The following is a 283,520-nucleotide window of genomic DNA, read 5'->3' as shown; positions in this document are numbered from 1 at the left end:
CGTAATGGAAAAGTTCATTTTAAGCTTTTTTTTCATTTCTTATTTAAATTAGAACGGAATTAATATGTTTAGGTTGTAAACTTACTTTTTCAATTTTATATTATTGAGTCATTTTTTTATATAAAATAAACACGTGTTGTTTTAATGAAATGAGTCTACACGTTGAGTTTTTTTTTTGTATATTACCATCTGCAAGGTCCCACACATGCTTATACCAAAAACTTTTTGAGTTAAAGGTCCTTAAAGCTTTTTAAAATAATTATTTTAGAATAGTATGCGTTACACCGAGAAAGCAAATAATGTTTTTTGCCAATTAAAATTTATAACAAAATAAATCATTCGAAAAAATTGGTAGGTTAGAATGCGATGACATCGAATTAAGCGTTTTATAAATTAGGTAATGACCAATATTTCGAACCATAAATTAAAGATTTCTGTAAAACTGTGAACGAGATACAATTCATAGCAACCTGTTATGATACACTCAATGAATCAAACTTTATAACATTTAAAACAAATTGAATTCTGTGCATATATTTTACCTGTGTAAAACAATCTCCACCCCTATTTCGAGTGTTATGGAAGGGGGATAAGCGAGAGCAAGGAAGGTGGAGGCAATAACGCGGTGGTCTTTACTTTTAAGCCCAGCAAAGAGGACGGATATCAAGCTAGTCTAATATATTTGGCTGAAATATTTCTGATTTATTTTACATTAGTATTGATAAATCACGGCGGAACTTTTCTTGATTCAATAGATCGGAATGATAGTTAACTTTTCTTCATACCTTCTTTTTCACAACTAGGAAAATACAGTTCTTGAAGGACTCAAGACGTATTGTATTTTATACTGTAACCTTACCGTTCATCCGAGATTTATGCAAGACTCTTTCATGCTATTATTATAGGTATAATTTAATTCTAGCTCACTTACTTTCTCAGAGTCTGAGATATATTTCTTAATTGAAGTTGTAACCGTTACTTTCTTATGCCAGTGGCATTTAAAGAGGATAAAGTAATTCTAAAATGAAACTTTGTTATATTCATTTCAAACGGGCAAAGTCGTGGGAGACTGTTAGTGCATTATACATACACAGCCAACATAGCATTATCATATCTCTGTACTTTCTATACAATTTAAAAAACACAAGCACAACCAAAGCGAGTAGAGCGACGCAACGTAGCAGTGTGTATAATAATAATAATTTAAATATATAATTAGTAAAAAGAATATAAAATTACTTTTCCCCACCACAAATAACGAAAGCAAACATATACATTGAGTTTTTCATAATATGTATAAGGTATACAATTTCATAATAATTTGCGTTTCACGTCTTTGAAAATTTTCACTTTTTATTTTATTATAAATTAAAATAATAATAATATTCTTAACACTCATTTTCATAATTTTCCTTTAATATTTTTCCTTCAAATTATAATTTTTTTTTCTCCACATTTTAATTTTAATAAAAGAGCGTTCAAGGAATTTTTTCCACTTTTTTGGCAATTAGTTCATGTTTTTCATCTTTGGAGGATATAAATAAGAAGGAATACAATTTTCCTTTGTAAATATAGATGTATTCTTCAAATTGCATTGAATTAAGATGCAGAAAGTTTTGTATTAAAAAAAAATGCTGTTATTAACAAGTTTTATCGCATATTCACTTTAACTACCGTATATTTACGGGCAAATCAGTAAAATTAGATTATTAACTTTTGAAATAATACCAATAATCGTATTCCAAGGGCGATAATTGTGATATAGGAAGTATTCATAACTGAATATCCCAAAACCATTGCTGATTAAAGAACACAAACTTGTGTTATCACACAAAAATGAACCATATTTTTATGATTATGAATTATTTTTAATTTTATTTTATAGAATGTTAAAGGGGTATTTACGTAATTATTGGATAAATAAAGGTAAAAGTAAAGGAAAAACTCCTATAACTTTAAATACCATTTATATAAGTATTTTCTATAGAATGTGTAATTATTTATTTAATTTAATGGCAACTTAGATTTTGGATATGGAAATTTCTTTACCGTTAAATAATAAAGTCGATTATTTGTACTGAAATAAAGACATTTAATTGTATACTTAAATAGACAACAGTCATATGATGTTACTGTGTCAGTATTAATTCGTAGCCTCATACATACAGGAATGTTGTCTATGTTGGCTCGCTCGCTATCAACACTTCAAAATTTTTAGTTTTATGATCAGTGATCACATATTTGAAATATTTTTCTTCATGTGTTTTTCCTTAAGGCAAGGAACTTATATTTAAAAGTTCAGAAATACCCTTGTTCTACAACCAATATATTTTTTATTTTTAAAAATACACTAGCTGTACCCTTTCACGCTTCGATGTGGCACATTATGATTGCATAAAAATAGATGAGAAGTGAAGTTTAACAGCTTGTAAATTTTATAAAATCTGACAACTTCCCGATAAAAGAGTTCAGATTTTTCATCCCCACTTCCATGCTCTTCGTGCCATGCTCTTTTATTCGATACCTTACTTGGGTATATTTGAAAATAATTGATTGTTCATCCCCACTTCCCCCTCCATAAGCCACTTGCGTCGATGGTAAAAATAGATAAAAATTATCCTCTAAGCGGGTTGTTTATCGTGAAAGATTGAGCTGAATCGAAGAAATTTGAGCTGAATCGATGCAGAACTTTTTGAGTTTTTGAAGCGTACACAAACCAACATCATATTTTTATACACATAGATTGAGTAAGTTATTGTAATGGATCTAAAAATGGTAGGGTCAAAGCATTAACACCAATTTGGAGAATAAGTATGTGTGTTTTATTTTATTCCTGATCGATATCGCGCCAACAAAAAATTGTATCGACTTCGTTGAGATTTTGATCGAAGCGTATTAACGGCCATATAATCCGAATAGAATTTCATAATATTCGGTAGAGTTGTTTTCGAAACACTTTCGAAAAAAGAGTCGAAAGAGTTTTTTATTTTTTGCTATATTTTTTTTATAACTCTTTATTATACTGAGAAGTTATTTGTGTGGATCTCAAGGGTTGCACAAGACCCACCCCACGCCTTGTTCAAATTTTCTATTCGTATATTCAAGTGAAACAGAAACGAGGAATCATCATAAAAAGTGTGATGAAGATATGCTTGAAAATATGCCAAGAGGGTTACTCAAGCACATAATGTGTTTGGTTGTGATGAGGGCTAAAAAATTAATCTCTGTTTTTTTAGATGCTACAAGACGAAATTAAAGTAAAATTTGTTTTAAATAAGGGAAAAGTAATTGGAAATGTGTATTTTAATTATTTATTTTAACGTTACAATTTTAAACAAGAGACCGAACTCATCGATATAATTGCGAACCACAATATGGACATAAAATACTTCGCAGTGATATGTAAAAAATGTTTCGTCAAAATATTTGGAAACTAGGAGCGAATTATTTCATTCTTTTGAATTTTGATTCCAAGTAATAAAGCAGAAAAAATTAAATTAAATTAAACTTATTAATTTATTAATTTCATCCACGTAATTTTCAATTATTCCGACCGAATTTCATCCATGCAGACTAAATTTAAAAAACTCCTAAAATTTCAACTCTTTTTTTGCGCTTATTTTAAAAAAACCTTTGCAGCCATACGGTTTGGATGTCCCAAATATTTTTTAAAGAAATGTGATGGATTTCATTAAAAATATTACCGACCTTCACAATATTCCCATACCTACCTTATAAGCAATAATTATAACTAAATTTCGGATAAATGTAAATTGCGTGTATTCAAATAAAATTGTTATACTTTCTAATATAATATGAGAGAACACTTTCTATATTTGCACCTTCATAACAATTATCATCTCATTAACAATAATTATAATGTTTATTTATATTTTAATTGTTATTCAAATATCGTATTTAAAATTTGAAATTAACATTACTTACAGAAAATTTTTGTTTTAACAGCCTTGGTTCAAAAGGCAATTGTGGTAGGAGATTATATACGTTAATATTGATATTACTATTACTTCTATAATACCATAGAAAATGCTAAAAATTATTAAACGGCTGAAATTTCATATTGTATAACTAGGAATCCTATTAGTTGAACTAAATTCAATTTTTAAAAAAATTATTTACGCTAGCATTTCACACTAAAAATAAAGATACATTGCTTCAGATTTTTGGTGGGATATACATAATTTGTTCGTCAAAAGTAGATTGACGAAATAATTACATATTTGCCATAATGTATAACATATTTGCCATAATTGTTATCCATTTAGAAATGATTTTCTCATAAATCATTCTTAAATCATTTTGCAAACTATAGATAGTTGTTAATAATAAACATTTTATTGGACGCAAAAACTTATTTTTTTCGAATTCTGGTCATAAGTTCATGGGAAAGTTGCAAAATAAAGGCGTGAAAAAATCAGATAAGCCTGTTATAGTATTTTGTCACTTTTATTTAGGTCTTATCGGAATACCATGGTATACGAATTTCTTAACGTTTCCATAATTTAAAACACTATAAATATTTTACTCTTTTATAAGATTACTATTTAGCTCAGTTTATTTTTCGTCAAACCTAAACATAAGGAATAAGGAAGATTAGGGTAGGACAGAAAAAACTTGCTTGAGTAATAATATATAAGATGTTCATTAATGTAGGAAACAAATTTTAAACAAAAATTGATATAAAACAATAATTTAATTATGAACATATTATATTAAAATGATTTGAATTACAAATAACAAAATAAAATAATTTTAACAACTGTAATTAATATATTATAATATATATTTTATCATATATAGGTAGGTATACGTATTTGTTATTTATGTTTTGAGTCTTTGTTATATGACACACATAAAAATGAAAATTTACAAAGAAAAAAATAATAATTTTAGTATGGCCATTTGATATTAATAACATTATTTCACGAAATAATAATCATAGTAATAATGACTAAACAAATTATTACACCAAATAATAATTTATTTTGAATATGTGTTTGTTATGAATGGTTTAATGAAATAATTATTAACGCGCAATGTGTTCAAAAATTTTTATAACAAGTGAAACTTACATAATATAAAAAACCCCGACAAATTTTTCGGCTACGGAACCTTAAACTTGCATTTGAAACATATCTAAGAACAATCTCTATTAAATTGTCTTTTGCCTTAAAGCATTTTCCAGACTGAGATGATCTAGAAGATAATCGTAAATTTTCAGTTTTGTCGTGTACGGAACCCTAAATTTGCACTTGAAACATAGCTAAGAACACTCTCCATTAAATTACCTTTCAATCAAAATCAAATCGGTTCATCCGTTTAAGCGCTACGATGCCACAGGCCACAGACAGACAGACACACACACATAGCGGTCAAACTTATAACATCCCCTTGTTTTAGTTGGGAGTTAAAAATCAGAAGTTCTCAAACAACATCATGAAAAATTGACTTCAAGACGGCTGGTTTTTTTATATTTGTTTTCTCATTGAACTTAGGTAAGAATGAAGAACGTTAGTAAATGTGCATTACCGAAAATAACTGCGAAAATTTCGCATTTTAAAATCAGTTTAATGCCAATTTTTAAATCACTTTGAGACAATTACTAAAAATCATCTATTCATGTCGCTTTAGCAAAACAAGTTGTAATGGTCAGACAGTTTTGCCGTTAATAATATTTCGTCAGATATTATTCTAATTATAACAAAAAAAAATTGTTGTCAAATCATTTTATTGTGTTTGTAATTTAAAAAAAAATTAGTTTTGTTGTTAAAGAAAATGATTTTTTAAATACAGTCTATTGGATCTTTCTTTGTAAATTATTTGGATTTGTAACGATTTTAATAGTCAAAAAAATTTGTTCGAAGTGAAATATTCGAATTCTCCATTCAAGATTATGGGAATGAGTATACTTTATTTAAATCCAGTAACGGTGATCTATTGGAGGACAAGTGTGGTGCCAGCAGCCGCGGTAGTTCTAGCTCCAATAGCGTTTGTTTATCGATTTAAAAACTTCCTTGCAAGGCTCCTCGATATAATGCTATTACTTCAATACTGAACATACAAAGCAGAAAGCGTAACATAATTGATGCACTAATTAATTGCTCTCTCATCTAATTAATTTTGTACATACTACCCATGTATGTAAATCTTATTATACGGACCGTTGCATAAACAAATATTTCTTAAAAGCGTAGAGGAATTAATTGTAAGTCAATAACTTACTCGAAATTTTCTTCGCTCAATCCGTCAAATTATAAACCTCTACTTGTTTACGGTGGTTATCATAATATAACTCGAGATTAACTTTAAACGAATCTATCTAAAACTAACGTTTAAATATCTTGAACGTTATTAATTATTTAAATTAAAAAGCTTAAATTCGATAGCTCTCTAGACTCAAAATTTCTATATGCCTTATATTTTGTTCTCTATGTCCAACAAAATCTGAAATGAAGTGGCAATTGTTTCGCATTTCTTGGAAGCTTCCTTTTAAGAAAACGGAGAACTTAACTTATTTGTACCCGTATAGGATAAAAATATCTGCGTCAATATTCATTCAAGATTCGCTGGACTTGTTCAAAACAGGTCAATCGCATATTAGTATTTAGTAATAACATAATTGCAGCGCTAGGTCAGCCTGGATGCAAGTAAAAGACAACTTGGATTTTAAGAGTGTTAAATAGGTCTCGGATTTACGCATATTAGGCAATTATATTCAATATGGGCTCGAAACGGTCGGGGTTTGAACCTATTCCCATCGAATCACTATATTTCTATAACGACAAAACACATTTAAACAAATATACAAAAAGCTTGGTTTATTAGCCTTTGCCAAATTTTGAGTTAAAGTTGGCATACCATGGATTGGCAAACCAATACTAACTCAACCCCGGAAAAGAGTTGACAGACGCATTTTTCATTCACGATCCTTGACTAAAGCTTGGGCACGAATTGGCAAGCCAAGGCTATGTTTTCATTTGTTATTAAAAAATGTTTTTTAAAAAACTGCACCAACGATTTACCACAAACCCTTTCACATGAGCATGAAGAAGATTTCTTATATGTTGGAGTAGTTTAATTAAATTTATGAGTATTTCAATTTCTTAAAGTGGTATGTTTTGGTAGAGCGATCAGTTAATATTCTAAATACTCGTACAAAACTATCATTTACAATAATATTTTATTTTTTGCTAACTTATACAGGATCGATCAATAACTTGTACTTTAAGTATATAACATTATAGTATAGTAATATGTTAGGGGAAGGCGTAGTAAATTTGTCTCTTTCTTTTCTTTTTTTTTTTTTTAATAGAATTTAAAAAATAAGTAGCTGTCGACACAAACGTTTGCACCTTCTTGCAACAACAATATATACGGTGGTACCTGAGGCGCTCTCTGAAATATGGCATGTCCTTCCTTTAATTTTACTCTGGGGAACAGCATCATAGAATGTATGCGATTGAAACCTTTCACATTTCTCTTACAGGTACCTCCCACCCTGAGCGTCCAGCAACAGTTTCGATTGTTATTTTTAATGATTCGGGGTGGAGACTACTTTTACTTGGATATCTATAAAACACAATAATGAAATTGAAAAATTTTAGTTTGTGCCTTTGGATGTTTAAATAATGATACCTGCGTAATGATACACAAACAAAGTAATGATACACAAACAAAGTAATGATACACAAACAAATAATTATGTGATTTTTTTTAAGAATTTAAATTCTAAATCCAGTTTTCTGGACAACATCTGGCCAAATTATTTACTCTTTAACATAATTTTTGTCATTTTAAGAACTTGGAAAACAAATTAAATTGTGGAAGTTCGGGAAGGTGTCTCATAATGATCCCTCTGCAAAAAAGATGTAATTTATAGCCAAACTATTCGAGATATATATTATGTCGAAATATTTTTGGTTTGTTTATTCAAGTACAATTATATTGGTATAATTTTGTTTTGATTTATTCAAGTTTTTAGAACTATTCAATATTTCTCAAAATGGATCGTTTTACTGACCTTGTAAGAATTAGAAAGAAAATATAATAAATATAATGTAATTAATTAACTATATTATATTTCATCAAAAATAAAACAAAGGCTCTGGTAAAATCATCTAAATCAACACATTCAAGACCCCTTCTATGATGGGAGGTCAGTTTACCTATTTTAATTTTACACTAAACGACGTCTATTTTACCCATTACGATACATTTGAATATCGTCATCAAAATTGTCATTACAATTTATTATACGCCTATCAAAATGTGTTATAATATTATTAAAAGTCAACAGAAGCCAAGAGTAAAACAACCAGCCGGCGAAAACTTACACAAAAAAGAAATTCTATTATGTTGTCTTACCATGGATCATAAGCAGTAAAATTAATATTTGGCTACGAAACACAAAAAAGCTTATAAATCACCATAAGTCTTAGTTAAACGATTAATTTGATCACGTGGAAGCCATCTATTGATAAGTAAACTGGATGGATTTAACAGTTCACTTAAAACAACGAGGGATGATTTTACCCTGAGGGATTATTAAAGAGCATTCATTTTGTCTTAGTTGAAAATGATTGTAGCTAGCACCAGCAGTTTCATTATTTTTTTATTTGAACTTATATAGTTTAATTGATACTCTACCAATGTTTGCATCCAAAAAGAAAAATGGGACTAAACTTTACACGCAAGCGAACAATAAACAAGCTCCATCTTCCAACTCTCCATAACCATCTATCTATGTTTTCAATTAATTGAATTTCTTAAATAATAAATTTAAATAATCAATTGACTACAGTACAATATATTATGATTAGCTATACTTTTAAAACACATAGTAATCGATGTAATATAATACAATTGTACATATAACAATGATCATACAACATTTACGTACTCCAAACACACACGAACAAATAGTCAAATATAAACATATATAATAGGGTAGGATGTCGTACCTAGAGTAATAAACTGAGGAGTACCTAGAGTATTATCAAATAAACTAAAAATAAAATTTCACCATGAGAAAGATAAATTTTTGATTAATTATTGATTATTGGTGAGTTAGATATTATATTCCACAATGGATCCAACCACATAATGTCCTTTGAATCAAACAATTTATATCGGGTATTGCGAATGACTTAAATATTAATATTGTATTCATACGTTTTAAGAATATTCAACAGTATAAGTAGGAAAAAGAAATCTCCTGAAGTAATTAAAACTACCTGGCGAAGCTCTTTTTAGACAATCTAAGAGTAAGAGATGTGTGTAAAAGAGACGTGTAAAGCTTTTACCGTTTCAATCACTTACATACACGTACAAGTCTATGATGCTGTTCTCTAAAGGGAACTTTAACGATGACATGTCATATTTATGAGGGTAATTTCGGGTAAAATCGGTAGATGTGATTCTAGGTACAATAGAGTGTGAGACATGGTACATTATGATGGGTCAAACATATACAGGGTGTCTAGCTAAGTTGGCTACATATGGTAAACTTTTTATTATACGGTTTACGAATTTAATTTTTATAAAAAGTTACTTTTAAAAATATTAACATTCAGCTACTCACTTCTGACATCGAATATACAGGGTGCGCACAAATGGAGAAAGTTTGATAGGAATGTTAATGGTCGTTTAGAAATGTAGACCACTTAGAGCATATAATAGGTGAAAAAGTTCAAGAAATCACTTCCGATATATATAGGAGTGTATTTCAAGAAATTTTAAAAGAACAATTCCATGTATGGAACGTGAAGGTGGATACGTTGAGGCAAAAACGAACTGAAGGTAACTGTTATTACTTACGTCAACAATAATAATTGTAACGTAATTTATGAAAAATAAATGTTTTGTATTAATTGTTTTGTTATAAAAGTTTCAAATAAGCAAATAAACATTTTAAGTATGAGGACTGGTTAATTTGGATAACTTATAAGTAAGATTTGCAAAAATTAATTTAAAATTGAAGTGGTTAAGCATTCTCTTTGTTAACAATTTATTCCTAAACAGTTATTTTCAGTTCGTTTTTGCCTCAACATATCCACCTTTTTGTTCCATACATGTAATTGTTCTTTCACAAAATTGTTTGAATACATCCCTACAAATCCCGGAAATATTTCTTGAACCATTTTAAACATTTCTAAACGACCATTAAGATTCCTATCAAACTTTCTCTAATTGTGGCACCCTGTATATTTGATGTCAAAAGTGAATAACAGATTGTTAATATTTTTGAAAGCAGGGCTTTTTATAGAGAATAAATTTTTTCGTAAACCTTATAACAAAAAAGCTTTCCATATGTAACCAACTTAGTTAGGCATCCTGTATATCATGGTTCACAGATTTCTATCAATAAATTCTCAAAAAAATACTTATCGTTTAGGAATAACAGTGCTATATAGAGACATTTTGATGGAGTTTTTAACAAATGGCTTTAAAAAACACATAAATATAACTATAATCAAAATTGACATAAATATAATTTGGATTCTTGGCACTAGACCTTTCCCTATATATAAAATAAATAAATCTAAATATAATTATAAATACTAAACATTAATTATTTGTACATTCATTCATTATAACATATTATTGTGTTATATATTTATAAATATAATATATAATAGTTATTATAATATAAAATAAATGTCATTACAATATATAAAATTATTAGGTTCTATTGTTAGTGTTGTATGTACATTATTACATGCTTGGAATGAGTTCAAATGATTCTGAATAATAACAACAACAACAAAACGATAATGATGAGTTACAGTAGACTGTAGAGTACCTACATAACATCATCAGAGGGGTGTTGCTTGGTGGTTAGTTAGTATTATTCAAAATACATATCTCATATTACCGATTTATTAACTATTATTATTAATAATAATATTATTATTTAATAAATTATTGGTCAAAATGTAACGTAGGTACAACAAACAAAAAACTGCTTAAGGATATTACTTGATATTCATAAAAAAAGATAGTAGAAATCAAATCGAATGCCTAATGGACAACCTGCTGAAAGATAACTATAGTTATTATTTTACAACGTAAATGGGTGAAATTTTGTCCATAAAGATGTTACTAATTAAATCGGACAGACATGATATCCATGAAGATTTTACCACTTTTTGGAGAGACGTTCGTTTTGCCAACCATAATGGAAAATCTTTTCATTGTTCAACAAAATGTTTTAAATCTAAAACAACTATCGATGCGATCGTTATTTAAATTGAATTAAATACTACCCTGAACAGCAAGGGAACTATGCACTAGCTTATTACTATCTTATTCAAGCATTTTAAGAAAGCTGAATATATTTTCAATTTTGATCATAAATTATAATATAACTACGATATAAGACAAATAGTAAGAATAAAATTTTTCGATATCTGGCGTAATTTTCAAAATATCGAAAATTGAAGTCTACATTCATGAAGTTATACCAAATTCATCATCAAAGTTGAAAATAAGGTAAAAATAATTTCAACGCTAAATCTACCCTGCTCTTACATTCCTTGTATGGACGGAGAAACTTGATTTTTTCTTTTCTATGCCGTTGCTTATGTGCTTACTTTCTATTAAAAAGTTTTTTTTTAAATTTGTTTTCATTCATTCCAAGTGAAAATTATCAAAAACTTTCAAAATATGCCGTTTTTTGTGATTCGTCCATATGAGCCAATGTATTTTATAGCGATTTTCAATGACTTTTTTCTTAAAAATTTGCATGGATACTTGCTGAAATTTTAACCACATATTCTTTGAGCAAAAGTCTGCTTATACAAAAATTTTGAGCCTTTAAATCAAACATTGCTGTCATGCTCATACATCCTTAAACCAAATGAAGACTTCTTTAAAGTAATTTTGATGAAAATAAAATAACACTTTAATTTCAAGAACTAATTTTATTTGCTTCTTGTAATATATTGTGACATGATGCGCACTATTTTCAAACTCTCACAAATACTACAATTTTTGTTTCTTACATACTAAATTTTATTTAAACTATAAGTTTTTGTTTTTTATTAGTCAGTTATATTAAAATCAATTATGAAATTTCAATGTCAAATCATAAAATTATATACGTATTCTATAAAATATTCAAATTAAAATAAAGTCACTTAATATTATGCATAGATAAATTCTCAAAAGTACAAAAATATGTAAGAACATAAATGTTCAGTTATCCATTTTCTAAAGCTCCTATATTTGCCTGCCTTGGGCAAAAATTTTCGAAAAGCCACTAAATTGCATCATATAAATAGTATTTAATTTGATCAAAACTTTTTTTTAAACAACTGCGTAGGTCATAAAAGATTTCTCTTATTATTGAAGCTATAAGATTTATTAACGTAGTATAAATCCTAAACAATATCGCTCCGTTAAATAATTTATAATTTCTCTTTGAAGGCACTGTACTTACTTCAACATGGTATAATTTTATTATGTAATAGTTTTCATACAGCTAACAGCTTCATATGAGGAGATATGATGTCATTTTGTTAATATGGTACATGACTAAGCGTTTTGAAATACATAAAAAATTCAAACATCATTTAGAAAAAGTATAGTACCTTTGCCTGACATTTTCCACATTTGTACTCTGACATTTTCCACATTTTGTGTCTGGCTTTCGAATTTGTGTTCTAATAAATTTAAGGATATCAGTTTTTTTCATCAATGCTATCGAAAATCTATTTATATCTAAAGTAATGCCCTTTTAATTTTCTTGACATGAAATATGATATCATTATATTATTACGTTAAAGGCTTTCACGATTTTTTATCGTTTTTGCAATCTACCGATTTAGTCAACAATTCAGCACGTGCGAACACGCTGTCAAAACGTGAGGTTTGATCGAGTGCCCTTATAATTAAGCTTCCAGCAAAGTAGTAAGTCATATTTGTATAGTATCACATATATATCACAAATTATTATGTCCACAAGTAATCACGCTCTCAAATAAATAGAAAATCGATAATAGGTCATACAAGAGCTGTTGAATTTAAGTTTAAATTATATCAGTTTAAATGAAAAACTCATAGTTTTCATTGGGCCATATTGCCAATTTAAGTTGATTTTTTAAGATTTGTTTAGAATATAGCAACTTACGAACTTACAACTTAACCCAACAACTAAGCACAAACAATGCTATTAATAGTATCGAACCGAATGTATGCCTTATAAAATAATTGTAATCAAATAAGAACAATTTGTGTATAATAACTTATGCACAAGTATAATGTTCTATAATTTTAAATGGGAAACCTTCTATGAGAATAAATACAAGAACAAAAATATTCAAAACATTAAAGAGAAATCATATAGAATACAGTACAATTATTTATTCTTGTTATTGGAATGGAAAAAAATCATATACGATACAGTAAACGAATGTATTCATGTATACCACACAGAAAAGAACTGACTATAACCTTTAAAAATGTACGCGCACAATTCAAATATTCACTTCCATATATTATTCCTGTTTTACTTCGTTATTTTTTCCCGATTTCATATAAAATTCACTACATAGTTTTTATTTCTTTTTTTGCAACGTTAACTCTTTTTGTAAGTTGCATTTTATGCCCATTAAAGTGAAATATCGTTGTTGCGTTGAAAATGTAGAAATATTATACAGGATGTTTCATAAGACCTTAGATACCCATTGATGAGACTGATAAGTTCGGTCAAAGGGCTTTTTCAGCAGCCGTCACACGAAGGTCTAACGCCTTATTTAGAATAAAAACTCTCTTAAAGTTCTTCTACCATTTCAGCCGCTCATTTCAAAACACTCGAAAAATCTTCAGATTACTTAGAAATTCTTATCAGGGAACGACGGTTTTTCACTGGCAGACATGGAAACAGCAAATGTTCTACTGTTTTTTCTCTTCTACGTTGTCACACTATTTCCAGTGGATTGCGGGGTAGCTTAGATAAAAAAAAAAGTTCAAACAAAAGTTTTTGAGACCAAAAATCTTAAAAATATCTCTATTGATATCTAAAAATATCTTTTAAAATCAACTCAAAAGCATAACTGATATGAATACTATTTGTTACCATATATCTATTTACTATGATGGGTTGAATGTTATAATTAATACTGGCAGAGTACTTAAAGTATGTCAAATTCAAATTCAATTCACTAGCCTGGTTTGGCTACTAAATTTTCATTGAATAATATACTCTCAATCTCATTGAAAAGTCTTACTCAATAATCTTAAAAGTGTAAGTCTTTAATATTAGTTTTCATATTTATTTTTGTAACAATGACGGAAACGTGCTACTTTTCGACAAGTGTTTATAAAAGTAGTAACCGTTCGAATTGCGATAAATATTTATGAATCTGAAATAACCTGAGAGATAAGTAACTTTTTTGCATACTTTCATTCGAATTTTGAACAGACTTTCTGTAATTTTTAGCTTTATCTCTGTCATCTATCAGAAATATTATATTAATATAATCAATTTTTACATTCAACTTCTCCTAAATATATTTGTTAGATAAATAGTATATTATGATATGAACCTAGGCTAGAAGTTAGAAACCAAAGCGTCATATTGCATACGACAGAAATCAACTTTCTAGACGTTGTCGCGTTGGCGTTTATATCACATTCGCTTTGAAATTCAACTTTCTGGTCTCGGATCGTAATTAACTATTTCTGGATCCTATAGCCGAAATTACGATCTTCCCAGTCGTTTTTCCCAAACGTCGGAATAAATGTACATGATTCTGAAGGATAAAGTTCACTTAATCTTAAAGTAGCCCACCCTTTGGGTTTTTTTCAACTGTTTTTCTTTAATATATTTTTCTGTCTAACTAATACTACAAGATATTTCGGGTGCTATATGAGCGAGTATATGTTAGGACTTATGGAACATACTGTACGTGTATATATTTCACTTTAAATTCGTAGCATGATTCTCTCGTATTTTAAACTACATTTCAAATATATTTTTATATGCATTAAAAATATATATTTACAGTATTAATGATCTTAACCGAGTTGATACATCAATGCTGTCAAGATCATCTTTTGTGAAAATGTGAAAAAAGAAACAGATATAAAAGCTTATGCATTTGGCACTGAGTTATCAAAACTGCTGATGAAACATATTAAATATGAGTTATCAAGACTGGCGATGATAAACTGAAAACAATTAAATAAAAATAAAAAATTTTAAATAAAAATTAACAGAGGTTAACGTTTAAAAATATGGCACATATTCGGGTATTAATGTTTGAACGACCTACAAATATGTACAGATAATAAATACATCGATCGTTTTCAGGCCAAAAATTATAAAAATCAAAAATTAAAACCATTAAACAACTAAATAAATTATGCTACATAAAATACCAATGAGAAGTCGATGAAAACTAAAATGAAAGTGATTTATGTACAATATATGCCGCATTTGAATCATGAAACTTTTATGGCTTGTTCTTTTAATAGCATAGCAACAATTTGTAAAATTATACGATTGTTTTCAAAAAATTTCAATTTCTCACTTATGGTATGTTGGGACTACTTTTCACTACCTAAAATTGTTTTCGATAACAAAAAAAAAAAGAAGTTATTATGGGAAATAAGTGGATAAGAAAAGTTTATTTATTTTTGATAAATTAACACATAGTTTGCTTAATTATTAACTTCAACATTTTACACAATTAAATCACTAAATTATGCCTTAAATTTTTGTGTATATTAGGAAAACTTAGGATATATTTAATTTAAAAAAAATGTTGCTTAAATAAGGAAGAGAAGAAAAAATTTTACATATTAAAGTGGATATTTTTCTTTCCATTCTACCTCATGGTGCTTATTTTTAAGAAATAAGTGTTAAATAATAAGAACGTCCTACTCATGATTTATATTTATAAACAAAATGATTTGAAATATTTATTTTTAAATATAAATTATCTTATTAACTTTGAACTCTTCTGTAAACTGCATTAAATAAGTCTAGCGTTTTCAATATTGTTTGATTACCTACCTATCGCTATTTAAATGAAGTAGTGGCAACATATCGCAAGCGTGAACTTGAATTTGCATATTTTTTAAATCAATGTTAAAAATTTTGGAGATATGTGTAATCAAAAGTTTTTTGGGCAAAAAATTTCGGAAATTTTTATAGCCTGGTTTCACCTTACATATGTTAACATTTTTTATTGAATTCCGCTCATCAAATTCTACAAATTCAAAAAAATTAAGCTGTTTTGTAAGAAGTTTTTGAAAAAACCTAAGATGCTTGTACTAACAGTAGATATTATTATAAAATTTTACAATACTTAGCGTTACTTATAGTATAATTTTTAACATCTGGATAGATAATAACTATGTATGATAAGCAAATATTTTCTATATTTTGTAATGCTAAGTTAATATAAAAAATATATTTGTATGCATTCCGCTTGACATAGACACTGGTTTGAATTATATAATTCTAAATAATAAATATTCGAAACAGATAGAAAATGAGAAGCAAAGAGATGGTGAAAATATGGGTGGTTGCCTTGCTTGTACATACAATATATTAACTTACTTTTCAAAATTTGGTACAAAACTTTTCATATATATTATTAACTTTCTCTTTTCAAATGAACCACGAAACCTTGGAATCAATGTTAGGTACGCTAGATTGTAAGAGCTATCGAATGAAAATAAACCATCTTGTGTACATATATCACTTATTTATTAATCGTACTAAGTATTATATCAATATAATCGAAAAGTTTGCGAAAAAAAAACTTGCAATGAATTTCACAAAACTTTATATTCATTTTTTTTATTTTTTATTTTTATTTTGTAACTTTGAATTAATTTTTTAACTTCCGAAATTTGATTCCCATAAAAATACTTTTTAATTGTATTCTCAAGTAATAAAATGCTAAGCAGATATTTAGATGAGACTATCTACCATTTGATCTGTTTTTGATCGCCCAAAAAAAGTTCCAGAAATTTTTGTTGAATGATTTCTCTCTTCTCCCAAAAGATGTTTCCTAAAAAATTATTGAATGATTGTTTTATTCCAAATTTTATCATATTCAAAAATGTTCTTTTTTCTGAAGGATGTGAGAAAAAATATTGTCTTTCGAAACTTTGACGCCACATCTCTCACACACTCTTAACATTGTGAAATTCTATCAATAATAAAAAAACTCAATGCTACTTGTAAGTATTTAATTTAGCAGTTATGATTTTACAGTTTCGGAAAAAATCCGGAATGTTGTAAAAGTTTATCAAGTCCTTATGAAAGAAGGCACAGCAGTATTTACTTCGTTAAAGTAGATCAACAAAGCCATACCACTCCAATCATAAAATTTTTTTATTTCAATCTGTTATACAAATTTTCTCATAATATATGTCTATAATTCATAATAAAAAAAACGAGAAGTGTCGTGGGATACCCGGGAGGAACCATGTTCCTATCGTATCTTCGTACCTTATAAATGAAAATCTATATTCTCTCAACGTAAGGAACTATGATCTTTCGAATAAATTTTTTTTTTAAATTGGTTAACTGTAACTCTCGATACTACAATACTACCTTCTACTATCTTAAACACTACTGTTGAACATGTTACATTCTTAAATGTTTTCCTGTGAGTTTTTTTCTGGGTACCTAATATTCTTTTATTAGTTCAAAGGAACTAAAAATAGGCCTGCTGTAAAAATATCTGGAACGGTAACTATATAGTCACCTACTTTATAGTATGTAAACTATAATTAAAACTATTTACGTAAATCTAAATCTTAAATCGAGTAAACTTTGTCTAGTTAGTCTATTTACTCTTTTACTATTGTCTAAGAGACTGATAACTTCAACGTTTTGGTGCCTTTCAAGGTGAGTCAAGTAACTTTCACTAAACTGCGTAATTTCTTCACGAACTGTAGACACTTCGAGACTACGATGAAAGTCGTCATTACACACGTACCAGAGAGATTCACTAATTGCTCGTAACACTGTTGATTGAAACCATTGAAGAATTTCGATGTTACTGTTGCTAGCGATTCCTCATAGTTGGATCCCATAAGTCCATACAAGTTTTAGAATTGTTTTATACAGTAGCACTTTATTGTCTAATGATAACTATGATTTATGGCCTAACTGAAACCTACGAGGTAAGGATAAAAAATTTTTCTCAGTCTATAATACAAATTTTTTTAACGATTACAATACTTTATTTATTTATATAAAGTAAAAAAAGTTTATATATATTTATTATATACACATACTACCTTTTCGAAGATAATTCAGATTTCGAGTAAAACTAAACCCAATAAATAAAGAATTTTATTATTTTTACACATCGTTTTTGGATAAAAAACAACTTGAACTGGGAGATATTGAATGAACGGATTTTCATCAACTTGAAAGTTTTATACAAATTTTTATTTTTAGTATCCATCAACCGATGTATTTACTTTATTTTAGATGATAGTCTTTATATAGATAGTCACGTTGTAAAAAAAGAGTGGGTGTTAATTTATTTTCCATTTTTTAAATAAATTGGGGAATGGTTTGATATAAAAATAATTTAAAAGGATCAATAACTCAGAGTAATCGAATTGAAATGGTGTTTGTAATTTATAACATTCATAATGAAATATAAATTTAGAATTCCTGCTTTAATCTACGGTAATCTTCTCATTATCAAGATTTTCCGCCTGTATAATTTTGATATTTGCGAACTTCCTCTACCGAGTCGAATTATTTTTAACTTATTTAAAACATACAAATATATTTTAGAGCTTTTCAAATCATGTACAAATTTTTAAAGACATCGAGCATATTCTTGATTCAATCAAAATATTTTTAGATCGTTTAAAAAAATATAATAAACTTTAGAACTTTCCAGATCATACTTTAAATTTAAAGACAGTATCAAGAATATTTATAATGATTAAAGTAATTTTCACTCCATTTAAATCTTCTCAATATATTTTAGAGCTTTTTAGGTCATTGTTAAAAGTTCTGAAACGATTCACAATATTCTAGACTCAATCTAAACATATTGAACGCATTTAAAACAGTTTAATATGCTTACGACCTTTCCAGATTATTCTCAAAGTTAATAAATCTATGCGAAATATTTCAGATTATTTTAGAAATGTTTTGACTAATCAACAACGTTGTAGATCATTCCAGAATAATGCAGACGAACAATAGCTACATATTATCGTAAAATACATTTTCAACCCTCGATTATTTTACTCAGTACAGCATCACGGCGATTCTTGACAGTTGTTCCGACTTTCACCATCCGATTTCTAAACCTTTTCACAATATCTACGAATATCCCTTCCATTTCTCTGTTTCGCCCTTACGGTTAGATAACAGGCCTTGTTTTGTAAAAATGAAAGAATTTTGATGACTGCCATGATAATCAAATTTGTTCTACACTCAAGGTATTCACTTACACGAAGTACTAGTAGAAGTGACGAATAACATATTTATTACTATTTGATAGATTTTCAATCAGCTGTCAAACAAATATTCAAGATTTCTCAAATCACAGCTACATGATTTTTCATTTGATTAACATCAGTATTAAAAAAAAAATTTGCTTAAACTGTTTGTTATCTCAACAATAAATTATTTTCGGAACCATCTTACCATATGAACTGTTTCGCTTATTATGAGCTAGAAAGCATGCACTTATAACAGTGCAGTGCAAAATCAAAACACTCTGTGTATAAAATATACTCTTATACTATGTAGGTTGTACTGTTGTTTATAGAAATTAAAAATTGATTTTTCTTGTAAGAACTTTATAACTTCGTATAGAAAACAGCGAACACGTATAATATACAGTTATACAATTTGTGAATATTAAAACAAGCAAAATATTTTGATTTAATTATAATATAATACTAAAATTGAACGGAACGAATTTGGAGTTTTTAATATTATCCGCATCATAATCGTAATAGAATATTGTATTATTATTATTATTATTATTATTATTATCATTATTATTACACAAATAACTAAGTATAGTAGACAAAGATATAAAGACAGACATTTGTAAATATAGAAAAGGGAGAACACAAGTAACATGTCTTTTATAAGTATTTCACTTTATATGTAAATTTAACAATAATATAACTATTTTATATAAGAATATTTTACGTTAAGGTATAAATATTAAAAGCAAACCTCACATCTTAAGACGAATATATGATGTTTTAACCTTTTTGCATACAGAATAACTCAAAAAAAGGAGGCAAAGCTGCAACAGCGATAATTCATATCAAAAACTACGCATATGAATTAGAAAATTTTAATGATTATTTTTTTTTAATAAAATTTTGGATGTCTTTTTTTATGAATAACGCCAAAACTTAAAATAAAAGCTGCAACAGCAGAGACTTTATAAATTTTAATATATATTTAATAACCACTTGGCCAATAAAAATCTGTCAAACATATGAATATATAAATGTGAAACTATAATGCTATTTGATTGTTGAAACTGTATCTAACAAATGGCTTTTGGCAATATATTCGCCGGAAGACAAGAATACTTTTAGCCCTTTTGAGGTTCTATTCAGTGAAAGGTATACTACAAAATGATGTGTGTGTAAAACATTGAGGATTTTCTTGAACTCCGCTGACTTTTAATGTTTTCTCCTTACATGAATGTTCTGCTAGATATACGTTATAAACTACATCTTGAAACATCAGTGCAATTTTTTTTGAATATTTACACCATTGTTTTGAACATTGCTATATGAATCTTACCTAATATAACTTTTTATCTTGTACGAATCTAATAATTTGCCATTTGCAAGCTTGGTCATACTACAAACATAAGGTAAGTTTATTACAAAAACCATGAGTTATTAGCCATGTTACGTTGAAATTTTGATTAAGTGACTAACAAAACATTAAGATACCCAAAATTACCCCAAAAATACCAAAATAAGGGAAACTTGAAAATATATACTCGAAATTATATACTGCTAGCTTGATACCCACTTCACTGGGCTAGAAAGTAAAAACCAACGCTTTATAGCTTCTAACTCTCTTGATTTCGTTATTCCCCCGAAAGTGTTATTCCATAACACTCGAAAGGATTGTTTAACACAGCTAAAATACATGTAGTTTTTTAAAGTGTAAAATGGTCATAATTCATTGAGTATATCAGAAAAGATGGCCATTTAGTATTATAAATTTTTACCGAAATCTTTAATTAATGGTTCAAAATGATGACCATAGATGTAACAGTAAAATATCAGATTAAATTAATTTATATATATATATATATATATATATATATATATATATATATATATATATATATATATATATATATATATATATATATATATATATATATATACGTTATTGTTCAGTTTCATTCAAATCCATTAATTAGTTTTTTCGTGAAAGCATAAAAAACAAACAAACAAATATCCTCCCTTTCACATTTATAATATATAAGGAAAACTTCATAAATAGGTTCGTTGAAATAGAAATACTTTTTATACGATATTCCGTCTAGCGGAGTGGATCAGCTTCTATAGTCAAATACTATCATTAATGTTAGTGTGTAGCTAAAGTAATGAGTAAAATTGTTACTCAGATTTTTAGTTCAAAAGGAAAAAACTATTCTCATTGAATTAAATCTTCGTTTTAATTTTTTCAAGATGTAGAGAGCCGTTTTGTTACATTCTGTAAACACATAATGTACATGTTCTAAGCTTTAACATACATATATTATCCTTTAAGAAGAAATATCCTTTCTTAATAATATATTCAATAACCTACATACATATATAATAATTTAAAATATTCTTATAAGAAAAATTTTTGTAAATTACTCTTGGAATATTTTCAATTAACATGATAGCATGAGTATGGAATGTTATTGTTACTATTTAAATGTAATTTAGAAATTAAATTAAATGACTATTATAAAGAAATCTATGATAGATTACCTAGTTTTTAAGAACGCTCATGTATCAACCATACAAATACAGAAATTAAAAATTATGATAATACAAAAGTTTAAATTATTTTTAATGAATTAGGAATGAAATAATATACTGTTATCAAATTTTCGTAGAATTTTAAGTTTTAGAAGTGATAAAAAGCCAGGTTATTATTGGACTTGATGGACAATATAATTTCATATTTCTGAAAAATGACTTCAATAGCTATGCTTGAAACTTTTAAAAGCTATAATAATAATTATTTATGTTTTTAGAATTTACCTTCATTCTATACTATTAGTGGCATAAGAATGTGCTTAAATGAATCAATGAATAAATAGTTAGCTTAACCTGTCAAATCAAAAGTTTGTAGCTTCGTTAAAAACTTTTGATAATGTAATGCCAGGAATGCAAATAATTTTTTTAAATTGCTAAGTAGGGAAAATATAATAAAGATATAAAACTTATTCCTTTCTACATAAGTTATACCTGTTATTTAATAAGTAATACTTGTTATTTATGTTTTTTACAACATAAATGATTGAAAGAATATCATTTATTAATCAGTTACAATAAAAAAAAATTTATCTACACCTTTGCCTATCGATAATGAAAATTTCCATTTAGCTTCCCTTATTTCATATATTTCAGATTTCATTTTTAATAGGGAAGACACAAATGATGTTGAATATTTCAATTTCTGTGTAAATATTTAACTTAGAAAAGTGAATTTTATTTTCTACAATTTCAAATAGCCAGTTTAAGTTTAAGTTTATATTTACTTTACTCGTTAAAATTTTGTTAGCGTAGCTGAATGACACACAAGAGGTATATTTAATGTAATGTTATCCCAACAAATGTGCCAATTAATTTGCGATCGAAAAATAGTGCCATAAAATGGACGCCCGAGTGCCTTACTCAGTTCTACACGCTATCTCGTAATTTTTACCCGTGAGCGTGGTCAAAATAAAATTCTTTTTTGTCTAAATTTTTTTTAATTACTAAGGAATATTCGATGGGTATTTTGCGCAGGTTTAAAAGTGGCACTTTTATTTTTCTTGTGTAATAAGGTTCAAATATTAATTTAAACTAAGTTTCAAGGTGTTTCTCGATGAGTACCATAGCACGTCAAAAAAGAAGATATTAAAATAGGCGTGTCTCAATATCGCCCAGGATAAAATGAGGCACAATGTTATAATGTCATTGTACTTGGATACTACCTTTTGAGAGTAGTCTGAAGTTTTTACCGGGTAGGTATAGGTTGGGTGCAAAAAGTGTAGAGATGTGCCTAGCCTTCACTCAGGCCTGGATAAGGATGTAATAAGCCGATACTCGATGTATGTGCTACTATTTGGAGTATATTTCATAGTGTTACTGGATCGGCAGGAATTTTCGCAGAGGGATCTTAATCTATTACCGGCATTTCCGATCTAGAAATTTAATCGTATGAACAAAATTCAAATTATTGTACTTGATTTACATCAGTTCATTATATTCTAATAGTGGCAATACTACTACTATTCTTAAAAGCTAGGCAATCTTTAACTGCCTAATACCTCATTGACTGGTTTCATGTTTCCGTTTATGATATTTCTAATATGATTGCATGTTTCCCCACGTAAAAAAAGTTAAAAAACTAGGTTGTGTTGTACAACTTTAATGTTGTTTTATACGTCTATAGATACCATTAGCATACATTTTAAATTTTTAATTACTATCAATTTCCACTGGGAGAAAAAAAAATTAATATGAAATTTTAATGAAAATTTTTTTAACGTTTCCATTATAATCCTCTATCTAACAAAAATAAAATTACAAATAAAATACATACACAAAAACAAAGAGAACCGAAAAAAAGGTACAATAATGTGAAGTACGCCATCTGCTGTCATCTATCAATACCATATACTAGTGGTTTTATAATAGCACGTGTGAATTGCTAGGTATTTGCTAGTAGCTATGGTATTAGTGAGAGATTGTCATTCCATATATAAACTCTATCCGTCTATTTCCAAATCAAATGTAAGCGCTATGTGAAGCTGTTGCCGAAAAAATTTAATTTGAGCTCTACATTATGTTACTAGCCATAATTTTTTAAGGTGCTGATACAAATTTTCATGTAAATCAACCATATGATCATGCTTACAAATTGACTTCACATATTAGGAGTTTGGTAAATTGATACAATAATTTTTTGGTAATTTGCTTGAAGAAGGTTATAGTAGGAGTTGAAAATGTTTGGTAAATCAGAGTAATTTTTAACTTTATCCTACTTATGTAGTCGCATCGTACAAAAACTATGATGTTTTAGGCAAATAAATTATTTTTGTGCTAGACCTATTGAGGTAATATTTTCTTTAAAATGTCATTACCCCTCAAGTCATGGCACCTCCCATAAGTTACAACAACTTAATATCATTGCCTAGATTTAGTAGTCAAATTTGTTATAAATGAGTCAAAGTACAACAACGCTCAATATTTGGGTCGAATTACCTTATATATAATGGTCTAGGGATAGAGGCCAACAGGCTTTCAGAATTTCAAAAAATCCGATTCTTTTGCCATTTTTTATGTCTCATATCTGCCAAACATTGAATGAACATATTTTATTTTTCTAAGTGGTGCTACCTACCACGTTAGTCACGTCAGTCAGCGTAAGACTTCAACCAATTCTATTAAGAAATATTTTTCTTTTTATTGAAGAAAAGTTTGCTGTGTTAATTTTATTATGACCTTTTCACACATCTGCTGGTTTCTGAAACCGTTTTTTGTTGTAAAATTTTTTTTTATGAGGCTTAAAGTTGAAAGTTAAAATTTTTATGTAGTTTTATTCTTCGTCAATAAAGTAGGTAACGCCAGTAAAATCTTACAAAACACAATTAAAATCATAAAACGCGATGTAAGCTGTTTTTTCTTTGGTTTGCTATTTGGACCCCTTAGGGCAGTGCAAAACTACGTTTTACAAGCGAAAAAAGTTGTGCCGGCTGCGATTTCGTGAAAAACTGCAAAGTTTTCGGACTTTTTTCAGTTTTTGCAGTTTAATTCAAAAACTTCGATCTTTGACATAGGTTGCTACCATCAATTTAAAAGTTATTAAGTTTGAAATAATTGAAGCCAACCGACTGCTCTTCGTATGTTTAATGGTTTTTGAGGTATGATGCTTGAAAAATTTACATGGTTTTCAGGAAAAAGGGGTCTAAGTAACATATCAAACAAGGCAGCTTTACATTCGCGTTTTGCGATTTAAATGCCGAATTTGACAGGCGTATAAGTTTTATAATTATTTATAATTGTATAGTTGTGTTTAATTTCTTTAAATGTTAATATTTTAAACCAAATACCGGAATAAGTTGCATAGTTAAAATTGAATAATAAAAATGTTTTCTTTGAATTGTTTATTATTTATCCGAATTGTTAAAACAAAACAGTTTTCGAGACTATTTATTTAAATATTTCTGATATGTTTAATGAAGAAAATCATTAATAAAATGGATGTAAAATTAACCGAATAACCGAAGACTAATATAATAACTACTTAAATCTGAGCATACTTATGATAAATATGTTCAAATCAACAAACCGTAGTTTGTAAAATATTATAGAGGTAAATGAATTTAAAAATATATTTTTTATAAATGTTGGACATGAAAGTATTTTGATTTATTTAAAAAGCTTTTAAAAGAGTCGTCATGCCATCACCGTTGTGCATCACATACATCGTCATGCAAACAAACAACGAACATAAAACATGACAAATATGTTTGTTTATGTATACCGAATATGTACAGGAAAGTTGTCAATGTCAGCCATACGTAAGACTTGAGTTCATAACTTCAGTTTAAGAAATAATTTCAGAAACCCAAGCGCAAGTTGTTGTAATGATCTAAGGAAAAAGTGTATTAACGCTATCTACAGTAAATTGCATGGTAAGAAAAAAAATCAATAGTCATTAAAAACTAGACGAACATTCAAAAAGAGGTCGACTTTTCCGGTTTTTGTGAATAATAAAAATAATTTTATAATTGATTTTAAAGTTCTCTTCAAAATATTCGAGTTTAGTATAAAATGATACAAGACGCGGCAGCTTTTATGTCAGTATGCAAACACGAATAGATTTGACATTAGTCAACCGATTAGGTTGATTCAATAACGCCAAAAATCTAAATATGTTGCCTCACGTTAAAATGTTTGAAAATAGTTTTCTTCAAAAATCCTCCAAAAATAGTTCGTTGTAAATTTTGGGTCCTTGACATGGAACCAACCATTCTTTCTGATAACTTTTATGTATTCTCTAACTCTTTACAAATTTTTTTTCCCTGATTTTAGTCTCATTTTTTATTTGACGACCAAGATAACAAATGAAATTGTTACTTTGTCCATTTTGTCTCAATAGCAAGCACGATAGGGAATTGAATCACTATCTTTAACAGAGAGCCATTCATCAGTTTTTGTACTGAACAAAACATGAAAAGAAGGGTACGAAAAACTTTGTTTTCATTACAACTCCGTCAATTTGCATGCAAATGCCTTTTACATTTTCAAGGTTTTTTATTGTACTTTAGTAAATGTATAATATACTTTCTTCAAAAAACTTCAAATTTCTCAGTTATTTGGCGTTAAATACTCCGAATTTCCAGGCCAATAACTCGGAACGAATTGATTTTACGAAATATGCTTATGGCTTTTTTGCTTAGAATTCTTCCTTCTATCGATTTTCGTTGTCGTTTTCAACAGAAACTGTTCCACCCCCCAAGAAGAGGTGGCTCCCACTCGCTGGACAAAATCAGAGAAATTTTGTTTTCAATTTCCTTAAGTAAGATTTAAACAATGCAGTCGAACAGTTTTTATAAAGGTATATTTACTTTCCCTGAAGTCTGAGGTATAAATGTTACTACTGTCCAATACTTGTAATTTAATTTTTCAAATATGAACTTCAGACAATAATTTTAATTTTTTCTACTCTTAAGATGATTCCATTTTTTCCCCTCATATATTTTAGAATTTAAACTGTTTTTCTGAATTCGAAGAACCACTTATATTAAAACTTTACTATTAAAAAGCAAACAATGCTAATAGTAAGCACTGACAAATAGTTGGCCTTCTTGTACAGCTTTCCTTTACGGAATAGATAAATGTATTTTATTTAAATTTTATTAATATGATCATCATTTGATATTTTCCTCTGTTTGAATGCTTAGTGGAGAAGTTGAAACAATAATGTTTTACTATTATTCATAATAATAATATCTGATTGACTTTGACATGGGATGTGTTAAAGTTGTTTATTTCTTTGTTTTATTACAAAATATTTTTTGGTTTTTTTTGTCGTTGTTATTCAAATCACGTTTAATGCCAAAACATTTTATTTATAATAAATGACAAAAGAAAATAATGTATGTACCTAAACTTTGTAAAGTCAGTTCAAATCTGCTTAAAGATGACTCATTGAACCATATAACGGACTTTATATGTGTAAAAAATATTCTTGTGTCAGCAAAAATAAAAATTATTTGAGCTATAATTATAATATTTTAGAGACTGAGATGATAAGAAATTCAAATATACTTTTTAAAACTCAAACGCCAAAGAGATGCATAACTATTATAAGCATTAAATTTATTTATCGAACGATACGAGAGCTGCAACGGTTACGAGAGTTTATTTTACGGCTGCTGAATTTAGATATTTCGTTCATTATAGAATTAACAAAGAGATAAAGTACGTCTTACACCAGAAAGCGTTCACGTTAACTAATATTAAAACTGTCTGGAAATTAGAATACATATTTTAAGAGAACACTTCATCTTTACCTAGTTTTAACCCCCGAACTAAAAAAAAGGGTGTTATAAGTTTGATCGCTATGTGTGTGTGTGTCTGTCTGTGGCAACGTAGCGCCCAAACGGATGAACTGATTTAAATTTTTTTGGTTTTTTTAAAAGGTAATTTAATGGAGAGTGTTCTTAGTTACGTTTCAAGTGCGAATTTAGAATTCCGTATCCGACAAAACTAGAAATTGGCGATGATCTTCCAAATCGGCTGAGTTTGGAAAAGGCTTTAAGGAAAAAGGCACTTTAATAATAGTGCTCTTAGATATGTTTTAATGCGAGTTCAAAGCTCCGTAGCCGAGAATTTTATAAATTTCACTTATCAATAATAAGTAATATACAATGAAAGGAATATTTAAAATCCAGCCGTCTTGAAAGTTTTTCGTAACATGGAAAACTCTTATACTATTAAATAAAATAGATATTGCATAATTTATTTAATTAAATTATTGTACAAACGAACCGTTTTTATAAAAAAAACCTCCACCATGAGTCGTAGTCCTTGAAGTACTTTAAATGACATACATTATTAACATTGTAAAAATGGAAAATTAAAAACATGTTAAAATTAGGTAAGGATTTTTGGCTAGGTACAAACTATGTACATGTAAAAAACAAACAGCTAAGAGTTTGAACTCCTGAAAAAATGCGTAGAAATGAAAATGACTGACCAATCACTGAAAATACGAATACGACTAAGCATGTTTGTACATTTCGTAAACCTTAGACCAAAAGGAGTCAATTAGTAAAAAAAATAAAACTAAATTTATGTGAGTGAGCCATTAACTCTAATAAACAAATTAATTTGTTAACTGATAAACAGTTGTTTTTTATATTCGAAAATTGTTTCTTCTGCATTTTTTCGAAAACGGAAAAACGGGTATATTCATAATATAACACTTTTTACTGTGATTTTTTCAAAAAAATGCGTTCATAAAATTCAAATGGCCAATTTCTAAATTTTGTATCTCGGTAACTTTTGATCGAATTCAAAAAAATTCTAAACAAAATACTCCTCAGGTCTTAAGTTAAAATAGACTATTTTTTAAAATAAGAAAATAAACGTCTCTTTATGGGGAAATCTTTGTATACATGTAGCTTTTTTTTACCAGTTAAGATACATTATTATTCTCATTAAAGTCGCGGCAACTCGTGTAAAGAGCTCGCAAAATGAATTCCAATATGTTTTTTAAGTCAGTTTTCTACAATATTGACGTATTAAAGTATTTTCCATAGTTTTTCCGAAAAAAAATAATTTTTGTTTACTTATCAAATTCATCAGTGATCAAGAAATACTTCAAAACGATACATCGCACAATCAAGAAATCGTATTAGATTTTGCCTTTTTTATGTTAAAATTCGTTATCAGCGAGTTAAAAAACATAAATCAATATAAAACTCTAATATTTTCCTTCAATTAAATAAGCGTCGAATTTTCTCGATTTTTCGCGTTAATTTTGTGGAAAACTATAAACCCAAAAAACCTATAGGAACCCATTTTACGCGCGCTTAAACGAGTTGACAGAACTTTACATGCGGAAAATAATCAATCTTAACTTAAACAACGCTACATTTATAAATAGATTTTCCGGTGAGAAAAAAATGTAAAGAGATAGAAAATAATATTTTCTTAATTTAGAAATGATCAATTAAAGATATAAGGAGTTTTCTGGCGTAGGATTTTTTTGAATTCGATCAAAACTAGCGAAGATAATAATAATTGGAAGTTGGCAATTTTGAGCCGGGTATTGATTTTAAAATGGGTTGTGAATGAAAAGTGTTTTATTTTGCCCGTTCTACCCCAAGAAAGCATTTTCGTATATAAAAAACAACTGTTTATTAGTGAACACAATAATTTGTATATAACAATGAATATAACATGTTAATGCCACTCGCACAAATTTGTTTTTTTACAATTTGCTCTTTTTGGTCCAAGGTTTATGAAAAGTACAAACATACTTAGTCGAATTCACTATTTCAGTGATTGGTCAATCAATTTAGTTTTTTTAGGGGATTGCCGCTTGCCAAAAACACACGCACATACACACAAACACAAACGCACACACATACACATACACAAAGAGACTTAAGGTGCAAAAACAAAATGTTTGTAGCAATGAAACTCTAGCCTAAAATTTGGCCATTAATACGTCCAATAGATCTTGTTTTAGCCTAGCCTCAAGATAATTGTTAAAACACTTCTCATTTATAATATAATTCTAAAATTAATCAACAAACTACTTATGAAAACATTTTTTTCTTTTCTAGAGTAGTTTTATTTCCGGTTCAAACATGGTATCGAAAAAAGACACACAGATACTACCTATTTTGATCTTTTTGAATATAAAATACCGCAAAGCTATATTGAATTCCTTAAACTCTTTTTCTAAAGCCTCAGAATATTTCATAATTGCATAAAAAATAACGTTCAAGATTTGTCTTATTAATCACTTCATTTAAAATTAAACCTTATGATTGAGTAAATTACTATCTATATAAATACTGACACATTCAGATTCCCCATTTCATTAAATTTACCTTGATAAACATTTTTCAAATATTTTATTTCGATCTTAACGAAAGGGTACAGAGAATGAATATTCGAGTAAGTTGTTACGTATTCAGACATACGAATAATTTTTATAAATATAACAGTTCATACCTTTTTTTTTATCAAGTTTAATCATAAATAAGATAATGAAAACAGGTATATCAAAACTTTTGACATAATATTTTATGTACACTTAACAAGAAAAGATCAGATTTTACAAACTAAACGCACAGCATACTTACTCCTATGCGAAAAATAAATGAATTCATAGGTTAGAAAATATTATTCAGAAAAAAAACCGACCAAAGTTTAACTATGCATAAAACATTAACTGTTCTATATTGTACATTTTTATTGTAAGCTAAAAAAAAGTTTTAAGTGATTCACTACTGTTGTTAAAAATCATAATTCATATTTGAATGTATGTTTTGTAAGAACTAAATCTAAATCTCTGAAAATATGGTTATCCTATTCAGGAAAACTGACAAAGATTTATTTGAATTGCTTAGAAAAAACATTTACTTTGAAGTAAATTTTGATAGTGCGTTGAACTTGCATTAGTTATTATCGATTAAGCATTAAAAAGGATGTATGTAGTGTAATCGAATGTTGATAATACATTTTCAATTTGAAATAAAAACAAAACGGTGTGAGATATCATTATGATTTTTATTAAATTTTAGATATTAGATTGTTCCATTTTTACTTTTATTAAAAATCATTTAATGTAAGTTAATAGTAAGTAATCCCTTCATGGTAACGGCAAAACTGTTCCCTCTCTCAGGAATATTACCTATTCACATTTCCGTTCCACAAGTCAAAAATTGTAAATTTCTGAGGATGTAAATAAAATAAATAAACAGTTCTCTTAACTCTCAAGCAACAATTTTGTGTTTCTCGTAGCTGTTTGACTAGGAAGAAGCATTCACCGATTTTTTAATGGATTAAATACAGAATTTGTCATCTTTTTATTATTAAAATCACATGTTCATGAATTTCATTTGCATCCACATAAATTAGCAGTTTCTGTATGGTTGGTGATTTGGAGGTGTGATCAAATCGTATTTGAAACTGAAAATGGTATTGCAGTTACCATAGAGAAGCAGTGACTGTCATGAAATCATTTCTAAATAAGAGTGCAATGATATTAAAGCTTAAAAATAATGACATAGATATTTAATTCCCTTTTATTTTTTAACCGACTTCATACAAAAAAGTAGGAGGTTATCAATTCGAGTGTATTTTTTTTATTGTGTATTACCTCAGAACTTTCGACACGGTGAACCGATTTTGATGATTCTTTATCCATTTGAAAACTAGACCATTTCATTTTTATCCAGTTCTGACAACAGCATCTATGAGAAAGCCATAAAAGTCTTAAATTTACATTAAGTATGCACGATAAGAGAACGAATAACTCAATATCACGCCAACTGATTTCAATGATTCTTTTTTAGTGACAAATTACTTAGTATACCCATAAAAAAAACTTTTAACAAAAAGAAAACAAACTTCAGAAGAAAAACTGTTCCAAAACAAATTTATATGTACTAAAAAGTAAAAAAATAACGAGAATAAAATGTAGTTAAAATTATTGTTATTTTTGGAGTCGGGGTTAACCAAGCTAATGTAGCAAACTGCTCTGTCAGAGTTGTTTCCTTGACTTATACCGACTCCAAAAATAAAAATAATTTTAACCACATTATATTATCGTTATTTTTTTTACTTTTTAGAGCATGTTAATTTGTTTTGTAAAAGTTTTTTTTTTGAAGTCGGTTTTCTTTTTGTTAAAAGTTTTTTTTTTTATATTTCAATTTAAAGAATTATGAATCTTATTTCATCACACTTTTCTTACCCTACACGAACTTCCAAAAGAGTACTGTGCGACTTAACCTTTCTTTCCAATTAGTAGAGTATTTTTTTAAAACGAAAAAATACTATGAAGTATAACCTGCCTTGGAAAAAGAACAATATGTGAGGGGAGAAATCTAGAAAGCACTTAAGAGATAAACAAATCTTGGTTAAAGACACACGCACTTAGTAAAACTATAATGTGGAGCTATTTTGAAATATTTAAATCACAGAAAATTGTAGGAAGTTTTATTATATAGTGTTAAAATTGTGTAGAATTATTTTGTAATTGATTAAATATTGTGTATTAGATGTAGTAAATAAATGGTGGAAACGCATATAAAGTATGTTGCATACAAACACTGACTATTTATATAGTATTTATTTACGCTTCCACCATATTTATTAAAAGAACAAAATTAAATGTTGAATAATATTCTATATAACTTAACGTAGTTCCAGCATGGTATTTGCAGTTTCTATGTTAAAGCAATGGTACAATTTTTTTTTCGACAGAATTTAACGAAAAATTAAATTTAAGAATTTAATAATGCTTACTATTAATTCCCAAAGTTTCAGAAATTTTGACCGTTTAAAATGGGAAATAATTATGCCAACGTCCAAATTTCGATCAATTTACGTCAAAATAATTATCTCGAAAGTGAAAATTAATTTCTAAATTTTTTTTTTAGAATTGTATTGTATAAACATTTTTTTCTACTTTTTCTTCAATATATAATAATATCATAAAAAATAGTTGGAGAGACCGGACATTTTACATGCTTTAAATGGGACATGACCCTCAAAATCGCGAACTTTGTCTTTAAATATCTCGCGATCTAAACGGTCAAAAATTATGAAATTTTAGGAATTCATAAATAAAGCTATTATAAACCCGAGAAAAAAAATTCGGCCAAATCTGTCGAAAAGTGATTTCATGCTGGTACTACCTTAAAAATAACTTAATTATTGTAACATATTATATATCAAAATTAGTCGAATAGACCATGATGTAAATATCGTATGTAAACAACAACAATAAGTAATAATTCTATATAACTGTTACCACAATGAAACTTATCTGGGAAAGTAATTTGATACAGATTCGGTAAAAGTTAGTGGATATTGATTGGTTTATGAATACAAAGAAATTATTTGAGTAAATATATTTCGAAACAGCCAAAAAAGTTTTTCTCCTTTATGTAATGGTCGAAACAACTCGAAAATAGACATAGTTTAATTTCATATTCTCAGGTCAAATTCGCTAAATTTAAGATCGAACAGATAATTTTGAAATTACAAATAAACTTCACTTGCTCCTTATAAATACCTATAATGATATATTTTATCAATAAAGAGCTCAGCCGTTCCATCTATTCAGCAGCAAGCTATTATTAAAAAAAATTCCGTTTCTTTCGGATACAATTAAAAATACATTTATTACCACACAAAATTAAAATTTCAATTTGAACAACAAAAAATTATTAAAAATATATGTTTAGTATGAAAATGAAAATACTTATAATAAACATTAACATTAAAACAAAAATGAAGATTTCTGTACATTAACATCGTTATAAAATAACACACAAGAACACGATTGCACGTCTGACTGTTTAGTATAACTTAACTTTTGTTTCGCCTGCCTTTATAATATTACATACATTTTGTGTTTATGTTTATTATACTTGTGCGCCTGATTGGTGTACAATTTTATATACTTTATGTAAGGGAGTACATACCTATGTTGCTTTCTGAGAGAAAGATTTGGTTTTCAGACTGAAATCAAACCTTATTAATCTTTATGTTTTAAAAATATGTGCGTTTCTGTCTACCCATGATGAAATTGTTCAAATAACTCGCGAAATAATAATAATAATAATTGATCCCAATAAATGGGCAACGGCCTCTCCATCATAGAATATATAACCTTACGGATAGAATGTAATCTCAACTAATTTATCAAATTGTGCGCTACAGACGTCTAAAGGTTGAACTAAAATTAATTTAGCAAGGAACTCCACCACATATTATTTCCTTTTAAATTGTTTATATTAATATTATTTAAATGTTATATGTAAACAAAAACAAATACCAATTTAAATAAAATAATTTTATTATATACATTAAAAATACATAACAATAAATAAATAAATACATTAAAAAAAAAAACAAAAAACAAAAAAATACATTACAATACATTTTGTTAAAATATATCCCCTTAAGGACCCACAATAAAAATATTTAGCTAGATTATAAAATTATTAATTAGCTAGACCGGTTTCGATTGCTTTGGCAATCCTCTTCAGTAGCATTAAACCTCTTAAAATTAAAAAATCTTAAAATTAGAAAAATTAAAAAATATTTAAAAAACCGAAGGAGACCGCATCACACTGAAACAAATAATAATAAAATATTACCCTTAAAATTAAAATAAATTAAAATACACCCTCTAAAACAATGTAACTGCCTGCTTTCACCTAAAACACAATAAAATATTAAGTTTTAATCCTAAGATAGGATTATCGTTATAAATATGTCAAAAAACCAAGGGATTAAACCTGAAAATAAAATATAAGATAAAACATTACAATAAATAAATTTACATTAATTTTCTAACAAAATATTTTAACAAAATTAAATGGGACGATTTTAGGACATCCTCACTATATCTAACAACCGAAAAATACCCAAACATAAAAGATTTGTTAATTATTTACTTTTTAGCATGTTTGTACTGGTCATGCAACTTCTTCGCGATTTTATACAAGCTACTACTATTGAAAGGCAAAGATCTTAAATCTTTACCGGCCAATATACTATTAAATCCGTTAAAATAAGTGAACACAATCATCTTGCAAAAATTATGCACAATATTAAATTTCAACTCCGTAGAATGCTCGCATTCTACGAAGTCGAAATTTACGTTCTGAAAAACCGTTTTCCTAATCACTTTTAACAAATGTTTTTTGTTTGGGTCATTTTTCAAAATAAATTTGGCAATATTATACGCCTTAGTCATATTTAATAAAAATTTACTATTTATATAATTAAGCCTAGTAGCAACGGCCCCCCCAAACTCTTTTTCGCGCACAAAATTTAAAAATTCATTTTCCTCCTCCTGCTGCAAAAACACATTATACTTACACTTCTCACACTTTTTTATTTTAATGTTTTTTAAGATGTACCCGCCTACATATGCAATAGCATTTTTTTCTAAATCATTGAAAACATTACTCAAAACTTCAGATTGAATCTCAACCGCTGTAATCTCCGCTTCTCCTCTCTCCTGATTTTCACTCTAATAAGAAAAAAAAAACCATTAGTAACAAATAAAAGTAATTTTTTGTAACTGTTTTCAGAAAATTTTAAAATCGATAAAAATAACTATTCTAACTATAATTTTTTAGAAACGTAGAAACATAATCAAGTTCTTAAATAAATTTAACAAAAGTTATCAATAATTGTTAATAATCAAAAGTTATTATTTACCTGTAGGATAAATGTTTGCAATGGAATCAGCAAATCCGACCCATCATCTTCACAATTCCCTCCCACAGAATGTTTACTAACTAAGTTAGTGACCAGAAGAGATTTGTAAAACGGTCCAAAAGCATGGCACGATGGATTCGACCACCGACTTCCTCGTTGACGAACTTTACCGAAAAAATTCTCTAAGGGATCTTGGTTCAAAAACCTGGGAACCAACGTCTTAATTCCAAGATCCTTTAATTTATTCGTCAGTAAAATTAAATTTGTCAACGTAAACACCCAATTTTTGAAAGTCGGTGGGCGTGTCATTCGTCTTCCACTCGAGTCGTGGCATTCCATACTTTTGAAAATGGGGATAGCCTCTCTCCAAAACTTTACTTGTAAGCTATCCCCTTCCTTAAGATCAATCTGAGTTTTGAGTTTTTTTCCTCCTTCGTTGAAAGGTCCGCAACCATTGACGCTATCGAACACATCATCCATAAATTTTAAAAAAACTGCCGTTTCTGTAGCGCGCCTCTCCATTTTCGTTTCACCAATAGTGAATTCTGAAAAATAAACCTCATTTAAGCTTTGTTTTATATTTACATTTAATTGGCAATAAAAGTTTTACGCAAACACTTACACACTTTGCTAGTGATGAAATGTAGAAAATCAAATTTTAAAAATTATTGTCCATTTACTGAAGAATTAAGAATATTTGTAAAAATGTGAATCTTTAATAAAATAAACTTTAACTTACCACTTTTGGCCATTAAATTGATTCCTGCCGCAACTGAACGACTAAAAATTTGGGCACAAACAGAAACTTTCATTTTTTTTAAAATTTTTGGATTGACATGATGCTCCGTCAACTTGTGCATGACTCTAAGATCGCCACTTGGAGAGTCCAATGTCCATGCCTTCAGGATATCGTTCCACTTCGCCACTTTTTTTTCACCGTCGATCTGGAATGAAATATTTTTTGTTAACAAATTATTTCTTATACCTTTTAAGAGATGGGGAGTGTCAAAGAGAGGAATTATTGTTGAATCTCCAATTTCAAAAACTTGATGCCTGAGTTCCTCACCTCGGGCCAAATATTTTCCCCGCGTATCCTCTAGTAAACGATGGATCGCGTTGATATTATTTGACCCTTGGTCACAAATAGTACCGACAACATTAAATCCAGCATTTTGAGCAGCCAAAATAATTTCTTTAATGGCCTTTACTATTTGTGGCCCTTTTGCGGCTCCATTCACGAACTGATATAGCACCGGCTGTTTCCAATTTTGGACAATTCCTCTTAACATAAAAACCTGTAATAATGAAAAAAAAGTTTGAGTTAAAATAGATATCATAAAAAAAATTATAATATAAGATTTTTAGAATAAATGAAGAGTTATGGGTACAATGATTAAATCAAATATAAATCGGCATTTTTGTCAACAAATTCGATCTATAAATATATTTTATTATATGAGTGAGTAATAAAAGAGATTAAAATGTGTTACAACATAACCAACCCTTTGTAATTCTAAACAATTCGGTATTATTTGTACTACCAAAAGCAATAAATATTTAATTACGATTCTTTGCTTTTAAGTTTTATTTTTACAAAATATTTTGTTATTACAGTTACCTTTCAAGTAGGCATAATTTTATTACTAAAAGTGATGACGATTTGTTTAGAATTATAATCAAGGGACAATTTATGGTTTACTTAAGTTTATCTGTCCTTCAATTTGTTAAATTCCACACCCATTTAAAAAAAATTATGTTATTATACTTTCCAAAACATAGTTTTTGTAAATTTTGTTATTGTTCCGCAAAAATTTTTATTATATTGTAAAAAAGTGGGCGGGTGATATGAAAGATATTAAAATACGGGTAAATTGTTATCATGATTCTAATTTAAATATTATAACATATTTTATTTTGAAAAACAATAATTTATAATAAAAATGTGTGTTAAAAATTTGTATAACGCGAAAAGTTAAATGTAATGTAAACTGTAATTTTAAATAGCAACTTACTTGTACATGATCCGCAATCTTATCGGTATGGTGATCCCCAAAATCTTCAAAACCTTCAACGCAATCTTTATGGACATTATACGTCAAATTACGTGATAGACTCATTTCGTCAAAAAGTAAGACGCATGTCCGGTTTGAAGGATCGAGTCTATTCACCATTCGACTAAGTCCATTAAAGATTTCCAAATGAAGTCCTGGTGACACGGGTAAGCGGTTTAAAAATTTCATCAGGGTGACTCTTGACGGAAGCGCAAATATCTTGGATAGCAATCTGTATCCACTTGGGCTCTGTTTAAACAAAGCCAGAGACATAACCTTGTCGTCTGTGGAAAATCGACGCCCCTTCATTTTCTTTTTTGAGCAACTAATCTGACTCAAAAAAAACTTTCTGCAATTCTCGTTCAGAGTTTCTGTAAGTTTGTTGAAACTTGCTTGCGACGAGAATTGTTCTGCTTTTTTTAAGCGAGCTTGAAAATTTAACGACTTGCGAAGCTGGTATGATGCCCGCCGTTGAAATTTTCGTGCTGTAATATACAATCGCTTTTTCTGAGGCGACAATCTAACTTTTGTTAATGAGTCCAAATACTCTGCACCTTAAAAATGAGAATGATCAAATTATTACTATACATATATTTAAATTTAAGTGGCATATGGAAGATTGTATCAAAAAAGAATTATTATCATATAGCCACGACAAATTATTTTAATGGCATAATCTTTTAGTATACCTACTTATAAATTAAATGCGTGTCGAAACGGCATTCATAATAAAGCGATTAATTTTCAAGGTATTTAAATTTTGTTTTATTTATTCATTTCAAAATTTATAGAACTAGAATTTGAGGTTACTATTAAAAAAAATTGTTTGAACTGAAAAAATGCTTACCATGTAGAGACACAGGTGTTCTAGGAGGTGATTTTTCTTGAACCAAACGACTCGGACCAGGAACAGCTAATTCTTTCAAACTACCAGGTTCTTGAACCAATTCATTTGGCCTTGAAACATTCACCTCCAAAGAAGAATACGCCTCTTCCACATCTGCATTTCTCTGGACTTCTGGAAGAGTAAAAATAAATATGATATAAAAAACCATTTTTCGAACACGAAACGTCTCCTTGAATCATAGTTTACTTGATTCGAGTGAAAAAGTCACCTATTTTTTGATTATAAATATAGCTTTACAAATTGAATTCCTTTAAATTTCGTATTCTAATAGTATTTATTCTTCGATTATTTGATAATCAAAAGTTTCATAAATATTTGCAAAAAATAAAAATGGTATTTTATTGAAAATAAAATTTTTAATAACACTCTCGATCTTCTAGATCTAGAGTAAAAAAAAAAAATTTTAATAATGAAATTATAAACAGACTGTGTTCTTAAAAACAATTGTCAATTTAAACAAAAATTGAAATAATTGTTTTATTTTAGAAATACCGTTTTGTAATTTACACAAAAATGAATTTAAAAGCTACATATCGAACATATTTAAGTGACGTATAATATTTATTTTTTTTAATGGTACGATCAACTACTTATTATCGATTATTTATTAACAATCAACTATCCTACAAAATAGAACTCGTGTATCAGAAATTGGCATAAAATTAAAATAATCAGATTCAAAAAAATTCAATTTGAGTTTATTTACATTGAGTTGATAGGTATTAGTAAACTTATACAGTTATAAGATTACTTTCAAAATTAAAAAGCGTTCATATAAAGAAAACGTTTTTGTAAAAAATTATATTCTTTTGATCACGATTTATGTTATTTTATATAACTTCATTTGATTATAACTATTTATCTTACCTTTATTAACCGGCAAAGCAGTCTTTTTAAGATTTGTAACATTGTGAAATGTAGCATATTTCATTTCTTCCGGAAAGTGTTTATCGCAAATACGGTAAGATTTTCGTTTTGAAATATCCAAGTCCGGACGTCCAATGAATGTAGCCCAAATCTTAAATCGCTGTGGACAAAAATAATAGTTATCTTTTGCGTTTGTATTGAAACTTCTTAAAAACTACACGTCTTAAAATTATAAGGAACTATGCATTCGACCACTTAATTTAGTGAAATATATTCATACCATTTATAAAAATTTTTGTCATTAAATGATGTACACATTTATTAACAATATTCCAATAATTCACACATTAGATTTTTTAGGTTGGAATTTTGTGTTTTTTTTATTTAATTTATAAAAAAAAACTAAACAATTGTAAGAAATGACATACTTGTTGACTTAATTTAGTAAATATACTCAACTCATGCCATCATTGGAATTTATTATTTAAATAAACATTTATTAACAGTAACATGATACGTCCACATGAGATTTTTAGGTTAGGTTACAATTTTTTGTATTAAAATTTATAAAAAACCAAACATTTTAAAATTGTAAGAAATTATGTATTCGTTCAACTTAATTTATAATGAAATATACTCATTTCATGATTGGATATCTTTTTAAAATTCAATAATGTACACATTTAATAACAATAATCTAATATTTCCATATGAGTTTATTAAGTTAAAAATTCAATAAATAATAATTTGAATATGTACTTACATTATCGCCAGGTAACACATGCATTTTTGTTTCACTCACTTTACTTTCGCATCCAGGTACACCACAATTGACTCCCATTTTTATTTATTAAATATTTTAATAATTCACAAATAATAAATTTAAATGTATCTATCAGTATCTATACAAAAATTATTTTGTAAATAAACATAATGACAGTAGACAAAACTATTTATAGTCGATAACATAGAGTACAACATATATTTTTTCTTTGTTTTTGTTTAAATCAGCGCTACAGGTAGCAGAATCGGAACTAAATTTATCTAAAAAGTTCCCATAATGTAACAAGGATACGAGATTTCAGCGTATGCTCTCCATTCACAAACGTGAATGTAATCACAATATGGGCAGAATGTCTAATGCGTTTTCCACGCTTGTTTGTCAGTAGCAATTCTCGACCATGTACTTCCACCGTAGTTTCTAAACTCATCCGATCATCTCTAACGTTGTCTCCCACAATTTCTACTATTCATTCTTGGTGTCTAGAACAATGAACATGAACATGATTTGGTTTGCCCATCGATCGGTTTTTGATCGTAAAATGTGGCCTGTCCAGGTCCACTTTAGTTTTTGAGCAATGAACTTTGCTGAGCGATTTGTGTCTTTGAATGTATCTCTTTATTTCTTATTTTATCTCGCCGGGTAATAATGAGAATACAGCGTTCCATTATGCTTTAGCACATATCCAGGTTATTGCTTATCATGTCTGTTAGAGCCCAATATTGTCAGCCATACGTTAAAATTGGTGTTATGCATGTATCAATTACTTGAGCTTTCACCTTTAAAGAGTAATCTCCTCTCAGGACTTCTTTCAGAGACCAGAATTTCCTCCAGTCTTTGGAGCAGCGAAATACGATTCGACTAACTTAACTGATGGAGGGGGTGATCTAGCAGCTAATAGTTCAGTAACAGCTATTTGAGAAATAGTATCGATAAGTCTTTTGGAGTAATTAACCCATATATATTTCTGCTTCTGCAATGTGTTTCTTAAGAAGTTAAATTGTTTTGAAACAAAACGTTTTCCCTTGAAAGCACTCAACAATGGGAACTTCGCATATAAGTTTTATAATAAAGCTATTTATATATTTTATTTTTTCATAATAATTTGAAAGTTACATAGTGTTTCACAAAACTTTCCAAAAGAGAAACCAAAACACGAAGATCGAAGAAAAAAATTATAGAACAACAATGTGATGTAATAATAAAATTTTTACCTTACACGATGTTTTCAAAAATTTTTTCTTCCAACATTTTCGTTTCTCGTTCGTAAAGTTTTTTAAAACTGTATATTACTTTCAAGTTATCATGACAAAATAAAAAACAGTTCTGAAATAAATTTTATATGCGATCTTTCCATTTTAAAATAATTTTTCCCACTACGAATTGAAGCCAAACCTTGATTCAGCTAGCAAAACAAAGTATTTCGTTTAGAGGCCTTGTTTTTGATTATTTATTTGCGCTACCAACTACGAGCTCTTCTTCTTTTTTCTTTTCTTTTTTTAAATTCTGTAAAAAATGTTTCTTATTGAACCAAGATATTTTGTTTGATTAATACATGTATTCCAAAATGTTGTTATATGAAATATATTTAAAAACATGTTTTCACATTTTAACTATTTCATTTTGTGTGACCTATTTACTATTTTAACCCGGCAGCACTCGCATCTTACGTTCGGTAATCTTTAGTCGCGTGATGAGAGGATTGATGTTCGTGCTGAGAGGATTGGGACTAAAAAATTGGGAACTAAACTTTATATACCTTGATATATTTCATATATACATTGTATAAACATTGTAGCTAATCTGTGTTCAACAATACTTTTCGGTTTTTTGAACTGCATTCTTATAAATAAATAAAATATTGTAAATGCGATGAAATCTGTTAATGTAAACAAAAAAATTTGTTAAAATTTAAACGTTTATCAAATACCGTTTATCTCCTTTCACACGATTTTCTCTTGGGTCATATATATTGCGTAGCAAAATAGACATTTGCAGTATCACATAAAAAATCATACAAAACGTCACCAGTTATAATGCCATTACGAAAATTATAACCACGGATACTTTTTAAACATTCGAAAAGACAAAGTTTTGTATTTATTGTAAAAATACGTTACAGAAACTAAATGTGTTAGACGTCTAAAGATCGCATTCATCACAGTTTGTGTATATTATTTTAAGAGTAATATTCACAGTAAAAGTTTTTGGTTTGGTTTGATAGAAGAGTAAGAGTATGTAACTAACTAAGTAAAAGTATAAGAAAGATGGGTTTCATAACAGTTTTCATGAGTTTTCAAAAACTTTATTATAATATACCTCACTCATTCGTCACATTTCATGCTATATTGATCATATTTCTTTCGAAAGTTAAACTCAAGTAATATTTAAAACTGTTTACTGCTGCAACATCTATAAATATCTAAAAGAATTTAAAAACTTACACTTCAAACATAAGTTTCTCTTCACACGTATAAAACCTTTAAACTAATTATAATTTTTCAAAAACTTTGAAAAAAAAGCAAGTTGGTAATCCATCAATAATTCATTACATTTTTATCTAATAATTATCTAGAATTTAACTGCATGGAATCCTTAATGAATTGTATTATTTGAAAGGTTTGTTAAAAAATTTCGATAGATAAGAAGAGATGCATTTCTTTTGTATCTAAAAGACATGTTTGTTTCTTTAATAAGATTTATCAAACAACTATATATGAAGAAAAAAAAAACAATCTCAGAAATCGATCAAATGTTACGTCGACAAGAAGCAGTTTATTGTGTGAGACAAAAATGTTATAAAGTAGCTCCCAGGGTGTTCAGTTGTTATTTATGATACCATTATTGAGACAGAGTTATGAGTTAAACAGCTGCAACTTTTTACCGTTAAAATTATTTTTACACTGAAAAATAATTATATAATGACAACCTCATCCCGAAGTTGGCCATTTCATACTGAAATAAACTGAAAAAACTTTCAAGCAATTTCCTAAAGATTGGAACAAGTGCAGCTATATATTTTTATTTGCAATAAAACGAGATTGCATTTAAAATATGAATTTATGATACCAAATCACTGAAGCTAAATAAACAAAATCATTATTTCTATGAAAGAGATTGATTTTAGTTTAAAGTCATGCATTTTATTGTTGGAAAATGAAGCTGGAATATGTCATCGTTAAAAAAAGCGAATTGATGAATTTAAAGAAAATAACTTTGCGTTTGGTTTAAATAGAAAGTTTTGCTAGAATGATCATCGAACATCAATCATGCCTAGTCCATATGTGACTGAGCTAACTACATGAATATTGTTGTTACTAACTTACAGATAATTGGAAATAAACTTGTTGATCATTTTACCGGTAGCGCAGATGGTTAAGCTGTAGACTTAGGACACTAAAATCAATTATACATATTTAGCTGGTTCAAATTCGACTACAACAAATATATTTTTTTTAAATAAACCTATTAGCAGTCATAAACCTTTTATTTTTTTTACCTGCTCATGTAGTTGTGACAATCACATAATTATTTTGTTATAATATTTATAAGTGTTACAACCAATCAAAAAAAGATTGTTTAAAACTATGTTACATTTCAAAACAACAATATTTGAAATTTGTTAGACAGTATATTACTTTCATAAAAACAACTCATGCGTTTGTGTCAACTTCACCACTCAACTCCGTACGGTTGTTGTATCACATTCGTGGAACCATTCGCCATATTTCATCCCGATACGAGTGTACATTTTCATACAGATAAGACAAAATGTCATAGTTTGAAATATACATTACGTTGTTCATAATGTTTTAACTATCTCAGTAGCATGTATTATAATTAGATCAGAAAACGAGGGGCAAATATAAAAAAATTTATTTTTGACAAATAGCCAGAACAAATGTAATTTTGATTAATATTATAATTAATTATTATATTTGAAATAAATCGAATTAGTAATAATGTAAATTTTCGTCAGAAAACTAATTACATAAATACATAATACAATATTGTCAAATAATTAATTAAATAAATTTGTGTTAAACAAAAGCAATAATAAAATGTACTCTGTCAGTCTTATAGAACAAAGTGGACTAAACATTTATTTTCAAATGAATTTTACGTTACGAGGTATTTATTAATTAACTAATATAATGTTTGTTCAATGTAATTCAACTATACACATTTAATTTATAATTGAATAAAATTATTATATATGTTACAGATTAAGACCGAATACAGGTGAATCTTTAATACTTAGTTATTACTAAACTAGAGCATTGAAATTGGCACAACAACAAAAAAATTCAAAGTATTTGGCATGGGCGAAAATTTTTCCAATAGTAATCAGTGTTTTTTTTTAATGGTTTAAGGTAAGTTTTTCAAAAACGGATTGGATTTATCGAAAACACGGTAAAATGAAGGTCTTCTTATTTTTTGAGTGCTCCTTTCTGGTCGAACTATCAAGCCATTTCTGTCTTTTTTTTTTTAATTGACAACATATGTAATTTTTGTAGCAAATTAAAAAACACAAAATAATTGTTAGAAAAAAATCAGAATTTTGTACGAAAACTTATTATTTTGAGAATTTTTTGGTTCAAAATTTTCTTGGTGGAAGCTTTATAACCTGAAAGCACCTGAAATTAGGTTGAAAAATTTTAGATAAAAATTGCTTTTTGCGACAAGGTTATTGCCTAATTGGCTACAAGTATGTAGTTATATTTAATAAAAATTAATTATTCCCGTCGATACTAAGAAGATGTGTATTTTACTGTTTTTTGATAATCAAATCTGTCTTTGAAAAAATAACCTGGAAACTTGTAAAAAAATTAACCTATACAGTGTCTCAAGTTTTTATTATTACTAGGCAGAGGAACTGAAAAGCACTCCAAGCGGGGTATTTCGGGTCTTACAGTAAAACGGTCGCAATTTCGACAACATAAATCCCATAACATTCTGGACAAAAATATAGTTCAAATTGCAAAAACAATTTATGTTTCATAATTTTTAAAATAAAGTATGTTTAAACTGCAATATTGATTGAACTAAAGAAAAACTACAATATGTTAGAGAAATTTCCACATATTATTGAAAAATAGTATGAATCTTCATATACGGAATTTATTTTCACATTATAAATGTTGATTTGCTAAAAAATGATTGTCAAATGTTATTCTAGTAAGTAACACCATCTTTGGTCTTAGTGATGATGACTATATGGTAGTTAAAATTTTTATTTACATAATAATCTAGGAAATTGGGGAAATATCGAAATTTAAAGTTTTTTTTTGAATGATTTGAAATGGAAGATGTTGACTAGTTTCTCGACAAAAAGCTTTTTTTTTCTGCTTGAATAACTCAATTTTTATAAAAATCAATTTTTATTGCCACTGATCTATTATTTTGTTAACGTAAAATGCATACAACTAGCTATTTCGTGAAATATTCGGGCTTTGACAGTGACATATAAATTAGTTTACATGTTACACAAACTTTTGAATTCATTCAATAAATTACCTCAATTACCAGAGTAGGTATGCTATCATCTACATAATGTATTTTTGAAAATTAATAACATTTCGCAAGGAAAATTAGGGTCTATGTTTTCATTGTTTAATGAATATCAAAAACTTCATTCTAATGCTGAAATATTTTTTTATGCTCATTATTTAAGTATAATATATTTTGAGTGTATAAATTTAATAAAAGTTAAAATATAAAAGATTTCAGTTTATAATTTAAAAAGTTCAAGGAACAAACTTATTAAACTTGGTAGTAGGGAATAAAATAAGAAACATTTCGATATATCTTTTTGTGAGTTTTTTTTTCTTGCTATAACTTTAATAAAATTTCCCTTTTTTTAAAAAAAAAATTCTTTATTGGCTTTTATTTCTGAATTGATATCAATGTTAAATTGAATACATCCAGATTTTATCGTTGTTTTTTGGATTAAATACCTTTAAACGATTTGTGTAAGGCGCAACAAGATGGGTATAGTTTCTGATTTAGACAAAAATCACGTTACTTTCATATGCCATTATGCCAGTGGACAGAGACACGAAAATGGCAGCTGAAAGTATACAAAGGTCCATCGATATTGTTTGAGAATGAACACAGATATGGAGAATAAAACTCAATGAAGAAAAATCGGTTCAAGAGAACTTTACAAACGGTAAATGTGAACTACTGATGCCATAGGTAAATACTGCCTAGTATTTGGGTTTGACTTTGGACGTCAAGCTCAAGTGGGAGGATATGGAGAATACATTCAGATATGGAGAATAAAACTCCATGAAGGACCATCGGTTCATATGAATTTTACAAACCGTAAATATGAAACAGTAAGAGTTCACATCGATGAACAACTGATGTCATATGAAAATACTGTCAAGTATTTGGGTCTGACTTTGGACGCCAAACTCAAGTGGAAGGAGAATAGTAGAATAATGAAAAATGATACGATAGAATCGATAAGTGACGCGTACTAAAGTAGGAGGTACTATATAAACCGATGAGTTTAACAAAAATTTTTATTGAGTTTTAATTAATGGTCACATTTTAAGATTTTTTTCAATAGTTTGAAAGACTTGGTTTTTTAAAACATCCTTTTTTTTAAGTAGTACACCTAGAGGGAATTTGTAATGCTCTGTACTATTGCGCACCAGACAGTAGCAAAACATTGTCTTAATTCAATCAAAATTATTCATTTCTATGATGCCTTCGTATGAAAATTATCAATGTTCAGATAAAATATTATGAATTTTAATTTAGTTTGTTGTCCTGACCCTAAAGTATTACCATAATAAATATACAGTATTGAAATGATTTTCATAATTTTCTACTTCCATGTACTGAAAAAAATTTTAAATGTGCGGACGTATGATGAAATGTGTAAACCAAAGCAGAAAAAGCAATTTTCAAGAGTTTCTATTCGTTAACGAAGCTTAATTGAACCATTTTTTTTTTCAAGAATTTTAAATTATTCGGATTTTAAGAAATTTACTTTCTTTATTTAATACCATTTTTATCCGGCAAAAGGTACGAAATCGGATGATTTATTTTTTATTTTTCGTAAAATGAGATCCTTTAATTAAAAAGAAGGTGCGAAATTGAAGAATTTCAGTTGAAAAAAGAGAACTTGTTATTTTTAGTTTGCGATTTGTAGGATCATCGGAGAAATATATTTTAGTTTTAAAGTTTGCGATTGCGAGGGCCAAAGCACGGTAAATTTACTGTCTTTCTTAGAATAAAAAAAGGACCACGTCGTTTTGTATTCGAGATATTATTTTGATGTAAATTGTCCAAATTGGGAACTTATGCATTTAATATCTCGTGTTTTAAGCGATCAAAATTTCTGGCACTTTGAGATTTAATTGTAAGTCCTATTCTTAGCTTGTGAAAAAAAATTATGTGAAAAGAGACTCCCATCCGGCTCCACATCTTAAATTGAGGTATTAGTACTCAAATAATTTGTACCCAATTTCATTCTGAATCAAAATTTGAAAACTTAACTTTCATAAAACTTATCCCGTGTGCTATACAAGCTTTGTGTTAAGTTCGCATCATATCTTTTTTGGGATCTCAATAAAAATTGTCTTTTGGTACTCTGGGTGAATAAATATTTGAAGATAAGGGGTATACGAATGAAAAATGGTAAACGAACATATAAATGGTTGAATCTTGTGGCTACCTAGACAATCTTCTAATTCAGTCTATTTTGTACATACGTCTTTAAATTCAGTAACACAGGAGTTCAAAACTTTACGAATTCTACATCGTTTATTTGAGCAAATAAATAAGGCGATCGTATCGTATACTTGTAACAAGTAAAATTATTTTTGTGTGGAACTTTTATGTTTATCCTTGCTTAAACAGATTAGAGTCCGATCTATCCATGTTTACACCAAAATAGACTAAAAAAATGATAAACCCTCTGTCTCTATACCGCCCCACCTTCGTATAGATGTCGTGTCACTCTTTACACCATTTATGGTCTAAGAGACGGTATACGATGAAACTTCACCCATCTGATAACTAGGTGATACATATTTGTTATGAAATTTTATCTATTTTTAAACACTCTTATCATAGTTTTTCTATCGAAAAATGGCTATTTTTTATTATATTTATTAAAATTAATTTAAGCAGATACCATTATTTTTGTAACTAAATTATCTTTCTTCTAATACCAATTTCGAATGGATACAGGCCAGTGTAGTTGCTTATATTCACTAATCTGTATATATTATTAACAGATCTACAGCAATCTGTTAACCAACCGAAATTGGTTTCAAAATAAAGATAATTTAATTACAAAAATTTTGGTGGTATAGGCTACCTGAAAAAAACATTCATGGACAAATTCCATTAAAATTAATTTAATTAAAAATCACGATACGCCAATAAAATCTTACAAAAAAAAACAGCTAAAATCGCTAAACGCGTCGTAAAGCTGCTTTTTGGTATGCTACTTGGACCCTTGTCCAGGAGAATGTGAAACTACGTTATGCAAGCAAAAAATAAATAAAAAGCTGTGCTCCCTGCGTAATAGGTGAATAAATATTTTCACGTATTACGCAGGTAGCACAACTTGTTGTTTATTTTTTTAGAAGAAACATTTTTAACATTTAAACTTTTGTTTTATCTCTAATATCTTAACATAAGCAAAATGAAAACCATATTTTATCAAGCATCATATCTCAAAAACTATTAGACATACGGAGCTGTGTGTTGGCTTCAAAAAGCAACTAATGCAAAGGCTAATAGTTTTTGAATTGAACTGCAAAAACTGAAATAAATCCGAAAATTTTGCAGTTTTCCACGGATTGCGCATGTAACACAAGTTGTAGTTTCACACTCCTCTAAGGGCTGGTCTTTACATCTGAAAATACTGAAATGAATATTGAAATCCTCGGAATAATCAATTCGACTTCAAAGTAATAATTTATTAATCGGAATTAATAATTTATAGAAATTACGTTGTTATGGTGAATACAATGGCACGGCCTTCATTAATATTGAAGCCATTAGTGTGTGTCCGTTACAGGCTCCAAATAACATACCAAAAAGGCACCTTTAACGTAGTTCCAGCATGGTATTTGCAGTTTCTATGTTAAAGCAATGGTACAATTTTTTTTTCGACAGAATTTAACGAAAAATTAAATTTAAGAATTTAATAATGCTTACTATTAATTCCCAAAGTTTCAGAAATTTTGACCGTTTAAAATGGGAAATAATTATGCCAACGTCCCAATTTCGATCAATTTACGTCAAAATTAATATCTCGAAAGTGAAAATTAATTTCTAAATTTTTTTTTTAGAATTTTATTGTATAAACATTTTTTTCTACTTTTTCTTCAATATATAATAATATCATAAAAAATAGTTGGAGAGACCGGACATTTTACATGCTTTAAATGGGACATGACCCTCAAAATCGCGAACTTTGTCTTTAAATATCTCGCGATCTAAACGGTCAAAAATTATGAAATTTTAGGAATTCATAAATAAAGCTATTATAAACCCGAGAAAAAAAATTCGGCCAAATCTGTCGAAAAGTGATTTCATGCTGGTACTACCTTAAATCGCGTTTTGCAATTAATAATCAATAAAATTTCATTAAAAAATATGTCTCATCTGCTTATCAGATGGGTGAAGATCAAGCTTATACCGTCTCTTGTACTATAATTTTTGTTTTATTTTGAAAGGTAAAAGTTTCATTCATTTTTACGACAACACACGTATGTACTAGGTACAAACAAGTACGTATTTAATATACTCACCTATCGTAACTGTCCATTCCTTTCGTTGTGCAGATGACATTAAAAGTGACATATTTGGTTAAAACTTTAAATATAGTTTGTATGGTCATTTTAATATTGTTGTTACCATATACACATATATTATACACGGATAGAGAAAACAGTTGGTGTCGTCAGTACAATAAAGTGTTCACTTTATTTAGTTAATATTATAATATATCTGTTACTTTGAAAGTCCGAATATTGTTTCTAAAGCAGTAAATTAAAGTGATGAATATTTGAGAAATCACTAATTAAATAAGCATTATAAATATTAATCTCATTTTTAGTTAGGCCTATTCCGTTATTTAAGTCTAAAACCAATTTTTCATTTAGAACAGTGCCATATTGAAAAAAAATTAAAATAATGACAACCTCATCCCGAAGTTGGCTGTTTCATATTGAAATAAAGTAAAAATACCTTCAAACAATTGCATAACAGTTGGAACAAGTACAGTTAAATATTTGTATTTACAATAGAATGGGATTTAATTTAAAATATGAATTCATTGATACAAAATTACTGAAGTTAAATAAACAAAATCATTACTTATAAGAGATTGATTTTAGCTTACAGTCATGCATTTTTGGGAAAAAAAATTGTATTAAGTTGGAATATATAATCGTGCTTTAAATAGAGTATTTGGTAATTATTATTATTTGGTTTTTTGTTATTCGTATATCTATCATGTTTAGTCCATATGTGATTGAGTCAACTCCTTGAAGATTGTTGTTACCAGTTAACAGAGAGTTAACAAGCATCGACATCGCAGTTGGTTAAGATTTTAACTTACGAAAATCAATAATAATCCATATTTCGCTAATTAAAATTCGACTTGAAGAAATCTTTTTTTTGTTTGTTAAATAAACCTATTAGCAGGTATAAACTTTTAATTTTTCTTCTGCTAGTGTAGTTGCGACAATCACATGAGTATTTTGTTATAATATATTTATAAGTGGAAGAACCAATCAAAAAAAGATTGTTTAAAACTATGTTGAGTTTCAAACAATATTTGAAAGTTAGACAGTACATTACTTTCATACAAACAACTCCTGCGTTTGTGTCAACTTCACCACTCAGCCCGTACGATAGTTATATCAAATTTGTGTGCACCATTCGCCATATATAATCTCGCGTATCGAGACATCCTCATATCGGTTGGTATTCAGAATTTTGTTGTCAGTACACATTCAATGAACAATACGTGATTAGAGATAGAACTGAATTTTTCAACAATCAACCATGAATTTCATATAGCAGTGGCTAACAGACTACCTATCGTTTACCCTTCTCAAACTTGGTGACTTCACCGTTTTAAACTGATGCTTCATGCTCACTTTGAAATTTAAATTTCTCTTACAAGTATCGGGAATAAAGAAATATATAGGCAGTTCCAAAAGGTCTATATCAAGCCCTAATAAGGAGTGAGGGTGAAAATAAATATAACTATCTGTAAATTATTATAAATAACTGTCCTTGGTGCAGTATTTCTTCACTTGTGCGCTATAAAAACTTGAAGTAAGTTTGTTCCTAATTGAACTACGCGTAAGTACCTAAAGCAAGCCTAATTTGATTGTGTATGTGATAAATATTCGGACTTTTACAATAAGTATTACTAATTTACTTGCAATACGAGGTGTAGATGTTAATTACTGGCTCTATAGTAGTTAAGATATATTTCTAACTCATTCTAACAATCACAATTAGGTATAATATGAGAAACAAAATAAACTAAAATAAACGAACCAACAACAAACGCAACACAAAGTGTAGGTACTTTCAACCTACATGGTTATATTTTTAGAGTTGATATATTACACCTAGGTTGGTCCTTTAAATTATTGTAGGTGGATTTGTAGGTGAATCAGTATGTTTAGGCTGACCGCACATTATTAACAATAGTTATTAAAAATTCGTATAAGAAATTATGTACTACTAGAGTGATACTCACCCGCTTCGATGGGTTCAAAAGTGAATATTGATAAAAATTGCTCTCGCTTATCCCTTTTCTATAACACTCGAAAAAATGGTAAAGATTGTTTTACACAGGTAAAATATATGTATGGTTTTCTATTTTTTAAATGTATAATAGTCGTAACTATTCATTGAGTACATCAGAAAAGATGGCCGTGAAATATTTTATATTGCCTATTTTACAGAAATCTGTAATTTATGGTAATGTCAAATGACTATTTTTACAGAAACTTGTCATTTATGGTAATGTCAAATTAAATTAATTTTTTAATTTTTTTTTATTTTTTATTAATATATCTTTATAAATTATATCTCATGTGTTATTCTGAAGTATGAGCTATATTGCTGTATAGTTTCATTAAAAACCATTCGCTAGTTTTACCGTGAAAACGTAACAAACAAACAAACAAACATGCTTAATTTCGCATTTATAATATATAGAGATAGAGATGGTCATTCATGTATATTATTTCAACCCTCGCATATGATCAGATTTTCGGAAAAATATTTTTTTACAGTATAAATAAGAGGCATTACACCGGCATTTGCCCGATTAGATTTTATGATAAAAATTTCTCATATCAGATTTTATGATAGTAATTTCTTATGACATAAGACAATTGGGGCGATAAACATCAGTTATCAATATATAAATATTTAACATTTTTCTGTGCGCCAAGTATGATCTGTCTAACGATGTCTATCAAACTTTTTTATGATAGACAAGTTCCTAGTCCAAACACTGGGTCGGGACTCTTCAAGTTTACTTCGAATAAAAACGTGTTAACGATTGTATTTTTTGCCACGCAAATTGGATCTTGACGTCGTTTATACAAACGATTAACAGATGCAAAATTAATAAATGGCATCCAGATGTATATATAGTTTTAGTCGAGACAGAGAATTAAGCATAAGTCCATGCGTTTCAAATTTTCTACCCTTTTTCGAATCCATTTTAAATTTTGGTTAAATAACTAAACCATTTGCGATGTATGATCCGTTTTAAATGTTTCTCAGATTTGAGAAAAAAATTATTTATAGATTATATTTCGAAGTATACGTAAGTGAAAATTATCGGCGTAGGATAGAATTTTTTTGGAAGGATTCTTATAATTGATGTAAATGGCATCCTGATTCTTTTTGGGGTAAGGATCTCGTCTATAAGATATTTTGGACGTATGTGCACTGGTATGCATTACAATTTATTATAGGTAAATTTTTTTTGACATATATTCTTTTTCGTTTTCATTTAGTTGAGTAAACACTAAAAAACGTAGCAAAGGACCCCGGTTATACCATTTTCGACAAATCTCATGGAAAAGTTCCCGATTTTCATTGACTTTCAAGAGGAGCTATGTAATCCTATAATTTATGCCTGAAACGATGGTAGGAATGAATTGGTTTCTGCCAGAGTTACAGATGAGTTCTTCTGTATAGCAACCAGATGAGAACTTCTGGTTGCTATAACTCACAACAGGAAGCTCCAAAAAGCATCCGAAAAATTCATATATACTCTTCGAATATTGGGTAACTTTTTCTGATAATTTGGTAGGAAGAAATAAATTATTCGACAACTTGTCACTTTCGGTTGGCTATATTTATTCAAAATGACAAGAAAAAATTTTCCCAAATACTGGCGACATTTTTTTTTATGATACCAGGTTACTAATGTAATACCTGAAAAGGCGAATATATACCATTCGTTTTTTTCATGTAAAATAATTACAATTATTAAACGCAAAAGCTGTAAAAAACTCCTCTTTTAAATGATATACTATAGTTGTTATTTACAAAAGCTAATAAAATATATAGTTTTAATAATATTGTCAGGTATTAAAAGGTTTTCGCTGTTAGCAATTTTTAACCTTTTGAAATAAGTTTACAATTTTCTAGACTTATGTAAATAAAATTAAATTTTCATAGGAAGTTCTGTTAATTAATAAATTTAAAATAATCCTAGTAGAATTATGACTTAATGTCGAATTTCATTGTTTACAGAGCATAGATATAGATTAAAGGTACTCAGTGTGACAGGTGGTATTGAATAAAAATAGTATCTACAGCTTGCTTAATCTTGCTTGTTTTTATAATCATTATCATTATCATCATTATAAGCATTAAAATAGTGACAGGTTGGGTCGGAAATGTATATCAGTGTAAAATAATACGATAAGCTAAGAAACCACATAACCGATTTTAATGCACTTTTGTAGATGTGTATTCTTTTATCCAACTTAAAAGTATTAGATAGTTTTTATATCCATTCGCGTCTCCAAAAATTCGTATATTGCAGTCTGATGGCGGTGAAAGGGGATGCGTAAAAACCATCTTAGAATATGGATTTAAATTAAATGGCAAAAAAAAGAATTTTCACTTACTGACTTACAATCTAGAGTTGCGAATGATATAAAATATATTAAATGTTCTACGGTTTTTTGTTTGTTTATATCATGGAAATAGATTAAGATACCTTCTTCAACCGCCATTACAGTGAAATCTATGGTTTGTTGGAGTCACGAATATGTGAACATCATATTTTTTTTATTGCGAATGTCAGTTTTTCTTAAAGAAAAAAAAGCTAATTTCAATGAGTTTTTTGGATATTAAGATTATAATACATGAAATTCTGTGTATAATTATTATTATATTTTATACATTTGTACACAGATTAGTTATTTAAATATAGAATTGAAAATGTAATGTTAATTTATGTTATTTTATATAAAAATTATTTAAAATATATTATTATTATCATATGCGTAGTAATTAAATTGTGTTAAATAATTTAAAATCATATTAATTGTTTTTATTTCAATTGAGCCACAGCAACGCATGATGAGCTCAGATAGTAATGATATAAAAATATAATATAATAATATAATAATATAATAATATAGAAATATAATAATATAATAATATAATATCATAACATTATAATAATATAATAAATCGTTAGAAAAGGTGTGAAATTAAAGGGTATCGAAACATTTTTATATCAGTACTCAGCTCTCAAATTAGTAGCAGGTACTCTCATTGATATCATCTATCTCACTTTGGAACATACATACATTACATCGGAACATCATCCATTTCAATTCGGAACATACTTCTTTTGCTAAAAGTCAATCAGAGCACAACAAAATAAAAGACTACCCACCAATGCTTTGCTTTCTCTATCCACTGCCAAATAGCGATAGTAAAAATAATAATTTGGACAACTGTAAACTTGTTATTGATTCCATAAAGCAGCCATTTTGAGAAATATAAACCCAATTAACATTGTGTTTTTTCTGCGTTATAGCCAAAACTGACAAAATTTCCTTCCAAGACGGAAGCGAGATAATTGACCTCTCAGAAAGGAACAGTACATCGATTTTTCTTCATCGCCAGTCTTTAAGAACATGCAAAAATTTTATATTTAATCTTTCGATACATATCGAAAGCCTAGCTTGGATAACGATTTTCTAAAATTCTACTTCTACTCTGATTATCCAATTAATTTACTATTAATAAAAACATTGCGTATCTCACATGAAAATATTACAACTCTACATGTATTCCTTAATTAAAGTAGTTAATCACACATAAAAATGACAACTACATGTAAAAAAATTTAAGAAAGAAAATAAAAATAAAAAACACCAACTTTCATTAGAGTAGAAAATATTTAATGACACATACTGTAATTTTCATGATCCCTTCGGCTAGTATTACTGTCCCTTGTGACAAATGTACATTTAATTATGTCAAGTTTTCCTAACTACCATTAACACATACACACATAACCTTGCATACTGTTGTAGAGGAAAAATACACAATATGTATGTACAGAATGAATTAAAAATGTGTTTTCAAATAGCCAATTAATCCAATCATATGAGTAAGAAAATAGTGGTCAGCTTCGAAATTGAACGGAAAAAACCTTGATAATACTTTGATACTAACTCGTTCTCTTTGGCTTCAATCGTATTTACAATTATTATAAAAGTTGCAGTAGATAACATTTTCTATAAATTAAATACGTTGTTGACCGTTTTTAAAATAGAGGGCGCAGAAGATGGAGAGCTTATCTTAACGTGCCTGAATGGATCAATATATTTATAAATATAAGATATTCAATAATGATTTAAGCAGTATTAATGAATAATTAAGTAAAAAAACCGCATAATAGACTGGAAATTTTACGATTGACCTTATCTTTTATACGGTTGTTTTACTTATTTATTCATTAAATACTACCTAAATAATTATTTAATGCCTTGTCTTTCTCAATATTGACCCAGCACTAAAGAACGTAAGGCTGAGCGATTCAGCCAAATTTTTATAAAACTTAATTTTAAATACAATTGAAGGCAAAAGAAACGAGATATTATCAAAAAATTGATTTTTGAGACCTTTGACCTTGAATATCTAACGATGCGCACACATAACTTAAAAAAAATTTGTACTATCAAAGTAAAGGTTTGTACAAAAATTCAGCTTATTCCGTTTGATTCCGAGGTGAAACCCTGAGATGATTGAAATAATTAATAACAGAGTATTAATTAATCTTGCTGTAATTCCAAAAATTTTCCGGAGGATACAAGACAAAACTCGATCAAATGCAACTTGTATCATCAGTGTTCTGCACGTTGATTGTAATAATTTAACCAAAATAGTAATAAAAGAACCCGAAAAATTATTAAGCCAATGTATCATTTACGATATAAAGAGATCATTTATGAATTTCAATTTATAATTTCGAGAATACGAAATAATTGCACTGAGTAAAAGTTGATTGTCCATGTCCCTTTTCGCTTCACTAACTTATTTTGAGCGAAAAGTAAGTATATTTATTATAATACTAGATTGATACCCGTCCGCTTCACTAGGCTTAAAAGTACATACCACTGCTTTATAGCCTTCACCCTCTCTTGATATACATAGTTTTCAATTTTGTTAAATGTAAAATATTCATTATTCATTGAGTGTATCAGAATAGTTGGCCAACGATTTGTTTGACATAGATCAAACTATTTTAAATTTTTACAGAATTCTTTAATTTATGGTTCAAAATGATGATCATAGATCTGATCCATTTATAATCATCATTTGGAACCATAAATTAAAGAATTCTGTAAAAATAGTTTGATCTATGTCAAACAAATCGTTTCTGTAAAAATTTAAAAATGGTAAATGTCAAATTAATTTTAATTTTTTTATTTATTTCTTTATAATATATTTATAAAATATAGTTATTTTGATATATCAGCTATATTGCTGTACAGTTTCATTCATAACCATCCGCTAGTTTTAGTGTGGAAGCGTAACAAACAAACAAACAAACATGCTTACTTTCACATTTTTATATATAGGGATTTCGTTTCCGCCTTAAAATTTCGTTTTGTATTGATTCTGTTTGGAGACTCGGTAAATAAATGTGTATGTGTTTTTTAATGAAAAATCGTGTGGACATGGTTTAGTAAAAAAACGTATACATATATACATGAGAATATTAGTGAAGGAATGAAAAGTGGTCGGTCGTATAGAGTAGTAGTCGTCGTCGTGAAAAACTAAAAATAAAGTAAAGGAAAACATCATGACGAGGAAATATAAATGTGAAAATAATGGAATATGCATGTATTATGGAAAACTTTTTTCACTATGTTTTGTTATGATAATATTATATTAATGTACCGAATTATTATTTTAGTTTTTCATTTTTCTGTATGTTTTTTCTGAGTAAGCTTATTTATGAGGGTTTTTTTTTTATATTTTTTTATTTAAATTATGTGAAGAAAACTTTTGAGTTATTTATCTTTTATTTTATTTTATTTTTTTTAATATATAATAAATTATTATAATTTAAAGAAAAATTGCGGGGTTTTTTTTTGAATTATTTTGTAATTCACGTTCATTGTTTTGTAATGAAACACATTCTTGTTGATTTTATAAATTACAAAATTTAAATCGCTTCTTTATTGAACAGCAAATTCAGTTATAATATCACTTATGCTATATCATTGTAATGGGTGTTTTTATACCATGCATATATGTGATATGCAAGATATACTATGTTTAGTCCCAAGTTTGTAACGCTTAAAAATATTGATGCTATGAACCAAATTTTGATATAGGTGTTCATAAAATTACCTAATTAGTCCATTTTCGGTTGTCTGTCCGTCTGTCGTCCTGTCCGTTTGCCCGCCTGTCCGTCTGTCTGCCAACACGATAACTCAAAAACAAAAAAAAGATATCAAGCTGGAATTTTTACAGCGTACTCAGGGCGTAAAAAGTAATGTCAAGTTCGTAAATGAGCAACATAGGTCAATTGGGTCGTAACCTATGGGTTCGTAGGACCCATCTTGTAAACCGTTAGAGATAGAACAAAAGTTTAAATGTAAAAAATCTTTCTTATCAAAAAATTAACAACTTTTGTTTGAAACATATTTTCGTAAACATCACTGTTTACCCGTGAGGGCGCAAATTAGGCGTAAATTGAATAGTATGTATATGGGGAAATCAGTTACGTATGTGTGACATGTATGTATGTATAATGTGATAGAGTAATCAACACTGTCTATGAATGGTATTTCAACAATTAACTCAGTCAATTGTTTGTTTTCACTTGTTTAAAATTATTTTTAAAGAAAATAAATCACATAAAAATAATTTTACATCATTTTCATTTAAACACAGCTTCACTGCTTCTGTTTCTGGTGGTAATTGATTATTTGTGTTTGTCTATGTATTTTGCGCTTTGTGATCTAATGGCTGTGTATGGTTCTGTGGGATTATTTGAAGTCACTAGTTTATGTAGAAGAACCACAAACGTTTGCATAGCTATAGTAGTTGAGATAAACTTATGAAAAATGGGACTATAAAATTACGCTTTATTCAAATCAATTACGGCGTTTATTTGTCCGTGTTTTAACACGGACATATGAACTAAAATATTGACTGAGTTGATTTTTAATTACCCTGTATAGTCGAGTATACAAGTTCAAATTGGTGGAATATAGAAATAATGGTGGTTAAAATACGTGTAATAGCTCGTTGGAATCGGAAAGATGTCTAGACAAATGTTCCAGAAGCATTTTTCAGCATATTGCAAACAACAATTGCAAAAGTTATAAATAATTAAAGATGACAAAAAAACATATTTCGTTCTTCACCAAAATTTCATAAAATATTATTATTTAAGGAAGTTAAAAAAATATATTCTTAAAGACGTGTAAATTTCCAATAAAAATCCCACTCCCGAAAGTCTTCCTCCATTATAAATTTAATGTAACGCTTAAAATAGGTCTTTTTGTGTCATTTTTATTTCGTTGTAATGTCGTCAAAAACTAGTATTTCACACATAAATAATTTTTTAAGGTATTAAATATTATTTTAAAGTTTGAAAAAATAATAAAGTATTGTGAACACTTTAATAATAATAATAATCTCCGTTTAACCTCCGTTTCTCAGATATCTATCTATAACCGACGCTACCCACATCATTATTTCTTTAATCTTTATTTTATTTTATTTTAAACTACATCCAAAATAAATTAAATTTGTATAATGTGTGTGGAGTCGGTTACTTCATTCATATCCAAGCGACCACTATGTGATAAAATTTACCCCCCATCAATTATAATTGCTCACGCTACCGCTGCCGGGATTCAAACCCGCAACCTTCCAGTCAGTACCCGAACGTTTTAAAGACGAAGAATTTATTACCGTTGTAAATTTGTCTTACAGTTAATTTTTCAACAAGTTGTTTATTAACAAAATTTCTCGAATTTCGTTTTCATTGTAAACTAAAAAAAAATTGTTTAAATAATTAGCGTAAGCTTTTTTGGCATCGTGGACCCTTTCTTATATATATACTTAACAAGATCCCGTCAAAAGAGTTTAAAAAAATTTCATACTTTGTTTATAAATTATTATTTAACAATCTTTTTAAGTTAACGAAAAATAGTTCATTTTCATTATTTCTTTTTGAGGAAAGAATACTCAATCAATAACCATATTTATTGATTGAATATTCTTTTTTTTCTCTCATTTGGTGCAATTTGTGGTAAAGAAGTGTTAATCGATTTTTGTTTTTTTTGTTTTTTTGCAAAAATTGAATAGTACTATAATTATAGCTATTTAATGTCTAAAATTAAAAAGGAACTATATTATATTTTGCTATACCTATACCATTTTGCTTTTATCTCAAAATATAATTTTATAATCCTAATTTGATTACTCCATGTGAAAAAGCAAAAATTCACTCATTTACCTCTTCAAGTTAATTCTATAACATAATATTGTCTTTCCTGGAATGATATTTTTAATTAAATTTTTTACTACCTTTCATAATCAATTAATTATAAACTTTCAATGAAATTGATATCAGTTATTTTGTTATATTACACCTGTGATTTACATTTACAAAAATTATTTTATCTGTAACATATTTTAAATATATTAGAGTATACTTTTTGCATTCAGTACTCCAAATTACCCAATCATTATTTTTTTCGTTATTTTGGGACGGGAATGCGGCCTTAGCGAAATCTCTCCTTTACTTGTAAACTAATTTATGTTAAGTGTAATAAAACGGCAGATTCCTAATTGTATTAAATAATAGTCTACATTTCTATTAGTTTTTATACGTTAAGGATAAACGGACATTTCCGTGTGTTAAGCGTGAGAATCACGTTAAGATAATTCGGAGTTACTCACTTCGGCATTGCATAAATCAAAATCATATTAGTATACCAAGTAATGATTGAACATTATGTCAAATATATTATTTTCTGGTCCGTCTACACTCCCATATCAACATGAAAAAAAACATACAGAGGCGTATTCAATGATCACGAAAAGAACTATCCTATCGCTTCTGCAGTCTTTGGTGGTCAGAAAACAAGAAATAAGATAGTTAAAAACGTATTCCCACTCAGTCTTCTTTTTTGGAATGTAAAAAACATTTGTCGAAAAATTATTCTGGTTTACAATAAATACAGTATATTCTCACTAATCCAGCATCCGTTGTTGTTTTAGTAACTTATTTAGGTACATGAAAGTTCCATTGTTTTAACTAAAGTTGAGAAATTTACAATTAAAATAATACCTACTATTAATTTATAACAGGTTTGCCGTGCCTACACAATATTTTCAAAATTGGTTTGGCTATATATTTAAATTGTGACACCATCCTAATACTAATGTTATATTTTATATTTAATGAATCATTATTTTCAAACCACATTGTCAGGCATGGTTATTGAGGCTATAATGTTTACTTGTATCTTCATTTAGAATCATTGAAATTTCTAACAAAAAATTATATAATATTATTTTGTTTATTTATACAAATAAAACCGATTACTAACTTTAAATATCGACCACTTAGAGTAATTAATATCGTTTAAAATATATTATATTATATATAATATATTACAGTCAAACTAAGTAAGACACAGAAACAATTATATACGTATAAAGGTAAAACCTTTTGCACATTACAAAGGTTTATTTCACTTTCATTAAGGGAATAAGAATATATATTATATACCTACAAAATTATAAAACGGGGTTGCTTGGGTACTTTTATGCAGAGTAGGATTTCTTTACCAAGTGTAGAGTTATGTACGTTGATGCTCATGCATCATGTATTAATCTACAGTTTGTTGAAAGATCAATTCGATATTGGTAAGGCAAAGTGGACTAAACAGGGGACAACCAATTCATGAATTTTTTTTTATATTTTTAATTCATTGTTTACACATAGTAAAAATATAAATACTGATTAAAAATGCTGTAATTTAGTGTAAAAAATATTTCAAATAGGGAATAATTTTGAGATGTCTAAACGCAGTATTTTGGCGCTCTCTGTTGAGGACGTATTAATTTGTAACCTGTCAATTGGTGACAGTTCAGAAATGAATTTACAACACAGAATTTATACACGTTATTATTAATAAAAAGTCGTAGAATAATATAACTCAATGGAAAAATTATAATTAATTAATACCATACAGTATGTCAACAAATCTGACAAGCCACATACTATGACGTCACGTTCGTTTTAAAATTTGAATTTCTTTCACTGAATTTGTACTTGTATACCATGTATATGAAATAAACAAGGTATACTAAGTTAACTACTTAAAAATATTGATGCTTTGAACAAAATTTTAATATAGGAGTTCATAAAATCACCTAATTAGTCCATTTCCGGTTGTCTGTCTGTCTGTCTGTCGTCTGTCCGTCTGTCATCACGATTTCTCAAAAACGAAAAGAGATATCAAGCTGAAATTTTTATAACGTGCCTAGGACGTATTAAGTGAGGCTTAGTTCCTAAATGAGCAACACAGGTCAATTGGGTCTTGGGTTCGTAGGACCCATCTTGTAAACCGTTAAAGATAGAACAAAAGCTTGAATGTAAAAAATGTTCCTTATAAAAAAATAAACTTTTGTATGAAAAATTTTTTCGTGAACATCGTATAGTATGTATTATATGTTCTTATAACGTACAACGTTGAGGAAGTTTGAAGAAGGCCTAGATCAAAGTAATATCTAATACCTAGGTACCAGTGATCAGTTACCAAAGCAATTTACTTTTATCGTTATTAAGTCCATTAATATAGCTTAGCTCTATTATTGACTTCTATCCCATGCCTCTTATGATGCTTGCAAAATTGACGCTTGACGCTAACATGTCAAAGAGCTTGCAAGTAACTTCAACCATCAAAATGATCCAAGATACACTAGCATGTGATCTATGCTACATTTTGTTTCTGAACCATATATACCATGTGTGAATAAAATGTAAGTTAAATTTCTCTGGATTAATGTTTATTTTATTATTTTAATTTTGAAAAAATACATATAGTGTATGAATAATGGTTCTAACAAGTATCAAGTATCAAAGTAAATTAAAATTTCATAAAGATAATTTAAAAAAATTAACATAAAGTCTGTTTCATGAGATTTTTCACAGACACAACCTTGCTATTTTTTTTATACAACCGAAAAGAACAAATTGACTTACAAAAATTTTTTAGCGTTTTCTTCTTTTTCAAGGAACCAACAAAATGCTTAACCTTAAGAAAAATATTTTTGTAAATATTTATCCATCTTTAATGATCTCGTAGTCTTTAAATTAGTCTCGTGGTCGATAACAAATTTAACATATTACAACAATTTCGACTATACCGGATATTACTTGATTAGCGGGTCTTACGAGCTACCTCTCTCTATCCCGATGCAAACTTGACCGTTTTATAACATTATACATATAAATAAACACTGTACAATCATTTAATCTGACTGGTACATCAATTGATATTATTTACAATATATTGTATAAAATGTTAAACAAATATTAAATGTATAAAAAGGTTTCACTATATATATGTATATCGGCTATGTGAATAAATATTTGCACCACTTTTGTTTACATTTAAGGTTTTGTGTTTAAATGTAAACTTTCCCTATAAATTTTCACTTACACATAGGAAGAACTTCGTAACAACAGCAATAGAGAGAATAAGGTTTATTTTATGTATATAAATACCTTTATGAACGACAATATAGGTGATTTTTTCCAAAGTTAATGCTTAGCAAATAATTCGAAAATAAACTAATAGTTCAAGGAAAAATTGATAATTCAAAATCGAACATCCCACCTGTGATACTTAGTAGTAGACCAGTAAAATGAAAATTCAAAACTAATCACATCAATCATAAAAACAATTTATTACGTACCACTCAACTCTGTAAGTCCTGAATTTGAATTTACGACTATTGCAAAACACTAGCATATCTCACAGTGACTATTTTCACTTGGTTATTTTGCTCCCTATCACTAGATGAAATTTTTTGTATTATAAATACGTATTTCGACTCAATGTAATCATTAGTGGTATGAAATAACTCTTTCACTTAATCAATGCCTGAGGAAAACTTGGTCTGAAGACATTAAGGCGAATTTTAAATTCATTTAATTCTTTTTTTTTTTTTGTATTTTGTGGATAAAAATCATCGCTAGGTCAAAACCTTCTTAACATACCAACAAAATAATAAAGTCGATGTAATATACCAATCGAAGGGCTTTTATCGTATTATTATATAATTTCTCAATATCAATTCATTTTTGTCTTTAGTAAAGGGGTTAGTAAAGCGTTATTTAAGCTTACTAATGGAGTCCTCAAGCGTAGAAACAATCATGAACCTGCTGCAATGACTGTGCTTGATCAATCAAAGGCACTTGATTGTGCTGATCATAGGATTTAGAGGAAGTGCGTATTACCTTAACAGCAGATATAAAGAGTTAAACTGAGTAACAATGGACTTTCTGTAATGCCAATCGAAAAGAATTAACAAAGAGTGTAACACAGAGTAGTATTTTAGGCCTCAAACTGTTTCAAATCTTTATAAATGAATGACCTTCTTACATGGTTGAGTATAAAAATATAGCGTATGTTGTATTTTTTTATCTAATAATAACAAAAATTGTTTATAATTCAGAAGGGGTTGTACTAAATGGCGTGGTTGAGTGTTCTCTTAGCTCAGAAAATAATTGGTGTCGATATAATTGCTTATCTTTAAACGCAAATAAATCACCAATTCAAAAATTAAAGATATACAATAATAGGGCTTAACATTATTTTCGGTATAACATTTACAAAAAGTTTTTGTGAATCACATTTAACTGTAATGTCGTTTGGAGGACTCACGTCGTTTCAATGGATGGCATCATTTGGATGAGATTTCATAAATCTTAAATGTAAATCAATTTGTTTATAAATATTTTAAAATCAACTAGTTTATTAATATATATTCAATCAACTTGTTTATGAATATATATACTTTCTTTTTTTTTGACGCATTCAATACAATTGTATTTTTTTTTTATATGAAGTTGGAAGTGCATCCGTCAAGTGTAATATTCACCTGTGTAAACCTAGTAAGTTTTGATAAAAAGAGCAAGGTTTCAGAACAAGCGATCAGACAAAGCTGCGAATCGATTTCATATAGTTTACTGAACATTTGTATCCTTAAAAGAAAGCTAGTTGACAAAAATTTTTCTTTAATTTGGAAAAAATTTTGAAAACATTAACGCACGAAACATTTTGCTAAGATATAATCCTATTGTTAAATTTCATCAAAAACCAAGGTTGTACCATCATCTGTTTGCTTGTCTACTAGAAAATTAAAAAATTTGCTATAGTAACTTTTGACAGTAGTAGATAGTATACAATTTGATAGTAATTATATAGTGAACGGTTATTAGTTCCCGGGCGTAGATAACTGATTTTATTTAATGTGTTGTTATGTAATAACGTCTTAGTATGATAGCAAAAATTAAAAAAAAAAATTTACACAACAAACTCAACTCAACTGTATTTTAAAATTGTATGTACTATATTACACAAAAGTAATACCACGAAGAAGGAAATTTATTCCATGCTACAGTTAAAACACAATACATATTATTTTTTTAAATTACACATCTTTTATTATTTGTATTATTTGTATCAATTGGTAAAAATCATTTTTGAGTTCTTGTAATAATTAGTTACTAATACTCTAAAAATTTACAAATTTTTAACAGTTCTATTCGCAGACATAAATGTTCTTTTCGATAAACATCCTGTAAATAGAGTTATAGCAGTAGTTATATAATATATCCCTACATGTGTAATGTATATTTGTTTTAGTGATATTTGTTATTTAATAAATACCTAATGTTGGTAATGTGTAATGTATGAATGTATGTACTACTTACTATAGTATACTGTTTTAATGTTTCAAACATTTTGTTTGCTGTTTATGTGGTATGGTCTTTGGTAGACAATTTAATTTTAATAAATAATGTTAATAATTCCCGAGAAATATTGGATAGCAGAAACCTCAAGTTGATTATAAGATGATGTTAAAGGATATCATTATCATTAAATATTTTAGAATAATTTATTATTTTTATAATTGAATAGTTAAATTTACGTTTCCGGGGAAGTTTAACGCTTTCTGTAGTGCACTAAATATAGTAGCTATTGGAGAATTGCAATTTAGTTAAACCTAAAAACATTTTGACTAGTCATTTATTTAACACATTTCATAAGCACATAAACTAAAAAAAAAATTCAACTTTATTTTTAGTCAAAATATTTTGGGAAATACTGACACCATAGGTACTGAAAGGATCCCGCTCCTTTAATATTGCATTTGGCTTCATCATAATTTTTACAGGCCCTTAAAGGAACAGCCTAAGCCTTGTTTAGTCATTAGATATACATTATTATTGAAAATTGACTGACTCGAATATTGTTTTTCATTTTCTTAGAATTTTTATTTCGAAAACTAAGCTTCTAAATAAAGGAGATTTTCTTAAAATCGGATATTATTATTTATTTTTTTTAGAATTTTTATTTCTCTTGAATTTGAACGGACTTTTGCAATTCTTGGGCCAAAATGACCCTAAATCTAATTATTAGTATTAAATACGGAGAAAAATATTACTTTTCGTTTTTGAAAGGAATTTTTTTTATATGGGAGTAAAAAAAAAAGTTTCATGCGACAAGAATCATTTAAATAGGTAATTTGAACCGACAAATTCAGTCCAAATTAATGTCAAGCAGTCTTAAAGATATATATCTTCTTGAAACACCACACATATACCCCAGGAAAATATGTATCCGGCTACATATACAGTCAAATATTTTGAAAACCCTAATTCAAATCAAATTTTTATGTAGATTCTTACCAATTTTTGTGGCAAAATGCTTAAAAAATAAATAATTCTAAAATCAGAAAAAAATTTTGTTTTGATTGTCAAAATTACCAAAATTTTTTTAATTTTAAGATATCCCATTTAACATCTTTGCCCAGCTGGGTAAAGACGTATTTGACCATTTTGGTCTGTACTACTCAAAGATATTGTAGCCAAACAAGACCTTGACTAAGTATGTTTTCAATATTATGCTCTTTAAAATTGCAAACTGGAGAACTATATACAGTCTGGCAGTCATATCGTAAGCCATTTATAATATATGAAGTAAGAAGAGTTTTAATGCACGGTCTTAAGCATAAAGCAAAGAAAACAACGCAGTAGTGTTGTATAGCAAGCATTTAGTCAGTCAGGTTTTGTTTCTATTGGCCGCACGAGCGATCATAACACATAGGCGACAGTGCCTTGAATAAAGCATGTTCACTATCAATAGACACACCTAATCTGCCTCGCTATGTGCTTGCTATACAACTGTATTGTTTCCTGTGTTGGTTCATGTCCAGTTGGTTCATATACTGTAAAAGGCCAACGAGACGGCTAGGGCTGCCAAACTGTATACCTGTTTAAACGTTCTGATACACAGTATGGTTGAGCTATGTCGCAAGTACATCATAACGATTTTTGAATTCTGCTTGTACAAGTCTCTATAGTGTCAGAGTGTAAAGATCTCTGTATACACATATTTTGATTTTTCAGAACGCGTCAATTTTACAACCCATCAAAATTCCATGTGTATAATTCACGAGAGCTTAGAGCTTATACTGTCATCACGGAACATTTTTACATTTATTATGATATACCTGCTTATAAAATTTAAATTTTTAGCATTTAATTTAAGCATTAACAAATCCAATCAGACTCATAATATCTGATATTATAAAGATTCTATATTAAGTAAATTGCAAATAGGTAACAATCATTAAAAGTATATTAAGTATTATAGTATATAAAGTTTTAATAATAACTTAATAATTATATTATTTGCATGTTTTTCAAATATTACAATTTCATACAACAAATTTACAAACAATATTCAAATAAATATTGTTCCAAACTAAAAAGTTTTCTATATAGAAATAGATAGAAAATAATCACGAAATATGAAAAAGTGCACCGATATATAAAATATTTATTATTAAAAAAAAATACAAAAAAAAAATATATAGAATTGACTATAAATTTTAAAAATTTCAAAAGTTTTTACAGAGAGCATTATTTAAAAAATATGTACCATGTACTTTTTATGTATTTCAAACACGATAAGATTTATTTCTTATCATAAATTTAAACAAAAAAAAAAGTAATTCAACACTGTGGTACACATACCTGCATTAAATTGTGTTGAAATTACCTATTTAAAAGAAAATTTATAATAATTTATGTTAATGTTACTCATATTAATTTCTCTGGGGGAATAAAATATGTATAACGTATTTAAATACGTAAGCTTCGATAATGTACATTGTTTTTGCGGTTAAAATTACCAAATTCATTGAATTTATAAAATACAGCGAGAAAAAAACATTAAAAAAACGCGCCTATTTTCGGTAATGATATACTGCTGAACCTGTTCATATTTACAGGCGCCATCAACATCAAATTCGCTATTGTTTCGGTTTTTTGAAAAATAAATTAGTTGCAAAAAAGCCCTAGTTTTCCTTTTTGATGTGCGTTTTATAATTGTATGATACCTGGACATATGAGTAAATTTTTATGGGGAAATATTTAAATTATAGCAAAAACTTCAATTTTATGTAAGTCTTGATTTGGACATATTTTTAAGAAAATATAAAATAAGCAGGAAAAATGTTACAGTTTTCATAACAGGGACGGCACGCGAGCGGTACGTCGTTAGAAACAGTTAGTTGTTTTTCATTTTTAAATACTCCATAATTACTGATTTCTTCGATGAAACATCTGGTACAAACGGTTATTACAGCGTAAATCAATCTCTTTTCTGCGTGTTGAAAATGAGCATTGGTTAATTAAAAAGGGCAACAAGTTATATACTAAAATTAGTTTTATCTTTCTGGAAAGAAACTTTCCTCACTACTTTTAAGGTGCCTTCACAAAGAAGGAAATTTATCTTGAAACAACCATACCAAAACCGTTCCAAATTTATTCGTTAGTGACGTCGCAGATTTACACAAAGGAGCTTCTGATAACCGTCTTTTTCAAAGATAACAATAACTGTAATTCGACCATCCACATTAAGTTTTTCTGTTGTATATATTTGATATATTGGAAAACTCAATACACCCCAGAGCATACGTTAAAATAAACAAGAGAAAACAAACAATTTAGTTAATTGTTGAAATACATGTACAGACAGTGTTGATTACTCTGTCACATTACACATACATACATGTCACACGTATATAACTGATATTCCAATATAATACATACTATACACTTTGCGCTCTCACGGGTAAACCGTGATGTTAACGAAAAAATGTTTTAAACAAAAGTTGTTTATTTTTTTTATAAGAAACATTTTTTATATGCTTTTGTTCTATCTCTAACGGTTTACATGATTGGTCCTGCGGACCCAAGAGCCAATTGAAATATGTTGCTCATTTACGAACTGGACCTCACTTTTCACGCCCTAAGCACGCTATAAGAATTTCAGCTTGATATCTCTTTTCGTTTTTGAGTAATCGTGATGACAGATGGGCAGACAGACGACCGACAAACTGACAGATAGACAAAGAAAATTTTGTTCAATATTTTTAAGCGTTACAAACTTGGGACTAAACTTAGTATACCTTAGTATATTTCATATATACATGATAGAAAGATACGTTTCGGTATGATTGCGTACACAATAAAATGCTACCTACATTTTACACAAATTTTTAAAGTTAAAAAACCATTATTTTACGTACATTTGTGTCGTTAAAATCAACATACAACACAATTTTTTTTTTTTTTTTTAAATAATAGCAACTACAGTGTTTTTGTAAAACAAGTATATAACTTTTGAATACTAATGAACTGATATACAAGGCGATGAAGGTGACCTTTCAGATAAATGATTTAGAATGCCATTCATTGCATTCGATAAAATAATATATTTTCACATATTTGTGTAAGTACGTTTTATTGCCAAATTTTCACTGTGCGATTTTGAAACATGATACATAATACCATTATTATTTTTACTTTAAAATAAAATGCGCAGCAGACTTTGTTTTTAACCCCCGAATTAAAAAAAGGGGTGTGACTGCTATTTGTGTGTGTCTGTCTGCCTGTGGCATCGTAGCCCATAAACAGGTGAATCGATTTTGATTTTCTTGTTTCGTTTGAAAAGCAATTTAATGGAGAGTGTTCTTTACTATATTTTAAGTGAGAGTTTAGGGTTCCATATCCGAAAAATTTGTAGGGAATTTTTTAAATTTTGTAAAAACCACTTGTAGCTTGTTTTCTCTTAGTTCAGGTAATTGATTCAAAAAGATACAAATTGTAATGGACCAATGTGCTCATCATTTCGAGCCTCCCACCCACACCCGAAGGTGGTGAGAAAGGAGATGATAGTTTGCATATGGAAATCCCGTATAAATAAATTTATAAGCAAATATAGATCAATGTAAGCTATAATGTCAATGTTACTAAGGTTTTCTTAACTTCATGTGATTTATTATATTAACAAAGGGAATTTTAATTATTCTTCTCACAAGCAGTATATTTCAAATGTTTCTTTACAAATCGAAATTCTGAGACTATATACAGGTACAGTAAATGTAAAATGTAACATACTCTTTATATTTAATTTTTATAAATATATTTTTCTTTTGCACAGTATATTTTATTATTGTACAAAAATCGAAAACAATGTTAATAATACTTTAAATGCTATTTGTATAAAGCTCAAATCTGACAGGGAACAAATTACTTATAAATATTATATTAGTAAGAAAGGAATAAAGTTTGTGTTTAGCGGGTGGGCTAAACCATGGTAGAATTAGACAACGTATGCTCGATGGAGGCAGAGTTTTGGTGCAGTTCGTGCACGTACTGAACCAAGCCATCATAGCTTTAGTCGAAGCCATCATAGCTTGTTCCCGCATCCTGATTCGAATGTTGGAAAAACGTGAATACGTTTGTGTGAACAATTCTTGATTTTAGTTATGAAAAAATCGTAGCTTACAATAACTTTTTTTGACGTAAAACATGGAAAAGATATCCCATTAGCATTTGGCATAAGACATGTAAAAGATAACTTGACAGCTCCAACGTAAACAAAGAAACAATATGGCGATGACTGAGTACCGTGCGAGAGAGACACCGAAAGTGAGAGAATACCCCCCCACCCCTACCTGCGCATGATCATATTTTTTCTAATTCTACCATGGGCTAAACACAATATAGCTATTAATGAGACTGGGAGTTGGAAGTTAATTCGGATTAATAATCGAAACGAAGTTCATGGGGTCATCTAGTCAAGTAATATAATTTTGAATTTTAATTACATCTAAATTGGATAGATCACACAATATCTATACACAGAGGTAACCGACATAGACGTTGTATGGTGCACCAGATTTTCACGTTTAAAATAAGACAAACAAGTCAACAAAATTCGTACAAAACAATAAGGAAATTACCCATAAAATTTCGCTTTTTTCGGTATTTTTATTCATATGTATAATGTTGATTTAGTAAAAAACCTTTTTTGTGTGTTTTGTCCAGATTTTATCATGGAAAGGTACTGAGTATTTCAAATGTATGTTGAATGATAACTGTAGTTTTTGTAAGCGGTTTCTTTCGTATGATTGTAATTTATTCAGTCTCAAAATTAATTTTAAAAGCAATATATTTTAAAGACTTATTAACACTATTTTTTTGAGTATTAAATTTTTGTAAATTATATACATGGCAGTTTTTTAATTATTTATAATGTTTAATTAAAGAGATTTAAAAAAAATACACATATATCAGGAATCGAGCCAGTGGAATTTTTCAATTCTCTTTAATTAAAATTTAGTCGAAAAGTTATACTATTTGTGTTTACAGAGTACGACTTTGTATCATAAATATTATTAATTCTCGAAAAACTGGTATTTACAGTCTGCAAAAATTTAGTATGAAAACAGAAAATATTTCATGAATGTTGACAAATATAGTAAAAATTCTTCTTTGAGTTGGAAAATTGTGTATTCTTTTTGAATTATATTTACTTTTTATTATGACTTAACTTTTATTAGATTTGGCAACTTGAAGTTCAAATTTTGCATGATCAGTCTAGCAGTTTTACTACACTATAATATTGTGTTAGAAAAAGTGTATTTGAATCATGTGCACCCAATCTCTTACGGACCCAACATCTCTTGACTGTATTTTTAATTGACAATCGATGGCAGAGATATAACTCAAAAATATACCTGAATGCGACTTCGTAGTAAAGTGATCTAATTTGTATAAATTTTATTAATTAACATACACAAATAAATTATTGCTGGCTTCGTTTAGCTCAGCTCTTACAATAAACAGAAATCTACTTGTATCGGAATGCGAGATGAGAAAAGTTAGAATGGTGAAAAGCTCACAAAACCAATTCACCATTTTCAAAACAAAAAAGACTCCGTACATACTATAATGTCAGAGCCTTTATTATCATGATTCAAATCATAAAAGATATTTCCAAACATATTCGTCATACCGTTGCTATACTTATGACACAAATTAAATTAGAAGCATGTTTAGTCTTGGCTCTGAACCTAAATATTTATTAAAAACTAACTTTTCCAACACATAGTATAATTTTCGTTATTTGTTATATTTTCCCTGAATGTATAGACTTTTGGACTGTATCATAGGTAAACATGTAATGGTGGGCTATGAACACATTTTATTTCCAAGTTGTATATATATATATATATATATATATATATATATATATATATATATATATATATATATACAACTTGGAAATTATCCCGTCTTATATGTATAATTCTAGAGTGATACCCACCCGCTTCGCTGGGTTTAAAAATAAAGATTGATAAAGATTGCTTCCGCTTATCTCTTTTCTATAACACTTGAAATAAAGGTGGGGATTGTTTTACACAGGTAAAATATATTATTTTTTTTAAATGTATAATAGTAATTATTCATTGAGTATATCAGAGAAGATGACCTTGAAATATTTTATTTTGATTATTTTTACAGAAATCTGTAATTTATGATAGTTTCAAATGACAAATTAAATGAATTTATTTTTTGCACATATTTTTATTTTTTGCACATATCTTTTTATTTTTATTTTTTGCACATATCTATATAAATTATAGTTCATGTGTTATTCTGATATATCAGCTATATTGCTGTACAGTTTCATTAATAATCCTTCGCTAGTTTAGGCGTGAAAGCGTAACAAACAAACAAACATGCTTACTTTCGCATTTATAATATATTCGCACCGTGTGTGAGTTTTATTGGAGGCGTTTCCATGGTAACGATACACTACTTTAATTATAGAATTGTATGGATGCATATATAATTGTATGGATTGCATTTAAGATTTACATTGAAAATTTAATATTATTGTCTCACAAATTTAAATAAATAATTATGAAAATTTACATTTGAAAAATAATATTTGTGCAATTGGATTTCTTATTTTCGCAATTTTTTATGCATTAAGTTTAATTAATTAGTGTTTTTCAATAATTTTAACTTGGCATTTACTATAACAATTACAGGTAAAGAATTACAAATTAGTCATAACAGCCTCCTTAATCGCCAAAATTGTTCATTGGAAGCGCTGGAATCGGTTTTATTGTCCCTACCATGACTGCACACACAACGAATAGAGATATATGTGTAAGAAGAGTTCTTATGGATGTCAATGTGTAAGACAAATAAGACAGTACAGAAGTATTTTATAGCTATAGTGTGTTTATTGACAAAGATCATATTATTTTAAGACACTGGTGCTCGTCTGATCATCAAAGTTAAGTAATATCGGGCATTACTAGCACCGACATAGGAGACTAGTCGGTATAGTATGATTGTTGTACTTTTTCTTTGTTTTACACATTGACATTCCATAAGATCTCTTCTCATACAATTTGGTAGGGCTCTTGAAATAAACAAAGCTTTAGAAATGTGAGGAAAAGAAACTATCTTCTATTTAATAAGGCAGCTTTCTTCTTCCCTTTAGAAAGTAAAAACTAGTTTCATTTTTAATATTTTCATATTCTACATTTCGAGATCCTTACTAAATGAAGCTAACCCACTTGAAAATCAGTATGTAGATTATATTTGTATCAGTGAAGTGATCTTGTGGAGTTTCAAATTTGTTGGAAATGCATTTTAGTAGGTTTGATTTCCCGATTCCCACTTTTCATAAATAGTTTTTTTTTAAACTAGAATTTCATTTCAACCGAAACACCCGATTATAAGAAGCATCTAATGAGTGGAAAATGTGGCCATTGTGACGGACCTCTACCTCTCAAGAGTTTTATTTATTTATTTTGTTTTATTGTATTATTTAGTAGTAGTGAATTCAAACTATACATGTACCTTTTTTTTTATTTAAAACTGCTTTCAGGTTTTTTTAACGTATATTTTTTTGTGCTTAGTGAGACATTGAGGACATTTCACATATATAAAGCATTTTCTTTTTTTCTCGTGCCTTTTGTATTTAAAAAACATACTACAAAATACGATATATAACAACAACTTTACTCCGTTACAATAGATGTTTTTATAAAAAAAAAGTTCCGTTTCAATTTTATATGAAAAAAAAAAAACTTTGAGCAAGAACTTTATTTAGAGTTTCCATAACATTTAAGACTTAACTGAAATTCGGAAAAAGGGCTTTTACAAAAAAAGTTTTTAAACAAAAATTTTAGAGCTGACAGAGCTACACTGGGCAGCACTATTTGGCTGACCTGTGCCTTCGAGGTCTTTTAAAAGTAAACTGTCGCTCATTACTAATACGAGCTAGTTGATATACTCATAAGGTAGGAGCTTATCACTAAACCTTTTTTTACTTCTCTAACAAGAAAAATTTTGCATTAGATTTCTGTTGAGTGTATCTGTTTTTCAAAAAAATTGCATAGCAGTTATTGACTTTGGCGTAATAACTTTCAATTTAAAGCATGCTTCTATCTGTTGTCAATATCAGTACAATTTTGTAGTAAACATTTTTATTTTAACTTCACGATAACCACTCATAGTTCATTTTTGCATCATTTGATAACTTTTGTCCCAAATAGGGGATATTCATTTTTTATTTTAGATGACGAAAAATCACAGACTATGATATTTTATGTGCCATGTACGGGAAATTTTGAAAAACTATTAAGTTAACTTTATTTTTAAACTTTCAAATTATTGGTCAGGTTTAATATTCAACTCAAAAATTAAGAAAAAATAACACTTTCCATTTGTCAATTGGGTTCAACGGTTGTAAAATATTTTGTCCCCTATATGGGACAAAAGTTATCATGAGGTTAAACTTTTTTTGCAAAATATTTTTTTTTTCGGGCTTTTTTGGTCTGTCTCAAGTTAAATGTCTTCTTCTTCTTGGGCTACATTCTCAATATCGGAAACAATTATGTAAGGACAATAATTTTATCGGGCTATTCGTTTGCAATTTTCTCATCATTCGAGTTTTATATAGCAATATGGTAAAAGTTCCGGAGCCGTTGTTTTCTAACTTGTCCTAGTTCAAGTTTTTAACTACAGTTATTAAAAAATAGTAAATTTTCCATTAGACTTGTTTTGACGTTTCTGCTTGTTAAAGAATTTTATGAAGATCAGGTATGGGACATCTTTACGCTAAGGATGTCATAATCAAGATATCTACTACAGAAGAGCATCGACTTAAACCTTGTAAATGCTTAAATAATCTAATCAATTAATGGCTTACTTATATAAATGCTTAAAAATTTCTTTGTTAATTTTTTTTTTATATACCATAGAATTTAGTCCTATCATACAATCTATGATTATACCATAAAACATAAAAGATATTTTGGATCATTTCTAGCCATTTTAAATTTGTATTAATGTCTTACATATTTTGAAGGATTTAAAGCATTTTATCTCACCGTTTCTTATATCCAAACATGTACGTCAATAGATTACTTTTGTTGTTTTATAAAAATAAATATTGTATTTGATACCCTCTAGTCAAAGATAATTGTGCTAGATAAGTCAATGGTGAAAAAAAACCATACATTATCTATAACAAATTCCACATAGAAAAATAAAAGGTAAAGAGAGTAACCATTCCCAATGTACACACCAAGTCAGAGCTTTATGAAAGCTAAATTTTTATTCCTTTGGCCATTTATTTTCTCTTTGAAAAAGTTTATTACATTTTTAGTATTCGATTGTATAAATAAAATAAAAAGAATTCACCACTTAGTTTCTTTTTTTTTAACTTTTATGTAGAAAGTTATGATTTTCAACTCGAAAAATGAAAGACAACTTTCCAACTTTTTTTGAAGACATCAAATTTTAAATGCTTCATTGTAAAGAGAGCGCGCGAAAAAGTACCTAAAAATAACGATTTTCTGTTTTTACATGCAAGAAAGATAGGATTTTCGCCAATCAACTCGAAATAAAGTAAAATAATGGAAAAATTTCATTTTCCTCAACGCAACCCCAGGAAAATGCGTTCGAGAAAATGAAATTTTTCGAACTTTTCTGTTAATTTGACTTTATTTTAAGTAGATGGTAAAAATTCCATTTTTCTAACCTGTGTAGAATGTAGAATGTAGAATTTTTCTAACCTGCCTGAACAGCAAATCGTTTCTTTTGGGTGGCCTTTTCGCGTGCTCTCTTAACAATTAACAATCAAGCACAATTCAATAAGGCCTAAAATTTTTGCGGGATGTTGTTGAGTAAGTTTTACACTACAAATAAAAGTTTTATACATATTAAAAATCTTAGAGTTTTTCATTAGGCAATTTTCATAGGAGTGATGAAAATTGTAAAAATCGTGTTTTTTCAAATTTTACGAATTTTTTACTCCTAAAATGGATGGGTTTAGAAAAAAATGTCTCAGACCATTTTTTGTTAGTTTTGACCCGAATTATACGATAGAATTTCGGTCAATATTACTTATTTGTTTATAAAAATTAGTTGAGCAATATCCTATCGGTTTATCCCCCTGCACTTTTAGGTTCATGAGCATCTATTCCACCTGCAGCTCCTGCAAAAAGTTTCCATGTGATAATGAATCATGCCAAGGACGGATTTTTCCGGGACTGTAAGGGTCATACCCACTACGATGTGCTTGAATTTGTCATCATCAACAAACATGCACAAACACGTATAAAATAATATACTTTACTTAATGATACGATGACTCTCCTTTCTTTGTGCTTTTTTTGTGTGTTTTGATGATAAAATTGTGAAGTTTATATTATTTGAGAGTGTTTTATGTCGTTTATTTATATTTTTAAATTTTCAAATGTCAAATTACAAATAAATTGGTGTGTTTTTCAATTTAAACTTTATTATTTAATTAACACATCTTATTTTTTTCCTTCTTCGTATTTCGTAAGATGTAACCTGGCGTAATTCAGACTGGATGGGAATTCAAAAGAGGAGTTCGTAGAAACCAAATCAATAGAATTATCAAGAGTTGATTCTGAAACAACTACACGTATTATTTCCAATTATTTGAATTACAACTTTCGAGTAAACCAAACAAGTAGATCATTCTTACAAAAAGTATCTTTTTGCGAAAGATAATTTACTGAATCTAAATGTAACACTATGGTATCCTTTGCCACCATGGGCGTAGAAATATGGAAGGTTTGTATTCAAAAAACCCAATGCTCTACGCGAATGGAATTATCATTATCTTTTACTTTTTAGTGCATGTACATTTTTTTTTGGAATAGTTTTTGTTGAAGTCGGTTTTTATTTTGTTAAAAGTTTTTTTGATTTTGTGATTTTTAGTGAATCTGAATTACACTAACTAATTTGTCACTAAAAAACGAATAATCGAAATCGGTTAACGTGATTTTGAGTTATTCGTCCATTAGTCGCGTACATACTTGCGCACATGCAAATTTAAGACATATGATTTTCTCATAGATGTCATAGTCAGAATTGGACCAAATCGAAACAAGACTAAGTCCTGAGGTAACCAACATAAAAAAAACATAGTCGAATTGAGAACCTCCTGCTTTTTTGAATTTGAAGTCAAAACATGAAATTCAGTGGAAAATTATTCCATTTTAAAATTTGCCCCTGACCTGGTACACTCTGTATAACAAGGAAAGACTAAAGCTTATTGCCTGACTTCATTCTTTTGAACAAAAACAATCATATTTTGTAAAGTACCTTGTTGTATTACAACTTTCCAATGAACATTAAAGGTATACAATAGTTTTAAGTACCAATCAATAGTGAATACTTTAGTGGAACAACGAGAATTCAATTTATTGATTCATATCTGTTTTAAAAGAATGACAAATCGACTTCAACATATATGTTTATATAATATAATCGACATTTGAATACCGATGCTATTATAAATACGCTTATGTTCATCAAATAATGAAAAGTAGTTTTCATTTCTTGTTGTCAATATCCTGCACTCTTACTGGCATAGAATTTCGTTCAGATAAGATAATCAAACTTTCGGACATCAGTTTCCCCGTGAAAAATGTTCCGATCTTGACCGTACGCAACTGATCCGAAAGTATACACTTTCTACATTTTGAAAATGTATCTAACAATTATAATCATCCTCGATCACAAATTTTTCTATTTATTTTTATAATCTTAAATCTATTTCTTAATCTTAATCTTAATCTTATTTATTTTTATTATCTTTCTTCCAAACTCTGTATCGGTGTTGTACCATTTTATGGCATTTAAAAAAAGGAAAAAAAACGGAAATTGGGCAAAGACCTTTAAGTTTATAAAAAAGAAAGTTAAAGATTCATAAAAGACACTTTCAACTTTGAATTGATGCCTGGTAGAGTTCCTGCGATTATACTTCCAATAGATACAGCAGTTTAAAGCCATAAGTGTGAATTTCACTAACAGTTAATAACATTACCAACTAGAAAAAGTTGAAGATCATAAAAATAAATAGAAAAATTTTCTCCACCGTAAATCATCGCTCTGCTGAAAGTTATAATTGATGATAATGATTTTTTAGGTCTATGTTCAAAATTTATCTATGAGATAAAAGTATTTGAAATTTGGTTAATTTTCATTTTCGTCAAAAATAACGTGTTTTAATATGGGTTCAATTAAAAGGCTAATGTATTTGACCCTCAAACTAAAAAAGGGGTGTTGTAAGTTTGACCGCTATGTGTTCTCTCTGTGACATCGTAGTATTATGAAAAACTAAATTAAAGCATGGATTTTGAAAAACAAATTTCTATAAACGTTTAACAAAGCTACACCCTCTGATTATGAAGTTTTAATTTATAAAGTGTTCAAAAATGTTTTAAATGTTAACATTTATTTAAATCATTAAACTATTTAATAATTAAAAATAAAACCAATTCATTAGCAATCAAATTCATAAAACAATAAAAATTAAAAAAGCTCATTATCTCATTGTTTATTTTAATGTTAATACTTTGCATAAAATGTTTTTGATTACAATGGATTGTTTAGGTTTGGTTTTAAAATTAATTTTTACCAAACGTTTCTTTATGATTTTTATACATTAAAATGTTTTCAATAAGACAAAACAATTTTTTTAAACTTACTATAAATGAGAATGCCAACCTAGAGTAACGCATCTTTTAATAGCCAATGTAATAAAAAACCTCGTAAAATTAGATTGGAAAACCGATTTCTGCGAAATTTTTTCTAAGTCACGCTAAAATGTTCTTTGGATCTTTCTGATCAAAAGCTCTTACGACCACCAGAATTCTTTACGAGTAGTTTTCGAGCTACGGACGATCAAAGCTAAGAATATAATATAATTTTAGTAGGTTTGACTATAGAAAAATGGCTTTCTCTGAAACTTTTTCAAACCGCCTCCATAATATTCTCCAGAACGTTCTGATCTAAAACTGTGTGGCACACAAAATTTTTCAACTGGTTGTTTTCGAGCTGCGGTCTATCAAAGCTACACATAAATTATAGTCATATAGCCCGTACCTTGAAAATTAATCGTAAAAAATTGTGGCCGTGAGAGTGATCAAAACGATCCGAAGAACATTTTGAGAGCGAGCGGTTTGAAAAAGGTTCACAGAAAGCCACGTTTCTGGTCCTATAAGTACCTACTATAAATATAATATATGTGTAGCTTCGATCACCCATAGCTCGAAAACTACGCGTTAAAAAGTTTATGGTCTTTTGAGTTTTTGATCAGGACGATCTAAAAACATTTTGGGTCGGTTTGAAAACGTTTCACAGTACGTCATTTCCCTAGTCATATACTAAATCTATATTATAATCATAGCTTTGTTCGTTCGTAGCTCAAAAAGTACTCGTTAAAAATTTTTGTGGTCGTAAGAGCTTTTTTAGCGTGGTTTAGAAAAAGTTTCGCAGAAAGCCATTTTCGTATCTTATATTACGGGGTTCTTTGGAATGCGTATTCTTAACATATTAACGTTCGATTGGCTGGAAAAAAAGGCACCTGAAATCAGTTCTACAAGTAAGAAAGGGCCCTACAGAGATTTGAAAATAATTTTGAGACGTTGCTCAATTAAACCGAAACATAAACTAATTGCTGTTGTATTAGTTTATGTTTCAGATAAAATGTCACTTTTCTACCGTTTCCACTGATCATATTCTTTCTGTATCTTACACGAATATTATAATTTAGAGTACATCTTCGAATTCAATTATGATGTACAACAATCTCTTTATTTAATCAAAATCGATTTAAAAAGAAGTGAAAATAAAAAATTTACTCAGTTAATTGTTGAAATACCATGCATAGATAGTGTTGATTACTTTATCACATTACACAAACAAACATGTCACACATACATAACTGATATTTCCATATAATACATACTATACAATCTACGCCTAATTTGCGCCTTCACGGGTAAACAGTGTTGTTTGCGAAAAAATGTTTCAAACAAAAGTTGTTTATTTTTTTATAAAGAACTTTTTTTACTTTGAACTTTTGTTCTATCTCTAACGGTTTACAAGATGGATCTTACCCATGGACCCAAGATCCAATTTACCTATGTTGCTCATTTACGAACTCGACTTCACTTTTTACGTCCTGAGTGCGCTGTAAAAATTGGAGCTTGATATCTTTTTCCGTTTTTGAGCTACCGTGTCCACAGACGGACGGAAGGGCGGACAACCGGAAATAAACTAATTAGGTTGCTCTAACGGGACTTGAACCATTGACCTCGCTATTATTTTCCTAGCGCCTTAACCGATTACGCTATTAAACAGTTTAAAAGAGTCTAAATGGCCGTGCGTTTTAAAGCGCTAGTTTTAGAACGTAGGATTATTTAGACTTAGGTTGCGGGTTCGAAACCAGGCTGCGGCAGTGTGAACAATTTATAATTAATGGGAGTGCAGATTTGATCACATTGTCGTCGCTTGGATAAGAACGTAGTAACCGACTCCACCCACATCAAAAATGAAATTGTATATGTTTGTAATTGATTAAATAAAGATTAACAAATAATGATGTGGGTGGCCTCTGTGATTAGGCATGCGTCACAAAAACGGAGGTTAAACCCCATTATTATTATTATTTTTAACTAATTAGGTAATTTTATGAACACGTACCAAAATTTTGTGCGTAGCATCAATATTTTTAAGAGTTACAAACTTGGGACTAAACTTATTATACCTGGCATATAACATATATGCATGGTATAATAAACTAGTTACGTAGCAAGTAAATAAAAGCGTGTTAAAAAGTTGATGCATTTAATAAAACTCGTGGTTTTAATAATTTTACACTTCAGGTTGAATCGTGTTTTGGTTCTTAACTGTACGTTGAATCGATAAAATGAAATAGAATACATTAAATATTAAATCGTTGTTCCGTGTAATATGTTCGTTTTTTTTTATGTGCTTAAAATAATCATTAAAAAAAACCGCACGGGACTATAAATTATAATATTGCAAAATGTAAGCATAACTATTTGATGTAGAATGAATACGTATTATGTAAAATACCATACGGTAGGCAAGGACACGTGCATATATTTAAATGCGCACACATAAATTCAAGTTTGAATGTAAAAACATCGTAAAACTGTCGATTATTGAAAATATAAATTATGGATGAAAAGAATATATGTCATTCTACTACATTCTGTCGTATAAAAACTGTCCTCATTGAATACTTTAAGATCAATATGAAATTGAAAATAATATCTACAGGTTGAATATAAAATTTTTCTTTAATTATTGAAAAAATTCAAATTACTCATTAATATTTGTCAATCTGAAATTAAGTATTCTATATTAATCTGATAAAGGAATACATAAAACAGTCATTCTTTGGACGTCTTCATAAACAACTACGATTCTGATGATTTTTTCTTCTGATGCTGTTTCTTTTTATATATTGTTTAAAATCCGAAACCTTTCGAATATCGGAAATTATCTGGTGGGAGAAAATGCAATGTCCCGACTGGTATATCAACGCCTAGCCTAAATTGCTAATGATAGAAATTTGAAATTTCGGGAGAATTTTGATTGTATACTGTAGGTGAGTATCTAAATTTATCTCCAAAAAGAGTGAAATAGGGGATGAAAATATATACAAATCTTTATTTTTGAGTTCTCTACTTAATCGATTTTAAAAATTCTTTCGCCTATAGAATGCTACATTATCATCAATTAACAAGGGTTTTATTTTATTTTCAAAAATGTTAGAATTCCACACCAGAAGTTAAAATTCATTTTTATTGTTATTAAGTTAAAATACATTTTTTGTGGAAAAATATCACACAAGAGTGATTTTTTTATATAAGTTGCACAAATATTGTTTAAATAATATAAATAACTAGCAGATATCCACGCTAAAGCCTTCAATTCTCTTAACTTACCTTTTGTTCAATATTATTGGATTTTAACTATTGAATCCTTCATTATTTTGAAAAGAAAATACGACCATGTCACTTACTGATAATGTAGCATTCTATAGGTGAAACAATTTTCAAAATCTGTTGAGTAGTGAACTAAATATTTTCATACAAACTTCCATTCTCTATTTCACCATTTTAAAGTAAAAAATCATTATCTCGAACTTTTCAAACCTCTATCATTAGCAATCATTGCCTACCCCCCCCCCAGATTTTTTTCCCTTTCTGAAAAGTCTAAATCGGAGCTTTAATTCAAATCATTCATTGATGCGACTATATATCTGGCAAGGTTTCTAGGTAAATATGAATTTTGTTCAAATTTTGTGGGCAGATAAGATTAAAATTATTTATAATATAAATTTAAAAAACTTGAAAGAACTGCTACTGCATATTATTTATCCATAGATGAAATCATAAACTTAAAATTTCTCCCTTAAACGTTTATTAATAAGTCTTTCTTCTCGTGATTAAATTAAATTTTTGCTGAATGTGATTTTAGAACACAGAGATTTGGGTTAAACATAAAATATAGTCAGATGAATCGTTAATGTTCGAAGCATTCGAGGCGTTAAGCTTCCAAAAAACTTATAATACAAAAGAAATGGAAATTTAATCTCGGAAACGGCAATAGATAACTTGAATGATCGAACAAAAATTATTCATTCACTAATTATTATATAAGATCAATTTAAGGTGTCAAACTAGATTTACCCGTGCGTCAGAGATTTGTCCCCCTCGTTGCAGTCAAAAAATTCTTGCGGCTGCAATATAAATAAATATTCTTTGCTCATTAAAAAAATTTTTCTGGAATTGACTGGAAACAAACAAAATTTGGTAGGTTACAAAATTTGTAGCCACAGTTATAATTCGTAACCAAAGTTATTAATATTTTCAAGAAAATAACACACCTAGCCAATTAGTCCATTTTAATTGGAAAAAAAAATGTTTAACAAAAAAAAAACCGACTTCAAAAGAAAAATTTTTTCAAAACAAATTAATATGCACTTAAAAGTAAAAAATACCGATAATATAATGTAGTTATTAAAATTATTGTTATTTTTGCAGTCGGTGTCAGCCAAGGAAACAACTCTGACAAAACAGTTTGCTACATTAGTTTGGCTGACACCGACTCCAAAAATAACAACAATTTTAACTACATTAGATTATCGTTATTTTTTTACCTTTTAGTACATATTAATTTGTTATGGAAAAGTTTTTCTTTTGAAGTCGGTTTTCTCTTTGTTTTTTGAAAAAGTGTGAAAGTTTTTTTTATTTTTTTTATTTTAAGATTTTTAGTGAATCTGAAGTACACTAAAACTATATTTGTCACTAAAAAAGGAATCATCGAAATCGGTTGGCGTGATATTGAGTTATTTGTCCTTTAGTCGTGCATACTTAATGCAAATTTAAGACTTTTATGGTTTTCTCATAGATGCAGTTGTCATAACTGGACCAAAATGAAATGGGACCACACGCTTTCAAATAGATAAAAAATTATCAAATTCGGTTCACCCAGTCGAAAGTTCTGAGAGAACACACATTAAAAAAATACAGTCGAATTGATAACCTCCTCCTTTTTTGTTTGAAGTCGGTTAAAAAAGAATAATGAATTAGTCAAAATAATTGTTAATTAAAATTAATCATAATTTTATAACATATATTTTACTAGCGGCCCCGACGGACGTTGTCCCGTAAAAACGTAACTCCACTTCATGAATACCTATACTACGTTTAGCCTGTCCGCTAAACCCATCCCGCTAAACCCCAATTTAACTCCTATTTATTGGAGTGGCCTGACCTTCGACCTTTGGCCTGACCTTTGATAGTAGAGCTCGCTGCGCTCGCATATGGCTCTAATAAATGCCTATCGACAATACCTGAATACTATTAAAAATACATAGTACACATAGTATACATAATGTGATATGATTTATATGCGCTCCCACCATTTAATGAAATTTCATTTTTTTGGTACGGAGCCCTCAAAAACAGTTGTACTGGACCAAATTGTAAATCTATACCATCCTCGAGTCCCCTTGAACTCACACAAAAATTTCATCAAAATCGGTCCAGCCGTCTAGGAGGAGTTCAGTCACGTACACACGCACACAAGAAATATATATATTAAGATATACATTTTTCAATTATTTATTACTTTTACAATTTATTTTTGCTCAACTCTGTGCTTTATATATCATTTATATAATGTACACATATGATAACAAGACATTCAACTGTGGAGAGAACTTGTTCAGAAAGAGTAAATTCAGAACTCCAATGAGACAAGCTAGCGAGCAACCTGTAATCTAATACTACTAGTACTAGTAATAGTACTAGTACTAGTATTAATACTGACGTCATTGTACAATACGATAATAGTTATGTCAAAGATTACATTATATTCACATGGAGTTAATAATCTTAAGTTTGTTGTTTGTATGTAACATATGAAAAACCTTCTTTTAAATTTAATAATTATACTTAAATTTATTTATTTATATTTAATAAATACAGTTTAATTTAGAAACGTGAGAAGTTTATCCCAATTGATTTATCCTGACTCACTATTGTCTTGGAAGCCGTGAATAAGGATCACTTTTATAAGCAGATCTTTCGAAAGACTAATCACTTCAAAAATGTTCTGAAACGACGGTTTTTATTGTACCTACATTCTACATCATCTGATATGACTCATGAAAATGTAAAATAAGCATGATATAAGGGATATTGGATACAAAAGTTTTACAAATATCCATTTTTCTTGATACAGCATTGCCATATGTAATTTCGAAGAAGTGATAATCTGCATCAATGATTTGCAACCCACTGGTAAACTGTACAAAATAACTGAATTTATGAATATTTTCTTTAAAATATTCTTCAAACAGAATTCTTTGCATCCTTTATAAATACAGATTTCTATATAGATTTATAAATCTTAAAATAATAAAAAAATACTGGATGTATTAGAATAAATGGTCAATAATCTACATGGTGGTATGGTATACTGAAACAAAAATGATTTGCACAATTTTCAATTTTTTAAGTGTGAAATTCATTGAGTAAATCCGAAAAGAAGGCCATGAATTGTTTGACATTTACTATAAGTTTTTACAGAGCTTTAATTTATGATTTAAAATGATGATCATAGGAGCAGTAAAATGTCAGAATAAATTTTAATATATCTTTATAAGTTATAGCTTATGTGTTATTCTGATGTATGAGCTATATTTTTGTACAGTTTGATTCAAATCCATTCAGTAATTTTGTTGTGAAAAAGTAACAAACAAACAAACAAACAAACATATTTACTTTCACATTTATTATATATAGGGATTGTTGGTAATTTTACGAAAAGTATCATATTCCTATTTAAAGATTGACTTAATACAAAAAAAAATGTTCCACAAAAAATGTTTCCCATAAAAACACGAACAGTTTTTTTTTCGATTTCGGAAACCCAACGGATTTGGCAAAAGTTTGAAACAGTATGTAGAATTTTTAACGGCTTTAAAGAGATACGTTCGCGGATACATATTCCCTATATGCAAATTCATGTTTTAAGTGTATTTTTTTACCTTTCACATCTAGGTTATTTATGCCAGGCAAAGTGGGGCACAGAACGTTTCAAGAATTTAGCTTCCGGCTTCTTATACTGAAACACAATTACACGCAAGAAATAATAGATGGGACGAATAAATACTAGACATTCACTCATGAGTGAGTGTAGAAGAGCATATAAATTTCATTCCGATACACCCGGTATGTTGATATAATGCTAACGCACTTAGATCTCTCGCATACAAAGTAGATAATATAAAACTCCATTAGTGATATAAAATAAAATAGGCATATTAGAAATGTCTTATGAAGGTATCGCTACTTATATTGAATAATATTATATTTTCTGATTACAGTAATTAAATTTGACGCATTGTCATTGTCATAATAATCTTAAAATATAATAATTTCACTAATAATAATAATAATATTCATAATAATATATTAAGAATTATGTTCTATACTTCAATATTTTATAAATGAAATATTTCGATAATCAAAAGTGTAAGTGTATATAGAATATTTATATTTTAATTATATATCTTTTAAATGAAGTATGTATATTATCTGCTATTGCTAAGAAATGTTTGTAAAATACTGAAAGATATACTTAGCCACACTATTCATAACTTTATTATCTATTTATCGAAACTTACTTCTTATTTTCTTGCCAAGAATCTAACATTAATTTTTTTTCTGTTATATTTATGATATACTCTGGATGATATATACCGGAACTTTATGACTTTACGATGACAATTGAATGAGCTGCGTTGATTGATAGAGGAATACGTGCACGTAAAACCCCTTGTAATAATTAATCTCGATTAATGTCAAATTAATCTCAATTTATTTGACAATAATCTAAAATAGTGCTAATAGTCTTCGATGTTATTGGCCAAATGAAAGCAGAATCATTGGTTAAAAAAAACAACCAATTATAGTCGATAGAGGACCAATCTACTAAGTTCGGTATAAATTTTGATCGTAAATTTCGTAAATTTAATAAAATTGACATTTTGACTAGACTGGTATAAATACGCTGTCAATATAATTAGATATTATTATACTATCACCAAGAAGATAATTAAATCAACTTTCACTTTTTAAACAACTCATTGTACATGAATACAAATACTATAGGATATATATTTACAATATATACATATAAAACAAAATATGGAAATTTAATTGAATTTTCCTGTCATTCGACATATTAATTTATCTTTATTTACAAAAAGATTGGTAAGGGTACGAAAATTATACTCTATGAATGGGTGGTGTAATATTATCATATATATGTGGATAGAAAATTTTAATTGCAAGGACTCTATCAAATACACATAAAATTCGAATATAAATGTAATATACCTATACATACAAATAATGAACCATCATTACAATATGGCTTGTAAATAATGACCACTGTGTTAGTGTAAACTTTTATCTCGCGTTACAAGTCACGTTATTTTATAATAGTTTTGTTAAACATGTATTTTCAACACACTTAAATATTTTAAAATGGCCTAGTACTTAAAAATAACCTTTAGCTGTATCAAACTCACTTATTTGATTAACTAAGAACTCAATTTTTCACACTGAAGCGTGTTAAACTACAAATTTTAACGTATTACTTACTAAAAAATCATAAAAATTGCATAAATATATGTCTCATCTGGTTATCAGATGAGTGAAGACTGACGTTATGCCGTCTCTTAGACCATTGGTTGGTAAAGCTGGTTTTATAGTTTATTTATTTTTCTCTCCTCCGAGCGGAAAGTGTCAAACTTCGCAAAGCTGTGCTAAACGAAGTTGCCGTTTTCCGCCTTCGTCGAGCAGAAAAATAGTATACATACCACGGGAGTAGGTAAAGAATGTCTTCGATCTCGTGTTTGTTACGCCTCGAGCGACAATGAACTTGAAATCTGTGACATTCTTGACTTTTGCTTCCTAGATGTGTAATATACTACCATTCAATATCAATTTAATGACATTCTGTGGGTTTCGTTACTGGACTTTAAAACATTTTGTTATACATGAATGCTTGTTATACATTGCTTGCAACACCCACCTGAAATGTTTTCAAAAAAATTCACTTATGAAATGTTATTGAAATTAAATTGCCTTTAGAACCTAATATGGAATGTATTTATAGCTCGAATCCAATCGAATATATAGCAGTACCCCAAGTAACTTTTTCACTACGGTAGTCATGAACTTTTTTACTACTGGATGTTACTTGAAAAATGTTATTCATCTTCTACTTTTACAAACCTAAAATTAAAGTTTCAAAAGACCTCTAAGAGACAAATACTTAAAATATCATATGAAAGATTTAAATTCATTCTTTCTTGGCAGACATGGAACTGTTATGTTAAAAGTTAAAATAAATCTGGGTGCCGCTCCAATTTGACTCTCAAGTTCATCCTGTTTGAAATGTGTTGGTTTTGCTTTATAAATCCGTATTAAAAGATTTTGACCCAAATGTAAAGCCATATCTTAAAAGAGGATAAATGTAAACATGCGTGTTGAAGTAATCTTGGCATGTGAAATAATTGGTAATGTAGGGAGAGTTTCGTTTCTTGGAAACTGAATCCCAGGATCTTAGCAGTACCCAATCCAAATCAAATCAACTCTCTATTGTAACCGACTTCAAAAAAAGGAGGAAGCTCTCAATTCGACTGCATTTTTTTATGTTTGTTACCTCAGAACTGTCGATTTTGATGTTTTTGGTGGTTTTCCGTGTGGTCCCATTTCAATTTGGCTAAGTTTTGATAATGGCATTCATGAGAAAATCATATAAGTGTGAAATTTTCATTTCAAGTATTTGTGCGACAAATGGGTCCGCGTCAGCCAAATTAATGTAGCAAAGTGTTCTGTCACAGTGGTTTCCTTGGCTTACAACGACTTCATAAATAACAATAATTGTAACTACATTACTTTTTTACTTTTTAGTGTGTCTATTAATTTCTTTGGAATAGTTTTTTTTTTTTTAAGTCGGTTTTTTTTTTGTTAAAAGTTTTTTTATCAATAGAAAGATTTTTTATTTATTTTGAAAAATTTTCTCGTTTTAAAACCGACGCAACGATTTAATACCGATCTCTACGACGTTTCAGCATGCACTCTTAGCCGTTTTGAGACTCTGGTTATAGATCAATTTTATATACAATCAAAAGAAAGGGTTAATTTTTTTTTACCAGGAGGTAAATTTTATTATAAAACTGAAAATAATATACCTAAATGAGAAAAGGTATCATCTATGTATACATAAAATATATAGTGGATGTAATTTGATTCTGTTCCACAAAATGTTCCCCCGTTTTTGTTTTCTCAAATGAAGATGTATGAATATAATTTTGTATTTAGGTACCATCTCAAATGCTATGACATACATGTACAATGTAATATTTAGTTTATCTATTTAATATCATACATATTACAAGTGAAATTTGCAATGTTAAAAAAACCCCCGACAAATGCGATTTATTCCTTGTAAACCTGAATTTTTTTAAACTTAGATATCAAATGTTCTCAATCAAGTCGGTTCGACCATTAAGAGGCTACGATGCGGGCTGCCAAAATTTCTAACAGTCAGAGGCTAGGCAAGCATTTTTTTTCGAAAACTAGAAAGTTCAAGCTTTCATTTGATACCAAAATTATGCTTTAACTAATAGGGTAAGCAACTACACCAAAATTAAAAAAATCAAAAAATGGTTGCCTAGTTAAGCGACTGACTGGGGACTAAAACTCCTATATCATTATTTTCATTGATTTGAGTACTACCTTTTCCAATAATGTATGTCCTTTAACCGATGAGGTGCCTTTTTCAGCGGCGGGCTCTTAGCCTATTATACGAATTTTTGTAAGACCCTTTTAATTTCCTTTACTGAAAAAAGCGCCATTTTGTTTTGTTTTTTTCAAACAGCTATCTTTATGTACTAAATTAACTGAAAACTCAATTAAGTTACTATAGTACTTTATTTTTTTATGTTATTTTAAGTAAATGGTAAAAATACCTTTTGGAAAAAAATTAATTGTATTCCTTTTTACGTCATTTTCAAAACCGCACATATCTTTTCCACACCCTGTATCAAAAAGCAAATGTTTCAAAGTAACATAATTTGATTTCTCCAAGTTTATTTTCCTTGATCTATTATATAAACTGGTTTTGTGTGCATATAAATTTTAAAAAAGATTAAATTTAATTTTGCATACGTGATAAGATAACAATAACAATTGGCTCCAAATCAATTAATGTTGTCTTTAAGTCATCGAGGGTTTATACATCAGCTGCCTGATGCAAAGATTTAATTAAATGAAGTAACTTTTTTATAGAACAGCTCTACTATATTTAGTTGAAGGTTTTATAAAATCGCAATTTCAGAGATTATGAAATTCTTGTAACAAATCAGAATTTAATTATTATGTGACACCATACTTTTCTTTCCAACATATTTATTATAAACGCACTAGTTTCCGAAATAAACGATCCACGTTGACCGACAAGAAGAAGAAATGTGCAACCTTAGTTCCAAATCCTGGCTGCACAAATTTCTCCAGACTATCAATCGATCACGTAGTATACTTGGTCTGAGGCTTGACATGACTGAGGGTTGAGTCACGATGCTTTACATACAGACATGCAAATACCTCAAAAGTTCAAAACTCCTTTCTTCGAGGGCTAATTTATATTGCTATACAAAAAAACTTTTCATCGTCATTAAATAATACAATATTTTATTTTACCGAATTTAATCATGTCTAGTACCGACTTGATTTTAATGAAGTTTTTCTAACTATTTAAAATTACTTGAAATTGGTACCTGTTAATCTACATCTACGTTGATTTTGTCTGGAAATTTTACGTTTATTTAACAAATAAACATACACACGTTACATGTTTTTTTTCTAATCTACATTTATAAGTAAATAGAGTTCGATGTATTTTATAGGAGGCATATGTTTGAATGAATATAGAGCAGTCACTAGAAAATTTGCATTTATTGCTGGGAGTTCTTCAAAGAAAATTTCTAGTCTTCTCCGATAATTTTTAATTCACGTTTTGAAGTACAATGATTTAAAATTTTTATTCCGAAATTAAGGCACCATTAATTTGAATACAAAACTGAAAGTGTTTAATAAAGGGCGCCTGGGTAAGTCATTGTACCTGGGGAAGTACCTGTACCTGATTAAAAAAGGGACAGGAATTATTATCTTTATGTATACTTTTTTTAACAGCCTGCTAATTTTTATACTAAACCCCCATCTGATTATTTTTGGAGGGAATATTTATTTTGTTTAAAAATTATTTTCAAAGCATGTAGATATCAAAAATCGAAAAAAATCATAGCGAAACCGGTAGAAGAGTACTTTCGGAAATCAATTAACATATCCCTTTTAGATTCCGTTTTCAACGATCTGGGGCAAAGATTGTCTCCGGAGGTACTCGACCAATTTCAGTTGATAGTTTTACTACCTGAAACCAAATATGGGTGTCAAAGACTTGAATATCGATATCCAGTGAAAAAAGTGGTTAAGATGTATCGGCGATTCATTAATGATAGTGAATCAACTGTTATAAATGAATACCGACTCTGGATGGTCAAATGGGAAACTGAATGTGAAAATATTCCGCCAAACCAGAGTCGGTAGCTCATCTCATCGAAGCATGCGAATAAGATTTGTGCCCTAACATAAAAATGTTCTTATAAATACTGACAACTCTTCGCGGGGTAAAATCTTGGTTGCATGTCTCAATGGGACAGGAAGATATATTCGTTTTGAAAGTTTAGCTCTCCTTAACATCTGGATGTCGTTGTAATTATCAACGCTTCGCGAAAAAAAAAACGAATGCTTGGATTCGTAATTTAAGTAAACACCTAAATAAAATTATTTAATGTAAAGTGGATACTGGCGTTTAATTTAGTTTGAAGGAATTTCATCAAAATTTGTTCAGTAGTTTCGAGTCTGAATGTGACGACATTGTGATGTGCAAACTTTTAATTTGTGTAATTTTTGTGGGCGAACATACCATAGGTTTATTAATTTACTAGTGTCAGCCCCACGGCTTTGTGACGCCATATTCTTTGTAAACATCTTCTTTGTAGAAATGCACTATATCGATCATGATCGAATTCATACTCCGACTAGAGTTTGGCCGATTAGGGGTGGCAGTGCCCATTACTTTTTTTGAAAGCTAGATACGCGCTTGCCTGCGTCTCCCAGAAATGCATAAAAATTATATCGCCATTAATGCTCGCCCTAAAATACGGATTTCAATTTTGTGATATTTTTATGAAATGAAAATTGTTCCTCACTTAATTTTGCTATAACTCGAAAAATATTTGTTACAACTGTATTAACTTCTGATGATTCAAAATATTGAAATAATTGTGATTCTACTCTCAATAGGCTTAAAACTGTTTGTATTTGTATTTATTAATCACCACCCTATACTTTAAAAACAAATTAGCTTTTATTTAGTAAAAATAATGTAAGTACAATTTATCGTGTGTATAGTATACACATAATAGTATATTTATTTAATAAAAAAAATCTATATATTTTAAATAGCATATACATTGTACATGGTGTCCTAAACCATCGGTCCACTCAAAAATTATGAACTATGAATTGGTGTTGTAGGCTTTGTTAATTATCAATTTTAATTTTCCGAATTTCTTGACCAATATTGGGTAAGTCCCAATTTTTTTAAATCAGTAAAATTGTATCAATCAAAGTTTATTATAGTTTATCTAGAGACAATTTTTAAGTTTAAAATTAAGAAGAAATTAAAAATTTACGTTCAAAATCCTAGAATATAAATTTTTTCGAGAACAAATTTAATTTTGTGTTTTTAAACTTGGAGAAGTAAATTTTTTTGTAAATACTTGTGGTTTGAAAAAATGTGTTTTGATAAATTGCAATATTTTTACTGTGACGGGCAAAATTGCGAGAGCAAAATAAAATGAAGTATGCTGCAAAATTTATACAAACAAATAAATAACAGATATTATTAAAAAATAATGAACAAATTATTTATTTATACTTGGTAAAAATATAATATATTTATATTATAATCTAGTATAGTAGCTATTTATTTTAAGTTGTTAAAGCACGCTATTCATCCTAAATGTTTTTGTATATTAAGGTACATCTAAACCTATAAGAAAATGTTTTACTAGCGTAAAAGTATGTACATTGTTTTCAAAAATATTGAACATAAAAAATCCCCCGAGTTTTCCTTGCTTGATTCGAATAAAGCTGACAACTAGCTGACAAATACTCATCTTCAGAGTAAAGTCATAGTTTATGAACCAATAGACTTCCGTCAGTATTAATAATGTTTACGTCTTCCGAACAGAAAAATGAGTTTATTATTTAAGCTAATGACCCTTTTATTGAAAAAATGCTACTCAACCTAACAGAGTTTAACGTTTCGATGAATGATTTCGACAACTTTAGCAAGATGTGCATAACACGAAGCTAGTAACGATGTTATTGTATTTTATAAAGAAAGGAAAAATATGTAAGGTTATCATACAGCATGAAAATAAAGTATAAATTTTGGTAGTTAAAAAGCTGGACTAACTTTGATTTTTCAAGAGCATAGATATACCCAAATTTTACCTACCCAAAATTATATACCTTTATTCAACTAAATTCTCCTGCAATTGTTTTATGAAAATTTTTTCTCCGAATTTACTACCGACCCCTTATCGTAAATCAAAATTGATCAATGGGAGCCAACGAAAAAGTTTCAAAATTTCTTCTTAACTTCAAATAGTCAAATGGATCTTTGAATTACACGAAAAGTTTATGTTTCTCCGAAAATCGATGGCGTCGTTTAGTAAGATAGGTTTCACATTTATAAATATATAGAGTGGCCATCCCCATTGCAAAAAATTACGGCAAGATTTATTGAAAAAATATATAATAACCTTTTAGACTGTAAGGCCATGCTAAAATTTTCCTGGTGAGATGTCACACCAGAAATCATGTTGAAGAAGATGCTCCTACATGTAAAAGTAAGTTTAAGCATCTTGACATCAGTTTTGCAGATGAGTACAGGTGAAAATTGAATGTCGCACCCCTTGGTGCCTCACCCGCAAATATGTACGGGGTTGCTGAATAATAGCTCTGTATAAGTATTCGCAGCGACTTACATAAATTTCGTACAGAAATAAGTTTGGTAACTTCGTTACCATAAGATAAACAAAATTTTTGATCTTCCGTCAATTTCCGAAGCAATAAATGATTTATTTCTGTACGGCAGAATAAGTATGTAGTATCCAGAGTACATATTTGATGGTGCAGGGGTGAGACATCGAGAGGTGTGATATTCATATTCTCACCTGTACTCACCTGTACCGCGCAAAATTGACGCCATAGTGCTTAAACTTACTTTTACATATAGAAGCATGTTTTTAAACAGGATTTCTGGTGTATTATTTCACCCGTATAATTTATCAGTGATAAAGTTTGAAACAAAAAAGAAAAAAGTAATAAACAAATGTTTTTGTTGCGATATAAGATTATTTTTACAGTTATGATTTCCATGGTATTTAAATGAATTTTTTAAAGCCGAAAATTGTTATACAGCTTGTATATTGCTTTCATTTACAAGCAATTGTTGTAATTGAATTAAATATCATGAAAATCGTAAATGAATCTTATTTGTATATTGTTCACAAATAAGGGCTGACTGACCATCCCTGTTCAAACGTTTAACTGACTGATTGTCATAGCTGTTATCTATATGCAATATACAAGCTGTTTAACAATTTTCAGCTTCAGTTAATTCATTTTAGTACCATGTAAAACTTAACCATTTCGATAGCATACATCTGACCCCTGTTCTATCGTTCGCTTGACTGTGTGTGTACACAACTAATATCACCAATCCTCAAATTATCAGCTTAGTAAATTCAACGGATTTGTTTTGGCCTGGCTCTTAATCCACACCTCTTTTATGTCTATAAACAGTCACCATCCAATTAATAGCATGGCTCTCCTAGGAAACGAAAACTTCAGTTTATGAAGGGCATTAACAAAACTTCAAGTTTGCTTCAATGCTTTTTTATTCCATCAAATACAATTATTATGAACAAGAGCATACTCTGAATGTATTATTAAAAATATTACTTTTACCATATTAAATTATATCAAGTTGAAAAACAAAATCAAGTAGCTTGTGCTTGTGCTTGGATATATCACATAAACATAATGTAACATATGCAACCAACAATACATATACACTTTGTATGTAATTTAGATTAACGAAAACACAATAGAATGAATCGTATGCTATTTATGTATAGTGGTTTTTCAAATACCGTACGGTTTTTATACAATACCTTATAATTACTTTTAGACCGTAAGCCCATAATGATGCGAAATTTCTAGCATTAGTTCATGATCATGCGAAATTTCTTCAGTCAGTTTTCCCTGTGAGTGGAGTTAATCAAGATAAGTTTGCAAATCAAGATAAGTTTGCTAAATGAGATATTAACGGAGGGTCGAGCGTTAAATTTAAGGAAATCAAATTTTACAATTTTTGGTTGCAACAAATTTTTTTGTCTGCCGTTTCTGATATAGCGATATGTAAGTTTGTATGTCAAAGTGAAATTATGTGCAAATGTATACATATGTTTGCCGTTATCGCTGACTAATTCTTATCAGAATCGGTCGCTTTAATCAATAAATGAGTTGTTAAACTTAAAATAAAACAAATAAGGCTGAAAATTTTAAAATTTATAACATTTCCGGTATGTCGGCCTATAATTCCAATAAATTGTCGCTATAACCGATGCTTTTATCCGAGTATATTTTTAAGATCGCAGCTCCATAATAGTTAAAAAATGAACTTTTTACTAGGTCACCCAGCTGATCATTTTCGTGGAATAAAAAGGTTATAGATAGATTATTATAAAATGCGTTCATATATTTATTTATTTTGTTGAAATTTTTGCATTATTATGTTTAAAATGTGCTTTTGACAGCTTAGTGTTTTTCGTATTTTATGTCTAAGGAATGACCTATAAAATGTTATTAAAATCGGTAGATAGATAGAGTCTTCCTTAGTAGGATTGTACAATAGCCGAATCATATATATATGTATGTACAGGGATTTTATATATATATATTTTTCTTTATAAAATATTGAAAATCAATCTTTATCAATCTTCCAAATGGCAATAAAAACAATCATAGAAACTTCGTTTCATTATGTACAAACGGTCTATTTCATTAAATGTTAATTTTTGTTTAAATATAAACAACAATGATTAACATTAGTGTAATTTGTGTTGAATTTGTAATAATATTAATATAATTTGACTAAATAATATACCTTAGTTGTAGGGTAAGTGCTTTATACGTTAATACTAATCTTCTGAAAGGCTAACAGTGCATCACATTTCATAAAAAAATATGCGTAAGACGTTGTCCACGGTAAGTCACCTAACAACAATTCTTCCGCAAACCATTACCTATGACAAATCAGCCACGTGAAAACTCATCTACAAATATAGATCCCATTACCAATAAACCAAATCAAAGTAGTCCTCTATATTATAATTATTTTTCCTTTTTTACTTTCAAAAGGACTCCGCACGATCCTCACCCAAAATGACTTTCTATCAAACTAAGGATTCTTAAAACGAAGGATTCTATTAGTTCTTGATGAGTAAATAAAAATCTCCAAAAAGTTAACTAATTAACAAATGTAAAGGTTTTGTTCGACACTCAATAAAATGAGGTGAAAGTTGCAATTTTTAGGATGTAGGAAGACGAGCAACCCGTTTGCTCGAGTCACGAATCATTAATGACCATTTTTACAACCTCTTCTTAAATTTCTGTTAAAATTAGTATCCAAAATGTATCCTTATTTTAAATCATTCAAACTAATGATCAAATTTGAGGAATTGAAGAAGATTTCTCACGGTGGAGTACCCGAAAATAAAATGTAATATTTTCGAATTATGGTGGACTATTTTCTTATTGTGAATAAAACTGAAAGATAGATTTTCACACACAAATGATGAAATAATGGGTAAATGGTGAATTATTTTAAGATAGATTTTAAGATAAATTAATTTGAAATCTTTCAGTAACTTCAACTACAAGCGCAGCGTCTTAGTCTTAGTCTTAGTCTCTCATATTCTGAGTATGAGTTATTTTTGTTATTAAGGATCGATAGCCTTTGCGTGTTTTCTTTTCCGTAAGTATTCAATAGTTCTCCAATTTTGCCGAGCTAGAAATATGCCGCTATAAGGACACTTTGCCTACCGATAAATGCAACACCGCTGTCCAAGTCCATATAACGTTAGATACTCACTCATGGAAGCGTCTTTTGTTGTATAGAGTCGGATCGTCTATCATAGTTACAATCAAATTGTATCAATAGTTTATGTGATTAAAATTAATCCATACTATTATTATATTATCGAATATTAATTCTAGCTAAAATTGCTCTTGATTTGCAATCCGGAATAATCTATTCATTCCAGATATCTCGCTTTAAAGTATTTAATAAACAGAAGGCAGGTAAAAATAACTTTACTAAGGTAAATATACACATCTTATAAATCTTACCTAAGCTCGCTTTTACCTTTAATTATTTCAAATAATTGTACTCAATAGTCTCGGAAATATCATTTATTCTTAACTTCGCATCCATTAAAAATAATAATAATAATAATAATAAAAATTATACCTTTAGAATCTTTACTTTTAAAATGCATTAATTGCAATGTTGTACAGCTACGAATTGAACGTAAAATGGTAAGATAACATAAGTATTCTTTTGTGAGGAAGTGCATATAATATGGACAACCTACAGACAATTGTATACACTGCACGTTTATGCAAATTAGTACAGATTTAAATGCCTTAAAACTTCAACTTTTTTTTAACACAAGTTTGGAGCTATAACATAGTAATCTAGATCCTGCCATAGGTCTCCTTGATAAAAATGATTTATTTGGAGGTAAAAGAACACTACCTTTTTGTATATAAAGGGTGCTGCTCAAGACTTGATCAGGATGGTATGACATTATCACATATGAGCATTGTGATAATGTCAAGCTTTACACCACAAATAAAAAATTTTTACACACTAAAAAACTGATTTTTTCATACACTTTTTGAGGAATAAAAATCGTTAAAATCGCTTTTTTCAAATTTTACAAATTTTTTATTCAAAAACTAGATTGTTTAGGAGCCAAATGTCTAAGAACATTTTTGTTAATTTTTACCCCAATTATATGATAAAATTTTTTCCAAAGCGATTTAGTTAATATTATTTTTCTTCTTAAAATAAATTTGTTTAAATAATACCCCACCGGGTTACCCACCGGCAACCTGTACTTTTACGTACAGGTGTATTTTTTAAGCGTGATCCCGCAAAAATTTTTCATATATCAATAATTCATGCTCAATGATAGATTTTACTGGATACTTGCGGCTGTTTGTAAGGTATCCGTGATAACGCATAAATCCCCCCCCCCCCAACCATACCATTCAAATAGGTATGCCGGCTTTCCGGCTAAAAATCATTGGTCGGATTTTATCTGAATAAATATGATATTTCACACAAAATTAAATAAGATTGATGAAAATCCACAATGCCGAAAAAAAATTATATGGACATTTAGTAATATAAATTTTGTCCGCGTAGAGCGCTATGATCGACTCGATTGATCGACAATACTATGTGCTCTCTGCGATCTATTTTTGATTATTTACACATAAAATGGTATCTCGTAGAATAATATATTTTGTTCAGGCTGTTTGATGGTATATTCCAACTAGGCTGCCACAAATCATCCTCTTTCTATCAATAAATGTACAGAAACAAAGACAAATATAATAATATCATGGATATTAAAAAGATGCTGTATGGATATTTTTTACAAACCATATTGTAACATATCGATAATATTATTATATAACGAATATATTATATCTATATGATTATAATAGTTTGCTCGTTTGGCTTTAAATCGAAGTATTTAGCGTGACCATTGGCTATATTTGTAAATACATATATTTTACAAGGTTTCCACCTTTTCGTCGTACTTACTACAGCTACGTACGTAGGTACGTATACCTACAACGTACAAAACATATTCGTGTATTAACTTAAATAACAAGCACAGCAGAGCTTACATGGCATATAGTTAGTTTTATTTCTCTATTACATCGTACCAAACAAAGTTTCTCTAATAATATTGACCACGATACGATAAATGTTTTAAATTATTATTTGTGTGTTAAACTAATTCCTTTTTGGATTATTATTTACATTTAAAGCAGACCAGGAAGGCATATTCGTAAGAAAGACAGATTTTTTTAAAAATTTGATTCTTAGTTATTATACTTTTAAGTGTAAAATAAAAATGAAACAAAATATATTGCAAAGCGCTATTTAAGGGCCAATATTCATAAGTGCTAATGTGTGGTTAAAAAAAAATTGACAATTGAAAAGAGATAAAATTTGAAAAACATTAAATTTTACAGTTTGGAAACTAGAATTACTTTTCGATATAAATAATATTTTTCTATATAAACTAGAATTACTTTTCGATTTATTTTTTAATTCTGCTGACGAAAAGAACCCATGCTCTTTTGAACAGTGTATTTTAACATCCTGTAGACGAAATTTTTTGGGTGGTAGTTATTCTGGATTTTCGCTTAGTTGTTATTTATGTAGTGCGTAAATTTTTCGTTGCACAAGTAAATGGAAATTCAGATGAATTATCACATAAATTCATGCTCAGGATGAAAAAACAAACAAAAGGAAAAAGTTAGGTCGGTCCATCCCCCAATTGAAATTAAACACGATTGTAAAAGTTTGTCTGAATATTATTTGTAAGGGTAGGTTTATATAAGGGTAGTTTAATTTAGTTTTTTAGATAAAAGTCGTGAAAATGTTCGAACACTATAAAATAAACAACTTTTATTTAAAACATTTTTTTGTAAACATCACTGTTTACTCCCGAGGGCACAAATTAGGTTAGAAACATTATGTAGTATGTATACAGGTATTATATATATTTTAAATAAATACGTTACACATATTAGATATTTATGTGTTCCTTTGTATATAGCATAAACTATATCCACTGAAGAAGTGAGAAGAAAGATACTCTTTTTATTTGTGTGTAAGAGTGGCTATCTTCCTTTAGTTACATAACGTAAAAAAAAAACAAACAATTGCGTAATCAACACTGTCCTTACGTCGCATTTCAACAATTTACAATTTATTTATAAGTCAATTGTTTGTTTTCACTTGTTTTCGATTAAATACAATAGTGAATTTTTTTTTGTTAATTTTGGTATATCCTTTAAAAGGGCGCCCACACTTTAGCGAATATTTACAAAAGCATGCTCGCTGATATTTATGTTAGTGGACTTGTCTTTCAAGAAAGTTACATTGTTACTTCCAATTTTTGTTTTTTAATTTACTTTTGTAGCGAACGTATTGAGCGAGACATTATTAAAAAATGTACTTGTAGATATATACATTGCAGTAGTTATTATACCCAAAAGAATTAAAGAAAATTTTTTAAAAATAATTTACATCATTTTTCATTATAATTATGATCAAAAACTTTTATGAAGTGTTGTGAAAAAAAACTTCATGAGTAGCAGAGTCCCATCACCAAGGTCATATTTTCTCCTCACGATATGCTTCTTATTATTTTATGTTAACTATGGAATGAGGATTTTGGATTTTTCATGTTTTTATCATTTGAAATATTTACATAAAACGGTTGAAAGGGATGCCGGGGACTAAATACTTCCAAAAAGCACTAAACATTTAATTTTCTGAAATTTTAGGGGTGCGTAAAACGTTAAAAACCGCCTTAAAAAGTTTTAATAATAGCTGATTTTTCGACATAAAAATGAGAAGAAGGAGGCTTAGAATTTTGTCTCAAAACTCACCTAATTGACATTAACTAAAACAGCATACAGATTTAAGAGTGTGTTATTGGCAGGAAGCATAGTTGATGAAAGAGACAGCTAAATCGATAGCAGCGCTGTCATCTTAAAAAATTTGCAATTAATCATGCGTTTTATTAAAAATATTATTACTTTTCATTTCTTTACATGCAAATGGTATAGTAAGTGTCAAATTAAAATTATTGAAAAATAATAATCAAATAAAACTTGTTGCATTAGAAATTGTGAAATAAGAGACGAATTTGCATAAATAATATTTTTATTAGTAAAACATAATCTATATAATAATTTCAAAGAACTTTTTTAAAACAACTATTTAAAAGAAGACATTTTTAAAAGAACTATTCAAAAGAGAAACGAAAACATCCGAAATACAAAGGATCTTAAACCTTCGTTTTGACTTAATAGTGTTAATTGAGAATTAACTGAATAGTTATTATAAATTAACATTTTTACGATAAACGGTCTTTTACGACCAATTTTTTCTTCGGGCGTTTTCGCTTCTCTTTTAAATTTGAATTAAAAACATTTTTGTTATAAAACTCATATGCAATCTCTCCATTTTTGTAAAAAAAAAAAAAAAAATTCAAAAACCCAATTACTTATTGAAATTTTTTGAAAATAGTATTAGATTTCCTATAAAAGCACATATGCATTACATAGATTTATAAGTGCATCCATACAATTAGTTGTTTTAATAAAGTAGCTTATCGTTACTATGGAAGCTCACCTGAAAAAAAATCAAGCACGGAGCGAATGAAATGGATTTATAACACACCCCACCGTTCTTCATTGACCTTCGATACAGTACATAAGTTTATATCTTCCGGAAAAATACGACTAAAAACGAATAACAAGAAGAGTAAATTTAATCACAATAAATTTCCACACAAAATGTTTTAGTTTTTTTTTTCTCAACATATAACGGATTTTCGGACGGATGTAGATAATCATAAATTTATTTTTTTAATTTGTTTTTATTAAGCTGTTGTATAACTGTTTAATGTAAATGCTTTAAAAATACATATAGGATATGAAAATGTTAAAATAAATATTTTAATTTAAAATTATGTAATTTTGTAAATTACATTTTGTGTTAAAATTAAATTAGGTTTTTCGCCTGTATGTAGTAGGAAAAAGTGTTCTACCTTGATGAAAATGTATCATATATCACCTTTCAGTTTTGGAATGAAATGAAGACAAAGTTTATTTATTATAGCATAGAGTGATGGTCTATATGCATTTCTTTTCGAGTAAGCTAAATTTTAGTGCAAAATGTAAAAAACGTTGCTTTTACTCTTTCTTTATTTACAAATTGACTGTACAGCTATAAAATTGCACGCACTGTTTTTTATTGAACGCTATAAAAATTTCAGCTAACAATGTGATTTTATGAACACTATATATAGCTACCACAATTTTGTCCGTAGCATCAATATTTTTAAACTTGGGACTAAACTTAGTATATCTATTATATACAACGTGTTCTGTTATTGTCTGCAGAAACCTAGCTTTCTTAAATAAGAACATCAAGAGCAACAAAAAAATCACTTTTCCAAATTTGGATATGAGGCCTAACTTGAGAGATACGGGTATGACAAAAATTGATACAATTGTTCATTCACTGACTATCATTCGATAACCAGTAGCCAATGATAATCAGTAGATATTAGTAGGTTTCACTTAATAATGGAAGGGATTTAAAAAAAAATAAAATTATTTAATTGAATTTGGTCAAACTGTCCCAATTTTTATTCCATTATCGTGAGAAAATAATAATAGTTACAAGTAAACATTTTATAATTGGACATAAACAAACAAACCACACACTTTGTCCCACATGGTTTGTTTGCTTACGTACAATAATCTCATGTTTTTTCAAAATAATATAATCCAATTAAATCATTTTATACTTTTTATCCCTTCCTTGGTTGAATATTATTAAATGAAATTTACAAATATCTACTGATTATCATTGGCTGCTGGTTATCGAATGATATCCGTATCTCCCAAATTAGGCCTCAGATCCAAATTTAGAAAATAGTTTTTTTTTGTTGCTCTTGATGAGCTTATTTTCGAAAGCTAGGTTTCTTCAGTCAATAACAGAACGCGTTGTATATATCGAGTGTGTAGATGTTAGTGACTGTTCTCACATTTTTTTAAATAGTTTATTTTATTTTATCATTAGCTGCCCAGTATAGTACATCAAACAGGCTGTGATTCATGGTCCTTTATGGTATTGTACCATGGCTCACATAAAATTCATAAATTTTAATAATTATTTTAAATAATATTCGTAGCCTAGGTTTATTGGCTCACTGTGAATCGTAGTACAGGGGACGATAGGTATATGCTTTCAATTACCTGAAAACCAGACGAGATAAATATTATTTATAAAATTTTATTATTTGAAATTTTATTAATTTATTTTATTTTGATTGACATACATGTAAATGATAGCTAGTCGATCGAAAAGTATTCATGGCTATTTTTAAATAAATTAATTTTAGTAAAATTTGTTTTCACAAACATTTTTTGCGGGAAAGTTTATACCATTATTTTAGTTAGTAACTTATATTACTTTTGATAACAATTTCGATTGGTTAACAGATCGGAATAGTTACCTATATTGACTAAAAGTATGAACAAATTAGTCAATATAGGTAACTACACCAATCGGCGTGTTAATCAATCAATAAAATTTCAGAAAAAATATGTCTTAACGGTTTACCGATAGGTGAAGGTTAATCTTATACCATCTCATAATCTTTGTTAACTTAACCAAACATTGTTTGTTTTTAACGAGCTTCTTCATTTGATATGAATGTTATACCCTTAACTTTTACAGGTGAGTAGAATTTATGAAAAATTTTTAATCTTCTAGATCAACTTCCCCCTCGCTCAAAAACTAACCATTTTGAATTAGAAGAACATCAACCTTTACCTATTCATTTTCTTTAAATTTTCCAAACCACCCTTAGAAAAAAATAAAAATTTTCCTATTGTCCGTGGTAAAGCCTTTTCATTTGATAAGTAACATGGTATACTTGGGTTAAAGTTTTTTTGGTTCTATACTATAATGTGGTTCTATACTATAACTCCATGCACTAACTATATACTATAAGTCCAGAGCTGTAAGTCCATGATTGGGTTACTGAATTCTGTGCAGTAAATTTTAACTTTCCTCGTAAGTACTTCAGAGAAAATAATCGGTATATGTGACAGTATTACAGGTAGACAAAAAACTGATTCTATAACAGGCGTGGGCGAGTTATTTTAAGTCAAAGCCACTGTTATAAGTTTATTGCGTGCCATAAAGTTTATTGTGTGTCTCTTATTGCAAGTCCGCATTGCTCATAAAGGAGGAAGCGAGACAGGTATATGACTCTTCTACCTATCTCAGTTTCTCTAATAGTAATGAGATAGGCAGAAAAAAAATGTCTCTCTGTCTTACTCGTATTATTGGTTGACACTGGTTAGGGTATCACTGTCTTACTCGTATGTTAGATACAGAAGTCTGAGTGGCTTCTCTAAACCGTTCCTATTTTTCCATTATTTATGACGGAACCATAAAAAGCTTTACATTTCGGCACAACATCAGGGTACAACATCCTCCCATTTTAAATATATATTGTAAATACCGAGGTATACCTACCTAGAGGTTGCTAAAAACATATAAGTTTATGATCTTAATTTCATATAAATATATTAATTATTTGTTCATTAACACAATAGATGCTTTATAAATAATTATTTTTGTTTAATAAAGTAATTATGATCTTCCATAATTGTTTTATGTAACAATAAACGTGCACAGGATATAATTTAAAATTTAAATAACATGTTGATGAGGAAGTAATGTTATCTATCTTGAGGTATTTTATAATAACTAATATTGTTCCTTGCTTTGAAATGAAAATAATTTGAGCTGCAAGACAAGTTCACTAGACGAAAAAATTTAGCATTTTCCCCTAAAGTTTCCGAAGTAAAATGGATCGAGATAAGATTTCTTGCATAAAATTCTCGAAAGTATTTATAAACTTTGTGAAGTTTGCAGATTATTGGGATATTATTTCCCTAGTGCGTGTATTACAAAAATTCATTTTTTGTGATGACCTGAGGACCTGGACATCCTGATTTCAAAAGCAAAACTTTGAAATACATTCAAAATTGTTTTTATTTCATAAAAAGCTTGTAATGGTCATGAATTAAGATATTAAATTTAAAAAAAATTCATTTTCTAATCATTGTTTACTATATGTACAAAAAATGCATTTTTTAATGTACAATCGAGGGAAATTATCTCCCAATAATCTGCAATATTCAAAAGGTTTATAAATACCTTCTTGAACCTAACCCAAAAAACTGCATCTTGCTTCATCTTGGGGCACTTCGGAAATTTTCGCAGTTTTGACGTTTTTTGTGTTCAAAGTGGAATTCCGGAGGATGAAATGCTTCAATTTTTCTTCGAGTCGAGTCTTCGAGACATTTTGCCAAAGGGAAAAGCTAAATTTTTTTTATATTCAAGGCAGACATATAAACAAGCAATAATTATCGCATATACAAAATATTGTGACATTTTTTTAAATCTTGTGAGGATTCGAATGAATAAAAATTATTAAAAATAAGACAAGTAGATAGTAAGATAAGATTGAATTTGGTGGAAAATATAGTGTTACAAAATAAAAATATGGTGGAATTACTGGGAAAAGCTTCACGCATAAGTGAAAGGAAGATTCATTTTCACTCGGGTGAAAATTGGTTTTAAATCGTTAATTAATAAATCCAATAAATAACTTTTGTTGATCCAATCAGCAAATTTAATTAATATGGAATGGATAACTGGAATGTACTTTTACTCCAAATCACATTAAATGGGCCGTTACAAAAAGGTAGTTAGTTTTTGATGTTCTGAAGAAAATAAATTCATTATCTAACAACGCTTGTTCACTTTTACACCATCATAAATGAAGGACTACTAATATATCAAGGATTACTAATACGAGGATATTAATTTTGTCCCGAATTTGTAACGCTTAAAAATATTGATGATATAAACAAAATTTTGATTAAAGTGTTCAAAAAATCATCTTATTATCCCATTTTATCTTTCCGCCCATCTATCCGTCAACACTAACTTAAAAACGAAAGGAGGTATCACTGAAATTAATATTGCGTGCTCAGGACGTAAAAAGAGGTTTTATGTTCGTAAATGAGCAACATAGGTCAATTGGGTCTTGAGTCCGCAGACCGATCTTGTAAACCGTTAAAAAAATGTTCCTAATATAAAATATAAAAATAATATAGGCTATTAAAGATAGGCAGTTGAAAATTTGGAGGTAGCGTTAAAAATTTTTGATTATCAAAACAAATGGCAGCCGAAAGTTCTACATAATTGTGTTGATTTTTGAACTTTTCTAATTTATTCAAAATAATGCAAGCAATGACATTAAACACGTTTGATATAGGGTATTTCTCCACAATTTACTCCATTTTCCATTGTTAGTTGTTTGTTTTCTAATTACCTCAGAGAAAATTTTATTCAGGAAATATTCTACAGAATGTATATAACGGCGATTTGTGGTTAAAAGCTATTTTTATCAAAAATAGTTTAATATTCCTTAACAAGCCATTGAAAAATTGTTACCTCTTTAAAAAAACATTCATTGTTTTCTTGTTTTCACGATAAAACTTCAACATTTTTCAATTACATAACTCCCTCACCGTTATATCAACAACAAGTAGTAATTTTTATGTATTCAGAAAACAGAAAATATATATCTTTCCAGGTAATTAATATTCGTGCAAATAAATAATTACTTAAGAAAAAATATATATTTTCTTGAAAAAAAAAAAAAAAAACTACCTACATATTACAACCAGTAAATTTTATGAGATTTTAATATAATTCTTGCGTGTTTCATATTTAATTTTAATAACTATTTATATTTTCAATTTTGTTCTTTATTGAGCCAAAAACTACATAAGAAACACTGCATTTGGCTGTTTAATAAGTAGGTATATGTAAAATGTTCACACATTGACAATTGACGCCCAGATAGTCTAATGTTGGAATATCATGTTTCCTAAGCGGTTGAAGTTATACAGGGTAGTCCAAAAACAGCTAAACTTCAACATAAAAGCGACACCTCACGAAAGTGTATTTAGTATGTATCCAATATAAGTGTAATAACTATAGGATAAAAAACAACCATATTATACTTAAAAGGAAATGGATAAAATGTGTTGTGATGCAAGGAAGCACACATATATATTCGTACATGTAGAAAACTTATACATACATACATAAGTTAATCGTTGTCGATCTTAGAAAATTTCTGGAATTGACAGGAATTGATTAAAAACATATACATCCATACACATAACAACATATACATGCATCATTATTTCCTCCTTTTAACAACATCTTTTTAATATATTATCCTGTTTCCTTTTTTCATCAGCACCTTCGCTTATCAACACAATAAGGTTTTTCATTTATTTATTTATTTTTTTCACATTTCTTATAAACATTTTTTTCACTTCATTTAACGTTTGAAAGATTTCCGTTTTTTTTTTTAATAAAAATATGCTGTAATTCTTTTTTGTTGCTTTTTTTTTATTTAATCAATTTTTTTTTAAGTTTAATTAAAAATTAATTGAACGTAATTAAATATAAATTTAAATTTATTAGATGTTTTTTATTGGTATCTGGATTATATAAAATTTATTACATTATTTGAAATTTTTTTTTCGTGTTTTATACCGGAAACAGTAACATGAAAGATTTTATTAAGCAAATGTTTGTCCTACATTTATAAATGTTTTTAATAAGAAGCGCCTATGAAGCAATCTGGAAACTTGGAACGCAATAACATTAAGGAATTTGAAGAAGAATCTACAATAAGGTTTCTTAAGTATTCTACAATAAGATTCTTAACTCCATTAAGTAAGTTTAAGTTTAACCTCCATAAGTTTAACCTCCATTTTTTCTAAACTAATAAAACTGTATATTATGTATTTGTAAGATTTTTTTCAAATTTTATACTCAGTTGATCCTCATAAGAAAACTAACAACTTTTGTTTAAAATATTTTTTCGAAAATTGTCAGCTCTCGAAGGTAATGTGACTAAAACATATGCCATTATTGCATATGATCGAAAGAAAACACACTAAGTACGGAAAAATGCGTTATCCAAAAGTTGCCACGCGCAATAGAGAACATTAGCCTTTGCTATTAAATTGTCCTTCAATTATCGTTAAATTTTGAGCGTATTTTTTTTCGATTAAATGCAATAATGACATAGTTTTAAGTCGTATTACCTCCAAAACTTCCGTTATTCGAAAAAAAATTTTCAACAAAAATTGTTACCTTTTTTTAGGATCAACTCTCTAATTTAAAGTAATATTATACTATCACTTACCATTCAATATCAATTATTATCCTATCACTTACCGTTTAGGATCTAAATAGATATCCCCCATTAAACTCTGCTACTATGGCCTAAGTTATTTTTTGATTGGTTAACTCCAAAACGAGATACTTAGTGGTATAGATTAAAGTGGCCCACTCTGTATATATTTAGCTGAATAATTTCTTATCTGTTTTCTCTTTAATACACCCTGTAAGTCATTCAAAGTATTGTAATCTGCATTGAATTGAAACAATATCGAATAAACGCATTATAATAAAATTAGAGTACTTAGTTTTGCTGTTACTGTAAATATCAATGAATACATTATTAAAATAGGTCAAAGTTCATTATTCCAATTTCATATTCATAATAAAACACCGTAACCATTCATTCTTCTTCTACGACTTATATAATAAATAGAATTTTCCATTTTCCACAAGAAACTTGGTATAATTTTTTTTTTCGTCACAATAATATCGTTTCGTATCAAATATAACCATCGTTTGTAACATTAAGAATGTTATTTTAAATTCAAAGCACACGAAATCATTTTGTGGTGTTAGAATTGTTCCTTAGTTGCTCATAAATTTCACTCTTTTTTTAGTACTGGCAATCATCTGAGTGTAGTATAAGCAGGAGCAGCAAGTGTAATACAACCAAAAACCACTCTAGAATTATATTTATATACAAACATTAATATAAAGATTCAGAAACTGAAATAAGAACTGTGTGTGTTGTAAGATATATTATGAGTATTGTATTTTGTTGTTAGAGCTACGCTAGGCTGATACTTTGGTTACTCTATAATTCGCGTTTGATTTTCGATTGCCAATTGGGGAAATTATTAATGACGTCAATCAATATAGTACTCATAAACAGGCTGAAATCTTAAAACGGTGGACTATGGAATAATTAGAGCATTAAAAAAGTGGGCTATATTATATTTTTATTAGACAATTACTTCATAAATTTGAACAGAATTGTTGTAAGTTATAATCTACAACACAGAGGGGGGGGGTATGATTTCGTGACTACAACATAACGAAACTTCGTGAGTGGCTTCATTTCAGTGTAACCTACAACATTTTTATTTACGAAAACATTGGAAATTGAGGCGTTAGCATAATAAAACATATGGACATTAAACTGACATGTTTAAGTCGTAGGTCTGAGAAATGAGTCGTAGGCTCATAAAATATGTAGGCACTCACGAAGTTTCGTGCGTGTGTTAGTCATGAAATCATACCCCTCTCTGTACTGTAGACTATTACTATGTTTTTTTAATATACATCATATTGTCATATGGAAAAATGATCTTAGCAGTAGGAATATCGATGTTAGGAAGGTGTAGGTAAGCGATGGCAGGTTAAATAGGATTCTGTACTCTTTTTAAACAAAATAGCTTTCAGGATCATATAAATGAATTGTTTTTAGTGATGAGCAACATTAGTCTCGAACTTGTAGTCTTGGTTTTGTTCTTGCAAATTTTTTAATACCAAGACCAAGACCAATATAGTCTCACTTCAACAAAACAATTACCAAGATCATATCAATATGAGTTAAGATCGAAACCGATACTGTTTTGCACAAGACCAAGACTTTAACCAAAATTATTGTTGAAAATGCTTTAGAACATTATTCCATGTGCTAGATATATGTAGATAATTGATTAATTTTGATTGGTGCAAGATCAAAAATAAGACTCAATTTACCAAAACTCGATTGGCCAAGTTTTGTTTTGCAAGACCAAGACCAAGACTTAAACTATTAATGCAAGACCAATACCAAGATATAATCGTCAAGACCAACAAAGATCAACGTTACGATGGTATTCTTCTTGATCTTGATCTGGAATATAAATACATAATATGCTCCTGGAAAGGCTTTGCAACACCCGCAATAACCTAATCACCTTTTCAATTTCGCCGAGTGACTTTGATTTTGGATGAATAATATGCTATATATAAACAGCTGCCATTTATTGTCCATTCTAATAGACGAGGAAATTTAACATTTTACCGCTAGATGGATCCAGATGCTGTTCTAGGGGATATTCATAAACTTTGTGATCAATGAAAATTATGAGGAGATAATTTTCCTCATTTGTGCAATAAAAAATGCATTATTTAGGCAGTTGAAAAAAAAAATATTATCCTATCAAATGTTCCAATATGGGCTGAAAATGTTTACTAAAAGTTTTTGAAGTCACTGAACACAATTCCGATATTAACAAAATTCTTTGGAGTACCTAGGGACCTGGGTATCCTGATATCTCAAGCAGAACTTTTTTTGAAACAAATTTAAAATTTTTTTACTTTATAAGAAGCTTGTAATAATCATGAAACGTAAAGATATTGAAAAAAGATTAAAAAAAAAATACATTTTCTTAACATTATTTATTAGCTTATAAATACCCTCTAGAACCTAATGCAAAAAACCGCATCTCGATCCATTTAACTTTCGAAATTTTTGCGGTTTTGACGTTTTTTTGTGTAAAAACCGCATCTCGATCCATCTAACTTTCGAAATTTTTGCGGTTTTGACGTTTTTTTATGTTTTTTTGTGTAAATCTTTCCCAAAAACTTGTTTTCAGCACTTTTTATTATCCGTGGTGATTTTTAAAATTGGATTGTAGTTATATGTTGCCCTGCCGGCGAACCATAGTTTCAAAAAACTATTTCTGATAGTTCAGAGGTAGGGCTCTTGACATTTTGGATAATATAAAGCTGACACTTGACTTTTTCTTCTGTTGCCTCCCGATTTTGTATTTCTTCTTAAAAGAAAATTACTTAATTTAAAAAAATGCACACATTTTTTGAAAACGTGGTTTCGTGTGCTAAGGTATAATAAAAAAACATTTCAAACCATGTTTAAAAATTAACGTACTAATATGTCTATGGTAATGGATGATAGGGGATTTTGGACAGTGTACTTAGTTATTTTTTAAACTTGCACGTTAAGTGATGCTTCACTTTGATGTTTGTGTTTAGTTAAAGCTAAAAAGCTGCATAATTTTTTCAAAACTAAATTTTTAATTCACTATTAAAAGTGTTTTAATGGTTTAACTTAACAGTCTGTTAGGAAGAGTCAAGCACGAAACATTACCTCATACTCAAACTGTTCAAATAAGTAAATATACGAATCCGTATGGAGCTTAGATAAGCGAAACGTAAACGTACGGTACTATATACATGTATATGTATTACATAACTTGCTTAAAATTATCAAGAAGTGGGCTAACTGCTTACAGTATTATATTGCCTCGTGTTTTTCTACTAACTAACTAACTGACTCGATTAAAATGACTATTACATATTACAGAAAATGGTAGCAGAGCATATAGCAATAAAATGTTAAATACTCACCGTTTCATTTTAGCGACCAATGTTTTTCATTTGTTTTTTGTGTTTATAATATATTTAGATACTTTAGTTGATAGGTTTGTACAGAGCTACTTAAAATAGGGCAACGATTATACGAAAGGATTGATCTTACAGAGTTGTCACAGACAATATGTGTTTCTTTCTCATCAACCTTTACACTACATTTGTGTCAAACAAATTCATAACAAAAAAGATTGATTTAAATTTACTATCTTACAAAATTTTGCCTTCTATATAACTCTAGAGAAGCCAGTAATCTCCAAAACCATTTTATTCTCCCCATAACAGGCAATTTGAGGCCATTAGCTGCCGGTATAAAATAAGAGATAATTTACTAAAATACATGAAAATAGGAAAAAGCGATAGATTTTTTCAACCTATCGAGTCTCAAATGAGAATTTCTCTTAAGAACAAGATACAAGATTCAAACAAAAAAATGTTACGTTCGGAAATTGTCGGGTCTGTTCGTGTTTTTTTGTACAAAATATATAAATTGTTGGAATTTATTTCTCAAAAATATTGCAACGTCTTAATATTTACTTGTGCATTAATTTTATTGATAATAATTGTGCTAATTATTAATTATTATTATACCATCTATATGAAATATATCAAAGCATACTAAGTTTAGCCCATACTAAGTTTGTAACGCTTAAAAATATTCATGCTACGAACAAAATTTGGTATAGGTGTTCATAAAATCTTCTAATTAGTCCATTTCCGATTTTCTGTCTGTTTTCTGACTCAAAAACGAAAAAAATTAAGTTGAACCTTTTGCAGTGTGCTCAGGACGTAAAATGTGAGGTCGAATTCGTAAATGAGCAACATAGGTCAATTGGGTCTTGGATCCGTAGGGCCTATCTTGTAAACCATTAGAGATAGAACAAAAGTTCAAATATAAAAAATGTTCCTAATAAAAAAATTAACAACTTTTTTCTAAATTTTTTTTGGTGACATCACTGTTTACCCACGAAGGGTCTAATTAGGTGCAAATTTTATAGTATGTATTAATATGGGAATATCAGTTATGTGTGTGTGGCTATTTAAAAGTGGATATCATTTTTATTTACATGACGTCAAAAAACAAACGATTGCGTCATCAATACTGTTTATACATGGTATTTCAACAATTAATACAGTTAATTGTTTGTTTTCGCTTGTTTATATTAAAATTTTTGAAAAGCATTCGCACTGGTACCTAGCCCATAAGTATATTTATGAAGTCGCCATTTTGAAAATGCAAAGAATTAATTCAATAGATATTTAAAGTTTGGGTAGTTAAAGAATCTGATTATGATAATTTTGATTTCTTCTCTTTAATTATTCACTTATTAAAATTAGTACTTAGTAAATTAAAGAATATTTAACGTGTGAAATATTTGACGCATGTGCAGACCACGTGATCGAATCTTTCATTACGGGGCTAAAGATTCTCGAACGGTTGAGGGGAGTGCTGATAGGTTAAGTCATATAAAAGAGGTTATTTGTTCTATGGACTTTTACTTTTTTCATTTGCCATGGGTATTTAGGTATAAAATCTTAAAATTGCGAATTGATAGATTATTATTTTTTATTTTGTGCTACAAATTTTTATAAAATCTTAAAATACACACACAAACTTATTATATATAAAAAAACTTTTAACAAAAAGAAAACCGACTTCAAAAGAAAAACTTTTACAAAACAAATTAATATGCACTCAAAAGTAAAAAAATAGCGATTATATATTGTAGTTAAAATTATTGTTATTTTTGAAGTCGGTGTCAGCTGAGGAAACAACTCTGGAAGAACAGTTTGCTACATTAACTTTTTGTTAAATTTTTATAGTTGAGTTGTTTACAATTGGATATTTGAATGATTATTTTTTTTTAATAATTTTTATTTTGCTTGAATAAAAACTTATTCATGTTTCAAACAGCCGAGAAATTTATTTTTCGAATAGCTTTAAAAACAACCAAGAAAAATCCATGAAAGTTTTGTTTTTATCTCATTCTCAAATGAGATTAATATCTCATTCAAAACAGAAGTTAATGTTGGAGTAGCTATGGTATACCATATGTAGCTATGCTATTGCATATGGCTGATAGACACCCTGGCGTCATTGTTCTAATCAGATCTCTCTGTTTAGTACCTGTCTTTAAAATGGTTAATATCGTCCGTATTTCTTGGCCGTTTTTAATTTTAATTTCAATTTTGTCATCTCGCTTACGGTTTTTTTCATATTTTTTTAAGAAAATCGAAAAATAAATTTCAAGTACCCAATTTTGATTCGTAAAAAAAAATAAAACTTTGGAAAGTATTTTAAATGGAACCACTTGATACAATGTTTCTAATTAACGGGCCAGCCTATCCTACCGTGAAAATGAATTATCATTAGAAAACCTCGTAAAATTCCATTAGCCAATCACAAGACAATTTTGAGAGTTACGCGGTTGGGCATATATTTTATAAAATTAAAAAAAAAAGAAACTTTTCTTTCTAAACTTCATTTAAATAAAAATATCTGAAAGCAACAAACCTTTTTTTCTTATTTATACGAACCGCAAAGTAGAAGTACACTTTTGCGTTTCATCAAATCTGTTGGTACAGGGCGTTTGGTATTTCGATAACTTCTTTCATAGGGATAATAGTGAAGAAACTAATAGTCAATAGTCTCAGTCTCAGCTGTCAATACTTTTCTTCTCGATCGATTTCACTTTTATTAATCCATTTTATGTCAAAGTTCGAATGTAAAAACATTGAAAGGATTTAGAAACAGTCAATATACGGTCAAACACAAAAACAAGCTTTACAGCTAAGAATCACCCTACGAAAGAGAAATAATATATAAAAACTTTTCGATTTAGTTCTTACTATAAGATTCAACGGAAATTTTCACTGTATTTCATGTCATTTCTATAAATTTTTTCTTCAACATGATTTTATCGTCTCGGAAAAGTGAGTTGTTTTATATATTTATATAGGTTGATTCACTTATAATATAAACACTATATTAGAAATAGTACAGGAGGGTAAAAACGATCCTTAATGTAGTAGGAAAGACGAAAAAACCATATTTAGTTAGGAATAATTTTTATACCATGTTTATATGAAATATACATAATATATTAACTTTAGTCCCAAGTTTGTAACGCTTGATGCTACGAAAAAAATTTTGGTATAGGTGTTCATAGAATCATCTAAATAGTCCATTTTCGGCTATCCGTCCGTCCGCCTGTGAACACGATAACTCAAAAACGAAAAAAGATATCAAGCTGAAATTTTACATCGCACTCAGGACGTAAAAAGTGAGATCGAGATCGTAAATGAGCAACACAGGCCAATTTTGTCTTCTTCTTTCATATAATCTGCAGTTAATACAAATGGCTGGACACCTTTAACCAAACAGACTAGCACATCGCATTAATTAATATTTTGACAAATCATTCAAGTCAAAATATAGGAGAGAAAAAACGTGAAAATGGTAGAATTTTAATCCTTTGGCAAAGCCAATGTAACGCTACCATTTTTACTTGAATCAATGAACGTCGTTTGGCACTACTTTTGGATATACCAATATTGCCAAACTGTATACGTCTTTTAACGTGCAGTAATAATACAAATTGTTAAATCCTACTTTCGATTTGTATAGTTCTAATAATTCTTTTAGAAAATTAGAAAAAAAGCAGGTAATTGCAAATACCTACTGAGCTTGTTATAGTAATTAGTGTATGTAGTAGAAAAAGATCTTGTAGCCCTATCAGTTTTATAGCACTATCCTTTTCTAGTATAATACTAGAATAAAATAAAAATGTTTAAAAATTGATGGAAATCATTTTTAATAATAATAGTTTAATCTCACTTTAAAAAATTTTATTGCAGAACAGCAAACAATTGTGGCAATTTGTGTGCTTCTAAAAATTTAAGAAAAAACACTGTGGCAGAGCCATTAAATCCATCTATTTTAGAAATCCTGTATTTTTATCAATTGTTATACAGATTTTAGTATTTGTTGCTGAGTACATCCTGTATACATTTTCTTTGTAATAGACACTATGAATGGAGAAAATGAAACCGACAAGTCCCAAAAGATTCACTTCTTTAAATGCTTTGTTATATAGTTTTGTTACAATTAGCTCCTTTCCTTGCTTATTTTACTCGATATATTGTTGTGTTGCTATTGCGTATATATATTTTTTACAATTTTATTTTTATTCGTCGCTTTTTTTTTCTTGTTTCTTATATGTAATAAATCTTATTGGATAATACAGAAATCTACTTTTTGTTTTGTATTGTTGGTTGGTTTTTATTATTATTATATTTTTTGTTAGTTTCCGAGTGTTGAAGAAGAGCACTTCCATCATCACATTGAAATAGAAACATAATAATTATAATTGTGTTAAAAAAGTTCTTGTAATTTTTTGGCAAGCCAATTCTTTTTATACGAAGGAAAAAAAGATGTTACAAGTTATTATAAGCATTTCTAAAACTCTATTTCTTGTAGCTCGAACAAAAATAAAATATTATGACATACAAATAAATAATGTGGAAGAATTGCAAAACGAATATCTGTTCCTTTTCTTTTTTTGTTCTTTGTCATATTTTGACGTATAACTATGCATTTTAGCGCTAATTTTTGAGAAAGTCTGGCATATATCTCTATATATTATAAATGCGAAAGTAAGCATGTTTGTTTGTTTGTTTGTTACCCTTTCACGCTAAAACTAGCGAATGGTTTTTAATGAAACTGTACAACAATATAGCGCATACTTCAGAATAACGCATGAGATATAATTTATAAAGATATATTAATACAAAATAAAATAAAATTTAAAAATTAATTTTATTTGACATTACCATAAATTACAGATTTCTGTAAAAGCACGACCATCTTTTCTGATATACTCAATGAATTATTACGACTATTATACATTTCAAAAAGTAGAAAAGCATACATATATATTTTACCTGTGTAAAACAATCCTTTCCTTTATTTCGAGTGTTATAGAAAGTAGATAAGCGAGAGCAATCTTTATCAACTCTTAAACCCATCAAAGCGTGTGGGTATCACTCTAGTAAAATATATAAAAATATATCTAATGTTTTTCAAGAAGAAAGTTTTGGAGAGGATTCGCAGGGCTAAATATATTTTTCGGCAGAACCTTACAGTTGATTTAAAGAGTCGAAAATCTTATGTAGGTTGAGCTTCAACCAAGAAAATAATTTTTAGGTCGAAATATCATGGATCTTCACAATATTTAAGACTTTATGCACTGCCTCAGTCTCTCCAGGTAGAGCTAAAGCCTAAAGAGAGCTAAAGCCTAGCCTAAGTAAGTATAAAAAAAATTTTTTTTAAGGGTATCAATTTCCAGCACTTTTTCCTTTTTTATTAATTCCAAATATCATGTTTTTCTTGATGTTTAGGATCTTAGGGCAATCAACAGCTTCACCAAATGGAGCTAGAATTTTTAGATTTGACGAAATTTTATGAGACGAAATACAACCTTCTTTACCGCTGTTACATGTATTCAAAAACATGAAACAACCATAGTTTAAAAAAAGTATCTTATGACTAGAAAATATGACCTAAGTCACAAAACTCTGCTTATCACGTTGTTGGCCAAATAGTTTAAATGAAAAAACTGGAACTTCAACATTAATAATGAATTTTTATCAACCAACAGAGATATATTTGGAGATACATTAAATTATAAGATTTAGTTTAATAAAAAGACATTTTTTATATCGTATACATTATACAATATTCATATATTATTAGGTGTTACATAGAAAATAAAATGTCGTTTCGAGTTAGAATTTAACTTAATTTTACCCTATTTTTATCATTATTTCGTGTTACTTTTTTATCTTATCACTTTAAGATACAATTTATATAAGATACTACGATGGCATATATCCGTACAGTTGTGTTCAATAAAATTAAATCAAGATAATGCCAAAACTAAATTGTTAAACTTTCTTTATTATTGGTCTTACTTTTTGATATGGGAATCAAAATATTACAGTAATAATTATAATAATTATTTATCTATTTATAAAATTATCTCTTTTTATTAAAGGATTGGGTAAAAACTTGAGAAACCAGAACTTCTAGAACAGTCGCAAATTGGAAGTTTCTTAAGAACTTGAATAACAAATCAGTCATTTTTTTCGTTATTTGTTATCAAATAGTTTACAAATGTAAATTCGCTAATTACAATGGGACACAACAAATTATTGCGTATGAATTGTCATGTTTTGTAGGTTTTAGAACAGTTGCATTACCTGGCGATTACAATGATGTGTATAAAACTTGCACACCGATCAAAATATCGATAAAATAATTCGCCATTTTTGATGGCTGACTGCTGCCTGTCAATTGTTCTTGTTTACAATTTATAACCTTTGACGATCAGCTGATTTACCAAAATGCTCATCCCAGCTCAGAAACAGTAAAAAATGAACCTGCTCCAAAATCACATCTTTACTACCTACTGTATTACTCTATGATATAATTATCAATTATCATTGTTTTTTCGTAGTTTAATCGTAACAAATAGGATGAAAATCGCTGAGACTCTGTGTGTCTTGTAAATTCGTTCCTAAAATCAGCCAAAATAATTTACATAATAGTTTATTTACATATGTAGCCCATTTTATGGACTAAAATTTTTGTACAATTTCTTTTACCATTGCTTGGTGATTTCTCATCATTAACTGTCTAATAAAAATTCCATGGGTGTTTTCAGCCATACAGTGTGTAGGAGCTACATGTCTATATATTGGAAAACGGATAAGAATATCTAGACACGGATCTTGTTATATTCGGAGAAAATTGAAAAAAATGGGTTTATTCTTTTTGAAACAGACTCTGACTCTTTGCCTTAAAAAATTCTCATTTTGTATGAAAATTTGTTTTCCTAGACCCCAACTTTTGGTAACTCGTTTTTTGGTTTTTAAAGGCTAAAAAACGTGGGAAAAATAACTTTTGGTAATCACGATTTAATCTTTTTTACGAGGAAAGGCAGTATATTTTTTTGTAATTCGATTGTACAATATACAACTGCTATATTATGTATATATTGGATGGTATATCTTAAAAATCTTATTTAAAATTTATACTCATGCACAACATAGTGCAAAGTATATTTCTCATCACAGCTAAACACAGAGCAAAATGCAGAAATACAGAATTAAATTTAGCGAATAGTCTAGTGTATTTTTATCAACGTTTCTACGTAGATCTTTGTTACAAGTGAGACTTCCCGCCCATTTTTACTGTAAAGATAGCATTTTTATTAAACAAACATATTGCTGCATATACACATCAAATATGCTGAAGTCATCAAATCAAAAAATCCAAATTATAAACTCTTTTCGCATTTAGTATATATTTAGGTACTTTACAATTGACTTTTAAGCGAAAATTACATTTATCGATAATTTGATCGAGTTATACATCCACGAAGCAAATAACTGCCTCTGAAATGTAATCATTATTAAAAAAAAGTGCCAACAATTAGTGTTTAAAAAATATTAATTTTATTAAGTGAAAACTTTTTTAGCGACGTTGGGCACTTTTTGGTAGGAGAAAATGTTTTGGTATCGCGTCACCAACATGCTGCGCGCGCGCCGACATTCTGCGTATACATATAACAAGTACATTGAAATTTATGTAAATACAAATACTATCCACAAATCATATGATAGTATATTAATTGTTATTTCAATTGAATTGTATTTATATTTTGTCATAGCCTTGTACAGCCAGTAATATACCTATTTAAATAATAAAAAACCACACAAAAATGCATATAATTGTTGCTCGGAGTGTCAATATAGATGTTAAAACTAGATTGATGTTGATAATTTTAATTCAAATATTATGAAATTTCAAATTTTTATACTAAAAGTTCCAAGTTTTCACTTCTATCGGCAGTCCCTATGGCTGCCAATTTTTTTTTTCCAATTTTAAAATGATATATCTCTTAGCTGATAAGTTTATATATGTGGGTTGCACAGCTTACAACTTAACAATGTTGATTATTTCAAACATATTTTAAATAGGGATTGTCTTAAGCAGTTAAATAATTGAAATTTCGTGGGTCCCGATGCTTTAAATTTGAAAGTTGCACGACTATCAACTTATATTATCTATTAATTTATTATCTAAGCTATATTCCAATAAAATGAAGATTTACGCTACCATCAAAGCAAAAGCCTATTTTTGAATATAAGTTCGTTTTGAAATAAATTGAAGTATACCTACATACATAAAAAATATAGAATTAAATTTAGGGCTAGAAAACCATTAAAAACTACCCCAAAATCACATTTTTGAATATCTTGAAAACATATAAAACCATTTCTAATCTTTTTTGACGTACTTGCGTAAACAAATCGAATTTATAACTTAAAATATGAAAAAGCTTTCTCCCGAATTAGATTTTTTTATTGCAAATATATCGTTTCTATTGCAAATACGTCAAAAGTGATTAGAAATGATTTTATAGAAAATTTTGATATGTAAATTTTTTATCTAAAACTTTTTCCATATCAAAAGTGATTTTCTGAGTAGTTTTTAATGTTTTTTAACCACTTTATTACATAAAAAAAGAACTTATATTAAAAATTCAGGGTTCTGTTTAAATCTGCATTTTATTGGACTGCTATTCTGTTTTATGGACATAATTTTGATTTTACGAAGACTTAGTTTGAGAAAGATATATGTACTAATATTTTTCTCTTTTTTTGAGCACTATTTTTCTCTTTTTTTTGAGTCATTTTCGTTATCCTATTTACATATTTTTCAGGTTTGCTTCGCTACAATATAGAATTAGTTTTTATTCCCAATCTCCAGAAACTTTGATTAGAAGAGATTCAATAATTATCTCTAATACATTATCTTTTTGTTTACTTCTTAAGAAACTATTATCAATGACATTTAGTTAGAAAACAAAAAGTGCTAGCTTTATTGAACTTTAAAGTGTTCCATGATTATTATATGGTGTGTATAGTGTAAATCCAGACACTGGCATGACTTTGTTAAAGAATTTTCTCTGTCTACACTTTTTATACTTTTAAAATAAACATATTGCTTATACTTGATGCTGGATGGTGGCGTTGCTTCGTTTCATTCCTCGTACACTATATCTATTATAAAACTTTAACATGCGACGATGAGAGAAGAAACTCTCAAATACAGAATTTTATATACGAACAGAATAAGAGAATTTTCATTTTTAACACTAAATCAATATGACATGTGACAAGAGTAGTAAGTAGAATAGGAAACATGGCTTCATTTTCTAAACATATTACGTATTTATAAAACTAATAAACTGAAATATTATACACACGTTGTGATTTCAACATTGTGTTTTATATACCATAATGAAATTATAATATGCACCTACCATTACACCAAAAATAAAAATTGAGTTAGTATTCTTTAATAATAAATATTATGATATGAGAATGGGGAACTTGCATAAAATTGAAATTTTAAATTTAGCTCATATTCCAATTTTAAACTAACTGTTCACGTGAGTCTGACCCTTAGAGGGTAAGGAAATATGCTCTTTCTATGCAAGAGGTACTGAGATTTAATACCCAACAATGGTGAAATACTTTTTTTTTGTGATGCAAATGCATAAAACCAATTACTTTAAAATATGTTTCTATAAATATTATTTGTATTATCACGGGATAAAATTATTATTTGAGATACAACTAATTACCAAAATTTCTAGTTTCTCAATATTAAAAGAAAATTTTTAACTTTAATTTTTCACCTCCTTCCAACTTTCTAATGATGCATCGCTTTTGTCACTATTGGCTAGAAGTCTGAAAAATTGGGAACCCATGGAAACAAAGGAACTGAAAAATTAACCAATAGGTATGTGTACTTCACTAAACAGTCCAGAACCATTTTTAGGGGTATAAAAAAGAAAAATCCAAAAGCTTATATAAACAGGAAAAGAAAAAATGACCTTAGAGCGTTTGTAGCGTGGGGACGTAATTTGACGATACTTTTTAGCCTGCTTAACGGTCGTTGGAAGCTCAATAAACATATACATAAAATGAGGCTTTCAGAGAACGATCTCAGATCTCAGTTTAGTAGTTTTTGCTGCGAAGGGGAGGAAACTAGAATTCAGATTCTGTGGACATGTAAATTTCCTTCTCTCGAACGACACCGTCATCCATACTAACTGCTCTATTTCCACATTCGTTCAATAAAATCATCATCTAGAATTATATTTCAGTAGAGTGTGCGTTCGAGCTTGCTATAATATTTTGTAAAATTATTATCAGAACAAAGTATTATTTATATCTTATATGTTTACATTTTGTATAAGTTAATGATTTTGTAAATTGTGTAATATATTCTTATTTTGTTACAGCGTTACCAGAGGAAGGTCCACGAATAACAGGTGGGCGCCCACGCTATCAAATTGGTGATACAGTTCGCATTAATTGTACATCAGGTCGATCTAAACCAGCAGCTCAATTAAGTTGGTTTATTAATGGTGAACCGGTAAGTAAGAAAACAATTTCCCAAAACTCATCCAAACACCAATAAAATAAAAATTTTATATGGTATGTTTACAGGCTGATCAAAATTTCCAGAAAGGTCCGTACACGATAATCACTGGACGTGAAGGCTTAGAAACATCAATATTAAGTTTAGAATTTCCAGTTCGTCAAAAATATTTTAAACGTGGCGACATGAAATTAAAATGCCTAGCAACAATTGCAACATTATACTGGAAAACAAATGAAGAAAGTGTTGAAGGTGATCGACCTTTAAAAGCACCTGTTCGTGAAATTGTTCAAGCCCCAGCTAATTCACGAGCTGATCGTGTTCAAGGTATGTACATTAGCATTATGCTATTACGACTGAAAAATATATTAAAATATATTGAAAAAATCTTATTTGCATATTAACTATGTATGTACAATTTTACTGCAATACAATTTTATTTTTATCAATATTACAGTATTTAATTTGATATCGCCAGCGCTTTTTTTATAACTATAATAGAAAAATAATCGATTAAGTATGAGATTTTGTGAAGTGTTAAAGGTTTCGTATGAATATTAAATATATAATGTTACAAAGTACCGAAATTATCTTTTACACATCATAAAATTTATTTTTATATGCCATTGACACATTATTCACGTTAGGGTGAATGTTTGGATAGATAGGATCAAAATAATAATAAATAATAAAAACTATAATATAAAAATGAATCGCTGAATGTGTTGCTAAGCGCAAATCTCGACAGCAGCTGAACCGATTTCGCTGACTCTTTTTTCATAATATTTCTTGAAGTACGAGGATAGTTCTTACGGAGAGAAAATTTAAAAAATTGCCTGAAAAAGTTTAAAAAACATCACTTTTCTATATTCCTATGCAGAAGATTCGTAATAATAATTAAAAGTCAATTTGAACTTTAATACCATACCATAAAGTTTAAGTGTTAATGGAGAGGTTCCGGGAATGCAAAACAATTGAGTGGCGTTAGTATTGTATAAATATTAATGTCAATATTTATCAATATTTATACTATTGTAAAATTACTCAAAAAAAAAAAAATTGCCTATGGTAAAATGTAAATTTTCTGTGGTAAAATAGAAATTGACTTGTAAATGTCTTTTTGCTGTGCATCTATAATAATATTACTAAATTATAGATGCACAGCAAAGACACAAGTATGGAAATATGATAACTCCATAACCATACGGAGACATTTTGTGAGTAATTAAATGACTTGTGGGATTATGCTTTAAAATTGGAATGAAAACCTAATTATTTATTATCAATTTTGATAAGAAATGAAGAGCCATAAGCCATGAGAATTAAATAGGAAGTGTCTTAACAGCCGATTTCGACCTGGAGAGGGGAACTAACTACTCACACACTCTTCTCTCTATAAAGCTTAGTCCACGAATGAATAACTAACAACGCACGTATGTTCTATGTAAACAGTTATAAAAGGACCATACTTCTCTTGATAACTGTTTGTGATAATGATTTTTATGATTTCGTTCGCATGAATAATTACACCATACAAAACTGACAAGCCTGTTTTTGTTTCTATTCAGTTGTGCCGGTTTTTCAAAGGTCATGATTTTATCAATACTATGTAATTGGTAAAGAAAACAAATTGGAAATAAGAATCAATATGAAATAAATTTTCAAAGACAGGAGAAACATGTAAGTGCTCTCGACCAAAATACCACTTTCTCATCAATATTTCGAATTCTGTGTCACAAGGTGAAAAAGTAATCTTTATTCAAAGAAAGGAAATATTGCTCCTTTCTTGAAAGTTCCACAGCACTACCAAGTAAAAAAATCTCTGAAAAATTCCGACCGGAATAAAGCAACGTTTCTTATGAAACTATATGGGTGAACAACGTTCGTCAATATGTCTGATAAAATAGGAATTATGTTCAAATGTTCAATTAATTAATATTATGTATCTGATTTTCTGACAATATTAAAATTAAATACAAAACTAAAAGGAGACCCAGTCAATAGCTATGCGTGCCATGGTTTACTGTCTGATTGGCTTTTAAATTACCAAATATCCCAATCATTAATGAAATGTAGTCTGGATGACACAGGTAGAGCAGAATAGCACAGAGAAATGTGTTATCAAAGAAAGTATGTCAAGTTTCGTTAACGACACAGGTATGCAACTAAGAAACTCTACAAAATCCATTGAATGCTTCTTATAGTTTTTACCCACTGAGTCTAGATCACTTTATAGACGAGGTCTTCTATAATTTACTACAGAACTTTGCACTTCATAAATAAGCTTATAAAGACGAACAAAAATGGTCTTTACCAAATTTCGATCTGAGATATGGTATTAGCAAAAATTAAAAAATCCTGCCATTCACAGAGCACTAACAATTAGTAGACTTGTTAGTCGTGCACTTATTTTTGGAGGAGACTATCAAAAAACCAAAAAATAATTTAATTTGATAATTAAACTGGTTTCGAGGTCTTCTTGTGAGTTACATTTGCTTACCTCATCAATTAATTGAATTTACTTGTTTGGGCTTCGAAAGTTGTTTTGTAAGAAAATTTAGCTTTTAAAAAAAATATTTATTTTGATTCAGCAACCTTATAACCATATAATTTACCAAAAGTAACACATGCAATTGAAAATTTTTTAAGACCTGTTTGAAGCGTATCTCTTGTGAAATTTTTTTAACGTTACTGTATCGAACAGAATAGACATTGTAGATTTTTAAATTCATTTTTCTTTAAGTTAACGGAAATACACAAACGCTACACAGCTCAAAGCACATAAACAAACATATAAATACGAAATAGCACAGCATGTGGTGTTAAACATTGGTTTAACGTATAGCATTATAACAAAAAAAAAAAAACGAAAAAAATACAATACAAAGTATTGTACTAAAAACTATTCATTCAATTTACACACAGCTAGGAATCAACTAACACAATAATATAATCGTACACTGAAACTAAAAAAAATCAATCCCATTAGAGCTTTGGCTATAGTCCGTCGATATTAATAATTGTTGACAATTTTTCTGCCAATACCAAAATAACATTTTTCATCTACTAAATGTCTCAGAAATAGCATTGGCCCAAATTTTGACCCAGTGTTTTTCGGTGTTTTAGTTTTTCGATACGGTACTTTAAAAAATCCCCGAAAAACATATTGTTTAATCGATTTACGGGAAAGCTCCTCGGAAATGATCCCAGTGTATCCAACATCGTTTTATCATAGTGAGGAGTATACCAATACTTAACATTTATTATAATGGCATAAGACTGACTATTCCTGAGCGAATCAACTCCAAGAAACTTTAAATCAAAAGGCGTGTTTCTATTTTTTCACTGGCAAAAGCACAAAAATATAATTTTTGATACTCAATGGTTTTGGAAATACAGATAGATCCATTTAATTACAGAACGGTTGGAATATTAGCGTTGCTGTTCTGATTTCAGGCTTTTTATAAGTATGAAATATTGAAATTCTTATAGTTGATTAAAGAAGACAAGTACCGATGAGTACATTTGGGTTTTTGGAAAATGTAAATGCTACCACCAGTAAGGGAATTTTTTATACTCAATTTGTGCAGTGAATAGGTGTACTTTTTAAACGTACTGATGAATATGGAAGGAGGCTCATGGGATAGCTCAACTCATGAATATTTAGCTTTCACCCTATAAACTCATAAGGTGACAGCTATTGACACAATTTTTGCATTTAAACTATGGCTATATTTATACTGACAAGCGCTCATTCAGTAAAGTTTTTGAGGAAATAATATGAATTAAGCCATGAGCAATTTTTGAATGGTAAAAATTTTTTACTTTTCATTGTCTTACTTTTGGTTTGAAATTTCGAAAACAGGAACTAGATTTTTTTAGGCAAAGCAATGTCAAAACAACTAGATCTTTGTATTTTATGCGTTCAAATTAATCTAGAAAATTCCTCTAGAAAAACAAGCAATACCTTCGTAATTATACTGCTCTGGATGTGACCCGTCTGATCTCGCAATTAGGACTCATGCATCATCCAAGGATTATAATAATTATAAATGCAATAATATATAAGTGGGACGCAGCTGAAGTATGCTCATTACACAATTTGAAGGAGCAAAAATCTTTAGAACGCTTTAAGCTTAGATGCTCAGTTGTGTCTCCATTCATGACTGCTCTCTTAGGTTACTATTCCACTGAGAGCGCTAAAAACAATCTGATTGAACTTCTGAACTGCAACGATACCCCTATGTAATAAATAATATATAATTTTACCATAGAAATGTTGATATTCAGGAGTTTTTGCATACATGAGTAAACATTACGAATTGTTAAGCAATCAGATCCACCACTGATGCAATTCATTTATTTTTGATATTTTGAATAATTATTTTTGTGAGTGGTTTTAATATTTATAATTTTGTTTTGATAATGTGTGTTTTTGATTATTTTTATTATAATTTCATATAAGAAAATTTTTATTTTTGTCTCTATAGGACATTTTAGATACTTGTTTTATCATTGAAAAATTAGAATATAGTACTTATTTATAACATCATATTACCTATCACTGTAAGGACTATGGTCTAAATACAGAAATAATCTATTACATCAGACTACAAAGGATTTTTTTCTGTATTATAAGAGTTATTTTTTAATTTAAATATACTAAATGTGAATGCATAAATCCTTACAAAAATAGGCGGAGGAAGTGCCTCCATTTTAAGGAAAACCATTTTGGCCTATATCTCCATAACGGTGCACTTTAGACCAAAAATGGTAATAGTTTTTATAGTAACTAATTAAATTTCCTAACTTCTTTGTAAAATATTTTTTTTGTATTACTAACCGTTTATTTTGTATCACTAATTATAATTCATATATTGTACCACTTGACTATGACGATTTACTTTTTGATTATTTGACCGATATCTTCTAATATTTGTTTAAACAATAAAATGCTAATAACTTAACATCTACAAATTTTCTAAAACTTTTACTTTAAACTTTTCTTTCTAAAATTAATATTGTTGACGCATTCAATGTCGCACTACAGCTACCGATAATTGGGAATTTTTTCTTGCAATAATTTACAGGAGTTATTTTCTTATAAAACTAGGTTTATTATCACGTATACTGAATGTGAATGCACACAATCTTTACAAATTTGAAAGGCGAAAGTTCCACTAAACGGCTTAACGCCAAAAATAGTAAGAGCCTTTTTTGTAGATAATTAAATATCCTCCCTTTTTAGCCAATCTTTAAAAAACATTTTAAGTTGTGTTCGATGCTTTTGCAGGTAAGAAGGCAAATTATTCAGTGCTCATTATGTTATAAACATTAAAATTTTTTCATATATTTATTTTTATGATTTCACTACGGGTACCTCTTTATTAGTAATCTTGCACCCAGTGGTGGTAACATTAAACGCGTTAAAATTTTGATCTCATGACTTTTTAATCAATGTATCAGAAACTTTTAGTTTTATCGTCAAAGAGATAAGAAGATTTTAAAATTTTATGCATCATAATTACTTATGTACATTTTTATTATCCCAATCCGACACAATAAATTTTGCTTCAATTTATGCAGCTTCTTTTAAAGAATACGTTTTAGTTCGAGAAGGTTTATAGAGTAGCTTTGACTTATTATAAATTATTTCTTTATATATTATATCTTTTTTAAAGAAAATTATGAATAAGGAGAGATTTTGGAGATGTATCGAAAAATGTCAACATAGTAGTAAAAAATATTTTGGATTTTTATGAATATTTGATCTAAATGTTTAGTGTGAGGTAATATCATTTGAAAAAATGGCTTCAATATATGGCCTTCCTTTTTTGCTCAAAATAAATCTTAATTGATTTTATACATGATATATTTTTATTTTATGTATGAAATAATTATTTGCTAATTACATCCTACGAATTTAATAACTTTTCGTTTGATTACTATTACCCTTTACAATTGCTAATATTAAAAGACTTTGAATTATCAAGATGATTTCCTTAAATAAATAAATTCTTAATGTCATTACCTTGGTAGAATTAGACAAGGTATGTTCGATTGAGGTCGAATTTTGGTTCAGTTCGCACGTGTATCCAGTCGCCCAGTCGACACCATCTTAGCTTGTTCCCGCTTCCTGATTCAAATGTTGTAAAAAACGTGAATACGTTTGTGAGAAAAATAGTTCCTTACAATGAATCAATAACTAATGATTAATGAACTTTTTCCGTGTCTACAAAATTCTTAAACTAGAAGAAATTTGCAATTTTCTCATATATAATTATTTGGCATTTTCTTTCGCTAAGGACTCGCTTTCGACTTATAAACTAGTAGTGGGCAGGAAAAATGATATAACTTAATACTTACAATCGTGCCAACTTCGTTGCTATTTCATATAACGTATTTTTATGTTCATAACATATATCTCCGGTTCTATTGGTCCTATTAAGACTAATAAAAAAGGAAATATTTGCTTTTTAATACAAAATTTAAGCTAAATTTTCAAAAGTTTAGGAGCTATGGCCGTATTAACAATTAAGTTGTTTATAACAAATTTCCCCCCATTCTGAGCGGGTCAAAATTCGTCGAAATACATTCCTTGTTTGGAAGGACCTGAAAATGCATACAAAACGTACTCAGCGCCTACACTATAAGAGCATATTATCTTGTCTAGTTCGACGATGTGCATTACTAAGTTTAAGTTTATGATGATATAATGCTTAAATAGTTGCCTACACTTATATTTTAAACAATGTGCATATTTTTATTATAATTAGTATCTATTTTTTTCAATAGCGATTGAATACCCTAGTATTATCAGTGGTAGTGTAAATGGTAATCTTAAGTTTCTCACTGAGCCTACAATTATTTCTGTTGAAAAATTCATGGTCTCTGTACCATTTTGGCATGCAAATAAACAAACTGACATCGAAAAAATTAATATAAATTGACACACTGCTAACAAAATAAAAGTGTTTTCTAAAATCTATGATCGAATAGTTCAATTTGGTCTATCATAGGTGTACAACACTATATCTACAGCAAAGTTTTAAGGAAAAAGTTTTTTTTTTTTTTACTTTATGGAACTTTTTCTCACTTGTTTTGTTATTGTCGTCGCTTGTGAAGTTTAAAATATTTAATATGCATATATACAAGAACTTTTTTTTTCGAGTTTTGTTTGTTTAGAGTTTTACTCACCGTTGTTTTTCTCAATTCTATATGTGTGTTTATTATAGTTGTGCGCTATGTATTATTATGACACAAACGTACAAAATAAAAGATAAAAAAAGAACAAATAAATAAATAAATAAATAAAGTAACATGAAACACAATAAATAAAAAAAAATACAAAAACAAAACAAATAATTTAAATAAATACATTGTTACTAAAACTAGAACAACATGGTTAAATAAACAAAAATATGTTAAATGAAATAAATATATTATTAATAGAAATAGAGGAGAAATAAACTATATATTTCAAGGAGATTATAGAAAAATCTATAAAGGAACAAAAATGAATGCATTTTTATAAAAAAATATGTCACAAAATAAGCTTTGAGCTTCATAAAATAGAAAACAAAATCGTTTTTCTGCTAATATTTACGTACAAATAAAAATATTAACGCCACTCGCCTAGGGTCACCACGAATCAATCAATCAAACTTTATAGTTCCCTTCTTGACATATAACGGTGCTTGACATATAACGGTTATACAATATTTCAAATTTCTTGTTTCGTCATTGCAGGGCAGACCGGACCTGTTTTTCTAAACACGTCCAAGGTGGCCATTAATAAAAAAGCATTCATTCGAATCGGTTTTGGTATTTCAATTACATTTTCAAAAATACTTACCTAATGCATCCGTTATTAGTTTTTCCTAATTAATAATTCAATTAAAATTAGTTTTATTCAGTGTATATTACGTATAGTAATCCTTTGCATAAAAAATTGACAGCATAACCACATGTCATCTTAAACTTTAAACGAACATCATTCTAATTCGTTAATACATGTGATAAGTGCATTTCCGCTAATTGTGTGGCATTCATCTTTGCACGAGTTCTCTATAGTTCGAATAACCATTCACTAGCATGGATAATCACATTGCAATAATTCTCTATAATAATCTAATTCTAATAATAACAGCAACATATATACGAGCTGCTTTTAAATAGCTCTGTATGCGCTTTGTTTGGGTGTGCGCAGCTTTCGCAACCTCTGGCGCGAGAACAACGAGTTATAGTAAACAATTGTTGAAACAAATGTTCTTGCCAGTTTATGCTGTCTATAACTTTCATTAAGACTTTTTCTCCATTCGTTTCGCCGAAAATGCTTAAATCGCAAAAAGGAAAATTATTTGTCTCAAATGAGGACTAACTTTTCGATAGATTGTTTAATATGTGACTTACGCAAAAAACACATGGGACTTTCTTGTAGAGAATTCCTTTCTATACAAAAATTTTTCCGACACTTTTCGCTAAAATCAATAGTTATTTCAAAAAACAAATTCATCTCTTTAAACCAAGGTGGCGGCCTTCCCCCAAGGGGTAGCATCCCGCCTTTTCAAATTTAAATTTTTCTTTTACCACCCTAACCGTAACCAAAAAGTCGGGTTCCCTCAAAAAACGCTATTTACTATATGGCATTAAAAAACTCTTATATCAGAGCTCGAATTTTGGCCCGATACTTAGTTTCTATATAAGTAATTAGATTATCTAATCTATATAGTATTAGAGCCTAAATGGCCGAGCGGTCTAAGGCGCTAGTTTTAGAACGTTTGACTATTTATATAAGTAATACCAACATATCGCACCTTTATTAATAAAACTTGTAATTTTTACTTTTAAGACTTATAAAAGAGCTTGCCATGTTCTTGGAACTGACATTATTGCCTGCTATAGTTTAATAAAATATCATAACAAGTGAAATTTACAAAATTTAAAAAAACCCCAACAAATGCGATTTAAATCTTGTAAATAGAATTTTGGAAACTTATATAAAAGCTATAGAATAAAAGCTACTTATATGAGAGCTATAAAACGTTCTCAGTCAAGTCGGTTTGACCGTTTAGGGGCTACGATACCACTGAGAAATACACGGACTCACAGATAAACACTTTCAACTTATAATACTCCTTCTTATACCATTATCAAAGTGATGGTGAAGGACATCAAATGAGATGAAAAGGATACTTAGAGAGCTATCATTTTTAGGACAAATTTTTGGAAATATTTTCATTGAAATTGAAATATTTGAGTTAAGTTTGTTCTTTTGAATTATTGTTTTGAATTACCTAACTATTTTACCATTTTACTCTTCAAAATGAATTGAGCCAGGTTTATTTGACCATTCATTTCCATAGTAATTATTATTTATATGTCATGCCTTTTCCAAACTGAATTGATTTTGAATATCATCGCCAATTTTTTAGTTTTTTTTCGGGTATGGAAACCTAAGCTCGCACTTGACATAGCTAAGAACACTCTCCGTTAAATTACCTTTCCAACGAAACCAAAAAAATTAAAATCGATTCATCCGTTCAGGCGCTACGATGCCACAGACAGACAAACACACAGACACACACATAGCGGACAAACTTATAGTACACCTTCTTTTTTTAGTTCGAGACTTAAAGTCTGCTGGCCACTGGCTGTAAGCTTTTTTTAGTTTTTTCGAGAACGGAACTCTAAGCTCGCACTGAAAACTTAGCTAAGAACACCAAAAAATTAAAATCGGTTTATCCATTTAGGCACTACGATACTACTGACAAAGAAACACACAGACACATACACACATCGATTAAACTCATAACACCCCTTTTTATAGTTCGGAGGTTAAAAATGAAGTCTGCTGGCCACGGGCTTTTAGACTATAGACATAATTTTTGAAAGTACAAATATTTCATCGGTTGTTACAGTTGTGTAGATAATCTGTAAATAAGCAAATAAATGGCGAAGCAATAACTTATTTGATAAACAAATATTTTCTCACTATAATATGGTTAAACACAAAAGTGTATCAAATACCTAAATCTATTTATTCGTAAATTCTGAATGTTCAATCATTTAATACACGTAATTGAATCTGACACACAAAATTCTTTACGTATGATGTTTGATATGTATGGTGTAGATACATGTATTTGATCAAATTATACCCAATTGTATTGTTATTAAATAGTTAAAATTTCAACCAAAATTAAATTTTCATTTATGTGGTTTGTGTGTGTTTAAACATTTTCTTCATTCATTTATATTTATTTCTATACATTACTTTATTGTCAAAACTTTCATACAATTGTATTCGACAGTCAGTACCTACTCATTTTACATACCTATCTACATAACAAAAAGTATAAGCTTTTTGTGTGTAAATATAATTTTCAAAGTTTGTTAAATAATTGTCAAATTTCAATTGAGAAAATATATTCATCAATATAGAAGTGACAATACAATATATTTGAATACAAAGTGTGCAGGAAATGCGGGGCATTTTATGTGGTATGTTCAACTTATAATAAAACTACTTGAAAGTAAAATTAAAAGCATATTGTAAAGACAATGACACTGATACTGATTTGTTGTAATTTATCATTTTCATTAAGAGTAAAAAAATCTTCTAACGGAGTTAAAGTTCAAGTAAAGTAACAGATATTTCGTCATAAATAATTTTATGGAGCATTTAACAATTCTATTCAATTAGCTTGAAAATGAATTTAATTCAGTGTTTTTATTAAGATACTATATTGTTAAGCCCTGGGCGACGTTATCCTTAAAATCGCGATTCTAACACACTGAATCAATCAAATTATTATTATTACAACCTAGTTTTAGTATATGAAATATTGGCATGGTTTTGATTATTTAGCTGGTCATTTAATATTCTAACTTTACGTCACAATATTTAATATTTTGACTTAAAAGTTTTATATTTAAAGGCAAGCTAAACATTCAGAATTCATACAGTAACAGTTTGATTAAATTAATACATATAGATAAATATACTCTATGCCATTAATAACACATTCTAAGTGCTACTACTAAAACGTTACATGTGTTGAGTCCATTAGGAATACGAGTTGCAAAATTATTAGGCGAATACGAGCTGCAAAATTATCAGTGAATATACGTAGATGTCACATTTATTCAGATTAAACTCGAGCAAAATTCTAAATGTTGTGTTTCCTCCACCCTTTTAAACTTCTCTTCTGTCCGATAATGTCCAGGAACGATAGATATCTTAAGTTTTTATGGAATTCTACAATAGATATTATATTACAATTTGGATATATTATAAGATTTGAATCGGAAGATGCACAAATGATAACTGTCGCAGGCCTCAGACGTGCTCGCGAGTGAGCTCCGCTATCATAAAATTACTTTATAATAGAAATATGTTTTTGGAAATCTGCTACAGCGGTCCTGTATTCAAATGTATAGCTCAGTTTTTAGTGGAATAAGCATTTGTAGAAATGAAAGATCTTTCATCGATTTACTATAAATGCGCTCATGTTCCGATTTCATATGTGTACTACGTGTTTCTCCTTTCGGTTAAGTCCAGTTTTAGTTTACTTACGTTAATTCGTCTGACCATTCCTTGCCATAAATAAAAATCCTGAAGCATTTAATAGCAATAACAGTGAAGGACTGACCAAGAAAGCGAAAAGATTCTTACTGTTTGTATTTATTCAATTCGGTCAGTTTATTATTAGCAAAAAAAAATTAATGCCACGCAATTCTTGCACACCGCATAATACGTATTGTATTTTTAGTATAAATACCCGCTCTTATCATCAAATTGCTTGTTAAATCAAATTAAATAAAGGTTTTATTCATCATAACTTTTTCTCAATCTCCTCTCTTCTTTCTTCAATTTAGTTTAAATTATTGTCATTTTTTCTTCTTTTATTCCACTAAATTTCTCTCATCACTTTAATAAATTGTAGTCTCATTTAAAATCGTTTCTTGTTTTTTTTTGTATTTTTCAAATTTATAATGTGATTTTTTCATACCTGCGAAAATTAGTTCCGTTTCATTTAACTACCAATAATTTATCATTTAAAGTACCTTATTTTACTTACTTTTTTTTCTATGTTTATAGATATTTGTTTTCGTAGAAGTTCATGATTGAAACTCTCAGGACACTACAATGAAAAAACAAATGTATTTCCTTTTCTTTTTTTTCTCGTGAAATGCCCTTGCATAAGTTTTATAGGCATACGTATAAAATGCCCTGCATCGATACCTGATAATTCAAAATTTTTTGATAATCGTCGTTTCCATACCCTTCCACACCAATAGCCAAATGCTAGAGAACGATCAGACTAACATGAAAGAGCTGAAGCATATGTCTACATTTTTTCTAACAGACAGGTCAAATTCTCCATGCTTCAAGTATAATCGAGAATTGTCTATGAATAATTCGAGGAACGAAATCACTAGTTAGTGAAATACAAGCAGTCACAGGCACGAAGGGGATGGAGATACCAGACTACCTGGCACAAAAACGGCCAATCTATATGCTGAAGTAGCTTAACCTTTTGGTTTTTTATGTAAGATACTCCGTTATGTTTTATATTACGGTGTGGCTACGCGCAAGCCCGCTTTAATGACTCTCACTTTACTATTGAACTGGGAAATTACCCATTTAACTATGGTCAGTTGAAACTTAGAATTTAGTTAAGATAATGAGTCTACTGACAGAATATTTTCGGTTGACTAATAACTTCATAATTTGAGGATTTCAGGCACCTAGGGTGTCTACGGAAGATTTTGGAACCTTGGGTATATCGTACTCCCCTTTTAATGTATACTCTTCTTCACTTAATCTGCACTTGTTGATTATCCATTTTTATTAATTCAGTAAAAATTATAAGGTTTCTAAGGTTTAAAATTTCTAAGGTTTGTTAAAAATATTATAACATGAATGTATCACCAAATATATTTTAGAGAAAAAATTTGGCACCTTTTTTACATTTTTTCTGTGTAGATTTTGTGACACACTTATGAAATGAACTTTTAGGGCAAAAAAGTATACGCCCTAAGTTTACTTTTAAGAAGTGTACAAAGGAGCAGAGACGTGGATTTTTTACTTAAAAAAAAAGTTTATCAGGTATAAAACGTAACGTTAGAAAATATTGACTTTAAGGGAGGGAGTTTGCTGTAATTCTTTGAAACTTGTTTTCAATTAAGCTATCGTTTTCAAGTTTCTCACGAGTTTCTCTCCTTTGCAGGTTCTGCCAACATGCTTCCACTTTTATACCATGTATCAATGTTATATACATCAAGGTGTATACTAAGTCTAGTCCCAAGTTTGTAACGCTAAAAATATTGATGAAAGGACAAAATTTTGGTATAGGTGTTCATAAAATCACCTAATTAGTTTCCGGTTGCCTGCCTGTCCATCTGTGAACACGATAACTCTAAAACTAAAAAAGATATGGAGCTGAAATTTTTACAGGGTACTCAGGGCATAAAAAGTGAGGTCTAGTTCGTAAAAGAGTAACATGGGTCAATCGGGTTTTGAATACGTAGGACCCATCTTGTAAACCGTTAGAGATAGATCAAAATATAAAAATGTCCCTTATAAAAAAATAAACAACTTTTGTTTGAAACATTTTTTCGTAAACATCACTGTTTACCCGTGAGAGCGCAAATTGTATACTATGTATTACAAGGGAATATCAGTTATGTATATGTGACATGTACGCATGTGTAATGTGATAGAGTTATCAACACTGTTTATACATGGTATTTCAACAATTAACTCAAGCAATTGTTTGTTTTCAATTGTTAGCCTTAGAGCGTTTACTTCAAAGGACTCAAAACTTAATAACTTCAAAATTAAGTGTATAGTTTATCCGCTATGAGCTATTTTAAGAGAACGATGTGTTTACATACTGAAAATTTAAAAATCACTACTTTTTGTTATTTTTAGTAAAATTATAGATTTAAAATAATATAGGTATTTTGAAATGCATAAAAGATGATTGGAAATCCATAAAATATAAAAACAATTTTACTCACTCACTCATATACCTATTCCATTGTAAACAATGTGAGAGGCAGCATCATCATAATAATACTAATACTCATGTACAATATGATTGTTGTATGTATTTGTTTGTTTATTTGTTTGTTTACTATTTATAGTATAGGTATGTACAGTATAGTTTGTTTTGTTATTCTTGTTGGTATTCTATGTGTTCTTTTCGACAAATAGAATCTATTGTACCGATAACAACTGTTTAAATACACAAATAAGCTAAACAAGTTACAGTATTAGTGCAGTATATGCAGGGCAAAATATTTCACGATTTAAAAAAATTTACCCGCCTGGTTTTACGTCAGAAAATAGTAGTTTTTATATATTGGGAAAATTGGAGTGCAGTAAGTTTTTCTATAAACAAGTGAAAACAAACAATTGACTGAGTTAATTGTTGAAATACCATGTATAGACAGTGTTGATTACTCTGTCACATTACACATACATACATGTTTACGAACTCGACCTCATTTCTTGTATCCTCAGCACGCTATAATTTCAGCTTGATATCTTTTTTCGTTTTTGAGTAATCGTGATGACAGACCGACAGACGACAGACAGACAACCGGGAATGGACTAATTAGGTGATTTTATGAACACCTATACCACAATTTTGTTCCTAGTATCAATATTTTTAAGCTTTACAAACTTGAGTCAATACTCAGTATACCTTGGTATATTTTATATGCATGGTATAAAAATAGAAAATGTACGAAATTCCGGTTCTTGAAAAATACAGACGGATAAAATATTTTATTTTTAAAAAGAAATAGAGATTTGTGAAGTAATAACTATCTTCAATATTATGTTGTATGAAACAAGTACCTCCTAATTCCATTTTTTCAAAAAGCAATCACTTGTTTGAATCGTTTATCCACATTAACCGTCAATTTATTTTTGACGACAAGTCCTTGTTTTTAGCAAAATTTTTAAAAAAGGCATCCATTTCTTGAGCACGATGACTGTTCAAATAAATTTTTGATAATTGCTTTCACCCCAACGACAGCGAGGGCTATATGTTTAACCAGTATGTATGTATTTGTGTTCATCTGTTCCCCCATACCTTCTAAACTGCTAATCATAATTTGACAAAGGATATATCGTTGGAAGTGCCTTGATCGTACGCTGGTTATAGGCTATGTCAAATTGAATAAAGCGCCCTAGAAGACACGAACTAAAATTTAAATGTAATAATACCGTGTTGAGTATCAAATTAAAATAAAGTTCAAAACCGAAATTCCCAGCGACCACTAAATTATTCTCGAAAAAGAAAGATTCAAGACAATATTATCATCTGAAATATTCATTGCAGAATCTTCATTACCTACATTATATTCGGGCCGTTCTCTGGAAAAATTTTATTTTAGAGTTTCTCCAATCGAAGGACGATTTTATTTATAACAATTTGTGGTGATAATATTTTCTTGTCTCTTACGTTTTCGAACGTTGTTTCGTAGCTTAGTTGTTGGGTAATTAACATGACGATATATGAGATTTTAAATATTGATATTTTCACGATTGTTGTTGAGAATTTAAAAAAAGCTTTAATTAAAATAAATTATATTTGCAAAACCTAACTTACTTAAATAAAATTTTGTAATTTTTATACCATGTATATATGAAATATACATAGTATATTAAGTTTAGTCCCAAGTTTGTAACGCTTAAAAATAATGATGCTAGAAAAAAAATTTTGTCATAGGTGTTCATAAAATTACCTAATTAGTCCATTTCCGGGTGTCCGTCCGTCCGTCCGTCTGTGGACACGATAACTCAAAAACGAAAAAAGATATCGAGCTGAAATTTTTACAACGAACTCAGGACGTAAAAAGTGAGGTCAAGTTCGTAAATGAGCATCATAGGTCAATTGGGTCTTGGGTCCGTAGGACCCATCTTGTAAGCCGTTAGAGATAGAACAAAAGTTTAAATGTAAAAAAAATGTTCCTTATCAAAAATTAAACAACTTTTGTTTGAAACATTTTTTCGTAAACATCACTGTTTACCCGTGAGGGCGCCAATTAGGCGAAAATTTTATAATATGTACTATACTTGATTATCAGTTATGTATGTGTCACATGTTTGTATGTGTAATGTGATAAAGAAATCAACACTGACTAGGCATGGTATTTCAACAATTAACTCAGTCAATTGTTTGTTTTCACTTGTTTTTAAGCAAATGTACAAGAAATAGAAGTTACAGGGTAGAATAACCTTGAAAATATCATAAAAGTACAATTTCTAAATAAAAAGCTTCCCAACATTCTGCCTATCATGGTTTATCTTTGTCAATCCTATGTTTTAACATAAAAATGACAAAAAATTGTTATGAGCAGCGTGACAGCTTGGAACAGATCTAAAATATGAGAATGTATGTAGCATACAGTAGACATTCACTAACAGAACTGGACATACCGTTTGAATTCTCTATATCGTGCATTTATCTACTTTCTACTTTTTAAGAATCTCCAACAATCTTTCTTTGGCGTTAAAACTATTGTTGGAGTGCTAACGTCATACAACGTCCATTTTGTAATGTAGGTTTGTTTCACAAATAGTTTTCACTTACATTACTGTAATGAATATTTTCTTACCATTCACAACACAACTTCAACAAAAATATATATTTGTAAATACAGGTTGGTTCTTATAAAAATAAAAGAAATGAATAACGCGATTTAAAGTTCACAAAATAAAGTCCTTAAACATATATGGAAGTACGACAAGTTCCACGTTCTTGTTGATAAAATACCTGTCTTCCAAGAGCATTATTTTCCATTTATTTACTATTAAGAGACGCGACGATAATTAGAATCCTAATATTTCAAAATACTCGAGAGAATCCAAATATTTTATATCTAATTGTATCATTTATCAGAAAACAGCAAACTTTGAAAATAATTTATGCTACGTCTTAGGATTTTAAGATTTTAAGGTACTATTTAACCTCGACTTAATATTATCTATTCACCGATTCTATCGATATCCTTAAAAGAAGATTTCAAAGATTGCTTGTTTAAAAAGTTACTCCTAATATCGTTCATTCAAGTAGATTTTTTCAGTTTTTGGCTAAATTTTCTTTCTTTCTAAATTGAGTTTCATGAAACTCAGAAATAAAAATAATTAATTAATTCTGCAAATTACGTTCGAGTTCTTTGGGTTATTTTGGAACGCCTATAAGAGAACCGAAGAATGTAAAGTTTCTATAAAATAAAACATTTAAGATAATTTTAACCCAAAGAAAATAAAAATCCAGTTCATTTGACGAATATATAAATAGCTTCTGGGATATTGTTTGTATCCCTGAAATTTGAATCATCGAATCTATTTTGGCGATATTTTGCAAATTACTGGCTTTATTGGCAAACAAACTGAGTAGCAATATTTTTAGGTCCTAATTATCTTAACGTTGAGTTTTTGTTCCTTCTTGGAGCAAAAAAATAGAATCCTTAAAATTTCACTCATAAACGGAAGAAACTCTTCGACTCATAGAAAGCTTTCAACTGTAGGAAAGATATGAGACAATAAGAATTTTTTACGTGTCAACATAATACAAGAGACATAATACAAGGTACTTTCGTCTTGTATCGTCTCTCAGCAAAAGTAATTTATATCTAAAAAAATTAGTTATCCTATCATGATAGTGAATAATATAATACCACAATAATGTTCTTTCGCTATAGTAAAATGTTTAAACATTTGTCGTACCTGACTCCATGATTCAAACTCAATACTTCCCAACAAGGCCAACATACTATATTCAAAAGAACAAATAATGATGATTGGCAATATAAAATAACCTTTAACGTGGAGACACACTTTCTCCAAACATTGAATTTAAGTGTAAATGATTGACTAAGTCACTTTAAAACTCTAAATTACAAATGTAACCCTTGTCAAATTATATTCTACTTGAAAACAATAAATAGATATTTTAGTATGTGATGTAATTATAAAACAAAACATTTGACGAGAACTTAGAACAGACATAATAATAACAATAATATATTCTATTGATGAAATTACTACTAAGTAAATATCTTCTATATTCAATCTTCCATTCAATGTGGAATAATCTAATGAAATTATGAATGGATCCATCTAACTTCATCCTCATTCCATAATCCGCCAAAATTCATTGTAATTTGTAGGCATTAAATATAAGGTTGTTATGTACAAATTTTTAAACATTCTTTAATTGGTGTGAAACTTTCCAATTTTTTCAAGAATCCTCTTACATATTCATTAGTGAAACCAAAATTTCATAAACAAAAGCGATTTTCCAGATAAGAAAGGTTAAAGTTGCAATTCAATGGTTATATGGTTCAATGGTTAAAGTAACAACTTCAAGCGCTGTGATTATACCCTTTACTTACTAATCGTTTTGAAATTCGGATGTCATAGTTATTAATATTCTACCTGCCCTGGGTACCTATTTTTTTAAATTTAGTTAATTTTTCCATTTTCTATTTTTCACATCCAGGTACAATGGAATAAGAAAAATTTCTATAGTTCCAGGGCAGATAAGAATACTCTCCCATTAAATAGACGAATGAAAAATTCGAAAATTTTCTTTCGTTTAAATCCAGTACTTGAAAAACCAAATTCACAATGACAAGTTTATTCTCAACCCTTAAAATTTTGTTGTTTTATAAATATATATTATACTTTAGTACATGATTATCTGATAACATAAACAAATAAAAAGTTGTTTTAATTAGAACCAATAAGAATATTGTTTCAGCTACTTTAACATTGTCTAGGTAAATGTAGCTACTCTTTTTAAAAACGCCCCATGGACGTGTTTTGCTGAAAAACCCTGTAGACAAGTTGATAATAGTAGTTACGTTCATCTGTTAATTTATTGACTAGCATATCTAAATAAAGAAAATTGTAATGCACATACAGTTATATATGATTTCCCAGCAAATATCGGCCAAAGAACAAAGTCTACAAGCTTTTCAAGTTTTGATATTTTTATTAAAAGTATTAAAGTACATTACAGGGATATAATTTGTTGATATTATACATATCATTAAAAACAAACTTTCAATTGGTCAACAGATGGGTGAAGGTCGACCCTATCGGATCTTGTACTAGTATGAAATCCGTTCGGGGCTCAAATTGAAGCTTTAAGTGATATCTTGTTGTAAAAACCTTTCGAAAATATGTGCTTCAGAAAAGCCGTGCTTGATCGATAACGAAGCGTCCTACGATAAATTAAATAATCATTTTCTTCGTTTCACGAAACCGTTCAGTATTGATTTTTTTACATAAATAACCTTTTTGAGTATCACTTAATCCATTTTCCCTTCGTTTCGGCCTCGATGTCTTTTGGACTCATCTTATAGAAAAAGCATGTTCTATCAACAAAATGTTTAACTTAATTTTCTATAGAAGTGTACTTACAAGTTCTCTATTACTTGTAATAATATTGAATAGAAATCGAATCTATTTAGTTTATCAAATAAATATTTAATATACATAACGGACGAATGATACTATTTGTATATGAAGTTAGTTTGTATTGACTTTATTGTAATTTGAATAATGTATTAGAACACTTTACTATTATATAAGTAAATATATAGGGTAAGATGTAGTACCTGGAGTAAAATTCACCTAGAATCATTCAACGTTTCTCGACAGATTGATATTAAGGAGATATGCGAGAATTGAATAATACTAGGTATTTCAATAAAACTTTATAAATATACTTTTTGATTAACAAAGTTTCCAAAAATCACAAAAAATTCCCAGGTCATCGGGTTTCTTATTATTATTTTATCGTTCAAAGTTAGCTGAAAAATGATGAATCATATAGGTTATCCTTTCAATTGGATATTCCTATATCAAAAAATCTAGAGAACGTGATAAAAAATTATCTAATATATTTAAACAGTATAGTAGTTAATAATAATACCATAAAAATATAAGGTTGCCGATGATATAAACACAAACTTTTAATTTAATTATATAATAATATAATAATAATGGGGTTTAACCTCCGTTTTTGTGACGCATGCCTAATCACAGAGGCCACCCACATCATTATTTGTTAATATTTATTTAATCAATTACAAACATATACAATTACATTTTTGATGTGGGTGGAGTCGGTTACTTCGTTCTTATCCAAGCGACGACAATGTGATCAAATCTGCACTCCCATTAATTATAAATTGTTCACACTGCCGCTGCCTGGTTTCGAACCCGCAACCTAAGTCTAAATAATCCTACGTTCTAAAACTAGCGCTTTAAACCGCACGGCCATTTAGACTCTTAATTTAATTATGACTTCATCGAAGATCCATCATTTGATGAATAGAGACGACAATAGTCAGAGTTATGATTGAAGAGCGATATCTATATTATCAAATTTATAAACATATTTTGACTAATTTTTGGAATTGCTTTTATTTTATAGATAAACCCTATATAAACACAAAAATAAAAAAAATTTTTTTTAAATAGTTGTATTTCAATAAAAAAAATTGTAAATATAATTAATTCACTTTCCAAATTCCCACTAAAACGCTCCCAACTGTCACTTGACTATCATAACGTCACTGACAAGTATACCAAACCTGCCATAACATAATTTCTTTCGATAATTTGTTACACAATTTTTATCACAAATACTAATAATATTTTACAATTTTTTATCACAATAGTGTCTGGATTCACCAAAGTAAGTAACTGTAACTAGCCTATGATTGATCAGATGTCCGCAAGTTTCTTTGCTAGAAACAGGGATTTTTGTGTTTACCTTTACCCATAATTTGCTTGTGTAAATGTTTTATCACAAAATACACATGGGAAAGGCTTTTTTTCTTCACTTTATTGAAATTTTCGAAAAAATACATATTGTTATCCAGACAGTTTCCATTAAGATATTTAATATTTTGCTTTAAATTTAAACCTAGATTCTAGGTACTAGACTCTTTCCCTATGTAGACAGAACCGTAATTTTTGTCAAAGGTATTGTATTTCATTGATCGTTTTAGAACTTGGCAAGAAAGGTATTTATTTGAGTGTCAAACTTTGAAACTCTACATCGGAAATAAAACTGTCTGGTTGAAAGATGTATTTCTCAGACCTATGTAAGGTATTAAAGTTCAAAAAGGTAGGAAAGAACATTACATAATCTTTTAAAAGATACAGATTTCAGGAGACTATATCCGTAATCTAAGAAGAATGAAAGTTGACACCAGCACCAGTCTAATGTAATAGACCGTGGGACACTACGGTTTTTTTAATGATGCGTTTTCAAATGAGCATGTTGAAGTCATATTTGATTTATCTACAAGCTCATCAGTGCCGTATTTTTGTCGGACAAAATATATTTTTTTTAAATAATTGTTAATGTTATCAAGTGGTCATAGTGTCCAAAAAATTTCCTTGCTGCATTTTTTCAGAACGATAACTCAAATATAAAAAATCGTAGGGGAAAGTTTGGTAGACTGGTCACGAAGTTCCAAGTATGTATTTATCGTTTAAAAAACACTCGTGGTATCCCACGGTTAGTAAAAATGAATCAAGATAAAACAATCTCCAATATTATGGAAGCTGTGGGTAAGCAAGCACTTAATTTGGCTCTGTGATATTCTAGGGAGCAATAATAAAATGAAATTGTTGTTTCACTGAGTTTATTGCACATTTCAGTGTATGTTTGGCTATAAATATGCAAGTATCTATATCACTCTTCTTAAAATCTAAGAATCCAAAAATAAGAAAAATCAAAACAAAATAGGTAAAAATAAAAAAAATTTAAATATTGTTATGTTAACACGATTCTCCAAATTCTTCCCATATTAATTTCTCCATTGTTATGGTTTGTTTAAATGTTTAATTAAGTATTGTCTCACTTCACCTTGAGAACCTTTAATGAGCAAGAAAATTTAAATGATTTCATTTCATCAAGAATTTTATTAGCTTTAGAAAGTATTGCTTATAAAAATGTTTTAGATAATTTCTTTCGGATTTACGAGTACTTTAGCTCTGCTCTTTCAACCCAATTTTTTTTATTTCGTTTAATTTCCGCCGATAGTTTTGGAGAAATCTATGAAAACATATCATCCATCTACCGTTTTTCCATAATACCAATGTTAAATATTCCTACTTTGGAAGTCATATAAATTTATTTTAATAATCGGGCAACTCTCCCTCAAATTTAAGCATTGACTTAGACTAAGTCAAACTAAAACAATATAAAGAAAAATCAACCCTTATCATGGTAGCAAATAAATAGTTTGTAGATTTAAATTAATGATTAAGAATTGAGAAATGAGAATGTCGCTTAAAGAAATATATACTTGATATGGGAGCATCAACGGAAAAGCCAAGTAAACGAGTTTACTTCAATGCGTAATTTTTTTTCCCATGTGTGCATGCTGTTCGCAACGTTATTTTTTTGTATGGGGTGCAAATTAGGAACATAGATTAAAATGACTAATATTATCATGTGTTATACATTAAATTTACATAAATTGAAAATTTATTTATTAAAACAATATTTAAATACTTCGGGTATTATCAAATATGTACTTTTGAACATTTCTGATAAACTATTAAATTATTTAGATAATTAATTATAACAAACCATCACTACAATCCTATATGTTATAACTTGGGCGCTGATGGAAATTTAGATACATTTTATTTTCAAGAATTATAGTGTTAGAAATTAATATTAGTAATCAAAAACGACCTCTAACAAATTTGAAACAGAAAATTTTAGGGAATATTTTAGTACTCCCTCGTCATAAAGTCGTAAAAATTCTTCAAATTTGAGAGTAGGTGACTTTAATCCTTTTCGAAGAAGCATGATTAAAATAAATGATCTCGTTTTTTGTTTTATGCGAGTTTCTCATTATTTAAAAATTTTATTTTTCACGGGCTGAAAAAGTGATTTGTAAAAAAAATATACAAATTGCAGTAAAAAAATAGGATTTGAATATTATATTCATTATACTTTGCCATACTAAAAGAAAAGAAATTGAATGAAAAAATATTTGAACGAATTTTTATAGTGTTAAGAAATACTAACCCTCCCCTAAAAAAACTTTGTTCCAAATTTGTGACAGATTTGTTCCGCAAAATGACTGAAATATATGCGTTGTAGCGTATGTGAATTAAAACGAGACAAATTTTTACTAGATTGAGCTGTAACTGCACAAAATCAACAAATTAACTTTGAAAAAAAAACCCTCGTTTTTTTACTGCGTGTTAATGAAAGGGCTAATTAAGATTATCATAATGTAACATATTACAATTGTAGTACATAATTTTGACTAATAATGTGCAAATACTCAGCTTATCATAAAGTAAAACATGGAGAATTCAGCTGCCTAAACTTGTACGGTGGAAAAAGATGATTATAAAAATATTACTCGCCATTGCCCATGAGTTTACACTCAAATTTACTCAACCGACAATGATAGTCTAAATCTAGGACGAAAGAGAACATGCAGTGTCAAGGCATTAACATGCATTCACTTTGTATATGTAGCCAATTTTGTATTATCTATTTCTTCTATTAATGTTGAACTATTAAAAGAGCCAATCTCCTGCTCGGGAAAGTTACTGGGTACAGTGTGTGCACGAGAGATACATTTAGGTCATAGGGTCCATTGTGATACCAAATTTGTGTTTTACTACCTATTCCGCGGGTAATTTAATGTGTCAGCTCCTCAATTTTTTTGATAGGCTAAGTACAACTCCTACAAGCATATTCCATGCACAACACCAACCTAAAACAACCATTATTAAGTTAATTTATTTTTGTGACGCCAGGAATCAAACCCACTACCTTAGGCATACAGCGTAAGAAAATGGTCACTCTTTAGCCATTTAAGCGACTAGGGTTGATTGGCAAGTATTAAGTTCTAATAAAATTTTCAAACGTCATTTTTTTAAATAGTAATAAATAAATTAAATAAAAACAAAAACATAAATAGTTTTATAGTTTAAAATTGGTATGACATTATTAGAAGAGAAATTTAAAAATAATATAAAAAATTGCTGATACACTTCTGAATAAATGACAAATGGTTACCCAAAACAGTTTGATGCATTTACGTACGTCATAAACCTTCATTTCAAATTTCACTCTCAGCTTCATTTCCAGTTTGATTTTTGATATGAAATCCTACTCACATTCTTATTCTGAATCTCTCTCTTATCGAAAACAATCTGTATCAAATAAGTCAATAATTTATTGTTTTGACTCCTATTTGCTCCCTTACTGTAATTTATGGTTATTTTTAATTACTAATAACATATATTATAGTAGTAATGGTCATAAAACTTTTATGTCGCATTCCATAATATATTTGTGTATTATATAACTAACATTGCCTCACATATTTTAATGGGATACAAATAGTATGGCCCTTAGTCCGTGGTCTGTTTATCAGATGATCAACATACAACAACTCAATTCAATTTTATTAATTCTTCAATACAAACATTTCATATAAAAGAACTTATAAATGTCATAATAGGTGTAAGATATCGACCATAAGCGCAAAATGAAGTGAAAAATTGTTATCTTTTCAACCACGACTTGAAGATTGAATCAAGATAAAGTATGAAGAGTTAAACAAGATAAAATTTTACGGAAAAGGATTAAAAAATGATTTGCAATCATCTTGTCGTGCCACCTTTTTTACGTATTATATTGTAAAAATGATTTTAGACAAACAAATTAAAAAAAAAAAACAAACAAACAAAAAAAAAAAAAAAAAACGAAAATCGTAAAACTCAAACACAAAATTCCTGTCTGTATTAAAATACTTTAAGATAAGTCCTTCAAAAGTAAATGTAAAGCGAACATGAAACGAATGAAAATAAACAACATTTTCACTTCATTATGGGCATGTGGTTTGAAAATTTTCTCATAAATTCTAAGCTGTCATCAGTTGTCATCAATCCTAGTTATTAATTTCGAAATTCCCAGAAATGTAAAAGACATGAGAACTGTTTGGAGGTTAGTACATTTTGATAACATGATTCCACAACTTATTTTTTGATAATTAATGTACTACTCTTCACACTTTCGTTAACAGAATAGAACAACTGGAATATTATTCTATTTCGAATTTTAATCTCTATGACACTGTGTTGACTTCTCGAAATGGCATAAAAATGATTCAGCTGTGTACTTTACTACAAAAAATTTATACTTTACAATTTTCCTACAGTACAACGAGAGGTACCGTGAGGAACTATAGTAACTATAATCCTTTCGTTTCTTGGTACTTTGTAAATATAGCGCTTATTTTTTTATTTGCAAGCTATTTTTCTGAAAATTTAAGGTATAAATTTTAGAATAAATATTTGTTTGATTCGATTGAAAAGTAGCTATAAAAATTAAGAATTTTGTTTTAGTTATTACTGTATGAATTAATTGTAATTCTAGTTTAAAACAGACATATTTCTGACTTGGTACTCAACCAAATATGTGCGTACATTACGTTTGGTTTGATCAGGATATTAATTATGGTGTAACATAAAAATTTCCTTGTGCTTACTTTAAATTATCTCTGTTATCTTTAACTTCTGATAACTTGCACAGCTCAATTTTTTGTTTTTTGTTGCATTTTTTTATTTTGGTTTTACTTCCCAACCAGCAAGCAAATCAGAACGATAACGTGCAATAAGCAACTAAATTCCAAAAATAAAAATTTTTTGTTTTAAAATATTTTTGGTCGAATGCATTTTTTTTTAAGAATTATACTTTCAAGTTTAATAATATTCTTCTACTTCAAAAGAATACTACTCTCAAACTATTTGTGTTTTAAAAGAAGACGGCTCTTTCCAAATACAATTTTAATAGCGCCTCACAAAGAATCTGAAGGTGAGCCAATATTTTTAGGACATATAGTAATTTATTTCTATTTGAAAAGTCTGTCGTTAATTTCTCAGTTAATTTAAGCCAAAATTGAAATTCTTCGGTTGTGAAATGGTATATGTATACTTAAATTAATCGCAATGGAATTAAGAAGAGTAGTGTACTTTTAAAACAAAATTATTTATACAGAAAGCGTTAGTCTTATGAGCCGAAATATTTCAAATTTTTGAAAGTAGAATTATTTGGGAGTAGAAAAGAAAATTGTTTATTGTAAAGTACAATCATTTATGAATAAATTTTAACCGTAGTACATATTTTAAAAAGTTGAAACATATTGGAATAGATCAATTTTAAAGTAGTTAAATAGAAAATTTATGGAGCGGAATAATAATTCTATTTACTCCTAAGCGGTCATTATAAGACACCCTATATACAAAACATAAATTGTAATATAGAATAATATAGAGATCTTCTAACTATGGTTTACTTATGATATACTAAAAAATTATTTTAAAACCTATTTTTATTACATATTACATAAATTATATTTATTAATCATTATAATAGTTTATAGGATTTTTATTTATTTTTTACAATATATTACATAATGTATTTTAGAGTATATACCTACTCGAGTCATCCCTAAAGCACAACCAACTACCAGTTTTACCCGCGGCTTGACATACGTTTAGATATAATTAAATAAATAGCTGGTCATCGCAGCTCTGTAAGATATGCTGATTTTAATTTATCCTAAAATTTGGACAAAGTGTTCAGAAAAACTACTTCTCTAAAAGAGGGTTAAACTCACTTGTGCACATCTATAACGATTTATTTTATTACTTCAATTTTTTACAAATTGGTTTAATAAAAAACGAAAAATCCAAATTGAAAAGTCCTAAAAAGTGAACTGAGGCTGATTTACGAACTGAAACTTTTAACTTTCGATAAATATTCGAGTGGTAGAAATAGAAAACTATCTTCCCATCTATTCAAAATTTTAATCTATAACAATGAAATTAATCATTAATTTAGAGTCTTAGAGACCTTCTGTCCTATTATTCTAATTATTATTGACACTGACTGTATTCTAGTCGGATTCCAGTCTGAATGTTCCCCAAAATTATTCTCAAAATTAAATTATTTTCCAAAATTAAAGCATTGAAACCTTTTTTCTACCACATATGTTAAAAGAAAAACATTAAGAATAGAATACCTAAAAATGACTTGACAATGATGACAATTTTCAACCGTTGAAAGACTTTAAAAGTCTTTTTCCTATAAATGCGCCTATTTTTTAAACCTTTTGCCAATTTCAAAATCGTTGCTATTTCTATAGGTCAGAAAAAGATAGTCACATATAACCATTATCTTAGTTGAACTGGCTTCCGAGAAACTTACTTTTTTAATACAGAATATAAAATATAATTTTGTTAAAAAATACGAAAATTAAACTTGAACAAAGAACTTAGTATTTTCCATCATTTATTTAAACAAATAATAAAAAATTAAATTTTCCAATTAATTTCTATCAACATAAATTCAAATAATAAATTGTATATATTTGTTTAATAGTATAGACTTGTAGACACTGACATTTCGGGCTTTTTTCGAAAAGACATTTATAAAAATCATTATCCCCGTTAAGAAAATTCGTATAACTAATTACATTCCGTCGTATAACTAATTACATACATATATTATACATGTATTATATATTACAGATATTGCATTATTCGGTCATGAAGCGTCAAAAAAATAAAATATTAAAAATAATTTTAAAAAAATTGAAAAACTAACATGTTATGTAATATGGTGAGCTTCATGTCCCAGGGAGTATAAGTATGGCGTTTCGCTTGCTTCGAACCTCGTAAAACAAAAGTATCATAAATCGTTTGGAAACTATAGTATATTCGACAAATTCGATTAAAGAGATATGCAAGGATTGGCTAATATTGAGGAGTTCGACAAAACTTTATAAATACATTTTTTGATTAACAAAGTTTCCGAAAGTCACAAACAATCCCTAGATCATGGGGCTTTTTATTATTATTTTATCGTTCAGAGTTGGCTGCATAAGTGATGAATTACATAAGTTCTCCTTTTCAATTGGATATTTTTATATCAAAAAGTCTAGAGAGTGTGATAAAAAACTTCTTGAAGTTTATAATAATACCATAAAAAAATAAGGTTGTCGATGATTTAAAAACAAAATTTTATTAATTAAATATTAGGATTTTGGTAGTACATACTATAATACAATAAATAATTAAAAAATAATAATAAATAATTTTATTATTGGTATACGACTATAAGTTTTTTTATTTTATCTCAAAATTTTTCGAACCTACGTTCTCAAGAGATTAAATTAATTTATACAAATTTTTAATTTAATTATAAGTTCATCGAAGATCCATCATTTGAGGAACAGAGACTACTATAGTCAGAGAGAGTATTGATAATTGAAGGGCGATATCTATATTATCAAACTTAGAAGCAGCACTTGTTCACAATATATTATACATATGTTTATAGTTTCGTGGTATTGCAAAGATAAAAGTAACTCATTACTTGACTGCAAAGCATGAATTTGGTTTATATGTGTTAACCGTGCAATAAACCAAAACTTTTTTACAATACTGTAGGTTTACAATCACCTTAAATGTCATGCGTTAACGTCCCGACCATTTTGCCATTACTTCCAAGTCTAGTATCACAACCCATAATAAATGTATTATAATAGAATTTTTCCTTTTTTTTTTTGTTTCAGCATCAAGTAGTGGTGGATGTATGTTAACATATTCAACAACAACGATGGTGCTACCCTCATTCGTGTCCCTAGTGGCTGTCTGTGGCATTATAACACTAATTCAAACACATTCAACAATGATATCAACCATATTTACTAACATTTTAATTAATATGGCTGGTATTATTATTGATAATAATAATAATAATTATATTGTTAATAAAATAACTACAATGTCACCAACATCACCACACAGGTAACTAAATAAATTGTGGCTAATAAAGCATTAATAAATTAAATATAAACAATGAAATAATTTTTAAAAAAATTATAAAAAAGTTATTTGTATATTTTTTCAACAAACCAAAAAAAAAAAGTGTAGACTTTAATTAATGAACGGTGGCCATAAAATTTTTATAAATATAATTTGTTTAAAACAATGAATATTATTTATATTCATGAAAATTAACAAATATTTTTTTAAGTTCAGAAAGCAAAACACATCTATGAGATCCATTTTACTAATGCCAGTGAATTTACATTTTTTATGCGTCACATAGGCAATTTTATAATAACACTATTATAGAAAACGTAAGCATTACAGCTGTCTAGTTTTAGCTAGAACTTACGGATTCTTGCAAAGGCTAAGTGTAATCTTAACAGCGCTTAGAGACAGTGTATTTAATGAAATAATCTTTTTACCATCTTCAACTATATAAAAAGGGAATTTTAATTAAATAATTTAATAAAGGACCGTAAGGTATAAAAAAATCATATAAAAATCATCTCGGAATCCAGGACCAGTCAATGAATCTTTATTGAAACTGTTCGACTGCAATGTTAAAGAAGTGAAAAAATTTGAGCGCTCTTGGGTCTTGGGTTCGTAGGATCCATCTTGTAAACCGTAAGAGATACAACAATCATCGCAGTTTACCTGTGAGGACACTAATTAGGTCAGAACATAAATTATTCCATAAGGCTAACTAAGCTTATAGCTAGTTTAAATTCTTAACTAAATAAATAATTCATTAGCTGATTTGTTATCTTGATGATCTAATCCTTCTTCTTTCTTTCATTTTATGCGCTTATTTTTCAGATAAAAAAAACACTTACTTTCCCAATAATAGTTAATTAGTAGCCGGCAGCCGCTCGAAACTTCTTCGTAGGTGGAGAGAAAATGAATACTTATTTCCTGGCTTAATAAGTGCCGTCACGTGTAAACTATGATGTTGTTGTTTATGTATTTACAAGGAACATTTTTTATCTTTAAAATTTTGTTGTATCTCTTACGGTTTACAAGACCCAAGATCGCATTTTTACTTTTAACTTCTTTACGTAAGTTTAAAACAATATAGTCGAACAGTTTTTATAAATACACTAATTTTAAAATCCCTTTATCTCAAGGATATCATTTTCTCAAGAAAACTTTAATATTTGTTAATTTTCATACGAGGAAAAATGTTTAACTTTTTGACATGACGTATAAATTTTATGATCACCGTTTGAAATAAATTTTTTTTTATTAAAACAATAAAACACTTCGTTCTCTATAATTCATTCATAAAACAACAGCATGAGACTGATAAAACTAAAATAAAACTAATGAAATAGTATTTTAGCTTTTGGAATAGGAAAATATTTGGATATATATATTTTTTTTTAGTTTCTTGCTGTGTTTTTCAAAATTTCTAAATATGTTAGATTTTTAAATTAATACACATTTGATTTGTAACATATCGAAACTATAAGTCTAAACTATAAGATATAACATGGTACAATTGTGACAAAATGATACTTAAAAGTTGGTAGTGAAATGATTTTATCAAAACAAAAATTAATTTATCGGAAAAAATTTTTAATCTGACTCTGTAAAAGTGAAAACCAAGGTAGAGCGAATAAATATGGTATGTTCTTGCACAGGTAGAACTCTATAATACTTTTATTATCATACTCCTATATCGATCATACTCCCCAATGATATTCCCAGCCAGATTCCACCATATTTGTTTATTTTAATTTTAAAAGCCTCAAATTTTTTATTTAGTATTGTTTTTCAAAACTTATGCGTGAAGAAACATTGTATTACAATCTAAATGGGAATTGTGAAAACTTCATCTGGTTGATTACACGGACTGGTTAAAAATTCGTTAATCAAACGATCATAGCATCCTATTAATTTTGTATGTGTTTGATCAGGGTTAATATTAGCTTATTTATCTATCAGATTACTAACAAGTGAAATTTACAAAATTTAAAAAACTCCCGACCAATTTTCGGGTACCTACAAAACCCTAAACTTGACTTGAAACCTATTAAAAAACACTCTCCATTAAACTACGTTTTTCATTAAAGCCTTTTCCGAACTGAGCCGATTTTGAAGATCATCGCCAATTTTTTAGTTTTTTCGGGTGCGGAACAATAAATTCGTACTTGAAACACAGCTAAGCTACTCTCCATTAAATGAACTTTCAAACGAAACAAAAAAATGAAAATCGGTTAGTCGCTACGAAACTTATAATATCACTTTTTCTTAGTTAGGCTGTCAAAAAAGATTATCTGTGACAAAATGATTGAGTTGGATATGATATGTTTCGCAACAGGTTTGAAGAGATGTTTGTTGATTGTCCAGTACATCACAAATGAAAACATGAATGCAAGGATCGACAATCTTACGAGCTTATCATATTTTACGAAAAGTGTGATAAACAATGCTGTGTCTTTTGTTCGGCAAAAACAATTTTGTCTGAGTTATCTTCTTATCTATTATTCTTATCATTTATGTTAAAAACTGTTGTATTTATAAAGTCGTAATGTCGTAATCAAGATCTTTCAACCATAATGTTTGTTATTGATATCATATGTCATATGATATGCTGTCAAACGCAATTGCATGCACATTATTAACAGGTTGCGTAACTTACTACAATTAATTTTTTTTTTTTCAAATAAGAAGATATCGTATTCAATGCATGTCCAAGAGAGCTTAACTTGAGCTACCAAATTTATAAAACTATTACTCTCATTTATTAAGCGAATTGACATGTGGTTTTTCCAAATTTGTCATGATGTATTTGAAAAAATTGTAACATACAATGATTTGCGACTGAGCAAAATTTGTATTGCTTTCAAGCCTGAGTTGTTATTTAATAAGGAAGTTCTTTCTAAAGCGTCCTTTATTATCCCTTACTAATTACAAGAACGTGTCTAAATAAGCAAATTTCGATTAAAACGGAATTTATTTTGTACTTAAAAGGACGGGTACGGATAGTCTAAGGCATCTGGTATATTATACATTATATTAAACATTTAATTAATTCTTTCATATTCATGTTTAAACGATATGCCTCGAGTACTTATGTAGAAATTTTATTCAAACGATAATTTTGAATAATGGTAGGTGTAAAATTGATTAGTGACATATGCCAATCATATCAATTCTACTAGAATATTGAATACACGTAAGTAGATATACCGAAGGGGAATTGTTTATACAAGTTGTTCTGAAAAATGTGGAAAAAATAATTAATAAAAAAATTTGTTCACTCCGTGGAAAGAAGAATATCCATTTACCTTATTTTTCACCTTGTGTCCCAGTCCTAGTGCTCCAAAGAAGGTTTTTTTAATACCTAGCTTATACTGTACTTTCTACAGACAATACATACAGTGCACGCATTTAGATAATAGGTTGGCTGATAAGTCCCCGGTCTGACACATAAATGGCGTCGCTAGTATTAAATGCATATTATTTTTATATAGTACCAACCTTCAAATGATTCGTGTCAAAATTTGACGTCTGTAAGTCAATTAGTTTGTGAGATAGAGCGTCTTTTGTGAAGCAACTTTTGTTATTGTGAAAAAAATGGAAAAAATGGAATTTCGTGTTTTGATAAAATACTGTTTTCTGAAGGGAAAAAATACAGTGGAAGCAAAAACTTGGCTTGATAATGAGTTTCCGGACTCTGTATTTTTTCCCTTCAGAAAACAGTATTTTATCAAAACACGAAATTCCATTTTTTCCATTTTTTTCACAATAACAAAAGTTGCTTCACAAAAGACGCTCTATCTCACAAACTAATTGACTTACAGACGTCAAATTTTGACACGAATCATTTGAAGGTTGGTACTATATAAAAATAATATGCATTTAATACTAGCGACGCCATTTATGTGTCAGACCGGGGACTTATCAGCCTGTTATTGTCCCTTGGTTGTGAGAAAGGAAGGGTTTTTAATTGTAAATGAACTTTTAGCAAAATGATATCAGGCTGAAGTCGCTTTCTGTTAACTTGAACATGGGGCATAGTTCATAGGCTCTTGTCCCATTTTTAGAAAGAAAGAAAAATAATGAAATGTTTTATTGACTTGAACGGATCGTATAGTGTTTTCTTTATAGGATCTTTTGTTACATCTGATATAGTATATATTATGAAATAAAATTTTAAATGAAAGTCGCCATTTTTGTCATAGAGAATTAATGAGAAATATATTTTATAAATCTCATAAAGCAATTTTTTTATTTAACTGTTTTGAGTATAAAATTTTCATAGCTTAACATTAAGTTTTTGACCCTTTTTAAGACCTTTTTGTGAGATATTGCATGAGATTTTTTTTTAATTATTCTAAATAACAATGCCATTGTTAATAAGCTCTCTTCTAAGCGAGGTCCTGTTTTGCTAATGATACATCGAATCTTTTCTCTACTTAATATCGAATGACCTTTCCACCAATATTTTTTTGTGAGATATTGCATTTATATAGAATAGAAACGATCAATTTTCACAATACCAACCCGTATCTATACAATATTTAATTTATAGCGGAAAGCTTCGTAGTACAATGACGATGGGTTTTTACCTCAAAAAACATTCGGGCAAAATATTTGACTGCACAGGTTGGTCAATAGTAGTTTTGTCTGAAAATTATTGAAAATTAGTGACTGTAAATTTGCGGTCAAAAGTGGTTTTGACTGGCGCTTCTGTCAAAATTAGTTATAATTCGTAAAAGGAAACCTCCATGATCAAAACAACTCAGTCATTACAATTCTGGTAAAAATAACTCGCAACAAAAACAACTCAGAGCCCAAGCAACTCACTACAAAAAGAATTCGCGTTAACCCTGCAGCTGCTTTCACTCCCTTATCTACGGGCTATCTTGCCTTTGATGGGGTAGAGTTAGTACGAATCTGCGGTTTTTTTGCCCTTTCGGTAATCTTGCGCTCACTCACTGATTCACAGGCTTACCGTGCCTTTAATGTGGTTGAGTTAGCACGAGACTGTGGGTTTTTTTGCTATTTATTCAACTCTGTGATTGCGTTCATTAACTGATTCACGGGTCAGCCATGCCTGACACAGAGAAAAAGTAACAAGTACTTAATAAATTGACAGTAAATTAACGAAAAATGACAATTACATTATAGTTCTTTTTAATGATTATTTTGTTTAATGGCAGTTAAGACAATTGAAGTAAAAATAAGGAAAAACCAATTAGTCAACTACTTTTGACCACCTTCATTGGGCAATAGTGATTTTGACTGTTATTTCAGACAAAAGTACTGCTGTCGAAAGCCTGCGGTCCAAAGTACTTTTGAATGATCTTGCTAGTTAAGTAAAAGTACTTTTGATCGGTTAAGAGTTTTGACTATACTAAATATATCTCCAAATCCACCAAAAATGTAATTATGTGATTACACAGAAGCTGACGTTTTCTTCGGTTACTCTGAAGCAAGAAGAAGAAACTATTTTATACTGAATTTTACGGTATTCATATCAATATAATAACTCTTATCAAGAGTGGTTTTGAAGACATTGGCAATGAAAATGTTTCTAGGCAGACCGTTTTTAAAACTTTTATGTTCGACACACGCTAGAGATATATACTTTTCTTGGATTGTATTCAGCAAATACTATGTTAAAAGTTTACCTTGATTCAATGATTTGAAAGTTTGGTGGAATAATCAGTTTTATATGACTGTAGTATCAATAGTATCCTAAGTTGTGTGTATACATTTGTATGTTAAAACCATGAAAATGAGTAGTTTTTAGTTGAGAATATTATATGACATGATAATTAATCTTTTCACTATCAACAAGGCAGCAAGTACAAGCAATACATATCAAATATTAATAATATTGTAACATTCATATCCTTCACACATACATACATGTATGTACGTATACATACGTATATACGTAAACCGCTCTCATTTAAATAATAAATTATTTATCAATTTAAAACCAAATGTCAATATACAGGGTCTTATATAATTACTTATTATTAGAAAGTTTTAAGTTTTATACATACTTAAAATCAATAAAACCACCCAAACTAAGTTTACTTATTTCATCTTCAATTTATAATAAAATACTAATTACTGAAAACATCCTTGCATGCATATCTATTTGAGTGTATTTAATCTGGCATTTTAATCAATTTTTCTCGATTGGTGAATAATAATTTGTGTTAATAGAGTTGAGAACATATCTGGAAACGCGCGAATATCTTGGATATACAACGTGTTCTGTTATTGACTGCAGAAACTTAGCTTCTGAAAATAAGCACACCAAGAGCAACAAAAAAACTATTTTCCAAATTTGGATCTGAGTCCTAATTTGGGAGACACGGGCATGGCAAAAATTTATACATTTGTTCATTCACTGACTATCATTCGATTACCATTAGCCAAACATAATCAGTAGATATTAGTAAGTTTCATTTAATAATGGAAGGTTTTTTAAAAAAGTGTAAAATTATTTTATTGAACTTGATCAAACTGTTCCACTTTTTATATTTTTATTCCATTATCGTGAGAAATAATAATAATTATAAGTAAACATTTTCTCATTGGACATAAACAAACAAATCACATCCATTGTCGCATGGTTTGTTTCTTCACGTACAATAATTTAATGTTTTTTCAAAATAATATAATCCAATTAAATCATTTTATACTTTTTAAAAATCCTTACCTTAGTTGAATATTATTGAATGAAATTTACTAATATCTACTGATTATCATTGACTACTGGTTATCGAATGATAGTCAGCGAATGAACAAATGTATGAATTTTTGTCATACCCGTATCTCCCAAATTAGGCCTCAGATCCAAATTTGGAAAAGAGTTTTTTGTTGCTCTTGATGAGCTTATTTTTAGGCTAGGTTTTTGCAGTCAATAACAGAACACGTTGTATAACAAAAGGAAAAAAAACAAAGTTCGAAAGAAATAGATTTTATATATGAAAAGAAACTGAAATTTAAATCTACATCTTTGTAAGACTTGCTAATTTCAAACAGGAATTAACTCGTTTATTCTGTTTGCTAAAGCTAGAGGAAAAAAGAAATAATTTATTAAATACAAGCCAAATTTGTTCATTTTGAATGAGTTTGAAAAATCGCCTGGAAGCCTGAAAAATCGAATTATTGTGAATCGAAAATAGATTTGGATATGAACAAAGATCTTTTGGGTGCGTTGTATAAAACATATGGCATTATCAAAGCTTCAAACAGACCATAAACGATGAAAAAAATTCATGATTCCAGGTTTTTGCTCGATTCTTTGTAAGAGTTTGGGTAAAAGAACGTCATTTCTGAAATTTTGTGTTGGTTAAACATCAGATTATATACGCTCACTTTTTTTGAAAATCAAATGTGTATTGAATTAACATATAAAAGGAATCCATAACATTTGTTAAATTAAAATAACATTAAAATCAAAAAGGCATTAAAAAAATGAATGTTGTAAAAAAAAAACCTAAAAGTATATACACCATTCTGTAACGAGTACTAATCTAATTAATTAACTAAAAAATATGGAGCGAATGAAAAAAGTTCCCTCTCGAACATATACAGGCTGTTATACTTACGGATTGGAGTAGATTTAAGAATAATTTCCATAATATAACTTGTTTTCCAATTTTGAAAAAACCAAGTTTATGCGAACCACGTTTTTTTTAATATATTTCAGTCAATGTTCATTACATGTGGCTTTTACGTCAAGCAAAATTTGCAAAAATGCATTGCTATATAGAAAATGGTTTTTAGTTTGTAGTTAAGTCAAATAAGATAAATTTACGACATAAATTTCTATTTTTATTTGACCGTGGTTACAACAGAGTTAGAAAATATTCATTCTTCAAAATGATGGTAAAAACTGAATGACTTGTCAGATTTTTAGATATCGGAAAATGATCTGAATAAAATTGTTGGAGCTCTTACGGGATATAACATCATAGCTCTGGATTACACCAATAATATCATATATAAAACCGCAGTTTTTAATACGAGAAAATTAATATTCAGATTAACAATTTTCAATACTTTTTCATAGATTTTTTGAAACCTGAAAGAAAATTTACAATGATAAAAGAATATAAGCATTTATTTTATTAAGTTTGTCCACATTTTGCCTTGAAAGTGGATTTCGATGAAAAATCTGTAAAACTACTATTTTTTCGATTATCGTCAGCTGTTGGAAGAAGTACAACTTCAAAATATGTCATTATCGCATTTAATCGGAAGAAAATACGCTTGAAGTTTGTCGATACTTGTAAGTCAAAGTGAACTGGAGATGGAGTTGCCAAGTATACAGGCGAATAACCTCCATTGCCCTTGTAAAGTTTTGGCTAGAAATTTTCGAAAAATTGTTAGTTATTTATGAAGATGAACTTTCTAATTTAAAGTGTTATTCTATCTCTTACCGTTAAAGATCTAAATTGGATATTAAAGAAACCCGAAGAGCTTGGTTCAATCTGACGGCAGAAAATGATGTAGCTCATCAAACTCTACTAATTTGCTTAAGTTATTTTGTTAGGTACAAAACGAGCTTTTAGCAATTATATATTAAAATCACCCACCCTGTATATTGTATGTAATCTGAACGTACATAGAAAATTTACGAATCGTGAATCGACTTATAACTTAAAATTTGTAGTTTCAAATATTTTTGCGTTAACGTTTATAGTAAAAATACGTTTTATTCAATTTCAGCGAAAAAATAAAAATTTTGATTAAGTATTCCTTTTTGATCTGATCTTTGAATTAATTTCCAGTTATTATTTTTGTATTTTGCACACGTATTGTATTGTATTTTTAAGAAATTTTTCTAGGCAAAAAAAGCCGTAAACCTTTAGTCACACTATTTGAATGTTTCTGATTTACGTTTAAAAATTTTTAAATCATTGTTTTAAATCCTCTTCACATCCTTAAGTATAAGTCTGTATAAGTATTTTGTACATAAATATTTCATCAAAAGATAAAAACGAAAAATGGATAATCCACTTTCTATTTGTGCTAAAATTAAATAAAATTACTGTGAAATAAAACTTAGTATATAATTATTTATAGAGTTAAAAATGAGAAAAACTTTTTCGGAAAATAACAAATTTGATTAAAACTAATTTTTATGCATTTTTATTAACAGTGTGTGCTTGCGATAAATGGCCAAACGTAAGATATAAATTTATTAAAAAGCTGCGTTCAAGCGATGTCCTCTTACTATACCACCATAGAATGAATAATAATGTAATAATTTTTGCTTAGCTTTAATTTTTTTTTTTTTTGCCTTAAAATAACAAAAATTAAATATCAAATAGTTCAAGCATCCAAAGAATCCAAGAATCCAAAGAAGTACAATGTTTCTCTGTATGCTGAATATTGAATCAAACATTTAATAATTCAGCATTTTGGTCGCAGTAAATAAAAAAAAATGTAGAGGCATGTGGAATGCCGACAGAAGTAAGACATTAAGACATTGTAAAATAGTCGCATCAATCAATGTTTTTAGTGGAGAGTCCTATAGAACAGCTTCGATTTTGATGATTTTTTTAAAATGATTCTTTTTGTATATTATATAAAATCAGAAACATTTGAGATGGGGAAATAATCTGGAATAAAAATTAATGGGGAATTTTTAGCCAGCGAAAATTGCAAATGATAGAACTTTGAAATTTCGAGAAGATATTGATTTTATACAGTAGGTGTCATGTAAAGAAGGATTTTTTGAAATGCATCCCCTAAAAGGGTGAAATAAGGGTTGAAAGTCTGTGTGAAAATATGCATATTAACCGTCATTTTTGAGTTCACTGCTCAACCAATGTTAAAAATTCTTTCAGCCATATATTGCAATATTATCAGCAAGTAAATTGGGGTATACTTTATTTTCAAAAAAAAAAATAATAATAAGGTTCCGTACCAAAAGTAAAAATCTATTAAATAGTGAAACCGTCATTTTTGAGATCACTACTTAACCAATTTTGAAAATTATTTCATCTACAAAATGCTACAATATCAGCAAGTGTCGTATTTTCTTTTAAAAATTATTAGGAGTTTGTACTAAAAGTTACAATTCATTAAATAGTAAACAAAAGGGAAGTTAAGAGAATTGAAGGCTAAACGTGGATAATTGCTAGTTATTTATATTGTGGAAACATTTGTGCAACTTATATAAAAAATTCACTATTGTATGATATTTTAACTTAATAACAACAAAAATAGATTTAAACTATTAGTGCGGAACTTTTATCATTATATCATCTTTTATCAGCTTATTCCCCTTCCATATTATTTCCCCACTCTGAAATGTTTCTGATTTTAAATAATATACAAACAGAATTATTTTGAAAAAAAAAGTCATCAAAATCGGTGTTGCTGTTGAGGACTCCCTAAGAATGGCTATTTTATGTATTCCTTTATCCGAATGTGTTTTTGTTTAGTTTTTAAATTAATTATAGTATGAACAAAAGGATTTTATGCTTTAAAAGAGCAATGAAATTATTAACATATTCATTTCCGAGAGAACTTCTGGATGCTTAATATGTATAAACGCTCTTTAGTATAAATGCAAAGACCTCCGGGTTTTGAGTCCATAAATACAGAAGCTAAATTTTTGTATACAAGTTATACAATGGGTTCAATAGTCTATTATAAACAATAAAAAGGCAACAGTTAACAATGATATCAAGCGGTCTCCCATCCCAAAACTGACTGTGTCCAATGTCTCTTAACTTCAGTGATCCTGTTGTATGTATCATACATGTCACTTGGTATAAATGTCACTTACAAGGTAGCGATCCAAGTTACGGTGATCATCAAACTACAATTATGCCCCCCTTAATTACAATTATAATAAAATCACTCAACGCGGCTCAAGAAGTTATCACTTCAATAAACCTAAATCATTTAGTTTTTATTCATTCTTATTATTCTGTTTCTAAATAAGTCGATATTTCTTGAACGTTATATTTACCAGGAAAATTTCCATGTGAAATTTTTCTTTATTTGAGTACTTAAATTTATATTTTAAATTTGACTGTTTAACTTGGGAACGCTCTGTATATAATATAACTTTCTATATTTTAATATACAAACTTTTTCATTTTAAATCACATTTAAAAATTTTCTGTATTTTTTACAACCATTTCTATATTTTTCACTTTATTCAGTCTACTCAAATACAAAACTCGGTAAAATATAATTAAATTGTACATATTGATTCTAGTTTTTAAAAAATAAAAGATTATTATAGGGAAAATTAATATTAAATATGTATATAAACAAAAAACTATATATATTATTTAATCAAAAACTTACTGTTATAGACACTTAATTATTTTAAAATTGATTTACTATTTTATTATTAATTCAAATTAATTGAACATTTCGGGGAAGTATTCCAAAAAATTTATTCATTCATAAGCTAATGTCATTTTATTCATTTGGCAAACTTGAACTCCATACAATCTGAAGTAATGTTATATTAAAATGTGGCGCCTTAATGCATATTTTTTATCCCAAATCGCAAAAGTGTAAGCGTGTTATTGTGTACAACTTTACTTTGAGAAACGTATTTTGATTTTTCTAATGATAAATCGCATACATGGTCAATAATATATCACTTTTCGTTGGTTCCCAACCAAAATTTCATTGACCTTCAATTTCTGACCATCAATTTTTAATAATTCACAAATTTGTGCTTGACGATTTGAAAGTGAACCAAAAGAATTTAGCTCTCGCTTCACGATCGGATTTTAAATAATTATACTTTCTGATTTCGTGTATTTGTTTAAGACCGAAGGAATAATTCCCTGAAAATGAAAGCCCATTTTTTAATATATTTCTTTTTGTATATTTCCAATAAAAAATAAATTTTACTTGTACATAAAAAATCAATTTAAAAAGATTATTATGATGCTAAACTGTTTTATAAATAGCTTCAAAAAGCTATCAACTTTTTAATAAAAATGTTTGAGTAATGTTTTACGAAAACTAATGAAACTTACTAGAACAATACATTACTTGAATATTATAAAATTTCTTTTGGTTTTTGTAAAAAAAAAAAAAATATTTGTAAACAAACAAAATTGATGAAACGTAAAAAATTTACAACCAATCTGTATATGTTTCAATTCAAAAAAATAAATGGATTTAAAAAAAAGTATTTTAATTTTGGATTCTTATTTATTTCCTAACACTGTTTCAGTTGTATTTTTATTTAGAAATAACAACAGGTAATTTTTTTTAACATTTATAGTGCATATCAGAATCTCCGTAAAAAACATATTTTTAGTAGGTGATTTAAAAATGATGGCCTACTTCAAATATTCCCAATAAAAAGTGTGTAATTTTTTTCGTAGTTTATTTCAAAATTTGACTTGTTTTGTAGATTATGGTCGTTCATATTCATATCAAAATTTTATATCACTTACGGAAACAGTGGTGTGAGTTTATTGACACTAGAGTTCACAAACAACAAGTGAAAACAAAGAATTGACTGAGTAAATGGTTGAAATACCGTGCATAGTCAGTGTCGGTTACTCTATCACATTACGCATACACACATATCACACACACATAACTGATATTCCCAAATAATACATACTATACAATTTACACGTGAGTTGAGTCCTCACGGGTAAACAGTGATGTTTACAAAAAAATATTTCAAACAAAATGGTTTATTTTTTGATAAGGAACATTTTTTACATTTAAACTTTTGTTCTATCTCTAACAAAATATCCCAACCCAGACCTAATTGACCTATGTTGGTCATTTACGAACTCGACCTCACTTCTTCCGTCCTGAGTACCCTCAATTTCAGCTAGATATCTTTTTTTGATTTGAGTTATCGTGTTCACAGACGAGCGGGCGGACGGACGGACGGACATCCGTGGACTAATTTGACTAATTGGACTAAATGGACTAATAATGTAATTTTATGAACACCTATACCAAAATTTTGTGCGTAGCATCAATATTTTTAAGCGTTACAAACTTGGGGTGAAACTTAGTATACCTTGCATATTACATATATGCATGTTATAAAAATGTAGAAATTTTGTGACGTGTGTGATAGAAAGGCCTAAGCAAATTTTATACCTTATTACACACGCCTGAAAATCCAACATTCAGGTCGTGAGTTGTATACTATTTTTCTTTATCCCCTAACCGAAATTACGGTCTAATATTCGTTTAAATAATGATTGAAAGTTTGTATGTAAATTCCTTAAACTCCATACAAATTATTTTAAAACAAAACAAAAATATCACGTTAGATGTAATAACAATGTTACTATGGACTATAAAATTACCCTATTGATTTAAAAAAAAATTCCAAAAGTTATCGCTTGCGGTATGTTGAGTGACTACTTTATGTAAAAGGAGGTAGGTAAGTAATGTGTAAAGGTGTAGAACCATTTAATGTATTTTAAAGAAGATTTAATAATAAACAGGATAATTAAACTATTTTCTTACAAATAAATTTTTGTATCATTTTATTTAAAAAAATAATCTATTAAGGATGAACGATGGCAAGGGAAATTTTAAATAAAAGGTTGATTTTTTTTTTAAATATGAAGTTGGATTAAGTCTAAATCAATTCTGAAAATTTTAGGTGGGTTTGCTCGATTATTTATATAAATAAATAATTTCAAACCAAGGCGTATTTAAAATTGGTCTTATGGGACGGTAGATGGATGAAATTATATTTTGATAGATTTCTCCAAAAATAGTCGATGGAAATTAAAAAAAAAACTATTTAAATTATTTAAAATAAAAACCTTAATAAATTATGGAAACAAAAAGATCCGCTGTACCCGGTTAACTAAGGATGTATGAGCACGGTTGCAGTGTTATAACTTGAATATAAGATATAAATTTCCATTTTTGCCCCAATTTTCTAGATCAATTTTTTGTATTATATAAATTCGTATTTCGACTACCAAGCAGTCATCACCAGTATGAATAAGCTCATCGTAATTACTCTCATTGTGTATGTTACTCGTTGCTAATTTGGTGGCGGCCTGCACATTGATATTTTCGTGTACCTACAATTTATACTTTTCCAAGTATCTGTGTACCTACAATTTATACTTTTCCAAGTATCTCTATACCTACAATTTATACTTTTCCAAGTATCTGAATTTCATCGGGGGAAAGTATCAATGTGCAGTCCGCCACCAAATTAGCAACGAGTAACATGCTCAATAAGAGTAATTACGGTTAGCTAATTCATACTGATGATGACTACTTAGTAGTTGAAATACGTATTTATATAATACAAAAAATTGATCTAGGAAATTGGGACAAAAATCGAAATTTATTTCGAAATATCCTAGAGCTCTCACTTATTATTTTTGATAATATTTATCATTTATTATAAATGTTAAAAATTTTCAATAAATCTACAAATTTCAAAAATTAAATAGATTTAAAGAAAAAAAATTAATTGTTGTTATTTTATTATTTATTTATTGACATCCCTTAAATTGTATATTTTTCTCGCTAATGAAGAATGTTCATAACGTAAACGAACTTTCCTTCCTTTGTATTTTGTTTTTATATATAAGTTCTCTTCTTGGTGTTTATTAATTATAAAATTACTGTTATTAATGTTTTTTAGGTGGGGTGATTTTATATAATGTATCGGATGTTACGAATTAGTAAACAATCAAATACGCTTGCTGTGTTACTTTGTACTCTTTCATGTCTCGTCATTAATGTAGAATCAATAATTAAACGCTGCACAATGTTTTCATAGTGAAATGAAATTTATGAGACAAATTCATTCAAAAAGACAAATCTTCCTCAAGGAAGAATGCCGATGCTTCTCCAATCAAGTGAAAATAACAATTGTCTGAGGTAACTGTTGAAATATTCTATGTAGCCAGTGTTGATGAATCAGAAACCCTACAATGTTAAGCTAAAATAAAAAGAATGAAGAAATATTAACTGTGTGATGGTACTTATGCAATTTTTCGTTAACATTCTTATTTTCTTGTGCGGGAGCCAATTAGGGTAAAATTTTATGTTCATTTTCTCCTTAAAGATAGAGGGATATAAATTGGTAGGTAGCGTCAACTAGCCTGAGCCTTATGAAAAATTTTTAAGCTATGGGAATTGGACATTAGTTGCTGTTAACATTTTGATAGTATATTAGTTATTTGAAACAATTAAAGGAACAAGTTCATATATCTAATTGTCATTGAGATATGATGCTTCAAAAATTTACTTGGTTTTAAGAAGTGTTAAAATGTTGACTTCTGCTTATGTTTTCAGCTGAATATCGGCATAGCCACTCGTGCTTAAGAAAATATTCTGAGTAATTAAGTTTTACCATATTTAGTTTCCATTCATTTAAGCGCGAAACAGGGTATGTAAACCTTATAATCTTGTAATCGTAAAAATCAAAAATTGTAATGATTCATATTTTAAAATATGAGCCTTAGTTAAGATGAAATTGTGGGAATTAAGTGGAAAAAAAGATTAAAAAATAAAAATAAACAATTGACTAAGACTAAGCTAATTATGGAAATATGATGTATGGACAATGCAGATTGAATATGGTGTTTGCATTATATCTAAAAAATAAGATAAATTGAAAAAATCCAAGAAATTTATGGCCTTCCAACCGCCACTTATCCTACTTTGTGAAAATTTTTCGATGTATTTTCTAGAAAATACTAAAAACTTTATTTTTTCAAATTTTTTTTATATGGCTTGCTGGTTGGATATACCTACAAATTTCCATCTCTCTATCCTTTATATTTTTGAAGAAAATGGACACCAAAGTTTTGCACTAATATGCCTCCCATGGGAAAACAATGAATTTTACGAAAAAAGTTGATAATTTTTTTATGAGCAACTTTTTTTACATTTAAACATGTTCTATCTCAAAAGGTTTAACCTCTTAAGGGGCCCAAATAACAAAGCACAAAAAGCAGCTTTAAAGCGATTTTACCCTTTCACACCTTTGATAGGGTCGAATAGGTTTGGATTAGAACAAATACTCACAATTTGAAGCTAGATACATATTTTCACGGGAAAACCATAACACAGCCGACTACCAAGGATTTTTAACGTTGATTCCCTGGAAGATTGTTTGATAAGTAGAGATTATGTTTCTCTACAATCATCCCACATTTACTTTTTCTTAAAGTTGGGCAAAACTTTTTCGATGAAAAAAACTATGTTTTTATTGTCATTTATGCAAGCTTTCAAGTGCGCAAAGTTTCTGCAGCCTTTTTATGTACTTCTTATGCAAAATATATCTCAATGATTATTAAAAATTTATTAAATTTGAAATAAATTTTCAAATTATTAAAATTTAATTTGAAATAATTATTGAGATTATGTATAACGTAAACATGAAATATATGTCTTTTTTCTTTGGATAAATTTTATAATTATCTCAAAATTTTTTACAAAATTTCTAAAAATCGCATTTGTGGCACGTTTAGGTTTTGACGGTTTATATACTTGTTTATAAAATCATGATTTTTCGTTTTGAGAACTTTTGTCCAGGCTTTAGATAAAGAAAAATTATGAAAATGATTTTAAAAAAAAGTTAAACTAATGGCTTTCTAATTATACATAATTATAAAATAAATTGAATGCATTGTATTTATGTATAAAAAAAAAAAGAATGAGTAAAGGTGGAAATGAGAGAATACTTTTTCTTTATACAAAGTATACCTATTTTAAAATTTTATTATATTTTTTATATATTCATATAACGAAATATAATGTTATTATAAGAGTGAATTTTTGATCAAAAGAAAATATTATTTTATAAAGTATTATTATTATTATTATTATTATTATTATTATTATTATTGCAAACTTCGAAGTCTAGTTAAATTTTTATCGAATGTAAAAACCATATAAATAAACCTTAGTATTTATATGATAGATTTTAAGGTATCGATATATTTCATACACAAAAATTTTCAAGGCTACTGATGAAAACATTTCTTATTTATTTAAAATAAAAATATTTGTGATTCAAGGCCGCAATTGTTGTTGTTGTGAAATCTTATTCACAACAAGCAATTGTAATCGTTGTTGTTGTGAAATTCAAGTAGGATAAAATACTTGAATTGTCAAAAAACATAAATAAACCTATTTTTCTCAGATATTTTCGATAAAATTACGTGTTTGAAAAATTTAATCGAAGTATTTTGTGTTGAACGACTATTTGCGATAATCCGTGTTCAAAAATAAGACCGTAGATGCTAGTAAAATTTACGATACACATTCGGGTAAACGAGTAATGCTTTTCATATTCTCTGATTTTTTAAGCACTTTCACACACAAGGAACAAGGAAACAACTCTGACAGAACAGTTTGCTACATTAGCTTGGCTGACACCGACTCCAAAAATAACAATAATTTTAACTAAATTATATTATCGTTATTTTTTTACTTTTTAGTGCATATTAATATGTTTTGGAAAAGTTTTTCTTTGTCAGAACTAGACCAAAATGGCACCACGCGGGAAGCACCAGCTTTCAAATAGATAAAGAATCATCAAAATCGGTTTACTCAGGCGAAAGTTCTGAGGTAACACACATTAAAAAAAAAACCGTCGAGTGATAACTTCCTCCAAAGCTATATTCATAATTTGGTTTATTATTTTAATCGAAAAACAAGCAGGGCGAATTTGACAAAGGTGTTAAAAGAAGTGGACTAATATTTGCATTATTTACGCAACTCTTTTTATAGTTATTTACTATACAAGTGGGCTAAGAGGTTTATTACCGTACACATGCGAAATTTCCATAACGATTGTGTAGCACGAGTTGGGAAATGTCAATAACATTAGCAATGCGTTATCATACGTATCATCCAAAATATTATATGCGCCACTAAATTTGAAAATGAATGGTAATTATAATTTAAAATTTGTCATGAGTCATTGAGAAAACTAGAATATCGAGACAGCTAGAACTACAGTTTTTATAACTTTAATTTTTTATTGTAATTTGGAAAATTTGATTGGTTGAAAATGCGAGTGGTATAATAAAAAGTTAGAGGCCGTAGATAAAACATTTTGTTCAGAATCTCTTTAACAAGATTAATTTTCTTGTATAACATTCATAAAAAAGTGCGAGTGCAAATTTATATTTTAATGCATCTTATTGCGTTTTCTTGAAAAAAAAAAAATGGTATGAGTCATTATTATATTTAAGATTCAACCTTCCGTATCTCAAACTTTCCAATATTTGTCACTTGTCAACAAAGACAACTAAAATTGAAAATTTGATCCATGGCCTCCTTCCGTTAGGAAAATACAGCAAATAAAATCTGAAAATCAAAGTTCATTTTACTCAAGTTCAACTCTTCTTAATTATTACGTAACTAATTAACAGCCTTAATTATTAAACATTACGTCCAATCGATATAATGGTCCGTAGTGTAACAAACCAATATTGTTCTACAGTTTGATTTTGCCAAGCTTCTGTGTGGTGAAAATTTATTCAATGCTTTGTAGTTAAGAGTACTAAAAAATTCATTTTAATCAATTTTTAGGTAAATAAACAGAGAAGACTTGGATACAATGATAAAATATTGCAATTCAATTTTTGATCAGCTTCTATCTAGTCGACAAAATAATAAGATTTTAAAAAGATCATCATGATATTGCAAAAGAAGGGAGGAAAAATGAAAAATAAATGTTGGAGCTTGTCAGATGAAGAACAGAAAATGAACTTAGAATCTATCTATTAGTTCTTTATTAAATTATATTTTTATATTATTATTTTATTTTATAAGGTTCATGTCGATATCTTATCGATAAATATACGTAGAAAAATGGAAGCAATTGGATCGTTGTAAAATCGTAACATGTATGGGTAGATATATGTAATATTAAATAAATGTAAAAGTACACTTTTCGAACAAAAAACTGAACCTTCACTGACTATTTATCAATCCATAAAATAATGTAGCAGCATTTTGGTCAAATATAATTAAACATCGAGGATAAATACTACGAAGAGAATTGTGCTCGAAGTGTTTTTTAAATGGCTTAAAAAATTTAGCGATTTCAAGTTATAACGCCTTGCTGTTCACTTTTGTAATTTTGTAGGATATATGATTAGGTATCAGTGGGTACAAAGGTGTATATGCTATATTGCCTATCTGTTGACAGATTCTTTCAATTTTGGAAATTAGAGGAAAAGTTTAAATAAAGTATTTTTATGATTTCAGAGGCCCTAACATCTCACAAATCTGAAGACAAAAGTCATTGAGGAACTGTTATTTTAATTTCGTGCCCCACTGAATGAGATGCATCGAAATACAATTTTAGCTCATCATTTTTATGTATAAAATAAGCTGTATGTCGTAAATCGTACACAAGTCGTAAATCGTACATCTAATAGGAAAGGCCGATATAATACTACTAAAAATAAACCTGTCAAGTTTATGAAAACAGGCGAATAATCGTTACTACTCTTGACAACTTTTCTCAAAAAATTTTTTTCGCATCGAGCGTATTTTCTTTTCATTAAGTTGAATAATCTTCAACTCACTTTCCCTCCGAAATTATTTTGTTTTTGAAAGTCATTAGTTTTTTATGAAGCAAAATTTTTCAGTTTAATGTGTTCTATATCTTTAGGAAGATCTTAGTTCATTATTAAGGAATCCCGAAGATCCAGAATACGATGTCCTCCTTCAATCTGAATAATTTTTATATAGAAAATTGTTTCTATCGAACGCTTTTAATTAATTATTTTACAACGTAGCAAAATAGATAAGCATGTTTATTCTAATAAAAACGTACATTCTCTTTACTGGTTTTGAAAGCTCATAAAAGCGTTTTTATGGTTAAAGCATTGAAAAATTTAAGTTCTTCCAGTGGTCCCACCATTTAAATAAAATTTCAATTACAAGTGACTCATTAAATAAATTATTTACTTCATTTTATTACAAAAATAGATTGACCTTAAAACAGTTTTTATTAAAATTTTTTAACATGAAAAACCGTTTGGTAAACACAACATGCCCGTGTTGAACAGTCCTGTGCCTGTGTATGGATATAGGCAGAAATTAACTATAAAATGTGAATTGGAGTTGAAACAAAAATGAAAAAAGCGGAGGATTAATTTAATTTTATCTACATATGAAGCAACCAAGCAGGTAGATAACCCATAAAAATTTTAAACTCGAAATAAAAGTTTTTAAATTCAATAAATTCAAACGATGACATTGTTAGTTTAGATAATTTTATTTCGCAAAAAAAAAAAAAAAAAACACAGTTGTAAACAATACAACATTGAAATTAAATTTCCAAGCATCGCCCATAACGAAAATGTTTTTGTTTTTTGAAAAACACACTAAATTTCATGTAATTTTTCAGTATAAACTTTTATTCTTTTGTTTTATCCGTGTTTCTATTATCATTCAAAAGCACTCCACCTATTACCTTAAATATTGTGTAACGCAAATCCGAGCACTATTTATGTTTCTTTACCTGAGATTAAAGACATAAGTGATAAATTTAATTGATGGTAAAAACATTATTTGAAAATAAGCAAATCAACAAGTTAAGTTTTTTAATTCGGATTCTTAAAGAGCCAAACACACCTTCAGATAGTCTTCCACGTTCTAATTTACTTTCTTACACCAACTGCTGAAAATCATATCTTTAGACCGTAAAATAATGACTGGAATAGAGGCTCCCATTTTCTAACATTTGTCTCGGTAGAGAGAAACCAGAGAAACATATTAATTTTGCCTAGATTAACGAAATCTACGGTAATTCTGCAAGACTAGCAGATAACAAAAATTCCTTTTTAGTTCTTCTTGTTCACGGAATGAATTCTATGATAGAATTTACCATTGGAAAACGATGGACATTATGGGGTCCTCAGTGACCACCCAAGATTCAATGTAATATGATTTGTTTATTTGTTACTTTAGCTAAGGTTAATATTTTACATATTTTTTTTATTGATATAATTCATTATAATTAGATGCAATGGTTACTACAAACATAGCATCAATTTGTACAGGGCCGCATTGTGAACTATCCCACACATCCCCCCCCCCTCAGTGACTGGGTCAAATAATTGTTTAAATGATTTGGAGTATTAACAATCCGGCCCCCGCTAGTTTTATATTTTGTGATTTGTACTACTCCGCGTTTATTTTTTTGAGGGTCTGCGAGTTTGTACGCAGGTTTCAATCTGTCTATAGAGATATTAATTTGTTTATTTTTAATGTCCAATATGAAATATTTTTCTGTTCTTTTCAAAATTTTATAGGGTCTTTCAAATGGCTCTCCAACACCTTCTTTACCCCATCAATTCGTACAAATACATTTTCTGACGAACTAAAATCTTTTTGTACAAAAGTGGAACACTAGTTTTTATGTTTTGTAAGAACGGGTTGTAGTTTATTCATATGGGTCTGTAGACGATCAACAAAACTGTTCGCATAGGTTGATTTTGAAGGTTCATCTAGAAAATCTCCAGGTATCCTGAATGTAATCCATACACCCTTTTAGCAGAAGAAAAATTGTATGCGTTTAATGCGCTCTAAGATCGAGTAAAACTGTTACCAAAGTTTCCACCTATTGAATTCTCTATAAGCTTTTAATGCTGTTTTTAATGTATACTTAATGTCACAAAAAATGCTCGTTTTACATATAACATTATATGTAAAACGAGCATTTTTTGTGACATTAACTATACAGTGGAACCGCTTTTTTTCTGTTACTTTGATAACGGTTTGTTCTTTTTATTTTACTATCACAAACTTCAGATTGTTTACGAAATAGATCAGATTGAAATTGTGTCCCTTGATCTGATATGATATTAACTGGGCATTCGAATCAGACGATCCAGTTGTACGCCTGCGCTACTGCCTCGGCGATAATGTTTTAAATGGGAATAGCTTCCGTTTATTCGGTAAAACGGTCAATACATGTAAGACAATACGAAAATCCTTCTGAACATGGCATAGATCTTACTAAATCAATATGGACAGTTGCAAATCTTTTAATTGGTTATTTTATCGTCATGAACACTTGTTTACACTTGTCGACACATTGGTGTTCAAGTTGCTTATTGCCCAATTTCATGAACTTCAAATTTTTTCCTGTTTTCTCTAATTTATCAAAAACAAAAACCAAATAAAGAAAGTAAAAAACACAAAAATAAAAAGCAACATATTGAAAAAAAATTGAGGGACGTGTTTCTTGTAATATTGTAGATAAAATAAAATTATGATGATGTTCTTCTTGTAACATAATGTTTTTCTAAGAAGTAATAATATAAAATTATAAACTTTGAACAGGAAAGCTTTTAGTAAGAGTAGTTTTGCTGAAGATTGTCTTGGATATTTCCAGAGAGTTTTGTACCAATATTATTCTTATAATGTATTATTATGACGTTTCAAAACGTCATATGACTATTTTATTATTTACAATTCCATTTCAATCAAAAAAAAAAAAAATAATAATAATAATAATAATAAATAAACTGTAGACAGAAAGGTAATGGTGTTTGTAGGGGTACCAACTTTTTTATTTTGCACCGAAGTTTCCGATTTTTCAGATGTGTCTAATGTGCCGTTTTTCGAAGAATAATCTCTAAATTTTAAGAAAAATTCTCTAAATTTGATCCTTTCCATTGCATGGACACTACTTCTCTTTTATTCTAAAACAGTTTGCGTTTGTTTTTTCCACTGATATTTTCTGTTTAATCGCAATCTAATCTGACTAGAAAGCATTTACAAAATGTCTTGATAAATTTTGCATTTATTTGCGTTGGTAATTTTCAGTTTAATTTTTTTTTTCTTGCACGATACTGTTTGCATATCTGTGCATTGGTAATTCTGAAAATTTAAAGTTTTAATTTAAGAAGTCAAGCACGTATTTCATTGTGTAAAGAATGAAATACTATTGCTACTTTAACTCTATATTTCACGAATTAATTGTACCATAAGTTTAAAAAAGACATACTTCTGATTTAGTAGTCAACCCTATATGTGTGTACATTACCCACAATTTGTTTGATCAGGATATTTAATATGACATAACCTTGCACTTACTTTAAATTATCTATATTATGTTTAACTTTTGATAACTCACAACTCGTTTGAGTAAAAAAACATAAATTTTGAAAATTCATACCAAGCTGAATTGATTAAAAAAAATTTAGTTTACGAGGTAGCCTACATGTCGGATTTTGGAATCTTTTTTAATTGCTGCTATTTTTTTGGGTTTACCTCCCAACTAGCAAACAAATCATAACGTGTGAAAAGGAACATAGTTCCAACATTGTTTCAAAAGTTAAAAAACTGTGTAATTTGTATATTTATAGCTTTGGAAAATAAATTATTAGGCTGATTCAAACTAGCTATTAGCTTTATTAATTTATGTCGCAATCTAGTCTAGTTTTTAGAACCCATACGACAAAAGGACAAAAAATAGATTTGCGAGGTATTTAATAATAATAATAATAATAACAATAATAATAGTGATAATAAAAACAAACAAAGAAACCAAACCTAGACACTCAAGATCATAGCCTCTAAACCGTTAAGCCAAAGGTTGTGAAAAGAGCAGAGCAAGCGAAGTTTGCTGAGTTTCCGGAAACAGTGATGTACTGACAAATGAACGGGTCAGGCTAGCTTGAAGTAAGGATAATGTTGAGGCAGTGAGCTCATTCCTTGCGTCTATAAATGTGTTAATGAAGGCAACACAAGGGCATAACAAAGCTGTGAGTATTGCCACCTAGCCCGGACACTATAAATGTAGATAAAACTACTAAATGGTTGAGATATTGGAGTTATCTTGTATGCATTTCCATCGAAGTAACTACAGAACCAACAATTTCTAGAAGATCCATTTTTCCCAATAAAATATTGTGCCGCTGTACCGCACCATAATGATGGCACGTAGAAAGTAAGCGTCAGCTGTGATTTTTTTTTTAATTACTAATACAGCCCATAGTTTTGTAACAAATTTTAAATTTTAAGTTTAAAATAAAAGTGAACAAAATAAATGGATTTAAGTTTTTTTTTTCAACCATTAAATGCAAAATACATAAAACTATTAAAAATATAAAAAAAAAACCATTTATACCAATTTTTAAAATAAACTATACACTTACTATACTTTTTTTTTATAATAACAATAATCGAACTGTTATGTATGTTATAACAATAATAGAATTACGAACTTGAAAATAGGGTAAAAAATAATGGACTATTTAATAACATACATATTTAGAATCATTATTTAACAAAAAAAAGTACTATATTTTATTTATATCAAAATGAGAGAGTTATTGTGCAATTTAAAACATGGAAAGATAATGGAATTATTATTGTATTGTGGAATGCTTTTGTATCACCAGAACAGCAACCATATTATATGTAATATATTTACAGTGATGGGAAAAAGTTCAACAATGTTCAAATGACTTTCAATCTGCTTCAGACGAAGGGCTAAAATTTTTTCAAAATGGACTCTAATTTGGATCTTTTTACGATAATATCTCTCATACGTCCTTCTTATGGGAGGCAAAGTATGTTTTTATAAGATGTAACAGGAGGATCAGTGATGGTTCATTTGAAAGGTATTTCAAGACTAATAAAATGCACTTTCATAAAATTCACAACGCAGAATCCACGCACTTCCACTCATACACACCCATGATACCCACGCGTTTTTTCTCGGCCGATTAGTAATGCCATTTCTGTGTTTTTGTTGCGCTTAATGTAACAAAAAAAACACAAAAACGAACTACTTTGAAATCATTGAAAGTTCGCGCAAAATAATTGGAACAGATTTATTCGAATTCCATTGAATTTGTGTTGAAATACTGTTTCAAATAAGCCATCAGTTAATCCCGCCCCTCTCAATTTAACCAAAAGTACTTTGCCACTTTGCCTCTCTTTGTCTCCTCTAGCGGGATGTGTGAACGGTATTATAGCAAAAAATTCCGAATTTTTGTCCACTTGAATTCATACAAATTTAAAGTGTGGCTGGATTGTTATTTTCAAGTTTAGAGTTTCCGAATTTTTTTCCCACCACTGTATCATATACACATATTTTTAGTATTTTTAACTTTTTGATAAAAAAAAATTGTTTTCGCCTCGAAAAAAAAACCAAATATCCATATAAAATGACCACGAATACCTTTTCACTTTTTTTATAGCTATTCATATGGCATCACATTGGTACAATCATTATTTGAATTTTTCGGAGTCAAATCTGATTCAAAATTGTTTTCATGAGAATTATCCATTTCACTCCATGTTTTTATTAAAATCCTAGTTTTCAAATTATTCAGACTAGGTCAAGCTTAAAAACATACACTTATATGAGATCTACATGAATAAACATCGGGTATTTTTTAACCCCCGATTTAAAAAAAGGGGTGTTATAAGTTTGACCGCTATGTGTGTGTGTCTGTGTGTTTGTCTGTCTGTGGCATCGTAGCGCTAAAACGGATGAATCTATTTTAATTTTCTTGGTTTGATTGGAAAGGTAATTTAACGATAGTGCTCTTAGCTATATTTAAAGTACGAGCTTAGAGTTCCGTCCCCTGGAAAAACTAAAAATTGGCGATGATATTCAAAATCGATTCACTTTGGAAAAGGCATGACAAATAATTTTAACATATAAATAATTACTATGGAAATGAATGGTCAAATAAACCTGGTTCAATTCATTTCGAAAAGTGAAATGGTAAATAATTAGGTAATTCAAAACAATAATTCAAAAGAACAAACTCAACTCAAATATTTCAATTTCAATTAAAATATTTCCAAAAATATGTACCAAAAAAAGATAGCTCTCTAAGTATTCTTTTCATCTCATCTGATGTCCTTGACCATCACTTTGATAATGAATTAAGAAAAAGTGTTTTAAGTGTTTATCTGTGTATCTGTATGTTTCTCAGTGTCATTTTATGGCTAAGTTTCCAAAAATCGGTTTACAAGGAATAAAATACATTTGTCGGGTTTTTTTTAAATTTTACTTGTTCCTTATAAAGATTACGCAATCTATGTGAAGACGAGCTTTAAAGGTATAATTTACATGAATTAAATACTTGTTGGTCGGGTGCCATGAGGCCTCATCCACACGGCTTGTTATTTACTTATATACCAAATATTACACCAATAACCAAACCCAGCATCATAATCAGTAAAGTAGTACAACAAAATTTTAAGGGGTTGTTTAAATATCATTTCTATACCGGGTGTATGTATCAATGTTATTAGGATAGTTGACATGATAATTCTTTTGGGGGCAATACCCGATATTCCTTGTTTTACGAGATTCATGAACACTTCAACAATGAAATTTTCCATAGCTAGGCATATCGGTTGTAAATTTAATGCAAAGTGATTTTTTATCAATTTATAATTTGGTTTTGGAAACAGGAGTTTTTTAGTAAAATTGTAAATTAATGATAGCAACTGTTAAATAATTGCTATGAAACTATAAAAACAGTAAGTTTCTTTATTCATGATTTCTAACAATTCTTGGTTCTGCTGATCTGTTCTGCTGAACTACCTGAATTTTGTGTAATTATTGATCACCAGATCCTATATTTTTTTGTAGGTTTTGAAGTATTGTTTTTACCTTTAAGTGGATTGTCGGTGTAGGGAAGGAGTTTTTCATAAAATGTTTTATCTTCCAAAATTTTCCATGCGAAAAACTCATTGTTTGAAATTTTGAATGTGCTATTGGCAAGTGTTACATTCGAATTAAATGCATAAAATGTTTATAAATTTTTTTGATTTGAATATAAGAGAAAATAACAATTTTTGTGTATAAATTTCAAAATAATTTCCTAGTGTAAAAATTAGTTAAATCAGTTCTTCAAACATTTTCCACTTTCGGGCAACACTATACAAAAAGTATTTTTGTGCTTTTCGTATAAAAAACTAATAATAGCCCGATTTTCATAAATAATCCGGCCACACTTGTAATTTTAATTATTATCGAGTCTTTAAAATGGAGACAAAAAAGACAAAAAGAATCATTGAATCATCATTTTATAAAGATTTCAAGATTTATTAGGAAACCAAGATTTCTTATATTGGTATAAGATGAAATGGTATATATCTCTTACAAAATTTATTGAAGCGTAATATTGCTGAAATGTACCTACAATATTAATTTTTAGAAAATGTGCCTACTGGTAAGGCAGGATTAGCACCCTTTAAGGGGTCTTCATTTAAAATAATATAACTTTTAACTTAAAATAAAAGTCCCTATTAACTTTTGGTATAACTATGAAGTCAATGGGTGTGACCCTCAGGCTATTGTCAGTTTCAGGTTATTGTCAGATGTTTTGTCGACAGCACACAAGTATTCAAGTTATACACACGCATTAATAAATAGTGAAAGGTTCGCATGATAGGCAGCGCACCAAAAACGTAAAGTGGTCATTCGATCACTAGATTTTACTCCTCAATTTTTTTCATACCGGACGCTTTTTTTTTGAAAATCAATTCTTAAGGAGTTAACTTACAAAAAAAAAAAAAAATAAATAAATAAATAAAAACGTGGTTTAAATTTAAATAAAAGTTATAAAATCTAAAATAATTTCTATCATATTATATCAAAAACCTTTATTATATAAATTCTGCAACGTGTGGTACACAAAAACAAAAAGCACATTTTATGTAGCATTTCGTATATGAACAATCAAATATTCGTGGAATTGATGAAATATTCATCGGTTGATATTGAAAATTGCATACTAACCGAAATTTATATAAATTTTTATCAAATGTTATTATTGTATATTGTTGTTAATATAATCATTGTGTGTTTATTTATAAAAGTTTTTTTTGTTGTTGTAATACATTAATTTTTTTTATATATTTTTATATTGAATATTGAAAGCACTTACATTCATCAGTTTAAACCAAAAATTAAAAGTTTTGTTTACAGAAAGCCATAATTTGAAATGAATTACTACAAAATAATAATAATAATAATAATAATAATAAAATTCTAATATTTTTAATATACAAATGTAAAATAGCGACGATCCAAAAAGTTGAAATCAAGATGGCTGAAATTTGAACATTTTTTTTCTTATAGAAATTAGGAAGGGTTGAAATACGCATGGTAACTCACAAAAAACTGAGAAAATAATCATTTTATCACCATTTTTTCAAGTCAAAGTTTAGCAAAAATTTTGAAGTAAATCCAAAGGACTCGAGTGGGGTAAACGTGTTTTTCCAGGAAGGTGTGGTAAGCAAGAGATAAAAAAAACTAATCCAATTTAAAATTTAATTTACTACAAATATTTTGTATAAGTTTCTTGAAATATTGCTTAATTTACGAGATATTTGGTAGTAACCAAAGGGCGAGATATTCCACCATTATCCAATTTCCAACACTTATTTAATAGGACTTCGCGATTTTTTCTTCTTTAAAACCCAGTGAACGATTCCTGCAATGAAAACCCTATTCTATAGAACATAATAAAAACTATAAAATTACTGTTTACAAATAAGGTAGCCACTACTTATTATTTATAGACGACAGTTTTCAAGATAAATATACTGGCTCATCGACAGCTTACAGGTGTCCTAAAATTTTTTACAGATTGCTTACAATTGTTTTTAGTAAAATATTACCTCATAAATGACCACTTATCAGGCCCATGCGCAGGAATTAATCAAGGGAGAGATACAAACGTTTACGCGTCATGTTAGGTCATAAAGACAATAAAAACAGGAAACTCTTTTTTCTAGTAAGAGAACATTTAACGAGGTCAAAATAAAATATTCAGCCACTGTTTCGCGATGTATATTGAGCGAGGACGAAACCGTTTAGCCGATCTTGACATTGACATGGTCGATCAAAGCGAAGCATTTAATACACATTCGGATATACATCTTTATTGCCAATATCGATTCCTTCGAGTGTCACGGGAATGTCAGATGTCATGGGAATCATCGAGCAAAATAGAATATTGTAGTTCAAAAAGTCGAGCAAGAGTTTGCATCCAAATTTGATAAAATATTGTGATGATTCGAAATTCGATATATAATCTTCAACTGAATCAGTCTGTATATTCGAGCGTTAAGTCTGTTATGACACAAACCTTGGCTTCCGCACTTCTATGTCGTATTCATCGCAGATATCGCTTATGGTTTTGAAAATTTTCCTGAACTATTCTCCAACGTTTTCTCTTCTTTCAATCAAAATATTTTTCGGGGCATCAGCTAGCTGGGCATTCTCGTCAAGATCCGGGTTTTTTGTTTAAAATACTCCATTCAAAGACAAAGTCAAATAATGTACCGAGCTCAAAAATGCATGGATATGCATTGGCCTTGCGCACGGGCCTGCTACTTATAATTATTTATATATGATAATGTTCAGGAAAGAAATACTTGCTCATAATTTCCTCAACGCTGGCTTAAAATGTTAATTAATTTTACTTTTCATTCGTAATGTTATTAGGAATTACACAAAAAGCAACATAACCATGTAATACTAAATAATCCCATGTCTACAAAATTATGTATTACCATAAATTACACTTTAATGATTAACATTCAAAAGTTGGTACATGTTGACAATATAGAACGGCTTAGTGTATAGCATGAAAGATTCATAAACACAGTTCAATTAATTATTATTATAATTATAACTGAGTCAAATACGCAAGTTTAAATTATTAATCATAGTTAATTACAGGAGTAAGGGATTTTTTTTTACGATAAAAAATGGAAAAAAAATTTATGATAAAAATGAACATTTTTGAAATGAACTCGTGAAATGTCAACAAATTCGCAACTACAGTTTCCCAAATTCCCAAAGTTAGCACTTTTAACATAGGCTTATCTGGAAGCTAGGTAAAATCACAAATAAAATCGTAAATAACCATTATCGTAGCAATAAGAAAGTTATAAAAAATGAATGATATACTGATATAACGGTAGTGATGATCTGTACCAAACGTCATTAAAATCACGTATATAGTTTTATTACTTATTATTGTTGTTCACATTTTAATTATGCACACAATATTTACATCATGGTCTGTTTGACTAATTTTGATATATAATATGTTACATTCAATCGTAAACTAATTATTGACAAATGTCTTGTCTAGTAATCTTAATTAAAGAGAATTGAAAAAAATACACTCGAACCCGGACTTCTTGGATTCATGTCAAGCGCCCTACCAATTAGGCTATTCGAGTTCTAGACACGAAAGCAATTTTTTCAACTCAATGAATTTTTTACTTTGTTTATCCACTTTTATTTATTATTATTACTTATTATTGTTGTTCACATTTTAATTATGCACACAATATTTACATCATGGTCTGTTTGACTAATTTTGATATATAATATGTTACATTCAATCGTAAACTAATTATTGACAAATGTCTTGTCTAGTAATCTTAATTAAAGAGAATTGAAAAAAATACACTCGAACCAGGACTCGAGTTTTTTTTTATTTTGACCAATTTTGGCTTTCAAATGTTTAAAAGAATGACATAATTAGTTGTAAGTGGACATAATACAAGAAACGGCAACACAGCTTTTAAAATGTCTATCGCACATAACATTGAAATGAGCGCGAAAATTCATTCGTATTTAAATAGTCTAATTTGTTTCTTAAATAAATTTTTTTAAATAATTCTTCTGTAATAATTTCTTGATTACAAAGAAAGTATACTTTCAAATAAATACATGTACATTAAAAAATTAGTATATTTAGATCAAAATACTTTATATATTTTATATTATATAATTATAAATAATATAAACAGTAGTACCAACTTGACATTCGTCGTGATTTTATATTACAGTGTTGCAAAATTTTCATAAAAAGGACTTCAAGAAATCAAATAAAATAAAATACATATAATTCAATTATTATCACGTAATATTTATTAACTTTTTTCATAATATTAAAGAGTTTTTATGCTTGCTCCCTTAAAGTGTTTGCCAACAGAGAGTCAGATGATTTAAAAAAATTATTTCGAAGCTTAAATTTATCATTTAGCTCAATTCCTTCAACCAAATATAAGCCAAAACAACATTATATAGTGAAGTTATGATTAGTTACTTGCATTAGACAATGATGATTTTTGACACAAATTAAATTATACTATGGTAGTAATTTGCGAGATTTACATTGAAATGGGACGGTATAATAGGTTACAATAAATATATGAATTCAAATAAATAATTCATATTTGTATTTAACAATAATATTTATATAATATAAATAAAAATAAAATATTATATACAGCTATTAATATAATAATAAATATAAAATATTATGGCTATTATTAGCACTTAAAGATTGTTTTCGATATTGAAGTTACTATTGCCATATAACTAGTACATACTATAACGATAACAGCTATAGGTAGGTAGCTACACAGTTAGCTATAGTTAGTTATGTTATAATGTTATGTCATGTTGTGTTATTGTGTCGTAATGCAATCAATGACACCGGTTGTCGATATTTGTATTGGGACCAAACATGTATATTACGTATAATATCTCTGTGTTTGTACAGTTCCAGTCAAATATATTGTGTTTTTATTAGAATTTTCAAAAAAACTGACTAAATATATAAATAACTTCAAAAAAACTAATTAACTCGCAGAAACCGCCATATCTATAGTGTTGTTACATATTTTCTGAAAATCCCGATTATATACCGACCATGTTCCACTCACAGGTTTTTAATGATTTAACGGGTTGTCTAACCAATTCAAACCAATTGTAGAAGCCGCAATTTAATGGGTTTTATTTTTTTGGCGCGGAACTCTAATTTTCGGTTTTTTTAAAATAAAATACTGCTTGTGTTACTTGCTAACAATGTAGTATTCTATAGGTGAAATAATTTTTAAAAACGGTTAAGTAGTGTAAGTACTCAAAAATGACGAATTTTCTTACAATACAGAGTTTAATATATAATCTTTATGGCGAAACTCAACAATGACTTTTCAGCATCTTTTATTTTTTTTTTTAATTAAACTTAAGTCTTAAACTTTCATAATTTACTCCTAAAAATTTTCAAAAACAAACTTCATTTTTGGGTCCTTGCAGTGAGAATTCTTCACCAGAAGTGATAAAAAAGTTTAGTCAGCATCCCAATTTATTAAAAAAAAGCAAAACAAATTTTTTTCATTTTTGTTTTGGCAAAGAAATGGCAAAACAAGAGCAAAAAAAGCAAAACAAGAAATGGCTCTCTACTGGAACTATACTATGTCAAATTATTGCAAATATTGGAGCTAAAGGAAACCAAGGATGGTTAGATCATGTTGGTTAATTTTTAATTTATTAGAAAATTTAACTTCTTTCATATGTAGCACAAGTTTAATTTATTTTCAAGAAATTTCGTTCATAGTTTCATGGAATGTTTGAATAATGCCCTATATAGGCAGATTTGTAGCTTGTCAGATATTTTTTGTTAAATCTACCACAAATTTTAAAATTATAAAAAAAAAAATATTTGTGTTTTCAAATTAAGAGCTGTTTCAGTTAACATGTATGCCACATAATGAATAAATTCACTTTCAAATAGTTTTACTCACCTTAATAAACATACTACTTGAACAAAGTTTGGAGCACTGGAAGTTCTATTCCATCCCACAAAATTAGCCCTTAATGATAGAAAATAATTTTCAATTAAGTTTACCTGTAAACTTTCAGTGGCATTCCATATCCAGTATTTTTTTCAAAATTTTTCATTTGTTTCCGAAATAAAGGAAAATGGTTACTTTTCTTATATTTTATTCATGATTTTCCAAACTATGTATTTTGGAAAAATTAGAAATATATATTTAGTTACTTATAACAAGCCCTTATATTTGATGTATCATGACTCTTGAAACTAACCAGTAAAATCGGAACTCGATTGTTGTTTAAAGTATGTTTAAAGTCTCTACAACGAATATTATTTTTTCTATTCTAACCTCAACAGTCATGGTGACGCAGTCGGTAGCTCATCTGGCTGACAACCAAAAGGTCCCTGGTCGATACTTCCCCTTTCTATGCTCATTTCAAATCAACTCTGAATTATGTGGTTTGATGAATTAAGTATTTCTACCATAATGGCTGTCAGCCAATCAGTGAGACCTCCCTCACAAGAAACTGTGATCAGGGAATATCGACCGCCATGAGTATCATATGGTTCATCAAGAGAGTTGAAAGTTGCACGTGGCTACAATTAACTTGGAATATCAAATCAATCACTAGTGAAATCAATTTTTTGTATGTAAATTGGTGTCATTTATTGTTGTGTATTCGTTTAAATATATATTTTTGTTTAAATCAACACATTTAAGTTTCAATTGTAGAATTATTTTGACTTTCAATTTTTGTTCAATAAATTCGTAAACCAAAGTTTTTCTATAACTCAAACCATCTCGAAGCCTATCCTCAAATCGAACGTAATCAAACAATTGCTTAAACAATTATATGTGTGTGATTGATTCACCAACCCCCATATAATTACCAAACTTCAATACTTTCTGTCAAGTAGATTCACAGAAAATACCTGGGAAAATAAGCAGACACAAGAGTGATTCTAGAATGATTCCATTTTTAATCTTTGAAATATCAATTTTTGATTAATATATCATCAGGGATTTCATTTGAATTAAATTTTGTAATTAAAAAACGTGGCTATAAAGTTCAAAGGGTTTTTGTCTATAGTTCTAAGGTTCAAAACATTTGCCTGTAACATTATAAATGGCTAACACTTTATGTTTTAGTACAATTTTCATGTATCACCATCAATATAGGTTGCTATATAAATAAAATATGCAAAACTTCGCTTTGTAAAAATTGGTAGAGTGGATCTATGAGGTAAACTGCTTTTTTCATTAGTGATAGGCGTTGAACACCTTTTACGAATTCTTAAAAAGGCTAACATTAAATTATAAATTATTTAGTATAAAGAAAATAGCTGATGATTATTATAATCTATTAGAAGCCTTTTGATTAATTTTTAAGGTTGCTTCCTTAAAGTATAAGAAACTATGACATTACCACTTTCCGCAAAATCAAAAAACCATATCGATTTAACCAACCGTGGAAGTCTGAATGATATTATTCGATATACAAAGGGTAAGAGCCAGCCAGTGTCATCTACCTCATATTTTTACTATGGTGGAAGTGACGAGAAGCCATATAAGTTCAATTTTGTTTTAAAATTAGAAAATTTATGATAAAAATAGTTTTTAAATATATTGAAGCAGAACGGTTACTACAATATGAAATAATTATAAACTAAACTAAAATTTAATGTCCAAAATGACAGATATCGACCACTCAATCCTTTACACTTAATCATTACAATAAAAACTGGTTTGCTTGGCTTAGTACATATTGAAATAAAATTATGTTGTGTTAAAATAAAAATTTATTAAGATTTAATACAATAGTGCGCTTTCACCCTATATTATTTGGTCAATGTAGAATACATACACAGTAAGTATATCGGGAATACAGTTACCAAGAGAAACAGCTGGATATGACATCGAGTAGTAGTTTTGGGTATCTGTAAATATAGTGTCTTTATAACTTTTTTTCTAAACATATTATAACCATAAAATAAAAGTATTGCTATTTGAAATAATGTTTATAATTATCTATGATAAAATTTCTATTCAATAAAAATTTTTGTAATGAATATTTTATTAAATTATTTTGGCTTCTCCTTGATATAAATAGTTTGCTTAAACCTTACCTTAAATGTTAATAAAATATAATAGAGGAAATAAAATTTATTCTGTTTAGTGGCCATTGTATGAGGAGAAGTAAACATTAAGGATCATTACACCTCCGTTAATAATACGAGCAAAAACCTGAAGGGAATTTACAAATTATTAAAACCAAATTAAGTTAAAAATCGTAAATACAGTGCAATGTTGATATAACGTACCTAAATATAACCAATTCCTCGATTAAACAAATTTTTCGTAATCCCCTCGAATTATCCATAAGAGTCAATGTTAAATATGCCTTTACATTTCGAATATATCTTGCGAATTTTTATCTATGATAACAAAGTGTAAATATTTTCAAGTATCAAAAAAAGTGTAAATACCTCTAATTAACGAATTTTATCAACCCAAAACCTTTATATAACGTTCCCACCAATATATGACCCACAATCCCAAAGTGTGTGCTTCATGTCGTGACATGTTGCGACACGTTTTTTTAGTAGAACAGTAATTGTTGTTCGATGGGAAGTAATGTAAACATTCAGGCTCATCGCTATTGTTAAAGATCCAAGTTGCAAGAGCTCAGAAACGTAAAAGTTGTTCATTATCAATCGCAGAAAAGCGAAACATCATTATACACCTCTTTATAACAAATTTTAGATCCAACTAACCTCAATATAACAAACCACAGTTTAACGAAATTTACTTGTTTCCTTCCGATTTGTTATGTCACGGCTGCACTGTAAAATGAAAAAATTGTATGTTCATACTTATTATCCACAATTTATACCTTATTCGTTAAGGAAGTTTTCCAAAATGCCACAGGTGGTGGATTAGATTTCCGTTAGGTGTATAATTATTTAGCTGCGTCATCTGCCGCAAATTTAAAACCCCAAATGTGTATTCTTCTTTCATCCTTCAGGATATAAATACATCATACAGAATAAATATTTTTATAGACAGAGAACTCAATCAAGACTATTCTATATTTTATATAGAATAGTTAAATAGAATTTTTGGAATAAAAACATAAACTTGAAAAAAAAAAAATCTGTTAAGAAAATTTAAAAAAACAAATACGGGTAATTCGATTGAATCGCTAGCAATATCAGCTTACCAATTTAAAAGTTGAAGCATACTAGTCTACAAAGTGTAGGTAACAAAATGGAATACTACAAATTCATCAATAGCTATTTACTAACTTATTTCATATTCGGAGGGGTTTTCTATATCTTAATTTTTTCTTGTAAGCAAGAATAGACTCATTCAAGAATTTGAAGTTCAGCGAATATGACCGAATAAAATCGTTATTCAATAATGTTATCACGTAAATGGCATTTTGTCTAAAAAGATGTTACAAATTAATTAAGACACATTTTCAATAAAAAGTATTTTTAAAACATAAAATACGGTTAGCATTTAATATAAAAATAATTTAATAACTTTTCCCGTTATCGTAATGGGTCCGATTTTCGAAATCGATATTTTCGACATATCTTTTTCGTTTCATCGTTAGGGCAAGGCGGTTTCATCAATGTGTTTGTGCGGTACGTATTACCGGCAATTTGAAGAAATGGAAATTCATAACAGGGTTCAAAATGGAAGCCAGGTCGTCAGTACATTGAGGAACATCTTGGTATCCCAAATAGTATCCAGAGCAGTAAAGGCTCGTATTTACAAGACTATAATTAAACCAACGGTACTCTATAGTTCGGAAACGTGGGTTATGAACAAGGCAGCAGCTGATAAATTACTTATTTGGTAGAGGAAAGTTCTAAGGAAAATTTATGTACGTGTGATTGATGAGTGTGGGCTTTGGAGAAGAAAGACCAATGAGGAAGTACATGCGATGTATAAGGAACCGACTATTGTAAATGTTATCAAGACGCGGCGCGTTGGATGGTTAGGCAAAATATTATTTATTTATGTGGTAAGATCTTATTGAACAACTTGAACAACTCTGTATTATTCATTGACAAGTTTTCTTCTATATCCTACGAATTAAATAACTGTGCAAGTTTGTATGTTAGCACGGAAAAACCGCTGAAACGATTTAAATGAAAGATAATATTTATCCCGTAAAAATGTCATGTTTCTGTGGAACTATCAAAAAACAACTTCATGACGCTCCGGTTAAAATTAGGTATATATTTTGTCTTAATGAACTTTATTCCATGATAAAAAGGAATAACTTTTAATTTAGAAAAAAAATTCGAGTTTTTCACTAAAAAAATTAAATCCTTCAAATTGTCAACAAAAAAGAGAATAAGTGAGGGTCTTTGAAAATTCACTACTGGAATTGTCAACAGAGTGAGAACCACGTCTCAAATTAGATTGACAAGGATAGTAAATGCCGAAGCCTGGTCATAATACGCATGTCTTAATATACAACATAATATCCTGGCGCGTATTTAAAATAAAATTATACCACTTAAATAAAGTTAAAACAGTATATTTTGTACAAACAACCATTTTACCATTTAAAAAAAATTTTTTCATTGAATTAACACAAAATTATCTAACAATATTAATCGTTTGAACGTTAAAACAAAATAAAATTTTATTTATATATTTCAAGTACATGTGAATGTGAAATATAAACACATCATTGAAGCAGCCGATTCCCTTCATACGATCATGCGCATTGAATACCAGGCCTCCAAAATGGTGTTTTCTCTGTCAGCTGTTTGAATAATGTATTTTCATCTTTGTTAATCTACTCTGTGACGCCAAAATATATATACTTGGTATACACTGGGCTTATGTATTTAAAATATATGATCTAAGGTGAGGGTACAGATAGTGAAATCTATAATGAGGTAGTCTTTGTTTTTTATGTTAACATACCCCAGCGAGGCAAGTGGGTAACTGCTAGTATGTTTATAAAATTAAATTCATAATGGATAGTTTTATATTGCCGATGTACAACCAAGACCAACCCTCGTAGTATAAATTACAGTCATGTATAAGTAAAATGTCAAAATATTAAAATTAGGTTAGGTTATGCATAATAATCATAATAGTAATAATAACAATACACAGATACAATAACACTATTTAAATGTTTTGGCATTTATAATAACACCTATTATTTCATAACCAATAAACTTCATGTTAATACACACATACGTAGTATGTATTATATACAATAAATTATACAGGGTTTTTCATTACGCTCGTACCACCCTTCCCTACAGAGTCTAAGTGGTAATTTAAAAATTGAAGTTAATATGCATTTGCTTGCTTGACTGTTTGGTGTGCATATGTATTGTATTTGAATGTTACGGTAGTTCTCGAGAGAATGGAAATCGTAACACATGTATACATCCCAAGACAAAACAATATTATGACAAACAAGTGAACACCAACAATTGACTGAGTTAATTGTTGAAGTACCATGTAGAGACAGTGTTGATTACTCTGTCACATTACACATACATACATGGCAAACACATATAACTGATATTCCCATAGAATACATACTATACAATTTGCGCATAATTTGCGCTCTCACGGGTAAACAGTGATGTTTGTGAAAAAATATATACAATAAAAGTTATTTATTTTTTTATAAGGAAGATTTTTTACATTTATTTTTTTGTTTTATCTCTAACGGTTTACAAGATGGGCCCGTAGGACCTAAGACCCATTTGACCTATGTTGCTCATTTACGAACCTCACTTTTTACGTCCTCTCAAACTCACTCGACCTCACTTTTAACGTCCTCTGCACGCTATAAAAATTTCAGCTTGATATTTTGTTTAATCGTGATGACAGACAGACAGACAGGCGACAGACAGACAGACAGACAAGCGGAAATGGACTAATTAGGTTATTTTATGAACACCTATACCATAATTTTGTTCAGAGAATCAGTATTTTTAAGCGTTACAAACTTTGGACTAAACTTAGTATACCTTGATTTATTTCATATACATGGTATAAAAACTACAAAAATATAGTCAAAATTAAATATTTTTCTCTGCCCCTCATTTCCACCAAATTTTGATGTACTTGAGTATTGAATTTTTAGTAAAAGAATAACTTTGATTTTATTTTTCTACGCCAAAATATTTATACTGCATTATTTTCCTATTTAAAAAAAAACTACTTTTAAACGGTTCTACATTAAAATATTTGTATTCCAAAATATTTCTACTTTTTAAGAATTAAGTTATACAGTCTTAAATGATTCTACTTCATCAAAATCCTGCTTTAGAATTTTTCTTGTCCAAAATTATTCAATTCTCAATGATGTACAAGTTTGAAGATTTATATTTTTTAATAATTCTGCTTTCAAATTACGTAACTCTTATCAAATTCTATTCAGCAATGTTACACAAAAACAGCCGAAGGTAAGCAATAATTTTGGGAAAGAATGAATATTAATTTTTATTCGCTATATAAGTCTCCCCTGAATTTTTCAGATTAGTGCAGTCCACATGATTAAAATTTGTAGGTCATCAGAATAATTTTTTAATAACAGCGAATTTGTTATTCGTTCAAGGCATTAATATTTTAGCACCACTTTATTTTGTTTTTTGACACCTTAACATATAAACTTGGAGACAAATGACAGAAGTAGTGTTCTTTAAAACAATAATCATTGGTTCAGTGCACTTACGGAAATCGTAGAGCGTTGGCCCAAAAGTTTTGACACTAGATTTTTTTATTTAATCATTCAATTGGGGGTTTGTGGAGGCCTTAGGTCTGATTTTGTCTATTCGGGAAATTATCTCTTTCGTCGCCACCTTGGAAAATAAGTTTTTTTTACGTTTTGGTCTATATCGCGTTATATTCATTCAAATTTAAAGATTTTGATGTCGTTGGACATTAATTCCAAAGTACACGCGAGTAAACAAAGTTGTTTGTTTGTTTTAAACAAAAATTGTTTATGATTTTATTAGAAACATCTTTTGCATTTATGCTCTTTGTTCTACCTCTAATTGTTTAAAAGATGGGTTCTACGGACGCAAGACCCAATTAGCTAATGTTGCTCATTTACAAACTCGACCGCACTTTTTACGTCCTTAACTTGCTGTAAATAGCTTTCAGCTTGATATCATGTACTATTAAAAAACCATTTGCAAATAACTGTTACTCACGGAATATTTTTGGACTTTGATTTGAACACGAATAACTTTTTTTCCATCAATGGTAGCGTGTACTTTGACATAAATGGGTTTGAAGATAAAACGCAGTATGGGCCAAAACATAAAAAAAATCATTTTCCAAGATGAAGGTGAAAGGATTAATTTCTCGAATACGCAAGATGACATTTAAGGTCTCCAAACTACCCTCTATAGAATGAATGAATAAAAAAAATATAGTGTCCAAATTTTGGCGTCAGTCCGTAAGTGCTGTAGACTATTAGTACTTAGAAGTAGAAATATTTAATAGTATAGAAAGTATGAAAGTATAAACGCGTATTTTTTGGTAAGTATAGATTTATATAATGAAAGTGTGGATGATAACTGGAAATACCTTGGAAAAGAAAATATTTTACCACGAAGAAGGTTTATTTAAAAGAAAGTTTACTTATTCATACGTAATTTGAGTAATTTTTCATCAATTAAAATTTTCGATCTTAAGAATGCATCATCATAAACCTTGAAGACTAGAAAACGATATATTGAATTTGATCAGCTTATATACCGTAAGCCGTCTCTTTTTATATTAGTTAGTAAACACTCGGCATCGATTCAATGTATTAAATATTAATTCCATTATGTACTTGAAATATATACATCATTTTCCTCTGATAATACGATACCCTTTGGTACTTACTTATATTTATACTAATGATATTCAAATAACTGACCGACTTAAACAACTATATGTAAAGTTTTAGACAAACTGACAGACTGACTGACTGATAATAATATAAAACACCCACCAACTTATGATTCAGAAATAATAATAATAATAATTACTATTATAATTCACTTTCTAGTAGAACTATGGTTTTCACCCAGAAAATCAATATGAAAAATTACGAATATTTTTGAATGTTCCATTTTTTGAAAAAAGTACTGCAAGTTAGTATATAAAAAAATTCAATTTCAATACATGTGGTGGCAGAAACTTTTTTGCGTCTGACCACCATAAGTGATGCTATATTGGGAACCAATTCACCTTCCTTTTAAGAGCTATCACCCAAGTTAATAGCTAGGAAGTGCCTTTTGGGGTTATAAAATTTTCAGCCCCTATCTTTTTATATCGGAATGTCATTTCGATAAAAAATATTTTATAATTTAAAGGAACTCTTTAGAGGAAATATGACCTTAGTGTTGGAGCTCTTATGCTCTTTTGCTGCAGTTGTCTATAAAACTATTACAGCCTAATGCAGTGAAGATTTTGGTGGTGCAATACGTCACCAAATGAGGAACGAGTAACATACATGATGAGAGTAATTACGATAAGCTAATTCATAATGATGATGACTACTTGCTAGTCGAAATACGTATTTATATAATACAAAAATTGATCTAGAAAATGAGGGCAAAAATTTTAATTTATATTTTAATTACTGTGGTAATGACGATAACGATAAATATGTTGTTCAATTAAATATTGCCCTGAGAGGCAGTTTAATATTTTATTTCCATAAAAAAATTTTAATTGTATTATTAATTGTACAAAAAATCAAAATTTTATGTTATTATACTAAAAAATGAGGCCCTACTTGTGAAATCAATGAAAATATGCGTTATTTATTATCATTGAAATGATTTCTTGAATCGAATAAAATAAAAATGAGCATCAATTGCTGAGCAGCGATTTCAAAAATTTATTTGGAAGTGATTGATATGTTACAGATTAACCGACTTTTTACCTAACCAGAAAGTTTAATGCATAATGGTTAAGAATAGATTACACCACAGCTTGTGGCTAATTATTATATTCATTTGTTTGTAGGATATGTTTACCACTACAATTCTTATATACCGGGAGTATAAAATCAAAATTACCCGAAAAATAATTGTTTTAAAAAAGAAAAATTAATTACAAAAAGTTCAAACAGTTGTTAGTTAGGTGATGAGCTAGAAATCGATTTTGAAGGTTTTTTGATACTAATTTGTTCCTAGTTTGTTATCGGATATGAATCAAGCAAAAAAATTTACATCAAAACACGTACTCAGTACCGGATTAACACTGAGCTTCAAGATATTGAAATCACTAAGTAGTACAATTCTATTAAAAATTAAAAATTATCTTAAATATAAAATATTTGTACCAAGTAATTACTTTGAAATATAACATTAGGTTGATTTGCGTCGTTTGTTAAAGTTCTTTTAAGACGAACACAAATTACACGGTAAGAAATGTTTGGCGTTTACTACAATGCTGGTATATTACTACTATGGTAGATACTATAGTATTGAATAGGGCTCACCACCAGAAGTATGATGATATAGTCAACCAGTATAGACTTGAAATCTAACTATTTCCTCAATGGTCAAATCACTTTGATGATCACATCGATACGGACATAGTGATATCCAAAAAATATGTTATCGTATACTTGTATGAAAATGTCATGAGAGACAATGAAATGAGAATGTAAAATATTACTTTAATAATTGACCTTCAAAAATGTTCTTTATTACAAGACTGAACAACGCAAAGGAGTGATAATGTGTTTATCACTCTATATATGTGTGTTCCTGTATGGCACACTAAAAACCAAACTCATGGACCAATTTTCATGATTCAGACGTCAATCGATTTGTCTTAGCCTTGCGAGTGCTACATGTCAGTAGTGCAAATTCAATATGGCAACCAACACAAGCCATATTGTGAAAAAGAAAGAAATGAAAGTCGGCAAACTGTTTTAAGTGGAATATCATTTAATAGCTATTAAATAGATAAATCTAATAACGTAGTAATCATTAAAATCGGTTCACGGGTTTGGTCACAAAGGACCAAATCTATATACATACATTGGCTGAAAATGAAAGTCGACAAACTATGGTAAGTGGGGTATCGTTTAGTAGGTATTGGAAAATCCTAACTAAAAAGAGTTAAATATAAACTAAAAAGAAACAAAATTTCAGCAGTTTACATAGCAACTTTAACAGTCGGGACCCTTTAAAATCTTCACCGGCTCAAATATTCCCAATAATGGGTCCCGACTGTTAAAGAACAAAATAAATAATCCCTATGTAAACTGTTGAATTTATTTTGTTCTTTTCAGTTTATACTTAAATCATTCGATTTTTTTGATTTTGTAAATGATTTTTTTATTTTTCTTTGCGCTTATTAAGACATGTATTCAGAATTCTTTGAACTATAACACATCAAAAGTTAATGCAATTTAACTGGAAGATGTCATAAGGTTTATGTAAGGCCATTTTGTTCTGAATTCAGTCAAGTTCAATTCAAGTACTTAACTTTTAGTTCAACTTTTTTCTAATACCATTAATTATTTTCTCAGTAATTAAGCAGTAACTGCTAGTATTTTTTTCACAACCTGTATATATCTGATTTTCATTTTCATATTATTATTGTTGTTGTTAAAAACTTTAAACCTATTTGAAAGAACATTTGTAAATACGTGTGTGAATAATTAATTAATATTCATTATATTTATTGTAAATTAACATTATCTACACCTAACAAAATATATTTAAGTAACCCTTGACCTTCTAAAGAATGTTTTTTTATTGTCTCTTAAAATGATATTTATGTCTTGTAGATATAAAATAGATCATTTGTAAATACGTGTGTGAATAATTTATTAATATTCATTATACTTTTATTGTAAATTAACATTACTTATCTAAACATAACAAAATATATATAAGTAATCCTTGACCTTCTAAAGAATGTTTTTTTTATTGTCCCTTAAAATAATATTAATGTCTTGTAGATATAAAATGTTTCATATTGTGAGCCATTTAATAGATGAACCTGTACAAAAAACTGGTTCAGGCAACAAACATGATTACGTTAGAAGGAAAACATTGGTATATAGCTTTGGAAATAATACAGGAATTTATTGCTACCAGGGTGGAAAACTACTCCAAAATATACCAAGAACATATTGTTTAAAAAATACCAAATCCAAATTCCTGGAAAACAAAAACCACTAATAGAAGACAAAGAAATCTGCAAGCTTCGATATGTTTCGCAAGAGTTTTGTACAACAAGCAATTTTAATATATCAAATCTGTATATATAAAAATAAATTGCTGTGCGTTAGTCTCGCTAAAACTCAAAAACGGCTGGACCGATTTTCAAAATTTTTTGTTTGTTTTGTTCGCTATAGTTCAGGGATGGTTTAGAAAAAAAATCATTTTCATTTTAAAAATTGATTACCTTTTGTTTCGGACAGTTTCTTAAAAAATTAATGTAATAAAATGAATAACAAATATCTTGGGTCTTTGTCCAACTTATTACTGTGTGTCCGAAACAGTAATGAATCGTAATTGAAATGAAAAGGACAATTTCGGAATAATTAGATTCAATGCGGAATAATTTCAGAGACTGAACGGAATGAAAATGTTGGTTCTACAGTCAGATTCATAAAATATCTCGAAAATTACTCATTTAATGGTCAAATAAACACGATTTTTGTAATTTTCGGGTCAAAATTACCTTATAAACTTAGTTTTATCGAAATCGCAAACAAAAACTATTTTTACACTTTTTGCAATTTGTAAAAATCGAAAAAATCATAAAAAATTCAAAAAAACAGAATTTTTGGTTGGGTTGGGTTGGGTTAGGTTGGGTTAGGTTGGGCTAGGTTGGGTTAGGCTGGGTTAGGCTAGGTTAGGCTGGGTTAGACTGGGTTAGACTGGGTTAGGTTGGGTTAGGTTGGGTTAGGTTGGGTTGGGTTGGGTTGGATTGAGTGTGGGTGTGGGTGTGTGTGTGTGTGTGTGTGTGTGTGTGTGTGTGTGTGTGTGTGTGTGTGTGTGTGTGTGTGTGTGTGTGTGTGTGTGGGTGTGGGTGTGGGTGTGGGTGTGGGTGTGGGTGTGGGTGTGGGTGTGGGTGTGGGTGTGGGTGTGGGTGTGAGTGTGGGTGTGGGTGAGGGTGTGGGTGTGGGTTGGGTGTGGGTTGAGTTGGGTTTTTTTTTTCAATTTTATTGATCTGTATATATAAAAATAAATTGCTGTGAGTTAGTCTCGGCATAGCTAACAATTGGTTTGAACATTAACAACAAACCATTATTTATTTTTAATTATTTTGACAAAAAAATTAGCAATTTGGTATTTTAAAACGTCGACTGTGAATGTATTTAATTGAAAAAGGTAAGATAATTTTATACAAAGTTAAAACAAAAGTTTACACTTTGTACATATCAGGTAAGTAATAAACTAGGATTTGCAATTGTAAGCTTCAGTGTTTCATTAAAGATTTTCAATTTTATTGACAATATCAGTTTAAATTAAATGAGAGTTTAAGATGATATAATTTGCTAGTTAAAATGGAGGAAAATATAATTTATAATTAAAATTGTTGGGCTAATTGATTTTATTATTTATTTACTATTTTTATGGGGCAATTCTGGATAAAATATTTCTCTGCAGCTATGAAATTTATAGGGACGGGCGTGCATAAATGACCATCAAATTAGAACAGTGAAAATCTCTAGTTTTTATCTATCTATTTACAAATCAATATTTTTGATATTCTGCATTGTAGTATTGTTGTACTTTTTTAAAAATTAGCAGAAATCTCTCCTACACATATTGTAAGACAGATCAAAATTGTATTGGTATAAAATTGATTAGGCTGTGTCAAATCAAAAGAAAACAATAATTTCCAAATCATATCATAAGAAAAAAATAAAGAAAGTAGCAAAAAAAGATGCCTTTTAAATGACGTGAGGGAAATATAGAAACCAATACATTATAAAAGAATAAAAATAAAGTTTCATTCCGATTAACGGGCATTGATTTTAGATATTCACATTTGAAGAATGTTTTTGTAAGATTGCATTACCGATTCAACTTCAATGACAACAATTCAAACAATGATTTAGCAAAACTCGGCAATAATATATTCCGCACAGCCAGTTGAACTAGCTTGGAAAATTGAAACAAATGTAATAATTTGTTTTATTATGGGGTATGATTTTAGTTATACACCAACTACACATATCACTCTTCCTATAAAACAAGTGACGATAAACAATTGCCTGAGTTAATTGTTGATATACCCTATACATAATGCTGAATATCAGTGCTTGTATAATTTTTATAGATAAGATGAATTTACAAACAACATGATTTATAATAAGTAAAATATTTATGTTGGATAGCATGTCATTTTTTTCCCCGAAAATTGAACCCTTTGACATCTTTAATTTTATTAAATAGGTTTAATATGAAACCTGAATGAATATACCTACTATTTAAAGCTACCTAAAAATTTTCAACTTTCTATCTTTTATATTTTTAATAGCTGGAAACTTAAGTTTTCCCTTTGTTTCGATCCTCAACAAACAAAGATATTTAGGAAAAAACTTTTCTTACAAAAGCTTTTTCGTTTAAGATAACCCATGAACCAATTCATCTTTGTTTTTTACGAACTCACAGTCACTTTTTACGCCATGAACACACTATAAAAATTTCAAATCGATAACTCCTTTTGCTTTTGAGTTATAGTGATTAAGGCAGACAGACGAACGAACGTAAACACGAAAAGGAACAAGTTAAGTGAGTTAATGAACATCTATACCGAAATTTTCTTTGCAGCATCTATAGTTGTAGGGGCTACAAACTTCGAACTAAACTTCATATACTCCGATATATTTCAAATATAGAGTATAAAAATAAACAAATTAGATAAATTAAAAATTTTTTTTATATAAAAAAGTACATAAACATTAGATTAAATTAAATTCAAATATATAGTACACGTACCTACATATCATAACTAATTAATTAAACACACACATAAAGCACACATTAAAATTAGTAATTAATTAAATCAACTTTTAATCTATTGAGTATCAAATATAATAATATATATATATATACCAATATACAGAACGATTTATTAAAAATTGTCTCCAATTTTTAAAAACAAAAATAAATAAACGCGATAACACGTATCTTCTCATTTTCAAAGGGAAAGAAAATACGGTAGGTATTGAGTTTATATATCCCAATTTTATTTTTCTTATTATTTTCCTCCATAAAAATCAATTTTTTCAGCACCTGATTTCTATGGTTTCGTCTTAAAAAGTCTCCATTATGAATATTTATGCCAGTAAATTTTCAAAATAATATTTTTTACAGATTCTTATTTTTTATCGAAAGAAAAATTTATATCAGCAAAAATTTACCTCTATTTAAAGATTAAAGAAAACAATTTAAAATTTTTTACAAAAAGTTTTTTTTGACAAAAATTTGGAATCTGTTAAAAAAATATGGGGACCCATTATAAAAACAGATATGTTTCCTGTTTGACCATCAAAATGCCACAGAAAAAACTAAATACAGTATTTTAATTCTCCAGCAAAGTAAGTAAATAATAAGTTTTATTTCGTTTTCGAAAAAATGAAAACTTTTTTTAAACCATCCTATACATAAATGTATATATAGTATTTATATATTATATGCTATATTTATTAATAATATATAATTAATTAATATTTTATGTAATATTATAGTAATTAACAAAAATTTAATTTATTTAAATCCCAAAATACATAACACATAGTATTTATTATAGTTTATAATATTTTGTTCAATATAATATAACGAACTGATTGAAAATTAATTATAAATTACGTCAAGTATAATGAAAACTATCATAACTATTTCTATAAGGTTGATTTATACTTACTGATAAAAAATTATTATTTTTCAGTCATTAATTTATTTATTTTTAGCAATATAAACAAGTTAAAAAGTTATGCCTTCTGGAGGGCGTTGGAATCTGTGTTAAAAAAGCCGTATAAATTGACACTATAGGTCCTTTTCGGAACATACAAAGCTAAAAATCAAAGTGAGTACTATATATAACACGAATGCCCCTAAGCATATCCCTTAAATTAGAATGAATATAATTTGAAATAATATAGTGTCGTATACAGAGTGTTCACTTAAGTTGGCTACATGTGGAAAATTTTTTTATTATGAGGTTTATGAAAAAAATTTATTCTATATGAAAATCTCTGCTTTCAAAAATACAAGCATTCATTCATTTTATATTTATTAAAATTTTTTAATCGTGATGTTAAGTATCTACCTATATAAGAAGGGCTCCACGAAGCTAAAAAATTGTACGACAATTATTTAAACATTTTCTTGGGTTTATAATGAAAATCAAAATTCGAGAAAATTTCACATTTATTCAAATTTGGAACATAAAGATATACTACGACTCCTATTTAATGTTAAAATATAATTAATTGTTTGTTAAAAGAAGCAATATTTTTTGTGGAGAAATTTGATCAATTTAAGTTGACAAAGCGATTTGGTTTTCGGTTTCGCTAACCGCAGGATCTTCCGTTAGCTACGGAATGCAAAACAACAAAATTGTAAGACAGTCAACCATTGACGATCCACCTAGCCTTAAGAACTTTCGTTAGCGAAATACAACACAACAAAAGTTCAAGTCAGTGTTAACCACTGACGATCCGCTAACCACCGGATATTCCGTTAACCACGAAATGCGAGACAATAAAACTGTAAAGCAGTTAGTCACTTTACACGATCTTCCTTTAATCACGGAGTATAAAACTCTCTATATGAAATCGAAACTTGAACGTGTGTATTTCAATTAATTATTTTAAGAATCGTTGGTTTATAATAAATCTAATCAGATTGTAAATTGACGATAGATTGTGAACGAACCATAAAATAGGTAATGGTCTTAATCTGAACGTTTGTAAAACACAAGCCATAAAATTTGATAACTATGGAGAAAAGATGCATGAACTACAAATCATAGACAACCAAATAATTAAAATCGAAGACTGCAGTAAGTTCCTGGGAATATTTGTCGGTCAATGAAAGCGTCAGAGTATAAATCTTATAGATCGTTCACAATCTATTGTTAGTTTAAAGTCTGACTAGATTTGTTATAAACAAGTGAAAACAAACAATTGACTGAGTTAATTGTTAAAGACAGAGTTTATTAAGCAATCGTTTGTTTTCTACGTCATATCAGTAAAGAAAAGTAGCCAAACATGCATACATACATACATACACACTTAACTGATATTCCCATATAATACAACTTTATAATTTGCGCCTAATTTGCTCTCTCACGGGTAAACAATGATGTTTACGAAAAAATTTTTCAAACAAAAGTTGTTTATTTTTTTATAAAGAGCATTTAAACTTTTGTTCTATCCCTAACGGTTTACAAAATGGGTCCTACAACTCAAGACCCAATAGACCTATGTTGCTCATTTACGAACTCGACCTCTCTTTTTATATCCCTAGCACGCTATAAAAGTTTCATCTTGATATGTCTTTTGAGTTATCGTGCTGACAGACAGACGGTCAGACGGACAGACAACCGGAAATGGACTAATTAGGTGATTTTATGAACACCTATACTAAAAATTTGTTCGTAGCATCAATATTTTTAAGCGTTACAAACTTGGGACTAAACTTAGTATACCTTGCATATTTCATATACATGGTATAATAACCATTCGTGTATAATCCGGTAACATATACATTTATATTATTATCAAATAAAAAATATATAAAAAAAATGTTATTATTATTTTGAAGGGTTAAACAACTATATTTGTATAGCTATAAGGGTTCCTCGCACATTCGTACCCAATATAAAATATATATGACTAAAAGAGAAAATATTTTCTTATTTATGACAGTTTTCTAATAGAAGAAAGTCAATCAACCATATTGCTTCGATATAAAAATTAGATATAACATCTATATAGAATAATATGTTTATTGAAATTGACAAGTTTTTTATATTCGAATGCACAAAAACATTTTAACAAATAAAATATACCTACTTAATGTATAAAAATATCATTCTTATTAGACATTTTTACATTGATTACATTATTAAGAGATTTTTTTGATTGAACACTCTTTTAAATTTAAATATCAGTATTGATAAGTTTTTTGGCCATTTGCAACTCATATCACACTGGGAGATGGTGACAGATGTTAAACCTTCGGCAAATACTATAAGATTCATAAAAATTAATATTATTGGCGGAAAATTTGGGAAGCCATCGTGTGATCATCATATCGAGATTTCGTTTCTAACTTTAAACAAACATAAAATCCTAAAGATTTTATCGAATATTTATCTAGCATTAGCTTTTGGAATCCAAACTAGTAGTAGCAACAAAAATTTCTGAGCAAAGGACCTTAAAATGCAACGTAACTAAATGATCAACCCTCTTTTATCTTTTTATTCACTTGTGGGTTGTATGCTTGTATAACTGAAGTGATCTAGTAACATCATCCGGTTCAATTTTATATTCTTTCCATTATAGGAGAATACAACAGATAGAGTGGAGCGGCTATTGATGGGTCTATGAGAAGAATAAAGAGAAAAATTATACGAAATCTTTCAAGCAACAATTAAAAATACTTGGGTAATTTTTTCATTTACACTTATATATTTTTTTTTAAATTACCAATTAATTTCTTATCCCGGTTTATATCAACGATTGAGTAAACAAATTAAATAGTTGACAATTTTTTAACTTCTCAGTATAGGAAGTAACTATAAGGAGTCCGATTTTCGAAATCGAAATTTTCACCATATCTTTATTTTCATTTATATAAAGATAGAACATATCTTTATTTTATTTCCAAAATGACGAATACGTACGTAAATATGTATTCATCGATGTCGCGCAAAAATAACACCGACTTCGTTGAAGAGTTGATCGAAGCGTGTTAAGGGGAATACGATCCGAAAAGAATTTAATAATGTTCGGTCTAGTCGTTTCGAGTCGGTCGAGCTATTAATTTTTATTTTTTTGATAACTGTTTAAAATGCTGGGAAGGGTTTCGTATGGACCTCAAGGATCGCACAAGACCTTATTTTCAGCTTCTTTAATGTATGTAGCCCGGAGATTTGTTTAACAAATTTCTGGGCAGTTTAGGCAGATAAATAGCAAATAATTAAAAAAACACAATTTTATATTGGAAAAATCGCACAACGTCAAGCATTCAATATAACAACCATAACAAGGCTTAAGTTTAAGAAGAAAGGACCGAGGTCTATTACGTTGAAATGGCTCAACACACCATAGAACGACTAGATAATAAAAAGAGTGCGAAATATTGTGAAACACTTTCATAAATTTGAATAGTATTGTTGCAAATTACTATTGTTTCTTAATACCCGAGTTAACTTTAATTCCTCGAAGGGTAATGAGTATGAGTGATATAGGAGTCCCGACCTTTTTTGCGGGTCAAGTACAGGTCTATTAGTTAGACTGGTAAGCCAACAGTATATTTAATACAGGTTATATAGAAGCTAATTACTCTTGTCCAAAATTCACAAAGCTCCAGCAGTTATTTTTTTTAATTTAAATATAGGTACAGTATTACGTACTGAATGTAAATGCACAAAATCCTTACAAAAATGCCTCCATTTTAAGGAAAACCGTTTGTTGGTTATACCTACATAACCGTGCATTTTAGACCAAAAATGGTAATTACCTTTACTGTAGACGATTAAATTATTTACCTTTTTTTTTGTATCACTAACCGTTTATGACTTATATGACTATGACAATTTACTTATTGATTATTTGACTGATATAATATTGGAATTGATATCGGTCAAATACTCAAGTAATTCGTAATAGTCGTATGAGTCATAAACGGTTAGTGATACAAAAAATATATATTAAAAAAAGACAGGAAATTATCTACAATAAAGACTATTACCATTTTTGGTCTTAAGTGCAAGGTTATTGAGATATAGCCTAAATTGTTTAAATAAAAAAACAACTCCTTTAATTAAATGAAGAGAATTTTTTCAGAAAGTAATTGTAATTTATCAAATGAATTGAATCGATAATATAAAACTGCTATCCTGAACTAATAATAACAATGAGGCCATAATAAAATGTCAATGTTATATTTTTTTTAAATATCAATCAATATTATTAATAGATAAAATTGTAAATCGGAAGTACATTTGTATCTCTGCGGTTAGTGGTCCGTTAATACAAATCATTCTGCATATAATTTATTCGAAATACATAATTATATAATATTGGAGTCACATCAGGATAAAGGATTTTACTATTATTATGATTATTTGGGAATAAAATATAACCATGGTCTATACCACATACAATCACTAGTAAACCTACATGGATATTATAGAGTATGTCAAAGGAGATGACCCATAAACAAAACTACTTAGAAAACAATAATCTACTTAACAATATACTGGGTCACCTATTTTAATCGATGGACTCAAATATCTTCCAAATCATCTGAGTCTTCTGAATCCGTTCATTGTTAACTCCTTAAAAACTCATATTTGTTATTTAAAATTGTTTGCTTTCGGAGGTGATACGACACAAAAATTAGTCATTATTGCATTAAATCAAAAGAAAGTAAGCTTCAAGTTTATTGATAATAGTATTACAAAATCATGGATACAGACGAATGTCCTCTATTGCCTTTGACAACTTTTGGCTATGAATTTTTCCGTAGTTAGTGTGTTTTCTTTCTATTAATCGCAATAATGACATATTTTTAAGTCGAATTTCGGTCCATTGATTGAAATAGATTACCTTATATACTCAAAAAAGCACTTGCCAGATTTTATATAATAATGGCAATCAATTGGCAAGTCAAATAAACCCATTGCGTGCTGGCTCTTTTAGAAACAAAGGTCCAAATACCATTTTGTAATGTTTTAAAAAAGGTTCAGGTGCTTTTCGTCGTGTACCCACCGAACTAAATATAAAATGTGTGTGTGGGCCTGTTGCAAATTCTTAATCAAGCAATTTTAACAGAAAAAATGCAATGCCAGAATACACTTTTGTGAAAATATGAACAATAGCTCATGTTCGTAACTAAACAGGAAAAAGATAGAAGCAAAATAACAAAACTCTTTAGAAAATGAAAACAACTTTTTTTTCGGATTTGCGACGAACTTTTCATACAAACCAAAAAATGTTTCGAACATTATAAAGGTTTTATTTTATTACTTTATAAAGGTTTACGTTGTAATATAAATGTTACTTTACCAATTACGAGCTTAAGCTAATTTTTAATCTCCTGCTTAATGTAACACCTACATACGATCCTATTCTGACTACGTTCTTCCATTCTATTTTTACTACTAATATCACTGGTTCATTTTGCTTATCTGTGGTGAAGTTTTTTTGTTTTGTAGCGATCAAGGTTTTCAATTGGTGTATACATATGTAAAATGGAAACAGAAACATTTAATCTTCATTATAGAAATTTTGATTTATAGGTGGTCAAGTGTAGAAATATGCCAAGTTGATGGTGATACAATGACAATAATGCCAATTTTTCAAGATTAGTGCATTTGTGTGCCTAGTTTAAGTTGTTCAGTTTACGAAACAATAATCACATGAAAAGAAGGTACAACAAATGTACACGCAAAAATCGGTCAACTATCGGTTGATACTTATAAAGCTTTGACTCGTAATTTGGGAGTCTGGATTTACAGGTAATCCGATCGTAGTAACGGGAATTCAGATATTTTTCAATATATTTTGGAAAAATCTTCCCGAGCAACTCTAATTTTTGGCTTTAAAATAGTCGCTGTCATGCTCATTTTTAACCCTCGAACTAAAAAAAGAGGTGTTATAAGTTTAACCGCTTTGTGTGTGTGTCTGTGTTCTGTCTGTGGAATCGTAGCGCCCAAACGTATGAACCGATTTTAATTTTTTTGGTTTCCTTTTTAACGGAGTTTTTAACGGAGAGTGTTCTTAGCTATGTTTCAAGTTCGAGATCAGTATTCCGTACCTGAAAAACAAAAAAATGGGGTATGATCTTCAAAATCGATTCAGTTTCTAAAAGGCATATAATTTTAACATATTAACAATTACTATGGAAATGAAGGCTAAAATAATCATGGCTCAGTAGGGCTTTTACAAAATGATTCTTTTTTGTTTCGGACTGTTTTCAATCAAGTAAAGACATATCTTGTATCTTCTATTCTTTTCAAAAAGCGCTGCTAGAAAAAAAAATATTTATCTTTCTTAGGTTGAATAGTTTTTTGACAACTGTCCGAAACAAAAGCAAATCGATGAAAAAGTCTATTCATTTCGAAAAGTGAAATGGTAAAATAATTAGGTAATTCAAAACAATAATTCAAAAGAACAAAGTATATAATTATAATTTCAATTAAAATATTTCCAAAAATTTGTCCCCAAAAGTTATAACTCTCTAAGTATCCTTTTTATCTCATCAGATGTCCTTGACCATCACTTTGATATTGATGAAAGACGGAGTGTTATAAATTTAAAGTATTTATCTGAAGACGTTTATTTTATCTAAAAACACTATAGATAAAGTGTTATGTTATAGATCTATGCGTCCGTGTGTTTCTCAGTGACATCGTAGCCCTTAAGCGGTCTAACTGACTTGATTGAGAATATTTGATAGCTAAGTTTCCAAAAAATCGGTTTACAAAAAATAAATCGCATTTTTCGAGGGTTTTTTAAGTTTTGTAAATTTTACTTGTGATGTGAAAGAAGGGTCAACAAACAAGTAAATTAACTAACATTGAGAAATATTAATATAGAAAATTTTGTACAAAAATATAAAGATTGACATTCTATAAAATTTTTATTAAATAAATTACTATTCTATTTTTAAAAACAACAATTTTAAATTAACACATTAATAATGTGTGTAACGGAAATTATAATTTATTCATACACAAATGTTTGGGTCGGAACAATTATAAAGTGTAAATGAGACAACAATGTCACTTTTATGCATAGATATACTGATGATGTGTGTGTATATTTTAATGCTTTAATCCTCGTTTGTATTAAGCGAAAATGATAATTGTGGTTTTAAAATTTAGATGGATTTTAAAATTTTAAATTAATGTAAAAAAGGAACGTCACATATAAGTATGCTTATATGTATGTTATTCTTTAGGTGGTAGGAGTTTTCAAAGCATTCGTGCTTGTTTTGAGAAAAATTTATATTAGTTTCCTGGATAGATACACAAATCTTTTTAGGAATATTGAGAATGGTACTTATTTATGCTTTTGCAAAAAGTCAAATTCTCATTAATAACATGATCATATTGGCCGCTACCAGGCTATTATAAAATAATATTCTATAGTAATTATTTATATGTTAAAAGTATATATCATTCCTTTTCTAAACTGAATCGATTTTGAAGATCATCGCCAAGTTTTAGTTTTTTAGGGGACAACTCTAAGCTTGCACTTAAAACAGAACTAAGAACGTTAAATTACCTTTCAAATAGAACCAAAAAATTTTAAATCGGTTCATCCGTTAGACGCTACGCTGTCACAGACAAACAAACACACAGACACACATGCATAGCGGTTAAACTTATAACACTCCATTTTTTATTTTAGGGGTTAAAAACTTAGAACACTCCATTTTTAATTCGGGGGTTAAAAACTAAAAAACACGTTTTAATAAAGAGCTGCACTAAAATGTAGAAAATAATTTCCTTAAATTAAAAAAAATCATTTTTTCGTAAAAAAGCGTGAGGTGCAAAATGTCAATTATTGTAAATATGTTAAAGACAGATATTGGTAAAAGTAAAGTCATAACAAAATATATTAAAAAGCAACCCACGCAAAGAAAGTATTTTCTACATTTTAGGTTAGTATAAAACCGGGTTTATTTTTTTAAAACTATAATTTATTTTGTGTTCGTTAGTGTTTTAGACTATTATTTATTGATCAAAAATTCAGTACAAATATGGTGGGAGCGCAAGTAAATGTATATTCAAAAATGGAAATCGTTAATCCTGGAAATCCTGAAGATAATTCAAATAGTTAAATTATTGTATTGTCATTGGACCTTGCTAAGTATGACAAATTTCGAGTTTGACAAAATCCGACGTTTTGAAGAGGTTCAACATCATGTTCAAAGTCTCCGTTACATACTAACATACTAACCTACTAACATACGTATGATGCTAATAAAAAAGTGTTAAAAACAATATCATTTTCGCAATCAAACAACAGCAAACAACAATCAGAAAGTTTTGAAAGTATTACGTCACGCTATGACAAACGCAATGAAAACAACATTACATTTTAATAGAAGGAAGCAGTTTAGTTGATTACAACTGCTTAAACTTGCATACACAAAATTGTTTGCATACCACGTCGTGATGTCATTCAAGGCGTCTTGACACTCTACATTGTTTTCGAATTAAGTAATTGGTTTTTGAAATTGCAAAATACATATTGCAAATAGTGCTTTTATACCCTGTATGTAATTTTATATCACGGTATATTAAGTTAGCCTCAAGTTTGTAACGCCTAAAAATATTGATGCTACGATGAAATTTTCCGTGTAGATGTTACGATCCACATAAAATAACCTAATTTTTCTCAAATTTATAGTATTGGGAGGAGGGAGTCAAGCCGTTTAGAAGTTATACGATTGCACACAGTTACCTGAACGATTGAAATTGACTGTAAAATTTGGCACGTAAGTCGCCGTATTATTGTGACTCCTTCTGTTTTCCATCTGTGATTCTTAATTTTTACTCGATACAAAGACAGTTTAAAAATATAATATGAACTATACAGAAATGTTTTGACCACAATAACCAGACGTCTTATTTTTCAGAACGTAAGGTAACAACCAAACTTTAAAATTAGGTAAATTTTTATGGTTATCTTATTTTTGGGAAGAGGGCTCCCCTCTTAGTGTTAATTGCATTAATAAATTAGAAGTAATAACTAAATAAACTTTGGAAAAGTAAGATGGTATCATTTATTTATTGAAATTAAATTATTTACGCATATATCTTTTGTAAAATATTTTACAAAATATTCAAAACGTATGTATTATATTTTTAAATTCAACGATCAAAAGTTTTAATCACTACCATTTTTTATCATTTATTACCCTTTTGAACGTTTACAAACAGGATATATTTTTTGTTTAAATCCTTACTTTGATGTGTATATTGACTTTGTTGAGTGCTTGATACTTCATGAAAAATTTATTGAAGAAAACTGTGTGAAAAAAGACGAAAAAAAGATAATGAAAAGAGTTTGTATATTGTTTTATGAAAAAGTTTAAAGAAAATTATTTATGTTTTAAAATACCTACATAAAAAAAAGTTAATAACCAATTTTTTGAAAGTTAACTTAGTTTACAATTTAATTTTAGTTTAAAAAATTCATTTAATAATCAAGTTTTTCTTGCTCATTTTTTTAAATAAATGTGTTATACACATTTATGTATGGTTGTTATATCACTCACAGATAGAAAAAGAGATACGTAGATGGCTAAATACTTTTCTAAGTGGCTATGTGGGGATATTATTCAGGTTTTTCATTTTCTTTTCTTAACACTAACTTTCTTAATTAATCCTATTTTAACAAGAATGCAAAATATAACAACATAAAAATGTTAGTAATTTGACTTCAACGACTTTTAAAATATTTACGATAAAGATCTTCTATTTGCCTACGAGTAATTCATTCAAACTCTGCTGTTGAAATGTGAGAGTAGTAAACTGTTTATTGAAAAACAAATAAAAAAACCGATTAAGACAGAGTACGAGTTTTTTATAACCTAGACATATTAGAAGTCAGTTTTCGGACCGAACAAGACCACAAAAATCAGATGACAAAGTTCTAATTAGTAATGAAATTCTAAAAACTGAAGTTGAACACGCAATTACGATAACTTTGAAGATAGTGACGTTCTTGTTGCTAATTCTATAAATCAAACATTTATATTTTCACAAATTCTGTATTATTTCTATTTTAACTACTTGAAATACGTGCAAAGGAGATGTTCTTAATTAATTTTTGTTCTAAGCGAAATTAATTACATGAAAAGCAATCATTCGAGCCATTTGCAAAAGTTGGAACTTTTTCCTTCACTTGCTGTCATGAAGCATAATCTGGAAGGCTTATTTTCAACCTCTTTATCTCGTAACGGAAGATTCATACCGGAATATGAAAGACAAGTAAATTTTACAAATTTAAAAAGCCCCCGACAAACGAATCACGTTTCACGGAACCCAAAACTCGCATTTGAAAAATATATAAGAACACTCTCCAATAAATTACTTTTTTCCTTAAAGCTTTTTCCAAACTGAGCCGATTTGGAAGTTCATCGCCAATTTTTAGTTTTTCGGGTACGGAACTCTAAATTTGCTCTTGAAATATAGCTAAGAACACTCTCTATAAAATTATCTTTCAAACAAAACCAAAAAAATCAAAATCGGTTTATCTATTTACGCGCTACGATGTCACAATGGGACTGACACACGCACACACACAGACACAAACACTTAGCGGTCAAACTTATAACCCCCCATTTTTTAGTTCGTTAGATAAACTAACACACCAATTTATTTCTTCTTTATTTCTTAAGTCTATGATTTTTTATGTACAATTTTCCTTTAAAAAAAAAAAAAAACCGAAAACTTTGTTTCATAGAATGGCAAAAACAATTAACTTGATACCTTGTAACAAAAGCCGCACATAAAAAATCATTCATTGTGTATTTTACATAAACACATTTATCTATAAATTAATTTTGTATAAAAAATTTTTAAGCTACCAAACCAAAAAGTTTATAATAAAATTCAATTTGATAAAGTTCAGTACAAGAAGTAAATGTATGTTTCTACACAATATCTATTTATTATCGATATTATAAACTTTGAACTAATATATATGTAGTGTAAATTTTGTTTAATATATTATATAAAGGTATCTTACTTAGTTAATTTTATATTCCAAAATCACTATAATATACAGAATGGTGTTAATTTAACGGGCCAAATTTATTTTATAAAAGGAATATATGCTTCCACAACAGCTCTCTAGAAACGGTTACAAAGGCTGGTTAAACTCTCTTCCAAATATAGGCATGGTCCTAAGATGCAAAGCAAATGATGCAAATTATGAGTTTTTTTTTCTGTAAGATATTAAAAGTATTGCTCACGGCAAATGTGATGGAAAAATAATTCGAGCTTCGTTTGAAGGTTTTCACTTTATATTTATAGACCAAAATGATAATCAAGCAGAAGAATAAAATCATTCTAAAAGTTTGGGAGGAGTCAACTGTCCAAAATATAGTTAAAATATAAAGAAAAACAGTTTAATGCAAAATAGGTTTAACATAATTATTAGCGGAGAATAAGAGGAATTTATTGCATTAGATGTCAAATTTGTTCTAAGAAATACTTAGGTCAAAGTAGAAAACCAATTATTACAAGATTTAAAGAACATATGAGAGATTTAAAATATAGAAGAATAGAATTAGACTCTTAAGAAAGCATCTACATTCAAAAACTGGGTAATGAAACAATGAACTTGGACAAGGGACCTATTCCAAATTCGGATTTAATAAAAATTGCAAAATCAAGGTTGAATTTCTAGGATTGGTAATGGATTGGGAAAATAAAAGTTTTCTTACTTTCATGATTTATTTATTATTTTTAATTTAAGTTTATTTTGTAATTTATTATTTTAAGCGTCAAAAAAATACTCGAATATCATTGCGCATAAGGATCATCATACGCATTGTCCAAGCACTAGTCAACTGAAGGAAACTGATTGGCTGACATCACTGACACTACAATTTGACAGATACTTAGAAGAGTATAAATTGCAAGTATAAATAGTCATACTGATGATGACTACTTTGTAGTCGAAATACATATTTATATAATATAAAAAATTGATCTAGGAAATTGGGGCAAAAATCGAAATTTATAGGTTTAACATTGTAAAACGACTCTCTAATGAGCTTCAATGTACGGGACGTACAACATTCGTAAGTCCGTAATTAAGGATTACCGAATTATGACTTATTTCCATTGCAACATCCGGTAAATGTAATCATATACATATATTTGGATTTCAAATATATAATGTAACTTTGTTTTGTAAAATAATATGAAAACCATAATTTTGATGAATAATATGATTTTATTACATACCTATATCTATATTACTATTACTATATTCGTGTAGGATTTGCTGATGAAATTCAAACATATATATAATATACATATATACAGTATATGTATGTGTATATACCCTTATATTCTTGAGTATATGTTATAAATTTTATTTTAACTTTGAATTTAAACTTTAAATATTACAACAAGATAGATATCTTTTCTTAATAACTATTGTATGGTGTATTATATAATGTTAAATGCGCTGACATGTAGTATAACGTTGTCTAACTATTAAATAAATTATAAATAGTATGTAAATTCAAATTATTGTCAAAAAAATTTTATACATTTACTTCGAAATTAGTAGTCAAAAAGTTGTTAAAAGTTCCTTAAAATGTCTCCACTTCTTTAAAATCCAACCTCTACTCTTAAAGATCGATATTTATCGAATTGTTTCGATAATAGCAGTGTCAGTTTAACCGTGGTATCACTATTATATTTGTCATAGGTATCAATTTATTAAACGGAAGAGTGCAATTATGAATTACACAATATTATTCCTATAGAAGTTATAAATTTCACTCGTTTTTAGAAAAAATTAAAAATTAGTTTCGTTAACTTTCTTGATCAATTGGAGTCAATTAATTCATTTGATGAAATTCTAAGGAATAGGAAGTCCATAACTGTTTTTCTAAAACAGAACATCGCTATTATGAGAGATATGATTAAATCACAAGAATTCGACATTACAATCAGTTATAAGATTTTTGTATAAAATTTTACATAGGACACCCACTACATAACACATATTTTTATGGCACAGAGTGTACATACATAATTATTATGTGCTGAAAATCCACTGAATGCTTAATTTCAAGAAATTGTAATGTAATAATTCGATCATAAAATTTTGAATTGTTTGTAACCTCGTTGTTTGGTCACAAACAAAACGCGAGAAATTAGTCCATTCGAGAGAAATAAATATCTTAAAATTAAATTCTTAGTCTTAGTTTATAAAATACATAGAATAATAAATTAACTGATCCTAAACTAATCCTAGCCTGATGGTTGGAAGTAAAATTAAAGTATTAATTGTAGAAAATTAAATCGTTTAGTGCTGATATTTAAATGCGGAAAACTGCTCCAGCACGTTTTCTTCAACAAAATTCGCCAAAACAATTAAGTTGTAATTACCGAATTAATAATTCTAATTCATTAATTTACTTTAATTACAAAGCAAAATCAAACACCCCATATTTATATAAATTTCAGTTAACATAAAACTACCACGCAGAACCGTAGAAAAGATTCTCAACGAGAACTATTTTATGGGGAATACTTTTTAACTATTTATTCATAATGAACAAACGTTGAGAACGAATGCTCAACGAATACTTTGATGGAAGTAGAAAATATAACTTTGTAAATGGACCGTAAGACGTTTATAAAATTCATAACAAAAATTAAATTAAACGTGTGGTTAACCTTAGAATTTAGTTTCCACAATTCGCATTTTGGTTTGTGTTTAATACGTTGAACACTAAATCTATAAAATGAGTGAAAAAAAAATTAGACAAGTTTGTTCAAACAAACACGTAAACAATCGGAAAATGTTCTTGGCAAAGCCGAACCTACATGGCATAAATTAATTTACAATAAACAAATTTTTTACTATGGCAGATTTTATAAAGTAAAAATATACAGAACAAAAAATTTTCATAAAAAATACTTTTAAAGGGACAAGCTTTCATTGTACTAAAAAGTAGAAAATTATTTTAGCTTTTACCAGAATATTTGTAAAAGCTTGAGGCGCTCAATTTAAAACATCAAAAATGAATCGGAACGCCTCATCTACTCCACACGTACAATTATTTTTCGTTTCATTCTTGATATTATGCGCCTCATAATGACTTTTTAGTACAATGAAGATTGTCCCTTAAAAAGAATTTTTTATTAAAATTTTTAATTTAAGGTAGTACTATCGGTAATAGACTTTGCATTCAGAATTTAATGAAGCTTGGCATTGTTGTCCATTATTATAGCATAATTATCCATTTAAATTTTTAGGGGCCTTAAAATCTGTGATTTCCCATAAGGATCAATGTTAAATATATATCCTTTTTTCAGTTCTCTGAAGGCCCCTAAAAAATTAACTGGTTAATTATGATATAATAATGGACAACTATGCTAAGTTTCATTAAATTCTGAATGCAAAGACTATTAATGAGAGTACTACTTTAAGACTAAAAAAATGTATATATATCAAATATGGTGGAAGCGATGGGAAAATCAAGACGCCACAACCTTACCATGCATTGTCATCCAAACTAAATTTGCATGCAAAATTTCAGCTCAATTTGACAAGGGAAGTGGATCAAATTTGACTTGCAAGATTTGATTACAGGGAGACAGATCAAACTAAATAAAAGCTTGGGGCAGATCAAATTAAATAAAAGCTTGTAAAAAATGATATAATCCAAATCTGCGTTCATCTTTTCTAAACCATTTTCCAAGCAATAAACCAAACTTTTGATGTAGAACATAAACAATATATTTATGACAATAATTTAAGAAAATTCATATAATAAATAACGTTTTTCTGTCGAGAAAATCTTAGTGAATAATGTAACACAATTTGAATAACTACTACTGTGTACATACACTACATACATATATACAACATATTTATATACATTTATATATACAACTCTAGGAACAACCAAACTAACACAAATGAAAATCATAAGAATAGTTTTGTGAAAATTTACAAGAAGAAGGGATGAATAAGGCATAAGATATCATTTACACAATCAACATATCTCAAAATTGTATATATGTATAAATGTATACATTCTAACACAAAAGTTTTGTCTTTTATAGCATAAATGTACAACAATAGTGAGCATAAATGTATTCAAGCGTACAGCTATTTTACCAAACATGTGCAATTTGAACAAAATGATAATATTTTAGGTCGAAAATCGAGATTCACGCATTGTTCTTATGGTATCTAGCTTTGAGTCCAACAATACTGAAGCTATGAATATTGATGGTTCTTGTCAAATTTGAGCCACTTCCCGGTTTCCGATTGAACTGAATGCACATTTAGTTTGGATGACAATGCATGGTAAGGTTGTGGCGTCCAGATTTTCCAATTGCTTCTACCATATTTGATAAATATACAATTTTTTTAGTCTTAAATTAATAAAAATAATAAAAAATACTTTTCAAGGGACAAGCTTTTATTGTACTAAAAAGTAGAAAATAATTTTACCTATCACTCATACCCAACTACATGTAAAAGCTTGAAGCGCTTAATGTCTAGAATGAATCGAAAAATAATTAGGCATGTGGAGTAGATGAGGCGAAATTTGAAATGTCTAATAAAAGCCGCACTGAAATTTCTGGTCGGGATATTGCAGTAATAAACCCTACCCCACGTTGCACTTTGAATTTACTATTACTAATTACAACGATGTGATTCGAACTAGCTACCCTCAGAAAATGAATCTCAAATTCTGTACATTACTCCACGAAATCATATTAATGACAGTTAATATATTTAGTGGTTATTGTGAACTGTTAGATTATTATTCTAGAAAATTTTAGACACATAGATAAGATGGTATGACAGTTGTTTAATACATATTTATATTTATGATACATATTTGAAAAAAAAAAAAACTTTAATCTTAAAAATTCGCAACCGTCACTAGATCCCGCAACAAAAATAAACAAATTTTATGAGCACTGGTAAATATTTGAAACAAGTGCAAATACGCAACTCACTTGCATTCGAAAATGATAAATAAAGAATTTCAGAGATACGCCTAAATGAGGCTATTCCTCGAACACTCCGAATAGCAGACGAATTGGGCATGCCTAGCTTTGGTAAGTTTCTTGCTATCGGCGTAAGGCTCAAGTTTGGAATTCCAAAGATACACCTAAATGGGACAATTCGTCGAACTCCCCTAATAGCAGCCAAATCGGACATCCCTATCTTTGATAAACCTTTGGGTATAAGCGTATCTTACATTTCGCTTAATTTCGATATTTCGACTGCAACGCAATTATAGTCAGTAACAATTACAAAGAAAAAGAATGTGAGCCGTCACGGGACACCTGGCAGATGTGAAACATCGACATTATTTTGTAAAAGTAATATGCAGAAAAGAACAGATTGTGATAGGAACTAAATATGTCATAATGATAAAATAAAATATTACGATTTTTTTTCCAGATAACGATGACTATTTATTGAATAAACATTTATTTTCGTTAAATACAAAAATTTACGAATTTATTTCAAATCGCGACTACTTCATTCATTTAATCAGTGCCTTCGGTAATAGTTATATTCGATGTTGCCTCTGAGGACGGTATTACTGTGACAATTGGTCAATGGTAACTGAAGTATGTTACAAAAGTATTGGACATAACACACTACTACACACACTACTGCATATAGACTGTATATATATACCATCATATAGCGTGACGACGCGTCACCACGCCAGAAATCGGTTTTACGTGCGGCCATAGATGTTTCACATCAAAAACAAAATTGAAGAAATAAATTTTTAAGACCATCAAACTTCTTAAACCAGTTCACAATAAATTATTTAGTGGGTTTGAAAAATTCCTTTATCGGTCGTAATTTATATCGGTGGTTTGAATTTAACTTTGGTATCGCTTGTGAAATTAGTGTGTTCAAGTTTGCTATAACTGCCAAGAACTGTTTTATGGCTTTATTTTTTACAGTTGTCCATTTTATCAATTTATGTGTGCCCGAAATAAAATTTATCGAAACTCGAACAAGATAGTAGACTACATAGCGACTTACCGCGACACTGACTCAAGTTTTCAATAAGCCTCGACTGTAAATGTCGTTATGTAAACTACTGGATTTGATTTTTTTCATCTTCATCTTTCATTTAAGCAAGGGTGGTTTTTTGATATTTTAAATGTAATTCATTCGACATTTGTTTAAGACCTTTCGATGTAAATATGATCAAAGTTTCGGGCACAATAGGTTCCGGGTTCCAGCCGATAAACTTTTCGATAGGAGCAAATATACTCTATAAAAAGAGATGAAGGGAAATTTTTCTATAAAATTCTTAACTGTCAAATTTTTTTTTCAAATTTTAAACTAACATGATTTTGGTTTTTGTTGTCGAGTGCATATTTAAAGTAACGGGAATGTATGTACTTTGAGTTTGTGTTGTGAGTTTTAGATGAGACTAAAAAACTTTTGTTGTCGTATTGCGCTCACAAAGTATCAGACAAACATTACCAATCTACCATATTATTATTATAAACTGTTATAAATCTTACCAACTCTGTTTAAAGTTTCAGGCAAACCTCCCAGAGTTTAATATTTATTTGTATACAATACTGAGTGTTCAAGCAGATAGTAAAAGCTTAAACTAATATTTTGACGAAGAAATAAAGACTGCATTCATTTTACAATTGTATGTTTGTATTTACCTCGATATCACAACGGTACAAAAATCAACGTTATTTTAGCCAGGGCCACAAAATAACACAGTATATTTTGTATGCTGGGAAAAAACTGTATTTTTAATAAAATGTTTAAATTTAGTTTACTTTCAAATTAAATTACATTAAATGTAAGAATTGTTTTAGGCGCCTCCAACAGGCAGATCATTCTCTATTACAAATATGTGTCTCGATCAAATCGTAATGTCCTTAATATAAATATGCTAATAAATATTATTTTCAAAAAATTCATCACCATATGGTGATGAATATTCTTTTGATTCTTTTAGAAGATTGTCAATTTACTTTTTAATAATGTTTTATCATTTTTTTATTACAAATACGTAACTCGATCGAAATGCAGTGTCGCCAATATAAAGTAAGCTAATAGTTAATATTCTCCAAAAAAATTTTTCGCTAATCTTTCGATTACTTTTTAATAATGTTTTTTCAAATTCACATTCCAGTATTAATTAGGTACTCCGAAAGGGTATTTTTGCTTACCTGATGTCTTGTGTACACCAACACTAAATTTGGTTTGGTTTAGTCTATTTTTTCTTCTTCCAGCCCATTCAAAAAATAGACGTTTATTCCTTACTGGTTATTGGCCAGTATGTTTCCACTGCATTGAAAGAGGGGGGGGGGCAAAATTACGTGACAACGATTAATGGTAATAATTAACATAATCTTTGAATTAATATACTAAAATTAAATAAATTAAAAAAGTATAATTCATACCAATAAATACGTGACCAGAGTGTACGTACGCCACTGCATGCATAACCACATGTAAACACACCAGGGAATTATGCGTGCTGGAGTATACCCATTATAATAAACTAACGAATTGAACGTTACTGTGTCAATATATGTTATAAAGGTAACATACAAGAGTCATCACTTTGGCTTTGATAGCCTTTGGCTATGATCGCCTACCTAACTTAATTATTTTATATATAACTAGATTGATACCCGCCCGCTTCACTGGGCTTAAAAGTAAAAACCACCGCTTTATAGCCTCCACCCTCTCTTGATATACACAGTTTTAAATTTTTTTAATGTAAAATAGTCATAATTCATTGAGTATATCAGAATAGTTGGCCATGATTTGTTTGGCATTTCTTTAATTTATGGTTCAAAATGATTGTCATAAATCTGCTATCATCAGATAGCAGATTTATCTATAATCATCATTTTGAACCATCTATAATCATCATTTTGAATCATAAATTAAAGATTTTTATAAAAATTAAAAAAATGGTAAATGTCAAATTCAAAATGATATTTAAGTTGAAAAAATTTTAACACAATTATCATAATAATAATTTGGTAAGATTAAATGTGTAGTGTGTAGAGCGATTATTGAATCCACAGATAAAACGACATTGATTGTTTTGGCGAGAAATTTGAAATAAGTTTTTTTTTTTAGTAAAAACTTTTTTTTATAAAAATACTGACAGACGCGGCCACGCGTAACTGTGGCTAAGGTTCTTGTTATATTACATTGTAGTAAACTATTCAAGGGGAAGAGTAATTGTAGCTTATATAAAAAGTTTGTATTTTTAACATAGAGCCATCTATTGAATACTTACTAAATCCAGTCAACAGATATCGCCATCTGTAAGAATCGTTTGGAACTAACAGATAATTGTGACTGTTAAATAATAGACAAATAATTTGCAATAAAATATAATAATTTGCGATAAAATAATATTGTAACTATAAATTGAGATGTAAGCTATCCTACCTTTCAAGTTGGATCAAATTGCACACGGTGTTCAAATTAAATTTAAAATCGGTTCCGTAGTTTAGGAGTCCATAGCGGACAATCAAAATGGCACGTAATTTTTATATATAAAGATGATTTTTAACTATGGCCCCATCTATTACATAAAATTTATTCCGTAAATTATTCAACATGAATATTAGATACTTAGATAGTATTTGCGGCTAATATTTCTACTTACGTCGTCATGTAACATGTTGTATTTTGATAATTTCTACTAGTAAATGAAAACAACACATTTATAGGTTACAAACACATTTGTATTTTCAGTGTTGTTTCAACAATGTGATTCATTTATCGTTTTGCTATTGTCTTCAAGAAGCATAATTAGATCGAATAGTTGCTTAAAACTAGTAAAACTATAAATGCATAATATAATTTATATATTATACTTTATTTCAAATACTTCGAACTTTCAACATACTTATTGAGGTCAAAATATTAATTAATCTTAGGAAGATAGAGTAAATTTAATAATGCTTTCGAATAAAATGGAAACTGGCATTGTATGAATTGTGTGCCTAATGATTTTTCATTGAATTAGAGAAGGCACCTTATATTATAAATTTGCATAAGAAGATTTGATGGATTTTTGTGCACACCTTAATTGATGGTAAATACACTACTACTCCCAATTTTGAACAGATGGCCAACATTACAACAGCATCTTAAATTTGAAAATTGGTTTCTGGTAGCACATATCGAACTTGATCAGAAAGCATAATCTTAAATCAAATATATTTCCTGTATCTTTGATTGCGCTTAGAGTTGTAAGTGTTACTAATTTTTACGATTCATGTAGTTTTCAAGAAAGTCAGAATAACATAAAAACATTTACGTAGCGATGGATCTAGGCCGCTTAAGTACGAATGTTTTTGCCTACTTTATTGAAACTTCCATTTTATTATTATTAATGCATAAGAGTTTGTTCATATTATTTTTTCCGGAAATCTATGAACTTCTCTTGTCGTCTTTAAGGTCAACACAATTTTATCCCGTCAACTTGCTTTAATAAGCCTTTTAAGATACTGTGACACTCGATATCTCCAAAAATACACTGTTCTATGGAACAATAATATGGAGTCTAAATTCGAATGGATCGTATGGGTTGAATATTCACCCATGAACTGTTTTAGATACAAAAATTCAAAAGTATATTCAGACTGATAGTGTAATAAAAGTTATAAAAGGTGATGATGTCAAATAATATTTTGAGGTACAAAGAAGAAGAAGAAGCAGCTCAAGCAAATGAACAAGCATTACATGAACAGGTATTTTAGTATGCCAAGAAACATACATCTACTATAGGGTAAAATTATGAAATAATCGAGTCAAAAGGATAGCTGCATAAAAATGGTGGATTGATAAATTATTCTGATCTTATAATCTAATGTAATCAAATTCTTTCTCACATAGCGCGTGTAAAAAGTCAGATATTTCATCATAAGGTATAAAAACTTATTTTGAACCGCGAGAACTTTTTTAACTCTTTAATATTCTAAAACATACTCGCATACATATAAATTCAAAGTTAGTAGTGAACATAAAGTTAGTTACAAATACATGTAATTGTTGAATAACAAAACAATAATAATATAATCATTATTTAAAATTGATATAATTACATTCTTTAACAAGTTTTAATTGTTTATAATAACAATATTATTCCAATTATTGTTTAAACTAATAATAAAGAAAATAATATATATGAATAAACATACCTTATATGTTTAGCTTTACTCGTACCTACACCTTAAGTCATCCATTTTAAGCACAACGAAACGAGTGATAAACAAACAACATGCATGTGTGAGTGTTTTTATACATACAAAATGCGAATTACTTTACTTATACTACATACAACGACAACGAGAAGACGCTAAGGCAATGCGAAGTAGAATTTCTAGAAGTTGTAGAAGAAGATTCACAACAATTCATGTTGTATTATTATTGTTGGTGTTGTCTTTTGTCTAGTTACTTTGTTGTTGTTGTTGTTGTTGTTGTTGTTTAGTTACATAAATAAATTGTAAATATTAATTATTGTCATTTATAATTTATATAAGTATGTTTAAGATTTTAATTTAATTAAATATTTTAATAACCGTATGTTTCCATAATGTAATTTAATTATGAAGTTTTGTGTGAAGATTGTTGAATGAGGATATTTACGTTATATAATGCTTATAGAAAGTAATATAATAACTACTTACATATAATGGTACTACAAGGAAGTGGTTTGTAATGGTAAAAAATTCTAAAGGGAAGCATTTTTTTTTTTTTGAAACTCTATCCCTTGATTAGAAATCCAAATGGGTGGTACTCTCTTAATACAATCGTTTTATAATTACAGCCCTTATAATATCGCAAACCGAGTTTCGTATTATTAAATGAATTAATCATATGAGTAGATTATTGTTGTTGAACAGAGCAACTTCAAACATTTAAAGTTTATTTTATTACTCTTCGATTCACCCTATTAGCTCCGTTGGTTAAGGCGTAACCAATTCCTCCCGCGGTATGCGTAGGGTAGCGGGTTCAATTCCCGCCGCCGTAACAAAATTAATTTAATTTATAGTTGTGATGTGCTGGGGTAGTGCATGGTATATGAATGAAGGAGGTTCACTCAGTGCAGCCTCTGAAAATGAGGAGCTGATAAATGAAATTATCAACGGAAAGGTGGTAAAACACATATATGATATCACAATGGGCTCTATAGCCTAAATGTGTCCTTCGTGGACAGCCAATATAACCTAGCCTAACCTAACCTGCTATTCGATTAATCACTTGAAATGTAATATAGTGCTGTATATATGACCGCTGATGTTAAAAATACAACTAAATTATAATTTTTTTTTTAAATTCAGTTATACGAATCTAAGGTACGAATTAAGGTCGACCTTAGTCATCCTTATCTGCTTACCGAATGAAAATTATTTTCTATGATGCATAAAATGTTAACAAATTTTCCTGCAATAGGTAGCCTAAAAATGTAGTCAAGCCTACTTATAGTGGAAATAGGTAGAGTAAAACTTTTGGAAATTTTTCACGCATATCTAACGAATTTTGGTCTTCACGCATATGTAACGAATTTTGGCCGAAAGTAAAAACCATAAGTAATATGCAGCATCTGAGCATATATATATACAATTTGATAATAGTATTTATGTTCATCTAATAATTCATTGACTCGCATATAGATAAGATAATTTTATTTCAAATACGGAGGTATCAAATTGTCAGTTCGTTTTAATCTTAACGTATCCACCTTCGCGTCCCATACATATAATTGTTTTTTTACAAAATTGTTTACATACAATCCTACATATCTCGGGAGTGATATTTTGAACCATTTCTCTTACTATCTGTTCAAAATGGTCTACATTTCTAAACGACTATTAACATTCCTATCGACCTATCTCAATTTCTGGACAACCTGTATATTCGATGTCAAAAGTGAATAGCTGAATGTTAATATTTTTGAAAGCAGAGTTTTTTTATAAAGAACAAATTTTTTTCGTAAACCTTACAATAAAATAGTTTTCCATATGTTGCAAACCTAGCTAGCAACCTGTACATAATGAGGTGCCCAACAATTTGTTACAATATTATGTGGTGTAATGTTTTAATTATCAATTGTGTAATGAATTGTAATTTTTTCAGGTCTATATTGAAAAAACTTTTCAAAACTTTAAATTGATTACGAAGTCGAACCAAATTTTGCAATTTTTCACTTGAACCATAAACCATAAAGAAAACTACAAACACATGCTAAAATTTTTCGGGTGAAATGACCCACCAGAAATCATGTTGAAAATGATATAAGTTTAAGCACCATGGCATCATTTTTGCGCAGTGCAGGTGAGAATTTGGCGATCATAATTACAGATAGGAAGTTACGATAAAGTATTTTTGTATGGCTTTCTATCGTATGCTAGAACCTTATGAAATATTACGGAAAATCTTGTGCCGCATAAGAGCATCGGTGCCGAAATTAAAAAAAAAAACTTAACCTCCCACCAATTTCCGAAACTCTACGTGATTTATTTCTTTACGAAATTTATGTAATTCGCATCGAATACTTATACAGAGTTAGTGTTCAGCAACGCCGTACATATTTACTGTGTAGGGGTGGGACACCATGTTGCTGAAACTTACTTTTGCATATAGGAGCATATTTTTCAACATGATTCCTGGTGGATCATTTCACCCGAATTTGAGCATGTTCTGGTAGTCTAATATCTATGTTAATGTGAAAATGTAAAACAGATTATGGTGGGAGCGCAAATAAATAGATTATTTGAATAAGTGCATAATGAAAATTCATGTAATGCTAACCTCACCATTTGACATTACAGTTTCCAACATTAATTTCCGGCATCACAGATCGTAATCAGCTACGCCATTTCTACGCGAATTATTTTTTGATTCATAATCCTATTCCTAGCATGATTGAAGAACTCAACGATTCCATAGGAATTGTTTTGATATTCTATATTCTATGTAAACTTTTTGTCATTTAATGATAAGTAATATCCGATTTATTTCATAGAAAATAAAATGGCCTGCAGACGATGTTTAAATATTTTACGTGAAATAGACATGCATATTATAATACTTTTAAATATACATACATACCTGACAATGAAACTGCTGCTGCTAAAAAGTCTGCCTGCTTAGTAAATACTCTACTTTGAGAGAAGAAGGTGATAATTCGAATAAAGAAGTTTCTTTTAATGTACTGAGTGAATTTAAAAAATAGGTTCAAATAATTTTAAGCTTAGATGTTTATTTATTCCACTTTGTTCTCATTTTATCAATAATAATGCAAGAATTTATTCTTCCCTGGTTGCAATTACTTTCCAATTTAGACCTGGCAATAATTTTTGCCATAATTTTTAATTTAGCCGGAATTTTCTCCTCAAAATTTTATTCAAAATACGTAGAATCTAAAAATATAATACAATATTTAAAATGCGACACTTTAATATGAAATAATTATAACTTCGATTGAGTAGAAACTTCAACATAGTTTCTTATTAGTTCTAATTTGAACCTAATTTTTTGGCATTCCAATCCATGGAGGGAACTTGAATGAAATTAATTGAGTTTTCAAAAATACCATAACTAGGAAAGCTCTATTGTGTGAATTATGTTATTGTGTGCGTTGTATCTAACAAATTTTTGTGTAAGAAAAACGAGCGTGATCACTTGTGGCGAAATGTCGAAGAGGCCGAACACATGTTGAATAACATCGAATCCATGAACGGATGTTGGTAGATGTTAGTGTGCTGTAAGTGGCATTTATTAATTATGGTTGACGCATGTCTCGTGTTTTGGGTTTTGATTTTGAAATAAAAAAAAACTGCTATACAATGTTAAGGAAGCATTTCTTATTTACGACACTGCTAAATAATTTCATGGACAGTTATTGTGGAAAAACGAGAACCTCTGACAAAGAAATGAAAATTGCCAACTTCATGAACAAAATCCCCTGATAAACTAAATACTTTTTTAATTTTAATAAATTATATTGTGATTTTCCTAAGTATCGTTTCTTTGGTTATCAAAATTCAATGTAATATTTTAAGAATATTAAAATTTATCGAAACAAGTGAAAACAAACAATTGACTGAGTTAATTGTTGAAATACCATGTATAGGCAGTGTTGATAACTCTGTCACATTTCACATACATACATATCTGACATATTTAACTGATATTCTCATATAATGCGCAAGTGTTGATGCGCACTCGTTTGTTTTTTTGACGTCACGTAAATAACAAAAGATACTCACTTTGATATTAATACATACTATAAAATTTGCACATAATTAACGCCCTCGTGGGTAAACAGTGATGTTTACAAAAAAATGTTTCAAACAAAAGTTTTTTATTTTTTTATAAGCAACATTTTTTACATTTAAACTTTTGTTCTATCTCTAACGGTTTACAAGATGGGTCCTACGGACCCAAGACCCAATTGACCTATGATGCTCATTTACGAACTTGACCTCACTTTTTACGTCCTGAGTACGCTGTAAAAATTTCAGATCGATATCTTTTTTCGTTTTTGAGTTATCGTGTCCACAGACGGACGGACGGACGGACGGACGGACGGACGGACAACCGGAAATGGACTAATTAGGTGATTCTATGAACACCTATACCAAAATTTTTTTCGTAGTATCAATATTTTTAAGCGTTACAAACTTGGGACGAAACTTAATATACTATGTATATTTCATATATACATGGTATAAAAAGTTTTACAACACATTCGAGAGAATTCCCTACCCAATAAAACAATTATCACGTTCATCTACAAAAAGAGACTGCAGAGAATTTTTTCTTGCATTAAATTACAAGAGTATCGTTTCAAAACAATAAGAAGAAAGAGTAGTTTGAAAAAAAAATTTCGGCCTATAGCTCCGTGCTTTTTAGGCCAAAAATGATAATCACCTTTATGGTAGACATCTAAAGTTCTTTTTTTTTGCCACTTACCGTTTACTACTTATACGAATATTAAAATTAACTAATTGACTTTATGACCGATATCTCTTCTAACAATTGGGTATTAGAATGATTTTTATTTTATTTTATTACAAATTTAATCATGTAACAAACGGCCAAGAAAGATTTTTTTCGAATAAATCTAAAAACAACCAAAATAAAAGCCATCAAAGTTTTTTTTTTATCTCATTCTAGCAAAACAGAAATAAACATGGAGTAGCAATGGTATACCATATGTGTATGCTAAAACATATGTGTATCAGCTAATATGGCTGATAGACACACTGACGTCATTGTTCTTATCCGATCACTCTGTTTAATACCTGTCTTTAAAATGCTTATATCATCCGCATTTCTTGGCAAATTTTAATTTTAATTTCACTTTTTGTCATCTCGCATACGTTTTTCTTCATATTTTGTTAAGAAAATCGAAAAAAAAATTTAATGCAAATACCCAATTCCTTAAACCAGGCCTTCTTAAACTATGGGTCGCTACCCCAAATGGGGTCGTGTAGCAGAATTCTGGGGTAGCGACAGCATTTAATGTTAAATATTTTTAAAAAAATGGGGCTTTTTGTGCAATTTTTATTTTAGATTTTTGTTTGTTTCTAAACGATTTCTTTCTTTTATATTTATATAGGGTCGCCAGGAAACTTGCAATCAAAAATGGGGTCGTGAATGAAAAAAGATGAACAATTCCTGGTTTAAGCAATAAAATACTACTAACCCAACTTCTTAAATAAAGAATAACTGCTATAATTTAGTGCATTATGGACAACAGTAACGAGTTCTTTATAGCTTGTATTAATATGAAAGAAATATAAAACAGAAAAAGATATATACGTTATATGTCTTTGATTTCTCAATGTCATATTTAATTAAGGTTAAAATTTCTGTGATATATTAAAGTGTACTCTCAATAAATGGTCCAGATTTTGCTATTATATTTTAGATCAGAATGCCATTTGTGAAGATATCTTATAAATAAGAAATGACTGGTATCTTTCTTTTTTCAAGAAAAGTCAAATAATTCCGCGAATGCCTTTGAGAAAATTTATTTTGATTTTTATTTTTCTCTGCCTGTATAAAAGCAAATTTATGTGTTTATATTTATGTATAAAATTTTTCTACATTTGTGTTATAAAATTGTGTTGATATTTTTTAATATGTCAACAAAATATGATGAAATTTGAAGTTTAATATTTATACATACAGTAAGGATTCTTTTCCTATGTGCAAACATTATAAAAATATGCAATCATATGTACAGAAATGTTATGTTGTTGCCTTCATAGCAAACATATAGCCTATATATAGTTAGCTTTCTAGTGTTGGGAAATTATTAATTATTTCGAAAATATTTATGTTTCATCAACGGGAAATTTTTCCCCCATTCCTTATTTTTGAAGGAAAGCGAAGAGTAAACAGGCTGATTGGGCTTTGCTCAGGCAACGGCAAATGAATATGAGCAACCACGAATCTCACAAATATATAACGTCATTAGAATATTCCTAAAAAAATAATGTGATTTTCATATCGCTTCCGCGTCACTCACGCTACCTCAGGGAGTTACACTTTTTAAAGCAGAATAGGTAGATCAGAACGGGTTTTTTGATAGTTTTGTTATTTTTTTAAATAAATAAGTAGTTGACACACAATTTAATAAAATTGCGTTTTATTTTAAAGTTTAATAAATATAGCTGGTTTTGAGCTACCTTCCCCTACGTAGTGAGACAATACATAGTTACTTTCAATAAATCAAAATAAGATTATAGCTTGCTAACGATGAATTTTAATTATACTCTGGTAGTTACTTTAACTTTTTATATTCTGCCAACCTCTTAAAATATGCATATTCCATTAATTTTTATGAAAAATTTTTTAACATTACTTATATATTCCATTTTGAAAAATTATAATTGAAAAGATTAGTGTTGCATTCTGACCCCTTTAAACAAAATCTGTATAGTTCTAAAAGTATTTCGGCGGGAAAGAAAAGACGTGGTATTAAATTAGTATAGTAAACATAACCCTTTATATATTTTTGTATATATCGTTTCTTTGTATATGGGAAAGTTATCATAGTCGTCCATACTTTTGCAATACTGCTGCAAAGGTCTGTCGAAAAGAAGAATTTTTCCATGGATGATGAATTGATTGGGTACAGAATAGAACTGTAAAATGTTAGATTTTAAAAAAGTGAAATTTTTCTGTCTGGTAAGCCCATCACTGAAAATTTGAAAAATGAATGTTAATATTTTTGGATGCAGAGCTTTTTATAAAGAATAAATTTTTTTCGTAAACCTTATACCAAAAAAGATTTCCATATGTTAACAACTTAGCTGGACACCCTGTATAAATTGATGATGCAATGATGATTTTATGTTTTTGAAAATGTTAACAAACTTTTTTTCTTAATTTGCAAGCTTCTGATTGTAAAACTGTATTGGATAAATATCCTTGCTAGACAACGTTCCCCCAGTAACACTTATAATTATTATAAAAGATTAAATAACCCGGTCAATTTAAACAAAAAATGAGAGTGAAGTTACATAAAGTCCCAACAAGCTGAATTTTTGTGAAGTTGTTCAAAACATAATTATAAACAATGTCTGGAAGTTCCCCATCATTCCCCTGTAAGGAAAAAATTTAATTCAAGGTCAAAGGTCAAAAAAATGAGTTTTTCGCGATTTTCAGCAAAACGGTACGTTTTATCATAAAAGTACCTCAGACAAAAATTGTAGATTATAAAATTATCTATAAAAAATGTATCAATACTTTTTTTCTTACGAGCCACCGTTTCTGAGATATAACGATTCTAAAAGTTATAAAAGTTGTTATCGTCATAATATGCATGAGTACGCCACGTTTATACATCTAGAGTTGTAAAATTTTATATAATATATATATATATATATATATATATATATATATATATATATATATATATATATATATATATATATATATATATATATATATATATTATATAAAATGTTTAAATATTTTTTTATCGGTCATTGTAACTTATACTTACAATAATAAATGAAATACCGTTAGTCTTGTATTGATTATTGAAACAGCAATAGAGCAATTCAATTTGACAAATACAACTATTGTTGTTGGTGAAGATGTTGACTTACTTGTATTACTCACTGCTCGAACGCCAACTGAAAAAACTATTTTTTTCTTAAAACCAGGAAAAGCTCAGCATCAATCAGATATATATTCATCAAAAAGTTTATTTACTTTTGTAAAGTGTAAAGATCATGTACTATTTTTACACGCAATAACTGGCTGTGATACGACATCTGCATTTTACAGGAGGGGTAAAACAGCAGTTTTCAAAATGTTTGAAAAACAAGACTTAATTCAATGTGCTGAAGTTTTTAAAAAAAGTGATTTAACTCAACAAGAAGTTCTTCTTTCTTCTTTCTATGTACGGAGCTCCTAAAAAAACTACCTGTTTAGATAAACATCGATATGCATGTTTCGTTAAAAATACTAAAAATAAAAAACAAGTTCAATTAGCTTGTCTTCCTCCAACCTCAGTTGCTGCTCACCAACATCTTCTTCGAGTATATTACCAAGTTCAAGTGTGGCTTGGTTATCAGCTAGACCCTACAGACTGGGGTTGGAAGTTGGTCAACAATATATTAGAGCCAGTTCAAACTTTAATTCCACCTGCGCCGGAAAAACTGCTGAACACTATTTTTTGCAACTGCAAAAAGGGATGCAGTGCTAAATGTGGTTGCAAAAAAGTCGGACTGTCTTGTTCTTTGGCGTGCACAAATTGTCAAGGCCGGTCGTGCTCTAATATTGAATCACAAACAATGGAGGATTCGTTTGACTCCGACGAAGTATCATGCGATACATCGCTATTGACGCAATTTACTTGCATCCAAAATGAAGATGAAGAAGAAGCAGGAGAAGAAGAACAAGAAGAAGATCAAGAAGAAGAACAAGAATTTGAAACTTACGAATAAGACGAATAAACTTCAACACTTTTTTTTCATTTACATCGCTTTTATCTTTCCCAATCTTTGAAAATTTCCGTTATTTTGCAATAGTTTTACATTAAACAGGATCACAACTGACCCGTGGAGTAGGCCTACTGGGGAAACCACGTTAACAAAAACGCGCTAAGTACACTACCTCATAGGTGGCGTGGAAACGTGTGCATATTATGACGATAACAACTTTTATAACTTTTAGAATCGTTATATCTCAGAAACGGTGGCTCGTAAGAAAAAAAGTATTGATACATTTTTTATAGATAATTTTGTGATCTACAATTTTTGTCTGAGGTACTTTTATGATAAAACGTACCGTTTTGCTGAAAATCGCGAAAAACTCATTTTTTTGACCTTTGACCTTGAATTAAATTTTTTCCTTACAGGGGAATGATGGGGAACTTCTAGACATTGTTTGTAATTATGTTTTGAACAACTTCACAGAAATTCAGCTTGTTGGGACTTTATGTAACTTCGAATGTTTAAATTGACCGGGTTATAAAATACATCAAATTCTTTAAAATCCTGCTTTATTTATAACTAACAATGTTAAATCATTTATATTTACATAAAGCATTCCGTGCCTATACAAATGGCGCTCATGTGAGACAATATATATATGTATTGTATGTATACACATCTTATTAGGAAAAACAAGATTATTATTATTCTTATTATAAAACGAAACAGTAGATGTTAAGTCAAATACGGGACGCTAAAGTAATAAAAAGCGATGAGATTTTATATAACATTATATATAGAATATGAATATAAACCTCGAATATAATATTATATAATATGGTAACAAAAACATATCCGTATAGTCGGAATGATGTCAGCCAAAAAGTCACTAATCATGGCACGACGCGACGTAGTGACATCAAACTTACTAAACAAAGAAATATAACCGAAGCAGAGGTACATTACAATTGAAACTAAAAAGCAGGAACTTTTACGATTCTTATTTTAGGTATTATCTGACACTTAGAGTGTTATTGTGACCCACCCAATGTGAAAAAAGACCAGGTAATCTTTTTTCCACTTTAGAACAGCTTTTTTGAATTAAACCCCGCAATAAGTTGGTGAAATAATCTGTTTTAGGTACTGTATGCTGTAGGTACTAAAAAAAATTTGGAGCACTGTTTTAATATATTTGTATAGAAACAGTGATGATAACAAATAATATGTGGTGGCGCATCGATTGCACGTACCAACAAGATTTGGCGGTTGGTTTATAGGAGAGATGACTTTTTGAAAAAAGACTGGATGATAAATTATACTAAATTTATTCCCTATAACTTTGTTGAATATAAAAAAGTTTTCGAAATATTAATGCATGTGTTATTTATTTTGTTAAACCGATAATTAACAAGACCTGAATCGTTATGGATAGTTTTGATCGTAAAACGACAAATAAATTTTCATCTCAGATTTTAGTACAGAATTCATGGTTTTATGGTGCTTCTTATTGATAAACTTGATTAACTCATCGATAAAATTTCTTGCATGCTTGCTTTTTAGGCTTCAAACAAGAAGTCTTTTCTTGTATACCATGTATTTATGTAATATATATATATATATATATATATATATATATATATATATATATATATATATATATATATATATATTATATATATATATATATATATATTATATATATATATATATATATATATATAATATATATATTATGAGCAATAATATATATATATATATAATATATATATAATATATAGATTCTTAATATATATATATATATATATATATATATATATATATATATATTAAGGTATACTAATTTTAGTCCCTAGTTTGTTCGCTAAAAAATATTGATGCTACGAACATAATTTTGGTATAGGTGTTCATAAAATCACCTAATTAGTTAATTATCGGTTGTCTGTATGTCCGTCTGCGTGCGTGTTTATAGCGTGCTAAGGACGTAAAAAGTGAGGTGAAGTTTGTAAATGAACAACCGTTAGAGATAGACCAAAAGTTCAAATACAAAAAAATGTTCCTTATAAAAAATTAAACAACTTTTGTTTGCTACATTTTTTCGTAAACATCACTATGTACCATGTATGTGTGACACGTATGGATCTGTAATGTGGCACTGTAATCAACACTGTAATCAACACTGTCTATACATGGTATTTCAACAAATAAGTCAGTTGTATGTTTTCACTTGTTTTCAATAAATTCAACAACGTCAAAGAACAAAGCAGTGAATAAACGTAAGATTGATGGGTAACTATGTGATTTAGGATAATCGCATAGTTTTTGCCGATAGCACCTGTACTAAACCCTAAACGAATGTATATGTACATATATATAAAGTTTTAAATAATAGATTATATAGTTCATTTAGTAACAAGTTTTGTTCTTCATAATTAGAATATTTCTTCCTATTCTTTTTAGTATATTATTCGAACAAAATCTCGCTTCCTCATCTCCACATCGACTATATTGAATCCCCCTCATCTTAATTAGGAAAATTATTCTGTATAGTTGTTCTTTACTATATTTATAGGATATATATATATATAGTACATACATTCACAATGGATGTTTTAATTCATATCCAAATTAACATTTGTTATATATATTTCCTTTGTTTCAAACATTTTGTAATATTTTTTAATATTATTTTTGTTTGTAAATGAACAAACTTCAATTTTATAATAAAAGTAAATAGTACATACCTATATATTTTATTAATAGAAATATTACGAAATTGAAATCCTGTTGAAAAATTAGTTTATGAAATAATCTGAGATACTATTTGTGACTGAAGCAAATTATAATCCCATGTTTGGTGCAAAGTTTAAATAAAATATTCCTCAGGTAAAACAGCCAATATGTTACGCTGGTTTTTTAACACACTAAGGGTATGATAGAAGTTCATATGTTTTACTCCTTCGAGTACGAGCTACTAGGCAAAGAATTTATGATGCAACATAAATAGGTCTGGCTAAATGCAATTGTAAAATAATCAGCAACCTTGTTTGGTTCGATACCCCCAGACAAGAACATAAACAAGAGGCGGGTAAAACCGTGGTTGATGAGAGAGTATAAACTATTCTTAGACATTTTGAAGCTTTTAATAAGAAACAAATGTGCATAAAAAAAAACCACCGGCACAAACTCATACCTAGCCACGGATACTTTGTTGTTACGCCAAGGACAATCACATATTAAGATCAAATAAATACCAAATATACCTTTTTCTTTCGTATCGTCGGAGTATTGCTTAATTACTTTATTGTAAGTTCCAGAACACTTTCATCTGCGCATGTTCACTATGCTTCATATTGATTGAATTCAGGTTATGTAGGGTTTGGTTATATTGGCTACAGGCGAAGGGCACACAAAGGCTATAGAGCCAATTGGGATACCATATATATGATTTACCACATTTTCCGCTGATAATTTCATTTACCAGCTCTATCAATTATTTCCAGAGGTTGAGTGCAACGCCTTCATTCATATACTATGCACTACACCAGCCCATCACAACTATTAATTAAATAAATTTTTGTTGGACGGCACGAATCGAACCCGCTACCCTAGGCATACCGCGAACGGAATTAATTGAATAAAACAAATACAATAAATAATTTTGGTAACGATAGCCCCAATGGTGACATCAGATTGGAATTACTTGGAATGGACATTAATTATAACATCTCATAAACTAAACAAAATGCCACACTACCAGTAAACAGTAAAACAGGTAATATCACGAAAACACGATCATATTTCATCAATGGGATTTATCCAAGACTCATGTTCATAAACAAATTGTCCGATGATTGTAGTATGCAGGCAGTGGACAGTTAAGATAAAGATACTTTACTCACCTCTATTTTTATGTTCAAACAAAAAAAAGTACATTAAGTATAATATGACACCCGACTGGAATGAAATTCCTTTCTCTCTAAATTATGTATTAAATATTACGCATAATATACTTTTATTTATTTATAATATCTTAAAATTATAATAATTTAAATATTATAATAACTTATTTATAATATTTTGTTTAAAAATTCCTTCGAAAAACGTTACCTTTATGTTAATCGATAATTGTAGGAGTCAAAGTCATAGACACAGGTAAATGTCCTCTATTGCTATTAAAGCAGCCCAAAGAAATGAGTCAAATCTGATGTCAAAACATGATGCCCTCCATCAAATTCAGCCTAAGTTATTTTTTGATTGGTTAACTAAAAAACGAGCAATTAGCCATTATAGATTAAAATGACGCATCCTGTATATACACTGTGTCTCAATGCTCATGTAGACTATTCATTGTGTGCGTAGTCATGGTAGGGACAATAAAATCAATGCCAGTGCTTCCAGTGAAAAATTTGGCGTTAAAGGAGGCTGTTGTGACTAATTTGCAGTTCTCTAAATGTTAATGTTATAGAAATGTCAAATTAAAATTATTGAAAAACACGAATTAATTAAACTTAATGCATTAACACTAGTGAAAATAAGAAATCAAATTGCACAAATATTATTTTTCAAATGTAAATTATCATAATTATTTATTTAAATTTGTGAGACAATAATATTAAATTTTCAATGTAAGTCTTAAATGCAATCCATACAATTATATAATTAAAGGTAACACTGAATAAATATGCTGACTATTCAGTCAACACAACTATAATACTAAATACGCTGTATATAGTAGCATGCCATTATTGGGGTCATTGATAAAACTTTAAGAATATATATAGTTAATAACACATCAAGGGATCTGCAAATATGTCTCACTTAAAGAAGTATTCCACTTACCCAGTGTCTCAGATATCCAGGTATAAATAAATATCGATCTAATTTATAGAGGATTCCTTGCATAGAGGTCAGAAGAGTTTAGTGCGGAATTTGCGGTTAGAAAAAGAATAACTATGTTAACAAATAAAACGAAGTTATCTCAGTTCTCAGTTATAGAGGTTAATGCATTTAACACTCATTCGCTGTCTCAGATATAGAGGTAACTATGATGATAAAATCAAAAGAACGAATCCCAGATATAGAGGTTTGCTTCGTACCACTAACAGAGGTAATTTTGTGCCAAAGTGTTAGGACCTCAGCATGAGTTCCAATGGTGGAGGGCTCCCACTTATTCAGGTCCCACTTAACCTAGTTCCACAGTATTAGGCATCTTGGGCTCCAATATTACGTGAAGAAGATGAAAACTCTGTTTAAGGTAGTTGCAAGATGTAAAGCAGTAATTAAAATGCTCCCGCATCATATGGTGCCCAGAAAATTTCGAAACTGGAAAACTAACTTCGAGTTATTATTTCTTCTCAAATAAAGAAAAATAGTATGCTTGAAAAAAGTTGTAGCTGAAGTGATTCGGCAGATTTTCGTTTATAATTTCAGCATCAAAATTGTCTGACATATGCTATTTTTCCCGACAAGTACTATTTTTCATGTTATGTAAAATTTTATCAGAGAGACCCCATATTTCATCCGTTTTACGCAAATAACTCAAAAACCGCACATTCAATCGACAAGAAGATCACCATAAAGCAGTTCATAAAATAAGAAAAACATTTGACTAATTTTCATTTCTATAAATTTAATACTTTTCGAGCAATTTTTTTCGATTAAATGTACGGTTTATGCTAAAACTCATATATTATTATACATCAACATAAAAAAAATACTCATCTTAAAATGTATCATAACTCAGTCAATTTTAATGCTGGAAAATTGTCGGCTACAAATTTTTCTGGCGCTCTATGATAGAGGGTTATTTAAGTTATCATTTGACATTCTATCAACTACTTACATCCAACGTTGCACCCTCGCATGTGACTTTTTAGCCCATGGTGAATTTGATTCAGATGTTGGTACTTTTAACATAAACGACTTTTAAATTTTTTCCTTCGTAACACTATGGTTTTAATATACTGCGCAATGTTCAAATTAAAAGAATGATGCCACTGATTTTTTCGCAATAATATATAGTTCTGACGGTAATTCATTACAGTATAAATATGAGACAATGTATTCGAAAACAGAAAAGGCTTTTCATAACATTATGTATCACGTCGTCCTATGATTTGTTTGAATAAAAGGTTGGAACAAAATTTACGAATTTTGAACCTTCTAACATGTAACAGAATATTAAAATACCTATAGTACCTATAAAAAATTAAATCTTCGATGGAAAAAAACACTATTTTTACAATAACAGAAAGAAAACTGTATATATAATTGATGATAGTTTTCTAAAATGATTTCTCCGCTCTATTTCTATTTCACTGATAAGCACAGAAGAAGGAGCTATATTACAAACTGTATATTACATATTGAATGTTAAAGATGTAAGATATAGGTATACAACATGAATACCCCAGAGACATATTGAAAACTTGGAATTTATGTATAGGGATTGGATTTTGTTGCATCAAAAAATTCATAAACCCTTACTTTATGTGGCGTGGGAAACTAGCTCTCGAGCTCGAGTCCTGAGTGTGGAACATTTTCTCTCATAGTACATAAATACGGCAGAACGGTCATTTTCAAGGTAGAGGGGGATGTAGAAATCTGGGAAAAAGTGGACTCCAATCGCCTGGAAGCAACGGTTGGTCATTTCATCCGTTTGTTATAAACCAGGAAAAATAGTGGCAGAGAAAACTTTAAGGAGGTTTCTGATATTGTTGAGTTTGAAGTAAACCCGAAAAAAGTCAATCCTTACCAAAAAAACTTAAGTGCAATTTTTTCGTTACAACGCGTAATTTTATGAAAAAGTAGTAGCAGTTGATTTTTTAGCAGTTCATGTTGATTTTTTCTACACATTCGTACGTTATGTAGCAAGTATTTAAATTTATTTTTTACGAATGTGACTTTAAAAGTGCCATGAGAAGCTTGTAGGACCGGAAAAAGGGGCAAATAATTTTTTATTATGGAACTTCAATAATTACGTAGTTTTTAGTAAATTGAATTCTAGCTCTCAGGAGACTCCGAGTTCTAAGTTTTATTTTGTTATGATGCGGACGTTCGTGGCTCAGCTACGACTACATCTGATTCAAAAATCTAGAAACTGATCTCACCTCGATTGTTGTTAATTTTATTTTGGTTTGTTAAATCCTTCAATTTTATTGCTTTACTAATATTCGCATTATAAATCATTATGAATGTGGTTTTCATATCCATTAATACGTGGATCACAATTAGTCGTTTAACTCCTCAACCAATCGGAACAATTAATAACAATAGTTAAGTCAATTTATCAAAGGAAACGATATGGCATACCATAGTAAAGAATCTGACAATAATAATTTTTGTGTCCAAAAATAAGGTGTCATTTGAATTTAAACTGCACGTGTTCGTTATGCATTATGAATTCCTCCCGCCTGGCCAAATAGTTAACAAGGAATATTATTTGAATTTAATCCACTATCTGTGGAAAGACAATTCAAAGTTTTTACACCACGATAATGCACCATCCCACACTGTACTCATAATTTATGATCATTTCGTCAAAAACTCAACCCATATCGTTCCGCAACCACCGTAATCACCTGCTCTGGCGCCGTGCTGGCTGTCTAGCAAGCTCAAAAGACCGCTCCGGGGACACCGTTTTGATACGATTCTAGCCGCAGCGAAGACGGAACTGAAGGCAATCCCGGAAAGTGACTACAACCAGTGTTTCGAAGATTGGAAAATCCGTTGGCATAAGTGCATTGCATCGGGAGGGGATTACTTGGAAGGGGATGAAATTGATTTGGAAGAATAAATAAAAAATTTTCAAAATTAATACAATGTCACCTTATTTTTTGGGCACAGTAGTATGTATTGATGCGGTAAACCTTACGGACAATAATCAAGCCGGGTGACCAAAGTTTACTTTTTCCCAGGTCTCGGTTATCATTGCATATCCTCACTACTAACCAACCACTTTGTCTTTGTTAGTTTCAGTTTGCTAGCTTTGCCTTTGTTAGTCTCATTCAATGCTTTGTGCATAATTATTACAATTGCTACTGGTTATTTGTGTTTAATCTAAGTGTGTATAATATAATTATTATCTGCATTTTGAAACAAACAAAATCCAATCTTTATAAACAATATTTTGAAGGAAGTTTATTTTGATTATTTAATTAAAGTGGCGATAAAGTTGGAACGTATAATAGAGTATTTTATACAAATAGGAATATGGTTCAAACCCAGCAAAATGTTTTCTATAAATTTTCGATTAAAAGTAAATTAAATGATTTTATTGTACAAAAAATTTGCAAACTTGCTTCACTCAAGTGTCTGGCTCTTGTTCAAATATATTTTATAAAAATAAAATATTTTCAGTAGTATTTGGTCATGACGTTGTTGCCTTAAAATTTAGAAGTTGAATTTATCTATTGGGCATTTCAAACCGCTTCTTCATGTCGAAGTTCGTTATGTTATTGAACGTCTTTTAATATTATTATAACACATTTATGTATATTATATTTGTGTACCTATATTTATATAATACCTATATTAGAGTAATATTAAATTTAATCCTAAGTTTTTAACGGTGAGAAAAATGGATAATATAATCAAAGTTTTGCTGTGAGTGTGCCTAAATTCCCCTAATTAGTCTATTTATGTGTATCCATGTACCTGTCTATGAGTCCAGACAAACAGACAAACACGCACGCACACATAACGGTCAAACTCATAAAACCCCTTTAATTGGTTCGGGGGTTAAAAAACCCTTATTATTAGTTAGTTTTTCATTGATATTATTTACATTTGAAGTTAAAAACGAATTCATTTAGGTCCTCATGCGCATTAAGATTTTTGTGAAGGATGCCCAGTTCTGCAAAATAATGCAATATGAGCAAAGACCGAAATTTAATTTTTATAAGACTTAAATGGTCCTTTGACATATTTATCATCTTCCACTTTTGTGACACCTTTCATTACTGTCGTAACGGTTTTATTAGTTACATTTTGATGGGGCCCCTGTATATTCTTCTATTAACTTTCACCAAAACCCACATTGTGTCATTCACACAAAAATTTCATTCGCCTGTTACGTATATAAATTTTTTGTGTCATCTCACAAAATAATAGTGTTTTGCTGTGTGTGTAGGTATTATTGTGATACTTTTCACTGTGTGTTGTTCAATTTTTCATTATTCATTATACTACCAAAGTCTAATAAAAATCTAGAACTGATGTCATACTGTGTTATGTCTATCTGTTATATTTGGCATTTCCTTTTTATATTTAAATAGCATGGAAATGACGTAAAATAAATACAAAAATCAACACAATACAGCCAACCAACTATACTATTATACACAAAACCGTTATGAATATTACCCTTCATGGTTACACCAATAAATTTTTGAATAATGAAATTATTCTATTGATTGGTACGAAAATTTATTTTTAGTAAAAATTGACTTGGAAATTTATAATTTCGGGCGTGGTAAAGCGGAATCAAAGTGACCTATTTATCGCACTCACCAATGTGACCTAATGTGTCATAGTATTTAATGCGACACATTAAACAAAATTGAAGATGTACATACTGGAATGAAATAAATGCCTTCACTAGCCTGCTGATGTTCTTAAAACAAATAAATATAATATTTTTGACCCAACGAGATATTTGATGTATAACTTGTCGGTTTTCTGTAGCCTCATCATAGTTCTTAAACCGATGAGCCGGATGAACCAATTTTGAATTTTTTTCCTTTTGTTAGAAAGGTAATTTGATCCAGAATGTTGTTAGTTATATTTGAAGTGCAAATTTAGGGTTTCGTATCCGATAATAAAAATTTCAGATTTCTTGAAATATAGACTTCAAAAAATAAAATAAAATAAATAACGAAAATATAATGTACTTACAATTATTGTTATTGTTGGAGACGATGTCAGTCAGGGAAACAACTTTGACAGAACAGTTTGTTTGTTAAAAGTTTTTTTATTTTGTGATTTTTAGTGAATCGAAATCGGTTGGCGTGATATTTAGTTATTCGTCCATTTGTCGCGCATACTTAATGCAAATTTAAGATTTATATGGTTTTCCCATGGATGTCATTCTAAAAACTAAACCAAATTGAAATGGAACCACACGGAAAGCACCAGCTTTCAAATAAAAAAAGAATAATCGGAAACGGTTCACCAGTCGAAAATTCTGAGGTAACAAGCATTAAAAAAATACAATCGAATAGATTTTCATGTAAAAAGTGAAGTAGTCTGATGAACCATGAAATATATTCACAGTCGCCTACATAGTAAATACTCTTGTAAATCAAAATACGAACCTATCCGCTCGTATTAATTATAGCACTCATTACCTCTTCATTTTCAAATCAGCTTTTGCTTTTATATGTACCGTAAAAACTCAACAGGCACACCTCATTTTTAACACTAAACTTTGCTTACTTGCTTATCAAACTAGCCAAAAATTTAGAAATAAAAAATATTGTGTTTAAGAAGGCTTCAGAAAAAACAGTCGGTTGACAAATTCTAATTAATTCAATTTTTTACAACCTTGCCTATTGCATATATTGATTTTAAAAAGAAATTCGTAAGGCAGAAGCTGCTTTGGCTAAGCGAATTCCCTCAGCGATTCAAAAAAGAACACATTTTTCTAAAAATCAAATATTGCATTTTTTATTTTTCTTGAATTTTATTTCGAAAACTGAGCGCTAGAGAATAAATCACTTTAGAGTGCTTTTTTGCTTAAAACTGATCAAAAAATACAAAAATATTCAAAATTTCGTACTTTGCTCATCCGCCACCCCTCGTTTATCGGTCGACCAAAGTTAAAAAATATTAACTAAGTAACGTCTGTTATTTATAATCCTACACTAAATACTTACTACATTTACGGCGGCCTACGAGGGAGTTCATTAAACGTATCTAGAAACTAATTACATTTATATTATCTTTAGTTCATTTCCATAATATCATAGATATTAAGGAATAGTATAATATTTTGAAATTTTTATTTCAATTTCCAGGATGAAATTAATTAATTTCTATCAGAAACTTATAAAGATCCACTAAAAACAAGGAGAAAAAACTGATGAATATGAAGAAAGAGAAAAGATAATAATCAAAAATAAACAAATCCAAAATAATATATCATAAAAAGAAAAACCTCGCGCAGCACAATCATCATAAACGAATAAGGCGGTGTATCTATGCGGCGTATAAGATGATAATTTATTTATATTATCAATTTTTTTTCTTCTTCTGGGGATTTGATTATCATTATTTGGTGTACATATAAAAGATATTATTTAAATGAAAATGAATGTATGAAAAATTAATGATTTTAATAAAATTTGACAAGAAAATAAAATTTGTTGGTTGGCCTATTTTAAATTTGCGTCAGTTCCCCTAATTGCGACACTCTTTCGATACAATCACGAATTTTTCAGCAAACTAAGTATGGACTTCTAATGCTAATAACCACTCCATATAGATAAGCCGCCAACTCAGGCGAGTTACATCTCGTTTAAAAATATAAACTTAGTATATTTTTTTAGGAATAGCGATGGTGCTACGTTTTCGTTTTTCCTTTCTAACAATAGTAGCTAATTCCCAATCTAACAAGAATTGTATGTATAATTGAGTAAAAAAATTTAGCTAGCATCAAAATATTCGGTTTTCTAATGTTCGCCGTACACTCAATAGTTGCATGGAAACAATAGATTGAATAATTAGCTATAGAGTATGTCCTAGAAGTTCGGAGACATCTTTTCATGGTATTTTTCTTCTAAAGTAAGTCCGATTCATTTATATCAAAGCGGCCCATTTAATAGGCACAATGGGTTGGAATTTTACTTTCAAGGGCAGTTAAAAGCATTTTTTGTTACAGGTAAGAAATAGAAAAATATTTTAAATTAGAAAATCTTCTATCTCACAATAGAAGCGAGAAAAAGTTTAATCTTTAAAGGAATTGAAAATTAAACTTCAATTCAAGGCTTCTATGGGATATCTCTTTTGGCTTCGAACAATTTTGCTTGAAACAGTAACCTTACCTTGAAAGAATTTCTATAAAACTTATCTTAAAAGAAGAATTTTGCTAACGGGTAATGAAAGACAAGATACATAAGTACTGTTGTCTTGTATGATTTTAAATTACCATTTCCGTTAAATTATAACTACTAAATTAGAGACTCGATAATTTTTGGAATGCTACTATGGGAAAAAGTTTGTGTTTAAAATAAATAAAAAGCTAAATAAATGACTCGAAAAACTAAAAATTTTTAGCTGTGTACCTATTCGTTCACGAGTAAAAAACTGCATCTAAAATATTTCCTTTGGGTTCTCGGAAGATATTTTTTTTTAAATATGCCAAAGAGGGTATGATTACTTGGGCATATAGAGTAGGTGTTCACTTTGTCACTTCTTATGCCTGGTGTCGTCTTCAAATTTTGTGAGATATAATCGATGTAGTAAAAAATAATGAGGTTACAATTTTCTAAAGAAATATTACACATTATTTGTGAAGGATGTTACCTAAACTGGAAATCTGAATAATTAAACTTGAATACTTTACTTAAAACATTTGAAATTTTCAGTGGATATGATGAAAACTGAAAAGATCTTTCAAATACTTAGCTTTTATCAATAATATTTCCAAATGCTAACTTTGAAAATTTCCAATTCTGTTTATCAAGTATTTTTAACCTACCTTTTATTTTTAATTTTACGTGGTCATAAATAAAACGATATTGCACCCCGTAGAAATCGCTGTTGGGTAAAATGTGTTATTTTCAAAAATTTACTTTAGCCAAGTCACGGAAAACAATTATGTTGTTACATTATTTTTGTTTTGAATACTTTTGTACTTTACTAATAAGAACCCTACAGCGATGAAGGTATCAGTAGATACGGTTTTTATTAATGGTTACGTCATAAAAACATTATATCCTCATTTGTATGGTCAAGGCAACTTTGAATGCTCTAAGAGTTCGAAACAAATTTACAAAATGTTATCGCTTACAAAATTTTATTCTATGAAAGATAGTGACCCTGTAAATTTATCGTACAAAAATTATTAATTAATAACTGTTATACTAATGGTTAATTAATAACTGTTATACTAACGTTGCAATTGGTTTTTAATTAGCCACAAAGAAGAATGTATTCGGGCTAGGGGACTTGATACCCTCGAAAGTGCACAGTAGACAGTCCAAAATTTCTTTCACACATGAAAAGTGAGTCTTATTTATTATAGCGTCTCTTATAACGATGAGCATTTGGAGTTATTGAAAAATAAATTCCTAGCTGTAGTTGCAAGTAAGAATATGTTGCGAATATTTTTTGCATTCTAAACAAATTTTAAGCAAATTTGAAATCTGGATGCATTTTGACAAAAAACATGCACAATGAGTTACTTTGGACGTTACATAAAACACGTATAAAATGAATACATATTCCTGTAGTTTATATTTTTATTTAGGACCATGCTAACTCGAACCCTATAATATTTAATACAAGCAGCTGTGTTCACTTTGCTTAGGGCTTATCGAACATATATGCAGGTTTGTTATACATAAAGTTTTTACCACGGCAGAATCTATGAATCAGCCACGCACTGTAAAAGCTGGCGGGGCTAAATTTAAAGTATCAAAAATAAATCGCAGCGCCTCAAGCTTTTACAAATAGTCGTGTATGAGTGAGTCATAGAAAAAATTATTTTCTACTTTTTATTTCATTAAAAGCTTGTCCCTTTAATAGAATTTTCTACTAAAATTTTTAGTTCAAGACAAAAAAAAATATATTTATATCATTCAATATGATGGAAGCGATAGGAAAATTAGGTCATGGTTCCCATAAAAAAACATGCTGAATTACGTTCTACCCGAACATACATCGTTACATACATACATTGCAAGTTAAATAGAAGCTTGTAAAATACATTTTAACCTATGGCTCGGAAAACTAAATCGGAAATTGAGCCTATATTTCAGCGAAATGGACAAAAATCGCATAACAGATCCTGAAAAATTACTGTCAAATGTATTAAAAATAAATAAGCTCCGAAATGGTGGTATGAATAGAAAAAATAACCTATACCATACCATATATTAATATTTATTTACCTAAAATAAATCATAACATTATGTAAGGAATATGTAGGTATACGAGTATAGCATATATAACATTTATTTCACTTATTTTTAACTTCTTATAAGGAAATTGAATGGAAATTAAACATTATTTATTTATATCAATGATTTAATACATTTCCCTAGAACTAACTTGAAGGCATACAATTATTATAAATGTTGTAAATGTTTAATGTCATAATGAATTTATTTTGTTTAAATTCGAGAATAAAATTGCAGAAATTTTTATTGATGCTAATACACCGAAAAAATGGTTGCCCCGAATATAAATTTCGGGTTACATAGGTCTTGACTTGGAGAATCCGATTCTTGATTGGTCTCACAACATATAAACGGTATAGACAGGGGGGCAAACAGTATTGAACAAGTTTCTTAATAATATTTTAGATTTGACTATTGATTGAAGATTGATTCATTAAAATTAGATCAACATTTAATATCTTCAATTACCTTTAACAAAGTCGGTACTTGAGTGAATTGTGTCAAAACAAACTATTCAAAGACATTTTACTGAAACTAATTGCTCAAAGTTGTCTAAAGTTATTGACTCAAAAAAAAATTGTGGATGGAGATAGATTGATGGAGATTTTTATTCAAAAAACACACTTACGCTCACTTTCTCACACCAAAAAATATTCATCAATTATTTTGAAATACGCTTAGTTAGTAGAGACTCTATTGCCATAAAATATGCGCAAGATGGCTACTATGTTTCAACTTTAATTTTTTATAAGAATTATATTTTAAATAATAATTTTCAAGATATATTTTTTTACCTGTGTATATTTGTGGAAAGTTCATGAGATGCAGTTTTGGCTAAAAAACAATAAAAAACGCTATCTATCGTATCTTCGTACCTAATAAATGTAGTGCTTACTTTTTTATTTACAAGATATTTTTCTGGAAATTTAAAGTATCAATTTTAGCAGTTAAATACTTGTTTTATTCTTTCAAGAATTTAATTTTAACTACTTTTACTTTTTGGTCAATTTAATTTTAGTCTAATTTAGTAATCAACCTGATATGTGCGTACCTACATTTGGTTTGATCAGGATATTTATTATGGTATAACATAAAATATCATTGTACTTATTTTAAATTATCTCTACTATCTTTAACTTCTGATAACTTATTCCCACTGATTTTACCACATTTGCCACATTTTTTTGAATTAAAAAACATAAAATTTTGATAAAAAATACACAAATTGAAAAAATATAAAAATATTTTTGTATATTCTCCAATAGGCCAGCTGAATTGCTTAAAAAAATTATAGTATCCTAGGTGATCTAGGTAAAAATTATCGGTTTTTGGAGTAATTTTTTTGTTGCACTTTTTTTATTTTCTTCTTCTTTTTTTATTGTGAATATAAACAAATTTTTAGCAAAATCAAAACCGACTTCAAAAGAAAATCTTTTCCAAAACAAATTAATATGCGCTAAAAAGTAAAAAAATAACGATAATATAATGCAGTTAAAATTATTGTTATTTCTGGAGTCGGTGTCAGTCAAGCTAGTGTAGCAAACTGTTGTTGGGTTGGGTTGGGTTTGGTTCAGAGTTGTTTCCTTGGCTGACACCGACTCCAAAAATAACAATAATTTTAACTGCATTATATTATCGTTATTTTTTTACTTTTTAGTGCATATTAATTTGTTTTGGAAAAGATTTTCTTTTGAAGTCGGTTTTTTTTCTCTTGGATGGCGTTGTCAGAACTAGACCAAAATGAAATGAGACCACACGGGAAGCACCAGCTTTCAAATAGTTAAAAAATCATCGAAATCGGTTGACGTGATATTGAGTTATTCGTCCTCTTGTCGTGCAAAACGAATGCAAATTAAAGTCTTTTATGGTTTTCTCATGGATGTCGTTGTCAGAACTAGACTAAAATAAAATGGAACCACACGGGAAGCACCAGCTCTAAATAGATAAAGAATCATCAAAATCGGTTCACCCAGTCAAAAGTTCTGAGTTAACAAACATAAAAAAAAAAAATACAGTCGAATTGAGAACCTCCTTTTTTTGGTTTGAAGTCGGTTAAAAATAGAAAGTAAGTGAGAAAACAGTTTTTAAGCCACAAATGTTGCAAGATTTAGTTCTTGTGTATCAGATGTAAACAAATCAATTAATTGTCCTCAAATCAATGAAAATGATCACGACACTGGAATGCAAAATGGCTGTATAAAAATTGTTTAAAAAAGAATTTTAATTTTTCATAGAACATTAATTCAAATGAGTTTTATAACATCTGACAAGTATAAGTATCCAAAAATAATATTTTATTTTGTTACCTGTTAGGTAACAAAACGTAAAAACCAAATGTAAATAACCATGAATAATCATATTTATATGCAAATATAATCAATTAACATATTGTATTTAATAATCATCTTTTATATTATTATTTCAAACTTTTTGGAGAAAAATATGAATGATTCTAAAGGTATAGAATATGTAATCATAAATTTTAAGATTTATTTAAATTGTTAGGAAAATGAATTATTAATTTTCTTTGATGTGACTATTAATTATAATTTAATAAATTTTTATTAAAAATGTTTCTAATACTTTAGAGAGGTAAAATTTGTATGGCTGTATATAGTGGGTAATCTATGTAACAACTGAACCTAATTTTATGAATACGGTAATCGTTTAATTCGCTCTAGTGACAGGAGTAACATGGCAGTCACCAGGGTACGCTTTTCGTTTTTGCGATGACAAAAATTATACATAAATCGTGTTGTATACATACTAGAAGGTGTCCCACGAGTTCAAGGCAAAAAGTGTTCTAGGCCAATTAATAATAATAATAATAATAATGGGGTTTAACCTCCGTTTCTCTGACATATACGCCTATAACAGAGGCCACCCACATCATTATTTGTGAATCTTTATTTATTTAATTACAAATTATATTTACAATTACATTTTTGATGTGGGTGGAGTCGGTTACTACGTTCTTATCCAAGCGACGACAATGTGATCAATTCTGCACTCCCATTAATTATAGTTGTTCACACTGCCGCTACCTGGATTCGAACCCGCAACTTAAGTCTAAGTAAACTAACGGTCTATAACTAATGCCTTAGACCGCTCGGCCACTTAGGCTCTTCAATTAAGTAAGCTATAGGAGGTGCATAAGAGTGTTAGTTAAGTAAACCTCATCCGAAAGGTTAAAGGGTATAAGCAGAGTCAAAGGAAGTTAAGAAGAGATCAAGGAATTGAACGGCGACGCACGAGGGAAATAGATAATATTTATTATGGAAAGTATATTATAATACGGACGGGCCAGTATTGTCAGAATAGTTTTTCTAAAACCCCGCTGAAGTAGCCCAAAAGTAGACCAATCACGTCTGGTAATAAATAGATGAGAATTAAAAAAAAAATTGTATGACACCCAAGTATGATATTTACGCTTGCGCGTCTTAGCGCGCTATAATCGATTGTCATAAATACAAATTAAATAAATTGATCACTTTTCATAATATAATTTTTTAATACACGAGAAGACTATTACAAAATAAAACTCATATTTCTGAAAATTAAAAATAACCCAAATGGCTATTAGCTGCCGACAGAAAAATTTAACCGCCAATTGACAATTCAAATAGCCCAATCGGCGGTAAATAGTCCAATCTGGCAACATGCGTCATACAGTACAGTCATACAGTATTTATTTTACATTATGGGTTTACAAAAAATATTTTGGTATAAATGATTGTAAGATTCTTTTTTCGTTATATGAAGGATCTTACCGGTTTTGGGAAGTAACTTATATACAAGAGTGAAAACGAAAATCTGCAAAAAAAACTATATCCACCGAAGATAATTACCTGTTTGTTTCTACCAAACTTGTAAGTAAGTCTAGTTGTAATTCTTACCGAATTTCATACTTTTTTCATATTTCATCATTTGTATTTATTTATTTTGTTTTAAAAGGTTCTCAGTTTTCCAAGCAACACAGAGACAAAATAATTTTCACAATTTTTTAATTTTTCGAAGAAGTTTTGAATGAAAAAATCATAAAATAAATCATATTGTTTTTTAGAATATGGTACTTGGCTTATTGGATAATTATGAATCAATATAATTATACAAAAATCCTTATCATTATTTAAGCATTGGATAAGTAGCTTATGAAATATTACTCTTAATTAAGTATGAAAAGATTTTATTTCAGAGCTCTTCTGGAGGTATTTAGAAAAATAACCATTTTATCGTCAAATAAGGAGGATTTTCAGGAAATTGTATCGAGATATCACCTCTCATATACGATTACTGTTAATTTCAAAATCTAAATTTTCGCGATTTAAAAATTTTTTAACGATTTTTTTTGTTTTTAAAGCTGATAAAATCTCAAAATTGTTTTGGGCTCTTCGAGTCTAGCTGCGAATTATCTGACTTATGCCTTACAAGTTATTTCTTAATTATTTGTATTAGCTAACTTTCTTACGTTTTGGTGACGATAATTTCACCGATTAAAGCGCCCTGGAACTCCGCTTTAATTTTTTTAGGGTAGCCTTGGCAATGGTATAGTTAACATAAAGTGGAAGTTTATGTGCGGCTAGATTTAAAATCTTGGCTGGATGTATTAAATTTAAAATGCAAATAACATTGTTATGGAATACATGTAAGGAAAAAATTGTGCTGTAAGAATTTCTCCAAGAATACTTGTAGGAAACTGTACCCTAGAACAAAATCAGGATAAAGCTGTCTAACAACTAACAGAAAATTCATATACAGTATTATTCAGTAGGTACTTTGTATTTAAAATTATTTATCGATTTTATTAAGTTATAATATATATAGAGTCAATACTTCAAAATTTCTAATGTTTTGTATAAAATATTTTTATAGAGAAAATTGTTTTCAGATTCAACAATTGTATTCAGCATTTTTAATTAATACTCACGTCTGGTGAATATAATTTTGAAGTTTAGGTAATACGGTCTACTACTTAATTGAGGTATCATATTTTTGTTTTTGAATACCATATGCTTAATACTTTCCAAAATACACAAGCTTCAATAACCCAATTTATGTGTCTAGACACACGGTGGGTAAATGTGTTACACTGTACATATGGTTATGAATTACAGTGTTCATTAGATGTTGAAACATATTAGTAAAGATGAATATTTTAGTGGTCAGTACATTTATTACACGACTTACAACTACCAGGTGTATCCTTATAAATAGAATGCTTGTTTAATGGGCACTTAAAACTGATCTATGTTAAGTAAAGAACTAAAAGGTATTTCTTAAGCTTATAACCTTCCATCAATAAGAATTATTAGACTAGTCCTCGGCATGAAAATTGGTTTGGACTGCGACCAAGACGCAACTCAGAGTTTTTGGTTTCTCTTAAAGTACATTTCTGGTCTACTCCAATATTTCTCATTCACGCTTATTTCGAAATGTAACGATTTAAAGAATGTTTCTTATATATTCGTAAATTGAATCTGATAGCCGTTTAAAACAATGACAAAGAATATAGAACTGGTACAAAAGTATGATTGAATTTTTATATATTTAAGAACGAGTAGAGCTATTTTAGAAGTTCTTTTGTAAATGTAAGGATTCCGGTCCGTTTCAATTAAAAATGTTTTTAGAACAAGCCCTTAACGAATGATGTGACTTGTGTCTGAATTAGAGCCCTGGCCCATTGTACCTGGCTAAGGGCTGCTTCTATACATGATATGCAGATCTATCACAGCTTATTTTGCGTGAGGCTGGAATAATTACTTATTTTACGTCTATTGGCACGCAATCAAAGCTCGAATATTATATTGTTAAATAAATATGTTTACACACCCTTATCTCGGTACTTAATTAATTTCAGACCTATATTTATAAGATTTTTTTATTCATTTTGTGTTAGAGAACACTTACCTACCTAAAATAGTACCATGCAACTCTGGCCCAGTAAACTCCAAACACCCTCTGGTAACTTTTTTTATTTTTCTCAATAAGCCATGGAAAATTTTAAATAATAATTATCGTTACTAAAATATCCTTGAAGCTAAAAATTACATATAAATGTGATCAAACTAAATTATTTCAATATTAAAAGTTATTAGGTTTTAATTGTTAGCTAAAAATTAAATAATAGCCAATCTATTTCATAATTTATATATCCATTACAACCTAGTCGTAGTTAATATGTACCTGAAAAAGTTAAAAATGAATGACCTTATTTTTGCTATTCAATGTTTTTAATGTAGGACATATAATATGATATTTTTTAATTTTGTATACAAATCTGGCTCGTAGTTTTACGGTGAATATGAAGGTCTATTTAATAACATCATTAGCATCTCAGAGTTTTTAATGTAGTTTAAATTGTATATTGTTGTAATCCCATGTGTGCAAGTTGACATGGAATAAAAGGCACTAGGCAAGTCTTGTGCAGGATGATATGAGCGAATACTTACGAATGGAAACCGTGGCCGGGTATTAAACATTCGCATTTTGATTTACGAAACTTCTGAAAACGCCCTCCTTCGAAGTTGCTTCTTTCGAAAACTTTGCCCAGCGTTTAAAGCTTGATCCCACTTAAACAAAATGTTAAAGATATAAACTGGTAAGGGATGAAGTTTTTTAATGAGCTAAGTTCATTGAATGTTTTGGAGTTATAGCAAAAAATTTGTGTGTATCACTTCAAGCATGAAGGTTATAAGAAGGAGAACGATCGCTATAGAAAATATTGTCCCCGAAATATGGATAAAATAAATGAGGTGCTGCGACCGCTAAGTAGTATCAATAAAAGCGGGCTGTTGTGCGCTAATTTGAAATGATATATCAATTTGTACATTATGCAACTAACTTCATCTACTTGTACTCATAAACAGCTAACTTCGCAGGTACTACTTCTTGATGACAGCGCGGCTGGTGGCTGAAAAATGAACTATAAATTCTACAAATTTTCAGGGACAGGCGCGCTAATGCTTTAACACGTAGCGATCGTTCTCCTTCTTTATAACCTTCATGACTTCAACTGGCGTTTAAATTTCGGTGGCAGTGATTACGGAAATACCAATGGTTTAATTCAGTTGTGGTTTGTATTTTCTAGATCGCTGAATATTAAAATGGTTTTTTTTTTCTTGTCATAGAAATGGGGGCTACATACTGAAAAGTATCGATTTAGTAAAAAAGTAACACTCAGCTCGCTTGTGTTACACACAAGTATCGATTTAGTAAAAAAGTGACACTCAGCTCGCCGCTTGTGTTCACTCAGCTTTTTCACATTCAGCTCGCTTGTGTTTTTACAATTATTAATACCCTTTTTAGAAATATATCCACCTATTTTTCTTCGATATGTTATCAATAAAATGATTTTTGGTTTTTAAAGAAATTATAAATATCAGTGTTGAGTTTTCAAAGATACGCCTCCAAGCTGTGCGATTCTCTACATTTTGTTACAATAGTCCAAAGAGTCCAAAAAAAAAATATATATATATGTTCAAGTATTGGCAGAGAGCACACCGTTTAGTCGATCAACTACTAATAATAATTAATATTATATTATTATGAATTATTATTAATATTTAATCTAAAATTTGGAATATTTAATAACTTTAACAATAACAGTTTTTGACGAATGAAATCTGTCAATATAGGTTTAATCATGTAATTTAAGTAATCTGTCAATTTGATTATTCATATATAATATGTTTTCGTTATTGTGTTTATTCTACTTACTTTTTTCAGCTTATCCAAGGAAAAAAATTTAATTAAACTTATACTGTAACTTTAATAAAGGAAGAATATATTTTTTACTTTAAATTCTACTTTCTTAATAAATAATTGGCTTCTTACACATATTAACTAACATTCTAGAACATGATTTAATTTTGTCGTCAGATGTCGTTTTCATCTCGCTCTCGTCAAATAAAATTTACCTTTGAGTCCGAAAACGTATAATACACATTTTAGCAACATTTTATTGGATTTTGTTATTGTCAAACTCCGTGTTGTTGACATTAGCACAGGGGATAAAATCACCTAATTTTTACTGTGTACTGTTCCAGTATCAGACTTTCAACTTTGATAGGAACCAACTCGTATATCGATTCTGGATCAGAGTATGTAACAATTAATGTATTTATTCGCTCCGTCCGTGAGTTGCGTTTCCATGGTAACGATACACTACTTTAATAATAGAATTTTATGGATGCATATATAATTGTATGGATTGCATTTAAGACTTACATTGAAAATTTAATATTATTGTCTCACAAATTTAAATAAATAATTATGATAATTTACATTTTAAAAATAATATTTGTACAATTTGATTTCTTATTTTCACAATTTTTAATGCAGTTTAATTAATTAATGTTTTTCAATAAATTTAATTTGACATTTCTATAACATTAACATGTAAAGAACTGCAAATTAGTCATAACAGCCTCCTTTAATGCCAAAATTTTTCACTGGAAGAGCTGGTATCGATTTTATTGTCCCTACCATGACTACGCACACAACGAATAGTACATCTATAAAATTTAAATAATTTTTTAATATGATTTCATTAACTACATACGTTGAGTTTCAAAAAAGGTAACATATATATTATAGTGCACACTTGTATGTAACAAAATAGCGCAATAACACAATTTTAAATGAGTTCTCATGTAAATACTGAAAATTCTATATACCTACATACATACGTTACGTATATGTATATGCATGGGATGTAGTGTTGCACCTGGGGTCGTAAGTTACATATGCGTATGTATTTTAATGCTATATTTTAAATATAACAATTTATTTCAAATTTGGTCAATGCTATGAGACCATGCTTTATTGCAGATTATAACTGGCTAAACCGACAAACATTAAACCATCGTCACCAGCAATCCACCATCTTTGCAGTTTACAGTACACTGTAAGAAACAGCATGACATAACATGTATGATTGAAACATGGAAAATCTTAGATCCAGCACACGTGTTCCGTTTTACTGGCTTACGCTTCGGCTGGCATATGCAGATATATATATATGCAACTGCAACTTCTACTCACGGAACCTAGCTACAACTAACCTTAAAACAACAGGCGGGCTTGAGTGACTCACAAAGTCGATCGGGTCTGCGTTGGTAGAGTCATATTTTCCGGTAGATGCATAGCTTGCCACGTCTTGGCAATTTGGCCTCCAGTGGTTTAGCACACACGACCCCATATATATATATATATATATATGGGGTCGTGTGTGCTAAACGACTGGAGGCCAAATTTCCAAGACGTGGCAAGCTATGTTGCAGCTGCAAGAACCTTCAAATTAGCTTCAGTTTTTTTTATGGAGAAAAAAAGTTCTTATAACTGTGTTTTTCTTATATACTATAATAGTTAAGGCGCAATTCCACTGAGCAAACATGTAACATACGGCATTGAAGTATGCTACACATGACAAACACAAAAATATGTCTCCTTGCCACATGCTACAAGTTGACCAGTGTCGTCGTCTATCTAACAGTGAACGCATTTTGTGCTACGTTGTCGCATGCCTGCAACAAGCAACACTTGACAACAAATTTTGAGCGACATGTCGCCTAGTGTTGCCTCAGTGGAATTGCGCCTTTACAAGTGACAACCGTTTTTGATAGGTTTCATGATTGATGTGCAAAATACCTAATAGCCTGTAGATTCTTTACTTAACTCTTTTAGTGTTCATGTATGAGTGAACTCAAATCTCTTTGTAGGCCAATCTTGACACTAAACTTTCATTTTCACTTCTCTTTTACGATTCATGGCCTTTAAAAACCGACTAAAATCTTCGGTTTGTTTTCTCTCACATCTCTTGGAAGGTATATTGTAACTTTTGTGATCGTGCTTTTTTCATTTAAAAATTCTCTTCTTTTTGTTGCTATTCCCGGCATCTTAGTCCCGACATACACCTCTGTCATTAAGATAAACCTGTAGAGATATACCTGACAGGAGTGCCTGTACAGGCCACATCAAATATACACTACGGTAAACCGGATGATTTTAAATCAACCAAGAGACGGCGAGCAAATAAAAAGACGACACGATCGCTGTAGTCGGTTGGCTAGTGGCCACCAATTATAAAATCAAGCGAAAACGCAAAGTTTGATGTAATGATTGACTTACAGATATAACTACACTCATACAAGATTACTCAAACAAGCTCAGATATTTGGTTACCATAATTATTTGTGGGTGAATCAAGAAGTTTGCCAGAAACTCATGTCACTTGTTACTCCTCTAATAAAAAAAAATGTTAAACACTTCTATTTCTCTCTATGGAACATTGACAGCTTCTTTGAGGTTTCTTGCAACGGTTTGATTTCAATACGCTCTCTACTCAAGGAACTAGCCACAACTTATCTAGATACTGCACATGTGTGCCGGTATGACTTACATGCACGCTCAGGTCTACAAGACCGCGAAACTATTCTTCTATTATTATTTTATTCTTCTCTCTTCTGTGCAATTTGACCTGTGGTGGCTGTCACACACACTTCGGTTTATTTGCATTAGTGAACTGTATAGATATACTAGATCGTGTATGCCTCGATTAAACGATAACAACTTTCAATAAAATGATAACTTAGGTATATTATTCTAGCGGTACAACTCTCTACCTTATAAACATTGAAAAGCTGATGGTATAACCACATTACATAATACAGCCCATTTTAAGTAAAGCTTTAAATACAAAGCTCACATATACACATAAACAATATTATATTATTCATTCATGATTTTTGTATAGCTTGTTTATACTCTATCTTTGTCACACTGGTGTCTTTTTATTATTTTGTCGTGGTAGATAGTTGCACAGGTGAAATGAACAACATTTTCGAGTGTCGAGAAACACATTTCTAAGTACATACACCTATATACAGTATATATCCACATTAAGTTTTTAAAAGTACACTTTCGACATTATACACTATTATACATAGTAAAACTTGTATATAAAACTTAATACAATATCAAGTCAAAAAGTTTTCTCCAGATTTTCTTTTAATATATGAGAAATAAAGTGCACTAGTAGTAATACGATAAGTAAAAAGTACATTACAAATAAATAAATTATTTTTATTAGTTTAGAGAATATCGTTAGTAAGTCTGAGAGAATAGCAAAAAGAAAATTTTAATTTATTAATTGATAAATTTCGAAAAATATTTTTTAATGACTTGTAACATGCGTCGAGCTGAAATTTGACAAGGAAAGTGATATTGAGCAGTTTCTTATCAAGATTTCAAAATTTCGGAAATTGAAATTAAACGTTTACAAAATTTTCGAATAAAATGCTTCAAGAACGTATTTAAGCATCTTTCCATGAATTAATTGGAGATTGTATAATTAAAGTGTGCCGACATTCTGTGCTATTTGGTGCTCTGCTTTTATTTAAAGCATCAAAAAGTTCGAAATGCCCAAGCAAGATTTATGGAATAAATCTGTAAGAAAGTAATCATAAGAAATTGTAGATAATGCCGAAGAAGAATTACAAAAATTTCCGAACCACATTTTCATCATGCATGTTAACAAAACAAAAAAACATTTAAAATAAAACTATATTATTCTAAAAATGGAAAAAAAACATAATGGTAAAAATATGTTGTCACACGGGAAACTTATTAACAAGTATGAACGTAATATTTCATATACATCTACTTATCCGGACCCCCCTTAACCATAATAACGGAAGTTAATGGTAGTTGTACATTTATATCGCAATATTTCAGCCGTGTCCGCCGTTAATCTCATTTCTATATACAGTTGCCCAATGCCCTTTGGAATCTTAATTGTTCTTTATTCTTTTTGGAAGACTTTTTCTTATGAGATTATCAAAATACATCTCTTATGTAAATATGATATTGGCGTGAAAAAAAAAATTGGAAATACCATTTAAAATATTGGATCAAATTGATAACAGTTTTAGTCAATTAAGTATTGTATTAGTTATTTCAAAATCTAACATATTTTATTCATATTTGATTCCTGTACAAAAATTGAAATGAAATCTTCGTGGAGGCTCGTAAAGAAAGTTGTAACTGAAATTTTTAGAAAAAGTTAAATTAAAATGATTCGAAACGCAAGAGATAATTTCTTGTCATAATATAATAAACAAGTACAAATGCATTTCAAAAAGCGTTCAGAATACACCATAATTATTTTTAATTTTAAAATTATGTTGAATACCTTAAAAAGATTATTTAGTGTGACGTACTCATTGTTGTTTTATACTATAACAATTTATAAATGGGGCACGAAAACCTATTTTTAATGTTAAATTAAGGTTATAAATAATGGATATGGGGCCTATAAATAATGGAAATGGAAGTGGGGCCTTTTTAATGTAAATTTCTTACTATTTAAAAATCTATTTTTTACCATGTATATGAAATATACCAAGGGATACAAAGTTTAGTCCCAAGTTTGTAACGCTTAAAAATATTGATACTTTGAACAACATTTTGGTATAGGTGTTCATAAAATCATCTAATTAGTCCATTTCCAGTTGTCTGTCACCTGTCTGTCGTCTGTCTGTCACCTGCCTGTCGTCTGTCTGTCCGTCTGTCATCATGATTACTCAAAAACGAAAAGAGATATCAAGCTGAAATTTTTAAAGCGTGCTGAGGACGTAAAAAGTGAGGCCGAGTTCGTAAATGAGCAATATCGGTCAAATGGATCTTGGGTCTGTAAGACCCATCTTGTTAACCGTTAGAGATAGAACAAATATAAACAACTTTTGTTTGAAACATTATTTCGTAAATATCACTGTTTACCCGTGAGAGCGCAAATTATGCGCAAATTGTATAGTATGTATTATATGGGAAAATCAATTATATTTGTGTGACATGTATGTATGTGTAATGTGATAGAGTAATCAACACTGTCTATACATGGTATTTCAACAATAAACTCAGTCAATTGTTTGTTTTCACTTGTTTTAATTTCTGAAATATTAATCTTTATGTCTTTTTAACTTTTACAATTTTTTTACGTGCTAAAAATCATTGTATAAGACATCGTTCCAAATCCAACGAGCTATGACACTTGCTATATTACGACCATTATCTCTATGTTTCACTAATTAGAAATTGTTGACTATACTAATATAAGTCAGGAAAAGTTGAAATCACACATCAGAGGAGAAATTAAAATGTATAGTAGGTACTGTGGGTTGAAATAATTATTTAAGATCATTTATATCTTGTAACAATTTTTTAAATAATCATCAAATACATCTTAAATTATTCATTTAAAAAAGAAAAAGGAATAATTTTCAAGTTATAGGCAACAATGACGATTAATGTATATGTATATGTCTGTTATAAACTCTTATAAATTGTATTTAAGAAATATTAAAATGGAAAATAGTATTTCTATTTCCGAATATTACATATTATATATAAAAAATACACTTAAATGGAATGCATCTGCTAAGGTTAATATGTATCTATTTTTATATACAGGTTGATCAAGTAAATTAAATTTTTATACGATGTATATATAAAATATATACATAGTATATAAAGTTTAATGGCTGCCATTTTGTCCTACGGGGTTAAATTTTTTTTTAATTGTAGCATTTTTTATTATCTTGATTTAATGATTCCTTGATCCATATTTTTACGAAAAACGGAAAATTTAACACTTTCTGGAAATAATTGTTTGGTGGTGTATGGACTAGTTTTGGGGGTTGTTTTTTGCTTTGGCTTCATAATAAATATTTTTCAAAAAGGCTTATACGGTTTAAAGCAAAGCATTTTTAAGTTTTAATACCCGCGCTATTAAGGGGAAGGGGTGTATGGAATAAATGCATTTTAAAAGATTTTAAAACAGGTCAAAATAGTTTAAAATGCTAAAGTAACCCAAAACTTTAGATGTTTGTATTAATATATCCCTTTTTACAACATCCATCTCTGCCCCTCCCACTTTCATATTTTTTTCAATAAGAATTGACGATTGCATGAACCGATTTTAATTTATTTCATTTAAAGGTATTTTAAAGGAGAGTGTTCTTAGATATGTTTCATGTGCGAGGTTAGAGTTCCGTTCTCGAAAAAACTAAAAAATTGGCGATGATCTTCAAAATCGATTCAGTTTGGAAAAGGCATGACATATCATTTTAACATATAAAAAATTACTATGGAAATGAATGGTCAAATAAACCTGGCTCAATTCATTTTGAAAAGTGAAATGGTAAAATAATTAGATAATTCAAAACAATAATTCAAAAGAACAAACTCAACTCAAAAATTTCAATTTCAATTAAAATATTTCCAAAAATTTGTCCAAAAAAATGGTCGCTCTCTAAGTATTCTTTTCATTTCATCTGATGTTCTTAATCATCACTTTGATAATGATTTAAGAAGGAGTGTTATAGGTTTAAAGTGTTTATCTGTGCGTATGTGTGCTTCTCAGTGACATCGTAGCCCCTAAACAATCGAAGCGCCTTTATTGAGAACCTTTCATAGCTAAGTATCCAAAAATCGATTTACAAGGAATAAATCGAATGTATCAGGGATTTTTAAAATTTTGTAAATTTCACTTGTCTTTTTTGCATGCGTATGAGTGAGGGTTCTTTTGATAAATTTGCTTGCATTTTCTTTTGAGACACCCGATGTATAATAGTACATATACATAATAGTTAAGTGAGTTCATTCAATTTCCTAGCTGCATTATATAATACAATAAATATAATTTAAAATAAAATTATATATACATTATATTAAATTAAATGTATATTGTGTATACATTTTTATACATGTTATTATATTAAAGAATATGTATATGATAGGTACTTTAAATATCCATAAAAAGCTTAAATAACTTTTTTAATAATGGTCCGTAGACGTACAAGCTTCCAATAAACAATTTTAAGATTTATTTATTTGAAGAAAGAGGTTTGGATTGTGTTAAAGCAAACTTTTTCAACTGTTATAACTACGGTTCTTATATCATTTCAACATACAAGTGAAATTTACAAAATTTAAAATACTCCCGACAAATGCGATTTATTCCTTGTAAACCGATTTTTGGAAACTTAGCTATAAAATGTTCTCAATCGACAGACGCGCATATAAAGACTTTAAACTTATAACACTCCTTCTTAAATCAATATCGAAGTGATGATCAAGGACATCAGATGAGATGAAAAGGATACTTAGGGAGCTATCATTGTTTGGGACAAATTTTTAGAAATATTTTAATTGAAATTGAAATATTTGAGTTGAGTTTGTTCTTTTGATTATTTTTATGAATTACCTAATTATTTTACCATTCCACTTTTCAAAATGAATTGAGTCAGGTTTATTTGACCATTCATTTCCATAGTAATTTTTTATATGTTAAAATGATATGTCATGCCTTTTCCAATCTGAATCGATTTTGAAGATCATGGCCAATTTTCTAGTTTTTTTCGGCTACGGGACACTAATCTAGAACTTAAAACATAGCTAAGAACACTCTCCGTTAAATTACCTTCAAAATTAAGCCAAAAAAATTGAAATCGGTTCATCCGTTCAGGACTGACAGACACACCCACGTAGCGATCAAACTTATAACACCCCTTATTTTAGTTCGGGGGTTAAAAATCAGTATAGCGCACCTTCAAGAAGTGGCCGTAGATCTGTTAACAAATGAAAATATTTGCGATTAATCCTTAAAATCGAACTATTCCGTTGAATTTTTAAGCATCTATACAATACAGAAAAGTCGCTTTTAAGACATTTGGTAGTAGAATGTTGCACAACAAGAGTGTGATAAATTTTCCATTGAACACGAGATCTGATTAAGAATCTCGAGAGAAACGAAGTCAGAATACTACTCTAGTGCGTAAGAGCAAATTCACACAAATTTCACACATTTTTTACGAACGTGGCACTTTTTTCTTCCTACGTGATTTTTTATGACAAATAGTTAATTATCAATTAATGTGACAATTTTACTTACCGCAAACAAATTTTATTTACGATAATCGTAAATTTAGTACAAGAAATGAGTAGCAAGTACGGAAAACAGTACGGAAAGAGAGTAGACTTAGATGTAATACATAGAGTCTAACGTAACTCAAATCATTATGTAGATTCTCTGCAGATATTGATGTCAACTAAACAGTATTTGTATTGGAATGAGGAAATTATCAGAATGCAGGCAGGCTAAAGACTGATTGTCAATGTAAGTTTGTATTTGAATACATTAAAAAACATTAAAAAACTTTTAACAAAAAGAAAGCCAACAAGAAAAACTTTTCCAAAACAAATTATTATGCACTAAAAAGTAAAAACATAACGATAATATAATGTAGTTAAAATTATTGTTATTTTTGGAGTCGCTGTCAGCCAAGGAAACAACTCTGACAGAACAGTTTGCTACATTAGCTTGGTTGACACCGACTCCAAAAATAAAAATAATTTTAACTACATTATATTATCGTTATTTTTTTACTTCTTAGTGCATATTAATTTGTTTTGGAAAAGTTTTTTATTTCGAAGTCCGTTTTCTTTTTGTTAAAAGTTTTTTTTAATTTTGTGATTTTTAGTGAATCTGAAGTACACTAGCTAATTTGTCACTAAAAAAAGAATCATCAAAATCGGTTGGCGTGTTATTGAGTTATTCGACCTCTTGTCGTGCATACTTAATGCAAATTTTTATGGTTTTGTCATGGATTATACTCAATGTAATTATAAATTTGAATCGAGGAAAACTTCTCCTTAGAAAGTCTTTCATATACAATTTTTCATTGAACTAACGACTACTCATAATCGAACTTAGTAATTGGTAATTAAATTATAGGTAAATATAAATCCATATTCATATCTAATTTAAAATTTTTGATGTTTTATAATTGATAAAACAATATTTTATTCATAATTTCAATGAAAATCAGTTTATTTTGTGGTCCATAATTAATACCTATTTATAATATTGTATGCTATTGTATTCACAAATAATATGCTGACAATATAGAAATTTAATCAATTTTCTAATTCATAATAGTAATTACGTTTGAAAATTATTATTAGGTAATTTTGATTGGATGTAGTATCTGTCTACCTAAAATATATACGCGCATCTATTATTTGCATGAACGAATTAGGTCATTGTATGGACAATTTGTCACTTCAAACAATCAGTTTAAATATGCAAAAATTTCGGGTAAAATCTTTTAATCTTTACTTTGGTGTTTTTTTGATCATAAAGCACGCTGACATTCGATATTACGTGACTTTACTACAATTTTTGTTGTAAGCAAGTTTTTATATGTTTAATCGATTATATATGCCATAATGTATGGTCAACTGTGAATTTCAATGAATAGTGGGATTTAAAAATCTAATTATTTTCTGCATTCGTAGCGTGAACCACAATCTCTCTTGCAGTTGCAAAATATTATACTTCGTATTACATGTGGTGTATTGGTAGTATTAATATTGCTGTAGATTCTAGGATTTCCTTTGGCAGTATCTAACATCATTTGAAGGGTTAAGCGAATAATAAACTTAATGAATACCACTATTTATTAGTATTATCTTCTCTATTTCTAATACGGTTTAACATAAAATTGTACAGAATTTAGGATCCCAAACTTTTATTATAAATACAAATAATAAAAGTTTACAAAATTTTACAAATTTTTGAAACATTTGACTTTGTATATCTTCGAACACGAGATCTTTTGAAACTTTTGAGATAATGTTTCAATGCTTCCTGAATCACCTCGATTTTGAGCCTACATTCTTAACTAATTGTTATTCAATAAATTAGTGTTATCACACATTCAATTTTCCAGATGATAAAATTACTGCCTTAACTATATTGAAACATGTGTAGATTAGAATTTAAGAATACTTGGTCTCTTTAGAAGAGATATTGACAGAAAGCCCGACACTTATCAAAATCAGTTATCAAAAATATTTCTACAAAAATTAGTTGCTCAAAAAAAATTTTGTACAACTTTACTTAGTATCAAAATTTTTTGACTTTTAATTTTAACAGAAAAATTTTAATTTTTACCAACCTCCCCAACACCAAAACATCTCAATTTCTGTGCGATGCTTTTGGTTTATGTTCAGCACATCTTGCTATCATCACAAAAAGATTAGCGCAAATCGGAGATCGCTATCATCGAAATCGTGACTGAAAAAATATCTCCGAATACACACACAAACACAAATAATAAAAGTGATGCTACAACTTATCTTAACCCGGACAACGGTAAAATTCGTATACTGGACATCATATATTATGTCTCTATTACACTATCATTGTCTATCTTACATTATTTGTCTCAATTATGTATGTTAATTATTATGTTAATTAATTATTACAATTGTGTAGAATTAATTTAGATTAACCTTATCGAAACAAGTTATAGCCAATACGATATTACATAATTCATATTCCATATGTAATATTAATTTGTCTAATAACTGTTATTGCTTTGATTGAAAATAATATCAGAACGGAGAAGCAATAATGATTTGTTGATGTTGATAAGTGTGGTTTATTACCTACAGGGACTTAAATCGTACAGTAGCCTAGTGAAGTTACTTTTTTTTCAAAGAAAATTAATAGCAGGCAAATGCCCCGTGGAAAATGTGAGGTTAGGGTTATAACTAAATAAAAAATAAGAAGAATAAGTTACAGCTGTGAAAGTGGATATAATAGTCAAAGATGTTGCTGCCGCAAAGACGATTTAAAATGTTCTAATTTATGTGGTAATTATAATGAAAAATTTTCCAATAGAAACAATGTTACACTAGAAGAAATGAGCGATTTCGAAGAGTTATTTTATGAAGAAAACAGAATTGACGCTGAAGTTGACGAGCCGATTAGAATAAAATTTTTCTAATTTTTGTTTAAATTTTAATAATTACATCAATAGAAATAATCAAAACATTTTTTTCATTATATATGTAAAAAACAATTTAATATTTATAAATGAATCATTCAATTTAATAATTATTATGTTTTTTGTTTTAATAGTCATTTATCAGTTTTTTTCAATTCAAAAGTATACATTTTAAGGATTAAAATGAGCATAAATAAACCCTTAATATCTAAAAAAAACACCAATATTTAAATTTTCCGTGGAACATTTGGACATTCTAAGAACAAAAATGTTAATATCGCAAAAAATTAATAGGAAAATGTATATTTTCAAAAAACTTCATGTAAATAAAATTATTATTAAGTGAAAAATTGAAAATTTGCATTGAAAAACTGAAAATTTGAGTTTGGTTTAAAAAATATCTTGTACAAAAGTTTTACAGCTTCTTTTAATCAAAAACTTTTGTGCCGATCACTTGCCTCTAGGAGATCAAGGTTTGATGCAAATCGCATAAAACTGATTTCAACCCATAAAAAGCACCCTTATTTCGTTACCCAGCAAGATCTCGTGTCTAATTTTTGTTTTTGTTTGGTTACAACTCTAAAATCATTTTCCATAAGGGTCTTGCCTGCTACTAATTTCCTGGTTTTTGGCATAATTAATTTGTTTTGGCATCGCTCTATAGTATGGTTTTGTTATAGCTCGTGATTTTTATGCCAAATTCATAAAATAAATGATAAATCGGTAATATGAACAAAACAAATTGCAGTTTCATATTTTCTAACGCTGAATACGAAAAATCAATCCATAAAATTATATCATAGTGACTTTTATTATTCTCGATAAGATCGAAAAAATAAGCCTATTTGCATTTAATTTCGGTGAATCCAAAATGCCCATCTCTCTTGTGAATTATTCTTTATGTAATAAAAACGTATTTTAATATCTAATTTCGTAAATTAAAACTCATCATACAAGATATGTAAATTATCAAACATTAATCGATATCTATCATCAAATACAATTGTGTAATAATAATTTCTACCCTGAATACAATATGTTTTCAAGAATTTTGTACATAAATAGAATGTTATTGTGATGAAATGTGATGATAGCCAGAGAGTGTTAACTACTATTTGAAGTGGCTAACCATAAAATATTCCGTTGTCATTTCAAATAATTTTATATTTAGGGTGATTATAAATTTGTATAAAACAATAAATACTGACGCAAAACATTTTCCAATGACAAACTAACATGATGGATGATGGATCCAACAAAATTTTTTCTTTAACCGCTAATTTTTTCGAGTGACTCTAGCCCGGCTTTCGTCTAAAATGTTGTTAACGAAAAACTTGCAAAAATTCCTTAAAAATTTTCTTAGGGTTCCGTACCTAAACAAAGAAACCCCAATTATCAAGATTCTGCTGTCTATTTGTCTGTCAGAAAGCTGTATCTCAAAAATTTTGACGAGTAATTCTGCTATAAAAACAAATAAAAAAAAGTTAGAAATTAAGAATAGAAAAAATTAAAATAAACTAAATAGAAAAAATCGAAACAAAAAATATACTAATAGTTTAATTTATAATACGATAGGTGGCATTAAGAAATTATTAATCGATAATAATAATAATAGAAGGCAATAGTAGTTGTTGTATAATTATAACGGAAGTTTTCGTTTACTATTTTTGGTTTTACAATGATTTTTTGGTTTTTTCTTTGCATATAATAGAAGATTCTATTTTTTTGTTTAATTATAGTTGTCTAAATAACTTATTTGAATAAAAAATTCCTAAATCAAATTAGCCGAAGGGTTCTGTACTTTTTTTGCTTCTACAAAGTATATTTAATAAAAAGAAAATAGTGTTATATATTGTCCGATGGTATGGAACTGTGTGCGACGCACTTGACAAAATTATTTAATTTACTTGTACCAATTTTAAACCAAATAGTACTCTGTAATTTTTCCTTGGGACAAAAAACAATAAAAATAAAAAAACTTTAAATTATTTAACATAAATTGTTTTTAAAAAATTTCTTTAATTGGGGAGTGTTCCGTGGTACATTATGCTAATGTACTATAGAACATAAATCAGGTGCTATGATCGTTTTTGTCAATTATGTCTATAGCACTACGGATGCGCTAAGTATTTTTTATAATTTTTTTAGATGAAATTCTTCTTTTTTAGAGAAACGCTTTCCCGTTCCCCTAAGAATAATGCCGGGTAAAGGCCAAAAGCTTGCAAAATATAATTGCAAAATAATTTTTTATAGGACCTGGCTCAAAATGTATCCTATAAGTGTGTATTAAGTCATATTGATTAGAATGTGAGCTTTCACCAAGCGAGCGCCTTAAATGTTAGGGCTAATTCTGCTAAAAAATCATGAAATTTTGAGAAATTCCAGGAATTTATTGTCATATGACATTTTTCCTAAATGATTAAAAAACAAAAAAGCATAACCTATTTTTGATGAAACAATTTTTGTCCTTTACTTTTTCACCTCCCCTCGCCATTCTTCAGATATCAGCGTTATAAAAAAATTGTATTTTTAAGCTAAAATGTTATCATCAACAAAATTGTAAATTTTAGTATAATTGTTATCAAATATTTCATTTAAAAACGATTGAAATTTATATTTTGGATTATTATAAGCACATTTTGTGTTGTGTAGTTTTTCAACTTGTCTCACTCTTAGGAGATATAGGCGTCAAAATAGTGTAAGGCGCTTAATTCTCGAAAATGCTGAAGTAAGGTGAAACATGGCAAGACACAAAAAGCGTTTTGCTTAGAATAGTACACAGTTTAAATTTTTATCATTTTTAAATCACATGTTGGATCACAATCATACAATAATCGCCAATTTGATTGAAAATAAAATGTTTTATAATGGGAGTTTTTTTTTAATGCTTATATCTCAAAAACGGTGAAGTGAGAGGAAAAGAGTCAATAGATAAAAATTGTTTAAAATGGTCCAAAATATCCAATTATAAGTTAATTTCGACAATATCAAAATTATATTTTTTTCCAATCACTTAATCACTTTGAAAATATATCATGAGACTTAAAATGCTTACAGTAGCCGAATATATAAGACCAATAGATTCCAGCAAAATTAACTTAGGCGTTCTTCTAAGTGCGCATGGAAAAAGCTCACTTTCTAATCAATATGCCTTATTCTACACCCTCATACGAATATTTTCCGCCGAGTTCCATAAAAATCATATTTTTGTAAAGTAATGCAATCTTAAATGCTTCACTTCCAACAGTATGTGTGTCATGTTTATGTAAAGAGATATTGTAACCAAGAACATGATATACTAGTCGGTCTATATATAAAATAACCTAAAGGACATTTAACGGACATTGTTATCATAAGTGTTCATTTCCTCATATCATCTATTCTTCAACTATTATTATTATCCTTGTATTGTTATACTTACTGCAATACTCCATAAAGAAGAAACCCAAGAAGTGGATTTACACTCAAACGCCAAACATTTCCTTTGATACATTTTGGATGGTGTTAAAACTATATCTAGATAGCTAGGTAAAGTGAATACAAATACGATATCTATCTTCTTATCACTTAAATGATAATATTATTATGGTTATTATATATATATATATATATATATATATATATATATATATATATATATATATATATATATATATATATATATATATATATATATATATATATATATATATATATTCTAGCTAATATATTTTACGGTCATCTTTACCAATAAAGAGGTAAAATTTGATGGAAATATATATTTATAAAGTTCTGACAAAGAAGGATAGTGCACTTTACATAGTTATTAAAATACGAATCAGAAAAATGGATTAAACAAATATTGGAATAAGAAAGGCTACGAAAAAGTTGATTTCAAGACGGTTGAATTTTTTATGTTTTCTTTCTTTCAAGACTTTTCTCTTTTTCAACACTGTTGAATTTTTTATATTTTCTTTCATATTGAAATTAGACAGGGATGAAGTATCTGAGAGAGGTTGTAATTATCATTTCATTGTAAAATTATAATTATTAAACACTTTCGAAATTTACTTTATTTTTCTTTATAGGCAATTTTTTGACAGGTATGATTTACAAATAACATAATGAACAAAATTAAAGCTTATTATTTATTATTTCTCTAGCCCGTTTTTTCTAAGCGATACATTTTAAGACCGTGAGTCTATTTTTCATCAAAAGTTAACACGTTAAGCTTTTAAAAGAGTGGACAGGGAAATACAAACAAGAGAAATAATATATAAGATCATCAATTTAAGGTAGTACCAGCATGAAATCACTTTTCGACAGATTTGGCCGAATTTTTTTTCTCGGGTTTATAATAGCTTTATTTATGAATTCCTAAAATTTCATAATTTTTGACCGTTTAGATCGCGAGATATTTAAAGACAAAGTTCGCGATTTTGAGGGTCATGTCCCATTTAAAGCATGTAAAATGTCCGGTCTCTCCAACTATTTTTTATGATATTATTATATATTGAAGAAAAAGTAGAAAAAAATGTTTATACAATAAAATTCTAAAAAAAAAATTTAGAAATTAATTTTCACTTTCGAGATATTAATTTTGACGTAAATTGATCGAAATTGGGACGTTGGCATAATTATTTCCCATTTTAAACGGTCAAAATTTCTGAAACTTTGGGAATTAATAGTAAGCATTATTAAATTCTTAAATTTAATTTTTCGTTAAATTCTATCGAAAAAAAAATTGTACCATTGCTTTAACATAGAAACTGCAAATACCATGCTGGAACATCGTTAAGATCCTTTTAGAATTTTAAAGTGTCTGTATAAAAAGAATAACTTTTATATGTAATTGCAATGCCTTTTTTCGAGCTGCTGTTAATCGCCCTGAAATATGATTTGATGAAATTGGTGTCAATATCGAATACCTTATTTTTTCGATTATTTTCATTAAATTATATTTGTATTTTTTAACCCCCGAACTAAAAAAAGGCTGTTATAAGTTTGACCGCTATGTGTGTGTGCCTGTCTGACTGTGGCATCGTAGCGCCTAAACGGATGAACCGATTTTAAATTTGTTTGAAAGGTAATTTAATGAAGAGCGTTCTTAGCTATGTTTCAAGTGCGAATTAAGGGTTCCGTATCCGAAAAAAAACTGGCGATGATTTTCCAAATCTACTCAGTTTGCAAAAGGCTTTAAGGTAAAGGCAATTTAATGGAGAGTGTTCTTAGATATGTTTCAAATTCGAGTTTAGGGTTTCGTATCCAAAAAATTTGTCAGGGGTTTTTTAAATTTTGTAAATTTCACTTATAATATACATGATTTGTACTTTGAAGTTATTAAATGATTATTTATAAGACAGTTTCATGTAAATGGGTGTCAGATTTACAATTAATAAAGGTAAGAGAGATTGAAGACTTTTGAGGTAAAAAGATTTTCAAAAGAAAATTTGTATGCAAATTGGTTTGTGTGCTATTGATTAACGAGGTTTAACTAGTTAGGAATATGTTCTTAAAAGAAACGTGTGTCAGGATGAGAATAAACTTATCTTCATTCCAACATACAATTGACAAGTTTTTCACAGTTATGTTTTTACATTTCATAGAATAATTGAATTGAATGAAAATTTCAGTTTTACAATAGCAAAAATATTTAACACAAACATAATACGTGAATAATAACAATTATTAAACATTTGTTTTTGATAGAGATCTAACGCAACAAAAGATTTTATAGAGTACAATATAAAATTTGAAACAAAGAAAAATAAATTTATATATTGTAGTACAAAAACAATATGTTTCAGAGTCAAAATGTGGTTCCGGCTCTATGAGAATTTTCAAAAACTAAATAATTTCTGGAATAACAGAAGGTTTTATTGAGTTGTTTGATTTTATGTAAGTTACAACAATTATTTGTATTTGAGTTATGTCTCTAAAGCGAATTAAAGGCTTCTATTCATAAAGAAACCGTTTGAATAGATTATATTATACTAGCTGTTACCCGCCCGCTTTGCTGGGCAACATCCCCACTTGCACCCCTCCCTCCACATTTCCTTGCGTTGGATAACAGTTTTGTAATGTACACGTCATGCTCTTTTATTTGATACCCCACTTAGGTATATTTGTAAATATTCGATATTTCCTTCCCACTTTCTCGCTACACCTTTCTACCCTCCGAAGGTTAAAAAAATTTCTAAATGTAATTTAAAACATTCTGACCAAGTTTTGAACTATTAAAACCCATAATTGAAAAATATGAATTTTTTATTCATGAACACCCCCGCAACCCCCCTTGTGGGTGGAATTTCGTAAAATCCGTTCTTAGCTGACCTCTACTTGGCAAAAGGAATATTCCTGCCAAATTTCAAGTCTCTAGGTCTTATAGTTCCAGAGATATCGTGATGAGTGACTACCTATCTATCTATCTATATCTATAGAAAGTCTCCTATATATTTATAGATTGTAATATTATATTGTTATATTATATTCTTATATTAACAGTACCGTTTTTACTATTTGTTAGCCCCCTAACTAAAAAAAGGTGTGTTATTTGTTTGACCGCTATGTGTGTGTGTGTGTGTGTGTGTGTGTGTGTGTGTGTGTGTGTGTGTGTGTGTGTGTGTGTGTGTGTGTGTGTGTGTGTGTCTGTCTGTCGCATCGTAGCGCCTAAACGGATGAATTGATTTGGATTTTTTTTGCTTTGTTTGTGCTTTAAGGCAAAAGGTAATTTAATGGAGAGTGTTCTTAGATATGTTTCAAATGCAAGTTTAGGGTTCCGTGCCTGCAAAATTTGACAAGGTTTTTTAAAATTTTGTAAATTTCAATTGTAGTTAACATATGTTTTTATTAACTAACTTGCCTTTGTATGTCCGGGTGGAAATTGATAATTGATTTTAAACTAAGTTGTCGAAGAGCTAGAGACTTGAAATTAGGACTCAGAAATGGATGGCATTGTATTCACTTAACCCTAAAAAACAGAAAAAATTAAAAAAAAAATTAAGGTTTCTATAACGGATTAAAAATTATTAAATAATAAATAGCTATTAAAATACTTACACGATTGGAAACGAAAAACATGAGGAGCATGTAATAACTATATAGAGTGTAGTGTCTGCTGAATACGTCCCATGTTTTTTGTTTCCAACCTTACAAGTATTTAAATAACTTTTGATTATTTTTTACTTTATACTCCGTTATAAAAACATGGTATATTACACATTTTTTATGAATAAATGTCTACAATAATAGGCATGATGAATAAATCTTTTTTACCACTTCGGGTGAAGAATTCTCACTGCACGGAAAAAAATGTGAAGACGGTTTTTGAAAATCTTTAGAAGTAACTACCCAAAATATGAACTTCTAAAATTCCCAATTAAACAAAGAAGAATATATAGGTTAGTCATTGTCCGATATCACCATAGAGATACATACAAAATACATATGAAACTTTTTGTTTGTTTTATGCTAAAAGGAGATGAGCAACAATCTTTGAATGCTTATAGCTGCTTCGTTTTTTAATCAATTTTAATTTCAAATTTTCTCATGGTATTAAGTCTAGTTTTATATTTTTATGCGTAATATGACAAATTCGACATCAGGCAACTATCGGATTTATTTAAAAAGGTAGAATTCATATCTCTAACCACCATACATACCACAGATTTATTTTGCTTATATAAATCGAATCAGCTGTGTTATATAATTCCTGATAAGAAATCTAATACCTTCACGCCTAGGAGAGATACAAATATACATATTTTGAATATTAAATAAATTTCGATTTTTTGCCCCAATTCCTAGATCAGTTTTTTGTATTTTTAAAATACGTATTTTCGACTACCAAGTAGTCATCATCAGTAAGAATTAGCTAGTGAATGTTACTAATTTGGTGGCGGACTGCACCACCTTCTTACTGATGATGACTACTTGGTAGTCGAAAATACGTATTTTAAAAATACAAAAAACTGATCTAGGAATTGGGGCAAAAAATCGAAATTTATTTCGACATATCCTAGAGTTCTCATTTATTATCTTCGATAATATTTATATATTTTGAATATTGATTAAATATTTAAAACTGTAAAATTTTACTTTTCCACTTAAATAAATATTGGTATTTAAGCTTCTAAAATTTTCACATTTCTCCTACCTTCAATAAACTTTACATAATTCATAACTTTCTGGTTTAAAAATCAAAATTCATACGAAAAAATGTTTAAAAAAAAGTCTTTATTTTTTTATTAGGAAAATTGTTTAGATTTAAACTTTTGTTCTATCTCTTGTTATGTAGTCTAAGGATGGTTTACAGACAAGATGCTAAGATATCTAGACCTTGACCTATGTTGCTCATTTACGAACCTAAACTCACTTTTACGTCCTGAGCACGCTATTACGCTATAAATATTTCAGCTGGATATCTCTTTTCGTTTTTGAGTAACCGTGTCGACAGGCGGACAGGCAGACAACTGGAAATGGACTACTTAGAAGATTTTATGAACACCCATAGCAAAATTTTGTTCGTAGCATCAATATTTTTAGGCGTTACAAACTTGGAACTGAACTTAGTATACCTTAATATATATTTCACTTTTACAGAGTGTAGTTATTAATTCCTAACTAAACTTCTAAAAACAATTAAATGAACTTCTAAAACTCCTAATAATACAGTGAACATAACCATTCAATCCTACGATTGATGGATATTATTATGTAAGGATTGGCTTTTTATACCGTAATAAGACTGTTTATATGTAGTATATATCAAGGTATACTATGTTTAGTCCTAAATTTGTTACGCTTAAAAATATTGATGCTACGACTAAAATTTTGATAAAGGTGTTCATAAAATCACCTAAATAGTCCATTTCCAGTTGTCTGTCTGTCCACCTGTCCGCCTGTCTGTTCGTTTGTCCGTCTGTATACACGATTTTTCAAACATTTTTTTCGTAAACATCATTGTTTACCTGCGTGGTCGCATATTAGGCTCAAATTGAACAGTATATATTATAAGGGGATATCAGTTATGTATGTGTTACATATATATATGTGTAATGTGACAAAATGTAATTTACACTGTCTATACATGGTATTTCAACAATGAACTCAGTCAATTGTTAGTTTTCACTTGTTACTTTACAGTTAACCGTTTTCAAAAAGAAGAACATTATGTGCATGTGGATGTGACAATAACTGGACTACGACATGGATGATTGAGTATACGATTTCTATATATAGAGAATAACTATATAAATATATATTACCATATATTTCTATATATAGTAATAACTTCAAAAAATAGAAAAATTAACAACTAGAAAGTTATTTGAATTGAAGAGAAACAATATATAGTTTTTTTTTAGTATATTTGCATATTTGTATGGGCGGGATTATTTCGTGTTTCAAAATTAAAAATTTCATTTATTAAAACATTCAAAGGTTAAAAAAACATTAAATAAACTTTGTACAGAACATAACTAGGTGCTTACAATTCTGCAGCCGATTTGACCCTTCCGAAAATTCCTGGTATTAAAACCCTTTCCGACAAACAAAAAATGTTCGAAAAACGAAAAATCGATTTCCATTTAACAACACCTACACTCCAGTTCCTAAAATCTACATTCAAAATATTCATTATAAATCTTTTAAAGTAACAAAAGAAATAATAAAATATTCATTTCATAAAGAATTTAGTAAAGGTTCTGGGTTTGAAATTAGCTCAGAATAAAATAAAATAGATTAGATTTTATTGATAATAAATTATTTAACATAAATTTCGTTTAACATACATTCCAAACTTGATTTAATAGTTACACACCTTCAAAATTCTAAGAAAACTTTTAAAGAAAAATATATATTAGGCACATTTTCACATTTAAGTCTAAATAGAATTTCATTAAGCGTTATTTTACACGCAGCAATAAAGTTAAGTGGCTCCAGTTGAGTGTCTTAACTATGTAAGACAAATATAAATATTATCGAAGATAATAAATGAGAACTCTAGGATATGTCGAAATAAATTTCGATTTTTGCCCCAATTCCTAGATCAGTTTTTTGTATTTTTAAAATACGTATTTTCGACTACCAAGTAGTCATCATCAGTAAGAATTAGCTAGTGAATGTTACTCTTTGCTAATTTGGTGGCGGACTGCACCAAATTAGCAAAGAGTAACATTCACTAGCTAATTCTTACTGATGATGACTACTTGGTAGTCGAAAATACGTATTTTAAAAATACAAAAAACTGATCTAGGAATTGGGGCAAAAATCGAAATTTATTATGTAAGACAAACGCAATAATTTAAAAAATCATCAGTGCCAAAATTTACAACAATTCAAATGAGAATCAGTACTTTTTATCATTGTATAGAGTAAACTCCTGATCTAAAAAATGGCACTTATCTGAAACAGTAAATAAATGAAACCAGCTATATTTCAAATGATGCACTTGCTGGCGTGTACGCCAGTTTTTTTTTTGAAATTATTACATTTTTTTTACACAAGTTAAAAAAATATCTCTCAAAATCTCAAAACTCAATCGAAAATTTCAAGAAAATCAAATAAATATATTTACAAATCGACACACCACCTGTTACTTATTTGATAGCAACTGATATCTTGTTGCCTTATCTCAGGGTTTTTGCCAGAAGAGACAATATTTTAAACTAGCTTGATACTCGCTCGCTTTCCTAGGCGTAAAAATTAAAACCACCGCTTTATAGCCTCCAGCTCTCTTGATCTCACTTATTATCCCCTTCTATAACACTCGAAGGAATTGCTTTACACAGCTAAAATATTTGCACTTTTTTCAATTTTTTAAAATGTAAAATAGTCAGAAATCATTGAGTATATCAGAAAAAAAGGCCATGAATTGTTTGACGTTTACTATTATAAATTTTTACAGAAATCTTTAATTTATGGTTTAAAATGATTATGATAGATTGAGTAAACTGTCAGAATACATTTAATTTTATTTTAAATATATCTTTATAAATTATAGCTCAAGTTTTATTCTGATGTATGAGCTATATTGTGGTACAGTTTCATTCAAATTCATTCCCTAGTTTTTGCGTGAAAGCGTAACAAACAAACAAATATCATTACTTTCACATTTATAATATAAGATATAACTAGAGTGTTAGCAACCCGCTTGGCTGGGTTTAAAAGTAAAGATTGATAAAGATTGCTCTCGGTTATCCCCTTTCTATAACACTGGAAATAAAGGTAAGGATTGTTTTACACAGGTAAAATATATGTATGGTTTTCTATTTTTTTAAATGTATAATAGCCGTAATTATTCACTGAGTATATCAGAAAAGATGGCCGTGAAATATTTTATATTGACTATTTGTACAGAAATCTGTAATTTATGGTAATGTCAAATTAAATTAATTTTTAAATTTTTTTATTAATATATCTTTATAAATTATATCTCATGTGTTATTCTGAAGTATGAGCTATATTGCTGTACAGTTTCATTAAAAACCATTCGCTAGTTTAAGCGTGAAAGCGTAACAAGCAAACAAACAAAAAAACAAACAAACATGCTTACTTTCGCATTTATAATATATAGAGATAGGGATTAAACATTATCGATGAAGAAGGCTAACTAAATTTGGCTCTTGTTTAAGAAAGGCTCAATATTTTCCAACTCAGCTGTCCAATCCAGGGATCTTAACATAGAAATATAATAAATAGTACTTTATATTATATACGACGAGTATTTTATGTTATTTCCCTATCAGTCAATGAAAATTCGAATGGTACGAGTGCAGTAGGGTGATGAAAATGTTGGTGTTAGAAAAGAGATATCATTTAATTTAATTACATATTCAAGTAATATTATTTTATTACACAAGGTATGGGTAGTGGGAGTGAGAAAATTGGAGACTTAGGGAGGAAATATAATTCAACATATTTTATTTTCTCATTTATTTTCTGTTCTGCAGGGATGGCTTGGATGATTTTCGATTTATATAATAATTAAAATTTAATTAAAACCTTCTTAAAAAATTGTTGGTTTTTTATTATCTAATTCTGTTTAACGGTAGAGATTTTAGTGATTTGGACAAAAAGATTATTGATCGATGAAGCGTGTTATTCTTATAATTGATGTAACTAGTTATGTTATTATACTGTCAAAATATACCATGTTAAAAATTTTTATGTTCACTGCCTTTTTTAATCTAATATCTAATGCGATTTCATTGACGAATCATTTGATTACTTTTCTTGGACTTTTAACGGAAAAAGATTTTCTTGAAAAATCTTTTGTTTGTAAACTTGTATTGTTAGCACATACTCATAATGCGATTATTGGTACAAACTGAACTAATAGCCTCTCATAACTCCAGCTGTTTACTCGGACCACTAAGCCAAAATATATAAATTACATGGATGTATCGAATGTTTTTTGGCTTAATAAATTCTTCTAGCAACAGCACCATTAAGATAGTTATTTACAATATATAACTTTTCCTTTATTTCTAACTAGCTTGATACTCACGCGCTCCGCTGGGATTAAAAGTAAAGATTAGTAAAGCATACAGCGTTATAGCCTTCACCTCCCTTGCTTTCACTATCCCCCTTCCCTAACACTCGAAATAATGTTGAGGATTGTCTTACACAGGTAAAACATATGTGCAGTTTTCAATTTTTTCTTAATAAAATAGTCATAAATCATTGAGTATATCAGAAAAGTTGCCCATGAATTGTTTTACATTTAAGTATTATTTTTAAATGTCAGATTAAATTTGATTTCTTAAATTTTTGTTTAAATATATCTTAATAGTTCTTGTGTTATTTTGACGTATGAGCTATATTATTGTTATGTTTCATTCAAATCCATTCGTTAGTTTTTGCGTGAAAGCGTAACAAACAAACAAACAAACAAACATCTTTACTTTCACATTTATAATATGTAGGGATAATAAATGTATGTCAGCCTTCGACATTTCTATCATCTAAAACGCCTACTGAAATACAATAAACTCCCATTCAAACTTCCAAGAATCAATCCATTTACTTTTTGTTTTGTCGTGAAGCACAAAAAATCAATAAATTTGCTTTTAACAAATGCTACTCTATATTCACCATTACAAATATTTTTTATCGAACTTGATGCATTCTGTGTACTATGAACGAATTTTTTTTGAGTCTAAAGAATATTATTATTATTATTATTATTGCTATTTACTGTTACTACTTCGCCTAATAATTATAGATACTAAGCCTAAGAATAACTTAAACACAACTTCATGTATAAATCAAGTGCATCTCTGTGTTTTTGCAGACTTTATAACGACCGTCAGTATTCGGTGTTCCTAACAAAATCAACCAAGATCCATTTTAAATATACCATTGGTTGCCCCGTGTAATATTACCTATATAAAACTAGCTTTGTTAAAATTGGAATATCATTAACATAAAAATATATTTTACTAATTAAGAATATTCGTAGAAATATAAATAGAAGAAATATATGTGAACGATTTTAGATAGAAAACTAATTGAACAAATTTTAATATGAAACAAGTGAAAGGAAATAATTTCTTGAGTTAATTGTTGAAATATCATGTGTGGATAGTGTTGATTCCGCAATCGTTTGCTTTTTACGTCACGTAAGTAAAGAAAGATAGTAACTCTTACACACAAAGTAATAAAAGTATCTTTCTTCTCACTTCGTCAGTGGACGCATTAATAAACACTTACATGTAAATACAATATATGTATGGAATACAATAAATGTGTAATGTTCTAATGTAATTTGCGCTCTCACAGGCAAACAGTGATGTTTACGAAAAAATGTTTCAAACAAAAGTTGTTTATTTTTTTTATAAAATTTTTAACATTCAAAACTCTTATTCTATCCTAATGCCTCCTATCTCCAACGGACCCAAGACCCAATTGACTGATTTTATGAAAACGTCTACCATAATTTTGTTCGTAGCATGAATATTCTTAAGCGTTACAAACTTGGGACTAAACTTAGTACACCTAGATATATTTCATATATACATGGTATAAAACCTTAAAAATAAAAAAATCCAAAATAGATTTATGGAAATTGTTTTGCAAAAAGTTTTTGGAAATATGAACTTCAACTATATAACGAATAATTATTTGTTCACACTGAAGTGAACCGCTCCCATTTGTGGCAATGGCTACCAAGTATATGAAATTTCAAAACTTTTTTTGAGTCTGCTGTGCGCGCGAAGGACGTCCAAAAATTAAAGCAAAACTGTTTCATATTGCCAAGTCTGTTAAAAAGTCTAAGGCAGTCTCTGAAATTGAAAATTGTGGTTAGGACACAAGAAATTGGTCACCGATTCTTCCGCTAAAATTAGATACATCGAACCTTGCCAAGTCTAAAGATGTTGGCATAAATTTCCCCTATCTTTGGTTTGCTACTAAGTGTCAACATTATGGACGCAATATACCGTGATATAGAACTATCTCTAATATTCGAAAGTTAATTATCCGCAATATACGGAGTATTTTCAAAAGGTCAATTTTTTATAGGTTACATTGGCAAAAGGAGCGCATGGTAGAGCTATTAAAATTCAACCTTGACGTCAACCTCATACAAAATCAAACAAGAGGTTTCTAAAATGTGGTTGAACCATTTTTAGCGAGATATAGATTCAAATTTTTTATGAATGTAATTCATTCGATCCAAAAATTGCAAAATAAAAAATAATTTTCTCTCTTTTTTATTGAAAATAAATTATTAGTTTCATTCCTTAAATGGCATACATTTTGAGTCCTGAGGTATAAAAATTATCCTTTCATATAATTATTGTGCCCTAATTAAGAGATTAAAATTCATATAAAAAACATTACCAATATTATCCGATTAAAATTGGTCTATGAATTGTTTGAACTTACATATTTATGAATGGTATGAGTGAAGGGAAAAAGGAAAATGGTATACGTTAGGAAAACAGATAATAGAGAGTGAAAAACATCTGTAAATTGAAAAACAAGTAAACCTTACTAATTTAAATCATTTTCTTCATACCTTTTCACACAATTTATATACACCCCAATGTAACGACGGGCCTTCTATCGTTTTTCTCGTTCTACATGATTCCCCCCTCTACAAATACCTTCTGATTCTTTGACAAGCTGTACATGTTTATTTTGTTATATTAAGGTTTTGTTATTTTTCTGCAAAATTTTTGTTTAAATATACATACGTTTATACCGTGTGTATCAGAATACATATTTAATATTCAAAGGGCTAATCTGATATGTTGAAATAATGTAACAAACATATATCTGGAAGCGACTGCCTTCGTAACTTCTGAGAACTTTGAGAATTTTTTTAGAGTTGTATTCAAACTGTTCGAAAATAAAGATAAATTAAAACAAAAGTTTTAATATTCTTAATAGGAACACTGTTGTAATAAGATTGTTTCTCTATTTTTAACATGCTTCAAGAGATATGGAAAATTATTCTCATATCGTGAAAAATAAAGCAAAACTTCCTCAATATTCCAGTACATCTGGGGCAGTCGCGTTAAGGCAACTATTGAAAGCGACTAAGTTTGGGAAGTTTTTCGATTTGATATACCAAATACCTTTGTTTATACTTATTATTTAATATTTTTTTTCTTTATTACACCCCATGTCTGTGCAAGAGAACACGCGATATCTTATAAAGGGAAAATAAAAAGTTCGCTAAATAGTAATGGTATTAGCGAAGTAAATCTATCATCGCTACAGTGAATACACTCACATATTTGTATCTCATGTGTATACACAATATAACAAGCATCTCACGACAACAGGTTACAGCACATGGAGTTAATTAAACAACGTTACTGCTTATATTACGTGGAGCAAGCCTAGAAAAGTCTAACTTCGAATTTTCGCCCAAAATTTCCTTGTGGATTTTCTGCCATCTTGAAAAAAGTGTTGAGATTTTCTGCCATCGTTGTTTTATTTTTTCAGTTGTGTCGAGTCTTTTTAAGTGAGCGTACGTGTTTGATAAGAACCTGGCTCATTTCTCAATACAATTCCGACATTGAGAAATTGAAAATGTGGCTCGCAGAAGTTCTGTTACTCATCGCGTATCGTTTGTAATCTACTGTTAATCTTAATTCTGTCCGTTGAAAATTGCCAATGAAGATTAAGTATCCATTTTCTCAAGGACTTCCGAAGAATAACCGAAATTTTAACAGTAATTTTTTGTAGTTGTGATACTGTTTAATATAGGTACGATAGGTCCTATACTCCGACACCTTTTTCCGTTGCTTTCAACCGAAATGAGTTCTCGATAATCCTCATTTAGTACCTGCACTTCTCAGATCATCCCAAATCCTTAAGATGCATATCGTGCCGGTTCTAGCTGAGCATTATCGATCACTCGGTATTAGTAGACGCACCAAGTTTAACCATAAAATAATTTATATAAAACTAACACAAGCCAGAAATTTCAAGTCGTTAATTCTAAATAACACTCCAATAGTTTTTGTAATTCTCCAATAACCTTAATAAAAGCTTGTAAGAGTTATATGAAAACAAGAATCGAAAAAAACAAATTTTATTAAAGGGTTAAATCACATGCATGTACAACTAAAATTAAAAATAAATCACGATCTCCTAAATATTCATGAGCTATTAATTGTAGTTTTCGAAAATAAATTGCACCAAAAAATATACACACTAAACACAATAATCTATAATTCTCTTCACTGCCACCTAAAATAAAAGTAAAATACAATTTTTTTTTTTAGGTTATATTAATTAAAACAAATAATGATTGATAAAAATAAAAATTACACTTACATCGTTTTTTAACAAAAATCGTAAATCTATTAAATATCTCATGAAATGCCATATACCAAAGTAAACCGTACATTTTTTAATTTTATTTACAATTTGTACAAATTAATAATGAGTTTTATAAATTTATCATAGTTGTTTTTAAGTTTTTTTTGATAACATATTTTTGTAGTATTTTGTTTTGTGAATATTAAATTAAGATATATACGTTGTACTTTAATACTGGCTAGTAAGTAATATTTTTGTATGTCGTGGTATTTGTCATTAAAAATATGCTTATCAAATAATATAATAAATGTTATGAGTCCCCCACTTCACAGCAATAATTTCTTTCATGACCTTCTTTATATCACCTAGCTCTAGGCACATTTATTCATTGACTGAGTATGGTATACACAATTCACATAATAACAACAGTATTGTGTTGTAATATTACGTATTGTAGTTTATTATACTATTTTTATTTTTAGACAAAAAATTAATAAATAAATAAAAATTTTTTTTAAATCAAAAAACCCGATTGAGTAAAATATAAACTGAAAAGAAAAAAACAAGTCCACCAGTTTACATAGCGACTCTAACACTCGGGACTCATTAAAATCTACACCGACTCGAATCTTCGCAATAATGGATCTCGACTGTTAAAGTCAGTATGTAAACTGCTGGATTTGTTTTTTTCTTTTCAGTTTATATTTAACTCAACTAACTAAGAATTTCTTGATTTTTTAAATCATTTTTTTTTTATTTTACCCTTTTTAGTAAGGATTTTCAAATACCAATTCAACGATACCCCGCTTACCATAGTTTATCGCCTTTCATTTTCAGCCTATGTATGAATGTTTGGTCTTTGAGGCGCTCTAGACACCAAACAAGTAAATCGATTTTAATGATAATAACATTTAATACCTATTCAATGATACCACCCACTTGACATAGTTCGTAGACTTTTATTTTTTTCATTTTCACAAAATAGCGTCTGGTGGTTGTCATTTTGAATTTTCATTATTGCCATATCTTCAATAGCACACGCAAGGTTAATACTAATGTTGAGGCAAAAACGAACTGAAAATAGCGGTTTAGGAATGAATTTTTAACGATGGGAAGGTTTAGACCACTTCAGTTTTAAATTAAATTTTGTTAATCCCACTTATAAAACGCGTTATCTGTTATCCAATTAACCAGTCATCGTAATTAAAATGCTTATTTGCTACATATCTCAGGAGTGATTTCTTGAACCGTTCCCTTTATTATCTGTTCAAAATGATCAACATTTCCAAACGACACGTTAACATTCCTATCGAACTTTCTAAATTGTGGACACCCCGAACATTTGATGCCAAGAGTGAATAGCAGAATGTTAATATTTTCGAAAGCAGATGTTTTTATAGTATAACTTTTTTCCGTAAACTAATAATAAAAAAGTTTTCCATATGTATTCAACTTAAGTAGGAACACTGTTATATCTCTTAAGGATGTTCCATCATGGTATTTGCAGTTTCTATGTTAAAGCAATGGTACAATTTTTTTTTCGACAGAATTTAACGAAAAATTAAATTTAAGAATTTAATAATGCTTACTATTAATTCCCAAAGTTTCAGAAATTTTGACCGTTTAAAATGGGAAATAATTATGCCAACGTCCCAATTTCGATCAATTTACGTCAAAATTAATATCTCGAAAGTGAAAATTAATTTCTAAATTTTTTTTTTAGAATTGTATTGTATAAACATTTTTTTCTACTTTTTCTTCAATATATAATAATATCATAAAAAATAGTTGGAGAGACCGGACATTTTACATGCTTTAAATGGGATATGACCCTCAAAATCGCGAACTTTGTCTTTAAATATCTGGCGATCTATACGGTCAAAAATTATGAAATTTTAGGAATTCATAAATAAAGCTATTATAAACCCGAGAAAAAAAATTCGGCCAAATCTGTCGAAAAGTGATTTCATGCTGGTACTACCTTAAAATGTAGTATCTATTTTAAATCAACTTCTTTTTCAAAAAAAATGTTTTGGTTGTTATTTAATATTTGACAAAAATTTTACGATTTTGTTGAATTTGGTAACAAATTCCTGGAAAATACGTTATCAAAATTATTATATAGGTATAGACCAAGATGATTGAAATATACTCTACAGTTTGAAAATGTTTATATTAGACGAAACATGTCATGTTTTAAATTATTAAAATATTAAATAAAACAAAATATAAGTGGACTAATAGTGGAAAGGTAAATTAAAAGTTTTATTTCTTCAAATCCTAAATTTTAAACGAGTATTTGAAACAAAATATTTTTTTATTTTAAGGCAAGCGAGGAAAATGGGAATTAACAGCAGTTTAGATAAGCGGGTACAATTTGGGAAATCAAGGGAGTCTAAGAATAATAATAACAAGTGAAAACAAACAATTGACTGAGTAAAATGTTGAAATACCATGTATAGACAGTGTTCATTACTCTGTCATATAACACATACATGTCACACATATATAACTGATATAGCCATAACATACATATTGTACAATTTGTATTGCACATAATTTGCACTCTCACGGGTAAACAGTGAAGTTTACGAAAAAATCTTACAAACAAAAGTTGTTTATTTTTTTATAAGGAATATTTTTTACATTTAAACTTTTCTTCTATCTCTAACGGTTTACAAGATGGGTACCTCGGACTCAAGATTAAATTGACCTATGTTGCTCATTTACGAACTTGACCTCACTTTTTACGTCTTCAGCACGCTATAAAAATTTCAGCTTGATTTCTCTTTTTGTTTTTGAGTAATCGTGATGACAGACGGGCAGACGACAGTCCCAAGTTTGTAACGTTTAAAAATATTGATGCTAAGCAAAAACTTTTGGTATAGGTGTTCATAGAATTACCTAATTAGTCCATTTCCGGTTGTCTGTCTGTCTGTCTGTCCGTCTGTGATCACGATTACTCAAAAACGAAAAGAGATATCAAGAAATTTTTATAGCGTACTGAGGACGTAAAAAGTGAGATCAAGTTCGTAAATGAGCAACAAAGGTCCATTGGGTCTTGGGTCCGTAGGATCCATCTTGTAAACCGTTAGAGATAGAACAAAAGTTTAAATGTATAAAATATTCCTTATAAAAAAATAACCAACTTTTGTCTAAAGTATTTTTTCGTAAATATCACTGTTTACCCATGAGGGCGCAAATTAGGCGTAAATTGTATAGTGTGAAATTATGGAAATATCAGTTATGTATGTGTGACATGTATGTATGTGTAATGTGATAGAGTCATCAACACTGTCTATGCATGGTATTTAATTAACTCAGTCAATTGATTGTTTTCACTTGTTTAAAGACTTTTGAGTAGCGTTTGTCGTAAAAATTTCAACCGCGATAAAAAATTTAGTTACCTTATAAATAAAACATGCATACTTTATACGGAGGTATGAATTTAAAAAAAAAAAAAAAGAATATTCATTTCAAACAATTTTTTATGGGTATTTACAAATAGGTAAAATTCATTCTTTTCCAAAAATTTCATAAAAAATTCAAATTCATCAAATCATTTTTCCTCTAAATAACCAAAAGGTTAAAAGAAGTTGAATGGTAAAAAATATTTTATGACATCATAATATTTAAAAATATTTAAGAATAAAACACTTTGTCTTGGTGCACTATTAGTCCTTACGCGGGATAAGAGTTTTGTAGCAAGTAAAACCGGAATGAGTAGACGTAGTGTTTTCTGAAGGTTTTAAGATCTTTGATTACGAATATTGGAAATTTTATTGTTGGAAAAAAGTGGATATTTTCTATTGTTGTACCTTGTAATGATGCAAATCTGGATTTTTCGAGATTTTTGCATTTTTGAAATCAGTTTTGAAAAAAAAACTGAAAGTACATAAAAACCTACATTTTAAAATAAAAACATTTAATTCCCATAATTTGCTCTTGAAATTTTCCAGAAAAATTGGTTTTTCGCAAAAATGAAGTTATGGTCAATATTTCGGATTAAAATTGACCACCCTTTTTTATGATCATAATTTTTTCTCAGGATTGCAACCCAATTCCTTCATTTTTCGAAAAGTTATCAGAGAAAGTTTAAAATACGAGACTTCTGTGGTTTTATTGGAATTTTGAGGTTATTTTGCTTGGGTTAAGTTCAGGGTTCGATAAGAAGCAAGGTTCTATCTCTACGCTTTACAAGATGAGTCTTTCGGACACAAGACATAATTGCCAATGTTGCTCATTTACGAACTGGAACTCACTCTTTACGTTCTAAGATTTTAATTAAGAGTACAATATGAAAATCTCAGAATCTCAATATTAATATGAAAATCGAAGTAAACATGACTTTTTCGTTGAAACATAAGCAAATTTTTCAGAAAATTTGAAAACTCTCCAAAAATTTCATAATAAAAATTCATGGTTATTCAGTAATAAAAAAGAAACACTTTCATCAAGTATCATGAAAATTGAATTTTTTTTTTGCGCGAGAGAACAGTTTTTACAATTTTCTCATGAAATTTGAGGCTAGGTTGAAAAAATTCCCATTCAAAAGATTTAAAATTTTTTTTAACTACAACTTTTTCCAGAACATTTTTCACCGTAATCGCAAAAAAACATTTTCAACCCCTAAAATCAACAGTAACTTTTCTTTGCACC

The 283,520-nt window shown here is 28.9% G+C and overlaps 1 protein-coding gene across 1 annotated transcript; it reads left to right on the top strand.

The window, feature by feature from the left end:
• The first annotated feature begins 121,409 nt into the window (after positions 1 to 121,409).
• Positions 121,410 to 228,612, top strand: LOC123302912. The gene is made up of 5 exons (XM_044886033.1): positions 121,410 to 121,428; positions 122,555 to 122,688; positions 122,763 to 123,021; positions 151,363 to 151,521; positions 228,242 to 228,612. Exons 1-5 carry the CDS (start codon positions 121,410 to 121,412, stop codon positions 228,610 to 228,612), a joined length of 942 nt encoding a protein of 313 aa, XP_044741968.1.
• The last annotated feature ends 54,908 nt before the right edge of the window (positions 228,613 to 283,520 follow it).

Source organism: Chrysoperla carnea, chromosome 1 (genome assembly GCF_905475395.1).
Source record: "Chrysoperla carnea chromosome 1, inChrCarn1.1, whole genome shotgun sequence".
Classification (NCBI taxonomy): Eukaryota; Metazoa; Arthropoda; class Insecta; order Neuroptera; family Chrysopidae; genus Chrysoperla; species Chrysoperla carnea.
This window is presented reverse-complemented; position numbering and strand designations above follow the sequence as displayed.

Excerpts from the sequence above, each read along its gene's own strand:
- LOC123302912 (XM_044886033.1), top strand. Across the intron at positions 122,689-122,762 it reads GGTTTATTAATGGTGAACCG|GCTGATCAAAATTTCCAGAA; the intron begins GTAAGTAAGAAA and ends GTATGTTTACAG. Across the intron at positions 123,022-151,362 it reads ACGAGCTGATCGTGTTCAAG|CATCAAGTAGTGGTGGATGT; the intron begins GTATGTACATTA and ends TTTTTGTTTCAG.